Here is a 275,286-nt window from a genome sequence, read left to right on the forward strand (position 1 = left end):
TCCCTAAGGAGGAGACACGGAGCTGGGACCGGAAGATAGAAGGTTGCCGGCTCAGGCAGCGGGCGGAGCAAGTGCCAAGGTCCTGCGGCAGGGAGAAGCCTGGCGGGCTGGCCAGCGTTTAGGAAGGACGGGCTGAATGACTGGAAGGGGGACAGTGGAGACAAAGCCCAAGGGTGGAATTTGGTGCCCCTGGGGCAGAGCCTCCTCCGTGTGTGTGACATGCACCCGCCCAGTCCCAGTCTCACCCAGGCCACTTACAGTATGCTCCGCAATGTCCTTGAGTGACTTCCCTAACTCAGCCTCAGTCTCCCCTCCTGTAAAACGGGTATGTGGGAAGTCTTTCCCTCACAAAGGCAGTTGAGCAGTCTGGGAAGCTCTTAGCTAGTACTATTGCTAAGCCCCAATCCAGGGGGCTGGGGGGCCCCCCCCAGAGGCTGTTGGGGGCGGAGTGTTCTTTGGCAGTTTTTCAAAGCTGCTGTTGCAATTAGTTGCCCCTGGATCCGTCCCTGGGGCTGCCACACGGAGCTCAGTGGGAAACAATGCCGCAGCTGCAGTGCCAGTGCGTGGGGGGGCTGGGGGAGTCCGTGGGGGGTTGGCTGGGGAGTCCGTGGGGGGCTGGCTGGGGGAGTCCGTGGGGGGTTGGCTGGGGAGTCCGTGGGGGGCTGGCTGGGGGAGTCCATGGGGGGCTCAGGGGGAGGCAGTAGTCCGTGGGGGGCTGGGGGAGTCCGTGGGGGGCTGGCTGAGGGAGTTCATGGGGGGCTCAGGGGGAGGCATTAGTCTGTGGGGGGCTGGGGGAGTCCGTGGGGGCCCAGGCCCAGTCCATGGGGGGCGGGGGGAGTCCCTGGGGGGCTGGGGCGCCAGTCCATGGGGAGCTCAGGAAGAGCCAATTCATTGGGGGCTGGGGGGAGTCGGTGGGGGACCGGGGGCCCAGTCCGTGGGGGGCTGGGAGGTTTCAGAGCCAGGACTCCCCGCACTCAGAGGACATTGGCACTTGAGTGGACATTTGGTTCCCTGAGAGGAGTTTCCAGGTGACGCCTGGGACATTGCAAAGCTGACAGCCTCCTGCCTTCCTGCCGCCCTCAGGTGCCCGAGGGGAGCCCTTGGGAGGCACCAGGAACCCCTGAGGACACCCCAAATGGGCATCGCCAGCACCAACTCCCAGAGCCGAATCTCACTGCAATGCAAATTCTGAGTGTTCCCAGGTGACTTAGGTGGGCTGCCGGGCAGGGTGGGGCCGCTGAGGGGCGCCCTTCCCCCTCCCCCAGGCCCGGAACGCGGCCTTCCTCCTGCAGGCCTGGCTTTCTGCACGCGTCTTCCTTCCCATGGCCTGGCTGGACAGGGCTGCGGGCCCGGCGAGGCCAGAACGAGGAGGGCGGGGACACCGACCTATGACCCCTGCTGCTCCAAACTGCAAACTGCTCCCCTCCGCACGCACTTCCCTTTTTCCAGATTTTGTCAGCCCCATATATGCACCGCCCCCGCCAAAAAAAACCCCACAAACGAAAAGCCCGAGGGGCGGAGAGGGACCCCGCTGCAGGGGGGCAGGCACCCCCAGCGCCCAGGCAGGCACGGGGCCCTGGAAACCGCAGGGCCGCCTCCCCGCCGCAGCCGCCCGCTCTCCCTGGGGGTTCTCAGATGTTGGCAGATGGCAGAACTGAATCTGCTGAGACGTCACTCCAAAAAAGGAAAGTTGAACTGAAAAAAAAAAATACAAACTCTCCAACATCTTAGGGGAAAGAAGGGGGGCTCCCATGCCCTCTGCTGTGGGAAGGGGTCTCCCCAGGTTCGAGCTGGCAAGCTTGGACGGGGTGGGGGTGGCTGAGGACACAGGGGGGTGGGGGCAGCCAGCGGGCCGGGTTCCTGTCGGAGCAGCGGGTGTCCGCGTGTGCACGGGCACGAGCACACGTGCGCTTGCCTGTGCCCGCGTGCCCGCGCAGGCCGGGCGTGCGTGGCTCCCGTGGGCGCGCCCCTGCATGTGTCCCTGTGTGGGGGCCACAGGCTTGCTGCACTGTCCCTGAATGCCCCCGAGTGCGAGTTCACTCGGCGACACACTAGAGTCCCTACTGGGCCGGGGGAGTGAACGGAGAGCCAGAAATCTCTGCCCTCCAGAAGCGGACGTTCCAGCGTGCGTCCCACCCCGTGTTTATCTGCGTGTGGTCTCCTGTTTGGGTCTCCGTCCCAGGCTCCGCTCGGGTCCGCGGTGGCTGAGAGTTGCGTAGTGCGTTCGCCCGGGCCGGTCTGCTGCCTGGCGAGGCCCGGGGTGTGCGCGTTCCGCCGGCGACAGTCCTGCACCCCCTGTCTGCCGCAGCCCGCCGACTGCTCGCCGCGCGTGTCCCTGCCCATCTGGATGTGTCCCCAAAGGCCCTGGCGTGGCCCTCCCCGTGCGCCCCTCCCCACCCGCCGGCCGCTCGGGAGTTATGATTTAATAGCTGCAACGCGATTCCACGGAGGCGTCCGGGGCGGGAACCGGGAGGAGGCCCGACCCCGCGGGAGAAGGGGCAGGGGCAGGGTGGGGAGGCGCTTTGCCCCTCCTTCCTCCTCCCGGAGCTGCCGAGAAGAAACTCGGCGTCGCGCCCAAGTGTGTGTGTGTGCGCGCGCGCGCGGGGTGGCTTGTGCACGCGCGCGGGAACGCGCAGGCCTGGGGAGGCGGCGCGGGCCCTTTAAGGAGCCGGAGGGGGCCGGGCCGGGGCGCGCCGGCGCGGGCGGGAGCGGGGAGCGGGGAGGCCGAGCCCCCGCCTCCCGGCTCGCGCCCCGCCCCCTCCTCCCCCTCCCGCCGCCGCCGCCGCCGCCGCCGCCGCCGCCGGGGAGCGCGGAGCCGCGGGCAGGCCGGGCCGCACCGAGCCCCGCGTCCGCCCGCGCCCCGCCCGAGCCGTGCGCCCGCGCCCTGCGCCCCGCCATGCGCGCCAAGTTGCCGGCCGGGGGCCTGGGCCCGGCGCCCTAGGACGCGGCGGCGGGAGGATCGCGGCCCGCCGGAGGCCGGGCCTGCTGCGCGCCCCCAGCCCGATCGGCACCGCCACTCGCCTGAGCGCCCGGGCGGCCCGAGCGCGCCCAGAGCTGGGGCGCCGCCGCTGCCACCTCCGCGAGGTGAGTTGGCGCCGAGGGTGCCCGCGGAGGGCCGGGGGAGACGCGGGGCGCGCTTCCGGGGGCCGAGGGAGGACCGCGCGGCGCACGCGGCGGAGTTGGCCGGGCCCCTGCACTCCGGAGTTAGCGCTCTCGGGTGGCCTGCGGGGAGCCGGGCGCCCGGTCGGCTGCAGCCCGCGTGCTCGGGGGCGCCGGGAACTTAGGGGAACTCCAGCTCCCCAGCGAGGGGGCGGGAAGGAGGGAAGTGGCGTTGCGGTGGGGGGGGCGCCCTGGAAATGCGTGGGGCTGGCCTCCCCCTTGTGCGCCAGCTCTGGGGGCTCGGCCGCCATGCGCGCCTTCTTCTCCGGTGCAGCCCCGGGCTTGGGGGGGGCACTGCGCCTTATTTTCCGGCAGGCAGTTTGGGTTTGGGGAGCCCTTGGAGATGGCACCCCCAGCTCCCTGGCCTGGCTGTTCTGGAGGGTCGCACGCGGGAGGGGGGGGGCTCGCCAGCCGGGAGGGGGAGCTAGCGGTGCCCCTCCTGGGCAAGGGGCCAGAGGGCGCTGGGCGGGGTCCCCTGGGGAGAGAGGTGCCCCTCGTTTCCCCCTGGGGGCCGGTGTTCCTGGTGTCAGGACCTGCCTCCCGCGACTGGTGACGCCTCATTGGGCCGCCTCCTGGTCCCTCCCCCGGGCCGTGTGGACACTTGGGATGCCACTAGTTTGGGAAGTTGGAATTCGGAGCTGATCCCACTCGGGCTGCACTGGGGAGCTGCAGGCCCCGGTGTTGGGGGCAGCCTCCCCAGAGAGCTGCGGGGAGTGTGGGCAGCCTTGGGGTGCGCCCTCCCCACCCGGCCACTTGCAGGCGAAAGCCCGGGGGAGGGAGGGCGAGGCGGGCGGGTCACGCTGTACCTGCGAGCCGCCGTCGCCCGGGCCCAATTAGCGTGGGGCGCCCGGCGTTATTTTTGCATCGCAGGCTTGTTTTTTGGAAGCGAGTGTCCTCCCGCCGCGCGTCGCGCGCTCTTGCTCTCCGAGGGCCTGGAGCAGGCAGCGGGGGCGGATCTGTTCCGTCGGCTCAGCCTCCTCCCTTCCTCCCTTCCTCCTTCCCCCTGTTGGTGAGAACTGGTTTTATTATGATTATCATTATTATTTTTTTTCCTTTTTGCAGATTTGGAGGAAGGATGTGTGAGGGGGAGGAGGGGAGCGGAGGGAGAGGTTCCCTGTGGGCGGGGCGGGGGGGTTCTTTGCACGCGGGGCTGTGCCATCCGTGGCCTTGACTGTGCCCTTTCCGAGCCAGGTCTGCGTCCCTGCGGCTGCTGTGACGCGAGGGGCCGGCGTGCAGGGAGAGCGACCGGCCGCCCGCGTCGTGGGTGGCCTTGCGCGGGGAGGGGCGCGGAGGGCCGAGCCTTCGGAGGGGCGGCCCGGGGCGCCGGGTGGCGCGGCCTTCCTGGCCTGCCCTGCTGCGACTCAGCCCCTCGCCTTGCTGTCTGACTTCTGCCACTCTGCAGGCGTCGTGACCCCGCGCAAATTGCTTGACCTCTCTGTGCCTCGGGCTTCTCCTCTGCAAAGTGAGAGTAAAAATAGGACCCGGTCCCCGGCGGTGAGAACTGCCTGTGACGCTGCGTAAACTTACTTGCATGTGTTACTATGACTACTGTGTTATTATTATTTCTGGGTTCTAACACTTGGCCTTTAATCCGGGGCCTGGAGACCTCGTGAACTGGGGCCGCCTTACCTTTGCCTGGGGGGGGCAGTGTGGGGGGCTGGTGGAGGGGGTGCTTCTCCCTGCTCCCCTTTGCTGCTGGGGCGGGACCTTTGCCTGGGGGTGGGGCAGTGGGGGGCGTCTGGTGAAGCGGGGGTGGGGTGTGGGGGTCCTTCCCGCTCCCCTCTGCTGCTGGGGCAGGTGTGAGCCCATTGAGCAGACGCGAAGGCCGAGTCTGGCAGTGCGGAGCGCAGGGTGGGGGGCGGGGTGGGGCTCCCCGTCCCTGTCTGGCGTCCCCGCCGCCGCCTGCCATGTCCCTGCTTGGAAATTTACCGCCGCCGCCGCCAGGTGTCCGGGGAGTCTGCGGGCCGGTGCCCAGACGCGGGGGCGGCGCGGGCGGCCTCCTCCCCCAGCTGTTTGCCGGGCGGCCGGCTGGATCGATACTATCGATAGGTCCGCGCGGATGGTAATGTGGCTGTCAGGCCGGGTGAGGGATGGGCCGCTCCTGGGGCTGCGCGCCTCCCCTCCCCCTCCGGCCGCGGGGGCTGCGTTTGGCACAATCCGTCCCCCCAGTTAATGGCACTCGCGCCACCTGGGGGGGGTCCTGGCCGTGGGGGCTGCGCGGGGGCTGCGTTTGGCACAATCCGTCTCCCTCAGTTAATGGCACTGGCACCACCTGGGGGGGGGTCCTGGCCGGGTGGGCTGCGTGGGGGCTGCGTTTGGCACGATCCGTCCCCCCAGTTAATGGCACTGGCACCACCTGGGGGGGGTGTCCCAGCCGTGGGGGCTGCGTGGGGGCTGCGTTTGGCACAATCCCTCTCCCCCAGTTAATGGCACTGGCACCACCTGGGGGGGGTCCTGGCCGGGTGGGCTGCGGGGGGGCTGCGTTTGGCACAATCCATCCCCCCAGTTAATGGCACTCACACCACCTGAGGGGGGTCCCGGCCATGGGGGCTGCGGGGGGGGGCTGCATTTGGCACAATCCGTCCCCCCAGTTAATGGCACTCACACCACCTGAGGGGGGTCCCGGCCATGGGGGCTGCGGGGGGGGGCTGCATTTGGCACGATCCGTCCCCCCAGTTAATGGCACTCGCCACCTGGGGGGGGTCCAGGCCGGGTGGGCTGCGCCCCCTCCCCGATGGGGGGGGAGCTGCAGGGGGCCTGAGCCTGGCGGGCCAGATCATTGTGCAGGCGACAGCCGCCTTGGCAGGCGCCCCCCTTGCTCCTCTGGGTGCGGGGGCGCCATGCCGGGCCTGGTCCCCCCGCTGAGAGGGGGCGCCCTGCCCCCACCCGAGGCGCGTGGGTGGGGAAGTTGGTGCTTCTCTCTGAGATGGCGCGTGGGTGGCGCCCACGGGTGACCCCACTGGAGGGGGCTCCCGGGTGCGCTCTGCCACAGCAGACAGGGGCGCCCGGCTTGCACCCCTTCCTTCCGCCTCTGGCGACGGGGGGTTGGGAGCTTTCACTTGTGTGTTTTCCCTTCTGTTTCCTTTTCACGGCTCCAACGCCAAACAGCAGCTTCCCTGGTGGCACCTCTGAGACTGGGAGCTGCTGGCAGGAGCTGCTGGCAATTCCTGCCTGGGGCGCCCGGGGAGGGGGCGCAGAGGGGCCGAGCCTGGGGGTGCAGACTGAAGGTGCTGGCTTAGAAGACCTGTGTCCCTTAGGCAGGTGTGTGCAGTCCCCCAGGGAAGCGATGCTCAGGAAAGGTCACCTGGACATTCTTCGAGGAGACTTGGGGTGGGGAACCAACTTTACAACCTGTCAAGTGAAACCCCCTTCTCTGTGCTGGAAGATTCTGCGGGTAATGCAGTTGTGCTTGCACCCGGTGCGCATGAAGCACCCACCGTGTGCCACGCACTGTGCTTGACACAGATTGACTTGTTTCCTAACCACTCTACGAGTGGGTGCTATTATTACCCCATTTTATAGATGGTGGAATTGAGGCTCAGAGAGGTTAAGCGACTTGCTCAAGGTCACACAGCTTGCTCGTGAGATTTAACAATTAAGACCCGGAGTTCTTCACCCTCAGTTAGTGCAGGGAGAATTTTCTGCAGACTTGCTTTGCTGCACAGAGCTGCACAGAGGGTTATGCATAAAGACATTTTGTTTCTTATTTGAGCAGCACCTACAGATCTTTGTCCCAGGGGGCAGGACACTGAGAGTTTGTTCTCCCCGGGGCTCGGGGCGAGGGATTAGTGCCCGGCGTTTCTTTGAAGTCTCATTTTATCTTAAACATCCGTGAGAATTTGGCATTCGCCTTGGCGACACTGCCGTGTTTGTTTTGAAATGAAAACACGGTTTTGAATTATTTAGCACGGTGCTCCAGAAAGCTGCCCCGATGGGCCCGGCGGCCTGGGGTGCCCGGCCTAGCGTGGCCCGGGGAGCCCAGGGAGGGCCTGCGGCAGGCGGGGCGGCCTTGTTCCTGGTCACAGACGGGGGCACAGGTCCCCAGGCGAGGCTAGCCAGCCCAGGGCTGGAATCGCCGGCCGTCAGCTGTGTTTGGGAGCGGAGGGAGGCTGAGGCCCGGACTGGAGTCTGAGGCCCGGGCTGGAGGCTGAGGCCCGGGCTGCCGCCTGGGCTCGGGCTGGAGGGCGGCTCCTCCGGTTCGCAGATCCGGGCAGAGCTGTCCCAGCCAGCATTGGGGACAGTCTGGGAGAGCTTTACCCGCCATCCCCAGGAAGGCGCCATGCCGGGTTTGCTGCTCAGCTCTGTAGCCTCCAGCTGTTGGCCTCTGGGCGGCACGTGCGGCAGCCTCAGTTTGCTCGTCTGTGAGATGGGGATGGGTTACACGAGGCCATGCGTGTCAGGGGCTGCTGTTCCCACCTGGCTCCCGCCGCTGGGGAGTGAAGACGGCCCCATAGAATTAGTTGCCTGAACCCGAGTCCTCACCCACGGGCTGCCTGGGCACCGCCCAGTTGGGAAGGGTCCTCTGACAGACCAGTTTCTTTTCCTGAGCCCCACCCAGGCTTGGGCTTGTTGCCCTCCCGAGACGGCAGGCTCCTCTCCTGTCGGCCATTCACAGATGTGCTCAGCTTCTGAGGTCTTCCCTTCTGCCTTTAATCCCGCAGTGGCTGGTGTCTGCCGGGCACCCGGGGGTCATGGGCAGCCTGGAGGGGGGGACCAATGGGGGGAAAGGGGAGTCCTCCAGGGGGAGGCTGAGCGTCCCCTCAACCCATGAAATAGGGGCCATGGAGGTTCTAGAAAGCGCTCCTTTGGAGTCAGACTGGGGTTCGAATCGCGCTTCATTGAATTAGTGACCTTCCGGCCGGGTTTCCGTGGCCGCCGCGGAGGCTGGCCTGGGGCAGGCGGCTGCTCGCCCCGGAGACGCGGAGTGGTCCACAGCGGCGCTGTCCCAGCGGCAGCGGCTGGCAGGCCGGCGGCACTTGACATGTGGCCCGTGCCACTGAGCCGCTGAACGGGCCATGCTATTTAGTTTTCAGTCACTTAAATTTGAGTAGCCACCTCAGGAGTTCGAAACTAAAATAGAAAGAAATTAATTGGCCAACTAATATATAGAGAAAAAATTAGCCGGGCATGGTGGCACATGCCTGTAGTCCCAGCTACTCGGGAGGCTGAGGCAGGAGGATCGCTTGAGCCCAGGAGATTGAGGTTGCTGTGAGCCAGGCTGACGTCACGGCACTCACTCTAGCCTGGGCAACAAAGCGAGACTCTGTCTCAAAAAAACCCCAAAAAAACCCAAAAAACAAACACGCAAGGGGTATCGCGCCGTAATTCATACCTTCCATTCACCATCATAGTCACACCCTACGCTATGACGTGCCTGGAGACGATTCTAGAACTTACGGAAAGCAGAGGTTGGCACTCAGGCCCTTGGGCCAAATCCGGCCCGTCTCCTGTTTCTACGGGGCGCACACACTGAGAACGGTTTCCACGTTTAACGGTTGAGAAAGATGAAAAGAAGAGTGATATTTCATGACATGTGGAACGCTATGAAATGCAGATTTCAGCGTCCATAAATAAAGTTTTATTGGCACACAGCCGCGCGCGTTCATTTGCACGTCGTCTGCGGCTGCTTTTGGGCTGAGGCGTTGGCGGAGTCGGGCGGTGGCGACGGTGGCTGGGAGGCCGGGAGGCCGGCGGAGCCTCAAGCGTTCACTCTCCGGCCCCTCCCAGGGGCGGCTTGCGGGTCCCAGCGCATCATCTCGTTCTCCCTAACCTCAGCGCGGCCTCCCGAGGTTCACTGTTGGGGGCCCAGAGAGGGGTGTAGCACCGAGTGGGCCCTGAGCACCCTCCTGCCTTCCCAGGTCATTGTTCCCGCGGAGCTAGGTTAATGCCCGTGGTTATGATTGGCAGCTGCAGCATTGCAGTAGGAAAAGGGGAACGGGGTCAGGACAGCTGGAAGACGGGCTGACATCTGACACAGCGTTTGGCCTCTTAAATGATGTGTAGAAGACTATAATACCTTCTTTAGAGTGGTAGCACCTACTATACGGTGCTATATAGTTTCTACAATTTCCTGAAGTCGCTTATAACCCGTCTTGTTTCCCTCTTTGCTGTGGCTGCTAGGAAGCTCAGAAGCCAATCTGCAGCCTGCCTTAAGCAATCACTGCTCTGTGTTTTGGTTTTATCTACTTCATCCTGTTTTCGGATTTGTCTCTGATTTTCCCCTTTGCCCTGACCTTGCTCTGCGATTTTTATCTTATCGTGTGCATTCCTGAGGGTTGTCTCAGCTCTTGAGGGGCAGGATGGAGTGGGGCAGGAGCAGAGCAATGGAAGATTCCTTGCAAGGTGTTTCCATGCTCGTTCCCCTCAGTGCACGGCGTGGCGCGCGTGGGGGCTCCTCTGCGGGACGTTCCATGGGAGGAGACCAAGGCCTGGCCCCTTGGAGGGTCAACCCAGTCAGGCTCTGGGGGAGAGCTGGGCAGGGTTCGTGGACGCCCATCTTGAGTCTGACTTGGGCAGGTGACAGTGAGTGACTCGGGTGGAGAAAGGGGTCCCTACCGGGGCCTGGGTGACCGCCCCGGAGGCGGAGGCCCACCGTGCCAGTGCCCAGAGACCTCGGGTTGTTTTGGTGGCAGCACTGCGGGCGTGCCCGCCCCGTTGCAGCCTGGGCTTGTCACTGCGCTGTCAGATGTGCTGCTCCCTCCTGCTGGCCTCGGGACGGACGCCGCTTGGAGTCTGGGAAGAAAGTGGGGGGAAGTGAGCCAGCGGGCGGCGTGGGAGGTGGAGCCACGTGAGGCCGGGGACTGGCTGCTACTGGCCCCTGCGTGCGTGTGGCTCCCGGCGGCCGCTCTCTCTCCCAGCGTGGCCTGGTTTTCCGTGGCCCGTGGTCGTGCTGTAGCTCACGCCTGGAGCCCGAGGGAGCCCTGGGTCTGAGCAGCCTGACCCTGGACAAGTGACAGAGCCTCCGTGCAAAGCTCCTCAGTTTACCCGGCAGCGAGACGGGTGATGCGTGAACGCCATGCGGCCCTGCAGGCAGGGGCGAAGCAGAGGGACCGGAGGGTCCGGCTGTGTCCCCGCCCTCCCCCGCCCGCCCTGGCCTCAGACCGCGCAGTTGACCCGGCCGGGCAGGTGGATGCCACTGCTCAGGTGGCCCTGGGGCCTCAGGTCTAGCCTGTGCAAAACCAGCCCCTGGGCACCGGCCTCTCCGGGGTGCCCTGAGTCACAGGTGTCAGGCCAGCCCCAAGGGGCTGCGGCGGGCCCTGCAGGAAGGGGGTGCCCCGGGGGCCCTCTGTTCTCGGGCTGAACTCTGCCGCCCGCCGAGACCTTCTGGGAGCGTCGCGGCCTGCCCGCTGCGGTGTCTCGGTGACCATGGCAACCTCCCTGGCACCAGCCCCGCATGTGGGGCCGCCTCAGGAGCCTGGGGGGGGAGGGGCCGGGCCAGCGCCACCGCGTGGGGGCCAGCGGGGGCGTGGCTCCCCGGAGCCCAGCAGGAGTCGGGGGCCCCTCCTGGGGGTCAGGTTTTGGGGGGATTGCGTGCCGTGGTGGCTCCGGTGACCCCTATGGCCAGTTAAATGGGGGTGAGCGGGAGAAGTTGGGGGGCCCACAGGGACCTGCCCCCCGGCCATCTGCCTGGCGCGTTCTCAGCCGTTTTCCCGTGTCCCCAGCTGCTCCCTGTGGCCGGGCCCAGGCCGCTGTGCCGGGCGGGAGGGTGTCCGCGCCCCCAGTTCCTGTGCCCGATCCCCGGAACGTGGCCGTGCTTGGAACAGGGTCTTGGTGGAGCCGAGGCCACGCGGCGCTGAGCGGGCCCGAGCCAGCGTCGGGGGGACACGCAGGCGTCAGGACACCGGGAAGGCCGGTGACACCAGCAGGCACCGCAGGGATGGGGCCGCAAGCCGAGGCCGGCGGGACGGAGGCCTGGGACGGAGGCCGCCTCGGAGCCCCCGGGGGGAACGCAGCACCTCGGTGGTGGCGCTCTGGGCCCCGCGAGCAAGTACACGCGTGTTGTGGGACAGCCCAGCGTGTGGCGCTTCGTGGGAGCCGCGCTGGGACACCGACACGGCTGTCGTCACGCTCGCTGCTCTCTCCAGCGCCCACCCCCCACGGGCAGCCAGACCCGATGCCGAGACCCTCCCGTCTGAGCGCGCTCCCAAGCCTGCCCTGCCCGTGCGCCCGCACGCTGCCCACTCCCGCCCATCTCTGTGCCCGCCGCCCCGCCCCTGCCTGTTCCCTCTGACGCGCCCGCCACAGGGCCTTTGCACCTGCCCTGCCCGGCGCTCTTCCCCGGGAACCTGTGGGACGCCTCCCTGCCGCCCGCCCCCAGTCACCTGCGTGGAGTCGCGCCCGGCCCCATCGCTCTCCTCCGCCATTGGCGTGTCCTGGCTCCTGTCGTCCTCTGAGAAGCTGTGGCTCCTCGTGTTTGTCCTGCTGTGTGTCACCGCCGGGTGGGCACTCCGCGAGGGCGGGGCTTCCGTCTCGGTCCCCTGCTGCGCCCCGGGTTCCAGAGCAGTGCGGTGCACACAGCAGGTGCTCACTGCTGGGCTCTGGCTGCGCGGCCTGGCCTGGCGCCCGTGCCCTGTCTCGGTCTCAGGTCCCTCCGTCCGTCCGTCCGTCCGCGTGGCCGACACCTTTGCCCTCGGCTGTGGCCCCTCCTGCTCCCCAGGACCTCCCAGGTCCCTCCGTGGGTGGCCACGGCCGTCCCTCGCTGGCCCTGAGCTCTGGGGGGGGGCGGGTGGCCGGGGTGACCGGGTGGCCGGGGTGGCGGGGTGCAGGAGGGCCGCATCCTGGCCGCTTCGGCCTGCACACCTCCATGGAATGGGCGTGGCCGAGTCCTGTCTTGGGGTCGTTGGCGGGGAGTGAGGCCGTCCCTGCGGGAGTGCGTTGCCCGGCGCTGTGACGCGCAGACGGCTTGTCACTCGCAGTTTGCTGTGTCCATGTTGCCGTTGCCGTTTTCTGGAGGAAGGTCGGGGCGTCGCAGCTGGGTGACCCCAGGGGCTGGCTGGGTGGGGGCGTCCAGCCGGGGTTCCCGCGGGTGGGTGGCCTCCGACACCTCCCTGCCCCGGGAACAGGCTCCGTGGGGCCCAGCCCGGCTCCCCGGCTGCTTTCTGGGGCTTCCAGGGCCCGTGGGGCGCGTCTGCCATCTGGCGCGAGGGGAGCCCCATTAACCCGGGAGACCAGGGCGGGGGACCCCTCTGCCTGTGCTGGGCAGAGTTGCTCTGTCACCCTCGCCTCAGTTTGTGCATCTGTGGAATGGGGCTGCGTTCTCTGCCGGGTAGGGTGGACGCTCCGGGGCGCCGTGACGAGGACGCCGGCGTGCACAGCGCCCTGGGTGCGGTCATGGCCCCCGGGGGCTTGGGCGGGACGTGGCGAGCCGGGCTCCGGGATGTTGGAGGCTGTGCACGCATGGGGCTCGATGGAGCAGCTTCTGCGGGGGTCCCGGTGCGGGCCGCCCACCCTGGTGTCGTCCCCGCCTGGGCCGGGAGGGCAGGGTGTTCCAGAGGGGCCGGGCTGGCGGGCCAAGTGACAAGCTGTGCTAGCGCGCTCCGGCCTCACAACTCAGTGTGCGGAACTGCTTCTCCCTGCTTACACAGGGGGAAACTGAGGCACAGGGCGGCACTGCCGCTGGTTCAGGACACACAGCTTGGCTGGCGGCTGTCACGGGCAGGGACGGTCCCGGGTCCACCGTGTGCCCAGCCCGGGCATCGCGGCCCCTGGCCCTGCCGCGCAGGAAGCTGTCGCTGCCTTGGCTGATCGGCTATAAATAGCAGCCGCAGCGCAGGAAGCCGTCTCCTGGCACCTGGGCCGCGCCGCCCCTCTGCCGGCCTCCTAGAGCCCTGCGCCCCGGGGACGCCGGGCGGAGACGTGGGCCCAGGTGTGCTGTGCGGCCTTCAGGGCCTCGAGGCCCTCTCTGTGCGAGGCCCGCTGCCCCCACCCGCCCAGGTCCAGGCGTGCGGAGTGACCGTGAGACGCGTGCGGTTGTGCCTTGGAGCCAGCGGGGTTGCGTTGAGGGGGGCGTGGTGGGACTGGGGGGGGCTTCCTGGAGGAGGCGTCCCTGTCTGGATGCCCAGTTGGGCGGAGGAGCGTGGGGAGGCGGGCTGCCTGGGGGGTCTGTGGGCGGGGCCGGGACTGTGGGGGGGGCCGGGACTGTGGGGGGGGCCGGGACTGTGGGGGCGGGACAGTGGGGAGGCGGGCTGCCTGGGGGGACTGTAGGGGCGGGACTGTGGGGGCGGGACTGGGGGTGGGGCTGGGGGTGGGACTGGGGGGGTGGGGCTGGGGGGCGGGGCTGGGGCGGGACTGGGGGGCGGGACTGGGGGGTGGGGCTGGGGGTGGGGCTGGGGGCGGGACTGGGGGGGCCAGGCGCTGGAGACCCGCCCCACTGCTGGGCTGCTGTGGGGTTCGCATGACCTCCCTGGGGCCTGTGAGGTGGCCCCCCAGGCCCTGGGGGAGGGGCGCAGCCGGGCTTGGAGCGCGGGAGCGTTTCACCGCGGCCTCCGCGTCGCAAGCGTGGTGCAGCGGCTGTCGCGGTGCCGCTGTCGTGTCGGTGCCGCTGTCGTGTCGGTGCCGCTGTCGTGTCGGTGCCGCTGTCGTGTCTGTGCCGCTGTCGTGCCGCGGGGCGGGACTGGCCCGTCCCTGCCCGGACTGCGGGGGCCCTGGGTCCCGGGTGGGGTCCTGGAGCACGGTCTCCGGGGCCTGCCCCCGCCCGCCCGCCCGCCCGTTCTGGCGCAGGGAGGCCGGCGTGCCTGGCCCCTGGATGTCCTCCCGCCGCGAGTCCTGCTGCGGGTCGGTGGTCCTCGCTCCCGCCGCCCGCAGGCTTCGCGGGAGTTCGGGCCGGCGGTGCCAGCGCCGCTCTGGGCCCAGGACGCGCGGGGAGCCTAGGGCCCGCAGGTGTCTCCGCGTGCCCGTGCGTCTCGCCGGAGCCCGGGACGTGCGATCGGGCGACCGCGACCGGCCAGAAAAACGTGGCTGGAGGGTATCGACTGGGGAGTGGCCCGTCGCTCACCTAGAGAGGAAGGTCTCTAGTGGCCGGCCACAGGGCTCTGCCTGCCTCACGTGGCTTTTTGGGGAGAAACAGAGTCTCCGTCTGTTGCCCAGGTTGGGGAGTTGTGGTGTCATCGTAGCCCACTGCAGCCTCCAAGTCGTGGGCTCAAGCGATCCTCCTGCCTCAGCCTCCCGAGTAGCTGGGGCTACAGGTGTTAGCCACGGCGGCCCCGTGTCTACTTTTAGTAGAGACGCGGTCTCGCCCTGCTCAGGCTGGTCTGGAACTCCTGAGCTCGAGCGATCCTCCCATCTCAGCCTCCCAGAGTGCTGGGGTTGCAGGCGTGAGCACCGCGCCCGGCCCACATTATGGTCAAAGGCTGGAGTCCGAGCCCCTGGGGACATGTAGCCACCGGAGAGGTGACAGTGCTGAGGGTGCTTGCTCAGGCCGTGGGGTAGGGAGTGTCACATGAACCCCCCTAATTGCCTGTTGGAGTTCCCTGTCTGTGGGGCGGAGCCTTGGGAGTTCCCTGGAGGCCCGGAGATTTTTGGTTTCGGAGCCGTGGTTAGGAGAATGACACCCCCTCCCAGACGTCCCCCCCCCCCGCAGCTGTGACGATGTTATGTCACTGCGCAGAGGGGAATTGAGGTTGCAGATGGCATTAAGGCTGCTAATCAGCTGCCCTTGAGCTGGGAGATGATCCCGGATTATCCGGGCCTCGCAGTCACAGGGGCCTTCTGAGCCGGAGGCAGGAGGGCGGAGGCTGAGAGGCGGGAGGAGGCTGCTGCTGGCTTGAGGGTGGGGCCGGGGCCGTGTGCCGGGGAGTGCAGGTGGCCCCTAGAGACCGGGAGCGTGAGGAACTGAGTCTCCCCTGGAGCCTTGGGAAGGGACGGGCCCCGCCAGCGCCTCCACGTGGCCCGGTCAGACCCAGCTTTGCAGATTTCAGACGTCGGGAGCGGTGAGGTGACGGATTTTGAGCCACCAAATTCCTGGGCCTTCGTCACAGCCGGCGGGGAAGCCTTGGCCGAGCCCGTGGCCCCGGTGCACCTGCAGCCAGGACGGGGTCACAGGATGTGGCTGTGCCCTCCCCGCGGCTGGTGACTTGGGAGTTAGGTGACCACCGGCCTTAACCGGGGGCTGTGGCTGACGGACGCAGAGAAGGGAGGACGTGCAGACTGTCAAGGGCCGTGCCGGGGAAACAAAATGCAAAGGAATGGCCGGAGCAGAGGGGTGGCCGTGCGGGCGCTTCCGGGTGGGGGAAGGAGACGTGAGACGGGGCGTTTCCTTTTTTCTTTCTCTTCTTTTAATTCCTTTAAATCCAGTTGGAGTACCTGGTCCCAGCGGATGCTTGGAGAAACAAGTGTCCCCAGCATGTCCTGTGACAAGCCACACCTGGTCCTCCTGGGCGGGTCTCCCAGGTGGGGTGCCCAGGGGCAGGTGTTCCCGATCTGGAGAACAGCGGGGCGTGCGTTGCTGAAAAGAGGAAGAAGGTGGCCCGGCCTCCCTCCCATTGCCTCCGGGCCGTGCCCAGGACCCCAGGCCGGCGATTAGGTGCACCTGGGTCCTCAGGTGGGGACGGGTCCCCTCGCCTGCCTGGGGAGGCTCCAGAGGACGGGCCTGGGGACTGCCGGCCTGTCGTGGGCCATGTGGGGGACGACGAGGCGGCCAGGGGAGCGGGGAGAGGAGGATTGCACCCGCCAGCCTCGGTCCAGGAGGCCGGGCTGGGGCTGCAAGGTAAGGTGGCTGCCTTTTATTTAAAAAAAAAATTTGTAGGTGACATTCAGGTCACTTGAGTCCCCTCCCTGGAGGCCACCACCTCTCACCGGGGGGCGTGGGCTTTTCCAACCCACGTTTGTATGGCCCCTGTGGGCCGCCCTGCTCGGCCTGGGGCCTGCCTCGGCGTGGAGCTGGCGAGACGCGTGTGGACACGTGTCCCGTGTGTGCCGCGCCAACGGCTGGTAGAAGCCGCCGGAACCGGCCAGCGTTGCGGGAGGAAAGTGCGGGAGTGTGGACGGCTTTCGAGATAATCCAGCCCGGTAGTTCCCTCTCGCTGGCCCGGCCGGCAGCAGACCTGGTGGTTCTGGGCAGCGGCCGGTGGCCTAGGCTCCCTGCCCCGCCTCTTACCAGCTGTGTTGTTCTTACAAGGCTCCCTGCCTCAGTTTCCCTGCATGCAAAATGGGGGCCAAACAGCACCTACCTTCTAGGGTCTTTTTCTTGGGGAATTAGAGGGTAATGCACGTTGATCTTGGAACCGTGTCATCAGCCGGACGAGTCTCACCTTCATCGTCGTGGTTTTCCGACGTGCTTAGGAGCCGTCAGATCCAGCTGGCTGATTTTAGCCTCTGTAGTATGTTGTCATGGCATACGCGGCGCGTGGTGGCCGTGGTCCTGGGAGACAGGAGACAGGAGACGGCCACCTGGGTTGGCGCCCGTGGTTGCTGCAGGACGAGGCCGCCGTGGGCCTAGCGGGAGCACCCCCAGGTGGCCACGTGCCTCGGGGGTGGAATCCCCGGCCTGCGGCTCCCGCCCCGGTGGCCCCCTTTCCATCCTCTCCCTGCCAGGTCCTCCCCGGTGGGGGTCACCCCCGGTGGCCCTCTCTCCATCCTCCCCCTGCCAGGTCCTCCCCGTGGGGCCGCCCCGGGTAGCCCTCTCTCCATCCTCCCCCTGCCATGTCCTCCCCGGTGGGGGTGCCCCGGGTGGCCCTCTCTCCATCCTCCCCCTGCCAGGTCCTCCCCGTGGGGCCGCCCCTGGTGGCCCTCTTTCCATCCTCCCCCTGCCAGGTCCTCCCCGGTGGGGGTCACCCCGGTGGCCCCCTCTCTGTCCTCCCCCTGCCAGGTCCTCCCCGGTGGGGGTCACCCCCGGTGGCCATCTCTCCATCCTCCCCCTGCCAGGTCCTCCCCGTGGGGCCGCCCGGGTGGCCCTCTCTCCATCCTCCCCCTGCCAGGTCCTCCCCGGTGGGGGTCACCCCCCGGTGGCCCCCTCTCCGTCCTCCCCTTGCCAGGTCCTTCCCGTGGGGCCGCCCCGGGTGGCCCTCTCTCTATCCTCCCCCTGCCAGGTCCTCCCCGGTGGGGGTGCCCCAGGTGGCCCCCTCTCCATCCTCCCCCTACCAGGTCCTCCCCGGTGGGGGTGCCCCGGGTGGCCCTCTCTCCATCCTCCCCCTACCAGGTCCTCCCCGGTGGGGGCGCCCCGGGTGGCCCTCTCTCCATCCTCCCCCTGCCAGGTCCTCCCTGGTGGGGGTGCCCCAGGTGGCCCCCTCTCCATCCTCCCCCTACCAGGTCCTCCCCGGTGGGGGCCCCCCGGGTGGCCCTCTCTCCATCCTCCCCCTGCCAGGTCCTCCCCGGTGGGGGTGCCCCAGGTGGCCCCCTCTCCATCCTCCCCCTACCAGGTCCTCCCCGGTGGGGTCACCCTCGGTGGCTCTCTCTCCATCCTCCCCCTGCCAGGTCCTCCCTGTGGGGCCGCCCCGGGTGGCCCTCTCTCCATCCTCCCCCTGCCAGGTCCTCCCTGGTGGGGGTGCCCCAGGTGGCCCCCTCTCCATCCTCCCCCTACCAGGTCCTCCCCGGTGGGGGCCCCCCGGGTGGCCCTCTCTCCATCCTCCTCCTGCCAGGTCCTCCCCGTGGGGGCGCCCCTGGTGGCCCTCTCTCCATCCTCCCCCTGCCAAGTCCTCCCCGGTGGGGGCCGCCCCGGGGCCAGGCCGGGCATGCGGTTTGGCAGTGGCCTTACAAACAGGATTTTTTTTTTGATGTTTAGAAGCAGAACAAACGTGTTCTCTGTAAGTTGGAAGATGAAGCAGTGAAAAGCTTGCGCATAAACGGCGCGGGCACGCTGCACCCTTCCGCGCCCGGCCGGACGCCAGCCCCTCCCGCGGGTGTGGATTCTGACGGAAGGGGCGATGGGACCCCCCCCCCACAGCGACCTGGGGGGCGGGGGCGAGACTGACATCCTGGGGCTCCCACTCTAGACCCGGGGGTGGCGTCCTCAAGGACGGGGCGGCTGGGGCGGGGCTTCGAGTGGGGGGGGGCTGGGTTCGAGTCCTGCCTCTGCGCCCATTAGCTGTGGGGTGTGGGGCAGGATCTCGGCCTCCCTGAGCCCCGTGACCTTGTCTCCTCGAAGGAGTCCCGCGAGGAGGCCGTGCACACAGCAGGCGCCCAACGGCTGCCCGAGAGCTTACAGCAAGGACGGCAGGGCCGCTGGGCCCGCGCCGCCCGCACGGGAGGGGCTGGCCGTCCTCTGTGCTGGGGCTGTGCCGAGGGGGGCGGGGGCCGGGCAGTGCCAGCAGCCCCCATGCCCCTCGGAATGCCCGGACTCTGCCGGGGCACAGTCGCTCCCCGGCCCCCACAAAGGAGCCTGTGCCCGCCGCGGAGATGTTGCTCGCTCAGATTCCTTCATTAAGTACCTGCTGTGTACTTACCGAGGTTTGCCTTACCTGCTGGGCCCTGCCTTGGTAATGGGACATGGTGGGAACGTGAGGCCCCTTCCTGCCTCAGTTTCTCCTTCTGTGAAGTAGGGTAAGTGTCATCCTGAGGGCTGCGAGTGATCTCGCTCTGTCATCTTTGGGCTGGCCGTTGCTTTTCTGGGCCTCAGTTTCCCCATCTGGAGGATGCAGTTTGTAGCAGCACTTGCCTCCCGGCCTCCTGGGGGCTAGGCGAGGCTACGGTGTGTGCACAGGCCTGTCCTCGGGTCCATCCTCGGGTCCCGGCAGCCGGCTGCGTGTGGGGTGGGGGGCTCCGTGTCTGGCCGCGTGGGTGGGGGTTTCCGTGTGCAGGGGGGTGGGGGGCTCCGTGCTTGGCTGAGTGGGTGGGGGTCTCCTGTGCGGGGGCGGGGGGCTCCGTGCCTGGCCGCGTGGGTGGGGGTCTCCGTGTGTGGGGGGCGGGGGCTCCGTGTCTGGCCGCGTGGGTGGGGGTTTCCGTGTGCAGGGGGGTGGGGGGCTCCGTGCCTGGCCGCGTGGGTGGGGGTCTCCCGTGTGGGGGGGCGGGGGCTCCGTGCCTGGCCGTGTGGGTGGGGGTCTCCCGTGGGGGGGGCGGGGGCTCCGTGCCTGGCCCTGTGCGGCGGGGTCAGTTGCCGTCCCTCTGGCCCGAGGAGCTGGCTCAGCAGAGACCCCACGGGGATTAGGCGGCGCCTTCGACCCCGGAACGTGGACCTTAGCAGGCGGCTCACCTCCTTGGAGACGAAAGCCGCGTCGCTGCGCCACCTGCCCCCGAGGAGGGCGCGGGGTTTCCCCTCCGCCAGTCCCTTGCTGCAAGCCGTGGCCGGAGGGGTCGGCTGGGGCGCGTGTGCGTTCTGCGCCCTTCCGACCGCCCGGCTCGTGCCGGGTTAGCTCATCCGAGCCTCTCGCTGTCCCGTGAGCCAGCGGCTAGCGCCATTTCCCCCGGGTTGGAGGCCAGCTGCTAAGGCTCAGAGAGGTTAGCTAACTTGCCCAGGGCCACACAGCATCTCGACAAGCCTGGCGATATTCACAGCATATACTGAAATTCCTCCTTAACACGGACTCGGTTTACTCGGGATTTACAGCCCCTGTCGCGGTGGGAAGGGGAGGCGGGGGAGGAGCCGGCTCCCACCGAGACGAGTAAGCGGGCCGGGAGAAGTGGGATCCGAGGGAGAAGTGGGATCCGAGCCTCGGCGCTGGCGGCGTGTGACGGCGTGTGACGGTGCCGTTGGGAGAAGCAGCTGGGGTGAGGTGGGGTCTGGTCTGGCAGGTGTGTTCGTGGCCGGTCATTTGACGGTCGTGTGGGGAGGGGGCTCTTATGGAGGGTCACGGGACGGCTAAAAACATCCGTGTGCGTTTCTGAGGTGATGGGGCGTGTGGGGACCCTGCCGTGGTGGAGGCCCCCCGCCCCAACGGCACCCCAAAACCGACAGGGTCAGCAGCAGTGATCACGTGCCGTGACTCTGGGCCAGGGCTCTCTGCAGTCGTGACGATGACATTGCTAACACTGTGCCGTGGGGGATGGGGACCCCGGAGACCCTCCGTCTCTGTGTCGTTGGTAGTGACGGAAGGAACTGGAAGGGCAGAGCGGGCACCGTGGCAGGCCCGCACCTCGTCACCATCCGGCTTGGGCGCCATGGCAGCCTCTGCCCAGCCCCTGAATCCGTCCTCGTCCCTGCTGTGTTCCCCACGTCACAGCCCCGATGAGGGGTCCCATCACAGGGACAGCGAGACCCGCCAGCCGGCCTCTGGCCCCACACGGTCCCTTTGCTTCCCGCTGCTCCGAGGATAAATCCCGAGGCTGCCGGGCAGCTGCTGCTTTTCGGGGTGGGGCAGCGGTTTTGGGCCTAGCCAGTGGTGACGGCTGCACGCGTCGTGAATGTACCAGGTGCCACGGGCCTGTTCACTTGGCAGTGGTTAATTTTATGTTACGTGAATTTCGTTTCGAAAAATTCGGGGAGCTAGGAAAGATAACAGTAGCCCCCCGTTATTTTGGGGGCTACATTCCAAGACCCCCAGTGGATGCCTGAAAGCTTGGATAGCACTGGACCTCCGTCACATACACTGCGTCTTTCCACGTATGTCTATACCCCTGAAAGTGTCAGTGACCAGGGGGACGAGATTAACAGCGATCGCTGATAATAGAATACTGCCTTCCTGGGCCTCGGGTTCCCACCGTGTGTGGGGCGGAGCGGCCGCACCTGCTGGCGGGTTGGGGTGGGGCGGGTGCGGAGCCCAGGGGCTGGGGTCAGGTGGGCGGCAGGGGAGGCCCACACCTGCACCCGCTCCTGACTGCAGCGCCCGGCCGGGGGGCTCGGGTGGGGGTGCTGTCCCCGGTGCTTCTGTGCTCCCCGGCAACCGGCGCCAGCCTGGTGGGTGTCTGGTGGCTGGTGGCGGCCACCCAAGCCTACATCTCCTCTGGCCGGGGCGGAGGGACGCTCGCTCACCCGAGTCCTCTGCTGTCACTGGCCTCGGAGGCTCCCCCCCCACCCTGACTCCGGGTGTCGGGTGCTGGGACACTGGCTGGTGTCTGGGTGGGGCTGGGGCTGCACGTGGGGCGCTGGGGACCCTGGCGGCGTCTCCCTAGCACCGCGGCGTCGGCCGCCCATTTCAGAGCAGCCCAGCAGTGTCCCCGGGTCCCAGATGGCACCCTGACAGTCAGAGGAGCAGGACAGCGTCCCCAGGCTTTGAGAAAGGGCAGCGGGGGGCCGAGCCGGCGCCGGCCTGGGTTTAGCCGCCCAGCAGTCGTCATACCTGGGTCTGCCACAGAAGGGCAGCCCCCAAGGAGCCGGCGGCACGCACAGGGCGCCCGCCCGCCCGGGGGTACCCACACAGCCAGCAGCCAGACCGGGGGCGTCTGGGCACTGGACGGTCTGCCCCCCCCCAGGGCTCCGGTCCCCACCGTGCAGGACGGAGCAGGCCCCTCCCAGGGGCAGGGCAGGGTGCCGGCTGTGTGCACGGCCTGCCAGGGTCAGGGGCGGCGTGGGGGAGGGGGGCGGAGGGGCGGGAGAGGGTGGGGGAGGGGAGGTCAAGTCAGTGTGAGCCCCTCCCCCCATGTCCCGGGGCCCCTGGTGACAAATCTCTTTCACCATCTCTTGACCCAGGCAATTAATTGTTTCTGGCAGATGGCGCCCTGCTCTCTGGGGCAGCCCCGCAGGCTGACCGCTGACCCGCTCCAGGTGGGGGCTCCGGTGGCGGGTGGGGGCGGAGGGCCAGGCGGCCTCCTGGGGGGAAGTGGGCGGCTCGCATCTGCGGGGCTAACCCTGCGTCAAGCCCGTGAGGCAGGTGCCGCGATGTTCCTCTTCTACAGACAGGGCCACCGAGGGCATGGAGAAGCTTCCGGAAGCTTTCATTTCATCTGGCTTTCTGCAGAGCCCACTCTCTCAGCTCCCACCCCGCCGGGGACCCCAGGGCCGCGGTGTCGGGCCGAGGCGGCATCGTGTGGGGCGAGCGGGTGCTGGGTGCGGGTACCCCCAGCCCTGGGGACCCTGGGCCGGCCACCTGTCCAGGGCGGCGCAGGGCGGCGCAGGGCGGCGAGGGCGGCACGAGTTAACCGGTGCGGTGGGGCTGCAGGGGCCGAGCTCCAGGCCCCGGGCTGCGGCGTGGTGGGGAGACGGGCCGGACGGACAGGTGAACGGACAGGTGGCCTCTCTCTGCCGCCGTCTTGGGCCTCCGGGCCGGGACCGCGCTTGGCTGGCAGTCAGCCCGCTGCGCCCGCCTCGCGCCTCCCCAGTCGTCCGGCCGCGCGTGGCCCCTGGCGCTCAGAGAGGCGCGTTCCGGGCTGCAGCGGGGCAGGGCCAGACGCCCGTTCCTGTTGCCCCAGCCCTCGCCGGCCGTGTGATCTCAGGCAGGTGGGCCTCAGTTTACCCCTCCGTGAAGTGGGGTCAGGGCAGCGCCCACCTCATTGCTTTTGCCAGGTGGGCCCCACCCCTTTCTGCTCCTCGTTCTCCCCCAGCCCTGTGCGCCTCCCTTTTGGTGGTCCGTGTCCCCCATGAGTGGTCTGTGTTCCCCGTGGGTGGTTCATGTTCCCCTTGGGTGGTCTGTGTCCCCCGTGGGTGGTCCATGTTCCCCGTGGGTGGTCCATGTTCCCCGTGCGTGGTCTGTGCCCCCCGTGGGTGGTCCATGTTCCCCGTGGGTGGTCCATGTTCCCCGTGCGTGGTCTGTGCCCCCCGTGGGTGGTCCATGTTCCCCTTGGGTGGTCTGTGTTCCCCGTGGGTGGTCCATGTTCCCCGTGGGTGGTCCATGTTCCCCTTAGGTGGTCCGTGTTCCCCGTGCGTGGTCCGTGCCCCCCAGTGGGTGGTCCGTGCCCCCCGTGGGTGGTCTGTGCCCCCCGTGGGTGGTTGGTGTCCCCCATGGGTGGTCTGCACGTCACTCTTGGGTGCCCCGAGTGCCACCCGTGGGTGGTCGGTGTCCCCCGTGGGTGGTCGGTGTCCCCCGTGGGTGGTTGGTGTCCCCCATGGGTGGTCTGCACGTCACTCTTGGGTGCCCCGAGTGCCACCCGTGGGTGGGCCGTGTCCCCAATGGGTGGGCCACATCCCCTCCTCCCCCGACTGTGCTTCCCAGGCTCCATCTGCTCACTTCCACCCTGCAGCCCCCCGGCCTCGGTTTGGCGCCCCAACCTGCTGGGGTGGCGGGAGGGAGAGAGCGTCCCGCCCCCGGCCGCCGCGGCCCAGCAGCGCCGAGACCTTGCTGACTCTCGGCGATTGCCTCTCCCAGCTTCAAGGACGGCGCGCGAGGGCGGCCGCCCAGCTGTCACTGGAGGAGGAAAATAAAACGTCCCGGCGGCCCTAAACGGAAGGGCTGCGGAGCCCGCCCCCTCCCGCCCCGCTGTCTGCACGCTCGCTGCCAGGGGACCGGGACCGGGTGACCCGGGCCAGGGAGGCTCCCTGCTCACTCAGGCCACCCTGGAAGACGCTCCACTCCGGGGCCCTGCCAGCCAGGCGGGGGCTGGGCTGAGCCCGGCTTGTGTGGCTGCAGGTGGGGTCTTCGCCCCGTGCCTGGGGGCGGGCGGGAGCCGGCTGCCAGAGGCCTGGTCGGGGAGGCCGGGAGGTGCTGAGGTCCAGCTGGCAGGTGCTCGCCCGGTGGAGCCTGGAGCCCGTGTGGAGGCTGGACCGCAGTGGAGGCTGGAGCCCTATGGAGGCTGGAGCCCTATGGAGGCTGGAGCTCAAATGGAGCCTGGAGCCCCTGTGGAGGCTGGACCACAGTGGAGGCTGGAGCCCTGTGGAGGCTGGAGCTTGGTGGAGGCTGGAGCTCAAGTGGAGCCTGGAGCCCCTGTGGAGGCTGGACCACAGTGGAGGCTGGAGCCCTGTGGAGGCTGGAGCTTGGTGGAGGCTGGAGCTCAAGTGGAGCCTGGAGCCCCTGTGGAGGCTGGACCGCAGTGGAGGCTGGAGCCCTGTGGAGGCTGGAGCTTGGTGGAGGCTGGAGCCTAGTGGAGGCTGGAGCCCGTGTGGAAGCTGGACTGCAGTGGAGGCTGGAGCCCTGTGGAGGCTGGAGCTTGGTGGAGGCTGGAGCCCGTGTGGAAGCTGGACTGCAGTGGAGGCTGGAGCCCTGTGGAGGCTGGAGCTCAAGTGGAGCCTGGAGCCCTGTGGAGGCTGGAGCCCTGTGGAGGCTGGAGCTTGGTGGAGGCTGGAGCTTGGTGGAGGCTGGAGCTTGGTGGAGGTTGGGGCCTGGTGGAGGCTGGGGCCTGGTGGCTGGAGCCTGCGGTTCTGCCCCTCGCAGGGAGAGGCTGAGGCCGGGTCGGGGGAGGGAGGCGGTCGATGCCTCCAGGGAGCCCTGGGGGCCGACGCAGGGGCGTCCTCACTAGCTCTGCCTCACTCTCTCCGCTCAGTTTTGTGTTAGACCAGAGGCCCCGCCCCTCCCGCTGCCACACCCTGGAAACAACCCCTGCCGGCCCCCCGCTCTGCACGCTCCAGCCCTGCCGGCAGCTTCCAGCTTCCCGGACCCTCGGCCGGTTCCTGCCTCCAGGCCTTGGTACTGGCCGTGCCGCCCGCCCTGCGCTCTTCCCTCTTATCCCTGCGGCCTCCCTCTTATCTCTGTGGCCTCCGCCTGGCTCCGGTGTCACCTCCTGGGGGGACCCTCCCGCCTCCCTGCCCCTCGCTGCGGTTTAGGGCCCTGCTCCACTTGCTGCTTGCAAGCCGTGCCACTTGCTGCTGCCCCGCGGACACCTGGCGCCGTGGGGCAGGTCTGGGCTGTGGGCGGTGGGTGTCGCCGTGGGAAACGTCCCTCCCGCCCCCGCGTCTCCGTGCAGGAGATGCCCCGGCCGCCGCGGGAAGCCCCACTGCGTGGCCTGCCCGGGGAGACGCCCAAGGGGCCATCCTGCCCCGCCCGGCGCCCTGGCTCCCCGGCCGAAGCGCGTGGCCCTGGGTGGAATCCTGGCTCACTCACGTCCCAGCTGTGCCGCCCGGGAGGGTCGCCTCCCTCAGAGCCCCCGCTGGACCCAGCCTGCCTGAGCCCGTTCCCGTCACGGGACACGCTGCAGGTGGCTGGCCACCAAGGCTTCCGCCGTGGAGACGTGCCCGGGCCTCCCCTCTCCAGCCTCCCACGGGCCGTCTCGGGAGCTGCCGCAGATGGCAGGTCCCGGTGCCAAGCCTGGGGCATCGTGGTGAAAGAGGAGCTTAAAAAGGAAAAAGGGCAGGAAAGAAGCGGCTGGCTCATTCCCCGAGAGCCGCCGCAGCTGCCCTTTCAAAGGCTCCTTGGGCTCGAGGGGCCTGCGGGTGCTGAGGGCCCCCATCTCAGCTGGCAGCCGTGGGAGGGGCGACGGCAGTGCCCTGCAGGTGCCCTGTGCACGCCGCGTGCACACACTGGCTCCGCGAGCGCTTACGTCCACGGCGACCCCGTGGGGTCAGCACATTGACCGCCGTTCCCATTTTAGAGATGACAAAACTGAGGCTCAGAGAGGTGAGGCTACTCGGCCCAGGTTGCACAGCTAGGAAGGGGCAGAGGCCGGAGCGAGACCCAGGAGCCCGAGCCCTGGGCTCCGCTGCACCGAGCCCCGTGTGGCCGGCAGCCCACTGGCCTCTGATCCTCCTGGCCCCGTAGGGGTGGAGAAGGGTCTCCGCGGGGCCACGTGAGACTGCGATGTCTGGGAACGGGCCGGTCTCGGAGAGAAGCGTGGGGCACAGGCCCGTTTTCTGGATGGGGAGACTGAGCTGAGAGAGGGTGGGGCCTTCGCGTGGTCCCAGCGCCCTCCCCCCGTGGGGATCGCAGGCTCCCCCGGGAGCGCAGGCAGCACCGCAGAGCCCGCGGCCGAGGGTCTGTGCCTCGGCGCCGCTAGAAGGCGTGTGCCTCCCCTCATGCCTCCGCTCCCCGTCTCCCGGGGCCGCGCCGTCCGCGCCAGGGGCCCCTGCTGGGTCCTCACTCGCCTGTGGGCGGCCGCGGGCGGCTTCCCGTGTTTCCAGGTTGTGAGCAACGCCGCGGTGCGCACGCGTGTCTGCCTGTGCACGCGTTTGCGTTTCCGCGGGCGGAGACCCCGGGCCGTGTGCTGGGCGCCCGTGTAACCGGGCAAGAAGCCGCCGGCCGGTTTTCCAAAGTGGCCGCTCCGTTTTCGCGTTCCAGCTGCCTTCCCGCCGGCGGTGGCCACGTCCCCATGTCCCACGTCCGCGCGGTGGCCCACGGGTTCTGGTTTGCTCACGGATGACCAGCACGCCGACTGTCCCGTCCCGCGTTCCCGTCTGCCGCGTCTTCTGCGTGCCCCCGCCCGCGGGGCTGCCTGGCTCTTGCGTGTCTGCGGCTGCTCTTTCCGTGTTTTGGATGCCGGCTGTCATCGCGTGACGTGGTGCGGCGACTCGGGAATTCTGGGGTGGGACTAGCAGCCCGCCTGTCCTTCAGTGTGGGGCCGGGCCGGCCGGGTGGCCGCCTGCCTGCAGGAGCACAGCCTGGGTCGGAGCCCTGCTCCGTCTGCTCCTGGCGGTGGCTTTGATTCCCCGCGCCTCAGTCTTCCTCTCTGTCAAATGGGCAGCAGCGCCTGCCTGTCGGGGGGTTGAGGAGACATACCTGGCCTGACATGTGCGACGCGTGGGGCTGTGACCCGTGGACACAGTCGTCTCTGCCTGTGTGTTGGCATGTCCCGCTGAACCCACACGTGTGCGGAATTTAGTGACGAGACCTGTGTTTTCTCTGCAGGTCTCCTTGCGTCCCCAAGCACACGGCCTCGCTGGAGGCCGCCCTGGCAGGTCCTGCTGTCCCTCCGTGCTGCCCCCAGGGGTGCGGCTTCTCGCCGCAGGGCTCTGGAGGGCCAGGCGGGTGTGGCGGGGCGTGTGGCTCGGCGTGGCCTCTGGGGACGGCCTGGCACTCAGAGCTGCTGGGCACGGGCAGCAGCTGGGCCTGCAGGGTCCCCGGGTGGGCTGTGTCCAGCCAGGGAGAGAGAGACTTCTGCGTGGTGCTGGGGAGGGTCCAGGGTGCCGTGGGGGTGGGAGGCCGGTCTGCCCCTGGCTCTGGGACGGGCCTCCCCGAGTGGGCGGCTTTGCGGGAAGACCTGGCGGAGCGGGGGTGGGGGACACGTGTGGTACTCGGGGAAGGGCGTCCCAGGCAGGGGAACGGCCCGTGCAAAGGCCCTGAGGCAGTGAGGAGCCGGCTCCTGGCTTGTGGGTTCTGAGTCCCCTGGGGGGGCTTTTTTGGGGAGGCCTCGTTCCTTGGCCCTGCGCCCTAGGGCCCCAGTAGGCGGCAGGGAGGTCAGCCTGCGGGCCATCTGGGCCTTGGAGGGCGGGCGGGCGGCGGGGGGTGACACCGAGTGGGGGTGGCAGTGCGCCCCAGCGATGCCTGGCGCTCTTGAGGCGGGAAGGGCGCCCGCCTCCTCCTCCTCCTGGTCCTGCACTCTGCGTGGCGGCCTAAGGGGAGCCCTCCCCCGCGCTGGGTCACCGCGTGCCACTGCGTGTCATGCCACCGCGCTCCCAGGACGCTCAAAGGGCTCTTTGTCTGTGAGCACTTGGCTCCTCCCTGGGGCCACGGTCCCTGGGGGGCGGGGGGGGCGGATGGCACTGGTGCTCCCAGGAGCCCCCTTGGCAGGACACGAGGGCTCCTCCGTGCAAAGACGGGGCCTGCTCAGCGGGGCAGGGCCAGGAGCAGGGCCGTGGGGGACACTGAGTCGGGGCGGGTGCTCTGAGCCCCACCCCCACCAGAAGACAGAGGCGGCGCGCAGACCCCGTGCCCATGGTGCTGGTTGGCAGCTCTGGGCCTCCTTCCCTGGAGGTGGGAGGGGGGCTGGCACTGCTGAGGAAGCCGTGGGGGGAGGGGCGTGCCGTCGGAGGGGACAGACGCGGGACCGCAGCGGCCACGGCCCATGACACTGGCCTTGCACCTGCACAGGCCCCTCCTGAGCGCCTCTTGGAACCTCCTTGTTGCCTCCCCGGAGCAACCCCACGGGGCGAGCGCTGTCGTAACCCCCCTTCTCCAGAGGGGAAACTGAGGCACAGGGAGGTGAGGTGATGTCCCCGGGCTGCAGCGCCGGAGGGAGGGCTTGGCCGGGGGCGCCGGCTCCACACCGTGCTGTGAGCCCTGCAGGTGGGTCTCTTCCTCCTCCTCCTCCTCCCTGCCCCCACGGGGCACCCGCAAATGACAGCAGTTAATGGTGCCTTGATGGTGGCTGACGGAGGTGCTGACAGTTGAGCGGGTCTGCCTGCCGCCGCCTGCGAATCAGGCCCAGGACGCCTGACCCGCCACATGCCCCGCAGCCTGCCCCGCCACCACTCACAGCGAACCAGGAGCCGCCCGCACAGGCGCCGGGGAGCTGGTCCCCAGGCCCTGGGATGGGAGAGAGCGTGTTAACATGTATGTGTGTTTCTCTGTCATGCTTAAAAATCGGCCTTATGGATTTGCAATGAACCCATGGTAGGAAGCACCCGTTTTAGGGGTCCGGTTCCCTGACTTTTTTTTTTTTTTTGAGACAGAGTCTTGCCTTGTTGCCCAGGCCAGAGTGAGTGCCGTGGCGTCAGCCTAGCTCACAGCAACCTCAAACTCCTGGGCTCAAGCGGTCCTGCTGCCTCAGCCTCCCGAGTAGCTGGGACTACAGGCATGTGCCACCATGCCCAGCTGATTTTTTCTATGTATATTAGTTGGTCAATTAATTTCTTTCCATTTATAGTAGAGACGGGGTCTTGCTCTTGCTCAGGCTGGTTTCGAACTCCTGACCTCGAGCAATCCGCCCGCCTCGGCCTCCCAGAGTGCTAGGATGACAGGCGTGAGCCGCCTCGCCCGGCCCCGGTCCCCTGACTTTTGACAAATACAAGTTCGCGTAATGCATGGAGACACAGTGTTTCCATCTCCCCCAAAGTTCCCTTTGCGCTAACCCTGCCCCCCACGCCCCCACCGATCTGCCGTCGTGGAAGTTCTGAGATCTTCTAGAGTGGCACGATGAAACAGTCACAGAGCACGCGCCTGCGTCTGCGCGGCGGCTCTCGCTCTGCGTGGTGGGTCTCGGGCGCGCCCTGTCCCGTGGGTCACCGTCACTGCTTCCTTCCGGCTGAGCAGCGCCCCAGCGCGGGGCTGCCCTGCGGTCGGCCTGTCCGTCCCCGGCCGGTGCAGGTGGGAGCTGTTCCCAGGCTTTGGCTGTTGGCGACACAGGAGCTTCGCGCATGCTCGCGTGCGTCTTGGCGTGAGCACGTCTCCTCTTCTGGGCGCGCGTCTAGGCGCGTCGCCGGGCCACGTGGAAAGTGTGTGTTTTAGCCCCTAAGAAGCCACCCGGCCGTTTTTCCCAAGGGGACACGATGGGAATCCCACTTGCTCCGCATCCTCGCCAGCACTTGGTGTTGTCAGCTCCTCCACGATGGCTGTTCTAGTAGGTTCCATCGCCCTTTCTGTCACATCGCGCTGCAACGTGGGCTGTGCGTGGGGACAGGCGGTGGTTCTGCGTTTTGACCCGGTGGAGCCCTCCGGGTTGCGGGGGACGAGAGACCTGCCAACGGTGCCGGGCTGCCTTGTCCCCTCCCGTCTTTACGCTTTTTACTTCTCCTTGTCTTGCTGTGTTGGCTGGCCTGCAGGGCAGTCGGGTTTCTGGGTCGGCTCGCCGTGAGTGGTGTTCGTGGTGCTCCCGTTTCACAGCTGAGGGAGCCGAGGCTCTGAGAGGGCAGGGGCCGCCCGCAGGGTGAGAACTGAAACCCGGGAGGCCGGGCTGCGTGCTCGCCCCGCCTGCGAGCCACGGGTGCCGGCCCCGTGCGTGGCGTTGGCGTGTTTGCTGCCGCCCGCCGAGGGTCTGCCTTCCCCGGCCCTGCGGGCCCCCGCCAAGCCCCGCGGGCCTCCGGGAGCTTTTCTGGATCAAAGCGGGAGCTGGACGTATGGGGGCCTGGAGTGGGGCGTGGGGACCGGAGAGGGGGCCCGTCCCCGCCTCCTCCTTTGCTGGAGGGGTGTCGGCTGAGATGGCTTTTCCGGGAAGGAGGCCCGTAAATTAAATAAGCAATCCCGTAAATAAATAAGTAATGAAGTTAGTGGGGTGCCTAATTACATCAGCTTCGCAATTACGGGTGGATCTGCCTGATAATCGTCTTGTTTTTAATCTGCGGCTCCGACATGCGTCTCTCTCCGTCTCCTGGTGGCCCCGCCCCCGGCCGGGGGGGGGGAGAGAGGGGCGCCGCTTCCGGGGCTCCCAGCGAGCCCTTGTGGTGGTGCTGGGGTCCCTGGAGGGGCGCGCCCTGTCCGCTGGCCCCTGGATCCAGGTGGACTTGTCTTCACGCTGCCGACAGGTTCACGAACCTACTCGGGCTTTGAAGTGGGAGCAAACGGTGACAATGACAATAGTCATAGCAGGGTTTTCATAACAGTGATCATGTTGCACTTGCCTGTGCCGCCACCGCTGCTGCCAGCGCAGACGTTCCTGGGGGCCCCAGGGCGGCGCCCCGCCCGGCCGTCCCTGCCAGTCGCTGGTGCCTGCGGCATCCCGGTGGCCGCTGGCGCAGCGTTTGGGAGCGTCCCGCGTGAGCCGTGAGCGGTGCCGGCGGCCGCTTTGCAAGGGGGAGCAGCTCGCGGGGAGCAGCCCCGAGCGCCGCAGCCGAGGGTTCGGCTCGGATGCGTTTGTGGGGTGAGTCCCGTGGCCGGATAGGGATGGGGACGCAGGACGTGGACGCAGGACGTGGCTGGTGCGGGACGTGCCCATGCAGGCGGGCTGCCCTTCCTGCGGCCCCTCGGGCCTTTCCCAGGGAAGGGGTCCGCGCTCTCGGGTCTGTTCCGGCTGCCTTGGCCGGGAGGCCGGCCGTGGGGCCGTGGGCTCGGAGAGATGCCCAGCATGTGGCCCTGCGGCCTCCGGCCCGGCTCGCTGGAACCGGGGGAGAGCTCTGGGGCCGGCGTGCGTCTGGGCACGTGTGGCCGCCACGCCACGGGCCCCGATCCTGGTGGCGGGTGAGTCGCATCCGCTGGAGAACCGTGGGTGCCGCCGTGGCCTGCTTGGACCGAGGGTCCTCTCGGGCGGTGCAGTGAGGTCGAGGGTCTCGGGCGGAGACCGTCCTGGCGAGCGCCCCTCTGAGAAGAGGGGAGACGTAGACGGACGGCCGCGCACGGGGAACGCCGCGGCCGCCGGCAGCTGGGAGGGACGGAGAAGGACGCCCCCGCCAGCAGAGGCTCTGCAGGGCGAGAGGCCCCAGGGACTCCTCGAGGTCGGGCTAGTGGCCTCCGGAACAGGACGCGCCGCCGCGTTCCGAGCCGCCCGGTCTGCAGCGTGTGTTACGGCGTCCCCCGACACCCCTGCGCCGGTGGATTTCACTGTAGTCACGCCGACGTTTCTAGAATGTCATTTTAAAATTCAGAATCTTTTGTCTTGTTCTCTGCGTTGTTGCCGGGGCTCGGTGCGCACAGTAGGGCCGGAGGATTCGGTGAGCGACTGGCAGATCCGGGTCTGTGTCAGGACTCGCGAGCCAGGAGGTGGACGCTGCCTTCACAGCGCACTGCAGCCTCTAACTCCTGGGCCCACGCGATCCTCCTGCCTCAGCCTCCCGAGTAGCTGGGACTGCAGGCGTGCGCCACCATGCCTGGCTAGTTTTTCTGGGTTTTCTGTAGAGACGGGTCTCGCTCTTGCCCAGCCTGGTCTCGGACTCCTGATACCTGACTGTTTTAAGGTGAACGATTCATTGGTTTTGTCAACACGTCACAACGGTGTGCGTCCACGGCACCTGTCTAGAAAATGTTCTCATCGCCGCGCAAGGACGCCGTGCCTGCCGGGCCGCTGCACACTCACGCCCGCCCGTCTGCTCCCGCCTCTGAGGACTGGCTGGGTCTGGACGTTTCCCCTGCACGGCATCGCACAGCACGTGCTTTTGTGTGTCTGGCTTCGTGCATGTGGCGTCATGTTGTGGAAGGTCATCCGTGTCGCCGCGTGTGTCCTCATGGCAGTGCACGGCGGAATCGCACTTCATCGCGTGGACGTACGTCCGTGCGGCCTGTCTGCAGGAGAACTTTCAGGGGAGGAAACGGAGGCCGCCCAGGTCAGCGCCTGGCGTCGGGGCGGGGGGAAGAGGCCCCAGGAGCCGGACGGTCCGGCTCACGCGGTCTTTCCCGCCCCGTCCTCCTCCCGCCCTCGTCTCTGTGCCCGGCCGGGAAGCAGCGTGTGCATGCGTGTGTGCATGTGTCTGTGTATGTGTGTGCATGTGTCTGTGTGTGTGCATGTATCTGTGTACATATGTGCGTGTGCATGTGTCTGTACGTGTTTGTGCATGTGTGCACGTGTGCATGTGTCTCTGTGCATGTGTGTGTGCACGTGTCTGCGTGTGCACATGTGCATGTATGCGTGTGTCTGTGTCTGTGCGGCTGTGGGTCCAGGCCTGGTCCTCAGATTCCCAGCACACTCCTGTCCCCGCGTGTGGCTCCTGCCGGCCCTGCGGGAGGCGGCAGACAGGTGCTCCCCGTCTGGTGCTCCGAGAGCCCGGGGCCTTGCGCGGCCCGCGTGGCCTCTGGGTCCCCCGCCCCCGTTCCGGTGCCCAGGCCACCGCCCTGCCTCTGCGTCCCGGAACGTCTTCGCTGCCTTCCCGCCTGTCATGGGAGGCTCCCAGTGGCAGATCCCCCGCCTTGGCTCTGGGGGCAGGTCCCTGGAGCCTTTGAAACCCGCGGGGTGTTTCCTCACGGCCGAGCGTGAGCTGGGGACGTAAGCGCGCCTGGCCCCGTGGGCGTCTCCTAGCGGCCACCCTGGCCCCCACTAGTCCGGTGGCCACTGATCTTTGTCACACGCAAATCAGGTCTTAGTCGTGAAGGCCTTGCGTGGCTGACTTGCCGTGTGGCATGGCGGACGCACACCAGGCCTGCCCGGTTCAAATCCCGGCCCAGCCACTTCCTGGCTGTGTGACCTTGGGTGAACCACTTAACCTCTCTGGGCCTGCTGCCTTCTCTGCATATTGGGGCTCAGAAGCGTGCCTCCCCTTTGCCGTGGTGTCCCGGCGACGGCGGGGTCACCGGGGGATGTGCTCACGGCGCCGGCGCACAGTAGGAGCTGTTGGGCTCAGTGTGTGTCACTGCAGTTACTGTCACGTCGTAGTTGTGGGACTTGCCCGGGGTCCTCGTGGGCTGCCCGCTGTCTCCCTCTGCTCCCCTCACCTCCCACCTCTGCCCCCTGCACCCCTGCACGCCGGCCACTCCAGCCTTCCCCCTGCTGCGACCACATGCCACGCTCGGTCTGGCCTCCAGACCTCTGCACCGGCCGTGCCTCCTGCCTGCACCCCAGACGGAGGCTCCCGCGTCCGTCTGCACCCCAGGGACTCCTCGTCCTCCCGCAGGCCGGGTGACACCCGGGGGCTGCGGCAGGAGGGGAGCGAGCTGGGGACCCGGCGGAGCCTCCTCTGCTTCCTGGTGGCGCCGGCAGCTTCCCCGACCCTTGTCACCGCCCCCCAGGGCCCCTGGGGAAGCAGAGCCGGGCGCCCTCCACGGGCGGGAGCAGGGCCGGGTCCACCCTCCACGGGGGTGAGCAGGGCCGGGTCCACCCTCCACGCGGGAGCAGAGCCGGGTCCACCCTCCACGGGCGGGAGCAGGGCCTGGTTCACCCTCCACGCAGGAGCAGGGCCGGGTCCACCCTCCACGGGGGTGAGCAGGGCCGGGTCCACCCTCCACGCAGGAGCAGAGCCGGGTCCACCCTCCACGCGGGAGCAGGGCCTGGTTCACCCTCCACGCAGGAGCAGAGCCGGGTCCACCCTCCACGGGCGGGAGCAGGGCCGGGTCCACCCTCCACGGGCGTGAGCAGGGCCTGGTTCACCCTCCACGCAGGAGCAGAGCCGGGTCCACCCTCCACGGGCGGGAGCAGGGCCGGGTCCACCCTCCACGCGGGAGCAGGGCCGGGTCCACCCTCCACGGGCGTGAGCAGGGCCGGGTCCACCCTCCACGGGCGTGAGCAGGGCCTGGTTCACCCTCCACGCAGGAGCAGAGCCGGGTCCACCCTCCACGGGCGGGAGCAGGGCCGGGTCCACCCTCCACGCAGGAGCAGAGCCGGGTCCACCCTCCACGGGCGTGAGCAGGGCCGGGTCCACCCTCCACGCAGGAGCAGGGCCGGGTCCACCCTCCACGCGGGAGCAGGGCCGGGTCCACCCTCCACGCGGGAGCAGGGCCGGGTCCACCCTCCACGGGCGTGAGCAGGGCCGGGTCCACCCTCCACGGGCGGGAGCAGGGCCGGGTCCACCCTCCACGGGCGGGAGCAGGGCCGGGTCCACCCTCCACGGGCGTGAGCAGGGCCGGGTCCACCCTCCACGGGGGTGAGCAGGGCCGGGTCCACCCTCCACGGGCGGGAGTAGGGCCGGGTCCACCCTCCACGGGCGGGAGTAGGGCCGGGTCCACCCTCCATGGGCGGGAAGCTGACACCGGGGCAGCTGGGGCTTGCGTCTGCGTCGCAAGGTTCACCGCAGCCAAGGCTCAGGCTTCTGGCCGAGCACCGGCCAGCCATGGTGTGTGGCATGAGAGTGCGCGTGTGCGCACATATGTGTGCGTGTGTGTGTGTGGCTGCCTCTTTCTCTGTCTCTTTCCCAGGCCCATCACCGAGACAACCCTAGTTCTGAAAGCTGCAGACGTGAGGGTTGTGCTGCTTCTCCTTCGAGTGACAGGAGGACGGCGACACCTCGAAGGCAGAGCTGTCCCTGCCGTGTGGCCGTCCCCGCCATGTGGCCTGTCCCGTGTGCCCGTCTCCGCCATGTGGCCGTCCCCGCCGTGTGGCTGTCCCGTGTGGCCGTCCCGTCCCTGCCGTGTGGCCGTCCCCGCCGTGTGGCCGTCCCCGCCGTGTGGCTGTCCCATGTGCCCATCCCCGCCGTGTGGCCGTCCCCGCCGTGTGGCTGTCCCATGTGCCCGTCCCCGTCCTGTGCCCGTCCCCGCTGTGTGGCCCGTCCCCGCCGTGTGCCCGTCCCCGCCGTGTGCCCGTCCCCGCCGTGTGGCTGTCCCATGTGCCCGTCCCCGTCCTGTGCCCGTCCCCGCTGTGTGCCGTCCCCGCCGTGTGCCCGTCCCCGCCGTGTGCCCGTCCCCGCCGTGTGGCTGTCCCATGTGCCCGTCCCCGCTGTGTGCCGTCCCCGCCGTGTGCCCGTCCCCGCCGTGTGGCCGTCCTGTGTGGCCGCAGGGTGGGGGCCGGGCGGCTGGGAGGAAACGGGTTAAAGCGGCAGAGGCCGGGCCCGCCCTGGCTGCCGCGAGGAGCGAGAGGTTTTCTCGCCGAGCTATAAAAAGGCCCCACAGCGCCGGGCCCGCCGGCTGGCCGCGCGCCAGGTTTCCATGGCGATGAGGAATTATTACTTACTGCCAAGGCTGGGAGAGAAAGCCGTACTTTTGGCTCCCGAACAAGAGGAGTGGACTTATGTAATTCCCTGTGTTTACAGGCCCGGAGCGGCGGAGCAAGGCCCGCGCCGCCCTCGCCGCCGTGGGGTCGCCGGCCGCGCTGTCCCGGTGGGCCTCGCCTGCCCGGCGCCGGGCATCGGGCGGAAGCGGGGCGGCTGGGCGCTGGGCCACGGCCCGGCGGGGCCTCGGGCGGCGGGAGCCGCAGTCTCGCGGGAAGGCGCGGGCCGCGCGGCCCCTCTCCGTGTCGGCCGGAGGAGGGTGGCTCGAGGCCGGATGCGGTGCGTGTTCTGGCGCGGGCGCCGTCTGTGCGTGTGCGCCGCGCCGACCCTCGGGCCGGCACTTTCTCTTTCTCTTTCTGTTTCTCCTCGCGGGAGAGTTTCTCCAAGTTGGGTCCGGAGCTGTCGGCAGGAGGCGGGTCACGTGCTCGGGTAAGAGACGGGCGGCGCAGCGTGGGCAGGCGCGGCGTGGCGGTGCCCCGGCCAGGGGTGGGCGCGGGCCGGGGCGGGCGCGCCGCGTGGGGGACCCGTCCGGAAGGAGCCCCGGGCCTGCCACTGGGTGCCGCGGCCCTGGTCCAGGGCAGGGGCGGGCAGACGCGGGCGGCCGTGCCCTGGCAGGGTGGACGTGCACTGCCCCGCGCCCGCGGACGGTGGGCCGGCCGCCTCATCGGACAGAGTTGCAGGAGTCACGGAGGAGAGTGTTCGGAGGCGCGGGCGGGGGGCGCCCCGGCGGGCCGCGTGGGAGGGCCCGGCCGGGCTTTGTGCCGCTCTTCTGAGCCCTTGCGGGGCCAGGCACCCAGGGTGCTGGGCGCGGGTTCCTGGGGCCGGATCCCACCCCGGCTTCCAGGGTGGCCGGGGCAGGGAGACCAGGTGCAGGCGGTGCTGTGGCCCAGCCCGGCGCCCGCTCCCCACCGAGGTGGCGCTTGGCCAGGCGCCCGTGTCTGGTCTGAAACCAGCGCCACCGGCCCAGGCTTGCCCGGGACTTGGCAGCCCGGCGCCGGGACAAACACTGGAAAGTTGGAAGGGCTTCCCGAGCGCACAAGGAGCCTTCAGTTCCGCACCGCGGGGGGAGGGAGAGGTTTGTCCCGAGGCCGGGGTGCGCCGGGAGGCGGCAGGGACGTCCCATGGGGACCTCCAGGCCCAGGCCAGGCTGGGGGAGGGGCCGGGCTCGCAGATGGCGTTGCCCTGGGCCGCAGAGGCGGGGGTTTGAGTCCCGGCTGTGTCCCTGCCAGAGCTGTGTGGCCTCGGGCATGTCACCTCACCTCTCTGGGCCTCAGTTTCCTCAGCTGTAAAATGGGGGCCCCACAGGCATGGGCGTGACGGGGAGGGGAGGAGCCGTGGCCGCGTGGCGGGCTCTGGGGAGGACTGCCCAGGCGTCCATCCCGGTTAGACGTGTCCTGGCTGCACGACCCTGGGCACGTCACCCCTTGTCTCTGCACCTCGGTTTCCCTACCCGGCAAGTGGGTGCTCCGTCTGCCCCACGCCCGGAGAGTTCCGTGGCTCACAGGAGCTGACAGAGCCGGGCTCGGGCCGCACGGCCAGCGCGTGGTGGGTCAGCTGGTGCTGTGGTGGCCGTAACGGTCAGGATGGCAGCGCCCCACCCGCACGGAGCGTGGGGCACCCTGGATCCCGGCGTCTCCGTCTGCGAGGCCAGCACGGGCAGGCGACATTCCAGCCTGGCCCTTGGAGAATGGTGCACACTCGAGCGGGTCCTGGAAGCTCACGGAGCCTCAGTTTCCTCGCTGTTCACAGCCCGCAGGGGGTCTGGGGGATCCCGAGAGAAGCCTGGAGGGGCAGAGCACAGAGCTGGCGCGTGTGTGGGCGCCGGCGGTGTAGACGGCAGGGCTGGATCTGACTTCGAGTTGCCTCCTGGCCTCCCCCCACAGGGTGCTCTCCTGCGCGCAGCGCCGGCCCAGCTCACGGGGGTGGGGGGGTGGGGTGGGGGGTGGTGGGACTGGGCACTCCCCACGGTCTGGGCCCGAGTGCCCAGGGCGGCCCCCACGCGCGCCTGCTCTGCCCTGTCTCCCCCTCGGCCCGCGCCCCTCTGCGCCACCCTCGGCCAGGGCTCCCGTGTGCCTGGCGTGGCCCCCGTGTGCCTGGCGTGGCCCCGGGCTGGCGGGAGGGCCGCTCTCCTGCGGAAGGTGGCAGCGGTTCCGAGTCTGTAAGTGACACCGGATGCCGGGCTGGTGGCTGGCTCGGGGCCGCCCGTCCCGGGCCAGCAGTCGCCGGCGGGGAGTTCCCGGGGTGCCCGGGCCGCCCACACCAGCTGCCCGCCGCCCAGCTGTCCTCGGGCCTCTCCTGGGCCCGGGAAGCGGCCGGCCGTAGAGCCGTGTCGTGGCCGCTCCCGGCCTGCACCGAGGGCCTGGGCCCTGGGAAGGACCGTTGCGTGTGGGGCTCAGAACAGGGTTGGCACAGGGGCCTCTGTGGCGGGACCGGTCCGTGTGGGCCCCGGAATCGCACCGCAGTAAAACCGTGCGGAGGTAAACGCGCGCTCACACGCACACACCTGGGAACGCGGAAAGCTGTGCGAGATCTGAGCGGGGTCGACCTCAGCGTCCCCTTCCTGGTTGTGCCACTGCCGCTGAGCCCCAGGTGTCTGACGACCTGACCCCGGGGAGGCTGGGGGAGGGGCGCACAGATCTTGGGGCCTCGCCGTAGTATTTCTTACCGCTGTGCACGGATCCGCACGGTCTCAGAATAAAAACTTAGAAAGCAGGCCGGGCGCGGCGGCTCACGCCTGTAATCCTAGCACTCTGGGAGGCCGAGGTGGGAGGATTGCTCGAGGTCAGGAGTTCCAAACCAGCCTGAGCAAGAGCGAGAATTGGCCAGCTAATATATATGGAAAAAACTAGCCGGGCATGGTGGTGCATGCCTGTAGTCCCAGCTACTCAGGAGGCTGAGGCAGGAGGATCGCTTGAGCCCAGGAGATTGAGGTTGCTGTGAGCTAGGCTGACGCCATGGCACTCACTCTAGCCTGGGCAACAGAGTGAGACTCTGTCTCAAAAAAAAAAAAAAAAAAAAGAAAAGAAAACAACTTAGGAAGCCAAAGAGAGGTGCGGGGTGGGCCGGGCTGTCGGAGGCTGCCCCGTGTCGCTGGGCGGCTCTGAGAAGTGGCTCAGCTGCCCCGGCCTCAGTGTCCTCACCTGTGAAGTGGGGATGACGCCCATGACTCTGCGGGGCTCGAGTGAGGGTTGCACGAGTTGCCGGGCTGCGCGTGTCCTGCGGGCTGCTGCTGCCGTCGCTGTCAGCGCTGCGGCTTGCGGGCGCCCCTCGTTTCGTGTCCCCTCCGCCGTGGCCGGGAGCGTGACCCGCTCTCCAGGTGAGGAGGCCGAGGCCGGAGCGGTCAGGGGACCGGGCGGAAGGCGCGGCTTGCGGGGTGGAGTGGGAGGGGCGCCGGGTGGCTGCGCCCCGAAGGTCACCTGCCCTCGCCCGGCCCCTCCTCCCGCCCCACCTGCAGGCGGGGCTCACGACCTCTGGGAGCAGGCGGCCTCCCTGCACCTCGGGGCTCCTCCTCGCCACTGACTCTTCGTCTCGTGACGGCCGAACCCGCTTCCTCTCTGAGCGCCTTCCTCCCTGCGCGGCGCTGAGCGGCGTTTCCCGCGTCTGCTGTCCTCCCTGACCTGGCCTCCCAGCCCCTCTGCCTCCGTGGCTGGCGGACGGCTCTGGGTGCTTGACTGCCCGGGCGCGAGCCGGGGTGGCCGGGGCGCGAGCGGGGTGGCCAGGGCGCGAGCCGGGGTGGCCGGGGCCCGAGCCGGGGTGGCCCCGGGTGCGGAAGCGTGCGGTGGGCTCGTGCGCAGTGGAAGCTGGCGCTCAGGCGGAAACGTCCCCGGGGGCCCTGGCGAGAGGCTGCAGGCACCTGACCCTCAGAGCCGCGGCACCCGGCAAGTCCGGGAGGGGCCTGCTCATGCCTTGGGGGCACAGAAGGTTCCAAGGTATCCCGGGCTGGGGGACGAGCGGGTGTCTACAGGGCCCGGCGGGTCCCGCTGCTGAGCCGCTGCACAGCGTTTCCACGGTCATGGCAGCCTGGCGGAGGCCTGTGCCTGGCGTGTGTGGCGGGGGGGGAGGTCGTGGCTCTGTCTCAGGTCTGGGCTTCGCTGGGCAGAGCCTGGAGGGGAGGTGGGGTAGGGGGTGGTGTAGGGGGTTGGGTGGGGGGGTAGGGTGGGGTAGGGGTGGGACCTCCAGCCCCACGAGCTTCTGTGCTGTTTCTCGGATACCCCGGCCGTAGCCGTGCTGCAGGGCCTTTGCACTTGCTGTCCCCGCTTCCCAGAGACCGTGGCGCTCCCCGGTTTAAGCTTCCGTGTGAGTGGCGCCTCCTGAGAGAGGCCTGGCCCTGGTGCCGTGACTCCCCGGCGCCCTGCCTGACTGGTCCCCTGACACCGCCACTCCTGTCGTGTGTCCGTCCTGCCTGTCCCCTCCCCGTCACCGCTCCGGACCGGGTGGCTCATAAGCAGCAGAAATTGTGGCCGCTCTGGAGCTGCGAGTCCAAGGTCAAGGCTGCAGAAAATTCCGTGGCCGGTGGGGCCGTTGCCTGGTTCCCGGCGGTGCGGTTGGTCTCCCTCCCGCGGCCTCCATGGACGGGGAGGCGGCCCTTCCGTCCCCTTCCCCTGCGCTCCGCCCCAGTGACCTCGCCACCCCACCCTCCCCCTCGTCACATGGCGATCGGGTTTCCACGGGTGAATTTTGGGGGTACACGCACGTTCAGACCACGGCACCCCTCCGCCCGAGACTTTGTTCACGCTGTCACGCCGTGTCCTCAGCACGGGGCGTACAGCAGGCACTCGGGAAGCAGCTGCGCCCGACTCGGGCCCCCAGGGCTGTGGGCCCAGACCCGCCCCCTCCCCGAGAGTGGGGCCGGCTGGGACAGAGATGCTTTCTGGTCCCTCCGGGACGTCCTGCCCTCGCTGCTCTGGGCAGACTCAGGCCCGTGGCCGGATGTCACCTGGACCTCGTCTCCCTCCTCCCTTAAAGTTTTGCAGCTTGGGGGGCTGAGGATACACTTGGGGGGGGGCCTGGAAAACCCAGAAACGTTCTCGCGCACCTGCTCCGGCCCCTGGGAGCCCAGCAAGCCTGCCCCGAGAGTCTGCTCCTCCCAGATGAGGTCGGGGGCGTGGGGGGCCTGAGCAGGGAAAGTGGGGGGCTGTGGGCACTGGGCTGCGGGGAGGGGTGCGGAGGCGAGCGTTTGCTCACGTTAGTCCACTGTGTCCTTCCGCCAGCCCTGTGAAGTGGGTGGGGAGTCACCCTCCGGGGCGCACAGAGAGGGTAAGCAGCTTGCCCAAAGACACACAGCGGCAGGCACACGCCATCCCGGGGTCAGCGGCATTTCCCTTGCAGTCGTTCCTGTGCGCGGGTGGTGCTTAGCGCTTGAAGGGGTTATCCTGGTCCGTCCCCAGAAGGCCCCTTTGTGGCCCTGTCTGGGGCGGGCCCCGTTTTGCCAGGATCTCAGGCAGACGCCCCAGGTAGCCCAGGGCTGAGGCTGGGAGGCGCCCAGACCGTCCTGGAAGGTGGGAGGGCAGGGGGAGCCACCTCCGAGCCGGTCATTTGCATGACAGTGGGCCCTCTGTCCTGGCCCAGCCCCTCCCCCGGCTAATAATGTGCCCCCCAGCCCGTGATGTCGTCACCGGCCCTGGGCCGGGCGGGCAGTGGTGGCAGCCGTGGGGGCTGGCCCGGCTGCGCATACGCAGGGCGGTGGTGAGTCCAGAGCCGCCGCCTTCCAGCATCTGCCTCTGTGCAGGGGCCGCTGTGTCCCGTGGCCCCCGGGCCAACTGAGGCCCCGGGCAGCCCTGCCCGCCGGCCCGGCCCCTCGGAGCCGCCTCCTGGCCTGTGACACGGCTGACTCATCGCCGCTGGCCTGGCCAGAGGCGTGGGCGTGAGAGTCCCCGCTTCCTGCCGGTGTCGAGTGTAGCTGGGGAGGCCCGTGTGCGGGGCAGCTGCCGGCGGGGGCGAGCCTGGCCCCACGGCGTCCCTGGGCCGTGGCCTCCCTGTCCGCGCCCGTCCTCTGCCTGTGGGGCCTGGGCAGTGCCGGGAGAGGCGCCCCGGGAAGGCGCATCCCCGTCCGAGGGCCGGCCCCGTCGAAGGGCCACGCAGGGAGAAAGGGTCTTGGCGGGCGCGTCCTGGGCCGAGCTCCTCCCGGCCAGCCTGGTGGCCGTGGACCCGGTGACCAGCGTCCTCCTGGGAGACAAAAGAGGACGGACCAACACGCGGACACGGAGGCGGCCACGGGCCGGGCAGGCGCCCGATGCCACCGGGCGCTGGGAGACGCCCGGAAGGAGCCTCCCCTCCAGCTCCGCGAACGTGCCCTGCGGCCCCCGCGCTTGCACTGCCGCCTCCAGGGCCGTCGCAGAATAAATTCCTGTTGTTTTTAAGCCACGTGGTTTGTGGTCATTTCTGTGGCAGCCTCGGAAAACTAATACGGCCCGTGACCCCGTTTCTGGAGGTGGGGGTAGCCCCGGGGAGGGGTCTGTGTTCCCGCACCCGAGCTGGAGGGCCCGGCAAGTTCCGGTGGCCGAGGACGGCTTGTGTCCAGTGTGCGGGGACCCTCCCAGCCACGCCAGGGAGGGCGGGCTCGGACCATGCCCTCCCCAGAGCCAGGTGCACAGCCGACCCCCGTAGTCCTCCACCCACCTCGCCCCTGCAGCCCTGACCCCCGTAGCCCCTCCACCCACCCTCGCCCCGAAGCCCCGACCCCTGCAGCCCCTTCACCCTCCCCTCACCCCTGCAGCCCCGACCCCCGCAGCCCCTTCACCCACCCTCGCCCCCGCAGCCCCGACCCCTGCAGCCCCTCCACCCACCCTCGCCCCGAAGCCCCGACCCCCGTAGCCCCTCCACCCACCCTCGCCCCAAAGCCCCGACCCCTGCAGCCCCTTCACCCTCCCCTCACCCCTGCAGCCCCGACCCCCGCAGCCCCTTCACCCACCCTCGCCCCCGCAGCCCCGACCCCTGCAGCCCCTCCACCCACCCTCGCCCCGAAGCCCCGACCCCCGTAGCCCCTCCACCCACCCTCGCCCCAAAGCCCCGACCCCTGCAGCCCCTTCACCCTCCCCTCACCCCTGCAGCCCCGACCCCCGTAGCCCCTCCACCCACCCTCGCCCCCGCAGCCCCGACCCCTGCAGCCCCTCCACCCTCCCCTCACCCCCACAGCCCTGACACCCCCACAGCCCCGACCCCCTCCTCTCGCCCCCTGAACCCCCCGCAGCCCTGATCCCCTCTCCTGCCCCCCCCCGCAGCCCTGACCCTCTTCCCCACCACCCCATAGCCCTGATCCCTGCCACCCCCAGCCCTGTGGGGGAGGCCAGCGGGGGGGGGGGGCAGGAGGCTCCTGAATCCACCCGGGCTCCCCCCAGGCCGGGCGCACTTGCCCCACACGCTGGGCTGCTCACCCAGAACCTGGGGTGCAGCGGTCCCCCGTAGGCCCTTGGCAGAGGGAGAAACTAGGCCCAGAGACGGCAGGCTACCAGATGTAGGCCACACAGCTCCTCGGTGGCAGTGGTGGCCCTGAGGGTCCCGCCGTGGCCCGGCTCGGGTGGCCAGCCTGGCGGCCCGGGAGGGGCTCGGAGCCTTTGCGGCACCCAGGCTGTGCGGGCCGGTGGGCAGGGTGTGCGTGGGGCGTCACCCGGCTCTGGGCAGCCTGGCCGCTCGGTGCTCTGCGTGCAAGGGCGTCTGCGCGCCCCAGCCCGGGGCCTGCCATTCTGCTCTTGGCGTGTTCGTGGAGGCAGCAAGCATTCATTGAGCACCTGCTGTGTGCGGCGTGCTGGGACTCAGTGGAGGACACACAGGCGTGGCTCGTGGCCCGGGGATCTTAGGAGGGTCGGGGCCGGGACTCGGGGGCCGAGGAGGGAGGAGGGGGGGCGCGGCCTGCCCGCTCTTCCGGGGGCCCCGTGGGCGGTTTGCCGCAGGCTGTGGGGGTGGTGGTGGTGGGGGGTGGGGACAGGGGGAGGCCCACAGCCCCTGTGGCGTCCCTGGGCCCCTTGGGCTGGCGGGGCTTGGCCTGGGCCTGCAAGCAGGGGTGCGGGGTGGGGCCTCCGAGGCCTGGCTCGGCCTGGTGGGGCGTCGGGGTGCGCCCGCGTCGGGGTGCCAGGATGCAGTGGTGGGGGATGCCGGAGGCGGCTTGCCTGGGTTTGCATCCAGGCTGTGCCCCTTGCCTGCTGTGCGGCCTTGGGTGAGTTACTTGGCCTCTCTGTGCCTCGGTGGCATGGGCACGGAACCCACCTCCTGGGGAAGTTGTGCCGATGCCGCTAACGGACGCTGGTGAGAGACACGTTAGTGTTCGGCTGTGACGGGGCGGGGGGGTGAGGGCCTTCTCCCCCCGTGACTGCTCAGGACCCGGGACACGGAGGTGGCGTTTGCTCGTCTCTCCTCCGTGCTGCTCATGCCGGCGGGAGGAGCCTCAGTCTCCAGTCTGCGAAATGGGAGCAATAACAAGCCCGGGCCGCCTAGAGGGCGGGACAAGGAGGGGCGGGGGGGGGGGGGAGGGCCGAGCAGGGCCTGTGGGGTGGGGGCTCAGGGTCGAAGCCTCGGCCACCCCCAGGCCAGGAGCAGCCGCCTGTTTTACAATCTGGGAAACTGAGGCCTGGCAGGGGCAGGCCCAGGGCGTTGCCGTGGGCGCAGCCCGCCAGGCTCTGGCTGCAGACAATGCCCCTTTCTTCTGGCCAGCGGGCACTGCCGGGCGGGCGGGTTTATCAGCCGTGTGCCCTGCAGCCGCGAGCAGGTGTCCTCCCGAGAGGTCGCGGTGTTCCTCCAGCAGCCGCGGCTGGAGGCTCAGGTTACCGCTGGGGCGGCCGTGGCGAGGGGGGTGCCTGGAGCTGCGGCATGACCCAGATCTGAGTCCGGCTGGCCTTGCCGGGCAGCCTTGATCTGCAGAGCCGCTTCCCGGGACAGCCACTGACAGCTCGGACGCAGCCAGGAGACACCTGCCCTTCCCGGGGGTGAGAGCCAGGACAGGCCTGTCCCCAGCCCCCGCCCGGTCCCTTCCTCCTAGGCGGGGTCTGTCCTGGGGCTCCCGACCTGCTTCTCTTGCCCCGTCCTGGGGGGCTTTGCCCCCCTCCCCTGCACAGACCAGGGCCCCAGAGAGCGGGGGACATCAGAGTCCGGGGAGACCGTGTCTTAGAATTTGGGTCTTAGGGCATTGCTGTCTTGGGTGTCTCGGTTGCAGTTGACAGACAGACCCCCCTGTTGCTCCTGCATTTAGCAGAAAAGGGTCCAGTCGCCAGAAACGCTCGAGGGAGGCTTCAGGCACGGTTGGATCCAGGCACAACCCGTGCTCAGTCCCTGGTAGTGGAGACTCAGAGTCACGGCAGCCCCCGCAGAAGAGTAGCATGTTGTCCCTCGTCCCTGACGCTCCAGCAGAGGTGGCGGGAGGGGGTGTCCCGGCCCAGCATGTGGCTGAGCGCGTGCTCTGGAGCCGGGGCTGCTCCCCCAGGCCCCGGACAGAGGGAGACCAGGGTGTGGCTTGCCCACGTTGGGGACAGAGCTGGGCCGTGTCCCACGGGGTAGAGGGAGTCGTCGTGAGTCCTGGGTAAGTGGCCCGTCTCCCACTCCCCATTGCGGCTGGGCCTCCTGGGCTGAGGACGCCGCGTCTGCCCTCCCACTGTCCCTCCTCGCAGCGCCCAGCCCGCGGCGTCCTCTCCCGGCTCCCAGCGACCGCGTGCACACGCCGCAGGCCACCTCCCGGCGGCCCCTGGGCCGTATTTGGGGTCAGGCTGATTTATCGGGTTGGTTTTGTAGTCTGTTTTTTTAAGAAGAATGGGGAGTTGTCTCAGCTTTGGGCTTGCGGGCTCTGCCTGGGAGATTTGGACGCTGCGGCCACCTCCCAGGCCCGCCCTGGGCCACATTCCTGAGCCCCGCTCAGCCTTGGCTGGGGCTGACTTCGGCCACCCGCCACCCCTCCGCGCAGTTCCTGTGGGCGGGCGGCGTGTTCCCGCGGGGCTTGGTGTCCACGGCTCTCCTCCTCTCTCGGTCCCCGCCCGCTTCTGCGGGGCCCCTGCCCTGGAGCCCGGTTAGTGCCGCCCCTCCGTGGGCTGACGACCAGCCCCCGGGGAGCTCTTGACCTCGGCTGTTTGGTTCCTGTCTGGAGCTCGCGGCCCGTGGGACGCTGTGGGCTCCCGATCACGCCCCGTCATCGGACACTTGCTGATCACGCCCCCGAAATACTGGGACGGCCCATCTGAGCTTTGCACGGGGCTGATCTCCAGTGGTTTCCCCCTTGGCCGGGGTTTCTGGGTGGCAGTGGGCCCCCAGCCGGGCTTGTGGGGGAGGGGGGCCGTGTGCAGGGCTGGGGTGATGGGGGAGGGGAGCTGTGTGCAGGGGTGAGGGTGACGGGGGAGGGGGTTGTGTGCAGGGCTGGGGGTGATGGGGGAGGGGGGCCATGAGCAAGGGTGAGGGTGACCGGGGAGGGGGGCCATGTGCAGGGCTGGGGTGATGGGAGAGGGGGGCTGTGCGCAGGGGTATGGGTGAATGGGGAGGGGAGCTGTGTGCAGGGTGAGGGTGACGGGGGAGGGGAGCGTGTGCAGGGGTGAGGGTGACGGGGGGGCCGTGTGCAGGGGTGGACGTGATGGGGAGGGGGCCGTGTGCAGGGGTGTGGGTGAATGGGGAGGGGAGCTGTGTGCAGGGTGAGGGTGACGGGAGGGGGCCGTGTGCAGAGGTGGGGGTGGCGGGGGAGGGGGGCGTGTGCAGGGCTGGGGTGAAGGGGGAGGGGCCGTGTGCAGGGCTGGGGTGACGGGGGAGGGGGCCGTGTGCAGGGGTGGGGGTGACGGGGGAGGGGGCCGTGTGCAGGGCTGGGGTGACGGGGGAGGGGGCCGTGTGCAGGGCTGGGGTGACGGGGGAGGGGGCCGTGTGCAGGGCTGGGGTGACGGGGGAGGGGGCCGTGTGCAGGGCTGGGGTGACGGGGGAGGGGGCCGTGTGCAGGGCTGGGGTGACGGGGGAGGGGGCCGTGTGCAGGGCTGGGGTGACGGGGGAGGGGGCCGTGTGCAGGGCTGGGGTGACGGGGGAGGGGGCTGTGTGCAGGGCTGGGGTGATGGGGGAGGGGGCCGTGTGCAGGGCTGGGGTGACGGGGGAGGGGCCGTGTGCAGGGCTGGGGTGACGGGGGAGGGGGGTGGGGAGGCCGCTGTTGGTGGGGGGCGTCCCAACGCCGCTGCCGGCGCAGCTATTCTTAGCAGCAGAGATATTCGTCCTCGTTCACATGTGGCCGCCGCCCCCCAGAGAGCTGCCCTGAAATACTAGGAAGGACCCCACAAATTCCTGGGAAAGCTGTCCTCCAGGGCCTGTGCGGGAGGAGGGGGAGCGTTTCCGGCAGCTGCACAGCTGGATGCGATCGCCAGATGTCAGAGGCAGGGATGTCGCCGGTGGGAACCGGCGTGGCGGCCTCCTGCGTGCTCGGGCTCCTGCGTGCTCTGGCTCCTGCGTGCTCGGCCTCCTGCGTGCTCGGGCTCCTGCGTGCTCTGGCTCCTGCGTGCTCTGGCTCCTGCGTGCTCGGCCTCCTGCGTGCCACAGCGGCGAGTGAGCCGGGAGGGAGGCTGTGTGCCAGTGGGCAGGGGACGGGGCCCCGGCCCGCCTGGGGTCCGGAGGCCAGCGGAACGCCCAGCGCCCGGGCACTTCCCAGGGGTCCGGGCTGCGAGACGCTGCCCAGCAGGCCGGCCCTGGCCTGTGGCCGTCACCGGGTCCCACGGGGCCTGGTCCGCTGTGCCTTTGGCCGGGAGGGTCTCCCGAGTGCTGGGCCCTCGGCAACACCTTCTCTGTCACGGGGCGGCCTGGGCGTTTGGGGCAATCGCAGAGTAACGGGAGCCCGGCTGGGAGCCCTCGGCCAGCAGTCAGGGAGGCCTCCCTGGAGGAAGAGGTGTGTGTGTGTGTGGTGTTGCTTTGGTTTATTTATTTTTTAAAATTTTAAATTGTGGTAGGTGCATATAAACATCAAACTTTCTCCCTCGGCCTTTGTAAAGTTGCTCGTTAAGTGTATTCGCGGCGCGGTGCAGCCCAGCCGGCTCTAGAGCTCTTCGTTGTGCAGAGCAGACCCTGCACCCACCAGACACCCCCGCGCCCCTCCCCCGCCCCGGCGCCCACACTCTGCTCTCAGTCTCTGCATTGGGCGACGCCAGGGACCTCCCGTAAGGGGGAGCGGACGGTATCTGTCCTGGCTGGGGCTGGCTTCTGTCACTCAGTGTCATGTCATGGCCCCTTTATGAGTCCGTGGCAGTTCTGTCCCGCCCAGGCAGCAGCATGGATGGAGGCCTGAGACCTGGAGCCCTGCGTCCTCCTGAAACCCCCCGGGCCCAGGGCAGCGGAGCCCCAGTCTCCCTCCCGCCGGCGAAGCCCCAGGCACGGGGTTAAGCGGTTCTCCCAAGCCCCATGGCGGGTGCCAGCGCCCCCTCCCCGCCGCCCTGCCGCCCGCCGGCCTCCCCTCTGCAGGGAAGATCGCTGTTTGCCAGGCCAGATGGAGGAGAGGCCAGATGGAAAACACGTCCCTCCCGGGGTGCCCGGAGCTTAATGAGGACGAGCTTAAAGAGGCAGAGTCAGGCGTGATGTGTGCGAACCCCCTGGGAGGGGGCTGCTCCCCACGCCTTTGGGGGTCCTTGGGTGGGACCCCGGAACCAGGCGTGCAGGGAGGGCTCGTCACGATGTATCTCCCTCTCTTGCTTCCAAAATTAAGTGGGACAAACAAACAAAAACGGCAGCCATGGGGGCAGGGCTTTAGAGCAGAGCCCGCGGCTGGCCGCAGCCCAGGCCGTACAAATGCGACGGCTAAATGGGAAACAGGGACAGCCAAGCCGCTTCCCTTCCGCTCGCCTGGGGCCGTGGGAGGGCTGGGGTTTGGACGTAGAAAGCGGGTGCCTCCGACAGCCACCCTGGCCCTGGCGACGCTCGCTCTCAACCAAGCTGCGCCGCCGCCCCGGAGAGCTGCATGTGCCTGGCGGGCCGGGGCACCTCTCGCCCAGACCCTCTCATTCCAACTCTGGAGTTTGGGGCTGGAGGCAGTTTTCTCCAGGGTCCTCTGTACCCACAGGCAGTTGTGCAGGTTTGGGGGTTCTGTGTGCCTCAGAGAGCTGGGCATGTGGGAGGGCCTGGGAACATTAGTGGGGTGAAGGCTTGGTCCTCGGGTTTGGCTAAAAGAGTGAGACTAGGAAAACCTTGGAAAATGGAGTAGTTAATAGCCATCTGTCAATTGGTCCATCCATCCTTCCATCCATCTCTTCATCTGTCCATCCATCATCCATCCACCCATCCATCTATCCTTTCATTCGTCTATCCATCTATCCATCTGCCTTCCTATCCATCCATCCGTCCATTCATTGTTTCTTCCTTTCTTTTTTCATTCATTATCATCTTTCCTTCCCTTCTTTGTCATCTGTCCATTCATCTATCTATCCTTTCATGAATCTATCCATCCATCCATTCATCTCTCCATGCATTCATCTGTCCATCCGTCCATCTATGATACATTAATTCATTCATCTGTCCATCCATCCATCTTTTTTTCATTTCTTTCTTGCATTCATCCATCATCCATCATCCTATTCTGCTTCATTCATCCATTCATCTTTCCATGCATTCATCTCGCCACCTATCCATCCGTCTATCCATCTGTCCATCTATCCATCCATCCATGTATCTGCCATCCATCCATCCATCCATGTGTCCTCCATCCATGCATCCATCCATCCATCCACCTATCCATCCATCCATCCATCCATCCATCCATCCATCCATCCATCCGTCCGTCCATCCATGTATCCATCCATCCATCTATCTGTCCATCCGTCCATCCACCTGTCCATCCATGTATCTACCCATGTAGCCATCCATCCATCCATCCGTCCATCCATCTATCCATCTATCCATCCATCCATCCACCCACCCACCCACCCACCTATCCATCCATCCATCCATCCATCCATCCATCCATCCATCCATCCATCCACCCACCCACCTATCCACTCACCTGTCCATCCATCCATCCATCCATCCATCCATCCATCCATCCATCCATCCATCCATGTATCCATCCGTCTATCCATCCATACATACATTCATTCACCCACCTGTCCATCCATCCACCCATCCATCCACCCACCCACCTATCCATCCATCCATCCATCCATCCATCCATCCATCCACCCACCTATCCATCAACCCATCTATTCATCTTCCATCCATCCATCCATCCATCCACCCACCCACCTATCCATCCATCCATCCATATATCCATCCATCCATCCATCCATCCATCCATCCATCCATCCATCCACCCACCCACCCACCCACCCACCTATCCATCCATCCATCTATCTATCCACCTGTCCATTCATCTTCCATCCAGCCAACCCCTGTTGAGTATCTGGCTGGACGTGTTGACTCAGCCTATCTATCATTCAGCATTTTTTGTCTGACGTGGTCACCGCTGCCCGGTGCTCAGACACATAATAGATGCTCCAATAATTTCCGATCTGACAAGACTGGGGCAGAGACTGGGGTTTGGGTTGGGTGTGTCTTGCCCATTCTCCCCCGGGTCTGTGGTCATAGTGCCAACACCTCCAGCACCCTCCCACTCCTGTCTCACTCCCTGGAATGTCGGCTCCACCAGGGCGGGGACTTGGGGTCAGTTATTCGCTGGTGTGTCCCCAGCCGTCACACACGGGCGCTGGCAGAGCCGTGAGCCCCGGGCCCGAGAGGCTCACCCTTGCCACGTCCCAGGGGCTTTTCGCATCTCAAGACTCACTTCGAGGGCCTCGTTCCTGAACCTTTCCGGAGCCGTCCTGTGCCAGGCGTCCCTGCTGAAGGTGGCTGTGGACTACTTGGCCGGGTCCCCGATGTTTACAGCACGCCAGGAAGTAAACGCGGGACTCCCGAACCGCCAGATTCTCCGCCGCTGGTGTTGGGCTGCGCTGTGCCCACCACAGCCCAGGGCCACGTCTGCCCGGGGTGGGGTCCTCCCTGGCTGTGGCGCTTCTGTTGAGTGACTATTGGTTAGATGCCTACTGTGCGCCAGGCTCTGGGGATGGAGCAGTGAACCGAACAGAGACCCGCCCAGCACCTGCTGAAGTAGACGGTGTCGCCGGACGTGCGTCCCCCCAATGCACGTCCACCTGGGACCCGTCCCCCCACGCACGTCCACCCGGGACCCGTCCCCCCACGCACGTCCACCCGGGACCCGTCCCCCCACGCACGTCCACCCGGGACCCGTCCCCCCGGATGCACGTCCACGTCCACCCGGGACCCGTCCCCCCGATGCACGTCCACCCGGGACCCGTCCCCCCACGCACGTCCACCTGGGACCCGTCCCCCCGACGCACGTCCCTTGGCCTGCTTGTTCCTCCTCGCGGCCTGGCCTTGCTGAGTTGCCTTGCTGAGCACCTGCTGTTTACCAGGCCCGTGGAGCAGGAGCTGCTGTGTGCCCAGCCTGCAGCTGAGGAAACCGAGGCTCGGAGCGAGGTGTCGGGAGGGCGCGAGGCCTGGGAGTTTGCCCCTGCCTGGCTTTCACGCCGTCTGCCCGCTTCCCCCTCTTGTCACTGTGCCCCGCCGCCACCAACAATGGCATATTTTCTGTCTCCTGCTCCATGCTCGCCCCCCACGGTGGCTGCCTGTGAAACACTCTGACCTTTCATTCTCCCCCTCAACCGCCTTCCGTGGCTCCCCATTGCCCTTGGAACAAAAACCGTGCTCCTGCACCGATGCTCACTCGGTCAATCTCTCAGACACAGGGTGCCTGCGCTCGCCTCTGGGCGAGCCTGCCTCCCCGTCCTCCCAGCTCTCTCCTCCTCACCCCTGGAAGTCCTCCTTCGGTCCTCTCGCTCGCCCGCCCCAGGGCTGGGCGAGGCTGGGCGTGCAGAGCCCTTGTGCTCTTCCAGTGCTGCTGTCTGCCCTGCGGGGCCGGCCCCCCCCCCCCCCCCCCAGTCCCCAGCGCCCGCCCCAGGGCTGGGCGAGGCTGGGCGTGCAGAGCCCCTGTGCTCTTCCAGTGCCGCTGTCTGCCCTGCGGGGCCGGCCCCCCCCCTCCCCTCGAGTCCCCAGCGCCTGCCCCGGGGCTCAGTGAGCAGTGGGGACCCCGAGTGTCCGTCACTGAATGCATGCCGGCCACCCCCTCCCGGCCCCAACGCAGCCAGACCCGGCGGTGACGTCGTCGGCCGTTGTGTCCGAGTTCCTACATGTGACCCTCGAGAGCCTGCCCCGCCCCCGCCCCACCCCGCCCCACCCCCGCCGTGGAGGAAGCGCATCGATTTTCTCCTGGGCATTCACCTGCCAACCTTGCCGACAGAAAGCCACCGCTTAGAACCTTCTTTGGCGTTTGTATCTGCACCTGCCTGCTCTGTCTGGTTTCAAGACCTTCACAGGGCATGGTAAAGCCCACACCCACTGGCAGCCGCCGCCCTCCCCGCCCTGGGATCCCCCCCTTCTCTCCCCGCTCTCCGTCTCTCCGGAGTTCCCCGTCTGCACATTTTCCATGCGTGGGATCTCGCGACGTGTGGCCTTCCGGGCCTGGCTTCTTTCATTCAGTGCCACGTTTTCTAGTCCCTCCACGGCGGGGCCTGCCGGAGCTCTGCTCCTTTTCAGGGCTGCGTAATACTCCGCCGTGAGGACAAGCCTCGGTCCGGGCTGTGTCTGCCGTCAGCAGTGCGGCTGTGAGCGTGCGTGGCACGGTTCGTCTGCGTCCCCGCTTCCAGTGTTCTGGGGACGTGCCTGGCATTGCTGGGTCATACGGTCGTTCTGTGTTTAAGTTTTCGGGGAACTGCCAAACCTGCTTTTCTAAAATAAATTTTTTTTTTTTTCGAGTTGGCCACAGACGGGGCTCAGGTTGGGAGGAGTGGAGATCGGTTTGCTGAGCTCGTGGTGAGGGAGGGTGGCACCAGGTCACCGCTGGCTTTGGGCACGAGCTGCACGCGAGGACGTTGAGCCGGGCAGTTCCGGGCCCCATGTGCGGCCGGGGCACCTTGCGAGTCACAGGCGGCGGGAAGCCGGCCAGCCCCAGGGCGCTGTAGGAGCGGGTCTCCTTCCCCGGCCTCCGCGGCCTGTGTGCTCCGCAGGGAGCACGTGCCAGGGGGGTCCTGCCGTCCCGGGCGGCGTCTCCTTGGGCAAAGGAGGTCGGGAAGGCGGTGGGTGGATGAGACCTCAGCCACCTTACGCAGCTCAGAGTCAGACAGCAATTTGGGAGTTGCCCGTGGTGCCCTGGGAAAGGGCCAGCTTCCTGCAGAGGTGACAGCTCACGTGCTCAGGGAGACCGGGGAGCCGTGTAAAATCTGGAGAGTGGAGCGGGATTCGCGCTGCCGCATCCGGTGGCCAGGGTCTCCTGGGCTTTGAGCCAGGCTCCAGCGAGGGGAATTCTAGCACATGGCCAGACCTGGCGGCCACACCGCCCCTCTCCCATCCCTGGGTGCAGGACGGTGCCACGGTGCCTTTGGGGGGGCTGGGCGGGCCGGAGCAGCGTCCTCACTTGCGGCTGGACCGTCGACGGCCACGATGGAAGCGCTGTGTGCTGAGCGCTCACTGTGCGCTGGGCGCCTGTTGAACGCACGATCTGGTCGCTGGCCTTTCCTACGCCGTGGGCTGCACTCACGGGGAGGGCGTGGGTGGTGGCAGACGGACAGGTGTTTTCACGGACGTGGTCATGCGTTGCCTTTTCTGAGTCTTTCCATGTACTCCGTGTGGCCCTGGGTTTCTGTGTGCCGGTGCCCATGCGTGTTATCAGTTTCTCTCGCACGTGAAGTTATGCCTGACTGCGTTAGAGTGACTCGCTTGGATGGAAATCGTTAAGTAAGTGACAGACCGGGGCTACTCGGGCGTGACCTCAATAGCAGGGGTGGTGTGTGAATGTGCGTGTTTAGGGAATGCCGTGGGCATTTGTGTCATCTTCGTGTTGACTCTGAGTTCTGGGGACTACGGTCACCCCCATTCTGCAGATGATAAAACTGAGGTTCGGAGAAGGGAAATGACTTTCCCGACACCACACAGCTTAGCCGTGGTGGAGTGTGGACTTGTTCCCACGCTCGTAAGGATCCCACGGAACACCCTGTTTGGGTGGCCGGGAAGAGTCCACACGGGAACCTCCTGAGGGGGTGGGAGGTGCGTCCGTCTTGGCATCCGAATTCCGCAGCTTTTCATTGTCTGAAGGCTGGACACCCCCCAGCTGAGGGATCGCCGCCCCTGCGACGCCTTCTCTGTCCCCGTGTGAGTCGGAACTCTTGGTGGCAGGTGACAGAAACTCAGGTGGGCTGGCGAGGACGAGACGCACAGGGGGAGCCCTGGCTCCCCCAGGGGAAATGAGCCGCCTTCCATCTGCCTTCAGGCACAGTCGTCCAGGATGCGACTGCACTCGCTGTCCTCCCTTCAGCTCTGCCTTCCCGCCGGTGGGCATCTCTCTCTGGCAGGCTCCTGCCGCGTGGTGGCCCTGGGAGCTCCAGGTTTTCCTCGTTCCTGGTGTAGATTCCCCAGGAGGGAGCCCCATGTTCCTGGTCCTTCTAGCCAAAGTCTCAAGGCCAATTCTCACTGGCTCCGATTGGGTCACATGCTCATCCATGAACCAATCACTGACAGGGGTGGTGGTACAGGAATCTTACTGGCTAGGCCCCGGGTCACATGACCATTGCGGAGGTTCCTGAAAGGAAAGTCAAGTCCACGCTGGTTCCTCTGGCCCTCCCGACCTTGCTGGGCCCTCCCGACATGCCTGCACATGACACCAAGGATGGGCAGGTCTCCAGGGCGCCCACCTGCTTGGAGAAGGAAGTTACCAGTTCAGGGTGGGGGTGGGGGTCGTCAGGGTGAAGCCTCGGGGGCTGGGTTGCATCCTCCCTCCCCTTCCCCGACCGAGTGGGGGGCAGCCCTGGCCCTGTCGGATGGCGCCTCCGTGGACGGCCCTTGGCTCTGGGGTGTGTGGAGCGCGGGGGCTGGGGGTTTGCGGGTGGCGGGCCTGGTGGATGCAGCCTCTGGGGGGGGGGGCGGCGGTGGGGTGCGGGAGGCCTCCGTCTGGGGACTATGGCTGCTGTGGCCCCGGAGTGGGGCGGCAGCTGCGGAGAGGGGAAGGGTTGTGGGGGCTCCCACGGGCTTCTTGGCAGCATCGGACGAGGGGCTCCTTGCTCCTTAACCCAATGTCTGCCTTCCCTCTGGGCCTCAGTTTCCCCCTCTGTAGAGTGGCTGGGCGCAGGTGGGTCTCCTCCCGTGGAAGGGTGCGTCCGTCTGCCCCGCCCGGGGTGCAGGGCTGGGGCTCTCCTGCTGCCTGGGCCCTTCCCGGCGTGGCCCCGGGCTTCCCTGTCCTATCCCCTCCCAGCTCCTGTCCCACGGCACGGCGCCACCACGCCGGCTGCAGTCACAGGTCGCGCTGTGGCCCGCGGTCTGTCCGAGCTGACCCTGGCTGCTGCCGGGGCGCTGTGTGAGCCTCGCCCGCCGCCCGGCCTCGAGGGACCGGCTGCAGCCACAGGGCTGGGCTGCCGGAGGCCTTCGGAGAACGTGGTCCCAGTGACTCGGGCCACGGGCCGCAGAGCGAGGTGGGGTGGGGGAGCCGTCTGGCTTGGGGGGCCGTGCGGAGTGGGGCCTTGTGCCTGCCAGGTGGGGGCCTCGGTGGCGGTGCGTGGGGGAGGGTCGCGCAGACCCCGAAGCTCACTGGTCCTCGGGGGCCCGGGAGTGGCCGGGGGCCCCGTGCGAGTCAAGCGCAGCCCTGCTGATCTCCTGGTTTTCTCTCCTGGTTTGCTCACAGGTGCCTGCGGCGGGGCAGCCCGCGAGCAGATGACCGGGACTCGCTCCTGATCCTCGGTGGCCGTTAAGAGGGAGCCCCGGACCCCCACCGCCATGTCGGGATCCACGCAGCCCGTTGCTCAGACGTGGAGGACCACCGAGCCCCGCTACCCGCCACACGGCATTTCCTACCCGGTGCAGATCGCCCGGCCCCACACGGTAAGGGCATGTGTGTGTCTGGGGCCACCTTTGGGGCCCTTCTGCAGTCCCACGGGTCCCCACCCTGTTCCAGGCTGGCGTGGCGCCGGCTCCAGCCCCGGGCAGTGGGGTGCCCCCACGGGGCCCTGGCCCTGGGGCGGCTGGGGCGGGCTCTTTGTTTCCATTTGAAGGCCGGTAAGGTGGAGCTGGGGCTCGGCCTCGCTCTTAATCGGCAGTGGCGTTGACATGCAAACATGGAGCGCCTGCTGTATACACCTTCCTCGCAGCCCAGTCCCACCCCTGCATCCTCCCTGCTGTGGGACTGGGTTGGCCCCCTGGGGCCGTAGGTCTCGCCCTGCTCCCTCCACCCCCGTGGCCTGGAGTTCATGCCCTGTGGCCAGGTGCCCGCGATCCACGGCCAGCCCCTGAGACGCCTCTGAGTCCCTGACTGCGGGTGTGTGGGGTCCAGGGCGTGGCTCTGTTCACGGGTCCAGCATGGGTGGGCGGAGACCCAGCCTGGGGCGCAGGTGGCCACAGCGTGGCCACCACGTAGGCCCGGTCTCCTGAGCTGCACCCCTGCGGAGCCCACCTCCCGCCTCACCCCTTGCTGCGTGGCTTGGCCGGGAGGATGGGCCTCTGTTTTGCTCTGTTGGCACTTATTGGGCACCTACTGCATACCATGTCTCCAGGTGCTTGCCACGGGGCCCTCAGAGTCCCGGGCTTACCCCGTTCGCCCCCCTGGCTGCTCAGCGAGAAACCTTCCTTTGCTTGTCTCAGGCACCCCCAGATGTCTCCTTGCCCCCTTCTGCGGGGAGGATCTCCATCCATCCGGGGGTGCCGGAGAGGAGCACCCCACAAACCCCTCCTCCCAGCCCCTTCCTCAGACATCCCAGGGTCCGGAGCTAGCACTGGACGTGAGGAGGCCCCTCCTCCTCCTCCTCCTCTTCCTCTCCCCTCCCCCTCCCCATCCCTCCTCCCCTCCCCCTCCTCCTGTCTCCCTCCCCTCCCCTCCCCCCCACGTGTGAGCACCTGGCCTCTCCTGCCAGACACCGTGGGAGGCGAGGGGAGCCCAGCCCTCTCCGCCCCTGCAAGCCGCCCTCAGCCTTGGGGACGTCCCTCAGAGAGCTCAGGGACATTAATGGTGGGAGGTGTGGGGACCTCACTCCATCTGGGCCAGGCACCCAAGTCAAAGATGGGGGCGGGAGGAAACTGAGGCGCGGAGGGCTTGAGGACCAAGCCAGAGCATCAGCCCAGCCTGAGGCCCGGCAGCTGCTTGCCTCTGCACCGGGCCGCCCCGGCGTCCTTTCCTCGGCCTCCCCAGCTCCCGAGGCTGCGGGGCCCCTCGGATTCCAGGGCACGTCCTGCCTGGCCTCTGGGCTTGGGCTCTGTGTGCTTGTCGCGTAGGGGCCCAACAGTTGCGTTCCAGCCTCCTGCTGTCCCTCTAACGTGTTAGTGGGCGCTCCTGCTTAACAAAAAAAAAGCTGGGCAACAAAAGAACAACTAGACTTTGATAGAAAATTGGGGAAACGGAGAAAAGGTGCCAAGAAGAAACGAGTCTCCCGCAGCCCCACCGCTCCCAGCCCTCGCCCTGTCAGGCATCACTAACCGACTGCCACACACGGTCTGGCTGAGCGGCCCAGGCAGGCAGAACTAATCGATTGGGCCTGGCACGTGAGTGAAGCCTGGCTGGTTTTCTTGTTTGAGTGGCTTGTTACTGCCTTTTTTTTTTCCCCTTTTTTTTTAACATTTTAATGCTTTTCAAATCTGGGTGTCCTTGGCAGGCGGGGTACAGCTAATTTGTTAATGTTGACTTTTTCCCTTGACAACAGCGGATAACGTGTTAGCGGGAGAGTCCTCCTGACGTTGGCTAGACAGCGCGGCGGCCCGCGGCGGGACGGCGCTGGGCGGGGGCGGGGCGGCCGGCCCCCAAGGCAGTGGAGACAGGGTCCCTAGGTGGGAAGTGACCGAGAGGGCCCCCGAGGCTGGGGTCTCTCCCCAGGCCGCCGTGGAGGGCGGATTCCTGCTGCTGCCCAGGCCCAGCCGGGAGGGCGGCCCAGAGGCTCCCGGCCCACGTGGTCAGTCAAGGACGGCGTCTTTCAAAACAGGGCATTTTATTGAAGAAGGGGGTGTCACCTGAGACTCAGCCTCTTGCTTTGACGCATGCCCCACGCGTATGGCGCAGGGCCGGTGGCGGCTCCTGGGGGGGCAACTCGTTGTAAAGAGTCCAGACGGGCGGCGCTTGTGTCGCCCCCTCCCCGGCAAGTGACGCCTGCGGCCCCTCTCGCGTGGACACTTCGATCAGCCTCGATCACTTCCACTCCGAGGGGCGGCTAGGCTGGGCATTTGTCCAGTTTCACCTGCTAACACAGTCCTGTTTTTGCAAACAGCACACCCCCCGCCCGCCCTGTCCTCTGGGCGCACGTGTGCAGGTCCTGGCTTGCACTCCGAGGCTCCTGCCCGTGTCACCAGCGCGGTGGGAGGGTGGGGGGGGCAGCCTTCTCCCCTCCGCCCGCCCCTCCCTCCGCAGCAGGTGCATGCAGTGGGTGGGGCGGTTTGCAGGCAGATGGTCCGGGCTCTGTTGTCTCATCTGGAAAGTGGGTGTGGTCGCGGGTCCCGGGGCCCGTGTGTGTGCGTGCGTGTGTGTGCGTGGGAAGGACAGGGCCCGCCGAGTGCCCGCCTAGCAGCCTCTGCGACTCTTCCTCCTTGGCTCGGCCGGGAGTGGCCTCTGGCCAGACTACACCCGGAGGGTCCCTTGGGGGCGCGTGGCCCTGCCCCTCTGTGCGTGGCTGTCCGGCCGCCGCCCGCCTGTGCTCACCTGCTCCCCTGTCCCTCCACAGGACGTCGGGCTGCTCGAGTACCAGCACCACCCCCGCGACTACGCCGCCCACCTGTCGCCCGGCTCCATCATCCAGCCCCAGAGGCGGCGGCCGTCCCTGCTGTCCGAGTTCCAGCCGGGGAATGAACGGTGAGGGCGCGCGCCTCCCCGTCCAGGCCGCGCAGGGGCTGCCGGGGCTGGGGTCAACGAGGGGACTTTGCCCTTGACCCGGTGCGGCCGTGACTCGGGGCAAGGGTAGGGGCGAGTGGGGAAGGGCCACACGGCCCCGGACCGCCAGCATGGACCTTCCGTGGCCTCCGTGGTGTGTGGCTCGGGCAGGGGGGGTGACCGGCAGGCGGGGTGGGAGTCGGTGCGGCGGGTCTGGGGTGGGGGCTGGGGGTCCTGCGCGTCTAGCCGGCTCCAGGCGGGGACGATGCCGTCACTTCGGGTCCTCTGGCGTCCACGCACATAAACGTGGTCACTGTGAATGTGGCTTGAAGGAAGGCCATGCAGGCAGTGGCCTGGGATGGGGGGCGGCTGCCCGTGCCTTCCTCACAGCCTGTACAGCGCAGGGCGCATAGTAGGCCTTGGGGGTGCGCAGTAGGTCTTGGGCACGCAGTAGATCTCGGGGCCCCGCTCTCCCACGTGACGCCGTGCCTCACCTCCCGCAGGTCCCAGGAGCTGCACCTGCGAGCCGAGCCCCACGCGTACCTGCCCGAGCTGGGCAAGGCGGAGATGGAGTTCATTGAGAGCAAGCGGCCCCGGCTGGAGCTGCTGCCGGACCCCCTGCTGCGGCCGTCCCCGCTGCTGGCCGCGGGCCAGCCCGGCGGGTCCGAGGACCTCACCAAGGTAAGGCCGGGCGCCCAGCCGGGGCCACTCCGCGGGCTTTGTCCTGCTGCTCGCAGGCGGGTGGGTGGGCGGCGTGCAGGGAGGGGACAGGCTGGGAGGGGGGACCCGGCACGGGGCCTGTGGCGGGAGCAGGGCCAGGGACCAGGCGTCTCTCTGGAGGTGCCGAGGTGGGAAGAACCGAGCCAGGTGTTCCAGGTGGCAGGAATGGCAAGTGCCAAGGCCCTGAGGCGGGAGGTGGCATGTGGCCCTGGTGGTTGGGGTGGGGAGGGGAGAGGGGCAGATGCGGCCGGCAGAGCGCTGCCCTCGGGGTGCTGGGACCGCCTGGCTCAGCCCTGCTGCCCCCCCGCACTCTAGTCCAAGCCCTGGGTCCCGTGGGTGCGGCCATGTTGGCTGTGTGGGAGCTCCCAGCCGGGGAGGGGGTGCCCGGGTGCCGGTTTTTGGCTGGAGAGGACCCCCCACCCGCGTGTCCAGCCTCTGGGGCCGGCCCCACCCCCCGTGCCTGGAGGGCCCTTTGAGTTTACTCCTATTTTCTGGTTACTGTTGTGTTGTTGTTTGTGGCCATTCTCAGGTTTAACGACAAACAGATTTGGACAGTCCAGGTCGGCAGCGGGGGGAGGGGGATGGGGGTGCGGGGGGACACGTCCTTCCTCCCCGTGCGCCTGGGGTGGGGGCTCACAGCGGCCCCACGTCAAGGGTCTTCAGCCACCTGGCCGCCCCCGGGTCCTGGCAACCCCAAGGCTGCCCTGACCTCAACCAGCATTGGCGTGCCACCTGGCTGGCGAACCCCAAAGCACCTGAATTCTCCCCACAAGACAGCTGTGTACCCAGTTTCCTGGGTGGGAAGACTGAGCCCAGCCAGGACAGGAATCCACCTGCTCCCCAGGATTGGGACCCCTGGCTTGCAGGGGTGCAGACTGCATCCTGCTCGGGCAGGATGGGCCAGGTCTTCACCCAGTGGCTGCTGTGCTCTGCTGTCCGCAGGAGGCAGGCGGGGGGGGGGGGGGGGTCTGTTACTGGCACGTTCACCCTCCCCTGGGCGGACGGGGGCAGCAGGGGTTCCAACTCCTGACCTTGAGCGATCCTCCGGCCTCGGCCTCCCAGAGCGCTAGGATTACAGGCATGAGCCTCCGCGCCCGGCCCATCCCTCCTCTTTAGAGCAGGAGGTGGTGCTGAAACTGGTGGTGGGGGGAGAATGTGCAGAGATTAAGCGCCTATGGTTTGCTTCTGTTAGGTTTCCTATTCCGGTAAACCTCAGGATGGTCAAGGCTGGGAGCTTGTCTTGTCTCCGTTTTACGCAGAGCACGTTGACCGTGGGGCCGGTGGCGGAACTGCAGGCGGTGGCTTCGGTTCCCTGTGGTCACCCAGCTGCCTCAGAAACTGTATCTGCAGTCCCGGCTGGGGTGGGGACCGTGGCCAGGCCGGCCTGGTGCCAGGCCCGCTGGCCCGCGGTGGATGCGGCCTTCCCCCCGCGGTGTGGGGCGGTTCCCTCGGCTCCTGCAGGACTAGGGACACACACAGGTTCCTGCACGGCCACCCCCTGGGGAGGAGCCGGCCTGGGTCATCTTACTGCAGTGCCAGTGGGGGAGGGGCGGGCACTGGGAGCCGGCCAGGGGAGGGGAGGGAAGTGGCCCACTCGGGCCTCTGGGTCCTCCTCTCTGCCTGACGGCCCCGGGTGGGCCTGGGGGCTGTGACTTCGGGCTGAGGCGGGTCCCTTCCCGGGAGGCTAGCGTGGAGGAGGCATTCACACGGCGGCAGTAAAGGTGACAGCAGCGAGCGCCAAGTGGCGCTCACGTGAGCCAGGTGCTGGGCCGGCGAGCGACACCCACTCTGGATCTGTGGCCCTGCCCGGAGCTCCGCGCCTCCCAGGGCTGGCCCCAGACGCTCAGGCCAGCTCTGCCCAGAGGGCGGGGGCCGGGGTGCCCTGCAGCCCCGCGGCGGCGTCTGCGGCAGGGCTGGGCCCGCGCCCCTGGCTCTTCAGCAGGTCTCTGTCCTCACGGTGCTCCCTGACGCCCTCTGCCTGGCCCGCCTCCCTGTCCTTCTGGGGCTCCCTCTCTGCCTGCCTGCACACCCTCGCGCTCTCTGCGTCCGTCTCTGTGTCTCTCGGTCTCTGCCATCTCTCAGTCTCTGTCTCTGTGTGTCTGTCTCTGTCATCTCTGTCTCTGTGTCTGTCTCTGTCTCTGTGCATCTCTCTGTCTTTGTCATCTGTCTGTCTCTGCATGTCCCTCTTGGTCTCTATGTCTATCTCTCTGTCATCTCTCTGTCTCTGTGTCTGTCTCTTTATGTCTCTCTGTCTCTGTCATCTCTCTGTGTCTGTCTCTGTCTCTATGTCTCTCTGTCTCTGTCTCTGTCATCTTTCTGTCTGTCTCTGTGTGTTCCTTTTGGTCTCTGTGTATGTCTGTCTGTCATCTCTCTGTCTCTGTCATCTCTCGTCTCTGTGTTCCTTTTGACCTGTGTGTATGTCTCTCTGTCTGTCATCTCTCGGTCTCTGTGTCTGTCTGTCTCTGTCATCTCTCGTCTCTGTCTCTGGGTGTCCCTCTTGGTCTCTGTGTCTGTCTCTCTGTCTCTGTCATCTCTCGTCTCCGTCTCTGCGTGTCCCTCCCTCCCGGGCCGTGGGGGTGGGGCCGGGCTGCGGGGACTGCTGTGATGCTTCAGGCTGTGATGGGTGTGGGAAGTCTGAGCAAGGAAACTGTCAGGAGCGTGCAGGTCGCCTGGGACTCAGCTGCGTGCGTGAGACAGGAATTCGGCGGGTTTTGTGTATTCCCTCCACCCCGCTGTGTTCCTTTTTCATATAAAAATGCGCTGCTTTTATAATTCTTTCCTGCCTTTAAGCTTCTGGAGCCCTGTGGCATCAGAAACTCCTTTAGGAGTTGCCCAGACTTTTGTTTTGCGAGACTTGAGGATTGTCACACGCAGCACCTGCAAGTCCCTTGGGGCTCCTGGAGCTCTGTTGGCTGAAAGGGACAGACACCACCCTGTTAAACTCAAGCATGGATCCTGGCTCGTGTCACTAAAGTCCAGGGTTGGTTGGCTTCAGGTACAGCTTGATCCAGGTGACATAATGTCACCAGAACCCCGTCTCTTTGCATCTCTTGGCTCTGCCAGCTTTCACGTGGTCTTGGTATGTTAATAGAAGGTGACCGGTGACCACAGGCCTTCCTCCTTCCAGGTTCAAGGAAAAAGAGAGAGCTCTCCTCCTTTCTCCCCGCATTTCCAGCTGCAAACTGCTTTTCTCCTTACCCTCGAGTGGGCTGTGCCCATCCTGGAACCTGTCGCTGTGGCCAGAATAGGGGTAGACTGTCAGGGTGTGACGCGGGGCCTTGCCCCTTCTCGGAGCTCGGACGGGGGAGGCCAGGGGGTCCGGGGGCCTTAGCTGCCTCTCTGTGTTTAATTTGGCGTTGTGAACTTGTCAGCGTTGGCTTGAAGTTGGACGCTGAGGCCATCCGATGGGACAGTGGCCCCGGCTGCTGCCTGGCTGCCTGTGGGGGTCGGGTGTGCTGGCTTATGCTTTCCTGCCCTGGCCTTGGGGTGGAAACCTGCTTTTCCTTCATGTCGCTTTTGAGATTGATTCCGGTTTGGATGAAGAGTTCGCTGTCACCGCTTCGGGGTGGCCTGGCCCCAGAGCCCTCCGCCCACATCCCTGTTCCTGCTCTGTGATCTCCCGTTTTTTGAGGCAGGTTCTCACTCTGCTGCCCGGGCTGGAGTGCAGTGGTGTCATGACAGCTCACTGCAGTCTCTAACTCCTGGGCTCAAGCGATCCTCCTGCCTCAGCCTCCCAGAGTGCTAGGATGATGGGCGTGAGCCACAGCGCCCGGTCTTGCTGCTAACTTTTGTCTCAAGAACACTGAGAAATGATTGAGGCTGCAGGGGGAGACCAGACAAGTCTGGGGACACCGGGTTGGGGGAGGGGAGGCGGACCTCGGCTGGTGGCGCTGGGAGGTGAGTCTGATGTCATCTGGCACAGAAGTGGCATCAGGCACTGTGCGCAGAGGGGGTGACTTGCCCCGAGGCCAGGGGGTGCATGAGCTGCTTGTGTTTGCCCGTGTGGGGTCGGGCCCACGGCCTGCCCTCCTGCCGGGGAGCAGTGGGGCCCTGCCCCCGCTGACGCTCATGCGCACGCCGGAGTGTTTTTCGAGGGGACTTTCCTTAATGCAGATCTGCCTCTAATTTCGGGGCGTCTTGGACCCTGTTTAGCTCTCTGCTTGGCCGCTCGGTGCCGTGGAGTGAACAGGTGTGTGGCTGGGACCCTGTTTTTGCTGGGGACGCCCCTGCCACTCCCCCCTCCAAGCCAAGGGGCCGTCACTCTGTGGCTGGGTGGCCTTGGGCCTCAGTTTCCTCCTCTGGGACATGGAGAAAACAATATTCCCCCTTCCCGTGGTGGCTGTGACGGTGACATGAACAGAGGCTTGCCAATTGCTCAGAGCAGGGCAGACTTCAGATCTGGCCCCCAGCCTGCTTCTGTGAATAAAGTTTTATTGGCACCAGCCACGCTTGTGTGTGACGCGCTCTCCGCCCTGAGCGGGGTGGCAGGATGGCCCTCCTGGTCCTCAAAGCCCGGGCATCCTTTCACCACCTGGGCCTTCACAGAAATGTGTGCCGGCCTCTGGCTCAGAGCCCTGCAGGCCCAGGGTCTCAGTTTCCCCGTCTGTCCAGCGGGGATGGAGCCGTGACCCGCTTAGAGGGCCATGCTGGGGCCCGGGGCACACCGAGCCATAGGAGTCCCCAGTTTGATCCAGGGCGTCCCTGAGGAGGACCAGAGCCCTTTTCTGTGTGTGTGTGTGTCAGGGGGGCGAGTCCCCACGTCCCAGATGGTGACAGGCCGGAGGCAAGCCTGGCGGGATCCCAAGGCCTGGGGGCCTTGCTGGGGTCGCGGGCGGGAGGACCCCGGGGGCGGGGGAGGGGGGTGAACAGAAGATGACGCGGCCTTTGCCAGTCCCGAGGTCGGGAGGGGCGCTTGGTGGCCTGGGGCTGCAGTTGTCCGGGGAAGAATGTGTCCTGTGTCCTCCGGGTGCAGCTGCCGTGGGGGCAGGGGGGGCCTGGCGCTGCTCCGGCCGGGTCTGCCAGCAGCTGCCGGCTTGGCCCGGAGGGTGGCAGGGGCGGGGGTGGCTTCCGCCCGCGCTGCCAGGCCGGGCGGGTTTGGGGTGGGGCCATGCCAGGCGGCACTCAGTGAGCGCTTGCAGTGCGCCAGGCTCTGCGGGGCTCCCTGCACACACCGGCTCCTTCAGGCGTCCAGCACCTGGGAGGTGTGAACTGCTAGTCTTTGCGTTGTGCAGATGGGGAAACTGAGGCAGGGAGCTCACGGTGCTGGGGTGGCAGAGGGGCTGGCGTTTGAGCCCAGGGTGGCACAGCGAGGACTGGGTTGGTTTTGGCCTGGGTATCCCCGGAGGGCCGCGGCAGCCTGGGTGCTGGGCAGGGTCCCTTTGCGTGTTCCAAAACAGCTTACCACACGGAGAGTCTCCCTCAGGGAAGGAAAGTCAGAAAAATACTGGCGAATAAAGAGAAGACAGCAAACACACCCCTTCCTTCCCGGCTGCCCGATAACCCCTTTCAACTTCTCAGCGCCGGAGAACCCCATTCTGGTGGTTTCTCTGTGCACATGTGCGTGTATGCGTGCGTGCACACGCGTGTTTCCCACGACGCGCGCTGGCTGCAAGGCTCCGGGTCTTGCTCGCTGGCCCTGAGCTCCACGACGCCTTGGCGGCACCCAGGCTCGCCCCGGGCTGGCGGGGGACGCAATGGGGTGCGTGGAGGCAGAGACGCGCGTTCACCCAGGAGGCGCGTTGGGACCGCATGGAAGGACGGGGGCCTCTGAGCTGTCGGGTGGACGGTGGGCCGGGCGCACCTGGCAAGGGACCCTCGAGGGCAAAGGCGGGGCGGGTGCGGCCGGCGTGTGGCGTGCTGGGCTGAAGCCGGGGCTGGAAACGGGGTGTGTGGGGGGTCACCGGCGGGGCGCCCCCGGCCCTGACCCGCCCTTGTCCCCGCGCAGGACCGCGGCCTGGCGGGCAAGCTGGAGCCCGTGTCGCCCCCCAGCCCCCCGCACGCGGACGCCGAGCTGGAGCTGGTGCCGCCGCGGCTGTCCAAGGAGGAGCTGATCCAGAACATGGACCGCGTGGACCGCGAGATCACCATGGTGGAGCAGCAGATCTCCAAGCTCAAGAAGAAGCAGGTGGGCGGGCCGGGGCGGGGCGCCATGGCGTCGGGAAGATGGCGCCGGCGCCGCAGCCAGGCGCTCCCCGATTCCCCGGCGGGCCCGGCTCGGCGGGCCCGGCTCGTCTGTACGCCCTTTACGTCAGTCGCTCGAGAGTGTCGCACGTGCAGCGCCATCCGCCGGAGCTTTCCGCGGGGCGGCGGTGACCGTGTCCTCCGCCACCGCGTGTGCCTTGGAGTGTCTGCAGCGTGCGTGCTGTGACCGAGGACCGGAAGTTCCAGTTCGTTCTAGCTGATCGAGTTTGCACGCGGTGGCCGAGGGTCTGCAGCCGGCGGCCCGCGGGGTCGGGGGCGTTTCCAGGGCGGGGGACCGCTCCGTTAGGGCCTCCGCCCCGGCTTCGGGCGGGGCCGCCCCTGCAGGTCACGTGCACACGTTCGCGGCTGCGGCCGGAAGCCAGGTGCTCAGAGCAGCCCTCCATAGTCAGGTTTTTATTTTTTTTGTTTTTTTACCCTAAATTCCACTTTTTGCGGGTTTTTTTAGAAGTAAAATTCCCAAGCATGATCGTTTTAAGGTGTGCGATCCGGCGGCCCTGAGCACACGCACGGTTCCGTGTGGCCGTCACCTTTCCCTAGTTCCCGGGTGTCATGGCGACCCCAAGAGGAAGCCCCTCCCCCCACCGGGCTGCCCTCTGCCTCTGCGGTCGGCCTTTTCCGGCGTTTTCCACAGATGGCATGGCACGGTCTTTGTCCTTCCGCGCCTGCCTCCCGCGCGCGGCGCCGTGTTTCCCGGTCCGCCGGGTCGCAGGCGTCTCGGTCCTTGGGCCGAGGGCCGTTTGGCCACGTGTTGATGGACGCCGGGCGGCCCCGCCCTTCGGTCCGGCGACCCCGGCAGCGCCGGGCGGACGCCGGCTCCAGGTCTAACTTACTGAGGGGCGTCCGGGCCGTTTCCCGCCGCGGCCGCGCCGCTCGGCATTCCTGCCGGCAGGTCAGAGGGCGCCAGTCTCTCCACGTCCTCGAAGACGCGTTTCCTTCAACTTTTTTTTCAAAAAAAATGTTTCTGACGCGCGCTGCCCTGGTGGGTGTGCAGTGGAAGCTCGCGGCGGTCTTGGTTTGCGTCAGAGATGAGACCGCACGCCGGCCAGGCCCTGCTGCACAGCGCGGTCCCCTGCCGCCTTCCACCCCCGCGCCGCCTTGCGGGCAGGCCCTGCACCCGGGTCTCACCAAGGACGACTGAGGGGCGGGCGGGCATGGGGGGACGGAAGCAGGCCCTGCACCCGGGTCTCACCAAGGACGACTGAGGGGCGGGGGCAGGCCCTGCACCCGGGTCTCACCAAGGACGACTGAGGGGCGGGCGGGCATGGGGGGACGGAAGCAGGCCCTGCACCCGGGTCTCACCAAGGACGACTGAGGGGCGGGGGCAGGCCCTGCACCCGGGTCTTACCAAGGACGACTGAGGGGCGGGCATGGGGGGACGGGAGCAGGCCCTGCACCCCGGGTTACACCAAGGACGACTGAGGGGCGGGCGGGCATGGGGGGACGGGAGCAGGCCCTGCACCCGGGTCTCACCAAGGACGACTGAGGGGCGGGGGCAGGCCCTGCACCCGGGTCTCACCAAGGACGACTGAGGGGCGCGGTGGGGGGACGGGAGCAGGCCCTGCACCCGGGTCTCACCAAGGACGACTGAGGGGCGCGGTGGGGGGACGGGAGCAGGCCCTGCACCCGGGTCTCACCAAGGACGACTGAGGGGCGGGGGCAGGCCCTGCACCCGGGTCTCACCAAGGACGACTGAGGGGCGGGGGCAGGCCCTGCACCCCGGGTCTCACCAAGGACGACTGAGGGGCGCGGTGGGGGGACGGGAGCAGGCCCTGCACCCGGGTCTCACCAAGGACGACTGAGGGGCGGGCGGGCATGGGGGGACGGGAGCAGGCCCTGCACCCGGGTCTCACCAAGGACGACTGAGGGGCGCGGTGGGGGGACGGGAGCAGGCCCTGCACCCGGGTCTCACCAAGGACGACTGAGGGGCGGGGGCAGGCCCTGCACCCGGGTCTCACCAAGGACGACTGAGGGGCGGGGGCAGGCCCTGCACCCCGGGTCTCACCAAGGACGACTGAGGGGCGCGGTGGGGGGACGGGAGCAGGCCCTGCACCCGGGTCTCACCAAGGACGACTGAGGGGCGGGCGGGCATGGGGGGACGGGAGCAGGCCCTGCACCCGGGTCTCACCAAGGACGACTGAGGGGCGCGGTGGGGGGACGGGAGCAGGCCCTGCACCCGGGTCTCACCAAGGACGACTGAGGGGCGGGCGGGCATGGGGGGACGGGAGCAGGCCCTGCACCCGGGTCTCACCAAGGACGACTGAGGGGCGCGGTGGGGGGACGGGAGCAGGCCCTGCACCCGGGTCTCACCAAGGACGACTGAGGGGCGGGCGGGCATGGGGGGACGGGAGCAGGCCCTGCACCCGGGTCTCACCAAGGACGACTGAGGGGCGCGGTGGGGGGACGGGAGCAGGCCCTGCACCCCGGGTCTCACCAAGGACGACTGAGGGGCGGGGGCAGGCCCTGCACCCGGGTTACACCAAGGAGGGTTACACCAAGGACGACTGAGGGGCGCGGTGGGGGGACGGGAGCAGGCCCTGCACCCTGGGTTACACCAAGGACGACTGAGGGGCGGGCGGGCATGGGAAGATGGGAGCAGGCCCTGCACCCGGGTCTCACCAAGGACGACTGAGGGGCGGGGGCAGGCCCTGCACCCCGGGTCTCACCAAGGACGACTGAGGGGCGCGGTGGGGGGACGGGGGCAGGCCCTGCACCCTGGGTTTCACCAAGGACGACGCTGAGGGGCGGGCGGGCATGGGAAGACGGGAGCAGGCCCTGCACCCGGGTCTCACCAAGGACGACTGAGGGGCGCGGTGGGGGGACGGGAGCAGGCCCTGCACCCTGGGTTACACCAAGGACGACTGAGGGGCGGGCGGGCATGGGAAGACGGGAGCAGGCCCTGCACCCGGGTCTTACCAAGGACGACTGAGGGGCGGGCGGGCATGGGGGGACGGAAGCAGGCCCTGCACCCGGGTCTCACCAAGGACGACTGAGGGGCGGGCGGGCATGGGGGGATGGGGGCAGGCCCTGCACCCGGGTCTCACCAAGGACGACTGAGGGGCGGGCGGGCATGGGGGGACGGAAGCAGGCCCTGCACCCAGGTTTCACCAAGGACGACGCTGAGGGTCGGAGCAGGGGCGGGGGGACAGGCCCAGGCCCGGCGGAGTCGGGTTGCCGCCCTGGCCGGGTCTCTGCGTCTGGGGCAGCGTGTCTCTCCCGTCTCCGGGAAGGCCGCCCGCTGGACCGCGCCGGCCCCGCCCCGCCCTGGCCCAGCACTTCCGGTTCTTGCTTCCCTGTGACTCGCGCTGTCGGGGCGGTTCAATGCCCTTCTTGAAGCTGCCACCAGGGGGCACTGTGGGCCGAGGCAGCTCTGCTCAGCCGGCCGTCCCTGGGGTCTGGATTTTTCTGGCTCTTTCTAGGCTGACTTCTTGGCTGCCCTTTAGGGTGCGGGGGTCGGCCGCGAGGTCAGGCGCGGCCGTGTGGACGTGGTGAGGAGAGCGTGGCCTGCTCTCGTGTCACTCGCCACGCCGCGCTGCACTGTGGGGCATCGGCCTCCTGTGTGGCCTTGTGCGTCTTAAGCTCTCTGGATCCCCGCTCCCCTGCGCTCCCCTGCGCTCCCCTGCTTGGTGCAGAGCAGAAGGCGCGGCGGGATCCCCTTTACGGGGCGTCTGGAGGAGGGGCGGGGCGTCTGGAGGAGGGGCGGGGCGTCTGGAGGAGGGGCGGGGCGTCTGGAGGAGGGGCGCGGCGCGCGGCCGCGGGACAGGCGAGGCTGGCGCCTTGGCAGTGGTGGCTCTTCTCGTTGCGTGTGCGCTGTGCGCTCTGCACCGCCTCTCTGTCGTGGCGTTCGTGATGCCCGTTTTCCAGATGAGGGAAGTGAGGCTCAGAGAAGTTCAGTAACTTCTCAGGGCGCACAGCAAGTAAGCAGGAGAAGTCGTGTTCCACAGCGCGGTCGAGGGGGCACAGGGATTGGCCCCATTTTACAGACGAGGAAACTGAGGCCCAGCGGGCTCGAGCTGCTCACTGACACTCCCCCTCCCCCCAGCGGGGATGCCACCCCTCCCCCGGGGCAGGATTCGAACCCGGCTCCAGAGCTCGTGGGCTGCCGCCCCTCAGGGCTCGGCGTCCCCGGGGGTGACTCAGAGGAAATGGTTAGCGGCCTGACTTCCTGTGCGCGGCCGGCAGCCCGGGCCGCGGGGGGCCGCCCTGCCGCGGGCCGCGTCCCCTTCCGCCCGCGCTCACCGCTCTGCCCTTCCCGCAGCAACAGCTGGAGGAGGAGGCCGCCAAGCCGCCCGAGCCCGAGAAGCCGGTGTCGCCGCCGCCCATCGAGTCCAAGCACCGCAGCCTGGTGCAGATCATCTACGACGAGAACCGGGTACGTCCCGCCCCGCCCACGCGCCCCGCCGGCCGGCCACTCCCACGCCACGGTCCCCTCCCCCGCGCCACCGTCCCCTCCCCCGCGCCACGGTCCCCTCCCCCGCGCCACTGTCCCCTCCCCTGCGCCACGGTCCCCTCCCCCTGCGCCACCGTCCCCTCCCCCGTGCCACGGTCCCCTCCCCTGAGCCACGGTCCCCTCCCCCTGCGCCACCGTCTCCTCCCCCGCGCCACGGTCCCCTCCCCCGCACCACGGTCCCCTCCCCCCGCCACCGTCCCCTCCCCCGCGCTGGATGCCGGATGCAACTTAGGGGGCACCGCGAGGCTCCCTCCCCCAGGCCTCCATGTCCCCGCCTCAGTTTCCCCCCAGCAGGGACCCAAGTGTGGGCGGGTGGGGGAGGGTAGCCCTGGGAACCCCGCCTGGGTGCTCGGCCGGTCGCCGTGGCCCGCCTGGGGGCCGTGGCGGGAAGACGCAGGCGTGGCCTCTAGCGCGGCAGCGGCCAGCCGACGGGGAGGGACAGCCGCTCCTTGAGCCGCCGGGGAGGAGCCCCTGCGCCGAAGACGCAGTGTGCGCGGGCAGCAGCTGGCCCTGCGCGGCGGGCCTGGGCGGGCGGGGCAGCGGCTGTTTCTATTTTACGTGTGGGGAAACGGAGGCCCAGAGAGGTTGTCACTGTCCCGAGTCACATAGCTAGGAGGTGGCCGACGTGGGATTGGAACCGGCGGGCTGTCAGAGGGGCCTGGCTCTTCAGTGCTGGCCTCCACCGATGCTGGGCCACACAAGGGCCTTTTGGGCACCCAGGGTTTCCAGGGCTGGACCCCAGGGGCCTGTGCCGCCCCACGGTGGAAGCTGGTGTCTGGCCAGGGGGTGAGCTCCCCGTCATCCCAGTGAAGCCACTGCAGGCTGGGCTTTCGTGATTTACGGTTGACCTTTCCCAAATGTCCTTGGGACCTGCGGATGTTGGGTCCCCTCCTCTATCTTATGGATGGGGAAACCGAGGCCCAGAGTGGGCCTGGTCGTTGCCCGAGGTTGCGCAGTGACGTGGGACAGCTGGGGAACCTGCCCTCCCTGCCTCGGCCCCTCTGGTCCCCTCCTGCCCGGGCCCAGCCCCCTTCCCCGCCCTCTCGTGTGCGGCGTGGGGTCTTCCTGTGCCGCATCAGTGCTCGGATGTGGGGTGGGGGTGGGGAGGCTTCTGGTGTCCCCGCAGGACGGCTGCTCTGGGGCCTCGGAGGGCGGCGGTGCCTGCGGTGGCTCCGGGCAGGGAACGGCCAGCGCGACCGGCTGGGCTACACCTCCGCCTCTAGAAGCAGCGATAGGAGGCAGAGCGAGGGCCTGGGAACCGCGTTTGGGGTCACGCTCCCACGCCCCGGCCCCCTGCCCCAAGCAGCACTAGTAACAGTCACGCTGATCGCAGAGCCAAGGGCCACACGTGCTCCAGCCAGACAGCCTGGGCTGAGTCCCGTCTCTCCCACTCCCTGGCTGTGTGACGCTGGGCGTTTCACTCACACCTGCCTGCGCTCGTGTTCCTGGCTGCAAAGCGACAGCAACGACAGCGTCTGCCTGGCACGGTGGCTGTGCCGACGAGGACGCCGCCTGGCTCCGAGGAAGTGCTCGCTGGTGCCACTGTGTGGTCATCGTCTCAGCTGTCGTTCGTTTCTTCTTGCTGTTGTTTACGTTCTGTGTGACCTTACTCAGTCCTCTCCAGATCTGTGTGAAGTAGGTGCTATTACTCTCCCCATCTTGCTCGCCAAGGAACCAAGGCTCAGAGAGGGAGGGTGACCTGCCTGAGATTGCACAGCAAGTGAGCTTGGAGGCCGGGACTTAAGAGCCTGTGGTGGAGGAGGCACGGGCAGAGCTCCTGGCGGAGAACAGGTGTGGTTCTCTCCAGCAGCTGTGGAGGCCAGGGGAGGAGGCCCTTAGCCTCTGCCTGCAGCTCCTTTCCCTGCATGGCATGTTCTGTCCCTGCTGTCAGCTCTGTGCTCGGACGCCAGGCCTGATTTGACCGACCATTTATTCCTGAAAACCCTTCTACACCTGTTTCCCGCCTCCTGGCCTCCGTTGTCTTCTTAGACCTTGTTCTCCTGGGCGGTGATTCGTACTTGCTTGCTCTGTTTGTGGTGAACAGGAGCTCCGGCAGGCAGGGAATAAAATCTCCATCCCCTGGAAACTCCTGGCTCCGTCCCCCCACCTAGGCCAGTGCGGGCACACAGTAGGGCACACAGTAGGCGCTCGTTAAATCTCTCGTGCAAATGTGCGGACGGCAGGAGGGGTGGGGGTGGTGCGTAAGGGCCTGATCTTCCCCTTGGAAGAGGCCTCTGCTTCAGGGGTGGGGGCCGGTGGGGCTAGCGCCCGGGCGGAGCCTCAGACGCAGCGGCCTGGCGGGCTGGAGGCCCCTAGGCCGCCTCGGGCAGGAGCCGCCCCGCGGAGGGACAGACGGGCAGGATTAAATTTTAATCCGCCTGCCTTCCCCGCAGGCTGCTGGCGAGGCGGGGTGAGCAGCCCCCGCGGGGCAGGCGGCGGCTCATTAGCCATTCCAGCGCGCAGCCTCCGCGCTGAGCACAGCTTTCCCTCCCCAGCGGCCCACGCGGCAGGTGCGCGCAGGTGGCGGCGGGCACAGCTGGTGCAGGAGGGCAGATCACGACCTGGAAGCGGGCTGGGGGTGGGAGGCTCCTTGGAGGCGGTGGGTGGGCCACGGTGGCATTTGCGGGAGGCTCAGGGCGCAGGCAAAGACCCGGGGAGGGGCCTGCGGTCTCCCTGGATCTCCAAGGGGGCAAACACGGGCTGCGAAGCCGCCTTGGGCCGGAGCAGGCTCACGCTTGGAGTTTGGGCGAAACAGACAGGCGGGCAGCCCTGGGGGCTATGTCTAAATAAGGGGCCATTCCTGCGGGGCGGGGTGCTGGGACCGCAGGCTTTCAGGGCAGGGGGACTCCGTGAAGATGCAGCAACCAACGTGGGCTTCATGGAGGAGGCGGCCTTGAGCTAGGTTTGGAAAATGTGGGTCTGGCGGGCACAGGTTTCTGGTGAAGTCGACGAGGGCGCGAGGAGGCAGGAACAGTGGCAGCAGCGGCCGCGGCGCCAAGTGACAAGAAGATCAGGGCATTAGACCGAAGCACTCGTCCTAGATTTTTTTTTTTTTTTTTTTTTTTTTTTTGAGACAGAGTCTCGCTTTGTTGCCCAGGCTAGAGTGAGTGCCGTGGCGTCAGCCTAGCTCACAGCAACCTCAAACTCCTGGGCTCGAGTGATCCTTCTGCCTCAGCCTCCCGGGTAGCTGGGACTACAGGCATGCGCCACCATGCCCGGCTAATTTTTTTTTTTTATATATATATCAGTTGGCCAATTAATTTCTTTCTATTTATAGTAGAGACGGGGTCTCGCTCTTGCTCAGGCTGGTTTCGAACTCCTGACCTTGAGCAATCCGCCCGCCTCGGCCTCCCAAGAGCTAGGATTACAGGCGTGAGCCACAGCGCCCGGCCTCTCGTCCTAGATTTTAAGCATCTTCAAAGTGAAGTGTCTGTGCGTGGTGCGGTGGGGACCCAGTGTGCACGGCGAGGTGAGACCCGGCCACTCAGACAGGAGGCGCCTGGCAGAGCGCTGTCCTGTGCCAGCCCGGCCCCCCGCCCCAGCCACTCGGCCGTCGGAGCCCCGGAGTCCAGGGCACTAAGGGCCTGAATCCTCGCCCAGCTCCCGGCTGCAGGACCCGGGTCCCTGCAGGGGGCGCCTCGGCGTGAGTGAGGCATGCCTGTGCCCGGTGGCCCATGCGTCCCCTACGGCAGGTGCACGCTGCGGGCGAGCGCAGCCCCTGCTCGGGAGCCGAGTATCAGGTTGTCCTGGGGGGGTGCTCGGGCTGTGGCTTCTCTCTGCCCCCCGATCCCCCACAGGGTCAGGCCTGGGGCTCCGGCCCCGTCCCCACCCGTGGTCAGCAGAGACCCAGCTCCCTGACGCCCAGAGCACGAGGGGTCTTGAGGCGGCCGGTGGGGCCTGGGTCTCCTTGACCTCCGACCTCCCAGCCTGTGGGTCTGCCTGCCCGAAGCCCCCCTGGGCTGCAGCGCCACGAGCCGTCCTGCTCATCCCAGTGCGGCGGGCTCAGCCCCAGCAGGTGCGTGCCGGCGCTCTGCAGGCCGGCCTGGTGCCCACGGGAGACGCGTGGGCGCCGCATGGCAGGGCCGGCCCACAGGGGCAGCAGTGACCCCTGAGGGGTGGAGACCTGCAGACAGTAACCGTGGAGACACGGGTGGGAGGAGGTACCGGGTGGGTCTTTGGAGCTTGTGGGCTGGCACCTCCCGCCCAGGCATCCTCCCCGAGCCTCAGTTTCTCCTGCGCATGGGCAGTGATGGTGCCCGGGAGCAGCCTCCGAGCGCAGTGGTCTGGTTGTGGCCCAGAGAGCAGGGAGGCCCCGCCCCGCCCCGCCTCTATGGGATGGGTGTGCCTGGGGTCGGTGGCCGCAGCCTCAGCGGCGGGCTGGGGAGAGGCGCTGGGCCAGCCTGCAGCAGCGTGGGGAGGGGACTGGCCCTGGGTGGGCGCGTGCTGGGCGTGAACACCTTGCTCCAGGGAGCCCGCCCCCCCGTTTCTGGCCGCAGAGACGGTCACCAAGCGCCCGTGCCGTGCCAGGTGCTGTCCCAGGCGTCCGCACGGCGATGGTGGGACCCAGCCCCCACTCCTGACCCAGTGTGCTCTGCGAGCACGGCCAGGCAGGGGCACAGGGGTGGAGGGTGCTGGGCCGCCCTCCTGGGGGTCAGGGAGGCCTCCCAGTGGAGGGGAGGCTGAGTCCTGAGCTAGGAAGGAGGGACGAGCAGGAGCGTGCGAAGATGCAGGGAACAGCATCGAGGCGGGGGAACAGCAGGTGCAAAGGCTTTCGGTATGTGGGGGCAGTGAGGGACGGGGAGGCTGAGGGCTAGTGAGGGGCGAGCCCTGGACGCGGAGCCGGGATTGGGTTCTCGGGGTGGCGAGGAGCCGGCCACGAGGAGGCGAGGGAGACTTCCGGTGCAGGCCGGGTACGAGGCCCGCCTCTGTCCCTGCAGGACCTGCTTGCGAGTGCTGGGGGCTCGGTATCCTGGGCGAGCGTGGCCATTCCGCAGCTGGGGGGACTGAGGCCGAGCAGGGGAGCAGCTTGCAGGGGGTGGGGTAGGGCAGCGCTGCCCCGCAGATGCAGGGCAGATGTGACGGGAAAGGCGGGACCTGCCCCCGGCACCTAGGGGCTGCTGACAGGCAGGTCACCGCCCGCCCCGCTGTGAGGGGCCCAAGCGGGCAGGCTGGGCGCGGGGCGGGGGAGGCCCCAGAGGGTCGAGGACGGGGCTCCCTGCGGTCGGGACGGTCCTCCCGGCTCTCCTCCTGGGGCGCAGGCGCCCGGTTCTGGAGTTGTTGGAGACGGGACTCCCGGTGCGGCCGCCCCGTGCAAAGAGCCGGCCGCGCAGGGGAGCGCCCGAGGACGGGCCACCATGTCCCCGTGAGGCTGGCTGGGACACTCCGGGCGGAGGCCGAGGCCGCCCCGGCTGGAGGGCACTCCTGCCCGACCGGCGCTGCGCACGGGGACGCCCTGGCCCAGCTGCCGCCCGCGCCCGCGTGCAAACCCGCCGGGGTGCGGACCTCGGCCGCCACCGGTGCGGCCAGCTGCTCGCGGGCGCCGTCCAGGACGTTGCCCTCCGGCCCCCGGGGCAGCTGGGAGCGGCCGCTCTGCGCGCAGAAACGGGCTCGGCCTGCGCCCCGCCGCCTGGGCCTGCTCCACCCTCGCCGTCGCTGGCCCCGCCCCCGCCCCCGCCCGGGCCTGCTCCACCCTCGCCGTCGCTGGCCCCGCCCCCATGCGGCCCCGCCCCCGCCCGGGCCTGCTCCACCCTCGCGTCGCTGGCCCCGCCCCCCATGCGGCCCCGCCCCCGCCCGGGCCTGCTCCACCCTCGCCGTCGCTGGCCCCGCCCCCGCCCGGGCCTGCTCCACCCTCGCGTCGCTGGCCCCGCCCCCGAGGGCCCCCGCCCAGGCTCACAGGCAGGACACACATCTGGAGACCCCAGCGTGGGCCGCGGGCCCAGATCCGAGACCCGGCCGTGTGATGCGGCAGTTTCCAGTGGCCCGGCTGCGGCAGCCCTGCCCCTCTGTGCGGCGTCTCACCTCCATCCAGATGGGCCTCATGAGACACACCAACTCCTATTCACCCCTCGACACCCTGCTCAAATATCCCTCCTGTTACGTTTCCAGGGCGGTGACTCGTGCCCTGCTCTGTGCCTCCTCCCGCAGTCTCGCGTACCTTTCTCTGCCTGAGCGCGCCGGTGTGCCGACACCGCGCTCGGCCTGCTGCCTGGGCATGGGGTCCACCGCAGGCGGGCTGGGGCTCATTCCTTCCATGTCTCCCCGTGCTCAGGAAATGTGGGGCGGCTGTCCTGTGCCCACTGCCCCATACCCGGTCCCCCACTCGGCCTGGTTTGGGGGTTCTCCCGTCTTCAGCGCCCCAGGGTGGGCGTGGTGCTGCTTCAGGGGTGCTCTGCGGTCACTCTGGGGGTGCCCGCCCCTGCGGGGGACATGCTGGTCCCAGGCCCAGGAGGCCCTTGGCCTTCTCCCTTCCCGGAGCTTGCAGGGCATGAGGGGGCTTGTCCCTGACGCAGGTTTCTGTGCCTCGGTTTCCCCTTTGTGAAATGGGGGCACTCCTATCTGTCTTCCCTCATGCTTACCTGTCGTTTAAATTCTAATGACATGTGCGGTGTGCCCGGTGCTCGGCGCATAGTAGGTGCTCCGTAGAATGCTAACCACTGTAGTAATCGTTTGCCCCTGACGTCCGGCCCCAGCCACGCCTCGAGGCTCGTGCCGCCTCTGCATGCGGGCACGAGCACGCTCCGCCCTCGGGTGGGCCGGGCCAGCTCCAGGCGGAGGTGGGTCTAGGTGCCAGCTTGAGCCCACCCACGAGCCTCGGCCTGGCGGGGCTCCTGGAGAAGGAGCCGCCTCGGCCTGCGGGCAGCACCACTGCCCAAGCTCTGGTCACCCTCCCGCACGTCTGGGTTTGGGGCCGGGTTCCCCACGAGTAGGGGCCCTGCCGAGCACTGGGCTCCCCGTGCGCGGGCCCTCCCAGGAGGGCTGGGCGCAGTTGGGCCCCCGCTGTGGGCTCCATCCCCCCAGGCTCGGCCCGCCTGCCCCCAACCCCCACCCCGACACCCGGCTGGCCCCGGCTGCCTTCCAGGCCTCCCCTGAGCAGGCCCTGGTGGTCCCAGGCGGGGGTGGCCGGTCTGGCCGGGGCACAATGTCTGCCTTCACGGGGAGCCCCGAGCGGGGGCCTGAGGTCCGGCCGTGGAGCTGGCGGCCACAGGCCCTTCCTGCCACATGTTCCCGTTTCCCTAATAAGTCCTTGGTTGTGCTGGGGGGAGGCGGGAGGCCCTGGGCAGCCCAGCAATAATCACATGATTGTGAAACGCAGGAATCCTAGAAAGGGTGTCTCTGAGCGCCTGCCTCCCCTCCCCCTCCCCCTCCTCGCCCTCCCCCCTCCTCCCCCTCCCCCTCCCCCGCTGGCTGACCAGCTCAGGGTAACTGTAGACAGCGCAGCCACTCCCGGCCGGCTTCCAGGGCGCAGAGGCATGTGGGCCTGGCAGTGTGGCCGCTCTGCCCGCCCTGGGGCAGCCAGGCGCGGGGGACTCGGCTAGAATCGACACCTGGTGGGCTCACCGTGGCCTTGGCGGGGGTATGGGCCCCTCTGTGGCTTTTTCCCAGCCTGGGGGGCCTTGGGGAGTCGGCCCCCGCGCCCCGGGGGCGTGCTGGGCTGGGCAGGTGCCCGCGTCCCGGGAAGCTCTATTTATAATCTTATAATCTGTTCTGTTTTTCTGTTTTGTGTTTCCCGTCTCTCCGTCCTCTCTGGCGCTGCAGAAGAAGGCCGAGGCCGCACACCGCATTCTGGAAGGCCTGGGGCCCCAGGTGGAGCTGGTGAGCGGGGCGGTGGGGGCGGGCGCGCGCAGGTGGGCGGGCGCAGGTGGGCCTGTGTGGCAGGAGGAGGAAGTTGCCTCTTGCCAGGCGCTGCCCGGTGGCTGTCGTGGGAGGAGGCAGGAAGTGCACCTCCCGATAAGGGCCGGAGCGATGCGTGCAGGAGGAGCATGCCCGCTGTCCAGCAGGTCGAGCTCAGCGTGCAGCCGGGCCCCCGGGCCAGAGGACCCGGTTCCACTCCTGGGGCTGCTGCTTGACGGCTGTGTGACCCAGGCAGGTCTCTTAACCTCTCTGTGCTTCTGTTTCCTTGCCTGCGAAGTGGGAGTGTTAATAGCACCTCCCGCCCCCCGGTGGCAGCGAGGAGCTGCTGGGTTGCTTTTCCTGCGGCGTCAGGTGCAGCGTCTGCTGCGCTGGTGGGGCTGTCACCGCGGCCAGTGTCACCGCGGCCAGTCCCACTGCGCTGTGGGAAGACCTTGTGTCGCGGCAGGGCCGGGAGGCGGAACCCGGGCCCCCTGGAGCCCCCGGGCTGGGGTGGGCGGCCCCCGAGCGCCGGCTGGAGCCCCTGCATGCCCGGCACCCGTCGGCCCCCCGCTGAGCTGGGGGCCACGGTGCCTTACGTGGCGTGGCGGGCAGCGTGGCGGGCATGGCCAGCCCGTGTGTGCGGCGGGGTGGGGTCCCCGTGCCCGTGGGGTCGGGTGTGTGTGGGTGCTGCCGGGTCCAGAGACAGCCCCGCGCCATGGGGCCTCGCTGGACACTCGGCTCGCCCGGCGGCCTCTGGAAGGGGCTTGCCTCCCGACCGCAGTTGTCATCGGTGACGCGGTGACGCCACAGCGCCTGCTCTGTGGGCCTTTGCGGGGTTGGGGGCCCGGGCTGAGCAGCTGGGAGGGCGGAGCTGCCCGGAGCTCCTGCAGCGAGAAGCCTGTCCGTCTGCTGGGGCCTGGCTGGAGCAGGGCCGGGCAGGTGGCAGGCCCCGGCCCCGCCCCACTCGGCTCTGCCCGACTCCAGACTCCAGCCTCGGCTGGGCCGGGCTCCGCCGTCCTGGTTCCAGCGGCTTCGCTGAGCTTTGACCGCAGGCCCCGCCCTTCGCCCCCTGGGCGTGTGCAGCTCAGCAACGTTCAGTGTGTTCCAGTGTGCGCAGCTGTTGCGGTTGGTTCTAGAACATTCTCATCGTCCTAGAGAGAAGCGTTTCTGTGTGTGTGGATTTGTCTGTTTCCGGGCCTTTCCTGCGAGTGGCATCGCATGCGGGTGGGCTTTTGTGTCTGGCTTTTTGCGCGCGGCATCGTGTTTTCGGGGTTCCCCCACGTGGTCCTGCCGCGTGATTTTTAACAGCTGAGCAGTGGACCTGCCGCGTGGACCTGCTTCATGGTCCTGCCACGTGGTCTGGATGGTGGCTGGTGCTCATGTTTCAGCTGTCGCGAGACACTGCCACCCTGCAGGGAGCCGGGTCCCTGGGGGTACACCGTGAGGGGTACACCGTGAGGGGTCACCGTGAGGGGTCACCGGGAGGGGTCCACTGGGAGGGGTCCACCGTGAGGGGTCCACCGGGAGGGGTCACCAAGAGGGGTCACCGGGAGGGGTCCACTGGGAGGGGTACACCGGGAGGGGTACACCGGGAGGGGCCACCAGGAGGGGCCACCGGGTCTTGTGTGAGCTCCGTGCCGCGGCCCAGCGGCTCCCACAGTGGCTGTTCGGTGTCCCTCCTTGTCCCATGGTCAGCCGAGCAGGGAAGGCAGACTGGACGTCAGGCTCAGCCATTCCGCACTCTGGGGCCCAGCCGGCGCAGGAGCGGGCGGGGGGCGTGCGTGGCAGCCCGACCTCTCTGCCGCTTGAGTCATCTGCTTCCTTCCTGCTCGGGTGTTATTTTAGGAGCCTGGTGTCACCAGAGAGGCCGGGCCTGCGCCCTTCTGCTGGCGTGGCCGCCGCCGCCAGGTCTCCACTAGCCGTGGTGGGGTGGGGTGGGGTGGGGTGGGGTGGGGTGGGGTAGGCCCCTTCCCAGACCCTCCTGTGCCCTCTCAGGCCACGCGTGCTCTCTGCTGGGGCCCCATCTGGTGTCCCCCCGCTCTTGCTCCCTCCCCCTGCACCTGTTTCAGCGGAGGAGACCGGCCTCGAGGGGGCCAGAGACAGGCCCAGGGCTATGGGGGGGTGTCCCCGCCTGGAGTCACATCCCCGGCGGGAGGGGGAGCCCCGTGAGACCGTGCGTGGTGGGGTGGCTAGGTCCCCGCGGCTCGCCCCGGGCGTAGATGTCGCCTCATGGCCGCCATGCTGGGCCGGGAACCGCCTGGCGACGTGCGTGTAGCCCCTCTGCCGGGGGGGGGGGGGGGCTGTCTCTGTCCGCGGCACACCTGCAGGGCACGGCCCCTCCCTCCCCACCCCTTCTTGCCCTCCAACATGGCACAGGACTGTTGCCACGGCGACGGGCAGCATCCCCTCCCGCCTGCCGCCCTCCCAGGTCTCTGCCTCCGGGAGGGGCAGGTGGGGCCTGGGGGGGGTCCCCTCTGCCCACTCCCCGGATCTTGAGTCCTCACGGCCTCCCCTGAGAAGCCCCTCGCCAGAGGCCACCCTGAGTTGCAGGTGGCCCCATCCCCTTGTCCTCCAGCAGGGCCGGAGGCCACAGAGGGGAGTAACCGGCTCTGTGGGCGGTGGGCTGGGGCTGGCCAGGCCCCACGTTCTGCTGTCATGGCTGCAGAAGCCGTGGCCGCAGCCGGTGCCCAGAGCCCGAGCCCGTGAGCAACGCCCACTCGCGCCAGGCTGTGCTTTATCGGCACGCGGGGGCCAGAGTTGCCGGTCCTGGGCAGGCGTCTCGAGGGGCCCCTTGCCGTTCCCGAGAGGAGGACTGGAGCGGGGGCACCCTATCCCCCGCTCCCCGGGAAGTTCTGCAGCGAGTCTGACCGCGGGCCCTCCTGCTCCACTGCCCACTCTGCCTCCGTCCACTCCCCACGTGGGGGTGGGGCTCTCCCCCGTTTCCTGAGCTCCTGGGGGCCACCAGACCCACATGGGAGGGACGGTTCCCACCTGCGCAGGGTGACATCTGTCCCCAGGAGAGTACTGAGCTTGGAGCTGGCACTTCCGGAGCCCACGGTGAGCTGCCACGGCGGCTGGGGCCGTGGGGAGGAAGCTGCTGGCGGAGGCCGTCCTCGAGCCCACCCGCTGCCTGGCCTGCGGCCCTCCCTGGGGCGGGGTGGGGTCTGCCATCCTCGCGCCCACCCGCTGCCCGGCCTGCGGCCCTCCCTGGGGCGGGGTGGGGTCTGCCATCCTCGCGCCCACCCGCTGCCCGGCCTGCGGCCCTCCCTGGGGCGGGGTGGGGTCTGCCGTCCTCGCGCCCACCCGCTGCCCGGCCTGCGGCCTGCGGGCCCTCCCTGTGGCGGGGTGGGGTCTGCCGTCCTCGCGCCCACCCGCTGCCCGGCCTGCGGGCCCTCCCTGTGGCGGGGTGGGGTCTGCCGTCCTCGCGCCCACCCGCTGCCCGGCCTGCGGGCCCTCCCTGGGGCGGGGTGGGGTCTGCCGTCCTTGAGCCCACCTGCTGCCTGGCCTGCGGCCCTCCCTGGGGCGGGGTGGGGTCTGCCGTCCTCACGCCCACCCGCTGCCCGGCCTGCGGGCCCTCCCTGGGGCGGGGTGGGGTCTGCAGTCCTGCTGCTGGTGGCTCCCCTGCCCTGGGGTCACGGGTGGTGGGAGGCGTGTCCAGCACCTTCCCCAGCGCGGAGCCTCGTGTGCCCCTTCCCTCCACGAGGCCCCGCCCGCGGCCGCAGGGCTCCGCGGCTCCGTACTCGCCGTTCCGCCTGACCCTCACGCTGTGCCTGCTCCTCCCACCATGGCCACCCATGGCTGCCCGGGGCTCCTGCCGCATGTGTGGCGTGAGAGGGAAACACGGACACACGGACACACACACAGGGAGCAGGGCAGACAGACAGACACACACACACGGAGCCGGATAGGCAGACACTCGTGTGGGGAGACACAGGCAGAGCGGGGCGGTCCCTCCTCTGGTGCTGGGTGGAGAGACGGGGCTCTCGCTCAAACTCATCTCTTCCCAGCGGGGGACAGATGCGTTAGCTTCTTCAGGACTCAGTTTCCCCATCAGTACACTAGGGATGAGACTTGCATCAGTCAGCCACTGCTGCCCGACAAAGCAGCCATCCACCTCCCCTCAGCGGCCTGGAAGCTGACCGAGCGTGTCTGTGGACGCGGCCCTGCTCACGCCTGCGTGCTCGGCCAGGGCCGGGCGGCGGTGGGGGTCCCAGCTCCTCGGGACAGGGCGGCGGGGGTCCTGGCTCAGTGCTGCCCCGCCCATGCTGGCTCCTGGCGCCTCCAAGGGCCGGGCCGGGCGAGCTCTCCGAGCCCGCAGTCTCCCTGAGTTTGCAGCTGCCCCGGTGGCCGCGGCAAGGGCACGCTGGGTTTGGGGCGGTGTTGCTAGCCAGTCTCTGTACCCGTTGCCCCATCCCACGAGCCCGAGACAGGGACGAGCCCGGGTTACGCGGGGCCCAGCGGGCAGTGTCAAAACCGGATCCGAACCCAGCTGTGCCCTGGGTCCCTCACCATGGCACTGCCCTCTGGGACGGGACCCCGGCCGCCAGCTGGGCCCTGACCTGTCACATGTGCTGAGACACGGTTGTTCCCCTCGTGCCCGTGTCATAGCGTGTCCTTGGTGACGCATCCATGTTTCACAGCCGTGCCGTGTTCACGGTGGCAACGAGCCCCACTCCCTGCACTCCCTCCTCCGGCGGCGGGCGCTGGGCAGCTCCGGCGAGCCGGGAGGTCACCAGGGCGCAGGGACACTGCCGTGCCCTTCCCCCGTGGGGCGCCGCGCTCCTTGGGGCGTCTGCGTTGGGGGTGGGGACCTCCTCCTTGTTCACCAGGTGCCACCTGCTTGCTCCCTGGAGCATGTGGCCCCGCCCCCGTGTTCTCACCGGCTGCGAGCCAGTCTTCCCGTCACCTACACCGACACTCGGCACCATTTGACGTTTTCGTCTTTTGCCGGGGAGGGGGGGGGGGTGGGCAGCGTCTGAGACACGGGTTCCACGTGCCGGGAAGCGAAGCGGCGTTGCGCGTTCAGTGGCCGCAGCCAACCTGACGTGTGTCCCTTGTCTCTGGGCCGTGGTCACTGCCAGATGTCCCCGCAGCAGCCATGACTGCCTTGGGGAGGGGGTGGTCACGGTGCCCACAGCCGTGCCGGGGTGGCCGGTCACAGCCTGTCCCTGGACGGGGATGGGCGCTGGCGCCTGCTGTCCCGTATCATGTCTGCTGGCAGCCGGTCACTCGGCCCTGCACATGGCTCCATGGTGCCGAGGTGGCCCGGGGCTGGGGCTCTGCGGTGGCCGGGGGTGGTGGGCGGTGGCCGGCCGGGGGCCAGCTGCCCACACTCAGGCCGGGCCCTGACCTGCTTCTCCTCCCTTTGCAGCCGCTGTACAACCAGCCCTCCGACACCCGGCAGTACCATGAGAACATCAAAATGTGAGTACGGCCGGCTGTGCCGGCGAGGGTGGGGACAGGCTCGCGGTGGCCGGGGCTGGACGTGACTCCCTGCTCCCGTTGGGGCCCCCGGCCAGGCCCCGGTGCTGGAGGAGGGACAGAGGGGGCAGAGTTTGGGCAGGATTCTAGGCCGGGTGGGGCCCAGGGTGGGACCAGAGCAGGCGCTGGGGTGGCGAGGGTGCCGCGGCGGGCAGGGCCGGACAGCAGGGTCAGGGCTGCAGCCGTGTCCTGTCAGGGCAGGAGGGCGCCGGCCCAATGGTGGGCAGTGGCCCGTGCTGTGGGCTCGGGCGTGAGTGTGTTTGGGGGTGGCCTTGGGTGTGCTCGGCGAGGTCCCTTGGGGCCCAGGCCCCCTGGGGCAGCTGGGAGCACACATCCCACCTAGAGGTTTGGAGGTGGCTGATGGGCCTTTTCCCAGGTGGATACTAGGAGGAAAAGGCTGTCAGCTAAGTGCCACTTGCATTTGGGTGTGATGGGGGCCCAGGTCGCCAGAAACATTGGTCTTTAAGTGGGGTGCAAGGCATGGGAGTGCCGGGTGCAAGGCATGGGCGGTGCGGCTGCTGGAAGGGGGCTGGCTTTTTCCTGGGATGCATTAACAGGAGCAGAGCCTCCTGGGCTGAGGAGGAGATGCTACCTCATGTTATCTAGGAACCCAAAAGGTAAAAGGGGCTGCCGATCTTGCCTCTTCAGGAGCACGTGGCCGTGAGCGTGGGCAGGGCGCTAGGGAGGAGAAGAGGATGTTGGGGATCATAGTCTGTGAGTGTTCAAGGTTCATTTTCGAGAGAGTGTACAGGCGCTAGAGGGTGACCTCGAGAGGAGGCGCTTGGTGGGCCCAGTGGGTAGTCTAGCCTGGTCTGATTGCCCGGGTTTTCCTGGGATAGAAGTGCAGAGAGCGTACGTGCGTGCGGTGGTGAGCTCCCCGTTCCCGGAGGCATGCAACCTGCCCCCTGATGGTTTTCAGGCGTCCGCTGGCGCTGGACTGGTTGGCAGGGAGGTCTCTTCTTCTGTGGTTTGTGGAGCTGCGTGACCAGTGCAAGCTCGGGGGAGCAACCGGGCCCCCTCCTGCGGTCGCCGTGCTGCGCGAGCGTCCTTGCGGCCAGGGCTCCCGTCCGGTTTCAGGAGCTTCTGCCGGAGACGTCTCAGGGCAAGGCTGGCGCGGAGTCGCTCCCAGCACGGGCCCAGCACGGCCTGGTGGCCTGCTTTGTTGCCCAGGTCCCAGGTCCCATTGAGTCCAACAGTTTATTTTCCAGTCGGGCCACTCTAGTTTCTTCTGCAGCCTCCTGGGACCTGGCCCACTCCAGGACAGGGGAGGGGGCTGCAGGGGAGGGTGGGCGAGGGCATGGGGGGCACAGCCGGTTTAGGGGAGGAGGGTGGGACACTGTCCACTGAGCATGCACTCGTTCAGCCATCCCACGTTAGCTGAGCACCTGCTACCCGCCCGGCCCCGCTCTAGGCCCTGGGGACTCGGCCCAGGTTTTGTCTGGCAGTGAAGGCGGAAAATGAGCGAGCTCGGTAAATAAGGACCCGTCGGCTAATCTAACGCACTACGGATCGTAAGCGCGTTATGCCTTGATGTTCCGACTCGTGTTTTTCCTTTCCGACGTGGTCATTTTTGTGTTATCGTACTGGAAATTTCACAGAGGTTTCATCGCTTAAAGTGAGTGATATTTTTACGCTAAATAACGTGGATAATTTCGGGTAATAAAACAGCCGTAGACTCCAAACAGGGGAGGAGTGAGTGACCATACAGGCAACGCTAGCAAACGAGACACTGCCACGCGTCTGCGTAGGTGCGCTAGGTTACACCGCACGCAGATGGGGCAGCGCCCGCTGCACATCCCGGTCTTCATCAGAGACCGGCTCTGGTCTCCTCGAGCTCATTGTGACCAAGTAACGACCTCACTGAATTTGTTGCGCTTCTAAATTGCACGTGAACGTGTTTACGTTTAAAACATGGAGGTGAATGATTAAGATTTCTAATACAGCAAATGGCCCATTTTATGTTAGAGAGATACATCTGTAAGTAAGTTACTCGAACAGATTTGGCCTTAGAACTGTAGGGTTTTTTTCTGTATTTTTCCACGACAGTCATCATCACTTCTACATTTTTAATCTGGATGTGCTCATCATTAAATCAGTGCGTTAGGAAAATTCTGTGCCTGCAGTAAACGGGGTGACAGGAGAGAAAAGGAGGGATGACTTCGGCCCGAGAGGTCGGGGCAGGATGTCACAGCCGAGCGGACGCGTGGAGGCTGAGCGGGGGCTGGCTGCATGGACTGCAGGGCGGGAGTGACCCAGGCGAGGCGGGGCGGGCAGTGCAAAGGCCCTGGGGCAGCGCCGGGCTGCAGGGATCTCCGAGGAGGCTGGGCAGGGGTGGGGAGGGCAGAGCCCAGCTCTCTCAGGGCTGTAAGGAGTTTTGGGGTTTTATTGTCTGTGCCAGGGGAGGTGGTGATGAGGTTTATTCCAGGAAGTGATGTGGTCGGACAGTGGTTTTAGACGTTCACTCTGGCGGCCGCAGGGAGAGGGATTGGGGGTGGGGTGGGGACCTGGGGGCAATGGGGGATGGGTGCAGGAGGGACAAGGATGGGGAGGCTCAGCGGACGCCAAGGTGGGGGCCCGACAGCTGCGAGGATGGGGGCTTGGCCTGGGGCCAGGTCGGGGACCCCAGCGCTGGGCGCCGAGAGGCCAGGCCCTGTCCCTGTGTCTCCGCCGGGGCAGAGGGGTCTATTCCTTTTTAAGCAGCTTTGTGGAGGTGTGAGTCGCAGGATTGCAGCCCTGCAGGCTCTAGCCCTCCCCCGCCACCCCCACAGCCCCAGGGTCCCTGCCCTCGGCAGTGGCTGGGCGGCCTCTGGGCGCTAATGGGGGAGAGGGGGGAGGGGGCCTGGACAGACCTTCCCGCAGGGAGGTGTGTAGGTGCTGTGTGGCTCCCCCGGGCTCCGGAGGGGAGGAGCTCACAGCTGTTTATTTTGAGGACCTGGGGTGGGTGCAGGAGGGAGGACCTGGGGGCGGGGAGGACCTGGGGGCGGGCACAGGAGGGAGGCCTCACAGTGCTGCTAGGGGGAAGCAGCGTGTTCAGGCCAAGAGAGGGAGGAGGGGATTGTTAGGGAAAGGTCTGGGAATTCTCTGGAAGGTGGAAATCAGACTCTCAGAGTCATATTCCAGAGTGGACTCACGTCTGGATGAAGCAGAGCTAAGTGGTGTCGTTGTAGCTGCCAAGCGAGGTAGTGAGCGCCCCGTCATTGGGAGGTGTGCAAGCTGCAGGTGGATGATACTCAGGGATGCTCAGAGCTCAGGAAGCTGCGGTGTGCCTTGCACTCCCGGTCGGCCCTGATGTTCCGTGACCCTCACTCATGTGCCAGACTTCAGACATGCCGCGTGCCCAGTGCTGGGGCGCGGGAAGAGAGGCCTGTTGCCGGCCCAGCGCCACCGGGTGGCTGGACATGGGGTCTCAGGCCTCACTGACCGTGGCTCGTTCTGCCTAGCTGTGTGTCCCTGCAGCAAGTCACTGCTCTCTGTGCCTCAGTTTCCCCATCTATAAGATGGAAGCAGTGATGGCCCATGCCCGAGGGTTCGTGGAGGCAACACGCCGCACGCTGAGACCAGTGCTGGCGCGGAGAGCACACTGTGTTTTCCGTTTGTCTTACTCTGATCTGTAGAGACGAAGACTCCCTCCTTCCTTCCTTTCCTTTCCTTTCCTTTCCTTTCCTTTCCTTTCCTTTCCTTTCCTTTCCTTTCCTTTCCTTTCCTTTCCTTTCCTTTCCTTTCCTTTCCTTTCCTTTCCTTTCCTTTTTCCTTTCCTTTTTCCTTTTTCCTTTTTCCTTTCCTTTCCTTCCGCCAGGCGCAGTCTGGGCTGGGGGGCGCGGTGACCAGGCCTGACGCTGCAGTGGGCAGGCAGGTGACACATAAGCATGAGGGTACCTAGGGGCAGCAGCGCTGGGCACGGTGGGGACAGGAGGCATCGCAGCCGGGGAGGGGGCGGGCACACGGCTCCCGCTGCTGTCATTGCGGCCAGGCGGGAGGTCGTCCCCTCCCTGGGGACCTTGCCCTGTTGGCCGCTTCAATTCCTCCTGCCAGCGTGCGGCTGCGGGCCGAGACTTAATTTCACGCTTGACTTCCTGCGGTGCGCCGATTCAGAGCTGGAGTCACCAGCACCCTCCCGCGCTGCCCTCCCTCTGCCGCCCGCCCTGAGTGGGGACCCACCCCTGAGTGGGACCCGCCCCGAGTGGGACCCCCTGCCCCCGAGTGGGACGCCCCGCCCCTGAGTGGGGCCCACCCCCGCGTGGGACCCGCCCCGAGTGGGACGCCCTGCCCCCGAGTGGGACGCCCTGCCCCCGAGTGGGGCCCACCCCCGAGTGGGCCCTGCCCTGAGTGGGACCCCCTGCCCCCGAGTGGGACCCCCCGCCCCCGAGTGGGACCCCCTGCCCCCGAGTGGGACCCCCCCCGAGTGGGGCCCACACCCGAGTGGGCCCTGCCCCGAGTGGGACCCCCTTCATCCCCGAGTAGACCCGCCCCTGAGTGGGACCCGCCCCCCAGTGGTCCCCCCAGTGGGCCCCGCCCCGAGTGGGGGCGGCGAAGGGGTGCAGGACTTGGGTGCAGAGGCAGGGGCCGTGCTCCCCCCCCATGTCCGTTTTTCTCGTCTCGCAGCCCGCTTTCTCCCTTCTCCTGCCTCGGTGGGGTTGGTGATGGGAAGCCTCCGTCCTGGGGACGTCCAGGCGGGGAAGGAAAGGTGACGAGTCACGACCCAGGTCACCGGCTACGCGTCTCTGGGGTCTCACTCAGGAGGTTCAGAGAAGTCAGGTGACTTCCCCCAGACCAGGCCTCTCTGCGTTTCCATCCTGCTTCCTCTCCAGGGTCTGTGGTCGAGGCCGCCCTCCCCCAGGTGGCCTTGACAAGTCACAGCACCTTGCTTGTCAGCGAGGTGGCCGCTTTGCTCGGCATGTGGCCAGCAGGAGGTTTCAGACCGTCAGTTGCCTAGTGACCCAGTGACTCTCCCCGGGGCCTTCTGCCCTCCCCGAACTCACCACCACCCCGCACCTCCCTGGGACCCAGCGCTCTGCCCGTTTCCCTCGGCCCACCCTCAGCTCAAACGGCCCTTCCTCCGGGAATGCTCCCCGGATTGCCCCGAGCTTTCCTTTTCCAGGTCCCTATGGGCCCCCGGGCCCGTCCCACGTGAGGTGCAGCTCCTGGCACAGTCATGGGATCCGTCCCTCACCCTCCCTGGCAGGTGATGAGGCCCGTACTTCATTACGGGTGCGCTTCTCTGCACCCCGACTTCTCCAGGGGGCTGCAGGTGCCCCCTGCACCTCACCAGTGCCCCTCCAGCCCACGCATCGCACCTCGGCTTTGCGGGCCCCCCAGAGCCCCCAGAAGCCGGTGCCTTACTCTCCTCGGCAGCAGCTCGGCAGAAAGCGTCAGCCTGTTTGTGTCTCTGTCGCTGAAACACACGGGGTGGGAGTTTGCCGCCGGCAGGCAGAGGGGCCACCGGCGGGAGGGGTGCCTGGGGGGGGCTGCCTGCAGAGCGGTGAGGGCGGTGGCCTCTCGCCGAGCCGTGACAGGTACGGGGACGACATGGCAGGTGGTGTCCCCTGGGTCGCTGGCCGCAGGGGCGTCTGCGTGGCCTCCCCGTCACCTTGCGGGACCCTCCCGTGCTCTGCCCGTGGAGCGAGCCCCGAGCCCAGCCCTGCTTCCAGGCAAGCCTGGCCTCCTGGAGGGAGGGACAGCAGGGCCCGTAAGGCGGCTGGCGCGCCACTGCGGTGCGCGGGTACCTGCGGGCTTGGAGGTGGCGCTCCCGTTTCTCCTTAAAATTTGCCAGTGATGCAACAGTGTTGAGAAGGTAAATAAAAAAAAAAAGAAAAAAGAAAAAAAAATTTGCCAGTGAGTTCGCTGTCGCTTGCGGTCACCGCTGGGTGCTGCTGCCGGGGCTCCGCCTCCCTCCCTCCTTGCACGTCTCTTCCCTGGGGCTCTAGAAGGAAGGTTGTTCCTTCTCCCGTTTGTTTGTTTGCCCACGTCCGTCTGTGTCGACCCGTGGCGTGTGCTTTATCCCGTGGGCTGTGATCTGGTCCCGGTGTTACTTCTTTTGTTGTGTGTGTTGTTCCAGCTCCGGCAGGTGGAAACTTTCAGGTGCCACCTGCGTCCTTTCGATTGCTTTTTGTTTTTTTCGGCGGCTCTTAAAGTCCCTCTGGAACCAGCCGTGTATGTCCGGGAAGCCCCAGTTTCCCGCGCTGGAGAGCGGCTGAGACGCCAAGGTCTGGGTGAGGGGCGCTCGGCGCCGCCGGGCTGTCGCCGCCTGTCTGCTCCCTGCGGCCCAGAGCCTCGCTGGGCCCAGACTCGGGCCCTGCCAGTCGTGCCCGGCCTCCCCTCCGCCCTCCGCCCTCCCCGGCATTCTCCGGCTACGGGGCGGCTCGCTGTCTGTTCCTCAAGCACGAGAGCCAGCTCCGGCCTCAGGGCCTTTGCTCGTGGGGCTCTGCCTGGAGCGCTTCCCTTCGAGCCTTTGCACAGCCGGGTCCTCTGTGGTGCGGCTCTGAGCTCCGCGCCGCGGGGTGGGGGGGCTCGGCTCTGCGCCGCCGCACCTGCAAGAGCCACACAGCCCCCGCCACGCTCTGGCCCGCCACCTGCCTCAGCTCCCGGGTCTGGAATCTTCTTGCTCACTGTCAGTGTGGCCGCCGCTGAGTCTCCCTCACGCGGTCACTGAGTAACCAAGGAGATGCACGCGTGATGCGCGGGTCCCACGTGCCAGATGGGGAAACTGAGACTCGGAGAGCCCCTGAGGTCTGCTCAGAGACACGCTGTGGTGTGACCAGGTCCCAGGGCCTAGGCTGCAGGCCGAGGACGCCCCCGGCCGTGCTGGCCGGGTGGGGGCGGCGGTTGACGTAGGTGGCACGGCCTCTGGGCGGGGCAGGGCCTGAGTTTGGCTCCAGGCCTTTTGGGGGTGGTCCCCCCTTTTCCTCCTCCCAGGGCGGGGCCTGGGGGTGACCCGCAGTCACGACACCTCCGGTGGCCTGTGAGCTTTTTGTGGGGTTTGGACGATGCCGAGAATGTCAAAAAGTTGGGGAGCCCCTTCCCGAGAAGTTGCCACCATCGCAGAGCCCGGACTGGGGGCAGGTTCAGGGCGAGGGGCTCCCGAGGCCTGTCTGTGGCCCCGGCGCCCGCCGTCTGCAGAGGCTCAGGGCGGGGCCCGGGCGGGGCGGGGAGGGCACACACGGGTCGCTCTGGGTCCGCATGTCTCCCGTCCCCTGAGAGCCGGCCAAGGCCGCCCGGGCGCTCGCTCTGTGTGCGATGCCGACGTGGCTGACCTGCGTTTGCTGTCCCCTCCCTCGCAGAAACCAGGCGATGCGGAAGAAGCTGATCCTGTACTTCAAGAGGAGGAACCACGCCCGAAAGCAATGGGTACGTCTCGCCCGCGCGTCCTCTCGGCCACCTAGGCCGCCCTGCCGAGGGCTGCCTTTCTGTGGCCGGCCTGCGACCGAGGCCAGGGTGGGCAAGGGATGCCCAGGGCACAGTGGTGGCAGGGGGTGGGGCGGGGATGGGGCGGGGGCCAGGAGTGGGGGGGTCGGGGGTGGACCGGGGGCTGGGGGTGGGGGCTCTGCGGCCCCGTGTCCAGCCGGGAAGGAGAGAAAGCAGAACGTCGGCTCAGAAAATCGGTGGTCAGACACCGTCAGAGGGTCCGCGTGGCTCCTCGGGCAGACAGGAAGGAGGGGTTTGGGGTGAGCTCGAGAGACTGGGGGCATCCCGTGTCCAGCCTTGGGAGGAGGAGGGCATGGACAGCAGGAGGCCCCCTCACTCGCGCGGGTGGGCTCTGAGAGAACACATGCAGCTGCAGAGCAGGGTGGCCGTGCACGGGGAGATGAGGGCTGCGTGACGGAGGGGAGTCACCCGTTAGTATTCTTTCGGCTGCCAGGGGAAGAAGAGCTGACTCGGGTGGGCTGGCATGGAGAGGAACTGGCTGGGAAAGTCCATCGGGGTGGACTTCAGGAGTGGTTCGATCAGGTTGCAGCTTCATTTGCATGCGGGCTTTTCAACTCTGTGTTAGAACACAGGCAGAATGGTTGCCACCGTGGTCCCCAAGTCCCCGCAACAGCAGTGACTCTGCTGCAGCCAGAGGGAGCTACCCTCTCTCAGACTGTCTCACCAAAGACCTGGGTGGACCGGGCGGGGTGTGTGCCCCTCTGAACCTGACTGACGCCAGGGAGATGGGATCTCGCTGATGGGCTGTGGCTGCCCCGCCTTGTCTAGAGCCGGGGTGACGTCATCGGCTCCGCCCAAGCCACAGGCTGCTAGGAGATGGCTGGAGGGCGGGGCAGGGGACAGACTTGGGAGGGCCTGGAAGGTTCTCGGGGGTGGGACGCCCTGGATGGGGCTGGCGGGATCGAGGGATGCTTGGGCAGGAGAAGCAGCAAAGGCTGGTCCAGCGATGGTTTCTGTGGGGAGGGGTGAGGGCGAGGGGCCCCTCCCACCGGCAGCCCTGGCCCTCCGCATCCTCCCTCGGGCCAGGTCTGTGGGGGCTGGATCAGTCATGGGCAGTGCGTGTAGGTCTGCGGTATGCAGTAGGAGATGACTAAGTGCTGCTCAAACCCAGACGGAGGGGAATGAGGAGCGGTGGCGAGGTGGAGGGTGTCAGCTGCCGTTCCCGTGTGGGCTCAGAGCTGCCCAGACGTGTGGGGGTCCCTTGGCCCCATCCCCGCCCCATCCCTGGGCCCAGGCCTCAGCCGGGCGCTAGAGAGAGGAGAAGCTTCTGGACGGGCTGCAGGCTTGCAGGCCGTGCTCCGGACCCAGGCCCGGGGTGAGGATGAGGAGCAGCGGGGTGCCTGGGCTTGCCTGGCGCAGCGTCCTGGGGGCACCCCACCCTGACGGGCCGACGCCCCGTCCTGTTTGTGCGCTGAGGCGTGTTCACTGTGGGGACGCAGGCGGTGAACAGCCCAGGCCGGAGTGGCCAGAAGGGCCCGGCCGCGTGCAGATCTGAGGGTCACGGTGTCAGTCCAAGGGCGCTGCAAGTGCAAAGGCCCCGGGGTAGGAAGCAGCTGGGGGTCACCTGGGGCAGGACGCGCAGGTCAAGGGAGCGAGGTCACCTGGAAATATCGGCCCCTGAGCTAGGATGGAACGTCTAGGTTTTATTCTGAGCGTAGCGGGACATCTGATTCATTCTTAATTAACGTCTCAGCAAAGAACACAAAGTCTCAGTCTGAGAGTCTTCTGTCGCACGCAAGGGTATGACAAGCACCTGTGGACACCCCTCAGGAGGCTCAGCCCTGGCTGACGTCCCCGCGTTTGCTCTGCGTATCTTATGGCCGCTTGCTGTCCGGCTGGTGGGAACTAGGGGCGGCGGCCAGAACCCCTCACCCCTGTCTCCTGCCGGGAAGGGGACTGTCACTGTCACACCTGACAGTGACTTGCAGTTGGCCCTGACCCTCCAGCCCCGCTGACCTGCCCCCAGCTGGCCCTGCTGCGGGTAGGGGTGGAGCAGCCACGGGAAGGAGGGAGGGAGGGAGGGAATGTCTGATTTACATTTTAAAAGGATCCTGCTGGGCTGCTGCAGAGGCTGGGGGTGGAGCTGGGCATGTGGGAATCTAACAATCTCCAAGGGCTCCTTGAGGCGTGTGTGGAGGGGACTTCGGCTTGTTTAAAGACAGGGAAGAGGCAGGCAGAAACCGGGGCCCTCTAAGAAATTCGGGATGGCTCCGTGGCCACGCTGAGCTCACCCGGGAGAGTCCTTTGAGCACGCAGGCGCGTGGGGCCGTCCTGTTCTTGTAGGATGTGCCAAAGCCCTTGACTGACCTCGCCGGTTTTTTGGCAAAGCCTGGGAGGGGCTTGGCCAAGACCCCGGATCTGCACCCCCCCCCCAGTCAGACCCCCTCTTAAATGGGGGGGGCAGCCCTTAGCAGGTTCCTGGGACCCGCATTTTCCCAGAGAGCGGGGGCTTGTCCCCACCACCCCCTGCCCCCAGGCCTGCCCCCGCCCTGCTGGGAAGCTGAGCTCAGCCCCCGGGAGGCCAGTAGGGCCTGGACCGGGTCTCCCACACCCTGTGGTCCCAGGGACGTGTCCCCCGTCCCTGTTCCTTCCCCTGGCAGCGTCCAGCGCAGCACACGCTGACCAGGCCGGTGTGTGGGAGGGAGGGGATTGAGGGAGGGAGAGATCTCACCCCCCCGCCGGTGGGTCCAACTTTTTGGAAAACCCCAACGAGCAGCTTCACATCCAGCATGGCGGACACAGGCATGCTGACAGCAGGTGGCACTGTGGTTAGACCTGCAGAGGGACTTCCGTGTCCGGGAAGAGGGCAGAGCACAGTGCTTGTGGCCATGCAGGTGGCTGGACGTCCCTCAGGGACACTTGTGCGGGGCTGCCTGTGCTGGGCCGACGCTCCAGCCAGAGCGGGGACGTCTTGTGGGTGCTCTGCCGGCCCTCCGTGGGCCCGTGGGCAGACCGAGGCCCCCGCTGGCCAGGGGCCCTGCCGTCCCCGTCACCGCGTGACTGTCCCCTGCTGGGTTCGTGGGGAGCTTCTCTTACCCTTCGCCTGCAGCGTGGAGGTGCGCTCCATCGGCTGCCGGGCCCTGGAGGCGTGGCTGGGAGGACCGGCTCTGAACTCCCAGTCCTCCTCCCTCTGTGACTCCTGCCGGCCCGCCACGGAGGCCGGCCTCCCTAGAGGAGTCGGGGGTCGAGTGTCCGTGTCCCTCAGGAGGGGAGCCCGCCGGTCGTCCCCAGGGCCCGGCCTGCCCGTGTCGTGCGTGGCTGCGCCTGTCTGTGCCCGACGGCCTGGGCGCAGAGCGTGCCCGGTGTGGGGTGCAGGAGCCGCGCCGCCCGCTCACCCCTGCCCCGCGTGCCGCCAGGAGCAGAAGTTCTGCCAGCGCTATGACCAGCTCATGGAGGCCTGGGAGAAGAAGGTGGAGCGCATCGAGAACAACCCGCGGCGCCGGGCCAAGGAGAGCAAGGTGCGCGAGTACTACGAGAAGCAGTTCCCCGAGATCCGCAAGCAGCGCGAGCTGCAGGAGCGCATGCAGAGGTGAGCCAGCGTCCTGCGTCCCCGTCCCCCGTCCCCAGGAGGGGCCCTGCCAGGCACAACAGAACAGCGCGCAGGGACCCACGCCGGGGGCCTTGCGTGCGCCACCCGCAGCCCACTGGGCCTGGCACTTGGGCGCGTCCACAAGACGCTTCTGGGGGCACACTTCCTGCCCCTCGTTCCTGGAGGGGCCGGGGCCCCGGGCGGCGGTGGGAGGTCCCTGCGTGGGGTGAGGGGAGGGGCCCGGCGTGGAAGCCGGAACCAGGCGCTCCTGTGGCGGTGGCGTGAGAGCCTGCATGGGCAGGTGCGTGGCCCACGGCAGGTGGCTGCGGTTTTGTCCGTTTCTCTCACTGCACGGACGAGGTGACCATTAGTCGTAATAACGGCTTTTGTCTTTCCCTGAACTTGTTACGACTGTACATCACTGAATTCCTCCCAGCAGCCCTAGGGAGCGTCTGGCTGCTGCTTTTTTTTGCCCTCATATTGCAGGGGAGGAAACTGAGGCACAGGCAGTGGCCCTTTGCCCCTGGGCCGAAGAGGCAGAGCTGGGATTTGAACCCAGGCCTTTGTGGCTGGGCTTTTCAGGGTGTTTCAGGAGGGAATAAGGGGCCGAGGGCTGAGCCCCAAGGCCCCGGGGTTGGGCGGGTCCTGGGCCAGCGTGGGGCTACGTGTCCTGCCCGGACTCCTCGGCCTGAGGCCTGGTCCCTGCCCGGTCGCCCTCCCGGCCTCGGGGAGGCTGTGGCTCAGGCCTGTGCCAGCGGGCTCGTGCGGAAAGGCAGGGCCTGAGTGTGTCCCTCTGGCCCCCAGCAGGGTGGGGCAGCGCGGCAGCGGCCTCTCCATGCCGGCCGCCCGCAGCGAGCACGAGGTGTCCGAGATCATTGACGGCCTCTCCGAGCAGGAGGTGAGTGCCCGGCCCCGGCTCAGTGTCCCTCCTCCTCGTCCTCCTCGTCCCCTGCCGCAGGGGTGAGTGCGCTGCCCCGGCTCAGTGTCCCTCCTCCTCGTCCTCCTCGTCCCCTGCCGCAGGGGTGAGTGCCCGGCCCCGGCTCAGTGTCCCTTCCTCCTCGTCCTCCTCGTCCCCTGCCGCAGGGGTGAGGGTCCCGGCCCGGAACCGGACTCACCGGCTGGTTTGGATCAAGGGCTCGTTGCTGCAGCAGAACCAGCGTGGCCCATGGAGGCACCTGGCGACGGGCGGTCTCGGGAAGCCAGGGGCCGTCCCCGGGCGAACGGGGCGCGTGCAGGGGGGTGGCATGAGGCCGCGGAGAGGAGCCGCCTGGCAGGTGGGGCCGGGGTCACAGGGCCGCACGGTCCGCTATCCCCCCCCCATGGGGGATAGCCTGGGACAGGACCCCGCCTCTCACACTGAGTCCAGGAGCGCCGGGAGGTGCAGGTTCTAGGGTCAGCCTGGGGGCTCGGCGCCTGGCGGGAGCGTGCGGGGTGAAATGGAGAATCCCAGCACGCCTGCTGCCCCCCGCCGGGGCCCACTCTGGGGAACCTCAGCCCTCCTGGCTGGGGCACAGCCTCTGTTCCCCTGGGACCCCCAGGCCGCCCGGACCCGGGCTGTGGTCACCGGCGCCCAGAGGTGGCCAGGAAGCAGAGAGGCCGAGTTTTCTCCTGGGGAAGGGGCCGTACCGGCCAGTCCCCTACAAGCGTCCAGTGTCACTGTCCTCCGTTCCCTCTGTCCCCAGCGGCAACCACGGGAGACACGGGGGGCACGTTGCTTCCTCCCTGGGGACTTTGGTCCTGGGAGAGCGTCTGTGCAGACGGGACGGTCTGGTGGCCGCAGCCGGTCCAGCCGAGCTGCGCATGGCCACTGACCCCGACGTTAACCACGATGAGAGGAAATTAAGCGTTGAATTTCTCGAGTCGCTTGTGCTTAGTGGCCCCCACCCTGGACAGAGCAGGTAGCGGCCCCCCCATGGCGGCAGAAGCTTCCGTGGGGCGGCGGACCCGACGCTGGTTCCAGTCTCGGTTTCCTGCCCGGGTCACAGCTGCGCCGGGTGGAGTCAGGGTCTGCGTTTCCACCCAGCGCCTGCCTGACCCCGACGCAGGGCACTCAGAGACCGCCGGGCCGCTAAACTCTTTATTTTTCATTTTGAAACTTCTCACGACGACATTCTTGTTGCCAACGACCCCCAGTGGGCAGAAAGCAGGACTCAGAAAGCCGTTGCCCACGGTCACCAGGCCTCGACCCTGCGTGCCGGGCTCCGCGACCCAGTCTGGTTCGGCCCCTGGTCCGCCCACGCTGTGGCTTTGTGGACATGCGCCCCACGCACGTGGCCATGGGCTTAGGCTGACCTGGCGGCAGGTGGCTCTTGCCCGAGTGTGCCTGGCCTGAGCGCCGCAGGTGGGGGGGTCTGGGCCGATTGTCCCTCTCGCCCTCCCGTCCCCCCCACCCCAGGGACCGTCCCCCGGGTGCTGGCCTTGTGCGGACGCAGCTGCCAGGTTCCCCCAGGTGTGCAGGGTGCAGGTGGGAAGTGGAATCCAGGAGAGAAACTTCATCAGCCAGTCGGGGTGTCCCTAGGTTCCCAGGGGTGTGCGAGGGAGGGGGCTGGGCAGGGGAGACGCCACCCACCCCCCGGGGAGCGCCCGGCACCCGCAGGAGGCGGGGGTCCCACCTTCGTCTCTGGGCCAGGCAGGGAGGCTCAGAGGTCGTGTGTTCAACTGCTCCAAGTTCGGGGAGACGCAGGCCTGGGGGGAGGGGGGCTGTGAGGTCACAGCTGTGCCCCCTGCCTTGACCCCTGGCTGGGCGTCCCGGACGTGGAGCGCAGGGGCTGGGTGTGGGCGCTGGGGCGGCCAGAGCATTTGAACCGGCTGACCGTGGCCACGCGGAGCCCTGCCCGCCCCGGAGATGGGCGATTAATCGCCAGTAATTGGCAGCTGCAGCGATTTGGGGAAATGAGCGCAGCTGAGCGGCGGCTCAGAGCCTCTTAGTAGTCATTGCCACGCATCGGGAGCGGCGCCTGGCTCTTCCGGGCGGGCCGGGGCCCAGGTGGGCTCCCCGGAGGGGCTGGGGGGTGGGGAAGGACCCCCAGATGCCCCTTGCCGCCACCCCTCCCCGCCTGGGCCCTGTTTGGCAGGCCCCCACCGGGCGCTGGGTCGAACATCTCGAGGCAGTGTTTTATGGGGCCTGCGTTTCCAGAGGGAAGATTCATCGCTTCCCTCGCTGCAGATGAGCCGGGCTGCTCTGCGTTTGATTTGCAGTCCTGCCCACCGTAAACCTGTCGGGCAGCTGTTAAATCTCCCCGCCCAGCTCCTCCTCTCTGGGGTTGCGTCTCCCCCTCTGGCTCAGAGCCTCAGTCCCCCGTCCCCACCCCCGCCCCTTCCGCGCCTCGCCTGGGCCCCCGTGCTCAGAGCCGGGCCCTCCGCGCCCCGTGTCTCCCCAGAACCTGGAGAAGCAGATGAGGCAGCTGGCCGTGATCCCACCGATGCTGTACGACGCCGACCAGCAGCGCATCAAGTTCATCAACATGAACGGGCTCATGGACGACCCCATGAAGGTGTACAAGGACCGCCAGGTCATGAACATGTGGAGCGAGCAGGAGAAGGAGACCTTCCGCGAGAAGTGAGTCCCGGGTCGCCCTCACAGCCACGGGGCTCTGTCCTCTCCCGGTCTGGAGGCCACAAGTCCAGACGGAGGCGTTGGCCGGCCGGCTGGGAGGGGCCTATTCCTCGCCGGCCCCCAGCTGCTGTGGCTGCCACCGTCCCTGTCCCGTGACTCGTGGACACGTGGCTCCCGTGTCTGCCTCCGTCGCCACGTGGCTATTGCCTCTGTCTCTCTGTGCCTCCCTTCTCATAAGGACGCCAGTCGTTGGGTTTAGGGTCCGGCCCGATCCGGCGTGACCTCGTCTTAATTAATCCATGGAGACCCTGTTTCCAAATAAGGCCATGTGCCGAGGCTCTGGGCGGATTTCCTGGGGGCTCGTGTGGGTAGTCGGGGCCGTCGGGAGAGCAGGCGGGAGGGTCTCAGCGGCTGCGCCCTGGCCCTGGGCAGGGCTGTGTGGCCGGCCGGTGGCTGGTTGGTTGGATTTTGAAAGTGGCTGTTTGAGCCGGGTCTTGATCTCAGGCAGGGTGACAGTGTCCCCTGGGCTGTGTGCGTTTGTCCCTCTCACCCCTTATGACAGCTCAGCCAGGCCACCCCCAGTACGCCTGGGACAAGATGGGGACACAGACAGGTTAGGACGTTTAACGAAGGCCACACAGCTTGCCCGCAGCGGAGGCAGGAATCGAACTCCTGCAGCTGGAAAGGAGAGGCTGGGCGGGGGGGGGGGTGGAAAGCAGAGACAGGGCTTGAGGACTGAGAGGTGATGCCCCCCGCCGCCAGCAGACGTGACAGCTGTGTCCTAGGGGGACACGCCGTTGCGAAGATCCAAGATGTGATCTCCAGGCCCCCTTCCTGGTCGGGGGCCCCCAGAGGAGACGGTGGGTCCCACAGTCTGGCCTTGCCCAGCCACCCCATGACACTCGGGGACACTCAGCTGTGATTATTGCGTCCCAAACGCTGTGCTCCCTCCCGCGACACAGGGCACCCCCTCAGGACCCTGGCCCCCTCACGGCAGGAGGGTGGGAAACTGAGGCACAGAGGCCTCAGAGCCGGGTCGGGAGGGCATGCTGGGAACAGACTGGCGTCTATCCCTGCCCGTGTTTAGCCGGTGTCCCTCTGAGCCCGGCCCTCCTTGCCTCCCGCGGAGAAGGTCCCGCTGTAAAAGAGCATCCTCCGGAGCGAGGACACCGCATGCCGCTCCACCGGGGACCAAAGTCCGGGGTCTGGCCGTCTGCGCCCTTTCCCGGGAGGGAGGTGCTGGGCGGGGCCTGCGGGGCGGGCTGACTCGGGGTCCCGGGCTGATGCGGGGTCCCGGGCCAGGCATGGGAGCCGTCTGGAGGGTCCCGGGTGGAAAGTAATGCCTTTTAGAGTAGCTTTGGGTGACGCAGAGTTTAGAACACACACAGTTAGAGGGAGGGTGGCACCCGCCACGCAGGTGCCGGTCCCCAGCGAGAAACAGCGTCTCAGGGACCGAGCCCACAGCGGGCCTGGGTCTCACTGCTCAGTGGCGGGAAATGAGGCTGCCTCCCGGGTCCCTGTGATGGGAGGTGTGGCTGTCCTGCTGTCACGTCGAGTTCTGTGCTGAGCGTGTGCACAGTTTCAAACCAGGGAGGTGACGATGGGACAGTCACGGACGTTAAGAATGAGACTGCTGCATTAGGCGTTTAAATCCCTGCCGGTATGTTGGATGCTTTATGTTTTCTTATTTTAAATACGGTGATCTGGGGCACGTTTTGTGGCTTCAGCCTGTGCCGAGAGTTCCTGTCGCTCTGCAGGCCCCAGTCTCTCTCTCTGTTGATTCAGTGGCTGGCCCAGGAGAGCCAGGCTGGGCTGGCGTCCGTAGGCTTGGCCTGCCCCTGGCCCTGTGCGGCACACAGCCCGGCAGCCCCGTCCCTCGAGGGTGGTCCTGGTGCCAGTCTCATTTGCACAGGCGTCGATAGCCCTCGGGGCCTCCGAAAATCACGTGCCGCCGCTTATTGGCTGTGCGATCAGGCCCCTCCCAAGCCTCAGTTTCCTCATCTTCAAAATGGGTATGGCATCCGCGCCTCCCTTGTTCGGCGGTTGTGAGGCACCCAGTGCACGGAAAGTTTTCCACGGACGTTGGCAGGGCATGCAGGTGGGGGTCGGGGGCTGGGGAACAGGTGACCTGGGAGACGCCCAGGTTTGGTTCCTGGGTTCTGGGGGGCCCCATCTCTGCCTGGTGAAACCCCAGGGGAGGGATCTGGGGGGACGGGAAATGTCACGGGGGCAAGGAGGTGCAGGAGGAGGGTCTGAGGGTGGCTCAGCCCTGCCTAGGGCGGGATCCCCGGCGGGGAGCTCGCCTGCCGCTCTGACATGCCGCTTCCTCGGGAAGAGAAGAGGCTGTTCCGGACTCTCCGGTGTCTGGCTGGGGAGCAGGGGTGGGGCCGCTGGCCTCCTGCCCGGCCATCTGGAGGCCCCGTCTCCCGCCGTGGGCGCCCCGGCCCCCTCCTTGCTAGCAGCCACCTCTGTCCTGGACGAGGGCCGTGGGTACGATGGGCCGGGGCCAGGGCCTCCACCCGGCACCCCTGGGCCCGAGCAGGCCTCGACCACGTCCCCGCCCCCACCGCCCGCTGCTCCTTCGGCCCTGACATTTCATCCTGGCCCCGCCGTTTCCCAGTAATTCTCCTGGCTACGCAGGAAGCCGGCTGGCCCGCTGCCAGCTCCCCACCCCCTCTCCGGATTCAGTCCGTTCTCGCCGCCTTCTTGGCTGGCCTCTGCCTCCCGCCTCCCCTGGGCACCCGGGGCCTCTGCTCCCACCTTCCCTGGGGGGCCCGGCAGCCTGGCGGCCGTGACCCGGTTGGAGGGGGCCCGGCCTTGTTCCCAGGCAGGCCTGTGTGGGCCGGGCGAGGCTCGTCTTCCCAGACCCAGCTGGAGGGAGAAACAAAAGCAGATTTTAAACGGGGGGGAACCCCACCGAAGAGCTGCATGTCCTCATTTTTCCTGGAAGCCGCCTCCAGCAGGACAAACAAATGTATTTTCAAAGGCGCTAAAGCCAGTGACTCACTCCAAGGAACGCCCTCTCCTACCCCTGGGTCCCCACCCGCCCTTCCCACACCCCCCTGGGCTTAATTGCTCCGAGTGGGGCGGTGCCCGCCGGGCCGGCCAGTGGAGAGGGCAGGCGCCGGGGCGCTCGGTGGCCACCCGGGAGGGAAGCCCCCGCGGCCTGCGCTCACGCCGCCCTCGTCTCCCCGCAGGTTCATGCAGCATCCCAAGAACTTCGGCCTGATTGCCTCTTTCCTGGAGCGGAAGGTGAGTCTCTTCCCTCCTGCCCGGCGCGCCCCGCCCCACCCCTGGCATCGCTTCCGTGGGCAGCCTCCTGGGCGCGGGCTGGGGGACCCTCCTGCCTGCCCGGCCCATGCTCGGGCTGCGTCCTCCCCTCCCATCCTCCCCCCTCCTCCTCCTCCTCCTGGGAGCAGCGGCAGGCCCAGCCCCGCCTCCCGCGCCCTGGGGGAGGAGCGTCAGGTTGCCGGAGGCCTGGGAGCCCCGGAGAGCCGCCAGGACACGGGCTCCCCGAGCCCTGTGTGCCCCGCCAGCTTCCAGGGTAGCCCCGAGCATCCTTGCAGAGTGGGGCGGGTTCTGGAAGCTTTGCCGCACCTGCCGTCCCCGTCAAGGCCTTGTGGGCGGAGTGATGGCTTCAAAGGGGCTGGGCGGACGACCTTCCTAGGTCCCTCTCGTGGTCACGGTTTCCTTTTTGATGCCCCTGGTGCCACGGCAGATGCCTGGCCTACGAGTCCCCACCCCCTGGCGAGGAACCTTCCCGTAGAACTGACGCTCGAACCCACCTTGCCCCAGACCCCAGCCCAGAGCGGCTCCGGCTGGCTCGTAGGCACACAGCGCCCCCAGGACGGTCGGTCCCCGTCTCTGCACCCACAGCCTGGCCGGCGGTGCCGGGAGAGGCCTTAGGTGGGAAGATGGCACCGTGGCCTGGACGAGGCCCCGGCGGTGGTCCCGGGAGAGACCGGTGTCACAGGGTGGGACGAGAGGGGCTCCCCGAAGGGTTCCCCCGGGCGCGAGGCCCAGCGCGTTCTGGGCTGGTCCCCCAATCAGATCGTCCAGCCGCGGGTCCGCAGACCCTGTGCGGGAGGCCTGGGGCGTACGTGCACAGGAGGTGGCCGAGCGGGGTCCTAGCGGTTCTTTGAAGGGCGACCCGCGCCCAGCGTCCTCCCCGAGGAGCCGATCACCTTAGAAGGAGCGAGCCGGGCCGCAAGGGGAGAACCTCTCCGCACCGGGAAAACCAGTGTGGGGAAGCAAGCCCTATAAATAGCCTGTCCTCCCGGCCGGTGCCGGCAGCTCCCCGGGCTGTGGGCGGTGCAGCACGCCCGGGGGTGGGGCAACCCTGGGGGTGCGGGCGCGGAGTCGTCACCCCAGACGGCAAACTTTATGGGGCGCCGTGGCTGAGAGCGGCCAGGACGGACTGGGGCAGCATTCCCAGAAAGGCCTGGAGCGGGAGCTGCCCACCGGCAGGCCGGCAGGGATGGCCGGCCTGGACAGCGAGTGCGGCCGGCGTCAGGTGGGGCCAGGTGGACGGACAGGCCTTGCCCGTCTGGGGGGCGGCTGCCACCCAGGGCCAGCCTGTCCTCGGCACAGGAAGGCTCTCGCGTCAGGCTCACAGCCCCCCAGTCGCGGGTGCCGGCACCCGGTTATAAAACATCTTTCTCGGTGGCTGTGGGGTCCCCCTGGCTGGCGGGAGTTAACCTGGGGTCTCCCGGGAGCAGCCTCTGTTCCTGGCACGCCCCAGGAGGTGGCTTTTCCTTTAGGGCAGTGGAGGGGCTGAGGCCCAGGCCGCCTCTGCATCTAGCAGGCCTCGGGGAATGTCCCTGGAGGCGGGTTCCCGGCTTGGGACCCGCCTGAGACTCGCGGGAGCGTGTGAGGTAGTGTCAGAGACAGCCGCGGCACCTGGCGGGTCCCCGTGCCCGCAGGTGGGGGCATCGCAGCACTGCTTTCGAGAGGGCCGGAGGGGGCTGGGTGCCCTCCCAGCCAGCGCCGCCAGCCTTCGGGCCAGACCCGCGCAGGGAGACCAGGCAGAGAGAAGTCGGCCTTGGCGGTGCTGCAGGGGCATGGGCTGGTCCTGATCCTGGGCCTTGGGGCAGGTGGGTCCGGACCCCAAATGTCGGGGAAGAGGGGGCTGAACAGAGAGGAAGGAGAACCCAGCCCGGTGCTTGGGGACGGCTTTGAGTTTGCCCCGCTGTGAGTGAGAGCCTGTGTTTTCCGTGATGGTTGGGGGTGACGTGACGACGTCACGGTTACTGTCGACAGTGGTAATAGCGATAGCAGGTGTTGGTTCTGTGCGGGGCATCGTCCTGAGCGCGTTACCTGCACCTTAACTTACCTGGCCTTCGGGACGGCTCTGGGACGTCTGCCTGCTACCATTCCCACTTTACAGATGAGAAACCGAGGCACAGAGCCGGTCAGGTAACCTGTCCCAGGTCACCCGGCTGGCTGGTGGAGGAGGCAGGATTCGAACCCAGGCCTCTCGGCTCCCAAGCTGGGTGCCACCCCCCAGCCTCAGCGCTCCTCTCTCTGCCCACAGACGGTGGCCGAGTGTGTGCTCTACTACTACCTGACCAAGAAGAACGAGAACTACAAGAGCCTGGTGAGGCGGAGCTACCGGCGCCGGGGCAAGAGCCAGGTGAGGGGCGGGTGGGGGGCGCTCGTCTTGGGGGGCGCTCGTCCTGGGGGCCGCGGCAACAGCCTGGTGAGGGGCGGGTGGGGGCACTTGTCCCAGGGGGCCCGGCCCCCTGCGCTCCCGGCGGCTGCCTGCTCGGTGGCCGGCGTCCCGCGCGGCTGGCGGTGACCGTGTCCAGGAGCTGGTGCTGGCCCGCCAGTGTGAGCCCCATCGGGGGCGGCAGATCTGGGGGTCCCCGGTCTGGGGGCGCTCACCCTGCCCCCGCCCCAAGCATCGGAGGACGGGGCTGGGGAGAGCTGGCCGCTCTGTGGGCTCTCGGCCGGGAAGATTCCAGGACTCATCCCCCACGTGAGGGCTTCCCGGGCCGACTCGGGGTGGTCCACACGCTTAACGTGTTTTAGATTTTCATGGTTTTGCGTGTTTGTTTTAATGCATACTTGAGAGAAGAAAAACAGCCGGCACTTCAGCCTGCTTGGGGTGAAACTGAGGGTTATTTACGCTGGAGTGGGGCAGACTGGGGACTCTTGGACTAAGTCCAGCCGCCGCCTGTTTTTGTGAATAAAGTTTTATTGGCGCGTGGCCACGCCCATGTGTTTACGTGTTGCCATGGCAGCCCCCGTGCTGGTGCGTGGTCTCCCGGCCGTGACCGCAGACCTATGGGCTGCGATGCTAGATTGTTTGCTCGCCGGCCCTCGGCAGAAAAATCTTCGCTGACCTCTGAGCTAGAGGAAAAAGGAGTTGGCCTGAAAAAACATTCCTGCCAGGTGCGGTGGCTCACGCCTGTGAGCCCAGCGCTTTGGGAGGCCAGGGCGGGAGGATGGCCTGAGCCTCGGAGGTGGGGGCCACAGGGAGCTGTGGTGATGCCGCTGGGCTCCAGCGTGGGTGGCGGAGCGAGACCCTTTCTCTGGAGGAAAAGGGAAAGACAATGCAGTAAATTGCGCAGGGGTGACGGGCGCGTGTGGAAGGGGGTCCCTCGTCCTTGGGTCGGGAGTGGGGTGGTGGGCGGTGGACGACCGGCGTGGAGCAGGTGCGGGCGCACCCGCAGAGGGGGAGGCGGGAGGGCACTGCAGGGGCGGCGGGGCGGGCAAGGTGCAGGCGGTCGGAGGACAGGGAGGGCTGTGCGGGCCGAGCCGTGTCCGGGGCTGGGTCCCCCGCCCTGCGCCGGCCTCTGTGCGCGAGCCTCGCCCTCCGCCCAGGCCTGTCGTCCCAGCTGCTCCCCATCCGTGCCTGCTCCCGTTCCCACGCGGCTCCCGGGCCAGCTGGGGGCCGTGTCCCTCCCGTCTCCCCTCTGCGTCCCGCGCTCCCCATGAACCCCCCCTTCCTGGGTGGCCAGCGGCAGTAGGGGCTGCTGTAGGCACCGCAGAGAGGGGCTGCTCGTGGTGCGGCTCCCGTGGCCCCAGCCACGTCTCTGTCGAGGACGGCCAGTGGGCGCTCGCCTGCCAGCGCGCAGATGCGCTCACGGGGCCCTCGCGTCCTGTCTCTGCGGCCTGCCCCCCGTCCCCCATGGCCAGCACAGGGGAGCTTGCCACATGCACCGAGTGTGTGTGGTCACCGGGAAGTTGAGGTGCAGCGTCCTGCAGGCCGAGTGGCCAGGCCCGAGCTTTGGAGGGGAGTCGGACAGTGACCCAGGAAAGGGGAGCGAGGGACCGGCCGGTGACAGGCTGCAGGGTTGTCGGGCAGGGGCAGAACGGCCCCCAGGCCCAAAGGCCCCCACCTGCAGCCTTGGGGACAGTGCTCTTCCCGAGTGGGGGGCTCAGGACGGGGTGAGCCCCTCGCCATCTCTGCCGCGTGGTTGAGGAGGGGACGCCAGGCCGCAGGGCTGACGGTGACAGCGGCTCTCCCAGGCGTTGGGCCGTCTGCCTTCTTCCATGCCGCTGACCGCCGCGGGCTGCTGCAGCCCGTCCCCGTTCTCGGACCTGGACTCCTGGAGTCCAGTGTGCGGGGAGGGCGGTGCTCTGGGGGGGGTGCCATGGGCACGCAGTCACTGGGCCACCCCTCACCTGTGGGAGGGTCGGGCCACAACCCCATGTTCCTGACGCGCCCGTCCGGCCCGGGGCCTGCTCTAGGAAAGCCTTGGCATTGCAGGTCGGGCCCGGAGCCGAGTGCCGGTGGCAGAGTAGGAAGTACAGTCTGAGGCGGCCCCCGGCAGCCTGGCCCCCGGCAGCGCTCTCAGGACCCGGAATGCTCCTTCCAGGGTGTCCAAGTCCGGTTGGGCTGGCTGGCCGTAGCCAAGGCCGAACCTGGTGGGGCGTCTCTGAGCCAAGTCGCTCCCCCAGGGCTGAGGGCAGCCGGTCCCTTCTCAGAGGGTGGCCTGCGCGCTTGCGTATTTGCAAGCCACCCTGCAGTTCGGGGACCCTGTCTGAAGACTTCAGAGCAGGCCTGGCTCCGGGGACCGGCCTTCCCTGCCCTGTCTCCCCAAGCCCCGTACCAGAGCTGGCTGTCTGTCCGTCACCTGGTAGGAAGTGTGCCCACTGGGCGTCTCCGGGCTCAGAGCTGCCTGGGCGCTCCTGTCCCGGCCCACGGGAAAGCGAGGCCGCTTCAGTGTCCACTGCCCGGCAGTGACGCACTCGGGCCATTCGGTGTGGTGGGGTCGCCTTCTTGTTCCCCGGAGGGTGCCGTCCACCTTCCAGAAGCTTCTCTGTAATCAGACAGAGGGAGCTGCAGGCCGGGTGTAGACTTGGAACGAGGCCCCTTCAGCTCTAGGGGGAGGGCTGAGCCCCCACCTTCTGGAACCCGCCCCCCAGGCCCGGCTGCGAGTGGCTGGTGAGTGCAGGCCGGGCCTCGGCCCAAGCATCCTCTCCTGGCCCCCCACCCCTACCCCGGCCCCGCCACCTGCCCTGAGGTGAGTCACGGGCCGTGCTTGGGCCCGAGCCCCGGCTGACGGCACGGCAGTTTCTAGTTCGTGATTGGGGCGGAAGGGCCGTGCCATCCTGGTTAATGGCACAGAGCCCAGCAGCGCGGTGGTCAGTGGACGCTGACCTGCGCAGACCGCCAGCGGCCAGGGTGTCCAGCAGCAGGGCACGGCCTGAGGCCGTGGTGGCCGTGGGTCAGCCACTAGGGCCTCCCCACGGTGATGGGGGTGACCCGTGGCCAAGGGGCACGTCCCTGAGGGTGAGTCCCCTCTCTCAGGGCCGCATGGGGGTGCAGGGCAGGTCGGGGTCTCCCGGTGGGCAGGATGCAGGCACAGGAAGTCCGTCCTGGGCTCCAGGCGTCCCGGCCTGCCCCTCCTGGCCGCCAGGCCCAGGGAAGGACGCCAGGGAGGGGCGGCCTCCAGCTGCCGTGTGGCCTGTGCTCTCTGCTGTCTCTGTGCGCCGTGGTGTCCAGCCCCGCCGGGCTCTGCTCTGGCCAGGCCCTGGGACTCCTACGTGTGTCTGGGTCAGCCAAGCCTCCACCCCCCGTGTCCCTACTTCTGTGGGTGTCTGTCTACGGGTGGCTTCATGTCTGTCCCCCCTTTTTCTCTGTCCACGTCCCTGGTCTGTTCCTCGGCTTCTGCCTCTGTTTCTTTCTCCCTCCTCTCCGGGTCTCATCTCTCCCGCTCCTGCTCTCTTCTCTCTGCCCCCACGCCCCCTCCAGCCCTGCCTGCTCCCCCCCCCCAGTTCCTGCTGAGGGACAGGTGACCTTGTTCCTCTCGCCGCGGCACTCAAGTGTCCCTTGTGCCTCCCGCAGCGGCATGGGGAGCAGTGTGACCAGGACGGCCGTGTCAGGACAGGCCAGCCAGGCTCGGTCCCCGGGGAGGGGCACCGCTACGCAGGGGGGCCGCTGTCCGGCCCGGCTGCCTCCCCTGGTGACGCAGTCCCGGGTGGCAGGACCCGCCGACGGGCCAGACCAGGTGCCCGCAGGCCACGTTCCTTCTCCCGGCCACCAGTGCTGGGTCTCCTCTCGGGCCCCTGCCCACCCAGGGCTGGGCCGGCTGGACATCGGGCCTGGGGCGGTGCCGGGTCCCACTCTGCCGGGGCGGGCTGGCCCTGGTGGGACCGGGTGCGGATTCGGCTCCTGGGTCCCTGCCCAACTTTGTGCTAAGTCGGGAGAGGCCGGTTGGGGTCCCCCAGGCCTGAAGTTGGGGGACGCTATTCTCAGGGACGGCGGCAGGTGGGGGCTCCCCAGGGAGCAGGGGAGGCCGGAGCCCAGGATGGAACATGCCTGGCCGGGGTGCGGGAGGAGACGAACGCGGCCGGTCACGGCTGGCGGGGTGTGTGCGGGGTCCGGCCCCACAGGCCCACCCGAGGCAGACCACGTAGGGAGGTGGGAGGGGTGGAAGACGGGGGCCACCCAAGCCGGGCCGCCGGAGTCGGGACGGTCGCCAGGACAGCAGCGCCACGTGGTGGCCACGTTGGGAGGGCCCTGGACGCTGAGATTGCCCGGGGACGTGGCGGGTGGAGGGGGTTGAGTCTGTCCTGCTGTGACATCATTCCAGGTGGTTCCCTAGTGGACAAGGCAAACCAAGTCCCCGGAGCTGACACACCCGCGGGGACAGGCCCTGCACGAACAAGTCCGCGCGGCAGCTGGAGGGCGTCAGCCAGAGCTCGGGCCAGAGTGGGGAGGTGGCTGGCGGGAAGGAGGGCAGCTTAGGGCGCTGGCCCCCGCAGCCTCTCTGAGGGGGTGTCCCCCGCGCTGGGACCCGAGTGGTGATAAGGGACCGGCCAGGCAGAGTCAGGGGAGAGTGTCCCAGGCTGTGGCTGCAGCACGTGCAAAGGCCCTGCGGCAGGAGCGAGTGTGGCGTCCCCTGGGGCCAGTGCTGCGCAGGGGCAGGCGCGGCCCTTCGGGAGGACTCCATTTCAGGTGGCAGGACCCTGAGTTGGGACGATGGACCCTTGGTGGGACAGGCCTCCACGGCACGCGTGTTGACTGTTGCACGTGTCGTGCGGACACACGTGTCTGTCGCTGAGAACCAGTCTGCATTTAGCAGCCGCCCTCTGCGGGGACAGCCCCGCCCACTGCACGCCACGGCACCGGTCCCTGCCGCGGGCACGGCTGGCAGGGGCGACCCCAGGGGCAGGATGACGCCCACCGCGGGCAGGGACGCGGGAAGGGCTGCTCTGGGCGCCCGCCGCCTTGCTGCCGTGGCCATCTGTCCTGTCATGAGCCAGGCCGTGCGTTTCGGGTTTAGTTAGGGCCTCATCCCGCAGCGGCCTCCAGAACGCCCGGGCTGCCCGCGGACTGGGGGCGGGCTGGCTCTGTGGCCCTGCGCGTCTCTAGAACACGCCCCGCCCCGCCCCTGCCAGGCGCCCCCTGCCTGCGTGGCCCCAGGGGGACAGGGTCGGGTCGGAGGGCAGAGGCCGGGTGTCGTGGAGGGGCTGGCCTGCAGCAGAACACTCTGACCCCCGACCCCACGTCTCACAGCGACCCCAGGCTGACCCCTGCACCCCCCAGGGGCGGAGGGTGTCTCCAGGGCGGGCGCGTTGGGTGAACTAGTGAGCTCTGCCGCCGCGGTGTTGCCGGGCCGCGAGTTCCCGGGTGCGCTTCTAAGGACTCTGTCTGGGAGCCGAGTCTCCTGGGCTCCCTGGCGGGAGGCGCCGCCTTCTCGGGAGGGGTCAGCGTCAGGGCCCGGCCCCGTTGGGCTGTCTGCAGCGTGGGGGGTCCTGCCCCAGGGCTCACCCTGCCTTTGGAGACTTGCTCAGCGGCCTCCTGTCCTGCCGCCGCCTCGTCCCTGGGTCGGACGACAGGCTGCCACGTCTGCGCGCGTTTGTTGAGCCTCTTGAAGGTTTTCTTGTCACCGGGGCCTCTGCCTCTCCTGTCACCATCCCGGTCTCTGTCAGCTTAAGTGCAAGCTCCGGACGGTCGGGGACCGCGTATTTCTGTGGCCTGTGTCCCCCTTGGGCGCTCGGGGCACGTTTGTGGAAGGAATGAACGAGTGAGTGGCGCAGTTTGGCTTAAATGGGCATAGGGAGAAGACTGGGATCCCCTGGCCAGCGAGCTAGGAAATGCTGTGTGACCTTGGGTGAGTTACTTAACTTTTCTGTGTTTTATCATTCTCATTTGCAAAACAGGGACGAGACCAGGGTTGTTGGGAGGATTCACGTCACCGACAGGTATGAAATGAGGAGAAGGGGGACTCGTTAAACGTTTGTCGCACTCAGGAAGCGTTTGTTGTTCCTGCTGAGATAGTTCTCCGCACGGCCCCTGGTCCGGGGCCTCAGCGCAGGCTCTGGGTTCCGGGCGGCGGGTCCGGCACTCAGGCTTCCAGAAGCAGGGGCTCCTCGGGGGCCTGGGCCAGCGGCAGTGGCTGGCCGCAGGTCTGGTCGGGTTTTCCCCAGGGTCGTGCCCTCGTTGGGGGACGATGTCCCCGACCCAGCCCTGGGCTCCGAGCCCGTGGTCGGCCGGCCGGTGACGTGGGTGACGGCAGGGGTGGCCCTCACCCTGAGCCCAGGATGGCTGGGGGTGGCAGTGCGGGGCCCCTGGTTCTCCCGGGTCCCTGAGGCCCAGGGAAAGGCCATCCACCGCCCGTGTCCAGGGTCCCGTGCGTGTTTTGCGAGACAGGGACCCGCAGGGCCCGGCAGCCCTCGGGCGCCACCCAGGCCCTCCGCCCAGACTCCGCATTCGACGGAGATCCCGGGCCCTGCTGTGCCTTCGGGTTTGAGTGGCGGGCACTGGTGTAGCGCAGGGCGCCTTTGGGTTTGAGTGGCGGGCGAGGGTGTAGCGCAGGGCGGGCAAGTGAAGGAGCCACAGGAAACGTCCCGCCCCCTTCTGCTCCCGTGAGGTTTCATTGGCCCAGGGCCGTCCGTCTCTGCAGTGCTGCTCGCGCCTGCAGTGGCAGAGCTGGGCCGGTGCAGCAGAGCCCACTGGCCGCAGTCCCACGGTCTTACCATCTGGCCCTCACGGAGACGGCCTGCCGTCCCTGAGCACAGCACCGGTTCTTGGGCGTGGCAGCCCCGGGATGACCCGGAATGTAAAGTGCTGACACTTGGTCTCGTGCGGAGATGCCCAGGTGTGGGCTAGGTGTCGCAGCCTTGCACGGCTCCCCAGGCCGGCCTCGGGGGACCCTGAGAACCACGAATCCGGCACGTGCAGTTCTGCAGCCCCGTGGCAGGCTGAGAGACGGTCAGCGCCGAGCCAGCCGCCGCTGGGTCTGCTGTTCTAGAGCCAGGCGCTTCAGGGGGCCAGGCTGGCGACCGGGTTGACTCCCGCCTCCTGGGGAGTCTTGGCCTAGGGCCTCCGTCTCCCTGTGTGAATCGCCCAGGAGTGAGCAGGGGCTGCCCCCCGCCAGCCCATGGGCCTCCGAGTCCCGCCTGGCGGCCAGCAGACACTGCTGGTCAGGGCCGGTGGGGTCTTCCCATGTGTCCTGCTCACCCTCCCCCGCTGGGGTGCTCGGCGAGGGGCAGGGACGCCTCCCTCGGGGGTGGGTTAGGCCACCAGGGGCCGGGAGCCGTCCAGGGCCCAGGGCGGCGCTGGAAGGCGCGTGTGTGCGCGTGTGTGTGTGTGCGTGTGTGTGTGTGTGTGTGGAGGGTGGGGTGGGAGTCCCCGCCCCTGCCTTTGGTGGCGGGGAGGGGCAGGAGGGCGCGGGCCCGGCGCCGGGACTGCACTCCTGGTGGGGAAAGGGCGGAAACCACGGCCAGGCTCTAGTGCCGACAAGGACCGCTGGCCTCGCGTGCGATGGGCCAGCTTGGGGGGCAATGACCTGGGGCGTCGCTGGCCGGCCGGGGGACGGGTGTGGGGGTCCGGCGGGGGGGGTCCCACGTAGCCACGGGCGCGCGGAACTCAGACCCTCGCACGTTGACTGCCGCGCTAGGAACAGAAAGTGTTTTCCTCGGGGCCACGGCGTTTTATCTCGAAAATAGAATAAAAACTTTGAAAACGAAACGATCCTTTCTAACGTAATGAAAAATTATTTTTTATTGTTTTCTGTGCGTGAGTTATATGCACGTTGAAAAAAATAGTTCCCGCAGCTCCCGAGGTAGACGTGTGAGTTGTATGCGCTTCATGAGACCCTGGGCTCAAAACTAGCGTGAGTTAAATACGATTCACGCGGCAGTTACCGTGCTGGCTCTGAATCCTGGCCCTCGGTGACTGGCGTCACCGTCTCCGTGCCTCGGCTTTCTCTCCTGCAGAGGGCTGCGAGGCAGCACCACGGCGAGCGCCACGGGGCCGGCGTCCACTGCGCAGGGCAGGGGCGTGGGCAGGCCAGGCGGGGCCCGGCGAGTCTTGAGCTGGGGACGGGTGGGATCAGCAGAAAGGGGTGTCCGAACCCCAGATCCCAGCCGGGGGTGGGGTGAGCCTCTCAGCCAGGGCTCTGGTGGTGGCAGGACCACGTCCCCGCACCCCAGGGTGTCCCCGTCCTGCTCTGAGACCTCGGGCTTCACCACTCCCCACCAGCCTCAGTTTCTTCCTCTGCAGAACGGGAACGGCGACCACGGCCCTCCCGTCTCGGGCCAGTCGGGGCTGCACCCGCTGGGCGTGCAGGGGGGGGTGCCCACGGATCGGCCTGTGTGTGAGGCACCAGGGCTGGTGGAGCCCCCAACCTAGATCCAGGGGCTCCCGGAGGAGGGCGGCCCACGTGGCCGCTGCTGTTTGGGGGTGTGTCGCCAAGCTCTTTGGCCACGACGCTTTATCCTGACCATCACGTGGGGCAGCCCACCGGGCAGGACCCCTCCCTGGACAGCCACCCGGCTTCTCCCTGCCACTCCTGGTCCTGGTCCCCAGCTCCCGCTCGCCGCCACCGCCCACGTCAGGCGGCCGTGGAGACGGGCGCTGTCAGAACCTCCCGTCGCCCACCTGCCCCGGCGGCCACCTGCCCCGGTACCCATCGGCGGCTCCCAGGAGGGAGAGCGGCGTTGCCTGCAGGTACAAGAGGTGCCACCTTGGGCTGTGTGGAGGCCGAGCCGAGTGCCTGAGGGTTTGCGGTTAGCAGAGGGAGCACGGCTGGCCCGAAGACGGCAGGGCCACCTGTCCGGACTCGGCAGTGACGGGGCTGGGGCGGCTGTCCAGGTCAGGCTCTGCCCCTCGCCCCGTCCGCTTACAGAACACGGGGACGAGGGGCGGATCCCTGGGGAAGGGAGAGCGGGTCCAGCCGGGAGGCCCTGGAGTGGAGCCAGCGGCCACCTTTGGCGCTCAGCCCCTCGCCCTGTGTCCTGGTGTCCACGGGTGCCCATGGTGGGCCTGGCTCCGAGGGGGCCGAGAGGGCCCCAGCAGGGAGAAAGGGGGCTCGCTCTCACGCCCCGGCCCCCTCCCCCTCTGTCAGCCTGGAGTTCGTTCCCCTGGTTTGAAAAGAGGTGTGACTGCCCCTGGTGCATAGAGGGTTCGTTTTTATTCCACTCGGCCCGGCGAGGTGGAAAGCCGGTCTGGCTCAGCAGCTGCCCGCAGGGAGGACCTCGGGCGGCCTAGAAAATCGGTGCGCGCCGATCAGAGCAGTGGGCGGGGTGGAAGGGCAGCCGGGAGGCGGTGCGGGGAGCCGATGGCTGAGTGACCGGGGCAGGCCTGAGTGGGCAGGCGGCCTGGCCTGAGCCCTGACCCGCCCCGGGTCGTGGCCTGTCCTCCCCGCAGCAGCCACCTGCAGACAGCCTGGCCTCCCCCGCCTCCCCCTTTACAGACTGGGGGCTGAGGCTTAGAGAGGGGGACCTGCATTCTGTGAGGGGCAGGGCAGGGCTGGGGCGCCAGTGCCGTGTCCCCAGATTCCCGGACGCACCCCCGCCCCTGCCTGGGCCGACCAGAGCCCCTCACTCCGGCCCCGATCGCTCTGCCCCTCTCAGACACCCATGCCGGGCGCCGTCCTCAGTGCCGCGTGGGGGTTGCCTCGCTGCAGCCCCAGCCCCTGGCTGAGACACGAGTGTGCCGAACACCTTGTTTTAGAAGCAGAGAAATGAGAGCACAGAGAGGTTAAGACCCTTATTCGAGGCCACACAGCCACTAAGCAGGGGAGGCAGGAATCGAACCCAGGGCATCTGGCACGAGTGCTTCCTACGCCTCCCCCCCAGCCTCTCCCCAGCCCCTACCAGCTGGCCCTGGCCTCCCCTTCACAGCCTCCCCTTGGGCTGACTCCGCGGTTTGCCCTCCTCCTCTCCCCCTGCGCCTGCCCAGGTGCGCAGACCCACCTGCCTCACTGTGCCCCTCTCTCCCCTCCCCTGCCCGCCCATAGCAGCAGCAGCAGCAGCAGCAGCAGCAGCAGCAGCAGCAGCAGATGCCCCGGAGCAGCCAGGAGGAGAAGGATGAGAAAGAGAAGGAGGGGGAGAAGGAGGAGGAGAAGCCGGAGGTGGAGAACGACAAGGAGGAGCTGAGCAAGTAAGGCCCTGGCCGCCCACACTCGCACACGGGGCCTGGGGGACCCGGGCAGGGGGGTGAGGACAGGGATTGGCTGGCTGTCCCCAACAGCCCCTCCCGGCAGCCCTCCCGCCCCTCCCCGCCCTCCCTCTCCCCCGAGATGGCAGAGGCAGAAGCTCATCTGAGCTCCACTCTCCGGCTAATAAATCCGGGCGACGACTTTGGAACCCTCGGCCCCCCTCCCCTCCCGTCGCCAGGGGGGCAGGGCTGGTGGGTCCTCGCTGATGGGGGCAGGGCCCTGACAGCCCCCTCCCGCCGGGCCAGGTACCCTTCGCGCAGGAATGCGGCTGCAGAGCCCATCAGGCGCCCCTGCCCGGTCTCCTGCGCGCCTTCCTGCGAGATGAATGGGAGGGCGCGGAGACAGGCCCGCGCCTGCTTGCCGTCCACGCTCGGCCTCCCGCCGCACCTGTGCAGGCACAGCCGCATCTGCACAGAGTCCCTCTGCCCTGCGACTAAACTGGCCTTGTAGATGCTACTGGCCGTGCCCCTGCGCCGCCTCAGAGAGCCTCTCGGGCGGGCGGTGGACGTCTCTCTGGAGTACGGATGGCATTGCAGACGCCCCCCCACCCCGCCGGCCGGCCGGCATGGGGGAGCCTCACACAGGAGCCCCACACCCTGTGCGGGACAGAACCCGTCCGGTGCCGCCTGGTCAGGCCCACGCCGTGGGCGACGGCCTGTGCGGGCCCCTTCGTGTCAGCGGCTGCACCCCGCTTCTGGGAAGGGGGGCCCCTGCGGGCCGGCAGCCTCGCCCCGGGCTCGCCCTGCTTCCCGGCGTCCCGTCCCGTCAGTGAGAGCGGGCGGCTGGCGCGGGGCAGGGTGCGCGGAGGGAGGAGCCTCTCCCGGCGGCTCAGGTGGTCCATCCTGTCCCCCCAGGGAGAAGACGGACGACACCTCGGGGGAGGACAACGACGAGAAGGAGGCCGTGGCCTCCAAAGGCCGCAAAACCGCCAACAGCCAGGGCCGGCGCAAAGGCCGCATCACCCGCTCCATGGCCAACGAGGCCAACAGCGAGGAGGCCGTCACCCCTCAGCAGAGCGCCGAGCTGGGTGAGCGGGGGCCGGGCGCGGCGCGTGTGAACACCGAGTGGGCTCTGTGTTAACTGGCGGCGGCTGAGGGGGTGGGTCCCAGCCTTAGCTACTGAGTGTGCTGTGTGACCCCGGGTGAGTTGCTCAACCTCTCTGTGCCTCTGTGCCCCCATCTGCACAGTGGGGGAAGGGGGTGCCACGTCTAACCGTGGTGGGAAGGTCTTCAGCAACTTTAATGTGGGAGAGCCTAGAACAGTTTCTGGGGATGTGGGACGGGCTCAGTGGCTTCAGCCGCCGTGACTTCAGAGCTGGGGCATGTCACGCGCGAGTCCAGGTCACCTGTTCTGGGCATCTCGTCGTTTCTACTTCGTTAGAGCTGGTCACGCTCAGCCCGCGTCTGCCCGAGACGGCCCCGCCGCGAGCTGAGCAGCCACCACCTTCTCAGAAGGATGTGGGTTCTGACTGGCCCCACCCAGCCCTGTGGGCATCCGAGCTCGTGCCTTCAGCTCTGTGGGCCTCGGTTTCCCCTTCGGCACAGAGGGGCGTTCATCGCCGGGTGCTCTGTGCCACTCTCTCCTCCCGAAAAGGGGGAGAGAGAGAGATTGAGTGGCAGATGCCACGTTCGGCCACAGGGGGCAGCCGTGCCTGTCGGTTGTCTCTGCACCTGTTTCCCGTCCCCAGGGCTCCCTCCCGGGCTGGGGCAGGCAGCCATGATGCTTCATCTCTCACAAACACCCCCCCACCCCCCACCCCCGGGTCTGGGCCAGGCACCTGCCCCCGCTTCCCGAGAGAGGCGGTTTGGACCCATTTCATAAACGCGCTACTCGAGGCTTGGAGAAGGGACGTTGCCTCCCCAGAGTCACAGAGCCCGTCGGGATTGGAACCCGGCCACCAACCCTGTGCAGTTTCCCTAGGCGTTTGCCGGCTGCCCCTCGGTGGCAGCGAATGGGAGGCCCAGGGAGGAAGGGCTTTCTGTGGAAGCGTGCTGGTTGGCCCCCGCGGCACAGAGCGACCGGCTCTGTGGGGGCTGTGGCCCCTGTCCCCCCCCACCCCTCCCCCAGTCACCATGTCCCCAGGGGGGTGCACCTTCCCGGCCCGGTGCTCACAGAGGCAGCTGTCACTGCTGAGACCCCTGTCAGCCTCAGTTTCCTCATCTGTGAAATGTGCTGACTGCGGGTCCTCTTCTCCGTGGGTCGCATGGAGGTGGACCTGCTCAGCTCGGGGCCGCCCGGCGGGGGCTCGGCCTGGCGCGGAGGAGGGGACGGCCAGGAGGGGACGTCTGAAACGCTGCTCCCCTCGGGAGGCCCCGCCCCGCCCTCCCGTCCCGGAGGGGGGAGCCCGTCTGTGCGGAGGGAGCCCCCCCACCCCCCGTCCCCGAGGGGGGAGCCCGTCTGTGCGGAGGGAGCCCCCCCACCCCCCGTCCCCGAAGGGGGAGCCCGTCTGTGCGGAGGGAGCCCCCCCACCCCCCGTCCCCGAAGGGGGAGCCCGTCTGTGCGGAGGGAGCCCCCCCACCCCCCGTCCCCGAAGGGGGAGCCCGTCTGTGCGGAGGGAGCCCCCCACCCCCCCGTCACCGAAGGGGGAGCCCGTCTGTGCGGAGGGAGCCCCCCCACCCACCCCCGTCCCCGAGGGGGGAGCCCGTCTGTGCGGAGGGAGCCCCCCCACTCCCCCGTCCCCGAGGGGGGAGCCCGTCTGTGCGGAGGGAGCCCCCCCACCCCCCGTCCCCGAAGGGGGAGCCCGTCTGTGCGGAGGGAGCCCCCCCACCCCCCGTCCCCGAAGGGGGAGCCCGTCTGTGCGGAGGGAGCCCCCCGCCCCCCCGTCCCCGAAGGGGGAGCCCGTCTGTGCGGAGGGAGCCCCCCACCCACCCCCGTCCCCGAGGGGGGAGCCCGTCTGTGCGGAGGGAGCCCCCCCACTCCCCCGTCCCCGAGGGGGGAGCCCGTCTGTGCGGAGGGAGCCCCCCACCCCCCCGTCCCCGAGGGGGGGAGCCCGTCTGTGCGGAGGGAGCCCCCCCACCCACCCCCGTCCCCGAGGGGGGAGCCCGTCTGTGCGGAGGGAGCCTCCCCATCCCCCCGTCCCCGAAGGGGGAGCCCGTCTGTGCGGAGGGAGCCCCCCACCCCCCCGTCCCCGAGGGGGGAGCCCGTCTGTGCGGAGGGAGCCTCCCCACCCCCCCGTCCCCGAAGGGGGGAGCCCGTCTGTGCGGAGGGAGCCCCCCCACTCCCCCGTCCCCGAGGGGGGAGCCCGTCTGTGCGGAGGGAGCCCCCCCCCCCCCCCCCCGCCACCGCCAGCAACCGCGTGTCTCCCTCGCAGCCTCCATGGAGATGAACGAGAGCTCCCGCTGGACAGAGGAGGAGATGGAGACGGCCAAGAAAGGTGAGCCGCGTGCGGACGCCTCGCGTGCGGGAGGATGTGCGGGAGGACGCTGCCCGGGTGCGGTTCGCGGCGGGGCTCTGCCTTGTGGGCGTTCTCGCTGCTCGCTTCTGCTCGGAGCCTCCGTGGTGCCTTCTGGAAAGCGGGTCTGTGCGGCCACAGCGTGCTGGCCTGTGACACCGGTCTCTCTTCCCGGGACCCCGCCTCTCTTCCCTGGTCCCCAGGTCCCCGCCTCTCGTCCCGGGACCCCGCCTCTCTTCCCGGGACCCCGCCTCTCGTCCCAGGTCCCCGCCTCTCTTCCCGGGACCCAGCCTCTCTTCCCGGACCCCGCCTCTCGTCCCAGGTCCCCGCCTCTCTTCCCGGGACCCAGCCTCTCTTCCCGGACCCCGCCTCTCGTCCCGGGACCCCGCCTCTCTTCCCGGGACCCCGCCTCTCGTCCCAGGTCCCCGCCTCTCGTCCCGGGACCCAGCCTCTCTTCCCGGGTCCCCGCCTCTCTTCCCGGACCCCGCCTCTCTTCCCAGGTCCCCGCCTCTCTTCCCGGGTCCCCGCCTCTCTTCCCTGGTCCCCGCCTCTCTTCCCGGGACCCCGCCTCTCTTCCCTGGTCCCCAGGTCCCCGCCTCTCTTCCCGGGACCCCGCCTCTCTTCCCAGGTCCCCGCCTCTCTTCCCGGGTCCCCGCCTCTCTTCCCGGGACCCCGCCTCTCTTCCCGGGTCCCCGCCTCTCTTCCCGGGTCCCCGCCTCTCTTCCCGGGTCCCCGCCTCTCGTCCCAGGTCCCCGCCTCTCTTCCCAGGACCCCGCCTCTCTTCCCTGGTCCCCAGGTCCCCGCCTCTCGTCCCGGGACCCCGCCTCTCTTCCCGGGACCCCGCCTCTCGTCCCAGGTCCCCGCCTCTCGTCCCGGGACCCAGCCTCTCTTCCCGGGTCCCCGCCTCTCTTCCCGGACCCCGCCTCTCTTCCCAGGTCCCCGCCTCTCTTCCCGGGTCCCCGCCTCTCTTCCCTGGTCCCCGCCTCTCTTCCCGGGACCCCGCCTCTCTTCCCTGGTCCCCAGGTCCCCGCCTCTCTTCCCGGGACCCCGCCTCTCTTCCCAGGTCCCCGCCTCTCTTCCCGGGTCCCCGCCTCTCTTCCCGGGACCCCGCCTCTCTTCCCGGGTCCCCGCCTCTCTTCCCGGGACCCCGCCTCTCTTCCCTGGTCCCCAGGTCCCCGCCTCTCTTCCCGGGACCCCGCCTCTCTTCCCGGGACCCCGCCTCTCTTCCCTGGTCCCCAGGTCCCCGCCTCTCTTCCCGGGACCCCGCCTCTCTTCCCAGGTCCCCGCCTCTCTTCCCGGGTCCCCGCCTCTCTTCCCTAGTCCCCAGGTCCCCGCCTCTCTTCCCGGGACCCCGCCTCTCTTCCCGGGTCCCCGCCTCTCTTCCCAGGTCCCCGCCTCTCTTCCCGGGTCCCCGCCTCTCTTCCCGGGTCCCCGCCTCTCTTCCCTGGTCCCCAGGTCCCCGCCTCTCTTCCCAGGTCCCCGCCTCTCTTCCCGGGTCCCCGCCTCTCTTCCCGGACCCCGCCTCTCTTCCCGGGTCCCCGCCTCTCGTCCCGGGTCCCCGCCTCTCTTCCCGGGACCCCGCCTCTCTTCCTGGGACCCCGCCTCTCTTCCCGGGTCCCCGCCTCTCTTCCCGGGTCCCCGCCTCTCGTCCCGGGTCCCCGCCTCTCTTCCCGGGTCCCCGCCTCTCGTCCCGGGACCCCGCCTCTCGTCCCGGGACCCCACCTCTCTTCCCGGACCCCGCCTCTCTTCCCGGGTCCCCGCCTCTCTTCCCGGGTCCCCGCCTCTCTTCCCGGGACCCCGCCTCTCTTCCCGGGACCCCGCCTCTCTTCCCGGGTCCCCGCCTCTCTTCCCGGGTCCCCGCCTCTCTTCCCGGGTCCCCGCCTCTCTTCCCGGGACCCCGCCTCTCGTCCCGGGACCCCGCCTCTCTTCCCGGGTCCCCGCCTCTCTTCCCGGGTCCCCGCCTCTCTTCCCGGGTCCCCGCCTCTCTTCCCGGGACCCCGCCTCTCGTCCCGGGACCCCGCCTCTCTTCCCGGGTCCCCGCCTCTCGTCCCGGACCCCGCCTCTCTTCCCGGGTCCCCGCCTCTCTTCCCGGGTCCCCGCCTCTCTTCCCGGGTCCCCGCCTCTCTTCCCGGGTCCCCGCCTCTCGTCCCGGGACCCCGCCTCTCTTCCCTGGTCCCCGCCTCTCGTCCCGGACCCCGCCTCTCTTCCCGGGTCCCCGCCTCTCTTCCCGGGTCCCCGCCTCTCGTCCCGGACCCCGCCTCTCTTCCCGCGACCCCGCCTCTCTTCCCGGGTCCCCGCCTCTCTTCCCGGGACCCCGCCTCTCTTCCCGGGACCCCGCCTCTCTTCCCGGGACCCCGCCTCTCTTCCCGGGTCCCCGCCTCTCGTCCCGGACCCCGCCTCTTGTCCTGGGGGTTCCTTCCCGGGCGCTGTGCCTCTCCACCCACAGGGTCCTGTCTCTCCCGAAGCCCCCGGCCGCAGGGGGCCTGGAGGAAGGACCCGGAGGGACCTGGCGTCATTCAGCCACGCGTGTCCATGGCAGGTCGCGGTGTCGCCTCCCTGCCGGAGGAAGTCTCTCGGGGCGGGGTGCTTGCGGGGCAGGGCCGTTGCTGTGTCGCTTCTCTGCCGTTCACGCCCGCCGTGCGGTCTCTGCACGGATGTCGCCGTGGGCTACGGAGGAGGCTTCATTGGAACCGTGTGGTTTTTCCCGTCCCCTTTTGTTTGATTTTGACGTGACGCACATGACGTAAAACCCAAGAGAACGTTCAGTGGCGTTCAGCACCTGCGCGGTGTCCTGCACCCTCCCCTCTGCCTCATTCTGGGACTTTTGGTCACCCAGACGGAATTTTGTCCCACACTCGTTGGCAGCCGCTCCCCAGCAGCCCCCCCCACGGCCTCCGGCTGCGCGTCCGCCTCCAGGGCTGTGCCTGCGTGTGGGGACGTCCGTGTGCGTGGAGTCCCGCAGTGCGTGGCCGGCAGCGTCTGGCCTCTGTCCCGGGCTGGGTGTTCCTGAGGTCCGTGCGCACGGCTCTACGTGGCCGGGCAAGACTTTGTCCCATGTGTGGGCCGGCTGTGCACGAGCATGTGGCGGTTTCCGTGTTTGGCTGTCGTGAGCAGGGCCACTGTGAGCGTCCGTGTGAAAGTTTGCTGGTCACGTGTGCGCCCTCGGGCCCCTTGGCCCGGAGATTGCCCGGGGCCACTGGAGGACCCCGTGGACACGCTGGGACGGCCAGCCCGTGGTCGCGTGGCCTCTCGGTGCCCCCTGGTGTGTCTCGTGGTGTCGTCATGGCGCCCTGCCTGTTGCCTGGGAGCGGTGGCTGCCCTCCATCTTCCTGCCAGAGGGCAGATCCGGAGGCCCGCGGACGGCGGCATGACTCACCGGCGGGGGTGGCAGTGCGCCCCACCGTCTCAAGGTTGGTTCCTCAGCGGCGTTGGTGAGCTCATCCTGGTCCTGCCCGCAGAGACACGTCGCAGAGGTCCCGTGGGGGCCGTGCCGCCGAGGCCCTGCGCGGTGACATTTGGGATGATGCCGCGCGCCGGCGTGCCGTCTGCTGTGAATTGCAGCAATCTGGACAGTTACCTCCCAGGGTGGCTGACGGCTGTGTGTTCCAGCGGGGGAGGGGCGTGGTGGCAGGTGTTGGCAGCAGCGGGGGTGGGGAAGCTAGGAATGTTCCAGAGCCCCCGGCGGCTCAGCCCTCAGAAGCGCAGAGTGGGGGGGGACCCGAGAATCGGCTGTGTCTGAGCCGGGAGGCTGCACTTGTCATTTCAGTGACACGGCACCAGGTCCTGGGCGAGGCAGGGGTGCTGGGGGCCGGGCCAGGTGAGCGGCCAGGTGTCCCGCGGCCCTGGGGCCCCTGAGCCGGCCTGAGGCACCTGGGGAAGCCTTGAAGGACAAGCTGCAGAGGCCCCTGGCCCCCGCGGGGAAGCCAGACCCGAGCCTCTGCGTGTTCTAGCTCTGTGGACTCAGGCAGGTCAGCCAATGTCTCCGTGCCTCAGTTTCTCCATCTGCACGCTGGGAGTTAAAGGAGCACCCACCGCGTTAGTTTCCGTGGCTGCCACGGTACAGGACTGACGACTGACGGCTTCAAACAGCAGAAACCGCTCCCTCCCGTCCCGGAGGTCGGAAGCCCAAGTTCAGGGTGTCAGCCGGGCCGCGCTCCCCGCGGGGCCGAGCGGAGGCTCCTTCCGTCCGCACTCGGCCCTCCCTGAGTGCCCGTCCCAACGTCCCCCTTCTTGTAGCACCCGCCGCAGTCTGCGTGGCCTCGGTTTCCCTGCGGATGCCCGCACACCCCTTGGAGAGCGAGGCCCGGCCCAGGCACTGGCGGACGAGGGGCCCCGGGGCTGCCGCCATCGCCCAGGACCTGGCCCGGCCCGGCCCTGTCTCACCCTCAGAGCCCCGGTCCCTACAGCAGGGGGGGGGTGCCACCTCCCAGCGCCTCCTTAAGGATGGAGCAAGTCAAGGGTGCACCGTTCTTGGTATGCAGCAGGCGCTCAGAAGCGGCAGGCCTGCAGCTCAGGGCACAGACTGGAGCCTTTCTTCCTGGGGTCCGTCCCGGCCCTGCCTCTCCTGGGGCCTCGGCCCCCCGTGCCTGGGGCTGAGGGTCGCGGCTGGGTGGCCCACCGGGCGCAGTACGATGGCAGCCGGGGGTTCCGGGGTGCTGAGGGCTGCCCGGAGGAGGGGCCGTCGGGCTGAAGCCAAAGCCCGAAACGATGATGAGTCACAGCAGCCGATGCCGCGGGCCCTTCCCGGGTGCTGGGAACGGCTGGGTGCCTCACATGCGTGAAGTCACCTCTTCTTTGCCAACCATATGAGGCAGGTGCCATCACTAGCTTCTTTATACGAGTGAGGAAACCAAGGCCCAGAGAGGTTTAGCGAACTTCCCTGGGACACACAGCTGTGAAGTGGAGGAGCTGGGATTTGGACCCAGGCACTCTTGTGGCCGAGTAGGGATAGGGCCGGTGTGAGGACTGAGTGGGTCGGTCCAGCAGCCTGGCTACTGCTGACCCACCAGTGAGGGAGGGAAAGGCATCCAGCAGAGGGAACAGCATGTGCAAAGGCCCTGTGGCAGGGACGTGTGGTCTCGTGAGAAGCTGTTGAAACCCAAGACGGATGGGGAGAGGTGGGGGTGGAGGGGCCTGGCCAGCTGGGGGACAGCTTGGCTGCTGTTCTGAGAGCGTGGGGGGGCTGGGGGAGGGGCGTAGTTACAATGGCCACAGGGTCCCAGGCGGGCAGGAGACCGCCTCGCCCTCTCGCGTGCATGGGGTCACGGCTGCTGGCCCTGGGCTCTTGCAGCGTGGGGGCTGGGCCCGTGTGTGGGGTCCTTCCTAGGAACCCGGGGCGCTGGCTGCCAGCCCTGGGCTCCGTGCCACGTGGGGGGAGGCGGGGCTGGACGGGGACTGCGGCTCCCCTGGGACGGTCAGCCCGGCCTAGCGGGCGTCTCCACCCAGCTGTGAGACGGCGCGGGCCCCGCCCCCTCCTCGGCCGGCCCCCTTCGCTGGTGGGCAGAGACCCCGCTGTGGTGAGGGGGCCGCCACGCCATTGTCACACTGGCCCGGCTGGGATAGGCCCTGGCCCAGCTCCTGGCCGCCGGGCCTGCCTGGGAGGGCAGAGGGCAGAGGGCAGAGGTGAGCGGCCCACGGGGAGGGCGCTGCGGGGTCGGGCCCTGGTGGCCCCATGACCCCGAAAGTCTCCCCTGGGACCTCCGGGCCTGCTGTGCCCGGCAGTGCGCCTGCCCGGGCCGGTGGGAGGCTGCGCGGCGGGTGTGGGCTGTAGTGGCCGCGGAGGCCCCCGGCGAGGGCCTGGAGGAGAGGGGCTCCCCCAGCCCCCGTGTGTTGCCAGAGTCTGGTGCCGCGCCCAGCGTGGGCACCACGGAAGGCAGGTGGCCTACACGCGTGTGGCCTGCAGGGTGACGTGTGGTCTGCGGAGCTCGTGGCGGGGCAGTGTGGTCTGGTGGTTAGCATACAGGCGTGGGGGCTGACACGAGGGGTGCGGGCGCCAGTCAGGCCCTGTGGGAGGTGGGGCGTGACGAGGAGGCGTCACCAGGAGGCTGAGGCTTGGGCACGGTGCGGGCCCCAGGGCGGGCATGAGCGGGGACGGTTTCCTGGGGGGTTGCAGGGAGATGGCTACAGAGGACACGCATCCAGGGCCTGCTGGCCTCCCGGCCAGACGTCAGGGTCAGGGTCACGCATCTGGGGCGCGTCGAGCATGGGCAGGGTCCTGTGGACCATGGGGACCGGGCGTCTCCCGGCCGTCCTCACTCCCGGGGAGAGTCCGTGCTGGGGGAGGCCGGCCTGTTCCCCGCTCGGCCTGCTGCAGGGAAAGCGTGGCGGCTGCCAGGCGGCAGGCTGGGCAGCGTGGAGTGGCACGCAGGCGGCTTTTTCCGTCCTAACGAGTTGTGCACGGGGAGACGTGGCCGCCACGGCCCGCGTCTGACTCACAGGTGCGATGGGGGAGCTGGGGCTCGAGCCGGTGCCGGGGCTTATAGGCAAAAAGAGGGGGCAGGAGGAAACGCAGGTGGACGAGGGTCCAGGTGTGCCGTCCTCCTGCGCCGTCCTGACAGGGCGTGAGGACGCCAGCGGTCCAGGTAGCCCCGGCAGGCACGCAGGTGCCCGCAGGCAGCCTGGTGACTTCCACCTGCAGAGCCCCAAGGGCTCGGGGCCTCCAGATTGAGGAAGCGGCGGGGCAGGCCCAAGAGGGCAGGCGTTTCCCCCTCCTTCCCAGGCAGCTTGTGCAGGAAATCTCGAGTTTCTCTGGGAAAACGGCAGCCAGTGGGGGAGGGGCGGGGGACTGGCGGCCCATGCCGGCAGCCGGGGTTCCCCGGAAACCTCGGGGCTGGATGCAGCTGGCCGGAGCGGGGAGGGCGAGTGTCCTTCAGGGCGGGGGGGGGGGTTCCAGAGAGAAGAGCTGCGACACCCCCAGACGCAGATGGGGGTTGGCGCCCGCAGGAGACGGGGCTGCCGGAAGGATCGGGGCCCCTGGGTGGTGCTGGGAGAGCTGCCCGGGGGGCCCAGAGCAGCTGGCAGCAGAGGGCCCTCCCCCCGCGGCCCCCTGGCTCCTTCACAGGGTCCCTGCTGCAGTCTTGCAGCCCCCGCGGCCCCCGGGCTCCTTCACAGGGTCCCCGCTGCAGTCTTGCAGCCCCCGCGGACCCCGGGCTCCTTCACAGGGTCCCCGCTGCAGACCCTGACTCAGACCTCCTGGCCCGACTTCCCGTCTCGGTCAATTTCACTTCCCGGTTCCTGCCTCCTAGATCCTCAGAGCAGAACCGCTTCCTTAGAAATCAGAAGTGGGGTCAGGGAATCCGGACCGCAGGGCGTGTTGGCAGAACCCGCGTCGGGGCCCAGCCCGGGGCGTGTGTGGGACGTGCTCTCGGGTGTCCAGGGCGCCCGACAGCCTCCGCTTCGCAGGGGGCGGTGGTCAAGGAGGGCTTCCCTGAGGTGGCGCTGAGGCCAGAGCTTGTGCAAGTGTCCTGGGGCTCACGGTGCAGTGGCTGCCCAGAGCGATCGGAGGAGGGGCCGGGCAGGTGGGAGGCGCCGGCTCCCCAGGGTGTCCTGGGCCAGCTGGGTCTTTGGGTTTTATCCCAAGAGCTTGGGGCAGTTGCTGGAAGATTTTAAGCAGAGAAGCGACTTGATCAGATCTGCATCCTTGGAAACTCACTGCGACCCCCCTACGGGGCTCGGGCGGGCAGCCCCAGATCCCTGGCGGCGTGCCGGGACGCCTGGGCTCCCTGGGTTCCTCGGGCGGGAGGGCAAGGCCGAGGGCTGCAGGGAAGAGCAGGGTAGCGATCCCGAGTCAGGGCGGGCAGTCGTGGCCTGGATCTGGGCTCCAAAGTCCAGCCCGGTTAACTTTCAACCCCCGGAGCTGCCTGGGCGCTGCCGCGGCTGTCCCCGGGTGGTGGCAGACAGGCCGTTGGGGGTGTCTCGGCGTGCAAGGGGAGGTGCTGGGGTCTCGAGACCCTCGGGCGCCAGGGAACCCTTTGGGGACCCCAAGCCCTTCCCCCAGCCCGAAGGGTCGGAGGTGCCCTGCGCTCTCGGAAGAGGCTCCTCCCGCCCCAGCTTCCCCCAGAGTGGGAGGCCAGCCTGGCCCCCTCGGTCCCCCACGGCCCTCCATGGCCCCCCGCGGCCTTGGCAGCAGCAGGCGGGGCGGGGGGCAGACCGCAGGTGGAACTGGCGCGGAGAGATGGCAGCGGAAGAGGCTGTTTGCTCCCGTCTGCCGGGGGCGGAGAAGCTCTGTTTTTCTGGAACCCTCATCTGTTCTTGCCGCTGCTGACGCCGCCACCGCCAGGGATGGGGAGAGAGGGAGCAGCCAGTGCCAAGCCGGCCCGCCCTCCTGAACCTGGGCCTCTGCCACGCTCCCCCGCCCGCCGCTCCCGCGAGCCTCGTCTGGAGGTCACATTCAGCCCTGACGCGGCTCGCTGGGTCAGGCAGCAGGAAGACGGGAGCCGGCGGGGTGCAGCTGGCCGCGGGGGCGCCGCTGCGCGGTGGGGCCGGGTCTCCGGGTTGCGCCCAGCGCAGGGGTCGGGGGTCCTGCCTGGCGGCGTTGCTTGCCGGGTGTCCACGCCGGGCACCCTGGTGCCGGGGAGCCGCGGACGCCGCTCGCTGGCGACGCCTGGCACGGAGGCAGCCCGCGCACAACTGACAACTTGCCGCGCCGCTGCCGCCCCCCTTGGGGAAGGGCACCCCGCAGGCCAGGCCGGCAGCGGGCGGGCGAGTGGCAGCCAGAGCAGCCCTGGGCCACCAGGGCAGCGCGGAGCCGCCTCCCCGCCCTCCTCCCGCCAGCCCCCGCCCTCCCCCGCCCCCGCCCTCCTCCCGCGCCTGCCTGGACGCGGAGGATGTGAGGCAGCCCAGCGCCAGCAGCCGCCAGGCAGGAGCCGCGCACAGCCGCCGCGCCGCCCGGCCTCCCAGCCTCCCCTCCCAGCCCCGCCGGAGCATCCTCCCTGCCCTATGTTTCCGGAAAACTTGGCCGAGGGGGAGACGCGGATGAGAGGATGTGAGTGAGTGGCCGGGCGGGGCGGGGGCGGGTGAGGGACCGCGGGACGGGGCTGTCAGGAAATCGCGCTTGGCGGCGGGGGACGCGGGACAGGGGCTCTAGCCCCGAGGATGTGCCCCCCCCTCCTCCCGTTGCCTTGGCTTCACTGGGCTCGGGCTCTCCTGGAAGGGGGCCGCTGGGGCGCGGTGGGGGGCGTCTGCGGGCGGGCTGCGCGGCTCCGTGGCATGGGAGCGCCTCTCCCCGCGCCTCGGCGCTGGCAGCTGGGCTGCCCAGAACAGGAACCGGGAAAGCCTTCGCCGCCCCCACCCCAGGGCCTGCTGGCCCTTCACAGGGCACTTAAGGAAACTGAGGCCACGGAGCAGAGGGATGGCCGAGCCTCCACGGCCCGCTCTAGGCAGGCTCCCTGTGAGCCCCATGCCTTCAGGAAGGGCTGGGGGACCCCACCCCTGTCCCGGCCCCCCACCCTGTCGGCTCCCACCGCTCCCGTGAACAGAGTTTTAATCAGGGGCCCCGACCCCCCAGCCCCCTGCCAGCTGGCTCCTTAATTTTTCCCTGATTTCAGAACTGTCGCCCTCCCCGGGGCTGCCCCTGGGGCTGCCCCTGGGGCCCCACCCGCCCGCGGCAGGCCCAGGGGGGACCCGCCCCGTCCCCCCTCCCACCCTGGTTCCAGCCCTGAGCCTCCGGCCCTGTGTTTGCCGGGCGGCTTGGCCCCGGTGGGGAAATATAAATAAACGCACGTCCCAGCCGCCAGGTTCTGGAGGTGGCAGCTGCTGCCGGCGGGCGGAGGGAAAGGTCAGGCGCCCGGTTACACTTGATCCCACGCCCCTGCCCTCCCTCCGCGCCTGTCCTTGAGGAACCCTGAGGAGCGGCCGTGGGGCCACGTGCCCCTGTGCCTGCCGCAGCGAGCAGGTGGCCTGTCACTCAGCGTCACCCCCGCGTGTGCCGGGGCCAGCGGGTGGCGGGGCAGGAAGCCACGGCCCCACGCCCACCTCGCCCCCGGCCCGGCCCCTGAGCGCAGGGCAGTTGGTGTCAACCTCTGAGCTTGTCCCCCCAGCCCAGGAACGGGAAAACCGTCACAGCATTGGCCGCAAGGAGGGGACGGCACCGAGGCTCTGAAGGGCTTTGAGAACTCTGCGTGTCACTTGGCCCATGCGGTGGCGGGGCGGCTTGTTGATGTTTCATTGCAGTTGCTGCGTTTTTGTCAGAGCTTTGCATGTAGCCGGCGAGCAGCGGCACGTGTCTGGATGGCTGGATGGAAGGGTGGACGTACGGTTAGACAGAAGGGTGGATGGATGGACAGAAGGATGGAAGGGTGGATGGATGGAAGGATGGATGGATGGATGGGTGGATGGAAGGAAGTGTGGATAGATGGATGGGTGGATAGATGGTTGGATGGGTGGACAGATGGATGGATGGATGGGTGGACGGACAGATGGAAGGGTGGATGGATGGACAACGGATGGACGGATAGATGGGTGGGTGGATGGATGGATGGACAGACAGACGGATGGATGGATAGGTGGATGGATGGACGGACGAACGGAAGGGTGGATGGATGGATGGATGGGTGGATGGATGGATGGATAGATGGAAGGGTGGGTGGATGGACAGATGGGTGGATGGATGGATGGATGGACGGAACGATGGACGGAAGGGTGGATGGACAGATAGATGGAAGGGTGGGTGGATGGACGGGTGGACGGGTGGATGGATGGGTGGTTGGACGGGTGGGTGGATGGGTGGGTGGACGGATGGGTGGATGGATGGGTGGACGGATGGACGGATGGGTGGACGGACGGGTGGACGGATGGACGGGTGGTTGGACGGGTGGGTGGATGGGTGGGTGGACGGATGGGTGGATGGATGGGTGGACGGATGGGTGGACGGATGGACGGACGGATGGACAGGTGGATGGGTAGGTGGATGGATGGGTGAACGAATGGACGGGTGGATGGGTAGATGGATGGGTGGATGGACGGGTGGACAGATGGACGGGTGGATGGATGGGTGGATGAGTGGACGGATGGATAGGTGGACGGATGGACGGATGGATGGACAGGTGGATGGGTGGATGGACGGGTGGGTGGATGGATGGGTGGACAGGTGGATGGATGGGTGGATGAGTGGACAGATGGACGGATGGGTGGACGGGTGGATGGATGAGTGAACGGATGGATGGGTGGATGGAAGGGTGGATGGATGGGTGGATGGACAGATGGATGGAAGAGTGGATGGATGGATGGATGGCAGAAAACGCCACCTTGGACCGCTGCCCCTCAGGCTCCCCAACCCCTGTGAAATTTCAGTTGTAGATTTGATCCGAGGAAAAAGGGCTCAAACGTCCTTGCAGGGACTTTTCCAGTAGCGTCACTTAAGCGCAGCTCAGCTCAGAGGCCGTGGGTCCCCGGCAACGTGAGCCCGCCTGGGGCTGCTGCCCTGGCAGGGGTGCTGTCCCTCCACGCAGCCCCAGAGGTCGGGGTGCCTGCCCCTCCCCCAGCCGCAGGAAGTGGACTGGCCCTACCTGCTCCAGCCAGCCGGGGCCGCACAAGGTCACGGCTCATGAGACGTGGCATGAACGTGGAGACACCGGCCCGTGCACACCCACCGGGGGCTTAGCGGGCAGACGGCTCGGGCCCTGGGCTGGCTCCCTGGGTGCCGCGTTGAGCTGCAGCGGGCGCCTTACTGCTGAGCCCGGCGTTTGTGGCCTCGACACTAGGGCCTGTGGCCTGAGCTGGGGCGGGGGGGACTTTTGCCGGCCCAACGCGTTAGGGGTGGGGGCTGCCGATTCCTGGGGCATCTCTCCCCATGCCAGGAGGCGGGGACCTCTTGCCCGTGGGAGGGGGCCGAGATTTGGGGGCACGTCCTCTCCCAGCCACCCACAGAGGCCAGGTGGGCCCTGGGTCCGGCGTGGGACGACAGGTGCCCCTGGGGGCTCAGGGCCCTGGAGGCGCCCCAGTTAACCTGAGTGGGAAGCTCCTGGGCCCCGCTCACCCCCACGCTGACCTCCACCCTCCCGGCCCCTGCTGGCTGCGTTCCTTCTTTTCCCTGGCCCGGTGCGGCCGGAAAACAGCCCGTCTCCCGAGGCCCGCGCAGCTGCGAGAGAGAGTCAGGGCTGGGTCACAGCGGCCGGGGCTCCCGCCCAGCCGGGGTGGGGAGTGGCGGGGTGGGGGCCCGGGCAGGGTCTGCATCCTGGCCCCCGGCCTGGGCCCCCAGGCTCCTCACCGGTGGCCTGGGTGGGGCCTGACCTGTCCCTCTTTGTTCCCGGAGCCCAGACCCTTCCGGAGCCGGGAGACCCAGAGAGCAGATCCCGGAGGCCGGCCCTCCTCCTCTGGTGCCTCCCCAGCCTAGGACACGGCCCCGCACTGCTGCCCCTGCCTCGGGGGTCGTGGGCCACCCTCACCTCCGTCTGCTCCCCCCGCAGGCCTCCTGGAGCACGGCCGGAACTGGTCGGCCATCGCCCGGATGGTGGGCTCCAAGACGGTATCCCAGTGTAAGAACTTCTACTTCAACTACAAGAAGCGGCAGAACCTGGACGAGATCCTGCAGCAGCACAAGCTGCGCATGGTGAGTCTTGGGGGCGCGGGCGGGCGCAGGCCGCCGTGTCACAACTCCTGCCCTGTCAGGACTCAGCCGCTTGGCCCTGCCCGGCGGCCCCAGACAGGGCTGCAGGTGGCGGTGCTGCGGTGACCGTCCGTCCTGGACGTGGGGGCTGGGTGGGCCCCCCCTCCTGCCCACTCCGCCTCCCAGCCTGCAGCTCAGCCGCCTCTGGGGGCCTAGCGCCCTCGGGGTGTGGGGGCTGGGCACTGACTCAGCTGCCTTGGGATCAGGCCCCAGGGCGGAGGAGCCCTGTCTCACAGCTGCAGGGGCGGGGGATGGGGGGACGGGTCTGGGGTGGCGGGCGGCTAGGCCGTGGGCTCCTGCCTGGAACACCGCAGCTTCCCCGCGGCGGGAGCAGAGGCGGCCGGCTCGCGGAGCGTGTGAGCGCTCTCCCAGGAGCGGCTGCTTCCTCCGCAGCTGTTCCTGGAATCCAAGATTTGGGGGTGGGTCTGCTGCCTTTTCTCCCTCCCTTCCTGGCTCCCTCCTGTCCTTCCCTTCCGACACTCCCAAGCATCGCCCCGCTTTAAAACCGGAGAAACCGAGGCTTGGCCAGGCTCACAAGTGGCTGAGTTGGGGTTGCACCCATGGCCCTGAGCCTGCGCACCAGGCTCCCGTCACGGGCCGCGGGTTCCTCGTGGGTACAGGGCACGGGGAGGGGATCGTGTGGCTCCCTCCCCGCCCCCGCCTGCTGCCCATGGCTGGGAGGCAGCACCTGCGGCGTGTTCTGCGGGCGGCGCTGCTCCGCGCCTCTGCCCCACCCTCCCCCGGCCTGGTTTTCCAGGTTTCCTGGGGAAACTGCTGCTACGCCCCTGGGCCCCGAAATGCAGAGCTTGGCTGGAGGATGGGACTCCGGCAAGGAGCACAGCACGCTGGCCCGGGGCAGGCGGGCCCCAAGTCCCAGCTTGTCGATTCGGTGGCTTCAGCCTGCCCAGCCTCAGTTTCCTCATCTGTAAAGTAGGAGGGTAATAGTCATTGCACGAGATCGCGTGAGGATTGAGTGGGTTATCGCCTGTACGGGGGAAGGTGCCCCAGGAGGGCCGGCCGTCCCGGGTACTGCTACCGTCATCGTTATTGTTCGGCTTGAAGCCAGCCTTCTCTTCTCGGCCGTGAGGCCCTGGTGAGTGGCGTGTGCAGAGACTGCTGCGCCATGTCAGGGTCGGGAGCAGGGACTTGGGCCCAGGACGGCGTGTTTGAATGTGGGCTCTGCCACTCACCAGCTGTGTGGTGACCTGGCCGCTCAGTGCCTCAGTTTCCCCACTGTGATTGGGGACCCACCTCCGAGAGCTGTGGTGGGATGATCCAAGTGGTCGTAAAGAGCTTAGAATGGGACCCAGCAGCCGCAAGTGCTCGGCTAAGCAGAGCTACCGTGGCACTGGCAGTGGCGTGCTCATACCCGCTTGCTTCATTCATTCATTCATTCATTCATTCATTCATTCATGCAGAGAGGCAGCCTAGAAGGACAGTGCATAGCAGGGCTCTGGGGTGGCATGTTTGTACCCCAGCTGTGCTGCTTATAGACTGGTGCCCAGGGGTGTGTGGCTTCACCGCTCCAAGCCTCAGTTTCCCCCTCTATAAAATGGGGACAGAAAGAGGGCCCACTTGCAGGTCTGTTGTGGGGAGCACAAGTTCCCTTCTGTGGGGGGCACCGCCTGCCTCGAGGGCAGCGTCAGTAAGTGTCAGACACCATCCTCCTCCTCTGCGTCCAGCACACCCGCATTGACTCCTGCGTCCGGGTGTGCGGAGTGGCTTGCAGCTGGGCATGTCTTCAGTGGGCCATGGGGAGCCACTGAAGGTTCTTGAGCTGAGAGGGGACCCATCCAGGCTGGGCTCCCGGTGGATTGTCCTGGTCTCTGCCAGAGCGGTTCTGGTCTGAGTGAGATGGCGTGAAGGCCGATGAGGGAGGTGGCCTTTCTGTCCCCGACTGTGAAGGTTGCGGGGAGCGGCTGTGTCGCTGGCAGCCTGCCGAGGAGGCGCGGACAGGTGGGGACCCTGAGACCAGCTTGGCCCCTGAGTGAGAACAGGTGATTTGGGAGCACGGGGTGGGCTCTTGCCTCGAGACCTGCAGAGGAAGCTGGCCAGCAGGTGTGGGGCCCGTCACAGGTGGTCCAGCTCAGCCTGGGGCCCCCCGTTGTGACAGTGGCTGGCCTCGGTGCAGGGGTGAGCTCCCCGTCACTGGAGTATGCAAGCAGGCTCGTGAGGGAGGCTGCTTCCCCTCCTCCCCTGCCCCCTCCAGTCCCAACGCGGTGACAGTCCCGATGCCTGTTGGCCCAGCCCCGTCTGGGGCACGGGGAGACGTGTCCCCCTCGGCCAGCGAAGGAGGCAGTGGGGAAAGCACAGGGACCGAGGGGCAGCAGCGTCCCCTCGCGCCCAGCGCCAGGCCTGGCTGCAGCGTGGCCGCGGCGGCGTCAGCAGGAAGCAGGGTCGGGCTGCAGGCGGAGCGTCGGCGTTATGTAACGCCTGGCACCCGCGAGCTCTCCGAGGTTTCCCTCCCTCTCCGCGTGGCCGAAGGTTACCCCTCTCCCATCTGCGATCCAGCCCTGGGGCTCCACTTCCGCGCTCCTCAGGCTCTGTCTGTCTCGCCCGGCCCGGCCCTGCGCGGTTCCCCGGCTCCTTTTCCGTCTGCGCCTGCGCAGCCTGTGGGGAGCGGCCCGGCAGGGCAACCTCCCGACCCGCGTGCAGACCTGCGGTGCTGTGCCGTCGCGGGCAGGCGTCTTTGCCCTCTGACCCGGTGCCCTGGTCTCCCAGGTCCACGCAGCTAAACGAGCCTTACAGAGCGCCTGTTCCATGCCAGGCGCCGTTCCAGGGACAGATAGACAGGTCCCAGCGCCCGAGGAGCAAGGCCTAGCGCCGGGGACACGTTAACACACGCTTTCAGGACGTGGTCCGAACACGCCGCTCCAAGGGATGTGGTGGAGGGTGGGGCGGGAGGGGTGGCCGATTTTGGCAGGAAATCAGGGAAGACCTCTTGGGGGAAGTGACGGCTCAGCAGAGCCCTGGAGGAGGCGAGGAAGTGGTCCACGCGGGTCTAGGGGAAGGGCGGCCAGGCAGAGGAGCGGTCGGCACGGAGGCCCCGGGCGGGGAGGGCAGCGTGGAGAGGTAGGGGGTCCGGGTCTGGGTCACCAGGGCCGTGTGGACAGGGGAGGGCGTGGAGTGTCAGTCCAGGTGTCGGGGAGCCCTGGAGAGTTGGAAGCAGGGCTGACATGCCCTGACTTGCACAGCAGCTGTGCGGGTCCGATGAACTGGCAGTGGAAAACGTCTCGCATACAGCAGGTGCTTAATGAACGTCGCTGTGGTGGTTAGTGCTGGCAGGACTGACCTCTCCTGCTCCACGCACACTTCTGCCCCACACGGGCTGGGCCGTTGTGCGGAGGATTCACTGGGATTCAGGGGCACAGACCCAGCGGGGGGTTCGGGGTGTGGGCACCATCTTCTCCCGCTGCCGCCAGGCCTTGGAGACCCCCCCCTGCCCCCGGGAGTCCGGCTCCAGAGGGTGTGTTTCGTGGCCAGGCCGGCCAAGACCCCCGTTCTGTGAGCCCCCGCCCGGCCCCAGCCTGCCCACGGCCCCCGGTGCGGAGGAGCGTGGCGCACACAGGTGCCCGCGGGGCGTGTGGGTGACGGCACGAGTGCCCGGCTGGCCCGTCTCCTGGGCTCGCGGGGGTGGGGGAGCAGTGCAGGGGGGAGGCCGGTGTCCACACGTGCGGGCGGACGGGCCGGCAGGGCCGCGCTGGGGCTGGGGGGCCGGCGCAGCCCTGGGGCCTCCGGCAGAGGCAGGTCCCCGCTCGGGAGGGCGGGCGGGGCGGCGACGGCGGGAGCCAGGCAGGGTGGAGGTTGCCCCGGCGGCCACATGGCGGTGGCTGCCCCCCCCCCCAAGCTGCGGCGTGGCGGGCACGGGAGTCCCGGCCCACAGCCCAGGCCCTGACGCCCGCCCCGCCCCTGTCCCCAGGAGAAGGAGAGGAACGCGCGCAGGAAGAAGAAGAAGGCGCCCGCGGCGGCCAGCGAGGAGGCGGCCTTCCCACCCGCGGCGGAGGACGAGGAGATGGAGGCGTCCGGCGGCAGCGGCAACGAGGAGGAGATGGCGGAGGAGGCGGAAGGTGAGGGAGGGCGCGGCGGCTGGTGTGGGGGCGCGGCCGCCCCTTGCCCTGCGACGTCTGGTCCTTCTTGGAGGGGCCGGACCCCGCGGGGAGGGGCGAGGCGGTGGGCAAGGGTCTCCCCGACAACGGGCGCTGGGATGGTGGCGGCGACGGCGGCGCTGACAGTCGCCACCCCGTGAGCCCTGAGCCCCACCCGGCCCCCCTGAGGGGCGTGGGTGCCCGTGTGGCCGGGACAGCCCTGCCGCCGCCGCGGCCTTGCCACCCCGCCCGGTGCCACAGTTCGGGAAAGATTTCACTTTGGAAAATGGTTTTTGGACTTAAAGCTGTTTTTACAAGTTGGCCAGAATAAACAGAACCGATCTGTTAGTCCATCAACGCTTCAGAGGTTACGGGGTCACGTTTAGTGCCGCCTCTTACTCCCGAGTGCCCTGGCCGGGTGGCACATCCTGTGGACCCCTTACGAACGGTCCCCGCTTCCATCCGGGGGAGCCGAGCACGGGGCAGGCACAGGTGAGGGCTCAGATGTCCCCGCCAGGTGAGGGCTGCCGGGGGCAGAGCGGGAAGCGGTGATCACATCTGGGTTGCACCGCAGCCCCCTCTCCACCCCCAAAGGCAGGACTGTGACCACATATGGTCGTCATCTTGATTTTAGCACCCCCATCCCCGTAGCACGTGGCTCAGCCGTGTAATAGTCGCTCGGAGACCCAGGGAGTGAGCCCAGGCGGCCCACGGCTAGGCCCTGCGCTCCCCATCACTAAGTCACCTTTGACCCCGCCCTGCACCTCTGCTTCCCGCCAGAGGAAGCTGGGTGTAGACCTGCCCCCACCCCGGCACTGGGTCACCCCTGAAGGCCCCAGCCCTTGCTGGGCCAGATGCCTCCGTCTCTCCTCCCTTCTCTGGCCAGAGCGTCCCAGCCTGGTCCTCGGGTTCAAGTTCGTTCCTCCTGCCACCCGTCTTCCTACTGTTCCTGTCCGCCTCCTTTTCCGAATCCGGACTCCCCGGCTTCCGCCAAGGTGGCGAAGGAGGTGCAAGTCCCCTCCTGGGCCCCCAAGCGGATTCGGGCCCTGCTGGCCCCACGGTGTCTTCACCAGCCCGGATCCTCCATCCCGGTTGGAAGTGGATAATCGGCCCTCCGGCTACTGCCTTCTCCAGCCAGGGGAGGGTCAGGGGTGCGAAGTCTGGCCTCCTGGCAGCTCTGGGTCTCTCTAGCCCGAGTCCACCAGAGGCCTGGCCGGCGTCCAACGGGAGGCCACGGCTGCAGGCCCCTCTGGCTGTCCCGTTTTGGGTCCTGGGTTGTAGCCAGGAAGAGAGAAGACCTAGGGAGCAGTAACCCTGTCTCCTCTCAAAATATCCTCCCAGCTGTCCAGCGGGCAGGGCAGGCTTGGTGGGAAAACTGGAAGAAACCAGACTTGGGCTCGATATCAAGGCAGGAGCAAACGCATGGTAGTGAGCTCCCTGTCACCTGTAGGATTCGCCTATCCCATATCCCGGTAGGGACAGGGTTGGAGGGTGCTGGTCTAGCCAGGGTTGAGGGTCCTGTGACCACCTGGCTTCCACGGCAAGAACAGCTGTTTAGAAGGCCCTGATTAGGCCTCCCGGCACCCACCCTGGTACCCAGGGTGTTACACTTATCTTGAGGATGAGGAAACTGAGGCACAGGGACAGGGGGATCACTCACATGGTGTCCTCCAGCCCAGCCAGCATTCACTGTGTGACCCCGTCCCTGTGACCAGGATTGGGGAAGTAGGACTTGGGTTGGGGCCTGAGCTTGCCCTGACAGAACCTTCCGGAAGCCCCAGCCAGCCCAGTGGTGCTGCAGACCCCTTCATGGGGGCAGGCGGAAAGTGTCTTGTTGGCACTAGGCTGGAAGCAAACCGGGTACAGGGGAGGGAGGAACCCACTGGCCCGGTGCCGTTTCCTGGAACGGTGACGTCCCCGTGACAGCAGGAGCCTCGAGTTAGCTCCCCCATCGCGACAGTGGCACGAAGCTGGGATGTCATCGTCCCTGTTATTTGGCAACAGAGACTCACACTCAGCCTGGCTCTGGAAGCCTCTCTCCACGACTTGGCTGTGCAGGAGGGAGAGCCGGCCAGGCATGGTTTGGTTTTGGTATTTTTTTAAGCAGCGCGGAGCACGCGTCCTAGGCCGGCGGTTGGCTCGGTCGTGCCCATTCTTGGGCCCCAGCCTGCACCTACCGAGTCAGGAACCTCTCGGGGACGGAGCCCTCTGGGGGCTTCCGCTGGTGTAGACCTCTTGGTCGCAGTGACAGTCTGGTGCTAGCTGTCCATCTACATTTTGTAGATGAACAAACCGAGACTCCAGAGGTCGGGCCGCTTGTCCCAGGGCTACCAGCGTTGGCCTCCCCACGTCCCGTGGTCTGACCGCGTGGACAGGAGGGGCTGACACGGCTACAGTCACCCGGCAGGGGCGGGGAGCCCAGTGGCCTGGGACGCGGGCTGGCGGTTCAGTGCGTCTGCCCGCCGCGGTGCGGCCTTGGGCGGGCTGCCGACCCTCCCTGCCTCCTCTGCGTGCCTGCAGAGGACAGCGGCCCGTCTTCTCTCGGGTCCTTGTGACCGAGCGGGCCACGTGTGCGCAGAGCTCAGCGCAGAGCCTGCAGGGAGCGAGCGTGTGCGGCTGCTTCCGGAAGGGGAGCCCGCTGCTCCGGGCCTCACAGGGGGCTGGGGAGTCAGTGGGGGCCTCTCTCTCCAGCCCTGCCCACCCTAGGTCGGCACCCCACCCCAGGGCGCCAGGAGGCCAGTGCCTGGTCCGGAACACCCGGAGTGGCCGAGGCTTGCTTTTCCCTGGGTGACCGCGTCACTGGCTGGCCTCAGGCCAGCCCTTGGACCTGCCTGTGCAGGGCTGCCTCCAGCCACCTGCGGCGGCCCAGGCCAGAGCCCGGGGGCAGTGGGGTCCGAGTGGGAGGGCAGGGGGGTGAGCTGCCTGCGGAAGCCGCTGTGGGTCCCCTCTTCCAGCCACCCCGCCCACGGCTGCCGCCCCCTCAGTTCTAACTCTTCTCTAACTTCCTTCCAGCCTTACACGCCTCTGGGAATGAGGTGCCCAGAGGGGAATGCAGTGGCCCAGGTACGGACGTGGCCGGCTGGCCCGGGGGGCAGGGGTAGGGACGGGGAGGGCACCTGTCGCTTACGAGGGGCCCCACTCCTGGAGCATGCATGCCTCTGCCACGAGCACCCTGGTCTGCTGCTGCCGCCTCTGTGCCCCTTCCCGGTGCAGTGTCTGTTCCCCATGCTGGCCCAGCGTGCAGGTCAGGGGTCCCTGCTTGCCTGTGCTGCCGGGTCTCCCTGTGTGCGCCCTGGGCCTCTTGCTGTTCGTTTCCACAACGGCAAATACGGGGGTTTCCAAGTGTCCCTGTTTATAGAAAACTGGGGAGACTGAGACCCAGTGGAGTGGCAGGAGTGGGTCTGAGGGCTAAAGATGCAGGACTGGAGTGGGGGAGGGGTCCCTCAGCCTCCTGCCATGAGGCGTTGCCATGGGCTATCCCTGGGGCCTCTGTGTGGACGCTGGTCCCATCAACATTGCCCTGTTGGGGTGATGGCGATGATGCCACACTAGGTACCTCACTGGCTCACCCACCCTGTGAGGTAGGAACTGCGGTTCTACCCATTTTGCAGCTGGGAAAACTGAGGCCCGAGAGGTTACCTGAGTTTCCTGAGGAGCATAGCCAGTGAGGGGCAGAGCCCCGGGATGGGGCTCAAATGAGAACATGGAGACCCCCAAGACGGAGGGCTGTGCCCCTTGGCCACCCTCAGTGTAGCTCTGTTGGGGGTGCTGGAGGCCAGGAGATCCCCGGGGTTGGGAGTTAGCTAGGTGGTGGGCACCAGGCTCGCCGGGGAAGTAGGTGGCCACCTGTAAAGGCAGCCACCTGGCCAGTGGCTTTGTCTCAGAGGTGGGGCTCCGGGCAGGTGCCCAGGTGCGTGGGAGCCACAGGGCTGTTTTAGCGTCAGGCAGCGGCCACTGCACCCCACGGGGCCCGCCTGCCTCCCTGCCCCGCTCAGCCTGTGTTCTCCCCGCAGCCCCCGTCAACAACAGCTCCGACACGGAGAGCGTCCCCTCCCCGCGTGCCGAGGCCGCCAAGGACACAGGGCAGAACGGGCCCAAGCCGCCGCCCGCCCCGGGCACCGCCGAGGGGCCGCCCCCCGAGCCGCCCACCCCTCCGCCCGAGGACACCCCGGCCCCCGCCGAGCCCGCCCCAGCGCCCGAGGCCGCCGGCCCGCCCACGCCCCCGCCGGGCCCCGCGTCTCCCTCCGCGCCCCTGCCCGTGGTCCCCAAGGAGGAAAAGGAGGACGAGGCCCCGGCGCCCGCGCAGGAGGACGGGGACGAGCAGAAGCCGCCCGCGGCCGCAGAGCCGGCGGCGGAGCCGGTGAAGGCGGAGGAGCCAGGGGCGGGGATGCCCCAGGAGCCTGTGAAGAGCGAGTGCAAGGAGGAGCCCGACGCCGGCCCGGACGCGGGCAGGGGCGCCGACGCCACCGCGGAGGCTGCGCCTGATGGCGCGCTCAAGGTGGAGAAGAAGGAGGGCGCCAGCGGCAGGGCCCCCGCGGCCAAGGGCTCAGGTGCCCCCCAGGACAGCGACTCGAGCGCCACCTGCAGCGCCGACGAGGCGGACGAGCCCGAGGGCGGCGACAAGAACAGGTGAGTGCGGCAGCGGCAGCTGTGGACTCGGGCTTTTGTCTGCGCGCGTTGGTTGCGTGCACGCGTTGGTCTGCAAGCGCGTTGGTGTGCACGCGCGTTGGTTGTGCGCGCGTTGGTTCTGCGTGCTCCTTTGTTGTGCGCGCGCATTGGTTCTGCAAGCGCATTGGTTCTGCGTGCTCCTTTGTTGTGCGCGCGCATTGGTTCTGCAAGCGCATTGGTTCTGCGAGCGCATTGGTTGTGCGCGTGCATTGGTGGTGCGTGCACATTGGTTCTGCAAGCGCATTGGTTCTGCAAGCGCTTGGGGCCGGCTCTGCCTGCCCTGGGGGGGCCCCTGGTCCGGTGAGGGGGGCAGACCCGGAACAAAGTCCGGGAGCAGGCCGGAGGGGGTGACGGTCAAGCTGAGACTGGACGGAGCTGGAGGCAGCTACGGGAGGTGCTAGGGGGAGAGTGTGCTGGGCTGCGTGCATGAATCTTCTAGGGTTGCGGTCACACAGTCCCAGGGACCACAGTTGTGCTCTGTCACGGTTCTGGAGGCCAGAAGTCCGAGAGCCAGGTGCTGGTGGGCCTGCGGCGGCGGCCGCAGCACTCCTGGGCTCATGGGCACGTCGCCGTGGCCTCCGTGTCTGCCGTCACGTGGCTTTCTCCCGCGTGGGTCTCCCTGTCGAGGTTTCTTCTTAGAACGCCAGGCCCTGGACTAGGCCCGCTCCGAACCAGCGTGGCCTCCTTAACGTGAGCACATCAGGAAACAACCCGTTTCCCGATAAGCCGCGTTCCCAGGGCCCCAGCTTAGGGTGTGACGCACCTTCTTGGGCAACTCGATTCTACCATCAGCATGGCAGGAACAGCAAGCGCGGGGGCAGGGCAGGGATGTGGGGTGAGCCGGGGTGACTCAGGAGCGGAGGGGTGGGGCGAGGGGGGCCTCGCAGGCCCAGTGGGTGGCTGCGCCTGTTCTCAGACCCCGGGAGGGTCGGGGTGTGGTTCGCCCTCCGGAAGCAGCCGCAGGCTGCGTGTGCAGGGTGGGGTGGCGGGGAGCTCTTCTCCCATGGGCCAGGGGTGCCCGGCCCTCCGCTCTTGGGGTCCCGGGAGGTGGGGAGGTTCTCAGGGAGGCAGTTCTTTTCCTGTTGGGGTGACCCAGCGGGACCCTGCGCCTCCTTCCCTCACCCCTGCCTCTGTCCCTGGCGTGGGCGCCCCTCCCTGAGGCCCGATGAGGGCCGGTCCCGGTGGCCGAGGGCAGACCCTTGGCGACGGTGCCTGGGCCCCGCTCGCATCCGGCTGGCTGGAGGAGCTGTTTGCCGGCGAGGCGGGCGGGTCGCTTCGTCTCACTGAAAACGGTGCTGTGTGCTCTCCTCGAGCCCCTGGAGAGTCCCGGGCGGAGCAGGGGAGAGCCGGCCTCCCTGCTCGCACAGAGGCCTTCCTTTGCCCGGGATTCGCCTTGGGGCACGTGAAGCTGGCACGTTCTGGAACGTTCACTGTGGTCTCAGACTCGCCCCCCCATGGGGTCCTTCGGTTCCACACCGGGAGGTGAGGCCCAGGTGTTCTCCGTGTCCTGTGTCGGGGGTCCCTGGAGACCGCTGCCCGCGAGAGCCTCACCTGCGTGCGCAACCGTGGGCGGGTGGGGCCCAGAGGCAGCTTCTGAGGGGGCAGGGCTCCCGACCTTTCTGCTCGGCAGCATAGCTCGGAAAACAGTGCTCACCGTGCGGCTCGGCTGGCCAGGGTCTCCACGCCTGGGTCCCCACCCGGCACCTGCTGGCCGTGGGGACGCAGTCATGGAAACATGTTCCCGCCTGCGGCGAGAACGCTTGAGCTCACGGGGCGGCCATGCTGATAAACGGCCTCCCGGAGTCTGTGTTTTGGGGACACATGGCCCGCCCCGGGGGCGGGGATGTTGGCTTGGATCCCGGCAGCCCCCAGACCCCTCAGGCCAGGCCCTGTGCCCCCAGCAGGGCACGCTCGGCCTCCCGCCCTCCCCCCACAGCCCCACACGGGGACGTGCCTGCCCCTTCCCCAGCTGGGCCTGGTGCCCGTCCACCTCCCGCCTGGGGTCCGGCGTCCAACCCCTGGGGAGCTGGAGTCTCGGCTGGGAGTCGCAACACCTGGCTCATCATGCCCTGTGTGGCGGGGGCTGGTTCCCCCCTTGGGCCCTGCCTGGCCCTCTCGGCCAGCGCGGCTGGACACAGGCCGGGCTGCTGACCTACTCCTGGCCGCAGCCGCCGCCCCTCCCTCTGCCGGCCGCGTCAGAGCCAGGGCCTCCTGGGAAGGGCCGAGGGACGGGCGGGGCCCCCGGGTGACCCCGGTCCTGGCCGCTGCCCTCCGCCCTCCTCCCACCTGGCAGCCCCAGCCGGGCGAGCTCCGTGTCCCTGGAAGTCGCCCGGACAACCCGGGAGAGGGAGCCACGTTCGGCCTCTGCTCTCAGGCGCTTTCTGCCAGGCAGCTCTGCCGGGCGCCTTCCTGGCCGACGACCAGGGATAGTGGCTTTGATGGCAAATCCCGCGCCCGCCTGCCCTCCCCCACTCCTTTCCTGGAGAAGGCGGCTGGACGCTGCCTGGCAGGGCTGGGCCCTGGGACCCCTGCCCCGGCCTCGGCTGTCCCATCCTAGGATGGGCGTGGAGGGCTCGCTGCGAGAGTAGCAGGGTTGATGGCCGTAAGCGCCAGCCCAGTGCTGGTCCGCATGGGCGCTCGGGGAAATGTTGGCGGCCTCCTCTGGAGCCGCTGCGGGACCCCAGAGCCACTCGGAGAAGGGCTGGAGTGTGGCTTCCTCGGCCGTCCCCCTGGGGTTCTGACAGAATCCTGACAGCAGTTTGTCCTCCGTTCCTCCAGTGCCTGGGCGCCCGTGCCGGCCCGTGTGTAGGTGCTGGGGCGTGGGAACAGGACAGACGAGGCTCTGGGCGGTCTCGAGAGAGTGAGGACAGCCCTGGCCGTGGCTCACCTGCTAAGGGGGCAGCGGGAAGACGGGGCCCGGGGCTGGCAGGCAGGGAGGGCCTCTCAGAGGAGGTGACACTGGAAGGTGACGGGAGCCCAGCCGGGGGCAGCCCGTGCAAAGGCCCTGTGGCCACATGAACGCATGTTCCGTGGGCTGCAAAGAGGCCCATGGCGAGGGGCAGAGTGGATAGTTGGGGGGGCGACAGGGCGCAGGACAGGAGGTCACGGTGGGCGGGGCCCCGGGGTTGGGGTGAGGAGTCGGGGCCCTAGGGGGGCAGAGGGTGTCTGGTTCGCAGGCCAGCCCGCCCCCACCCCCAGCCCTGGGGCGTGGCAAGGACTGTCCCCGTCTGGTGACCATGGGGAAGCTGAGGCAGGGCTCTGTGGACTTGGGGACGCACTGTCACAGGCCAGCGCGCTGCTGATGGACGTCCCAGACCCTGGTCTCCCCGCCCCTCCCCCAGCCCCGGCCTTCCACAGTGGGGGGAGACAGGAGTAAGACGACGGCCTGCCCGGGGGGCTCGGGTGCTGGCCACGTACCTCCCCTTGGTCACCCTCAGGACAGACAGCCCGTGGGGTAGCACCTGCTTTCTCTCCGTGTTACAGATGAGGAAACTGAGGCACCGTTGGCTGTTACATGGTCAAAGAGAGGGGACTTGAACTCAGGGCCTGAGCTCTCAGCCATGGGGCTGGGTAGGCAGGGCAGGCGCCTGGCCCCGAGATCCCATCCCCACCCCTCCCCAGACCCCCAGAAAGGGACATAAAAGCCGCTGTCTTCTAAGAAGATGCGGGGGTGGGTGGAAGAGGCAGAGCCACAGAGAGGGCTGGCGGTGGCGGCTCTGACCACCCTCCCGTGTCCTCTCCTGTGTCCCCTCCCGTGTCGGCAGCCGCCCGCCCCTGGGGGGGGGTTGTGCCCAGGTCCCCGTGCAGACATGGCCGTCCTCACCCACGAGGGCCTGCTGGGGTCAGGGGACTGCAGCACACTGTCACTCGCTGCCCCAGCCCCTGCTCCCACCTCTGTGCCCATCCCCGGCAGTCCGACTGTTCCTTCGCCCGGGAGGGGGGCCTGGGGAAATGGAGGCAGGAGAGGGCGCAGGGCCCTGCCTAGGAGGCCCCACTCAGATGGTCCGTGTGGGACACCGACACTCTGTTTCGTGTGTGTTGAAAGTTCACGTTTTGTGCCCCTGCGGAATCATAGCCACCTACACGGAAGTCTGAAAGTCTATATCTTAGCGTTTTTCTCACGCATACGTATAAAATATATGTTTTTGCCGGTAGCAGAAAGAATACAGTGGACACATGGAATCCTTTATGGCTAGCATCGGGATGTTGTTCCCTTTAGTGTCAGCTTCGTTAGGACAGATCCGTGTCCACACAGGTCGGTCTTGGTATAGTCAAGTGTGGCCATAGTGTCACAAAGCCATCACCCCGGAAAGGGACAGTGAACCGTGAGCGGTCACTCCTTATTTCTCCCCCGCCGGCCCCGGCACCCACCAGCGCACTGTCTGTCCCTGTAGCTTCGCCCGTTCTGGACGTTTCGTGGGGTGGGATTCCATGGCTCGTGGCCTTTTCTGTGTGGCTGGTGGCATGGTCCGTGGGTGCCGTGGCCTGCGTCCGTGTCTGGTCCCTTCCGGGAGAGAGCGGGAGACCACGTCCTGTGCGTCCGTCCCTCCGGGTTGCCACCTCAGCCACGTGGCCGGTTCTGCCGTGAGCTTGGTGTGTGGTTTTGCGTGGACGCGGGCTCCGTGTGTCGTGAGCGCACCAGGGCTGGGCAGGTGCGGTCGCAGGGGACCGTGCATTCGGCCTTGCGAGGAGCGGCCGGACGGCTCTGCGCCGTGCTGCAGCGTTCACTTTAAATTTCAGTTTGCAGAGGCGAGCGGTGGCAAGGGCCGAGGGGGAGTGAGGGGGGGGTGACGGGCGGGGGGTGACGGGCGGCCGGAGGAGTGGGTGGGGGTGCAGGCAGGCTGTGGCATCGCCGTGGGACAGTGGGACGGGTCAGGGCGCCCTGGCCTGCAGGTGGCGGGAGAGGAGGGCGGCAGCCAGAGCAGAGGCGCTGGGTCCGCGGAGAGCGCGGGGACAGGTGGGAGCTCGGGAGGGTTTTCTCTGCAGGAGTCAGGGTGACCTTGCTGTCTCGGCCTACCTGCGCCGCGGGCAGTTGCACCGGCGTCGCCGGCCTGTCTCCGCTCTGCCCGCTCGGCCAAGCGTGTGGCAGATGCGGGCAGGAGGCCGCTACCCGCGGGGCTGGCTTGTCACGTGCCCGGGCAGGAAGGAGACCGGATCTCCTTGTCGTTGGCCGTCCCGCCTGGGCAGCTGGGGCTCGGTGGCAGGGGCCACGTCCTGGTGGCCATCACGGCTCTTGCCTTGAGGCGGCGGCTGTGCCTTACGGTGTGTACGTGCACCAGCTCCCGTGGTCACTGTGCACTGCGGGGCTGTGCCTGCAGTCGCCACCTCGCCTCAGACCTGCCTCAGTCCTGCCGCCTGGCGGAGCTCCGGCCCACGCTGGGCCGCGTGGCCGCGCCTGCTCCGTGCCGGCGGGCGCAGGTGGCAGGAGGGAGGCGAGAGCGAGGGTTGAGGGCTCCTGGGCTGCAGCAGACCCTTTCCTGCTCTCGGAGTCCTTGCGCCAGAAGCGGGTTGTGGCAGGTGCCGTGCCCATGGCCAGTGTCCTGGGAATCCCGGAAGGCTTCCTGAAGGAGGTAGCACCCACCAAGCAGCTCAGGAGCCGCACCCCGGTCAGGCTCTGTCCCCGCGTAGTGCTCCGGCTCTGGGTCACAGCTGCAGACGGAAGGGCCGGCCCTGTCATCTCAGGGTGGGCGATGCGCCCTCTGCCCCATGCCAGGCCCCGGCCCACCTGTCCTCATCCCCCAGCGGGAGGTGAGCGGGAGAGGAGGGCCCGGCGCGCGGGGCAGCACCCACCGCCCGACAGTGGACTGGGCTCCACGCCGAGGCCCCGCCCCGGGCCCCTCGCATCTGGGCTCCTCCAGGTTTCCCTTGCCGGGGCTTTCGGGGGGTGTCTGGGTCCTGACCTCTGGGCCGGGGTTGGTCCCGGCCCTGCTGGGGCCTGCGTGGCCCAGGGCAGGAAGGGAGGGGCCCCTGCGCCCCGAATCTCGGCGGGTTCCTCGGGGAAGAGAGGCGGCGACCTGGCCGGGTGACCCTGGACAGCCGGCTCCCGGCGCCGTGGCTGAGGCTGGCGCGGCTGCAGGTGCCCAGCCTGACGCGTGTGCCCCGCAGGCTGCTGTCCCCGAGGCCCAGCCTCCTCACGCCCGCCGGAGACCCCAGGGCCAACACCTCCCCCCAGAAGCCGCTGGACCTGAAGCAGCTGAAGCAGCGGGCAGCCGCCATCCCCCCCATCGTGAGTGCCCACGCCGCGCCCCAAGGGGCCTCCCCGGCCTCGGCTTCCCGCTCACCGAGGCGGCCGCGCAGTGGGCACGCCTGCACCTGCGGCCAGCCCTGCGTCCCACTTCCCGGAGCCGTCCCCATGGAGACGAAACGGCACTGAGAGCCGGGGGTGGGGGTGGGCACCCCCTCCTGTGGCATCTTCAGAGCAGCAGCTCCTCCCGCACCCCCAGGGCCCCCCGAGCCCCCAGACCAGACGCTGGGCTGCGGGAGCAGTAGCCCCCACGCCGAGCTGTAGCAACTCCTTGGCCAGAGAAGGGGGGCCCCCCAGCTCCGATCCTGGGCCTGCTGGAGGATTCTCCTGGCCAGGCAGGCGGGTGGTCCTCTTGGGGGTAACCCCTCCAAGGAGGAGGGTCCACGGTCCCACAGGGGCTATAGAAGACCCTGAGCTGACCAGGCGAGGCTGTCACTTGGGGCTTTGAGTGCCGGGTGCAGGGGTGCCGGTCTGCCCGGCCAGCTCCCTGCTTCTCTGAGACCCAGAGGATTTGGGGTGCAGGGAAGGAGCCAGGCAGGCCGGGTTTGGAGATGGCCCCATGTGCTCGGTGCCGAGACCCACCTGTGACCTTGAGCACCTGGCTGGCTCCTTGGGGCCTCGGTTTCCAGGCTAGGCACATGCAGGTCTCTCCCTGACCTCTGTCACCTTCCGACGTTGTACACAGACACTCACTTCTCCCGGCTTCCCTCAGCAGGTCACCAAAGTCCACGAGCCCCCCCGGGAGGATGCAACTCCCCCTAAGCCGGCCCCCCCTGCCCCACCGCCAGCGCAGCACCTGCAGCCGGAAGGTGACGCCCCCCAGCAGCCCAGCAGCAGCCCCCGGGGCAAGAGCAGGAGCCCCGCGCCGCCCGCCGAGAAGGAGGGTAAGTGCCTGGGGAGGGGCCGATGGCAGGGACGGGGTGTCCGGGGTCTGGCGGGTGCTGCCGCCTCCAGCCTGCCGTGCAGGGTGGGCAGAGTGGCCGAGTGGACACGTTCAAAGTGCGGTGAACACCTGCGGAGGAGCCCGGCCGCGGTCTCCGGGCTGGCCCTGGGCCCACCGGCCTGGCCGGGCCTATGCTGTTTCCTGGACGTGCTCCCCGCGGGGCCAGCACACCTGGTGACAGGCACTGCGCGCCTCTCTCGCGCAGTCTGGTTCGCAGCCCAGCTGCCTTGGGACGCGCAGGGACCTGACACCCAGCGCCGCCTCTCTGGTCTCGGGAAGCAGGCCCGCCCGCCCGCCCGCCCTGGCTCCCGCACGCAGCGGCGCAGCCAGGCAGGTCCCAGGGGCTCCCCTGGGCCCGGCTGGAGGAACAGGTTGTCTCCGCAGGCTCTCGGCCGCCCGCCCGGCCTGGCCCAGCCCCAAGTTTCCCTTCCAGCGCGGCGGCCCTCCCCCGCCCGCCCCGCCCCAGCTCTCCAAAGCTGAGCCGCGGGAAGGAAGCAGCGGGGCCAGGCACGCTCAGGGCTGGGCGGCTGGGGGGGGGCAGGCGCACTCAGGGCTGGGGCTGGTTGAGACTTACTCCCTGCATCCGCGCCCCTCCTGCGGGCTGCCCACCTCGCCAGGGGCGTGGGTGCAGGGCAGGACTCCATCTCTGCCGGGAGATTAGAGACCACACGGCACACAGGCCTCTGCTTCCCGCCGCCATGACCCCGGCAGGCGTCACCAATTGATCTTAGCACTCACTCTCCTGCCGCACCCCACGGGCCTTCAGAACCTCCTTCATCTGGAGGTGGCCCGGAGGTGCCCTGCCTCCGTTCCTGCGCCAGCGGCCAGAGGGCCCTGCCATTCCCTACTTGTGCCGGTGCCCAGCCTCTTAGCCAGTTACCTGGCTACAGGGGAGGTTCAGAGCTCAGGTCGGATTTCGGCGTAGGGTGAGAAGCCAGCAGGAAGCGGCCCCGAAGGCAGCCCTGAGCCCCTTGCCGCGTCCGGGGCATGCCCGGGCTCCGGATCTAGGGCCGATCATTGCGCCCCTCTCGCGGGCAGCGCTGCTTGGCGGTTAGGGTCAAGGCCACGGCCCGTAGCCCGGGTTTGAAGCTCCCGTCTGCCACTCGTTCGCTGGAGCCTTTGACCAGGTGACTCAACCTCTCTAGGCCTCAGTTTCCCTGTCTGTGAAATGGGGACAGTCACAGCCAGCTCCTCGTGGGCACCGTGACAGCGCGTGAGTTAACATGCTTAGACACGCCTTGGCCCGTGGGGGCCCGGGGTGAGCCTCGAGTCTGCTTATTGTCGAGGTGTTCTTTGCAGCCACGTGGGGTTCACATCCTGACGTGGCCGAATGTCTGTTGCTGACCTTAGAGGAGCCCGTGATGTGTCCATGCCTCAGTTTCCCCTGACAGTGTGGGGGCGGGGGGGCGCGGTTCCAGCAGTGTCCGCCGGGGTGGCTGGGCGCGGCCTGACCTCCCGCCCCACGCCCTCAGCAGACAAGCCCGCGTTTTTCCCGGCCTTCACCGCCGACGCCCAGAAGCTGCCGGGGGAGCCGCCGTGCTGGGCCTCGGGCCTGCCCTTCCCGCTGCCCCCCCGCGAGGTGATCAAGGCCTCCCCGCACGCCCCGGACCCCTCCGCCTTCGCCTATGCGCCGCCTGGTGAGTGGCCGGCCAGCTTGGGCTCCCCCGGCTGTCAGGGCCAGCTGTCTGCACCGTCCGGGGCTTCGTGGGCGTGGCAGCGTCTCGGGGCCCAGAGGGCCAGCGGGAGGGCGGCCGGTCGCTGGAGCGGGAGGAGGGCGGCCTTTGAGTCTGGGAAAGGCGCAGGGTGGGGGCGGAAGTCGCGAGCAGTGGGAGCCCGGGGGTGCTGGAGCCGGCGAGGACCAGGCCGACCGGGGCGCTGGGGGTGGGCAGGTGTGGGAGAGCCGGGAGGGCGGGGTCTGCTGCGGTTCCCGGACGCCGGGACGCAGGTTTGGGGGCCGGGCCGCTGTAGGTCCTCCGTCCTGCTGGGCCTGGGGTCTGACGCAGCCACGATGCCAGCCGGGCCATCCCGGTCGTGCCCATCCTCACGGGCCAGGGGAGTCAGGAGAAGGGCGAGGAAAGGCATGGGGGCAGAGGGAACAGCACGTGCAAAGGTCCAGAGGCAGGGAAGAGCAGACGAGGCCCGATAACTGCAGCGGTTGGTGCCCAGTGAGCCAGGGGGACCCCGGGGCCAGGTCACGCACCTGACAGCCTTGTCGGGGGCCCACGCTCTATCCTGAGGGCAGTGGGAGCCATGGAAGGTTCACGGCAGGGGGAGGCGGGTGGGAACCTGCCGACTCCAAAGAGATCCCGTAGGTTCCCGGGAAGGGCTGTGGGACAAAGGGGGCACGGGGAGACCGGCCGGGGCGCAGGTGAGCAGGCAGGGCTCGGACTTGGGGCCGGGCGGGGGTACGACCGCTCTGGGCCCCCGCGATGGACAGATGGATGGACGGACGTGTGCCCGCAGGTCACCCGCTGCCCCTGGGCCTCCACGACGGCGCCCGGCCCGTGCTGCCGCGCCCACCCGCCATCTCCAACCCGCCACCCCTCATCTCCTCCGCCAAGCACCCCAGCGTCCTCGAGAGGCACGTGGGTGCCATCTCCCAGGTGAGGGAGGCCCTTCCCTGCCGGGGCCCGGTCTTCCCGTGCGCAGAGTGGGCCGCCGGGGCCCGCGAGGCCTGCGGGGGTGGGGAGGCCCGGCTCTGGGGCCTGAGCCGTGTCCACGAGGACCTTGCCCTTGGGCGGCCGCCCTGCGGGTTGTCGAGAGTACGGGCTCTGGAACCTGATGGTGAGGCCTCAGGCAGGTGACTTGACGTCGGCGTGCCTCAGTTTCCCCCTGCGAGGTGGGAGAGCAAGTGCAGCACAAAGGGCTTGGCAGGGTGGCCGGCACATGGCGGGTGCTGGCTCCAGCCATCTGCCCCTACACCCCTGACCTGCCACCGCAGACGCAGCAGGGGGCCGGGCAGCCACGAGCCCCCGACGGTGGTGGTCCCTCTCAAGGGCAGGGGACCCGGGCTCCGGAGAGGCGGTGACTTGTCTGTGTCACGGGCTGGACAGCAGGGCCAGACTCTGGCCTGCATGTCCCTGGGGGCCTCCCGGCCCGTGGCGGGGGGGCCGGGGGGCAGCGGGGAGGTGACCCCACCGCTCCACCCCTGCAGGGCATGTCGGTCCAGCTGCACGTCCCGTACTCGGAGCACGCCAAGGCCCCTGTGGGCCCCATCACCATGGGGCTGCCCCTGGCCATGGACCCCAAGAAGCTGGGTAAGGGTCCCGGGTGGCCCACCGTCCCAGTGGGGGTGGGTGAGGGACGTCTCGGCCCATGGGGCTCCGGGTGGCAGCTGGGAGGCCCCAGGGGTCCTGGCTGGAACGTGGGGGAGGGGCGGCACGTCACATCCCCTTGCAGCCCCTGTGTCAGGTCATGCCGGGCAGGGGCCTGACCTGTGTCCCTGCCTGGTGGCACGTGGCTCACCCCTCTCCGGTCCTCAGCACCCTTCAGCGGAGTGAAGCAGGAGCAGCTGTCACCCCGGGGCCAGGCCGGGCCGCCGGAGAGCCTGGGGGTGCCCACGGCCCAGGAGACGTCCGTGCTGAGAGGTGAGGCCCCTCTGCCCTGCCCCTGTCCCCCAGACGATCAAGGCGGGACCAGGACCCTTTGTCCAGTCTGGTGGGGAAGTGTCACCTGTCAGCAGTCGTCTCCTCCCCGTCGAGGGGCAGAGGGACCCTCTGCCTGAGCCAGACGTGTGGCCCCAGGTCTAGGCTCGGGGAAGGCCACGGACACGCCCGAGCCCCGTGTCTCTGTCTTGCAGGGACGGCTCTGGGCACGGTCCCTGGCGGGAGCATCACCAAAGGCACGCCCAGCACGCGGGCGCCGCCCGAGAGCCCCATCACCTACCGCGGCTCCATCACCCACGTAGGTGCCCGCGTCGCGGCGTGAGGGACGGGGGTGGGGGGGCCGGCCCGCCTCATGTCCCTCTGTCCTCGCCGCCCAGCCCCAGTAGGTGGGGTGGCCACTGGGGCGTAGCGGTCCGCGCCGTGGACGTTCGACTTGTCCGCGCTGAGTCAGGCTCCACTCGCCGGCCGGAAGTTGGGCAAGACGGTGGGCGGCGGGCGGCGGGCCCCGAGCGGGCGGCGGACCCTGAGCGGGCGGCGGGCCCCGAGCGGGCGGCGGGCACCGAGCGGGCGGCTTCAGAGCGTGGTGCGCTCGGCAGCGGGCAGGAGACCGTGGCTGAGCGTGCCTGGGCCAGGCAAGGAGGGGGAGACCTCTCGAGGAGGTGGCGTGTCAGCCGTGGCGGGGACAAATCCAGAGCAAGCGTGCAGGAATCCGGGGAACAGCATTCTGGGTCCAGGGAACTGCGTGTGCAAAGACTGAAAGGTGGCAGGGTTCCTGGCCTGTGGCCACGGAGCTGGTGAGGGCTGGACCCAGGGTTTCGTGGCCGCGTGTCTGGCACTAGAACGCCGCGGCAGAGAACGGAGAGCCCGCACACGCCCGCCCACACGCGTGTGTTAATGGCGGGACCTTGGGCAGCAGGGCCCTCCACGGTTTTGGCTGTTTTTGCCGCAAGGAGCTGCAGCTCCAGCCACGGCGGAGACCCTCCTTACTCCTTCCCTCCTCGCTCCTTCCCTCCTCGCTCCTTCCCTCCTCGCTCCTTCCCTCCTCGCTCCTTCCCTCCTCGCTCCTTCCCTCCTCGCTCCTTCCCTCCTCGCTCCTTCCCTCCTCGCTCCGTCTCTCTCTGAAATCTATGGATTTTGGAATCTCAGGCTTTCGAAGGCAGCGTGCTGTGTGCAGGGGACAAATGCCGGGGGCGCTTGGATGCCAGCCGGCTCTGCCACACGCTCAGGCACGGCAGGGGGCCGCCTGCCCTGCCTCGGTTTCCCTTTGATGGAAGTATCCCTAGGGGAGTCGTTCTCGTGACGTCATAGGGGTCAGAGGTCGACGTTGGAAGTTCCTGGGCGTCCCTCTGTCCCGGTCACGCCACGGCGGCAGCTGCCAAGGCACACAAGGTCGGCGAGCGCCAGGCTTCCCACGGCCTCGCTGGCAGGCCGTGGCGCGAGCGGCGCCGGCCCTCACCGAGGACAGGCACTCATTAACCGAGCGGCGGCGCAGGCAGGGCCCACGTGGCCCCCAGCCAGCGCGAGAGGCTCAAGGACGTACAGATCCCTGACCTTCCTGGGACTCCCCGCCCGCCGGGGTGGAGAGGTCACTGGGGCCGGCGCCAAGCGGCCACGGGCTTGTCCCCTGAGCGGACACTTGGCACACAGAAGCTTCCGTGCTTCTAGGAGTTTGTCCCGCATGTTCTTCCAAGGGCAGGGGCCACCTGCTGGGTTTCTGTCCTCCGTTGTTGCCTCGGAAGTTGGCACCTGTGTCATGTCGCAGCTTAAGACCATCGGGTCCCTGCGTGCTCGCCGGGAGAGCCCCTTCCTGTCGTCTGCCGTGCTACGCGGTGAGCCGCCGGGTTCCGCAGCTCAGACCCGGTTCTCACACGGACCAGGCGGCGACGGCCAGGAGACGCACACGTGGGTGCGCCGGCGGCACTCGGGCCTCCCTGGCAGAGCAGTGGATGCCGGAGTGGCCCCCTCGCTCAGCGCACGGTTGTGCGGGTTGTGCTGCGCGGTCGGTGCACGCGTGTTTTCAGACTCGCTCTCGGCTTGAACACCCCCGGCAGGGAGCTCACTCCCTGTAAGGCAGTGGGTCTCAGCTGGGGCCATGTTGCCCCAGATACCCAGGGAGATTCTGGCTGTCACAGCCCTGGGGGTGGAGCGGCACTCGGGGAGGCTGGGGGTCCCTCCAGAGCCCCCACGGTGCACACGGCAGCCCCCACGGTGCACACGGCAGCCCCCACGGTGCACACGGCAGCCCCGAGGCAAAGAACCATCTAGAGCCGGATGTCGACAGTGCCGAGGTTGAGAAACCCTGGGTTAGAACTAAAGTTTCTGGTGTCCTGCCTGGCCTGAGTCCTCGTCCTGGTTTTATGCAGCCAAAGTGCGCGACCTGTGGTGACAGGCGCAGCCCAGCAGCCGAGACCCCGCGGCCCCGCCCCTCGCTGTTGGCGGTGGGTCCCGAGGCTCTGGGAAGGCCACAGCCCGCAGCGGTGGGTGGTGGGAATGCAGCCCCAGGGCCACTGCCCGGGCCCCAACTCTGCCCCTCGCTAGCCAGGTGACCCTGGGTGAAGTCACCTGACCTCTCTGTGCCTTAGTTTCCCCATCTGAAATAGGCACGATGAACAGTACCTGCCTTAGGGCATCAAGGATGAAATGGGTTCGTCTGTGGAAAGTGCTCAGAGCGGTGTTCGTTAGGCAGTTGCGTCCTGGTGGGCTCCGTGCATGTGTGGGCACGTGTGTGCATGCGTGTGCACTGGGGGCCTGAGCGGTCCCCAGCCGCAGCCTCCCGGGTCTCGCTGCTCGCCCCGCAGGGCACTCCGGCCGACGTGCTGTACAAGGGCACCATCACCCGGATCGTTGGCGAGGACAGCCCCAGCCGCCTGGAGCGCGGCCGGGAGGACGGCCTGCCCAAGGGCCACGTCATCTACGAGGGCAAGAAGGGCCACGTCCTGTCCTACGAGGGTGAGTGGCCGGGCGTCCCGTGCGGGCGGCCGAGGGGCGTCGGTGGGCCGGGCGGGGGCTCTGGCACCCGGATGATGGGGCCCGGGAGGGAAGCCAGTCGTTGGTCACTCGAGTGGAGCCCGCCGCACGCTGGGGCACGGCAGGGGCGGAGGCAGACGGCGTCCCCGCCCTCGGGACGCGCACAGAGGTGTGGCGGGAAGGTGCAACGTTGGCCCCAGCCGGGACACCCGCCCACCCCGCTCGGCTCACGGGTGCGCGAGGCCACAGGCCCGGCGAGTCTGGAGTTGGTCAAGCGCGGGGCCGACGGTGAGTGGGGCGGGGAGGGTTGGTGCCCTTGGGAGACCGTCGGGGGCGCCCGCCCCTCCCGCGCCCAGGCAGCTGGGAGCTGAGACGGGGGTCCCCATTTTACAGACGAGAGTGGGGCACAGCCACGTCCAGTGGGCCTTCCGTGTGCCCGCTCTCCTGGCCGCGTGAGAGAGAGGAGCAGGCCGGGATCGGGCAGGAGGGTGTTTGGCCCATTGAGGAGGCTTCACGGGGAGGCCGGGCTGGGTGAGGCCAGGAAGCATAGGGGGTGACCTAGCCGTCCCTGCAGGCACGCAAGCCAGCAGCAGGCAACGGTGGGTCTTAGTGACCTCCCACCTCTGCCCAGTTCTTTATAATGTAGGGAACAGCCTCGCTAGGAGCATAGCAGGGAAACTGAGGCCCAGGGTGGAAGCCCAGGTTCACACCTCCAGGCCCTCAGCTCCGCACTTCAGACGAAGCCCACACACTCTCCCTGGCCACGGGGGGGTGACGGCGGAGTGACCCTCCCCCCGCCAGGCGCCGGCCCTGGTTCCAGGGAGGAAGGGGTTAAGGGAGTCGGGTGCTGGGAGAGTGGATTTCCTGGCAGCCCCAGCACCCAAGGGTGTGCAGATAAAAGCCGCTAATGGGCGCCCGCTCGGCACTGCCAGCTGTGGCCGAGACCGCCTGTCCTCCGGGGCATCGTCCCTCCCCCGCCGCCCTGTGCCGGGAAGCGGGGTTGGCGCCACGCGGCTGAGCGAGGGACCTTTCTGCTGCGGGGAGGGACCGTCCTGGGGACGGGCCAGCGGGTGTCCCCAGGCTGAGTGCCCTGGGTGTGGCCGGGAGCCGGGAGGGGCTCGGGGCCGGCAGTCGCCGCGTGGTGTCAGAGTCACTGGGTGGACTCGCGCGCTGGGGGCCGGGACCAGGGGCCGGGCCGTCAGGGGCTCCGCGTTCCAGTCGGGGCTATACCGCTCCTGCGCTCCGGGGCCGGTGGCCAGCGCGGGCAGCTGGCCAGGTGTGAGGCCACGGGGCGTGGCGAGGACCTCGGCCACCACCCCGCCATCCCGCGCACCTGCGCCGGCTGTCGGCCAGACTTGCGGTCTCCACTAGTGTCAGACGTCCCGGCGTGACCACCAGTGTCCACGCGGAGGGTTCAGGACAGCCACACGCACCTGCCAGTGCATGTCCTTCGGGGACCCCGCGATCCGAGGGTCACGGGCGGCAGCACGGAAGCCCGTGGGAGCGTGAGACACCAAGGGCGTGTCCGGGGTCCCCGAGCGTGTTTCTGACGCCCGAGCACTCCGCTGTGGGAGGAGACCCCCCAGGGGCCGCCCCTGCTGCCCAGCTGCTCTGGGCTCAGGCTGGCCAGGCGAGGCCACCTCTGCCCAGGAGACGCCTCCCGCCGACCCACACGCACCCGCCATGCGTGCTTGCGGGAGGGTGCACGCGTTTGCACACTTGCGTGCACATCAACACAGCTGGGCTCCTGTGACCGCACGTAGGCACACACAAAGCCGCGTACCGCCAGGCATGCCCTCGGGTGTGTGTGTGTGTGTGTGTGTGGACTTGCTCTGTGCTCGGTAGCCAGGTGCACCCACACACGCGTGCACACGCCCACAGTTGTACACGCATGGCCATGCTGACGCACATGCGTTCTCCCGCCTGCCGCAAGCGTCCACACTGTGGATGTGGCTTTGCCCACACACGCATGTTGTGTGTTGGTGCTGCGTGTCAGTGCCCGTGTGTGCACAGACGTGCACGCTCCCCGACAGAGCAGCCTGAGGGCTGGTGGTGGGGTGCGGCGCCCCGGCTCTCCCGCCCGGCGGGGCTCAGCGGCGGTGGCGGGGGTTGCCGTGGCCCCACGCAGAGCCCGCGCCCCTCACCGTGCGCCATGTCTGGTCCCCAGGTGGTGTGTCCGTGGCCCAGTGCGCCAAGGAGGACGGCAGGAGCAGCGCGGGGCCCGCCCACGAGACCGCGGCACCCAAGCGCACCTACGACATGATGGAGGGCCGCGTCGGCAGGGCCGTGTCCTCCGCCAGCATCGAAGGTGGGCGCCCGCGCTGCTCAGCGCCCGTGGGGGGCACTCGGGCCTGGGTTGCAGATGGGGAAACTGAGGCTGGGCTTCCCAGGCCCCATCCGGAGGCGGGTCGTGTCCCGCCTGCCCGGGGTCTGCTGGGCCTGACGCACCCACCCTCTCCCCAGGTCTCATGGGCCGTGCCATCCCGCCCGAGCGGCACAGCCCGCACCACCTCAAGGAGCAGCACCACATCCGCGGCTCCATCACGCAAGGTGTGCCCGCCCCGCGGCCTGGCACTCCCACGTGGGCGCCAGTCGAGCCAGGCGGGGCAGTTGGGGGTGGGCACAGAACCCCAGGACACTCCCACGTGGGCGCCAGTCGAGCCAGGCGGGGCGGTTGGGGGTGGGGACATGCCGGGGGGGTGGGCACGGAATCCCAGGACACTCCCACGTGGGCGCCAGTCGAGCCAGGCGGGGCGGTTGGGGGAGGACATGCCAGGGGGGGTGGGCACAGAACCCCAGGACACTCCCACGTGGGCGCCAGTCGAGCCAGGCGGGGCGGTTGGGGGAGGACATGCCAGGGGGGGTGGGCACAGAACCCCAGGACACTCCCACGTGGGCACCAGTCGAGCCAGGCAGGGTGGGGGGGACCCCAGGACACGGACACAGAAAGGCATGTGGCACGTGTGTGCGTGGCGACGTGGGTTTCAGAGCCGGGGTCCCTGCTCACTTGCAAACGAACAGGAAAAGCAAAGCCCCGCCTGTGGCCCGCGGGGCCGTCCGCGGAGCGAGCGCCGTAGCTGCGTGCTTGGCGCCGGCCCAGGTGCCGCGTGCGTTCTGTCCCGGGGACACGGCTGGCGGGAGGCCCAGGTCTTGTGTTTCTCGTCTGCCTTGTTCCTAGGCGGTTCGCGACTCCACAGCGGTTTCAGTTCGTGCTCTCGTTTTAGTATGCAGGGGCGCTGAGGCTCAGAGAGGTCAAGGCACAGGCTCAGAGTCACACAGCAAGCGAGGGTCTGAGCTCAGTCCAGCTCGGACACCCGCTGGCGTGGAGGCCCTGGCTCGGCAGGGGGGCCCCGAGGCTCACCGCCGTGCCCCCCCCCCCAGGGATCCCGCGGTCCTACGTGGAGGCCCAGGAGGACTACCTGCGCCGGGAGGCCAAGCTGCTGAAGCGGGAGGGCACGCCCCCGCCCCCGCCCCCGCGGGAGCTGGCCGAGGCCTACAAGGCGCTGGGCCCGCTGAAGCTGAAGCCGGCCCACGAGGGGCTGGTGGCCACGGTGAAGGAGGCGGGCCGCTCCATCCACGAGATCCCGCGCGAGGAGCTGCGCCGCACGCCTGAGCTGCCCCTGGCGCCGCGGCCGCTCAAGGAGGGCTCCATCACCCAGGTACGGCCGGCGGGCGGGCGCGGGCCACGGCCTCATCCAGCTGCACTCGGGGCCCTGTCAGGTTTGTGCCTGTGGTTCCCATTCTTCACGTAGGGAAACCGAGGCCCAGAGAGGCCTGGGTTTGGGCAGCTTGGCTGGGGCCACAGAAGGAAACGTGGCGATAAATAAGCCGGGCCGGGTGCTGCCGCGGACGCTGCGGAGTGGCTTGTTTGGCCTCTCGGAGATGCTCTGAGGGGGTCTTGTCCTGGCCCCATTTTATTGGCCGGTAAACTGGGGTTCAGAGAGGTTAAGTGACTTGCTCAGAGCCACGCAGCAGCAAGTAAATGGCAGCTTTGAAGCCCAGATCCGATATCCCTGAATCTGCAACCCCGTTGCCTTGGCGTCCACCTCTCCCGTTGGCAGACCCCCCCCCAGGCGCGCTGGCCTGGGGGGCTGGGGGAGGGGAGGTCCGCACCGTGGTGCACGGGGCTGGGCAGGGGACGGCCCCGAGGGCCGCTGTCCCTTCGCGGGAGCAGAGGTGACCGCCCGAGAGGGAGGAGGGGGAGCCCAGGGCGGCGCGGTGCGCCTGGGGTCCGGCCACGGCTGCAGCTCCCCCTCTGCCGCAGGGCACCCCGCTCAAGTTTGACGCCGGGGCGGCCCCCGCGGGCGCCAAGAAGCACGACGTGCGCTCCATCATCGGCAGCCCCGGCCGCGCCTTCCCCGCGACGCACCCGCTGGAGGTGCTGGCTGACGCCCGGGCGCTGGAGCGCGCCTGCTACGAGGAGACGCTGAAGGGCCGGCCGGGGGCCGCCGGCGCTGCGGGGGGCGCCATCGCACGCGGGGCCCCAGTCATCGTGCCCGAGCTGGGCAAGCCGCGCCAGAGCCCCCTGGCCTACGAGGACCATGCGGCGCCCTTCGCCGGCCACCTGCCCCGCGGCTCGCCCGTGACCACGCGGGAGCCCACACCGCGCCTGCAGGAGGGTGAGTGGCGCCCGCTCGGCGGCACCCCAAAACCCGCGGGCCCTGCCTCCAGCATGGGGCTCGCCCCCAAAGTCCCCACACCCCCGACTCCACACCCGGCACCTCCGCCCCCGACGTTCTCGCACCCCCGACTCCGCCCCCAACGTCCTCGCACCCCCGACTCCGCAACCGGCGCCCCCGACTCCACCCCCGACATTCTCACACCCCCGACTCCGTCCCCAACGTCCTCGCACCCCCGACTCCGCCCCCGGCGCCCCCCCCTGCACCCCCGACTCTGCCCCCGGCGCCCCCCCCCTGCACCCCCGACTCCGCCCCCGGCGCCCCACCTCCACACCCGACGTCCTCGCACCCCCAACTCCGCACCCGGCGTCCCCCGCAGCTCCGACTCCACATCCGGCGCCCCCCCTCCACCCCCGACTCCGCACCCGGCGCCCCACCTCCACCCCCCGACTCCGCACCCGGCGCCCCACCTCCACCCCCCAACTCCGCACCCGGCGCCCCCACTCCCACCTCCGCCCACACCTCCACCCCCGCTCTAATCCGCTCTGACCCTTCCGCCCAGCGGAGTCCCGTCACGCCCTTCCCCGCTCCGTCCTCCCGGCGGTAATGCGTGCTGAAAAGCCACGCAGCGGAAGGGAGAGTCAGTGACGGAGGAACGAACTAAGAGGCAAATTGAGGGAATGAACGAAGCGAATGAGTGAATGAGGAGCCCTGGTGCGTGGGGCCGTGCGGCCCTCCCGCAGACGGCCCGGGAAGCTGGCGGGTCGGAGGCCTGACGCCGTGCCCGGCCCGTCCCCACAGGCAGCCTCTCGTCCAGCAAGGCGTCCCAGGACCGGAAGCTGACATCCACGCCCCGGGAGGTCGCCAAGTCCCCGCACAGCGCCATGCCCGAGCACCACCCGCACCCCATCTCGCCCTACGAGCACCTGCTGCGGGGCGTGAGCGGCGTGGACCTGTACCGCGGCCACATCCCGCTGGCCTTCGACCCCACCTCCATTCCCCGCGGGATCCCGCTGGACGCAGGTGAGCGCCCTGGGCCCGCAGCGCTCTCCGCAGCGATCCGGGAAGTCACACGGGGGTCGGGGACCTCGTCGGGATCCGCCCACGGACGAGCAGGCGTCCACAGCGGGCGCCCCTGGACAGGGAAACGCAGGCCTGGAGACGGGGGACCCATCGATGCTGTCGTGACCGGTTTACGTTAGCGCAGAGCTTCTCTTAGCATTTTGAGGGACAGGCTGGGTTTTAAATATTTTCAGTGGATTTCTTTTTCTGCGGGACTTATCAGCGCTTTTAAAATCTTGAATCTGTCAAACGAGGTCTTGAGTGTGTGCGTTTCCCCAATGGACGTGATCTGAAAAGCTTCCTTGTACAAGGCTGTGTCCCCCAGGTGCGTCAGCACCCTGCGCTCAGGTGCCCTGTGTCTAGGAGCAGACTTCCCTGCCGCGGGGCCCTCCATTCTGATTTGCGGGCAGTGCTCTGGGGGGAGCACGTGTGCAGGGGAGGTCGTGGGGGGCAGACGTGGGGGCCACGGCCGGCCTCACGCCCGCCCCTCCCCCGCAGCTGCTGCCTATTACCTGCCGCGGCACCTGGCGCCCAACCCCACCTACCCGCACCTGTACCCGCCGTACCTCATCCGCGGCTACCCCGACACGGCGGCGCTGGAGAACCGGCAGACCATCATCAACGACTACATCACCTCGCAGCAGATGCACCACAACGCCGCCACCGCCATGGCCCAGCGCGCCGACATGCTGCGGGGCCTGTCGCCCCGCGAGTCCGCGCTGGCGCTCAACTACGCCGCCGGCCCTCGAGGTGGGTGGGCGCGCGGGGGCTGGGCCCTGTTCCCGGAGGACGCGCGCCCCGGAGCCCTCGCTGGGGTGGCTGGAGCCGGGGACCTCGCGGCTTTGCGTGAGCGCCCCGAGAGCACGCACAGACCTGCGTGTGGGGTCGTGCGCGCCGTGCGTGTGAAGTCGTGCGTGCACGTGGGCGCGTGCGGGTGCTGCCCGGCGCCTGGCAGCACGTAGCGGTGTGCAGGCGCCTGGGCGTGCTCTTGGGGTGCAGCGAACTTGGGGGTTTAAAAAAAAGATCAGAACGTGAGGCCGTCTGAGCTCCGGGTGGTTTGCCCCGTAAGCAGGTTGGGGCTGCTCTGCGTGTGCGTGTTCAGGGGACATCCCCCAGGACCCTTCCTCCCGGACGTCCTCCTGACGCGGCCGGGTCTGAGTCAGGGCCGGGTGGAAGAGCCAGAGTCACGCTAGAGTCGCGCTTGCGGGCCGCGAGCACTAAGCACAGGGCTGGGTCCATAGGGATCAGAGGCTCAAGGGCAGAGGGCCCGCGAAGGGGACAGGGAGCCAGCTGCAGGCACGGCCCCTCGGGCCGGGGGGCAGCAGGGAGGTGGGACCGAGAGGGCAGGCGCGTTCGGAAAGGGTCCTGGGCGCCGCGGGTCCTGCCTGGCCCGTCCTCCCCGCGGCTCACCCTGCGCCGCCCCGCCCCTCCCCCGCAGGCATCATCGACCTGTCCCAAGTGCCACACCTGCCCGTGCTGGTGCCGCCCACGCCGGGCACGCCGGCCACCGCCATGGACCGCCTCGCCTACCTCCCCACCGCGCCCCAGCCCTTCAGCAGCCGCCCCAGCAGCTCCCCGCTGTCCCCAGGTAGCGCGGCAGGCGGCGGGGGTGGGGGGGAGCGTGGGCAGGCGGAGGGGAGGCCCGAGGAGGAGGCCGGTCCCTCCCCGCCCCGGGCCTGACCGAGTCCCGCCCCGGGTTTCCCAGGAGGCCCCTCGCACCTGGCAAAGCCGACGCCCGCGTCCGAGCGCGAGCGCGAGCGGGAGAAGTCCATCCTCACGCCCACCGCCACGGTGGAGCACGCGCCCATCTGGAGACCCGGTAGGGCGTCGGGGGCCCCGCCCCGGGTCCTGGCGGCGCGTGAGGCCCGCCCCCCTGATGGCAGCCTGTTCTCAGGAACCGAGCCTAGCGGCGGGGGAGGGGGCAGCGGCCGCCCCGCCGCCCACGCGCACCAGCACTCGCCCGTGTCCCCCCGGACCCAGGACGCGCTCCAGCAACGGCCCAGCGTGCTGCACAACGCGGGCCTCAAGGGCGTCGTCACCTCTGTGGAGCCCGGCACGCCCACGGTGCTGAGGTGGGCCAGGTTGGCACGCCGGCGAGGGCAGGCGGGCGGGGGGTGGCGGGCTCACAAGTGAGAATCGTGGCCCGCCCGCGTGGACGGCAGGCCGTGGTCAGGTCAGAGGGACGGTAGCTGAGTGGGTGGGCAGGCGGGTGGATGGATGATGGGTGCGAGGGTGGGTGGCCAGGTTACATGGTGAGTGGATAGGTGGTGTGTGCTGGGGGTGGGTAGGTGTTTGGGTGTTGGGGTAGGCAGGTAGGTAGATGGGTGTTGGGGTGGGTGGGGGTTGGGTCGACAGGTTAGGCAGGTAGGTGGATGGGTGATGGACTAGGTAGTTGGGTCGATGGTATTGGGCTGATGAGTTAGGCAGGTAGGTCGGTGGGTGTCGGGTTAGACGGGAGGGGGATGGGTGGTGTGAGTGGGGATGGGAGCCTGGAGGCCCAGGTACAGGCGCAGGCTGGCATTTGGAGGATGAGTGGGCGGGAGGTGGCTTGGGGGGGACAGACTGACCGAGTGCCAGTAGGGGAGACTCTCTGGGTCCTCCCGACACCTAGCCAGGCTTGTGGGAAGAGGGTGGGTCCCTCCTGCCCGGGCAAAGTCCTGAGGTTCACTGAGGTAGGGTGACGCACCCCGAGGGCCGTGGGCAGAGCCGCTTCACGGGGGACGGGGGCTTCCCCAGGACCCCTCCCTGCCCTGGGACCCGTTTGTACGCATCTTACTCTCCCAAAGCGAAGTTTCCATCCGTAAGAGGATCCACGCCCCGTTTGCCTGCCGCAGATCACACCCCGTCACGACTCCAACTGCAAAAGCGCCGTCGTTCCCCGAAAGAGTGGGCTTCCTCCCCCGACTGTGCCCCCACTGGTTGGCGCGGGGCTGCCAGGCACTGGCGCGTGTGCGGGAACCTGTGGTTCCTCCACGCCTGTGGCGGCCGGTCGGGAAACACAATGGAGAAAACGAGCCCCTCCCGCTGGCCATGCTGGGGACGTCCCCGCGGGGGCAGGGCTGTAACTGCCCGCCGCTGCGCCTGCAGCTCCTGTGTGCCACTCCCCGCACCCCCAGGGACCCTTCGAGCACCCCGCCTGGGCGTGCTTGTCCTTCCCTCCCCAGGCCCCACTCGCTGCTTTGGAGCGGTTGCCGCTCTGGCGGGGGTCTGACGTGCGTGGTGCATTTGTACGTAGTCTGCCTTCTCAGCTAGACGGTGAGACCTGCCCGCTTCTGCATTCCCAGACTCCAGAACGGAGCCCGGCACCCGTTAGGTGCTCCAGAGAAAATCTTGCAGTGATGCAATGAATGAATGAATGAGTGGGTGGGTGGGGAAGCCATGCCACGCAGTCTCCTGCGGATCACGGTGTCGGGAGGGCTGCAGTGCCCTGGGAGCAGGAGGGAGTCGGGGGTTACCCTAGGGCCGTGGGGACTCGCAGAGGGTGATGGAGTGGCCCCGCCGCTGCCTGAGCCCCGTCTCTGCCCCCAGGTCCACCTCCACCTCCTCGCCCGTCCGCCCGGCCGCCACCTTCCCGCCCGCCACCCACTGCCCGCTGGGCAGCACGCTGGACGGGGTCTACCCCACGCTCATGGAGCCCGTCTTGCTGCCCAAGGACGCCTCCCGCGTCTCCCGGCCCGAGCGGACCCGCGGGGACGCCGGCCACGCCTTCCTCGCCAAGCCCCCCGCCCGCTCCGGGCTGGAGCCCGCCTCCTCCCCCAGCAAGGGCTGTGAACCCCGGCCCCTCGCGCCCCCCGGCTCCGGCCACTCGGCCATCGCCCGCGCCCCGGCCAAGAGCCTCGCGCCGCGCCACGCCAGCCCGGACCAGCCAGCGCTGCCCGCCTCGGCTTCCGACCCGCAGCGGGAAAAGACTCAGAGTAAACCCTTTTCCACCCCGGAGCTGGAGCTCCGGTCTCTGGGTAAGACCACCCTGACGGCAGCCGCCTTCATAGACGCGGTAATCACGCGTCAAATCGCTCGCGGTAACGGGGCGCGAGAAGGCGGCTCGCCGGCCAGCGGCTCCCCTCGAGATGGTAAGACCCCCGGCCCGCCGCCCGCCCCGTCTGCGGCCCAAAGACATTTCCAGATCTCTGCTTTTTACTTTTCCCCGTCTTTTTTTTGTTTTGTTTTGTTTTTTTTTTTTTTGTCGTTTTGGTGTTTCGTTTGGAAGCCGCCTCCGCCGATTTGCACACCCTGACGGCCCTCCCAGCGCCACCACGCCCGGACGGCGGCTCGTCCTTTGCACATCGTTGGTCACGATTTTCTTTTTCTTTTTTCCCTTTTTTTTTTTGTGTGTATGTTTTTGGATTTTCGCTTTTTTTCCTTTAATGAGTGGATCTGTGACCTTGGCCTGGACTGCATCTCCTCTCTGTGCCTGCATTCGGGGAGCCGGGGCGGGGCTGCGGAGGGCTCGGCTGCCTGCGTCTGCCAGCTGGGGAGCGGGGACGGTCTCCGTGGAGAGAGGCCCTGCAGGGGGGCCCAACTGGCATCCGCCCTCTCTCTGGGGAGTCTGGGGGTGCCCAGCCCCATGTGCCCCGGGAGTCCTCATGTCTACCCCCCACACGGCCCCAGCTCCTCGGTGTGGAACCAGGGACCGCGAGGCGTGGCCCAGGCCAGGCCCCTGGGACCTCGCCGCCCCGCCCCACCCCCCACCTTGCCCAGAAACGCCCCTGCTCAGCCCCACGGCTGAGTCTGTCCCTGTCTGTCCCTTTTCCATTGGGCTTTTGGCATCTGTCTGTCTCTGCGCCCAGCTCTGTCTGGGGCCCAGACCCGGCCCCCAGCTCGGGTTGATCCGATCCCGTGGGGCCCCGGGCGGGGTGGCGGGTGGCTTTGCCCCTAGGACCAAGGTCCTGCGGGCCTGATCCAGCCCCACCCATTGCAGGTTACCATGGCAGCAGCTACAGCCCCGACGGGGTGGAGCCCGTCAGCCCCGTGAGCTCGCCCAGCCTCAGCCACGACAGGGGGCTGCCCAAGCACCTGGAGGAGCTGGACAAGGGCCACCCTGAAGCGGAGCTGCGGCCCAAGCAGCCAGGTACCGCCCCGCCTGCCCAGCACTGTCCTGCCATGCAGACAGGGAAACCGAGGCACTGAGGGCTCAGGGGTCGGCCCCGGCCCTTGGCTCGGAGGGCCAGAGCCGGGACGTGAGGACGGCAGCCCCGGCCGGTAGACGCCTGTCGCCCAGCCCACCGCGCTGACCGGCTCGCTCTGCCCCCAGGCGCCGTGAAGCTGGGCAGCGAGGCCACGCACCTCCCCACCCTGCGGCCACTGCCCGAGAGCCAGCCCGCGTCCAGCCCGCTGCTGCAGACCGCCCCGGGGGTCAAAGGTCACCAGCGGGTGGTCACCCTGGCACAGCACATCAGTGTAACTACCCGCTCTCTGCCCCTCCTCGTCATGGGCCCGGGAGGGGAGGGGTCCCGCAGAGCTCCTCCGTCCTGGCTGGGTGGGTGCGATCGCCCTGCTGGTGGGCCGGGGGCACCTGTGAGCCACACCCGCAAGGGCGCCGGGCTGTCATGTGTCTAGGAGTCTTTGAAGTAACCCGGCCGGTTGTGTCCTGCTCACCGGGGGCTCCGGCCCCGCCCCCACGCACAGGGCCAGTGAGGCCCAGCGGGCAGGTCCAGAGTCGCTCGGGAAGCCCAGAACAGAGCCGGGTTCTGCCCCAAAGCCCAGCCCAGCCCCCGCCCCACCCAGAAGGCTCTGGCAGGGTGGCTGCCACCTGACCCCACGCCTCTCCCCGCGCGCCTTGGCCCGCAGGAGGTCATCACACAAGACTACACGCGGCACCACCCGCAGCAGCTGCCCCCGCACGGCCCCGCGCCCCTCTACTCCTTCCCCGGGGCCAGCTGCCCCGTCCTGGACCTGCGCCGCCCGCCCAGCGAGCTCTACCTCCCGCCCCCGGCCCGCGGCTCCCCCCACAGCGAAGCGGGCAAGAGGTGAGCGGGCGGGCGTCTCTCGCTGCTCGGCCTGGGGGGTGTGGGCACACACCTGCCTCGCACTGCGGGCCGGGCTGGAGCCACTGCACAGATGAGAAACTGAGGCTCGGAGGGTTGTGGGCAGCTTGCCCAAGTCATGCTCGGAGCGTGGCGGGCGCCCAGGTGAACACCTACATGTGTGAGCTCGCTGGACTCACAGCCACCCAGGCGGGGGCAGCACTGCCCCTATTTCGCAGATGGAGACACTGAGGCTGGAGAAGGGCGGTCACCAGCCTGCAGGGACGCAGGCAGTCAGTGGCAGAGCCGGGATTCGAGCTCGAGCTGTGTGGTGTGGAGAGCAGGCTTTCAATACTGCACACGTGTGCACCTACACCTGCACCCACTGCACCCGCACATGTACACGCATGCACCCACACATGCACCTGCTGCACCTGCACATGTATATGTGTGCACACACACCTGCACCCGCACATGTACATGCGTGCATCCACACATGCACCTGTTGCACCCACATCTGCACACTCTGTACCCACACCTGCACCCACTGCACCCGCACATATACACGCGTGCACCCACACATGCACCTGCTGCACCCGCACCTGCACACGCTGCACCCACATGTGCACACTCCCACCGTGGTCAACCCCAGGGCTGCAGGGTCAGGAGAGGAGGCGGGCGGGAGGGCCCTGAGCTCGGGGGTGGATGCTGCTTTCCTGGGGACCACGCGTGAGGTGGATGTGGGGAGACAGCAGGCTGGCCTTGGGGCACAGGCACCTGGTATGGGGGTTTGACCAGAGAGGGGGTCAACGAACCACCAGTTTTGGTGCAGTTCACGAGCTAAAGGTGACTTTCCATTTTTAAAGGGGTTGTAGAAAGAGCAAGAACGTGTGGTGGAGGCCACGTGTGGTCTTGAACGTTTACAATTTGTCCCCGGACGGGGAAGCCGGGCTGGGTGGCGGGGGTGGGGGTCTCCCTGGGAGGGGCCTCTGACCGCAGCTGGGACCCTCTCTCTGGCCAGGTCTCCAGAGCCCAGCAAGACGTCGGTCCTGGCTGGGGGCGAGGATGGCATCGAACCTGTGTCCCCGCCAGAGGGCTTGGCAGAGCCGGGCCACCCCCGGAGTGCCGTGTACCCGCTGCTGTACCGGGACGGGGAGCCGGCAGAGCCCAGGTACTTGGCTGGCGCCCGCGCCCCACCCCTGGGGTGCTCTGGGCTGGGCCCACCGCCATGCCGTGTGGACGTGACCAGGGCAGTGGGCTCGGCAGGGCGGTCTCAGTCCTGCTAAGCAAATTCACAAACTTGGGGTGAGGGATGCACCCCTGCCCTCACCGGGGGACACCGCCATGGCAGCTTTCTGTGCTCCTGTCCTGGTACCTGTTGAAGATTTGAGAAATGATGAGTGAAACGTGGGACCTAACTGGGGGCGGGGCTGAGGTGGGGGCAGGGGAAGAGGCCTGGCCGCTGGCCCTGGGAGGGGCAGGATCCGAACCCACGTTCAGTTCCTGAGGCTCTTTCAGAGGGTGGGGCTGGAGCAGGTGCTTAGGGGTGGCCACCACAGCGGGGGGCTCTCGAGACCCCCTTGCGTCCAGGATCGGTGACGATTTCAGGAGGTGTGGCTGCCTGCCAGGTGGGACAGGCGGGCAGGGGTGGGGGGAGCTGGCTGGGGGGTGAGCTCCCTGTCGTCCGAGGCATGCAAGTGCAGCACTGCGCGGGCTGACCCAGGGCCTACTCCTCGCGGCAGGATGGGCTCCAAGTCTCCAGGCAACACCGGCCAGCCGCCAGCCTTCTTCAGCAAGCTGACGGAGAGTAACTCCGCCATGGTCAAGTCCAAGAAGCAGGAGATCAACAAGAAACTGAACACCCACAATCGGAACGAGCCGGAATACAGTAAGAGGCCATGCACCCCGGGGGTGGGGCACAGGGCTGCCTGTGGCAGGGCCTCCGGCAGCAGGGCACCAGCCCTGGCTCTGGCCCTCCACTCCACGTGCGTGGAGCCCTGGGACTCTCTCGATCAGCTTGTCTTTCTGGGGTAGAGCGTGGCGCCCGGAATAGCACCCAGTACACAGTAGGCGCCTGGTGAATGCGGGGCACCAGGGGCCGGGTCGCCTGTCAGCAGCACGCGCTACCTGCGCGGTTTCGCCCGTGTGCACAGTTGCTGGGCGTGGACACCCGGCCTCGCTTGCCTGTCCTGAGCGTGGTGCCCCGCGCAGCTGGGGGGGGGGGCGCGAGTGGGCGAGGAATCCAGGCGGATCATGGGCGCCTCCCCTCTGGGAGACCTCGCGGGGTCACTGGGCCGGCCAACACGGCTCCCGGGTGGCGTTGGGGACAGGCGGTCTCCCAGGACCCCGGGCCTGTGAGCCTCATGCACCCCGTCACCCCTCGCAGATGTTGGCCAGCCCGGAACGGAGATCTTCAACATGCCGGCCATCACCGGAGCAGGTAACGCTCGGGCCCTCCTCCTGCCCCGCCCCCGCCCCGCCCCACCGTTTCCGGGGACAAAGAGCCTTTCCTGGTTCGAGTGTGGTCTCCACTAACCCTGCGGCAGGATCAGAGTCAGGCAGCGGACAGGTCCCTGCAGGAGGGGCCCTCGCTGGGCCAGGAGTCTCGGGGGTCACAGTCCCTCGTGCAGCAGGTGAACGCGCCCCCCCCTCGCCCCCGCCTGGAAACGCACCTTGCGTGCGCTGGGCTCAGACGGAGGCGCGGGGTCTGGGCTCAGGCACGGAGCTCGGCCCACCTGGGCGCGTTCCAGCCGCAGCTTCCGTTTGACCGAGAGCTCCCTCCTGGGAGCTGGGGGCCTTTCCCGCCGCCCCACGCCAGGTGCAGATGGCGGCAGAGACGGCGTGAACTCGCACGCACTTTGAGGCTGGAACGTGCGACGCACGTGATGTTTGGGGTTCAGGGGACGCTCGGGTGGACCCCATCCCCTCGGAGGGGCCGCATATTCCCGCCGCCACTGTCACAGTGGGGTTTGGAGAAGCGCCTGGGCGAGTCTGGGCTGAGGTAGCCAGTCCCAGCGCAGACCCGGGGCGCTGCCGCGAGCCTCGGCCCGGCCGGGCGAGGAACCAGGGCCCAAGGGTCTCTTGCCTGCACTCGGTCACTCTGCGCCTGCGCTCGGTCACTCGTGCCTGCACTCAGTCACTCTGCGCTCGGTCACTCTCTGCGCTCGGTCACTCGTGCCTGCACTCAGTCACTCTGCGCTCGGTCACTCGTGCCTGCACTCAGTCACTCTGCGCTCGGTCACTCTCTGCGCTCGGTCACTCGTGCCTGCACTCAGTCACTCTGCGCTCGGTCACTCGTGCCTGCGCTCGGTCACTCGTGCCTGCACTCAGTCACTCTGCGCTCGGTCACTCGTGCCTGCACTCAGTCACTCTGCGCTCGGTCACTCTCTGCGCTCGGTCACTCGTGCCTGCACTCAGTCACTCTGCGCTCGGTCACTCTGCGCCTGTGCTCGGTCACTCTCTGCGCTGAGTGACTGCGCTCGGTCACTCTCTGTCTGCGCTGGGTGACTCTGCGCTCGGTCACTCTCTGTCTGCGCTGGGTGACTCTGCGCTCGGTCACTCTCTCTCTGCACTGGGTGACTCTGCGCTCGGTCACTCTGCGCTGGGTGACTGCGCTCGGTCACTCTCTCTATGCTGGGTGACTGCACTCGGTCACTCTTTCTCTGCGCTGGGTGACTCTGCGCTCGGTCACTCTCTCTCTGCACTGGGTGACTCTGCGCTCGGTCACTCTGCGCTGGGTGACTGCGCTCGGTCACTCTCTGTCTGCGCTGGGTGACTCTGCGCTCGGTCACTCTCTCTCTGCACTGGGTGACTCTGCGCTCGGTCACTCTGCGCTGGGTGACTGCGCTCGGTCACTCTCTCTATGCTGGGTGACTGCACTCGGTCACTCTTTCTCTGCGCTGGGTGACTCTGCGCTCGGTCACTCTCTCTCTGCACTGGGTGACTCTGCGCTCGGTCACTCTGCGCTGGGTGACTGCGCTCGGTCACTCTCTGCGCTGGGTGACTCTGCACTCAGTCACTCTCTGTGCTCGGTCACTCTCTGCTCTTGGTCACTCTCTCTGCAGTCAGTCACTCTCTGCTCTTGGTCACTCTCTCTGCACTCGGTCACTCTCTGCGCTTGATCACTCTCTCTCTGCGCTCGATCACTCTGCTCTTGGTCACTCTCTGCGCTCGGTCACTTTCTGCGCTCACTCTCTGCTCTTGGTCACTCTCTCTGCGCTCGGTCACTCTCTGCTCTTGGTCACTCTCTCTCTGTGCTCAGTCACTCTCTATGCTGGGTGACTGCGCTCAGTCACTCTCTGCGCTCAGTCACTCTCTGCGCTCGGTCACTCTCTGCTCTTGGTCACTCTCTCTCTGTGCTCAGTCACTCTCTATGCTGGGTGACTGCGCTCAGTCACTCTCTGCGCTCAGTCACTCTCTGCGCTCAGTCACTCTCTGCGCTCGGTCACTCTCTGCTCTTGGTCACTCTCTCTCTGCGCTCGGTTACTCTCTAGTCCTTCAGGGCGGCCGGAGGTCGGAGGGCGAGGGGAGGTGTGCCGACCTTCCCCGGGGATGTTCGGGGGCCTCGAGCCCTGGGACTGTGGAGCACAGAGGACGGTCACCTGGGTGCCACCAAGGAATCGGGGACCCACCGGCGGTCCCGGCGAGGGCGCCCCGTCTGCCCAGAGACCAGACACTGGGGGCTTCGCGGAGCCTCTGGCGATGGGAAGGGGCGACTCGGTCACAACGAGAAGGTTAGAAATGAGCGTTTCCAGAATGATCCGAGTCTGACGCAGGTGCTAGACACACCGGTGTCTGTGTGTGTTGACGTTCGCGGAGTGACACGGTCACGGTTTGTGCTAACGCTTATATGTCAGTCGCATCTGATTTTTTCTTTTTTAAAGCAGTTTAGTCCACACACACAAAACCCCAAATTCCCAAGCCCCGGCCTTTGCTGCTTAGCCCGTGTCAGACCTCGCCCTCATACGTGGAGATGGTCACGTCTGGGCCAGCCCCCCCCACCGGGTCGCGGACTCCTGACTGTGGGAAGGGCCGGGAGTGCTGCCGTGAGCTCGGCACTCACCCTGCTGGGGACCTCGCTTCTCCCTGACCCTGACGAGTGCGGCTAGGGCTTTTTAAGGGTTGGTGACATGCGGCCGAGACACTGCGAGGAAGGTGTGCTCGACCTGCCACGAAGGCGTTTGGAACCAAAAGGAAGAAAAGAAAGGCGGGCCTGGCGCGGTGGCTCACGCCTGTAATCCTAGCACTGCGGGAGGCCGAGGCTGGAGGATTGCTCAAGGTCAGGAGTTCAAAACCAGCCTGAGCAAGAGCGAGACCCCGTCTCTACTAAAAATAGAAAAAAACTAATTGACCAACTAATACATATACAAAAAATTAGCCGGGCATGGTGGCGCATGCCTGTAGTCCAGCTACTCGGGAGGCTGAGGCAGGAGGATCGCTTGAGCCCAGGAGTTGGAGGTTGCTGTGAGCTAGGCTGACACCACGGCACTCACTCTAGCCCGGGCCACAGAGTGAGACTCCGTCTCAAAAAAAAAAACCAAAAAGAAAAAGAAGGCCAGGCGTGGTGGCTCACGCCTGTAACCCTAGCACTGTGGGAGACCGAGGTGGGCGGATCAGGCAAGGTCAGGAGTTCGAAACCAGCCTGAGCAAGAGCGAGACCCCGTCTCTACTATAAATAGAAAGAAATTAATTGACCAACTAATATACATAGAATAAATCAGCTGGGCATGGTGGCCCATGCCTGTAGTCCCAGCTACTCGGGAGGCTGAGGCAGGAGGCTCGCTTGAGCCCAGGAGTTTGAGGTTGCTGTGAGCTAGGCTGACGCCATGGCACTCACTCTAGCCTGGGCAACAAAGCGAGACTCTGTCTAAAAAAAAAGAAAAAAGAGAGGCAAGGCCGGGCGCCAGTCGCCACAGAAACGCGGTTTTTGGAGTGGCTTGTCAGTGCCAGCCCGCGTCGGTTCAGGTTCCAAACGCAAGGTCAGGACGAGGCCGCTTTGCGTCCCTCGCCTCCCTGGGCGCGGAAGCTTTCGGACGTGGGAGTCTCGCCGGGCTGGGTGGGTGGAATCCCCGGGAGGCTGTGACGGCGAAGTCCCGTGTGGCCGGAGTGGCGGAAGGACGCAGGCCGGGCGGGTGGGTTTGCGGGGCCGGGGGGACGCCTGGCACACAGGACGGGGGCTTCCAGGACGGCGCGGTGGGAGTCCAGAGGCCCCCCGCTCAGGGCCCGTGGGTCGGTTCGGCCGCTTGGTCCTGGTGGCGGGGCCGGGCCAGGGGGTCACGGGATCGCCTCCCCTCCACCCTGTCCCCGCACGCACGCACGTAACTGCATGGCTACGACCCCCTCCCGCCCGTCTCTGCTCCTCTCCTCCTGGCTCCCGGGTGGGCCCGTCCCTCTCTGGGCCTCCCCGGCCCTGCCAGCCCCTGGCTCTGGCTCGCCCGGTTTCTCAGCAGCCCCTCCCGACCAGGGCCGCCCTCTGCTCCCCCCACCCCCGTCCCGCTCCTCAGGGCGCCCGGAGTTCATAAAACAAAAACAGACAGACCTCCCGGCTGGGGTTGGGGGTGCCGAGGGGACTTCTGCTGTCCCGGAGGACAGAGTAGGAACGAGGCCGTCCTCGTGCCTCCCTGAGCGCCCCCCCCCCACAGCGCCCGAGAGCCGCTGGGCCCCACCTCCCCGCCCACCAGCACCCGGGGCGGGAGGGACCGGGACGTGAACGTGTTGCTTTGCCGAAATGTGCTCACTGTGTATTTCTCTCTCCTCCTCCGTGTTCCCCTCTCTCCATGTCTCCCCCTTTCTCCGTCTCTCTCCCCCTCTCCCCCCTCTCCGTGTCTCCCCCTCTCCCCCCTCTCCGTCTCTCTCCCCCTCTCCCCCCTCTCCATGTCTCCCCCCTCTCCATGTCTCCCCCTCTCCATGTCTCCCCCTCTCCCCCCTCTCCGTCTCTCTCCCCCTCTCCCCCCCTCCATGTCTCCCCCCTCTCCATGTCTCCCCCCTCTCCGTGTCTCTCCCCCTGTGTTTCCCCCCTCTCCTCCCTTTCCGTGTCTCTCCCCCCTCCCCCTCTCCGTGTCTCTCCCCCTCCCCCTCTCCGTGTCTCTCCCTCCTCTCCGTGTCTCTCCCTCCTCTCCGTGTCTCTCCCCCTTCTCCATGTCTCTCCCCCCTCTGTGTCTCCCCCCTCCGTGTCTCTCCCCCCTCTCCGTGTCTCTCCCCCCCCGTGTCTCCCCCTCTCCGTGTCTCTCCCCCCTCCCCCTCTCCGTGGCTCTCCCCCCTCTCCGTGTCTCTCCCCCGTCTCCATGTCTCTCCCCCCTCATGTCTCCCCCCTCCTCCGTGTTTCCCCCCTCCATGTCTCTCCCCCTTTCCGTGTCTCTCCCCCTTTCCGTGTCTCTCTCCCTCTCCGTGTCTCCCCCCTCCTCCGTGTCTCCCCCCCCGTGTCTCTCTCCCTCTCCGTGTCTCCCCCTCCTCCGTGTTTCCCCCCTCCGTGTCTCTCCCTCTTTCTGTGTCTCTCTCCCTCTCCATGTCTCCCCCCCCCATCTCCCCCCTCTCCGTGGCCCGGCTCCCGCCCCGCCCCGTGTGTGTCTCTCTCCCAGGCCTCATGACCTGTAGGAGCCAGGCGGTGCAGGAGCATGCCAGCACCAACATGGGGCTGGAGGCCATTATTAGAAAGGCACTCATGGGTAAATATGACCACTGGGAAGAGCCCCCGCCGCTCAGCGCCCATGCTTTTAACCCTCTGACTGCCAGTGCCAGCCTGCCCGCTGCTATGCCCATAACCGCTGCTGACGGACGGAGCGACCACGCGCTCACCTCGCCAGGTCTGCAGGCCCCCGCCCCGTCCGCCCCTCCCGGTGTCATTAACCCCTCCTGCGCCGCGTGCCTCTGACCGCCCCCTCGAGCTTTGGAGCTTGTGACTTGGTTTCCGTGCCTGTCTGACCTCGTGCTGGGGCTGGCTAACCCGAAGCTGGGCTGGCACCCCAAGGGTCCGCACCCCCGCCCGGCCCCCGCCCACCAGGCTAAGCTGCGCTGCCTCCCGGTGAGAGCTCGCCGCCACCGCCTGCCCCCCGCGGGGCCGGCCCCGTGTCTCCGGGGAGGGACCCCCACGCAACGTGGACGGGCACGGCACGGTGGCCAGGCCTGGGCTCTGCACCTGGGGGCCCTTCGCGGGTGTCCACAGCTGGTCCTCGGGCCTGGGGGAGGAACCCGCGTCTGTCGCCCCACGAGTCAGGAGCCGGAGGGCCAGTCTGCACCCCCGCCTCAGAGCGGGGCCGGGCAAAGCGGTCTCAAGGCCCAGGTGTCCAGTGGGGACGCTGGCGCCATGAACACATTTCTGGGCTGTCCATGGGGCCAGGCACGGGCTTGGGGGTCCTGGCTCGTCCGCACGACCTGTGGGTTTCACGCTCGGGGCCGCAGCCCCTGGGGGTCTGGGGGCCGCCTGAGGGCGTGTTGCAGACGGCTGGCCCTCCCCCGGCCCAGGAGGAGCTAGGCTCTGGCTCCGGCTGGCTCTGGCGTCGGGTCGGGCCCTGGCTTCCCGGCCAGGCAGGCGGGTTCACGCCCCCTTGTGGGGCCCCTGGCAGGACCCCTCCCTCCCCCACCCGCCTTTGCCACCCCCGCAGGCCGGCGCCTCCTCAGGGTCCAACACCGCCCTTCCCACCTTGTCCCTGCAGGCAGCGGCGGGAAGACCAAGGTCTCCGGCAGACCCAGCAGCCGGAAAGCCAAGTCCCCGGCCCCGGGCCTGGCGTCGGGGGACCGGCCGCCCTCCGTGTCCTCGGTGCACTCGGAGGGGGACTGCAACCGCCGCACACCGCTCGCCAACCGCGTGTGGGAGGACCGGCCCTCATCTGCAGGTGGGCAGGGGCGGGGCCCACCGTGTGCGTGGCCCACAGGCGCTGTCTGGCCTGGCCAGCAGGGTACTGACTCAGGACGGTGTGGACGCCTTGCCGTGCGCGGGCCAGGTGACAGGTTCCCACTGTCCCCAGACCGCAGGGACGGGGCAGAGATAGCGCGGAGCCTACGGCTGCAGCCTAGACGAGAGGCAGTGGGGCCTTGCACTGCCGGGGAGAGGCGGATTTCAGAAATTCCCGAGACGTAGAAGGGGCCGGTTGGCGGCAGGGCAGGAAGGCCGAGGCCCCAGTTCCCGGGGTGGGGAGCCGGGGTGGGGGGTGCGCCACTCACGGAGGCCCCCGCCCCTCCCGTCTCACCCGCAGGTTCCACGCCGTTCCCCTACAACCCCCTGATCATGCGGCTCCAGGCGGGCGTCATGGCCTCCCCGCCCCCGCCGGGCCTCGCAGCAGGCAGCGGCCCCCTGGCCGGCCCCCACCACGCCTGGGACGAGGAGCCCAAGCCACTGCTCTGCTCACAGTACGAGACGCTGTCCGACAGCGAGTGACTCAGAACGGGCTGGGGTGGCGCCAGGCGCCGGCGAGTGGCAGGAGCAGCCCGGGGAGGAGTGGGGCGGCCGCCAACTCCAGGAAGGAGCCCCCCAGGAAGGAGCCCCCAAGTCCGCCCGCGCGTCTGCCCGCCCGCCCGTCCGTCCGTCCAGAGCCGGCATCCTTGCCTGTTTAAAGCCTTAACTAAGACTCCCGCCCCGGCTGGCCCTGTGCAGTGACCTTACTCAGGGGATGTTTACCTGGTGCTGGGGGGGGGCGGGATGGGGCGCGTGGCAGCCACACGCAGGTGGCCGGGGCGCCAGGGACCCGGAGCAGGACGACGCGCGCCTCCACGCCACCGCCTCCCCATAATGCATCTGGAACCAAAGTCTGAACTGAGCTCGCAGCCCCCGCACCCCCCCCGCCTCCCGTCCCGCTTAGCGCTCTGGACAGACGGACGCGGGCGAGCTTGCTCCGGCCTCCGAGAACGCCGGGGCCGCGTCGGGCCAGCCGGGTGGACCGCGGGGCCGGCGCGGCCTGGGGCGAGCGGTGCCTGGAGGAACCGGACTGGTTTGGGGCGGCGGCGGGAAGGCAGGCGGTGTACATGATGTATTGGTTTACAGGGTATATTTTTGATACCTTCGATGAATTAGCTCAGAGGTTTTACGCGAGGAAGGACTGGACCCAGTGTCGCTGCTGCTGTGTCTGGCTCGGCCCGCCGCCGCGAGGCGTGCGCGGGCAGCGGGCGACCCCGGTGTTTGCAGGACCAAGGGGTGGGGGCCCCTCCGCGCCCTCCTCCCTCCCTCCCTCCCTCGGGCAGAGTGGACTCGACGCATTTTCTGTGGCCGCCGTCCGTGCGGGGCTGTGGTGTTCTGTCATTTACACACGTCGTTCTGATTAAAGCGAATTGTACTCGAGCCACAAAGGTTTCTTCTCTCCCTAAGGCGGGCGGGCGGCGGGGGTGCGGGCAGTGGGGGTACAGGGGTGTGGCCTGTGGGGCCAGGCCGGGTCCCCCACCCCGCCAGGGGCTGTCAGCGAATGCTTGCACCGGGCAAGGCTGTCACCAGGAGGGCGAAAAGAGTCGCACCTGTAGTGGGCGTGTCGGGTGTTCACACCTGTGGTGGGCGTGCCGGGTGTTCGCACCTGTGTTCACACCCATGGTGGGCGTGCCGGGTGTTCGCGCCTGTGTTCACACCCGTGGTTGGCGTGGCGGATGTTGGCACCTGTGTTCACACCCGTGGTGGGCGTGCCGGGTGTTGGCACCTGTGTTCACACCCGTGGTGGGCGTGCCGGGTGTTGGCACCTGTGTTCACACCCGTGGTGGGCGTGCCGGGTGTTCGCGCCTGTGTTCACACCTGTGGTTGGCGTAGCAGACAGATGTTGGCGCCTGTGTTCACACCCGTGGTGGGCGTGCCGGGTGTTCGCACCTGTGTTCACACCCGTGGTGGGCGTGCCGGGTGTTGGCACCTGTGTTCACATCTGTGGTGGACGTGCCGGGTGTTGGCGCCTGTGTTCACACCCGTGGTGGGCGTGCCGGGTGTTCGCGCCTGTGTTCACACCGTGGTGGGCGTGCCGGGTGTTCGCGCCTGTGTTCACACCCGCGGTGGGCGTGCCGGGTGTTGGCGCCTGTGTTCACACCCGCGGTGGGCGTGCCGGGTGTTCGCGCCTGTGTTCACACCGTGGTGGGCGTGGCAGGCGTTTGCGCCTGTGTTCACACCGTGGTGGGCATGCCGGGTGTTCGCGCCTGTGTTCACACCGTGGTGGGCGTGGCAGGCGTTTGCGCCTGTGTTCACACCGTGGTGGGCGTGCCGGGTGTTCGCGCCTGTGTTCACACCGTGGTGGGCGTGGCAGGCGTTTGCGCCTGTGTTCACACCGTGGTGGGAGTGCCGGGTGTTCGCGCCTGTGTTCACACCCGCGGTGGGCGTGCCGGGTGTTGCCGCCTGTGTTCACACCGTGGTGGGCGTGCCGGGTGTTGGCGCCTGTGTTCACACCGTGGTGGGCGTGCCGGGTGTTCACGCCTGTGTTCACACCGTGGTGGGCGTGCCGGGTGTTGGCGCCTGTGTTCACACCGTGGTGGGCGTGCCGGGTGTTCACGCCTGTGTTCACACCCACGGTGGGCGTGCCGGGTGTTGCCGCCTGTGTTCACACCCGCGGTGGGCGTGCCGGGTGTTGCCGCCTGTGTTCACACCCGCGGTGGGCGTGCCGGGTGTTGCCGCCTGTGTTCACACCGTGGTGGGCGTGCCGGGTGTTGGCGCCTGTGCTCACACCGTGGTGGGCGTGCCGGGTGTTCGCGCCTGTGTTCACACCGTGGTGGGCGTGGCAGGCGTTTGCGCCTGTGTTCACACCCGTGGTGGGCGTGCCGGGTGTTGGCACCTGTGTTCACACCGTGGTGGGCACAGGACTCGCACCCCTGCTGTCCAAGAGGCCCCGGGCCCAGCTGCGAGCTGTTCCCCGTCACCCTGCCTGCTGGGATCTCGTAAGGAGCTTGAGGATTCTGACGGGAGATTTGGACGGAGGCGGGAAAGCCACCCGCCTTGGCGGTCTTGGGGTGCGTGTCTCAGAAAAGAGGTGCTGTCAGGCCTGCTGTGTCCCTGCTGGGCAGAGCGGGGTCTCGGAAAGGGCACGGTTTTTCCCGGGGACCGGCGCCCGCCCTGGGCGCGGAGGTGAGGCGGACGGTCTGCGCAGTGTCCGTGCTCTTCTCCCCGGGGCTGTCTCAGCGTCGTGGGGAGCCTGGGCACCCCGGTTCTGGTGCCGGCCCCCTGGCCCACCCAAAACGGCACCGGCACTCCCGAGGGCTGGGAGCGGGGCCACCGCGGCTGGCCGGGCGACCAGGCTCCCAGGCTTTGGGGGGACGGCCGTGGCAGGGGTCCTGCCCTGGTGCAGGCGTCCGACTTCGGCCTCTCCTTCCGTGCTGGGGGGCGGCGGAGGCGACTGCGTCCTCCGGCCTCGCCGGCACCCTGGGGGTCGCAGGGCCCAGCCTCCGGCTGTGGCTGGGCTCCCATGTGGCCGCCCGGCGGACGCGTGGCAGGGCGGCCGGGCGCCCGCTGTAGTTCCGAGGCCGGCGGGCAGGTGGCAGTGTGGGGACGGCCCGGGCCGGTCGTGGGCGGGGCCTCCTCCCGCCAAGGCACAGCCCTGCCCCCACGCGGAGTGCAGCGAGCACAGGTAGGATCAGGTGTGGCCCTGCAGGTGGCCCACTCTCTCAGCTGCGGCCAGGCTGGGCTTGTGGGGGGAGGACACGGGTCTCACCCCCAAGTCGTCTCCGCCAGCCCCGTCTCTGCATCAGAGCCCGCACTCTCGGTGCCTCCGCGTGTTCCTGCCGCGGCCAGCGGCCCAGACCGGACGCGGGAGCGACTGTAGGGTACGGGGAGAGCCCCGGCCTCCTGCTGCCCTCAGAGGGCCCCCTCTGTCTCCCAGTCGGTCCTCAACCCCCAGAGAGGTCATCCCACTCCCGTCTTACCTGTCTTTCTCGCTGTTCTGTGTTTAAAGTGGAGGCCAGTGCTGTTCCCTGGTCCCCCGTCTCCCTGGAAAACTCCTACGCACACTTCAAAACCCTGCTGGGGCATTACTTCCTCTAAAAACTCACTGTCTTATGCCACCTCCTCTCTCTGGGGAGCTGTCAGCACGGCGTGAGCTACGCTCGTCTCCAGCCGACGGGACCGCCTGGGGTCTGAGCTCTCCTTCCCCTGCCGACCTGCTCTTGGCGCCCAGCCTCCCTGGCAACTGTGCTGAGCTGGACTAGGAACTGCTTTGTGCAGGACGGCTGTTGGCAAGTGTCACTGTGTCTTAGGACGTTGTGGGGTTGGTTAAAATGCGGATTCCTGGGTCCACCTGGAGGATCTGATTCCCGAGGTCCAGGCCGAGAGTCTGTGCCAGACGCTCGGCCAGGTGTGCCTGATGCGGGGCGGGGCAGTGCCCGCGGCTGCAGCTGGAGCCTGGCGCCACCTTGCGTCTGCCCAGGTCTCCACAAGGCTCGGGCTCTGGAGGAGAGGCCTGGCGCCCCAGCTGGAAGAGCTGCCAGCCACGGGGCGGGCACAGACTTGTCCCCGGGACAGCAGGGTGGCTCAGGACAAGCAGTGCTGGGATGACACAGACAACATGGAGCAGTCAGGGTGGCTTCCTGGAGGTGGCAGGTCTTGCGTGGGGCCAGGCTGGGAGGTGACGCCCAGCCAGGGATGCTCTGGGCCCGCGGGGGCTGGGCTGAGTCTGGGGGGCCTGGGGAGGGGGCCGAGAGGTTCCCGAGAGGGCGAGCAGTTGCCCAGTCAGGTAATCCGCTGGCTTTCTGGAATTGGGGCGCTGTGGGCCTGCCAGGTGCCGACGGGCTTGTGAGGGAGAGGTGGGCCGGGAGCCCAGCGGGGGGCAGGATGTGGGGGTGGGGGACCTACGGGGTGAGGGGACTGTGGGCGCTGGGCGTCGGCCCCCCGCGAGGGCAGCGTGTGGCGAGTGAGAGGGCAGAGCGTGGAGCTGGCTGCTGGGCCCGGCTAAGCCATGTGACCCTGTGGGCCTCAGTTTCCCGTCTGGAATGGGGTGATGACACTGCCGTGAGGTGTGACTGACACTAGACGCCGTTTACTTCTCTCACGCAGCCACTGGGAACTCACCTGTGCAGAGGTGGGTTTTACGGTGGGGGGAGGGGAGCCGCAGGTGGTCCGGCCACGGTGACGATCATTGCGCATTTGGGGTGTGTCATCGTCAGCTGGCACCTGGTGGCAGGCTGCCCTGAGGGGCTGGGGGGCCGTCAGAGCAAACTGGGTCGCCGTTTACGGGCGCGGCAGGAAGCCAGGGCTCAGTCGTGGGGACGCGGGCTGGAGCCGGGCCGTCTGCCGGCGTCCTCGGTAGGCGAGGCCAGTCCAGTGCCCTTGGCGTGGCCGGGCAGAGGGGCGCCGCGTGCGTTGGCACCAGGGCGGTGGCTCCTGTTCCTTCCACTTCGGGGAGGAAGACTGGCCCACGGCGAGCGCGGCAGACGGGTGGTGGGGGCGCTCACTGTTTGCGGGAAGGGGGCGCCGTGGCGCTGGCTCTGAGGCGGGACGCGGGGACCTGAGCCCAAGGGTGCAGATGCTGCCAGAGGTGAGGCGGCACCTCCCGCGTCAGCCCTCCCAGGGGACAGCCGCCCTCGGGGCGCTGCCGAGGCCTTGCCTTGCAGACTCAGGCCACACGGGGGTGGACGGACCATTAGCGAGAGCGCCCCGAGGCCGCGCGGGGTGGACGGACCGTTAGCGAGAGCGCCCCGAGGCCGCGCGGGGTGGACGGACCGTTAGCGAGAGCGCCCCGAGGCCGCGCGGGGTGGACGGACCGTTAGCGAGAGCGCCCCGAGGCCGGGCCGCCGGGCTCACGTGTCCAGTCCCTGGGGGTGGAGTCCCAAGCGCTGGGTCAGGGCCGCAGGAAACGGGCGCGTCTCTCTGCCGACTTGGGTCCCCGTGGGACAGGGTCAGGCAAACCAGGTGCACTGGGGCCTCCCAGGCCGGTCCCCAGCCCCTCGTCCACTGTCCCCCCGTCCCTGGCGGGCCCGGCGTCCCGGGAAAGGTGGACGCCGTCTGTGCGGCACAGCCCCTTGGGGACGCTCGCTCGCCTGATGCCAGACTGCAGGCGGGGTCAGAGGTTGGGGGTCCCGCCTGCACATGCCGAGGGGAGGGGCGCGGGACGGCACCGCTGGTGGCCTCAGCCCGGGCTTGGGAGCCGGGGCCCTCCATGCCCGCGGGGGTCGTGGGAGCTGTCGTCACTCGTGTCGGGAAGCCTGTGCTCGGAAGCGGAGAGACCAAGGCAGCGGCTGAGGATGGAGCGACTGAGTGGAGCCGGCGCGCACGGAGGACTGGGTGAACGCTGCCAGCGTGGCCTCTGCCCGGCCCCACCGCCCCCGAAGTCCTGTCACCGACCCGCGCGACCATGGCACCGCAGCGGCCTCCAGGCCTGTCCTTCCGGGAAGGTAAGCCTGTGCGTGGCTCTGCCGCCTACTAGCTGTGTGACTTGGGGCAAGTTACTCAACCTCTCTGTGCCTTACGTTCTCCTCTGTAGCAGACTCAGCGGGCAGGGATGGCCTGAGCGAAACCACACGGTCCCTGGCAGCCAGCGGGTGCCCTGGGTCAGCTAGCAGGGCCCCGTCACTGGCGCGAGTAACACGGCCGCCCTGGGGTCTGGGCCTCACCAGGCCGCCCTCCCCTCCCCTCGGATGACCTGTCCCCTCGGACAGTCAGGCTTTGGAGCCCGAGCCACCCCCCTGGTGAGGGGGGAGATGGAGGGAAACCAACCCTGAGGTGCGCAGGTCGCCTGCGCTGCAGTGGCCGCGGGGCTGCTCCAGGGACCCGTGGGGGCTGGGCCACGGAGCTCAAGGCGTGTGCACGCTCAAACATGCAGACGGCGGGGCCCACCCGAGGAGCCACCCCAGACCCAATTCCCTGGCTGGGGCCGGACCCCTGCATTTATCAACCCCCACCCAGCAGCTGGGGCCAAGTCCCTCCCTGTCCCCTGTGGGCAGGACAGCAGGTGCCCATAGTGAGAGGCGCCTGGAAACACGCCCCCTCACCCCCGTGGGATTGGGGTGTCAGAAACCATGGAGCAGCCCTTCGGTTTGCACGTTTTATTAAGATGAGTTCTTAAGTTATCTGTTCATCAGACAGCGTCCCTGGAGAGGGCACACCACCTGCGTGGGCACGTAAAAACGCATCAGGCGTTTTGCCCCTTGGGACAAGAGCTGAGCCCCAGGGCCTTCCGGCCCCGGGGGTGGCGGGAGTCGCCGCCCACTGCTGGGGCCGGGGGGGCTCCGGCATCGCCATGGTCCCAGCCCCTTCCAGGGTGTGGTGTGGGCGCCGTGCACGTCGCGGCTGGTCGTCCCCCCGCGTGTCAGGCAGGCACGGGCGAGCCCGCGGTGCTGGGGCGTGACGCGCTGGCACACACTTGATTTCCCACAGGGGCCCTGAGTGCGGCAGGCGGCCCCCCGGCGTCTCTCTGAGCCGGCGGCTGGACCGGACCCCCGCGTCCTCATCGGTCCCACACAGACGGCAGCGACAGGTCTGGGAGCTCCTCGGCCGCCCCGGGGTTGGCCCCGACGTCCTGACAGCCGTGTGTGGACAGCGTCAGCCGGGCCACCTGCAGTGAGGCTCCGGCCGCCAAGGACACTGGCACGGCTCCAGCTCCGGCACTTTCCAGGCCGTTCCTCTGCCCCCAACACGAGCACCGCCACTCGGCATCCGCTGGGGCACCCGCTGTGCATGCTCGCGAGGCCCGTTCTGGACACAGTGTCCGAGGGCCCAGGGCGCCCAAATGGCGCCATCTCCTGTCCCCACAGCCGTGGCCCCGAGGGGCTGCAGCGGGCACCTGCTGGGCCAGGCGGGGCTGTTCTCTGCGCCCAGGGCCACCACGGACTCGCCCGCTCCTCTCTCCGTGCCTAGAGGTGTCGGTGCTGCTACAACAGCCGAGTGGGTCCTGCCGCTGGGTCCTCCGCGGGGACAAGGCCGCGCAGGGCCGGGGGACGGCCTCCCCAGGCCAAGCCGTCATGTCCACGCCCGACGGCTAGGGCGCGGGGGCCCCGCACGGCCGCAGCTGCACGCTGGCGCTGAACCAGCGGCGCGGCGGGCCCAGGCTGCAGTGCAGCGTGGTCCGGAAGCTGCTGCGCGCCTGCTTGGGGAAGATGATGGTGGTGCTGCGGAAGAGCAGGGCGCGCGGCCGCGGCTCCAGGGTCAGCTGGCTGCGGTAGCTGCGCCAGGTGCAGTTGGGCGCCGCCACCACCGTCTCGCTGTAGGCCGTGACCGTGGGCACCGGCGCGTAGAACACCTTGTCCCGGAAGTGCCTCTGTGAGGCGTACTTGACCTCGGAGTTGCAGCTGGGGAGAGAAGGCGCGGTGAGCACGGCCGGCGCACTGCTCAGCCCTGGGACCCGAGAGACAGCTCCGCGCAACGCGTGGCCCCGGCGGGTCTGAACCAGAGCCACGCGCCGTGAAAGGACATCATGGGGACCACGCGTGCTCACGAGACGGTGCCATCGCTGGATTTCCGGACTGTGGACAGCTGTGCTGCCTCGTGCAAGAGGCCGTCCCTGTTCTGGGGGAACCCACTGAAACATCTGGGGCTCGGCTGGATGGCGCCAGCCTCCCGGCCGGCCGGGCGGAGTGTGAACAGCTGCCGCCCGTCTGCGAGGCGCCCGGGGGCTGCTTGTACTCTTCGTGCAACTGCTCGGTGAGTTTGAGATTAAATCAAAATGAGTTTTCCAAAACGTGCCCTTTGCTCCCCTAGACGAGCAACCGACGGGCATCGCTCCGGGACCCCAACCTGGAAGGGCCAGGAGGGGAGACGCACCCGCCTCGGTCCCCACAGACGACCAGCAGCCCAGGCCCCCTCGTCTCCCACTGCTGGGCTCCCGAGGGCTGTTTGGGGGGAAAATAAACCTGGGGCCACGTGCCCCACTCGACACCAGGTCATCCAGAAAGCCCCAGGGATGGGGGGCTAGACCCCCCACGCTTAGCCTGCACCCACCTGTGGGGTCACAAAAGTCCTGAGGTCACCTGAGCTGCCCTACGCACGGGACTTACAGCATCTTATCGGTGGCACACGGGGCCTAGGTCATGGTCACAAAGGACACGGCAACACGTGGGAAAGGCCCGGGCTTCCTAGGCTGGTCACGGACACCCGCCCACCTGCCGGGGAAGGGGCGGTTCTGTTTGTCACTTTCTAAACCTCTGGGAAAGACGACTTAAAATACCAGCCAGGCTGTTGGGGGAGAAGGGACATGGGCGGGTTTCAGGGTGGGTCTGCGTCTCTTCCATAAGATCGGTCTCATCTCTGGCCAAGACGCGGCCGAGCCCACTCACCGGATTTCGTGCGAGGGTTCGGGGTCCACCTTGATGCTCTCCCCGAAGAACACTGGCAGCAGCCGAGCTCGCATCTCGGGCGCCGGGAGCAGGGGCGGAGGCTGCGGAGAGTGCAGACGCGACGCGGGTTAGCAGCCCTGGGACTACAGCGCCACCTGTCCCCCTGTCCCACGTCCCAGCAAGGGGACGCCCGTCATGGCAGTGGCTTCCCAGACACGCCCAGGCCCGGAGCCAGCCTCAGGGCCCCGGGCTCCTCTCGGGAAACCCCGGGGCAGTGCTGCGTGCGGGCTGAAATCCCCCCTTCACGCCGCCCAGGGCTGGGGCAGCCTGCGGGGGGAGAGCCTGGGCCGCTGGTGCCTGCCAGGACGGGGACACAGCAGGGAGCCGGCCGGCCTGCAGAGGTGCAGGGAGCTGGTCCAGACGGCGCACGTGCTCAGGTGGGCGTGGGCCCCACGTTTTACCTGCCCGCCGTCTCCCCTCTGGGAACAGCACCGCACCTTCCCCAGGACCGGACTGGGTGAGACACAGGCGCGTGACTCACGCTGGGCCAGGGAGAGCCCCGGGCCCGGGTTTTCTGCCAGAGCTCAGGGAGAGCCCCCCGCCCACCAGTGGCAGAGACTCGGCGGGGTGGAAACCCCTTCTGGAAGTGAAGCAACGCCGAGGGGAGCAGGGATCAAAGCCGGTGAAAGCTCAAGCCGTGCCTGCATCAAGCCCTGCCTGAAGCTGTTGCTCCTCAGTTGTGAGCACCAGCAAATCCGGTTTGCGGCTTAAGCCATGTGAGCTGCTCTCCTGTCACTTGTCACCACAAGATTCCTGGCAAGGCAGGAAAGGAGAACACCACGCGGGGGAGAGATGCCAGCCACAGCCCCTCAGAGAAAGCACCTTCCCAGATCCACCCCCAGCTCCACGCTGGGAAGTTCTTTCTCTGGTCTGAAGGTCTGTCCCCAAATTTCTATTCCCTATGAAAACAAAGACCACCAGGCCCCTCCCCAGGTCCACGCAGGGAGCGGTCCAAGGACGCCACCTCCGCCATTTCCACCCCAAACTGACTCTGAAAATGCAGACCCAGGCCCCTCCCGCCCGCCCCCACACCCCAGGACAGCCCTGTCCCTGGACAGCCCTTCAGCAACACTGAGCCAGGGACACCCCGCAGAGGCCCCCAGGACAGGCCGGGAGGCTCTTCCGCCTAAGCCTTTTAAGGTGGCTCTCGGTGTCCTTTACTCCCCACCCCCGAGCCACCCCCTTCCCCGTCAGCCTGACCCTGCTGCGAGCCAGGACTCCAGCTGGGTGTCCTCACGCCGACCCGCCGTCTGCGGGCCCAGCCCTGCCTGCCACGCGCATGGGGCACCCCACTGCCCGGCCTGCGAGCAGGGGACACGGGGGACGTGGCTGCTCCACCGGCCTCAGACCCTGGGCGGCTCCAAAGGGCAGAACGCGGGACGCCACGGCGGACCAGACGGAAAGGCGCACCGGGGCCAGAGGCAGCCCCGCGGTGTGGGGCCTTCGCGACAGGGCGTTTGTCCCGAGGCGGCACCTGGGGTCTGGCGAGCGTGTGCTGGGAGAGCAGGCGTCCCGGCCGCTGCCCGTGGGCTCGGGGACCCGCGGAGAGCCCTTCCCGCAGCTCACAGACCGGCCACCACCTGTGTGCCGGGCCGGACTCAGTGCTGTGATTGCGGAGGGCCCCGAGCTCGCTGCCGGGACCCCTCTCTCTGGTGTCCCCGGCCGCCGTGGGGCTGTGCCCGTCGGGGCAGTGAGCGCTGGGCAGGAGCCCAGCCACCAGCGATGGAGGAGCTTCCGGAGACGGGAGCGGAAGGGCGCAGGGGCTGACCGCGGCCACGCAGGTCCCAGGGGCTGCACACTGATGGTCCGGGGACCTGCCCCGCAGGACACGCAGCCCCGGATCCCCTACACCCTCGGCGCCGGCACCACGCCCGGACCTGAGGCCAAGCCAGGAGCCACTGGCTGCGTGGGCTCTTGCGTGCACAGTGACGACACAGAGGCACGGTGGGCGCCCATCCCCCACTCACCCGCCACGGCAGGTCTGGACACACCCAGCGTAGCAGGAAGCGCCGCCGCGTGCACAGGCGTGCGCGGACGCGTCCTGCTTCTCCACAGGCAGGATGGGGCTGCGCCCGGCACGCGGCGGGGAGCAGCCCCGGCCCCTGATCGGCGACAGAATCGGTTTCCGTTTCTGTTGTGAACCCCGGCTGTGGCGGCGTTGCCGCAGCCCCAGGAAGGCAGCACAAAACGCCACACTCTGCCCGGCACATCCAGACGGCACCGCACCCCTCACTGAGGCCAGCCTCCCTGCCGCCCGGGCGGGGGCAGCGCCGCAGTGCCACAGATGCCGGCGCTGGCCCGGGTGGCCGAGGGAGGGACTTGCCCGCGGCGGGAACTGCCGGAGGAGGCAGCCGGGCTCCCGCGCCCTCACCCACGCTCCCGTCCCCGCCCTGCACCGCCCACGGCCCAAGGCACTTCCTGCCCCTCTCCTGCACCCCTGCACGCAGCCCACGCCGCCTCTGTGCCGTGGCTCCCGCTGTTGCCCTTCCCGCCCTTCCAGGACATCCTCCGGCCCCTCCCCCAAGGCCCGGTGAGACCCGCGCGGGCACCAGCTCCCGTCTCCTTGGCACCTCCACGGGGACGCCGGCCCCCCACTGTGACCCTTTGTGTGTCCGTCACCCCAGACCCGAAGCTCCTAGGCTGGACACACGGTCACCTCTCTACCGCAGACCCCACACCTGCACGGCGGTCCTCAACCCAGGACCCCGAGCCGGGCCCACACCTGTCTCCACGTCTGGCAACAGCCTGTGGACGAGGTCACGGCAGCCCCGTCCCCCCAGCCGCAGTGTACCCGGAACAAGGGCCGAGGACCAGGGAGAAAGGATGCGAGGCTTGGGGGAGGTTCCCCAAAGCCCCCGCTGTCCCCAAGGTGTCCCCGTGTCCCCTGGCACTCACACAGAGAAGTGGCCCAAGAAAGCAGCAGCTGCTCCCCCTCCCCGGGTGTGGCCGGCTGCGTGGTGACCCCAAACACGTCCACGCTCTGATCCCCGGGACCGTCCGTGGCGAAGGGGGCCCTGCAGACGTGACTAGGGCCTCTGTGCTGGGAGATGACCCCGGAGCCTCCAGGTGGCCCCGCGTGTGCACGGGTCCTTTCGGGAGGGAGGAGCTCGGGAGAGACGGCGGCCTTAGAGAGCAGGGAGGGCCGCGGGCCAAGGCAGGCGTGGAATAGACTCTGGGCTCCCAGAAGGAACCGGCCCTGCCAACACCGCGCTTTCAGGCCTTCTGCCCTCCGGCTGTACGACAATAAACCACGCTGTTCTGAGCCGCGCTGTTTGGAGACATGTCCCAGCCGCCGCAAGGGGCAGAAACCGTGGGGCCTGGGATAAAGGACCTCGGCCTCCCGTTTCTCGGGGCGACAGGCACCCACCACACAGCCTTCCTCGAGGCCAAGGCGGGAGGCGCCGGCATGCAGAGGGGGGTCCCGGGGTGGGGTCTGCCCTGGACAGGAGCCAGTCCCGCCCTCAGAGCCTTAGGCCACACCCTCCTCCCTTCCTGAGGCAGCAGGCTGATTTCGGGACACGGCCCACAGCTAAGCCACCACCGAGCCGCAGCCGAGGCCTGAGGACGCTTGGGGGCTCCAGGGACAGACACGCCAGGGCAGCCCCGGCCACGCGGAAGCTGAGCCCTCCTGGCTAGGGTCGGGTCACTCTGACACCAATGGCGGCTGGGCCCAGGGCCTCCGGCCAGCAAGACAGCGGGCAGGGGAAGCGCCTCGCGGCCAAGGCAGCTGCGGCCCTGGAGGGATGTCCCAGCCACGTGGGAACGTGACACTCCTTAAAGATGGGGTCACAGTCCCTGGGGTGACTAGGGCTGGGGAGGGGGCTTGGGCACACTGGGGGCCTGCCACTGTCACCCACTCTGGTCATTTAGCCACCTCGGCCCAGGAAGCCCAGAAGGCCCGCAGCCCTGCCCCAACCCAGTGGCCGCCAAGCTCTCCCCAAGCCCCGGGTTCCTGCGTTGAGACCGCGCTGCCAGCCCCCACCCCCCCCCCCGCCCCGGCGCCACCGCAAGGCCCACACAGGGGCTGCGGCTGGCGTGCTGCCTGGGGCTCCTGGAGGCTGGGGTGCAGGGACAGGAGAGAGTGAGCCCCGGGTGCAGCAGCTGAGCACCGAAGGCTGCCCGTCGCTGGAGCCGCCCTTCCCTGCCCCCTGGGAGGGACGAGGCCGTCAGTCGAGACCCCAGGTCCCCAGCTCCTTCCAGGGCCCGTGTGAGCCCGTGGGGGCCAGGGCCAGGCCTCGGAGGGCGCTGGGTGCAAAGGTCAGCCGGGCCCCCACCGCCCTGCCTTCCCCCGTGACTCGTGGGCCTTCCCCAGGTGCCGCCAGGCAGAGGGCGAACACGCGGCGGCTCGCGGCAAAGCCCGCGTGGGCGCTCTGGGGGCCGTCCCGCCTCCCGGCCCTGGGTGGGCGAAGAAAGATGCCCGCTGTGCTGCAGGGAGCCCGGTGTCGCCAGTGACGCCCGCCAGCCTGGGCAGGGACACACGGCAGCACCTGTGCACAGGCTGGGGACACGGGGCCCCACAGCGACGAGGCCACGCCCCGGCCCACGGCACCACACACTTTCAGCCGGGGACCAACACGCTCCCACCGCTGGGGACATGGGTGACGGGAGGGTCCAGCCCTGCTGCTGCCCCGGGGGGAGGGGGACAGCCAGGGAGACCCCACGCCGGCAGGGGCAGGTGTCCTCACCAGGGCCACGGGCAGCCTTCGCAGTGACCACAGGGGCCCTTCTCGGGGCACGAGCCCATGCCCAGGGAGCTTCCCCCCGCCTCTGTCACCCTGGGAACCCAACTGTGTCCGGCGCACATGGAACTCGAGGCCATGGACCCGAGTGCTGGGCTCAGGCTGAGCCGGACCGTGCCCCGTGAGGAGACTGGACCAAGGAGGGGACATTTAAACACCGGGAAGTCCTGCCCTTCCTATCAAAGGCCACGGCTGCTGGCTGCAAAGCCCGGGGCAGGTGCGAGGGGTCTCACTAGCTGCTGTTCCACAACTCGGCCTGTGCGGGGGGACCCAGGGGACCCCACACGGACCGGACCACTCCCCGGAGAGCCAGGAAGCATCGGGGACACAGCTTGGGCCCCACGGGCCCAGGGTCCGACACACAAAGCAGTGAAACCTGGAGCAAGATGAACGCGCGGCGTGCAAGCTCGGGTGGGCTCCCTGCCCGCGCCCGGCAGCCAGCTGGGCGCAGGGGAGCAGGACTCCCACGGGCTGGCTGGCATCCCCCTCAAAGACACGCACGGCCCTGACCCCTGACCCCTGTGAACGGGGCCTTATCTGGCAAGAGGGTCTTTCCAGATGTGAGCAAGATTTGGTCACACTGGATTAAGGACACTGACTGGTGTCCTTATAAGAAGAGGGAAATTTAGGCCGGGCACGGTGGCTCACGCCTGTAATCCTAGCTCTCTGGGAGGCCGAGGCGGGCGGATTGCTCAAGGTCAGGAGTTCAAAACCAGCCTGAGCAAGAGCGAGACCCCGTCTCTACTATAAATAGAAATTAATTGGCCAACTGATATATATAGAAAAAACTAGCCGAGCATGGTGGTGCATGCCTGTAGTCCCAGCTACTCGGGAGGCTGAGGCAGGAGGATCGCTTGAGCCCAGGAGATTGAGGTTGCTGTGAGCTAGGCTGACGCCACGGCACTCACTCTAGCTTGGGCAACAAAGGAGACTCTGTCTCCAAAAAAAAAGAGGGAAATTTGGACATGACGCACACGGAGGAAGGCCACGCGATGGCAGGCGCCTCTAGGAGCCGAGGCCGCGTGCACCAGCAGCGGCTGGGAGACGGGCGGGGCGGAGCCTTCCCTGGAGGCTGCACAGGGAGGCCCCGCGCTCACCTCGATTTTGGACGTCTTGGGCTCGAGAACTGTGAGAAAATGCATTTCTGTCGTTCAAGCCCACCAACTCGGTGGCCCTTGGTCACAGCAGCCCCGGGGCACAGCCCAGGCACCCGCACGGCTCTGCCGGCCAGTGACACCCGGGCACGAGGCTCGCCCTGCGGGGCCGGAAGGGCAGGGGCAGCGGCCCCCTCACCCCGGCGACTCGGATCTCCAGCCAGTCCCCAAGCACAGTTCACGGCAACCAGGCAGCTTCCAGGAAAGCGACCTGCATCCTGCACACAAACGAGGTGCCCGATCCCGTCCTGTCCGGGCCGGCCCGCCTCGAGGGGGAGGGGGACAGACTCTCCCTGTGCGTGTCTCCTGCGTCCAGTGCAGGCGCCACCTCACGCGGCGCTCGCGGCCCGGGCCCGTCCCCCAGCCTCGAGGCCGGGAGCCCAGCGGGCAGATGGGGCGGACCACACCTGGCCCGGGAGGGTGGCCGCCCGCCCGTCTGGCGGGCCTTTCCCGTGAAGGCGGCCCCCCACTTCGTCCTGGGGCACCTGGAAGGGCAGGGCCTTTGTCTCTGTTCACGCCACGCGCGCGGCTAAAGCTGAACTTCCCAGACACGTGCGCCCCCCGCCCACAGGCCCGGGCGAGGGGGGTTCCCTGGGCTCCCGCTGGAGGCCTCACCCAGAGGGCAGAGGCGGCTGAAAGGCAGTGCCCGCCCTCCTGCTTTCCCGCCCCTCCTTGCTCGCAGCCTCCCCCCTGCAAACAGGCTCCGCCCACCTCGGCCTGGCACCCCGGTCTCTTCCTCCCCGGGGCCTGCTCCTGCTCGGACACCTTCTAGGCCTGCCAGGGGCCACGGGGGCTGGTCCCGTGCCCTCCGCCTGTTTGTCCCTCCCTCCGCCCGCCCATTTATGGATCCGTCCATCTCTCCACTCACGCCGTCTGTCCGTCCACCCAGCCGTCTGTCCGTCCACCCATGCCTCCCAAGCCCGGCACAACCTCCCAGCTTCCTTCCCTCCCCTCTCGCACTCGCCGCCACCTTCACAGACCAGAACGCAGAAACGAGGAAGTCCAGGAGTCCCTAGGGCGACAGCCAAGGTCCAGAGAGGTGGCCGTGACCACGGTGGCTCAAAGAACCAGCCCCCCCCCCCAGGAAATTTGCAAGGACGGGCACGGACACCCCACGCCCGCCACCGACTCCACGTAGAGCCCCGGCCCCGGCCCCCGGTCAAGGGGGGCAGCCCCAGCCTCAGGCGAGTCCTCCAGAGGTGGCTCAGAAACAGGGCGACGGGCACGGACCAGGGAGAGCAGGCGGGGGACGGGCCCTGAGGCGACAGAGCTCGGGCCGTCCCTCTGCACCCGCCACCACTCCATCGCTCCTCCCTGCCGCAGGGGCTGCCCGCTTAGACGCATGCCCGGGACCCAGAGGACACGGCGTGCAGGCCATGCGCCACCTGTGGGCCCCGAGGGCAGCAAGCGGGCACAGGGCCAGCTCCCCAGCCCGCCCGACGCACCCCTGCCGCCTCCTGGACGCCCACCCCACCTGCCCACAGCTCTGCAGGGCAGGGCGGGAGGAGGGGACACTGGGCGTTCACCCAACCTGCGAGGACGGTCGGCCCAGGGAGCCCACAGGTGTCTTGCTCACGGCTGTACCCTTCACCCGCCAGGCTTTAACACTTGTGGGATGAACGCAGCCGACAGACAACCGCCGCCCCGCCCCGCCCCGCCCGGCCGGTGTGCGGCCTGCGCCTCCGCTGTCCCAGGCTCCTGCAGGGGCAGGCCCCGCCTCCCGGACACGGGCCCCACACAGGTGCCACAGGCCACTCTCCGCGTGCCTCACGGCACCCTTCTTAGGGAAGGCTCTCATTTGGGTTTCTAATGTGGGGGACATGGGAGCTCACGAGCCCTTTTTATTTTTATTTATTTTATGTTTTTTTGAGACAGAGTCACTTTGTTGCCCAGACTAGAGTGAGTGCCGTGGTGTCAGCCTCGCTCACAGCAACCTCAAACTCCTGGGCTCAAGGGATCCTCCTGCCTCAGCCTCCCGAGTAGCTGGGACTACAGGCATGCGCCACCATGCCCGGCTAATTTTTGCTGTATATATTAGTTGGCCATAATTTCTATTTATAGTAGAGACGGGGTCTCGCTCTTGCTCAGGCTGGTTTTGAACTCCTGACCTTGAGCAGTCTGCCTGCCTCGGCCTCCCAGAGTGGTAGGATTACAGGCGTGAGCCACCGTGCCCAGCCAGGCCTTTTTAAAAATAAAACAGGCACAAGTGCATTTTAAAAGAGCAATGGGAATTTTAATTTCTAGCCTCTTCCAGCCTTAACCAGGAAGTCCCTGACCGGGCCTCCGGCAGCGTGCCCCACCTCCCCAGGGCTCCTTGAGCTGCCCCACGTCATTCCTGCCCCAGGACCCTTGCACGAGCTGTCCTCGCACACTCTGGCTCTAGAACCACGGAGCGCACTCCCTGATGCTTTCAGCCATCACACGTCACGTGCCTGTCCGTCCTGTCCACGGCAGGTCCACCTGTGACCCACCCTTTGCTCTCAAGGCCACTCACCAATCACCTGATGCTGCTTCAACCACACATTTAAGCTGGTGGCGGTCTCTCTCCCACTAGCCTTGGACATCTTGTTCACCGCTGTGTCCCTCGACACAGCACAGCACACAGCAGGCGCTCAATGCACACTGGTGGGGCCACCGACTGACCCCCGTGTCCCTCGCCTGCTTTGGGAGCCACCAGGCACGTTCCCACCTGTGCTCCGGCAGGAAGAGCCCAAGCGGGGGCGGGCAGCCAGTCTCCCACGCCACTCACGCCTTGGGGCGCGACCTCGCGGCCGGCCCCTGCCCAGACCCCTGCACCCACAGAAGGCGAGTCCAGCTTATTAGCACGCGGTGGGGGGCTGGCGCCCCGAAGCATGAGCGGATTTAACTAACGTCCAGCACAGCAAAGAGGGTGACGAGGTGGCGAGGGTTTGGGGACAGGACTGGAGCCCACCCCCCTAGCGGAGGCACATGCCACCACCTCTGACCAGCGGGGCAGTGCCAGTCACAGGGCGTCAGGACCAAGATGCCCGCCCCGCGCAGAGCAGGCCGAGACCCAGACCCGCGCGCCCCAGCACCCTCCCTGGGCATTGGAAACCACCAGCCCGAGACAGCTGGGGACGGCTCCGTCTCTTCCTCTCGGAAAGGGCCGTCTCGGGGATCAGTGACGGGCGGGCTGGGGGCTGTCACACACCAGGCTGGCAAAGTCTAGCACGAGAGAACCAGGAGGCAGAGGTGGGCGCCCTGCGTGCTGGGTGATGGGGCAGGTGGGCGTGGCCCGGTGGCAGGCCCCAAGCTGAGAAGAGGTTGCCCTTGGCAACCACTTCCTCTCTTTTTATTAAAAGCAGCACCTCTCAGCCCATAGGTACACAGGCATTTTGGTTTGCAAATAAGGGGGGGGGGGAACATAGTTAATTAGCTACACAGTGAAAAATAGGACTTTATATATAAAATTCAAAGGCAAATTCTGGGGCCAGACTCCCCAGGTTCTAGCCCAGAACAACCAATCACGTACTGGCTGGGCAACTTTGGGCAAGTCACTAAACTTCTCTGTGCTAAACTTCTCTGTGCCTCAGTGACCCTCCTCTGGAAAACAGGGACTGCAGGAATAGTGTGAAAATTAACAAGCTGATGCAAATCAAGGGCTTGGGGCTAGTTCAGGGCTATCTAAATGCCAGGTTATCACTCCCTGCGGGAAACAGCCCCAGGCTTTGCTTTTAAGCCAAGCTGAAAGCCAGGGCAGCACAGTTCCGTACCTGGCATCTATTAGTTAGCAGGAAGGGGAAAAATAAAGTCAAACAGAACAGCCAACACAAGTACTCCAGGCATGCCGTTCCTGTGGCGGCCGCTGGCTGGCCTGGACGGCAGAGCAAGAATCCAGAAAAGCCTCTTTAAGGAGACTTCTGGGTCAAGGAAGGAATCAAAGCAAAGGCTGGTTTCCTGTCCCTTTCCCCTGAGCCCCACCGGTCCCCTGTCCCTTTCCCCTGAGCCCCACCGGTCCCCTGTCCCTTTTCCCTGAGCCCCACCGGTCCCCTGTCCCTTTCCCCTGAGCCCCACCGGTCCCCTGTCCCTTTTCCCCTGAGCCCCACGGGTCCCCTGTCCCTTTCCCCTGAGCCCCACCGGTCCCCTGTCCCTTTTCCCCGAGCCCCACCGGTCCCCTGTCCCTTTTCCCTGAGCCCCACCGGTCCCCTGTCCCTTTTACCTGACCCCCACGGGTCCCCTGTCCCTTTTCCCCGAGCCCCACCGGTCCCCTGTCCCTTTTCCCCGAGCCCCACGGGTCCCCTGTCCCTTTTCCCCGAGCCCCACGGGTCCCCTGTCCCTTTTCCCTGAGCCCCACGGATACCCTGCCCTATTCCCGGAGCCCCACCGTGCAAGACATCACGGGCATTTATTCCCAACACGTGCAGCCCACTCAGGCAGCTGTGCCAAGTCCCAGGCGCCATGGGAGGCCAGCCCATGCGGACAGCAAGATCAGGTTCACTGGAACAGCCTTGCTCACCTCCACCGGGTCCTGCAGTCCTGAGTGCCTCTTCCTGCCTGCCCGCGCCCCCGCCCCCGCCCAGGCTGAAGAGAGAGGAGAGTTCAGATTCACTGTGTGATCTGGTTTAGGAGCGTGCTCCCCAAGCTCTGCTGCACACTAGAATCTCCCCGGAGATCTGAAACGCCCTGATGCCCGAACTGAACCCTCTGTGGGCTGGGGGAGACCGGCAGGGTCGAGTGCGGGGACTGTTACGATTCCACAGGTGATTCCAATGGGCCGGCCAAGCCGGGGCCGCCAGACCAAGAAACGGGGAGGCACAAGTGAAATCCATGTCATTAGGCTCCAGGCAGGGAACCGGGGAGGCACAAGTGAAATCCATGTCATTAGGCTCCAGGCAGGGAACCGTCCGCTCCTTTCTGCTGCGGGGAGGAGGATTTTCGGGGGGGCTGGAGGTGCCAGGAGGCGCCCCGGGGCCCCGGGACAGTGGAGTCGAGCCAGCATGTGCACACGCGCACCCCCCCCCCCCCCCGCAGAGAAGACGTTAAGGCGTGCAGAGGGCAGGCCAGGGCGCGGCGGGAACGGGAAAGGCCACGGGGATTGCTTGCAACCTCTGCTCACCTCCACCGGTCATTTCCTAAGTCGCCAAGGCGCCCACCTGCCCCCGCCAGCCCGCCCCGGCGCCAAGCTGCGTCCCTCCCCGAGTCCGGCCCACCCCTACCCTGCCCGGAGTCTGGCAGGAGACAAAACTCCTGTTTCCCGACCTGGGGCTCCCGCCTGCCCCCGCCCGCCGCGGCTCCACGTCAACATCCCTTAATATCCCGGGAAGCAGGGTTCCTGTCTGGGTTTGGTTTTTAAAAAAAAAAGAAAGAAAGAAAGAAAAAGGCTTTCAGGTTGGCAGCTCCGGGGCAGTAAACAGGGAACCGTCGGGAACAGCAAAGGGACCTGGGCACGGACGTCGGCACCTCGCCTGGACCTCCGGGCTCAAGCCCACGCAGGGCACGGCCAACTTCTCGGGAGTTTCGGACGCTGCCCTTTACCCCTGCCGGCTAGGCCCCCTTCTGCTGGCGGGAAGAGCCCCTCTGGAGAGGGGCCCACCGCGGGGAGAAGCTCTGCAGATCGGGGGCAGGCTGGACCGCCCCCCACACACCCTGGTCCCCACCTGAGGAGCGTGGCTGTCGCTGGGCCACCTCCGTGGCCGCGGGGTGGGAGGGGAGGAAGCCAGTCCCCGCTCTGCGGGCGCGTCTGGGGGCGCGGCGGGCGCAGCCTCCCTGGCCGCCCGCGCCCGCCCCGTTTAGGCGCAGGGCCCGTCCTTACCGCTCTGGCCTCGCTGGGCGCCAGGGGCTCCGAGGCGGCACCGGCGCCCCCCGCGCGCGCGTCCGGGATGCCAGGCGCCGGCGCGTAGAAGGGCGGGCTGGGGCTGGGGGGCAGCCCGGAGTCGGGGCTGTCCAGCAAGCCCTCCCGGCCCTGCTCCTTGGGGCCGTCCTCCATGCCCTGCAGATGCAGGTGGCCCACCATGTCTGGGGGGCGCGGGCCCCCGGCTCCTCGGCGGCCTCCACCGCGCTCGGCCGGGCAGGCGGGGCGAGGGCTGCGCGCCCGGAGACCTGCGGGCGGAGCAAGAGGCGGGGGTCAGGCCCGGCGCCCCGCGCGTCCCCGCAACCCCCGCGGCCACCCCGCTCCCCGCCGGGCCGGGCCTCGCCTGCGCCGCGCTCGCTCCGCTCCGCCGGCCTCTCGCACGCACCTCCCCGCCCGCGCCGCCTTTTCTAGGCGCCTCCTCCCGCCCGCCCGGCCGCGCCTCCGCCCGGGCCTCCCGCCCCGCCCGCCCGCCCGGCCGCGCCTCCGCCCGGGCCTCCCGCCCCACCCCTGCCAGCCGGCCGCGCAGCCCCTCCCCGCCCTGCCAGGGTGCTGGGGGGCCTGGCCACCCCAAGTCGTAACCTTGGCGCGGCTGTTGGAGGTTTCTCTGTCTCAGTTGAGTCCCAGTGAAAGCATCTACAGAAACTTCTGGATCGGACGTTTTGATTCTATCTGCAACTTACGACGAGGGAGCGAATCAAGATGTTCAAGTGCCCAGGAAGCTTCCAGACCTGCCCCCTGTCCTCTCCTCCCAGCCCGGCCCTCTTGTCTATGCGCTAAAGTGGCCGCCGCGCCCTGGGGCGGCTGCCGGGGTTACCTGTGCGCCCAAGGCCGGCACGGGGCTGTAGAGACGCTGTGGGGAACCCAGGCACCCGGCTGTGCCCGCGGTGTTTCCAGGCAGGCCCCTTACGGTCCAGGGTCTCACCCACCTTTCCCCTTTTCCTTCCTCCCAAGAGGGAGAAGGACACGTGCTTCCCTTTCTTCCTGCTTTCCGGTCGGACGACTGGCAAGGGGTGCTTGCGTTCCCAGCTGCCACCCGCACAGACGCCCCCACCCACGCCGGGACCCGCCGTCCCTTCCCTTCCTGGGAAGGAGGGAGAGGCTGAGACGACAGCAAAGAGAGCAGAGGGCTGGGAGGTCGGAGGTGTGGACGGTCACACTAGCTCCACTTGCCCTTGGTCTGCCCAAGACCTGGGGCCAGGAAGGGGAGTGCCAGGGTCTGCTCTTCCGACACCCCCAAACTGAGGGCAGCACCTTGAATGAAGCATGTTCACTGGGTCGAGGTTGATCAACCCCCGTGGCACACCCAGCCTCGGCCACACCTGGGAAGGGACATTCGTGACAGCCCGGTCCCCGCCCAGGTGGGACAGGGGCTGGCACACACGGGCAAGCCACCACGGCCGTGAGCTTCAGGCAGGGACTTAACAAGGTGCTGCAGTCGAGAACAGTCCACCACGGGGTGCTCAGGGAAGGCGCTCCCCACGGAGGTGGTGGTTAAAGGTTCCACCTGAATCGCCCAGGAGCCAGGAGCGGCATCCCAGGTGTCCTCAAGGAAGCCTGGCAGAGGCGGCGGAGGTGCGAGCCCCTCCCCAGGGGAATCTGCAGCCTGTTTCCTCCTCACCCGGGAAAGAGCAAGAGAAAGCTGCTGCCAGAACTCAATTAACCAGGGGTTTGCATACCAGGAACACTCTGGAGGGGAAAAACTATGACAGTGGACGCGGTTTTCTTCAATTCTTAGGCAAGGCTGTCCTTCCTCAGCGCTTGGGCCGCTTGACCGTTGTGGACGGCTGAACTGCCGTCACCTCCCCGGACAAAACCGGGGCCCATTCTTTCTAGAACTTGAGAACACTGAGGTTCACCTCCTCCCCGAGTGCACACCCACCCGGGCCCACAGGAGAGCGCTGGCTTCCCTCCGGTCCTCTGATTGGCTGCCCCGGAGAAAGTCTTTGACAAGAACTGGTCGCTTCTCGCCACAGCGGAGTGGACAAATGACCCCTAGAGTGGCCACAGCTACCAAGGGTGGGGGGTGAGGGCGAGGGGTGTGGGGTGTGGGGCAGGATTTGGAAATTGCAGGGTCCTCTTGGCTTTATTTAAAATGTTGATATTTCAGTCATCTTGAGTTGTTGGCGTTCATTTTGACTTTGAAAATATTGCAATAAAATATTCTTTGTCGCGATTTCTGTGTTTGGGGCATGCCCTTAAACTCTGGGCTCTAGCCGAGTGCCTCTCTTGCCTTAGCCTAGTCCTGGCCCCATCTGTACCCGCCGTGGAAGCCCACTTATCGGGGGGCCCTTGACGGCTATGTCCACCAGGTTCTGGAAGTTTCCCTGCACTCACACAGGATTTACCCTGGAACGGATTGCCCTGGGCTGGAAGTGTGTATACAACCAGACGGCAGGGAGAGCGAGACTGCACTGCAAACGCCAAACACCCACGCAGACGACCCCGGCGACCGCGACCTCCGCCCTACTCGGACCCGCTGCTGCGGGCTGGGGGCTGCCATCGGTTGAAGGCTGGCGCTGCGGGCGCTTCCATCCCGACCGTGCCACACGTCCGCAACCGTCAGCGGCGGGAGGGAAGGCTGGAATCTCCGTAACTTCGTAACTTCGCTTGAGCCAGGGGCTACCCGGTGCGTGGGAGGCTGCCCTGGCCCGTCGCAGGAGGGGCGACGGACATGTGACGGACCTCTGACATGTGAGGCTCGGAGAGCAGAAATGGGGGGTCTCTCATGATCCGGGTGCCTGTTCCCGGCCACGTGCTACAAGGAGGGACAGAGGGCTGCCGGCCCTGGTGCTAAGGGCTTAGCATGGGGATTCCAAAGAGGTTCTGAAGCAAGTTTTAGGAAAGATCTGATCCGAACTGCTTCCGAAGTTGGGTTAATGAGAGGAGAGCTTGGGGACAGAGAGAAATCGGGTAGAGAACATAAATATTTAATGGAAAAGAAAGAGGTATTGGGGTACCCCCGACAAGGGGTCCTGCCGTGTGTCCCGTGCAGGAAAGAAGGGGGACCCACAAGCTTGTGAAGTCACCTGCTTTTAAGAGCACAGGAAAGAGAAGAAAGTAAGCGACCTGGGGTGGCCGCGAGCCTTAGGGCCCCCCAGCACCCCAGTCTCGGGGGCATTTTCCCGGGCTGCGTTGTGAGCGGAAGGCGGGCGCTGGGAGAAAGGCCAGAGGGAAGGGCGGGGAGAAAAGAGGCTTTTTCACTGAGAGCCGTGAGCCGTCTGCTCGCAGCGGCGTTGAAGGCGCGTGCGGTGTGGGCGCGGCGGCTCGCGGAGGTCTCTGCACGCGTGTCGTCGTGCACGTGCACCCCGCCAGCTATGCCGACGCTCGAGATAGATGCGTATTGTTTCCATTTTACAATAAAGCAGATTGATGGCGGGCGCAGTGGCTCACGCCTGTAATCCCAGCATTTGGGATACTGAGGCAGAGAACCGCTTGAGGTCAGGAGCTTGAGACCAGCCTGGGCAACATAGCGAGACTTTGTCTTTACAAAAAGTAAAAAAAAAAAAAAAAAATAGCCAGATATGGTGGCGTGCACCTGTAGTCCCAGCTACTTGGGAGGCAGGAGGATCGCTCGAGCCCAGGGGTTTGAGGCTACAGTGAGCTATGATCAGGCCACCGCATTCCAGCCTGGGCGACAGAGCAAGAGACTCTGTCTCTGAAACAAACAAAAAATAAAAAATAAAATACAATACAGCAGATTGAGCCGTGGAGGCTCAGAGAGGTTAAGTGACGAGCCTGAGGTCACACAGCTACCAAGCAGAAAGCCACACTGCAGGTTGCTGGGTGGGTGTGGGGGACAGCCGTCAGTGGCCCCAGTGGGTCATGGCATGGGGGAGGCGGGAGGACTGGGGCCCCAGTGCCTGACAACAAGGCATTTCTGCGACCTGCAGGGAGAGCTCCAAAGGGAGCCACCAGGCCCGCCCGGGAGCGCACACCAAGGCCCAAAGGCTGAGCCGGAAGCAGAGATCCCGCCCGTGGGCGCGGCGACTGCTCACGGGTCACCTCCCGCCCGTGGACGCGGCGACTGTTCACGGCTCACCTCCCGCCCGTGGGCGCGGCGACTGCTCACGGGTCACCTCCCGCCCGTGGGCGCGGCGACTGCTCACGGGTCACCTCCCGCCCGTGGGCGCGGCGACTGCTCACGGCTCACCTCCCGCCCGTGGGCGCGGCGACTGTTCACGGGTCACCTCCCGCCCGTGGACGCGGCGACTGTTCACGGGTCACCTCCCGCCCGTGGACGCGGCGACTGTTCACGGCTCAGCTCCCGCCCGTGGACGCGGCGACTGTTCACGGGTCACCTCCCGCCCGTGGACGCGGCGACTGTTCACGGCTCACCTCCCGCCCGTGGGCGCGGCGACTGTTCACGGCTCACCTCCCGCCCGTGGGCGCGGCGACTGTTCACGGGTCACCTCCCGCCCGTGGACATGGCGACTGTTCACGGGTCACCTCCCGCCCGTGGACGCGGCGACTGTTCACGGCTCACCTCCCGCCCGTGGACGCGGCGACTTCACGGGTCACCTCCCGCCCGTGGACGCGGCGACTGTTCACGGCTCACCTCCCGCCCGTGGACGCGGCGACTGTTCACGGGTCACCTCCCGCCCGTGGGCGCGGCGACTGTTCACGGGTCACCTCCCGCCCGTGGACGCGGCGACTGTTCACGGGTCACCTCCCGCCCGTGGACGCGGCGACTGTTCACGGGTCACCTCCCGCCCGTGGACGCGGCGACTGTTCACGGGTCACCTCCCGCCCGTGGGCGCGGCGACTGTTCACGGCTCACCTCCCGCCCGTGGGCGCGGCGACTGCTCACGGGTCACCTCCCGCCCGTGGACGCGGCGACTGTTCACGGGTCACCTCCCGCCCGTGGGCGCGGCGACTGTTCACGGGTCACCTCCCGCCCGTGGACGCGGCGACCGTTCACGGGTCACCTCCCGCCCGTGGGCGCGGCGACCGTTCACGGGTCACCTCCCGCCCGTGGGCGCGGCGACTGCTCACGGGTCACCTCCCGCCCGTGGGCGCGGCGACTGTTCACGGGTCACCTCCCGCCCGTGGACGCGGCGACTGCTCACGGGTCACCTCCCGCCCGTGGGCGCGGCGACTGCTCACCGGTCACCTCCCGCCCGTGGGCGCGGCGACTGCTCACGGGTCACCTCCCGCCCGTGGACGCGGCGACTGTTCACGGCTCACCTCCCGCCCGTGGGCGCGGCGACTGCTCACGGGTCACCTCCCGCCCGTGGGCGCGGCGACTGTTCACGGCTCACCTCCCGCCGTGGACGCGGCGACTGTTCACGGGTCACCTCCCGCCCGTGGGCGCGGCGACTGTTCACGGGTCACCTCCCGCCCGTGGGCGCGGCGACTGTTCACGGGTCACCTCCCGCCCGTGGGCGCGGCGACTGTTCACGGGTCACCTCCCGCCCGTGGGCGCGGCGACTGTTCACGGGTCACCTCCCGCCCGTGGGCGCGGCGACTGTTCACGGGTCACCTCCCGCCCGTGGGCGCGGCGACTGTTCACGGGTCACCTCCCGCCCGTGGGCGCGGCGACTGTTCACGGCTCACCTCCCGCCCGTGGGCGCGGCGACTGTTCACGGGTCACCTCCCGCCCGTGGGCGCGGCGACTGTTCACGGGTCACCTCCCGCCCGTTGACGCGGCGACCGTTCACGGGTCACCTCCCGCCCGTGGGCGCGGCGACCGTTCACGGGTCACCTCCCGCCCGTGGACGCGGCGACCGTTCACGGGTCACCTCCCGCCCGTGGGCGCGGCGACCGTTCACGGGTCACCTCCCGCCCGTGGGCGCGGCGACCGTTCACGGGTCACCTCCCGCCCGTGGGCGCGGCGACCGTTCACGGGTCACCTCCCGCCCGTGGGCGCGGCGACCGTTCACGGGTCACCTCCCGCCCGTGGGCGCGGCGACCGTTCACGGGTCACCTCCCGCCCGTGGGCGCGGCGACCGTTCACGGGTCACCTCCCGCCCGTGGGCGCGGCGACCGTTCACGGGTCACCTCCCGCCCGTGGGCGCGGCGACCGTTCACGGGTCACCTCCCGCCCGTGGGCGCGGCGACTGTTCACGGGTCACCTCCCGCCCGTGGACGCGGCGACTGTTCACAGGTCACCTCCCGATCACGCCCGCCGCGCTGGAAGTCCCGAGCAGGCAGGGCCCGGCACGCCCGCTTCCTGGGGGGCTGCGCACGCCACACCGCGCCAGTCCGTGCAGTGCGCTCACCGGGCACACGGGGGGAGGGGGCTCGTCGCTGGCGCGGCAGCCCCTTGGGGACCCACGGGCTGGCTCCTTTCATCGGACTCGTTTTGCGTCATAGTCCCGGGGCGGACATCGCGGGCTGGAAAGATGGCAGAGCGAGGGAAGTCACGTCTCCTTTAGAGACAAGAAAACAGGCACAGAGAGGGTGGGTGTTTCGCCTAAACTCACACAGCGGGGCCAGGTGCTAAAACTCCCAGGCAGGGACTGTTCTGGGTCGTCACTCGGGGCGTCTCTGGAACTAAGAGCCCCCCGCCGGCGCCCCGCGGAGCACCCTCCTCCCAGGGAGCGGGAGGAGCCTGTAGGGTGTCGCAGCCACCTGCTCACGTGGCGGGACTTGCACGTGTTCTCTCCAGGCGGCCGACGGGGACCTGGCCGCCCAGAGCGGGTGTGCCCGGACTGCAGGTTCTTCGTGGCGATGGACACGGCTGGAGGCCCACGCATGGAGGAAGGGGCTCCTGCGGTGGCACGCCCGGTGCCCAGGCTCAAGCCCGCGCTCGCACCGCCCGGCCACGTGAGCTGGGCAAGCTGCCTGCCCACGCCCGGCCTCGCCGTCCCCGTCCCGAAATCAGGGCCGGTGATAAAGGTGTTAGCAGAGCCCGGTCTGCTCCCAGGAGCGCCAGGCACGGGCTGGGCCCGGCACGCTGCCAGGGAAAACTGCCCGGCTGGGCCAGCCCGGCCCTGAACGCCGCGCCTCCCTGCCTCTCCATGACGCCACCAAGGCCATCAGTGTGTACACACACACTCACACACACAAACACTCTTCCACATGCATGCACACACACATCCATACATCTATGGACATGTATACACACATACATGTATGCACACATACACGTGTATGCATGTACACACGTGTGTACATACATGCACATACACATACACACATCTATACACATCGATGCACATGCATCTATACACACATAGATACACAATACATCCATGCACATACATCTATACGCAGTATGCACACACATATACATGTATGCACACACATGCACACATATGCACACATCTGTACACACATACACATACATATACAGGTAGGCACATCTACACACATCCAGGCACATGCCTATACATACTACACACATATACTCATCTATACACATGTACACATACATGTATGCACACATACACACATATACACACGTCTACACATCCATACACAAGCACACACGTGTACACACACATACATGTACGCACACACACATATACACACGTCTACACATCCATACACAAGCACACACGTGTACACACACATACATGTGCACACATACATAAACAGCATACACGTTATGGAAGAGCGGGGCCGGGCTGCAGGGTGAGCTAGCTCCGTCTGGCACAGGCGAGCCCCAGGCGCCGTCCACCGCGGGGCCGTGGCCGCGGCAGCAGCCCGCGCAGCGCTGGGAACGGCGGGGAGGACGCCGCGGGACAGGTAGCGGGTGAGAGCGGAGGCGTGGAGACGCCGCTTTCCTGCCGCAAGCTCGACACGACCACCATTCGATGTGTCCGTGAGGGCAGGTGACCAAATGAAACGTGGTGAAACTGGAGCCCAGACCGCAGCGCGGCGACACGGGGCCGGCCCCGTGCCCGGCTGGAGGACCGTCCTCCCCCAGGTGGCCGGTCTCGCCTGCGGGGCTTCTCCGCCGCGCCCGAGGCCAGCGTGACCCCGCCGTGACTGCTGCCCGTGCCGCGCCCCGTAAGGAGCTTTTAGCCGAAACGGCCTTGTCTGCTGGCGTCTCCCGAGCTGAGCCGACAAAAACCCTACCTGTGTCCTCGGAGCACGTAGTCTCGCCGGGCAGGGGAAAGCGGGGACAGAGAGTGGCAGACACAGCGCCCAGCGTCAGGAGAGGCCGCCGCGGCGGGCGTGGCCACCGCCGGCCGCGTGGTTGGGGAGCCGGGTCCTCCCAGATTTCTGTTTCGTGAAGCTGAAAGAGCAACACAGCGACAACCCGAACGCCTTCTGGACATATCAGCTGTGACCTGTCGGCACAGCTGACCTTTCTTAATCTGTCTCTGTCTCTCGCGAGTGCTGATTTTGCTCAGGCATTTAACACTTAGTGGTAGACATCATACCCCTCAGCCCCCAAATCCTTCAGTGGCTCCCCCTAGAAATAAGACGATCTCCCGTAGACACACGATGCCACGATCACACGGAGGAACAGTGCCAATGCACCCAGGCGGGCACAGCGACACTGTGTGACCTGTCTTCCATAACAAAATTCCCCGACTTTCCCGACTATGTGCTTTAAAGCTGTCTTCTTTCCCGACCCAGGGCTCAAGCACGCCCTGCATTTAGTTGTCACTGTTGGGGGACACTTCTCGTGGGTCTCTTCACATCCTGCAAACAGAAGCCCTGGCTGCCGCTCGTCCTAGACTATTATTCTTTCAAGGAGGCTTGTGCAGAGAACAGCTTTGAAAGCTAGAGACAGCGTCTCTCCCCCGACCAAAGGGCGGGCGTGCTTCCTGTCCCCCCTGATACGAATAACCTCCCCGTCTGGGGAAGGGGCAGGCAGGCCTACCGCCTGCAACAGCAACGAAGGAGTGGGGTCCCCTACACTCGGGGCTCCCCTCCTGTCATGCAAACCACGGCGCGCACAGGTGTCACCTGGTCCTCTTCACGTGGCCCTGTGGGAATCGGGGCTCAGGGAGCAGCTGGCGTAAGAAAATGCTGACGCTCTGGTTCCCGCTCCTGGTGCGAGTATTTATCAACGCCCTTTGTCTCTGACCCAGGAGTGCCGCGTCTTCTGCTAGCGTCTGTGAGACGGTGGCTGCCTGAGGTCCTTGCCTGCCAGCCGGGTGAAATCTCGGACCCTGCCGGTTCTCGGGGGTCACTTCTCTTTAAGTCCTTGACTCTAACGGGCCCTGCGCCGATTTTGCCTTTCCGGACATGGACGGTTTTAAAGAGCGCGGGCAGATCGTTTGCAGGGCGTGCCGAGGTCTGAACTGAGGTGTCCTCGGGCTCAGGTTTAGGGTACACACTCCCGCAGGAAGTGACGGGGTCCCTGCTGAGTCGTGACCCTCAGGAGGCGCCGTGTGTCTGCCCGTCTCTCTCCCGACCACGCTGAGGGTGAGCCCTCGGCGGAACGTGCCAGTCTTTGTTCCGAAGGGACCTTTCTCTTCGTGGGTCCTCAGGAATGCCTGGGGACACAGCTGGACACCTCGGGGACATCCTGCTCCCTGACAGGCCGCAGCCTCTGCAAACTCTGGTCGATTCCTTGGCGACAACCCGTGCTCGATGACAGCCCCGGGCACGATGACACTTTCCTCTTGCGACAGAGACCACTGGTCTGCAGGGCCTAAAACAGTCGCAGTCTGGCCTTTTCGGGGGAAACCTGCCGGCCCTGCGATGGTGGCGGTGGGGGGAGGAGTGGAGAGTGACCGTCTCCAAATCCGCTTGCGTACGCTCATCTTTCCACGCCGGTTCCTCTACCGCTGTCCGGCTCTTGGGGTTCACGGTGGTCTTTTCCCAAGTGGCGCTTAAGGCGAAACACGGACGCCCCCGCGGCCCGCAGGGCGGCGCGGGACACACGCAGACGCGGAGCCCAGGCTCCGCAGCCGGCCGCCCGGGAGCTGCCGTCCTCCCCGTGGATCCGCGCAAAGCCCAGCGTGCCCGGGTCTCCCGGGTGCCGCCCGCCACCCAGACCGGTTTCCGGTTCTTTCCTCTCTCCACGGCGTGACACAAATGGGCGAGTCCGTCGGCCTGAGTTCGCGGCCAAATATCACTTGACTGAATAGGCTGGGGACAAAGAAACTTGGTCTATCGAGACAGAGAGCTCCTCCAAAGAGTGCTGCCGCTTTTCAGAAGCCACGATGGGAAACCCGTGAGTCGAGCAGTCGGCGGGCAGCGCCGCGCAGGTCAGGGAGAGGCCGGGCGGGGCGGCGCCAGGTCGCTGGAAGGCGCCCAGAGGCGGCGGCGAGCCCTGCGCCAGCTGGGGCCGCGCTCAGAGGGGAGGAGGCTCGGCGACCAGGGCCCACTGTCCCCTGCGGGTGCCCCGGGCCGAGCACACGGAGCGCACGGCAAGCACGCGGCTCCTGCTGGCTCCCCAGGGCCGGCGCGAGTCCACGCAAATGCTGTGGCGTGCGGTTTTCCAGCCGAGAGCGCAGACAGAGGGCGCAGGGCCGGGAAGGGCCGAGTCCGGGCACCCGGCTCAGGGCCCAGGGGGGGCGGGCGGGGTTTGGCAGTGCTCCTGGCGCAGTCCTCAGGTGCTAAGGGACGGGGAGATGCTGTCTGTCTGTTGTCCCTCCAATCAGCGGTGATGCGCTGAGCACCTACTGTGTGCCGGGCACTGCGGACCCAGCCAGGCGCTGGTTGGCCTTTGTCTCCATTCTCGTGGAACTTCCGGTCTGGGGTGAGGGTAGGAGGTGAAAGTGATTAAACAAGATCATTTCAGAGAGACAGAAATACTACAGAAATAAAACGGGGGCCAGGCGCGGGGGCTCACGCCTGTGATCCCGGCACTCTGGGAGACCGAGGCAGGAGGAGCGCTTGAGGTCAACAGTTTGAGACCAGCCTGAGCAAGAGCAAGACCCCGTCTCTACAGAAAAATATAAAAATTAGCCAGGTGTGTCGGTACATGCCTGTTGTCCCAGCTACTCGGGAGGCTGAGGCAGGAGGATCGCTTGAGCCCAGGAGTTGGAGGCTGCAGTGAGCTGTGACGCCGGTCCCAGCACTGCAGCCTGGGTGACGGGGTGAGACTCTGTCTCAAAAACAGCAACAACAACAAAGAAATAAATGCGGTGACGCGCTGGAGAGTAACCAGGCCGGAGTGGCTTTCCGTGGGGGAGGCCAAGCCACGGAGGCGACTTTCGAACCAAGAGCCGAATGGCGCTAAGGGGCCGGCTCGGGGCAGAGCTGGGAGAGGGGCTCCCGCAGAAGGAACGGAAAGCGCAAAGTCCCTGAGGCTGGCGCTCGCTTGAGGTTTCTTTCTGCGGGAAGACTGGGAAGAGAGGCAGAGAGAGAGGGCTGGGGGAAGAAACAGAGAAAGGAGAAGAAAAAAGGCCATGGGAGAGAAAAAGGCGGAAAGGCTAATCATGAAGAACTAGAGGGAGACACTTCCTGGAGGCAGCTCCAGGGCGGCTCCCGCCCGGCTCTGTGCGCCAGGGCCTGGCACCGCAGCCAGCGCAGCATCTCCCCGGGCGCTCGCGTCTCCCCAGGTGCTCGCGTCTCCCCAGGTGCTCGCGTCTCCCCGGGCGCTCGCGTCTCCCCAAGTGCATGCTTGCAAACTGCTCAAAGGCAGAAGTCACACCCGTATGTCTTCCTTTTTGCATAGAGACGCTCTGTGCGTGGTGGGCTCATTAACTACTGTTTGGATACGTGGACGGGCGGATGGGTGGACAGAATCTCCAACTGGAACGTTCTCTGAAATTAGCCATGCTGTTTATGTGTCACCAGGGTTGCACAGATATTTTGTGTGCGTGCGCACATGCACCCCTGTGGAACACACCCCAACGAACACGGACGCCCACTTAACTTAAGGACGTTTCTACCACCCAGGCTGTCCCGAACCAGGGGGCAGCAGGTTGGTAAACTGCACCCGGCAGGTCTGGTAAGAGGCAAGGGTCACTGCCACGCGGGGAAGAACATGGGCGCCTGTTACGGACTGAATGCCTGTGTCCCCCACATTCACCTGTTGAAACCCCCCCCCCCCGTGCGATGGGGTCAGGGCTTCGGCCAGCGGGTAGCCCGTGGCGGGGGAGCCCGGGATGGGCTCAGCCCCTTGTGAGAGGAGACATGGCGCTTCCGCTCGCTCCGCTTCCCCCACGCGCGGACACGGCGAGAAGGGGCTGTCTGCCAGCGGGAGGCAGGTCCTCACCCGACACCGGCTCTGCCAGCACCCTCATCTTGGGCCTCTCAGCCTCCAGAAATGGAGAAAAAAAAGAAAATGTTTAAGCCGCCCGGTCTATGCTAAGGGGCCACAGCAGCCTGGGCCGCCTCAGCCGGACACACGGATGCGGAGACAGGGCAGGGAGGTGGCGCCGGGAGAGGAGGAAGCAGCGGGAAGTGCGCCCGGACTGCTGGTGTGCACTGGCGCTTGAGTCCCTCCAGAGGACCCCGCTGTGCTGTATTTCCCAGCCTCCCGTGCAGCTGAGGGCGGCCGTGCAACTGAGTTCTGGCCGCGGGAAGATGGGTGGGATTGACGAGCACGGCCGGCCAGGCCCGTAGAAGCCCCCTCACACGCCTTCTCCACCCACCGGCTGCAGAAAGGGACTGCAGGCGTGTCCGGGACGTGCAGCCACGAAACGGAGGGAGACTGGGTCCCGGGATGACTGCGTGGAGCAGGGCCCCCTGGCTGGGCAAGAAGCCACTGAGATCGGGGATGTTTGTCACAGCAGCTGATGTTACACATCCTGACCAATACAGAAGAGAAGAAGAGGGTGAGAAGTAGAGGCTCTTCCTTGAAAAATAAGCCTCTAGAAGAAGAGGATTTAAACACAGTGGAGTCTAGACGCCCACTGATGGACACAGGACAGGGAGACAGTGAAATAGTCCTCTCTCTGACATCAGTCTGGTAGACAAATTCAGGGGGAAAAGGACAGGAAGGCCAGTTTTTAAGGGTAAGAGGTTCCAGAAAAAAGGGTACTTAACGCTCAAGCCACTTGGCATGGGGTCAAAACTTCCACATTTTAAAAAGAAGGGGAGAGAAAAGGTTCAATTTTGAACTTCATATTGAAAAATAAATCTAAAATGATAAAAATTGAATAAGCCAATTTTGTCTCGATTTAACAAGGTTTGGGAATTCCGCTCTAATTCTTAGAGCAGACAGATGACAAAGAATGATATTTTTTCTTTGCCATATTTTTTTTCCCCAACAAAATTGTCTTAGGGCGCAATTGACATTCTTCCCTTCACATTTGACTGTTTGGCAGCTCTTTGATTCAGAAATGATTTTTTTTTTTTTTTGTAAAAAGTTCAAGGGTTTAATAATCACCCTTTCCCTGGGCTTCTTTTAATCCTTTGAAATGCAGAGCGTTATCTTTCATGAGTTCAGAGCCAGGGCAGGTTGGACGTTGCCGGAGAAGCCGGATCAGCAGGATGCTCTGCTACCAGCCACTGCAACTTCCCACCCGAGGGACTTAGAGCAGTGGCATCTCGCGAGGGGGACTTAGGTGACCGCCATGGGACTTAGGTGGCAAACCCGAGTTTGCGGCGATTTGCTGACGCCAGTCGAGGTGCGAGTAGCTGTCACTGCTTCCTCCGCAGGTTCCAGGGGGCTGTTTACGCGGATTCCTGGCCACTTCCCCATCTGCTGCCCTGGACTGTTTTTCTAGCCTACTTAGTATGGGGACATTCGTGGGGAAAATATCACAGCGGGTAGGAAGTTTTCGCTCAAAATCCAAACAAAGAGAAGAAAAACAAGAGCAAAGGGAAAGAAGGTTTAGGGGGAAAAAAAAAGACTTTGAGAAATCCCGAAGGCTCTTGTTCAGCAAATAACTTCCCAGGGTTTCTTAACATACCAGGAAACTCCGGAGCCGCAAAAATAAGCCTCGCTCAGGAAAACACCCCCGTTTCGGATTTGTTTGTTGAGCTCGTGCTGGACTCGGCGCGCAGCGAGGCTCCTGGCATCGGCCGACGTCCCAGGCCGGGTGGAGTCTCTGCGTAGAAGGCAGCAGGACAGAGTCCCGGACACCTGGAAGCTTCCTACGAAGTAGTTTTTCCCGCTGTCCCTCTTTGGGCAGAGGCTTCCGATCGAAGGGAAAGTGGAGTGGGAGGAAACGTCTTTCTTGGAACCAGAGGATGGATTCTTGTCACCATTTAGGGCTCTGCTCCAATGTCACCTCCTCAGGGAAGCCTGCCCCGATTTTCCGGTTCAATTGTCAACCCCTCGTTCCCCAAACTGTCTGTATTCCATCACCACACAAGGGGTCACCCCTTAAAATTATGGGGTTCGCTTTTTGGTGTCTTCTACAGTGGCAGCAACTCCACGGCAGACGGGACTTTACCTGTCTCATTCGCCAACCAAGCCCAGCACCTGGCAGAGAGCTGAGCACACAGTAGGTGCTCCGTACGTGTTTGCTGAGTTAAACTGAACCCCTAAGTTAAAAGCGTTTAAGAAGCAATGACAGAGGATACCACTGAATTCCAGAAGGACTAGGCCCTACCCCCCAGGAGTTTCTTCACAGAAATAGTTTACATATATATTTTTTTCCTGTAGGTGATTCGATGAATGCAGCTCTTATGCGAAGCACAGCGTGAACTAACCGTGGTGGCGGTGAGGAACACAACGAGATAATTGTGCACAGTACTTAGCGCACCGTCTGATACCCTGTGAGTGCTTGATGAATACTGGCACTTAATAATAATATCGGTTATGAAGCCGAGCAGACGGGCCCTGCCCTGCCACCCCTCCCGTGTCCCCGGCCCCCTGTGGGCCCACGCGGCTCAGTGCCCCCTCCCGCCTCCTGCTGCCTCCCCCGGGGTCCCCCCAGAGGCTGGGGCGTGTGTCACACCTGCAGGAACCTGCATGGCCTCCGTGCACGGAAACGCAGGCGCAGGGGCGGGGTGACAGCCACCGAGCCCCCAGGGGCAATGCCCCCTTCACCCTGCTTGGGGCGGTTCTGAGGCTGCTCCCTAAGGCCGCTAGGGAGCTGCGGCAGGGTGGAGGGAGGCAGACGCAGAACGTGGTATGGGCGCCTTGCCCCGCTCCTGGGACCACCCCCTGCACTGCTGGCACGTGGTATGGGCGCCCTGCCCCGCTCCTGGGACCACCCCTGCACTGCTGGGCTCGGCTTCCGGCAGGCCCAGGCCGGCGTCGGCTCTCTCCCGTTGCTCCCTAAACGACTCCCACCTCTCGTGCATAAATGTGCGTGCCGGTGCACATGCATGTGTGCACACACACACTCACATGCATGCACGTACACAGATGCACACTCGCACCTATGCATGCGCATGCACACATGCACACACGTACGCGCACATGCGAGCACATGGAGGCACACAGATGTGCGCACACATGCATGCACACACAGGGCTGTGCTCCTATCCCCCTCCAAACACACAGCCCGAACCACACCCACAGGGAGAGGGTTTTCCGAGCGACACCCACGATGACACACGCAGCGGGCCGGCCCCGCGGGGAAGAGTTGCATTGTCGCGGGCTGTTTGCGGCCCCAGGGTGGCGGGCGTCCGGGCAGCTGAGACGCGGAGGTCTCAGGGCAGGGAAGCCGCTGGACGAGCCGTAGCCGTGCCACCCCAAACTGCGATATCTCCCTTCCCGTGGCGGGATGAATGCGGCCTCAGACAGATGCTGCCCCACAGCTGTTTGTGGCGGGCGCGCAGGCCAGTGGCTTTGAGAGGGGGCTGGAAAGGCGTCTGACAAAGGGGCCACTGTCTTCGCGGAGCTTGACGTGAGCCAAGCAGGGCCCGGGCGGCGGAGTTTGCACAGCTGCGGCCGGGAGCAGACGTGCACTTTCAGCTGACCCGGCCCGCGGCTGCGGGCATTAAACCCGACACTTTCCAGATGTACGGGCCCTCCCTTTGGCACCGCCCGCAAACACTCTGTCCCCAGGTACACGCGTGCACACACGCACACACACACACTGGCAGTGGGGCTGTGAATGCCGCGTTGTGCTGCAGAGCCCGGCCGCTGCAGACCCCACACCCAGACCGTACGAGAGGCCCGGGCCGCGCTGCAAATTTATGAGCTGGATTTCAAAACAGTTCAAGTTCAAAGTCAGCTCTGCAGCAGCCGCCCCTCTGACCACCATCACTCTCCATGCCTGGCTCTAGGCTGGGGGGTAGGGGATGCTGAGCATGCCTTCCAGAAGGTTCTTGTCAACCCACACTGGCGTGAACCTGGAGGGAGGGGGCTCAGCAGGAGTTTGGGCGCCCAGGGTCACCCCTAGCCGGCCCCGCTCCCTTAGTGCCCGTGGGGGTGGGTACGTGGGCAGGGCAGGTCACGGGGCCCAGGGGCTTCCCCGCAGAGCTCGTCTGGCTTTGTGCCACGGCACGAGCCCGCGCCAGCCCCGGGCGCTCTGGAATCGCTGTGCCGCGCGGCCTTCCACCTGGCGGGCGGGAGGAAGCAGACCTGCCCGGGCCCACGCTGACGGGGCCACGTGACGGCAGGCAGGGACACTGGACATTCTCTTCCTCCCCAGTGAGGAGGAGGGAGAGGAAGAGGAGGGAGAGAGAGGGAGGTAGACGGAGGGAGGGAAGGGGAGAGAGAGAGCAAGAGACCCCACGAGAGGGGGCGAACCCACTCGCATGATAACGACATTGGTCCGTTCATGAGGGACCCTAGTGACCTAAACGTCTCCTAAAAGCCCCGCCTCCCAACACCAGCACAACGGCAATTAAAGTTCCACGTGCGTTTTGGGGGGCGGGACAGGCGTCCCAAGCGCGGCACCCCCCTCAAATCTGTCCGCGTTATGTCTAGTGCGCGGCCCAGCCCGACTGCGACAGGGCGCGAGCGTGTCCCCGGGAGCGCAGCCTGAGGGAGGGCCCGGCGCCGGTCCGCGGGCGCCGTCGGAGCCGGACCTCCAGCTCGGCTGGCGCTGCCCGGGACCGCGCCTTTGCCCAACCGCCAGGCTGCAGGGTCGGGCCACCAGGCGTGGGACCCTCCCGATACGTCTGCCCCGTCCCCGCTCGCCACTCCCTGCATGGCGCGGGGATGGGGAGGAGGAAGACAGGGGCAAAAGGAAGGAGAAGAGGGAACGAGACAATTCAGGGCCAGCAAAGGTGGCAGCACCCCTCCCCACGCAGCCTCCCGCTGAGCCGCGTCTTTGAGGGTCAGCAACATTATAGCAACATGTGTGTGCCCAGCGTGTGCCCGGCCCCACGCTAAGCACTTGACACATGTGATTCCATGTAGCCCTCACCACGAGGTCTGTGCTGTGATCATCCCGTTTATGGGGGAGGAGGAGGGGAAGGCGGAGGGAATGAGGAGGGAGAGGGGAGGGGGAGGGGAGGGGGAGGGGAAAGGAATGAGGCGGGGGAGGGGAGAGGGGAGGGGGAGGGAAGGAGGTGGGGGAGGGGGAGGGAATGAGGAGGGAGAGGGGAGGGGGAGGGGAGGAGGAGGGGAAGGGAATGAGGAGGGGGAAGGGAGAGGGGAGGGGGAGGAGGTGGGGGAGGGGGAGGGGAGGGGAGGGGAAGGGAATGAGGATGGGAGAGGGAGGGACTGAGGATGGGAGAGGGAGGGGAAGGGAAGGGGAATGAGGAAGGGAAGGGGCAGGGGAGGGAAAGGGGGAGGGGAGGGGAATGAGGGGAGAGGGAGGGGAGGGAAGGGGGAGGGGAAGGGGAGGGGAAGGGAATGAGGATGGGAGAGGGAGGGAAGGGGGAGGAGAGGGGAAGGGAATGAGGATGGGAGAGGGAAGGGAAGGGGGAGGGGAAGGGGGAGGAGAGGGGAAGGGGAATGAGGAAGGGAAGGGGCAGGGGAGGGAAAGAGGGAGGGGAGGGGAATGAGGGGAGAGGGAGGGGAGAGGGAGGGGAGGGGAATGAGGAGGGAAGAGGGAGGGGGAGGGGGAGGGGAGGGGGAGGAGGAGGGGAGGGGGAGGAGGAGGGGAGGGGAGGGGAGGGTAAAGAAGACATCCGGATCGCTGAGTGAACGGCAGAGCCGAGCGTCACAAGCTGGCATTGTGCCCCTCCCAGGACACAGCTGGCAACACGCCCCACGCCGCCTGCTCTGGGCACGCCCTTCCCGCGTCCACACGCGTGAGCAGGCTGCACCCGTGTCTGCTGCTGCCCTCCAGATCTGCACCTAGGAGCCCGTCCCCCGCGCTGGCGGTGGAGGGGACGTGAGAAGGGCGGCGGCAAGCTCCCCCGCGCCTGCCCACCAGGGCCCTGGCCCTGTCCGTGAGCCCCCGGTGACCGAGCCTCCCCCAAAGCTCCACCTCCGTGCACCCTCACGCCGGGGATTAGAGTCCCAACGAATAAACTTGGGGCGGACACAAACGTTGCGCTCACAGCAGCCCTGGGGAAGGGCGGTGTGGAATCTTCCAGAATAACAAAGAGGTTCTTTACTGAACTGACCAGGGCTAGCCCTTTCGTGCCCACTAACGGCCAGGGATGAAAGAGGGGAGCCCCTCAGATGCCCGCAGCGCCCCAGCCTCCCGTCAGCCGCGGGCCGTGCTCAAAGGCTGGGCGCCGCGGGGAGGTGTCCTGGGCCCGGCAGCCAGGCCGCCTGGCGCGGATCCCACACCCACGGCCTAACGGCCCATGTGTTCTCAGGCAGAGAACTTTACTTAACCTTTCTGTGCCTCAGTTTCCTCATCTGTAAATGGGCGACATCTTACAAGCCCGCCTCCCTGGGCTGCTGCGGGGTTCCCTAACTGACTTTCACGCGTGTCAAGCCCCAGAGCGCGCCTGGGCCGCACCAGCGCCCGCCAGCAGTGGGGACGGCCGTCTCGGAGGCTGGGTGCTTGCCAGTTGGCCGGCCGCTTGGTGCCGACGGTGGCCCAAGCGGTGTCCTGTGTCCTTCAGGTCCTCAGGGACGTTTATACCTGGGGCACCTTACGCACCTGGTGCTGAAATCCTGGCACCTACGGAACCGCCCGGAAGCCAGCCCCCGACTCGCACCCTCCTCCGCGTCTGTGACACCAGGGACCTCAGGGGAGCCCGTGCTCGGGGGACGGAGCTGCTGACGGTCCAAGTGGCTCCTGGCTTCGTGGAGGCCACCCAGCCCCTCCTCGCTGGCTTGAGGAAGGCACCAGGGGCCTCGATTTCATGCATAAAACCGTTTTGCTTTCGGGTGCGCTGGGCGGTGGGGCCGCGGTGGCGGGACTGGCTGCTCCAGGCGGATCTGAGCGCACGTCCGCCCGGTCAGCAGAACCCAAGTCCCCGGCCCTCTGCCCCAGGGCCCGCCCTTGGCGGGGTCAGGCCACAGTCCAGCAGCGCGTCGAGGACCTGCCTGCCTGTCTCCCAAGCCCTGTGGCCTTTGTCCCCAGCTTGCGTCTGCGCCCGGCACGCGGTGGCCCCGTCCCCCCAGCAGCCGCTCCCAGCACAAGGCCGCTTCGAGTCGGTGGCCTGGTTTCTGGACCGGCGCCGCGGCCGCTTTTCCCTCCCTTTGGCTGTGTGATGCTGACACGTCTACACTTGGGGTGGCGGGAGGGGTTCTGCTCTGCTTCTGCCTTCAGCTGCCCCGGGGCCGCGAAGCAGGGGCCAGGGCCACCGGCGGCCACCAGCCTCATGCCAGGCAGGGAGCGCCGTGTGAATTGCTCACGTTCACTTCTGCCGGCCACCGTGGTCCGGGTGACTGTGTAGACAGACATGGGGACCAGCGGGGAACGGGAGAGAGGGAGACGCAGAAACCCACAGGCGGGTTCACGGTCCAGCTCCTCCCTTCCTGGCTGAGCGACCCTGAGCCTCAGTTTCCCCAAGTGTGCACGGGGGCAATGAGAGACCCTGTTCCCCGAGAGCCGTGGGAGCAAGAGGTGACAATACCAGCACACAGTGCACGTTCAGCAGAGCCTCATGGAAACTTCGCACCCGTTAAGCACCAACTCCCTCAGTGTCCAGCCCCACCACTCTGCTTTCTGTCTCTGCGGACTTGACCATCCAAGGTGCCTCATACAAGCTGAATCATGAAGCACTTGTCCCTTTGTGTCGATAGATGTATGTCTTTGCTAACACAGTAAGTAAGATCCAGCTCTGAGCCTAAGGCCCGTCATAACTTCAAAGCGGTGGGACGTGGACAATTTGACTCATGAGGACTATGCTGAGCATGGGGACTCAGAAAGGGACACTGCAGCAGACGAAGCTGGAAAAATGGGGGCAGGGGGTCAAGGGGGACAACAGCCTAGAGAAGGACTGGACAGGGCAATACCAAAGTGAAGAAAGTCACTGGGAGGCTACTGCACCAGTCCCAGCAATAACCAATAAAGGCCGGAACCAAAGCGACAGAGCAGGAAGAAAAAGGAGGACTCGGATGAGAGGCATACTTGGGAAAGAGTACTCGTATATGTTAGCGGCTGGCCAGGTGGGAGGGGGCACAGGTGGAGGAAAATGTTTGGGGCCTAAAGAAATAGTGGCCCCATGTTAGACCTGGGGAAACCAAGGCACAGAGAGGTCAAGCTTGCCGCCCAAGGTCACACAGCTGGTAAGAGGTAGAACTGAACGGGCGGGACCCACGGCCTGGCGGTGGCGTCTGCACTCTAAACCGGTGGGGTTGATACTTGGAAGCCACAGAGCAACCACCAGGTGGAAGAGGGAAAGGAGAGAGAGTCAGGAGGCCGCAGCTGTCGCCAACAGAGCAGGACGCGGGACTTCAGCGGAGGGGGCTTGATGCTCGGAAGGTTCTCTTGGCTTCCAGGGAGGAGCAGGCCAGGGCGGGTCGGCCGAGGTGGCCGGACATGGGTTGTGGCCGCTCGGCCAGGGTGCCTGAATACTTCCAGTGTTTTTTCTAAGCCCTGCGCCAGGCAGGGAGGAAGCAGGGGCCTGTGGGGACATCTGAGCAGGTAGGTGACACGGCCCTGGTGGAACCGGGCCTCACTCCGGAGCCTGTGACCGATCTGCTCGGTCTGGGCGGCGCCAGCGCCCGGGCCGTGGGGAGGGGCGCCGAGGGACGAGGCCCTCTCAGGCCCCCACTGCTCTGTCTGGGGGGCAGGCCAGGTGAGAGTGAGGGCTCCCGGCCCCCAGGTGGCCCCGCTCGGCTGACCGCGCAAGGCCTGACACCCGGGGAAGAAGAGACGGCTCAGGGACATCTCCCGGTCCCTGCGCCCACGCCAGCCCAAACCCTGCTTGGACACAAGGGAAAGCAGCGACCAACCGCAGGAGTCCCAGCCTCTGCCTCTGGGGATAGCAAAGGCTGCCGCCAAACCGGACGCGGAACCACGCTCCCTTCCCTGAGCCAAGAAGGACCAGACGCCTGCGTCTGTCATGGGGTGAACCGTGTCCCTGAAGGAATACCACGTTCAGGTCCTAGCCCGGCGCCTGTGGGGGTGCTGACTTGGAAATAGGGGCTCTGCAGATGTGCTTGGGTTAAGATGAGGTCCCAGGGTAGACCCTGAACCCAGGACGACTGGTGTCCTCAGGGGAAGAGGAGAGGTACAGAGAGGGGAGGCCGGGTGACAGGAGGCACAGGCCGGCGTGACCCCACGAGCCAAGGACTGCTGGCAGCCCCCGGAAGCCGGAACAGGCAACGCAGGATCTGCTCAGAGTCTCCGAGGGCCTCAGCCCGACCTCAGACCTCCGGCTCCCGGAACGGTGAGCGAACACGACACGGCAGTCGTGTGAGCCCCCCAGCCTGCAGCATTTGTTACCGCGGCCCCAGGACACTCAGGCGGCGTCTGAGATACTTCACCGCAAACCATCACCCGCAGGGACAGGGGCAGCCAGCCACCAGGCGGAAAAGGCTTGGTCCCTGGCGTTAGAGGTGCACCGCGGAGGACCAGTGTCTCCCGAGGGCGGTCGGCTGGTTCCCAGCGGTGCGCACGGAGGGCGACGTCGCGTCCTATCTCCGGAGGAAGGGGTCTCTTCCGGCCGGAGCCTGGCATGCAGGGCCGGGACAGCACACACGGCTCGGAGAAACTGCGCCGCGAGCACAGGTGGCAGGAAACAGGTAAGCTGTGACGGGGAGCTGGGCCTGGCCTGCCAGGAGGTGTTCACACTCTGAATTCCAAACGCCTGGAGGTGTTCACACTCTGAATTCCAAACGCCCGGAGGTGTTCACACTCTGAATTCCAAACGCCCGGAGGTGTTCACACTCTGAATTCCAGACGCCCGGAGGTGTTCACACTCTGAATTCCAAACGCCCGGAGGTGTTCACACTCTGAATTCCAGACGCCCGGAGGTGTTCACACTCTGAATTCCAAACGCTGGAGGTGTTCACACTCTGAATTCCAGACGCCCGGAGGTGTTCACACTCTGAATTCCAAACGCCCAGAGGTGTTCACACTCTGAATTCCAAACGCCCAGAGGTGTTCACACTCTGAATTCCAGACGCCCGGAGGTGTTCACACTCTGAATTCCAAACGCTGGAGGTGTTCACACTCTGAATTCCAAACACCCAGAGGTGTTCACACTCTGAATTCCAAACGCTGGAGGTGTTCACACTCTGAATTCCAAACGCCGGAGGTGTTCACACTCTGAATTCCAAACGCTGGAGGTGTTCACACTCTGAATTCCAAACACCCAGAGGTGTTCACACTCTGAATTCCAAACGCTGGAGGTGTTCACACTCTGAATTCCAAACGCCCGCAGGGATTTCTGTGCATCGCAAGTTCCTTGGGGCGGGAGAGAGCGAGAGCAGGTCTCTGAGTTACTTTTTTTTTTTGAGACAGAGTCTCACTCTGTTGCCCAGGCTAGAGTGAGTGCCGTGGCGTCAGCCTAGCTCACAGCAACCTCAAACTCCTGGGCTCAAGCCATCCTCCTGCCTCAGCCTCCCGAGTAGCTGGGACTACAGGCATGCGCCACCATGCCCAGCTAATTTTTTCTATATATATATCAGTTGGCCAATTAATTTTTTCTATTTATAGTAGAGACGGGTCTCGCTCTTGCTCAGGCTGGTTTTGAACTCCTGACCTCGAGCAGTCCTCCCGCCTTGCCCTCCCAGAGTGCTGGGATTACAGGTGTGAGCCGCTGCGCCGGGCCCGAGTTAGACTCTAAAACATGTGCAGTTCCAGCGTCCTCTCTCCCGCACCCACAGCGTGACCCGGGCCGGGCGACTTTATCCAGGTGGAACCGTCCACTCGCTGCCCTTAACCTCCGCCCTCCGCAGAGTCCCTGCCACGGCGCCCTGGCGGTCTCTCCGCGGGCAGAGACCGTCTCCCTCCTCCCTCTCGAGGGGTGCAGGGCGTCCGGCGGTGCCAGTCGCCCGGGCGAGCGTGAGCCAGTCACTGAGGAATAGTCAAGACTCTGCCGCGATCCAGGTCAGGAATGACACGGTGACCGCAAAGCGTGACGTTGAACCGTGCCCATCCCTCTGGCGCCGCCCCCGGTGTGCGTGCGGGCTGTGGTTTAGAAGGGAATACTGTCGCTGTTTTTAAACAGCGTGGGATTTTATTCCCGCTGTCGGTCGCGTTGGGCGCCCTGCTGTTGCTGGCAGCTGCACGTTGCCGGGTCGCTGGGGCGCTGTCGAGAATGTCGCCTAGGCACGGCGTCTTCGCGGGTTGATCTTTCCCCGCCCGTCTGCTGTCCGCGCTCGCCGGCTTCTCCCCCCGCGAGGTTCCCCCGTGACATTTCCCGCGGGTCTGTGCCATCGTTTCGGCTTCCCCACGACTTCCTCTTCTCTCATCCATTCCCCGTTTGATTTTTCACCTTGGTTCACGGTCTTATCCTTTTGTTTTTCGTCCCTTCTCACAGAGGCAGCAGCCCTGCGCTCAGCGGTTTCGCTCTAGGGAATGTCATTCGGGCGGGGGATTCGAGTCCATTCTGTGCGACCCTTCCTGTTTCATCAAGCGGTGGTGATTGTTGCTACTGGTGAGCTGCTCTTATGACATTTTTAGTTTGCAAAAGAAAATGTTAGTGAAAGGTGGTGACTCTTTTTTTGTCCTTTATATCAAAAAATGAAAACAAAAAAAAAAAACTATGCCCGAGTCCAGACCACCAAAGGTACGGTGGAGAGGACAAACTGTCCCCAGGCACGAGACAAGGGAGACGTAGAAGACCCTATAAAAAGCGTCCAGGTGGGAGACGATGAGGGGTGGAACCCACAGCGGTGCTGGGAACAGAAAAGAAAGAGCAGATGTGGGGACGTGGACTCTGCCGTGCCGACACGCCGAGCCAGGCGTCCGGGAAGGAGGGAGGGGGGAAGCCCCGGTTGCGGTTCTCCCCGCCCGGCCACAGCGCGACTGCGGTGCCGTGACCGGCCCCCTCCCGACCGCTCCAGCCGAGGGGTGTCTGCGCCCCCCTCCGAGCCTGTAAGTGGGGCACTATTTTCTGTGCTTGGAAACCTTCCAGGTCCCTCCTAAGCTGGGTCATTAAGTAACGAGACGCGTCCCACCGTAACTTGCTCTCCTGCGAGACCCAATTATCCGCGCACATTCCTGTCTCCCCTCCCTGGGCGCGGGGCTGCTGAGTCAGCAATGCACCCACGGAGCCGGCGCTGCTGTCGCGAAAGGCCTGTGTGCACTGGCTCCCGGGAAGCTTTTTACAGCGACCTGGAAAGAATTTGTCGGAGGGCAAAAGGCGGGGAGCAGAGGCGCAGCAGACAGCCGAGCCCCGACTCCGCTCCTCCCCTCGTCCCGGGCCGTTAGCGTTGGAAGCGCACGAGCTTCTGAGCGGGGCTCTGAGTCGCGGCCCGGGACCGAGGGCTGCGCCGCACGCCTTCCGTAGACGCTGATACGTCACTACGGCGCTTGTCGGTTCACGTTTTACAAAGGGTCTGGGCGAAGTCCTAGCTAACGAGGGCTGGATGCCGCAGGGACGACACAGCCACAGGCGAGATGGTACAGTGGCAACCGGAATGCCAAGAGCCCAGCAATTCCAATCTTTGTTGGAATTATTTTAAAAAAAAAATAAGAACTTCAGATGATCAAGGAGATTTACTCTTGTAGCAAAGAGACGAGAACTCTCCACTGGGCTAGGGAAGGAAACGTCACCGGAGGAAACCACGGAAGCCCTCGGGCCCCACCAGAGTTAGAGTTATCCGGAACTTGGTGCTAATTGTTCCTGTACTTTTCTTTTCTTTTCTTTCTTTCTTTTTTTGTTTGTTTTTTTTGAGACAGGGTTTTGCTAGAGTGCAGTGGCATCATCAAAACTCACCGCAACCTCAATCTCCTGGGCTCAAGCGATCCTCCTGCCTCAGCCTCCTGGATAGCTGGGACTACAGGTGTGCACTGCCACACCTGCTTAATTTTTCTATTTTTAGTAGAGACGGGGTCTCGCTCTTGCTCAGGCTGGTCTCGAACTCCTGGCCTCAAACAGTTCTCTCGCCTCTGCCTCCCAGAGTGCTGGGAGTACAGGTGTGAGCCATCGTGTCCGACCCATGTGCATTTCTTTAAACGTGTCTATGAAAGTATGAAAATCTCCCTAAAATCTATGTATTCTATGTTTTCAAGCTGTATACAGACAGTGTCTTAGCTGTATCTACTCTTCTACAACTGCTTCTTTCACTCAATATTATAATTTCTAACATCGCACACCCCACACATTTTTACTACTGCCTAGCATCCACTTGTATGAAAACACTCCACGTTATTTCTCTGCACCCCTGTTGATGGCCACTTGTTTCCTGTTTCCATCGTGAACGATGCTCTAGGAATATTCTTGTCCCTGTCTCCTTGTTTCTCAAAACACTGTTTCTCAGTATTTTTCAAAATTGAGGGTCATGACCATTAACAAGTATTAAAATCAATTTAATGAGCCATGCACAGCATTTAAAAAAACAAATAGGAAAAAGAAGCACTAGCTGCATCGCAGGTAGGAAAGGTGTCATGTCACGAAACGTTTGTTTGAGGAGCTGCGCTAGGGAACAGATCGAGGACAGGGACTGCCGGGCACAGAGCACGCACGGCCTAAGCTTTGCTGGATGCTCCCGGTGCTTTGCACAGGGTTACCCCGATGCACGCCCTGCTTTCATGACACTTTCACAGCCCCTCCTCACTGCTCTAAAGCATGCCCTCGCTAACGAGAGCTAAGACCAATCTCATTGCCCCACGGCAGGCTAGAAACCCAAACCCCGGCATCCTGGGCAGCGTCAGAGACCACAGAGATTGGTCTCGTAGCCATTAACCAACCATGGAAACATCGGAGCACCCAGGACAAGGGGTCTGTATCCCGAGAGACAGCCTTCCTCTTCTGGCCATGCCCTCTCTTGGCAGGAGGGCAGCAGGTCCGGGAAAGAGCATGACAATGACATGCACACTTCTCCTGTCACCAGCCCCGTGTTATGGCCACCTGCCTAAAACCTCCAACACAGGGAGAGAATCGGAAGGTTCAGCCCAAGCAACTCGATTCTCTGTTTAACAACACCACAACAAGAATCTCCGGAGAAATCACTGAGCCCAAAGCCTTCACAACGTCACTTTCATAACGCCCAAGACGCAATCCAAAATGAATCAACAAACAAAAGAACCAGAAACAGGGGACCCATCTCCAAGACAAAAAAACGATTAAGGTAGAGACCAACTCTGAGATGACTCAGATTTCGCAATCATCAGATAAGGATCCTAAAGCAGCTATTAGTATTGCATTCAACAGCGTAAAGGAAAACAGGCTCACAGTGAATGAAAAGATAGGGAACTGTCAGCGGTACAATGGAAACGAGAAAAAAGAACCAAATGGCAATGCTGAAACTGAAACATACAACCTAGGAACTAAGACCATGGAGGTGAGCCTGTTCTCTCACCTGGGAGCAGGTCGACCAAGTTCCCTGTTGGATTAACTCCACCCCAATCTTACAGAATGGCTTGTCCTCTCGGGCAGCGGTCCCCAACGTTTGTAGCACCAGGGACCCGTTTCATGGAGGACAGTTTTTCCACGGACCCAGGGAAGGTTTGGGGGATGATTCAGGTGCACTGTATCTATTGTGCACTTTATTTCTATTACAATTGCATCGCCGTACATAGTGAAGTGATTACACGACTCACCACAATGCAGGATCTAACGCGGCTGCTGATCCGACAGGAGGCGGGGCTCGGGCGGTGGTGCGGGTCACGGCAGCGGCTGTGAATACAGGTGAGGCGTCACTGGCTCGCCTGGTGCTCACCTCTGTGCAGCCCGGTTCCCGGCAGGCCTCGCGCTGGCACCACCAGTCTTCGGCCTGGGGGCTGGGGACCGCAGCTCGAGGGAATGTGTCTAAGTATTTTGCACAAACCGTTTCCTTTGCTAGCATGTCTCCTTCTATGACCCATTTTATCTCTAGGGAACTCGGACCAGTTTAATTTCCCCTTCCTGAAGCTTCCCCTAGCATTTTCACTCTTCTCCTAGGCACCTGCTCTCTCCTCTTTGCCTGTAACAGACATCGATTATTTCCACCTGCTCGACCTTTATTCCCTGTTGCTGATTTTCCCTTTGGGGGGAATCACTGCTCCAGTCAATCCCTCCAGCTCCAAAGGGCTGGCCCCTCCCCCCTGGCGTCAGAATGGGCCCCTGAGCTAGACCCGACCCTCCGGCATATTTCCAACCCACGGCCACCATCACCAGGTCACTGAACAGGGGTGTGGCCAAAGCCAAGCCAATCCTCCACAGGATTTTGCTTGGCATTTTGGGCAAAAGATTTTTGCTGCTGGGCTCCTCAATGAGCACAGTATGAGCCGGGAGCAGGTAGCAGCCACCTTGTCACCTAAGAAGGACCAGCGTAGGCAAAGCAGAACCAAGGGGTGCAGGGGGTGGGCTGCTGACAGCAGTGTGTGAGCACCCAGATCCAGCCACACCTGAAGCCGTCTGCCCTTGGATTTTTTCAATTAAGGGCACCAATAATTTTGCATTTCCACTTTAGTGGGTTTGAGCGGGATTTCTGTTGCATATAGCTGACAAGTCCATGTCTGATATAATTCCCATAGCCCTAATCACATTCTACCTGCTCGCAGTGCTGAGCTAGCACCAGTACTGTGACGTCCTGAAGGGTAGAGCTTCACGTTTGCATTCCAACACCTGGGACATAGCACGACAGGGGACAGGCGGAAGGTTCTTGACCGTGCTTACCAAGTGAACGAGCAAATTCCACGCGTCTGGGTGAGCCCGGCCCCTTCATTCCCGCACGGCCGGGACGGTGGGCTCTGTGCGCACTGTCCTGGGTCTCGAGAGAGGCTGTTCTCCCCATTTCACAGCGGGCGACACCGAGGCTCCTGGGTGCCCGGTGACTCACGCGGAGTCTGGCAGCTCAAGCACGACGGGGACGACGGCGAGGCCGGGGCAGCCACGTGCTCGGCCACGGAGACAGCTGCTCCACGCCCGCTGGGCTGGGCTGAGAAAAGCGGAAGGTGTCATTATTGTACGTAAGGCGGTGCAGGAAACGGAAAGGAAAACTCAGCGAAACGACGGGTTTGGACGAGAGTCAAGACAGTGACTTGCTGGGCACACCGGTACTACAGTATTAGGGTACTGGGCAGGGGGGAGGGCGGGTATACACATGCATAATGAGATGAGCACCACCTGGGGGATGGTCATGCTGGGGACTCAGACTTGGGGGGGGAGGGCGGGTATGCACATGCATAATGAGATGTGCACCACCTGGGGGATGGCCATGCTGGAGACTCAGACTTGTGGGGGGAGGAGGGAAAAGGGTATTTATTGAAACCTTAAAATCTGTACCCCCATAATATGCCGAAATAAAAAAAAAGAAAAGAAAGTGACTTGCCCCCGGGAGAGAAGGAGGCAAGGACAGCCGGGTTCCAGAGTGTGGCGAGGAGATGCAGACTCGCACCTACCTGACCCACGTGCAAATAAACAGGAAACCGAGTCTCGGAAGAAAACATAAAAGGCATCCCAGAGAACCGAAACAGAAATGCCTCTGTAGCGACTCAGCACAGCAAATCCACAGCTGGCGACCTCTGCATTCGTCCCTGGGGCTGCCACGGCGAAGGGCCGAAACAGCCACAGGCCAAGGGCCAAAACAGCCACAGGCGGAGGGGCCCAAACACGGCGACGTATCGTCCGCGCTCTGGCGGCTGCGCGTGGGCCACGCTGCCTCTGACGGTGCCGGGGACGGGCGGGGTCCCTGCCGGGCCTCTCTCCGGCTCCTGGCACTCCCTTGGCGGGTGACAATAGAACTTCAGCCTTCTCATGGCGTCTCCCTGTGTGCGCGTCTGGCTCTGCGTCCAAATTTCCTTTCCAACGAGGTCCCCAGCCCTGTTAGGGGGCCACCATAATCCAGTATGATCCCACCCTGACTAATCACACCTGCAGTGACCGCATCTCCCGTCACTCGGGGGTACTGGGCATCAGTACTTCCGCAGATGGTTTTGGGGGGAGGCAGGAGCTTCAACCCAGCACACTGCTCCTCACCAGGGAATGACACCATGGCAACGTAAAGGAAGTTGTTTCGAATGTACCCTTGTTGAGTGCCAGCAGGTGAGAGCAACTGAGATGAATTCACTGCGTGTGATTTTTCTATGCACGGTGCCCAGCTCCCTGATATGCACGTGCAAACACACACACACACACGTGTGCACGTTCATGCCCACACAAAAGTTCCATCTCCACAGAGCTACAGACAGGGTTAAATCGAGGAGAAAAAGCATAACTTGGAAAAACTGACTTTGGGTTTTCACCAAGCCCCCAGTGTTTGTAAAAGTCTGAGGGTTTCGGGAGCCCAGAGCCGGGCCAGCTCCCCGGCCCTGCCTCTGGGCTTCGCTCCAAGTCTCGCACAAGGGCCCAGTGTGGCGGGGGGACATCTGGGGCGAAGACACAGGTATCATTATTCCGCCCCTCCTCACTCCTGCCCGCCCCCGAGCAGCCAGACTGCAGGTCGAAGCCAGAGGTGCAGCCAATGGGCCGGAGTGGCAAGGACGCCCCATTTCCCTAAGAAAATGCCACATTGTTTCTGAGCCGCGGCAGGGCGGGGACTGGCCAGGTCCCGGCCGGGGGAGATCTCCACTGTGACAGGCCCTGAAGTCCGGAAAAGAGGCCCCAGAGAAGCGTTTGAAGAAATGAGCAGATCGTTCTAGACTTTTTCACTCTTCAAAAATTTGCTTCAGTCGAGAACACGCATTTTTAACTCACGTTTTTCTAGTTGGTGAAGCAAGCTGGGGCGTTTGCCAAAGATCGACTCCAACTCAAGAGTATAAACTTCTAGAGGTGAGGGAGGGACTCTGTGTGATATTTTTCCTTTTGTCTGCAGTGTTCCTTGTAGCTAGTTTTTGGTTTTGTTCTGACCAGGCGGAGGGAACTAATCCCGCCCGCAGTGCCCCAAGCGCCGGCTGAGTTGTGCTCTCCGCGGCTGCTGCTTCTGTGGCCGAAATGCCTGTGACACGTCCTCGGCCCCAGGACTGTGGCCTCGTCACAGCACAGAAACGACACGGTGTTCTGCGGGGGACGTGCAGTGCCACTGCCACTCCAGCCCATCGGTGGCACCTGCGGATTTGAGCTCTCTGCCTCACCTGTGCTGTGACTTCGCGCGGCCGGCTGTGAGGCGTCCATTCCCTCCCCGTTGGAGGCCTCGGCCCCGTGGCCGGCCTTGGCCAGTGGGGTGAGGGCAGAGTGACAGCTACTTCCAAGGCCTCCGCTTCCGCCACTCCCAGGGTGTTGCTGTCCGTTTGGCCTCAGCGTCAGCTGACTCCCGGCCAGCGCTGAGCTGGGCAGCGGGTAGCTCAGCCCTCAGCCTCCACCCGAGTCACCCTGGCCGGTGCCCGGCGGCGCAGAGGTGAGCTGTCCGCACCAAGCCCTGCCGAAGTAATGCCAGCAGAGCCCACATGCCGTCCTCCCATCATGTCCTGGGTGTGCTCGCCAAGGGGTGACGGCTGTCCTGCCCCAACGCCGCGTGAATCTGTTCCTGCCACTGATGCGGCCTCCTCAGCCACCGCTGCCGGCGTACCCGCCGCACCAGGAACAATCTGGAAATCCAAGTGGCTTACCGAGGCACGTGTGTTCTCCATCCATGCTGGCCTGCCGCGGTCTTCACCATGGCAGTTCAGGGCCCAGACTCCTTTCCTATTGTGGCTCCGACCCAGCCTCCTCCACGGCATCCTCCGCGTCCAGCTGGGAGACAGACAGGAGCTTGGACTTCCTCTCGGGAGTCTCAGGGACCAGGCCTGGAAGCGGCCATAGTCTTACTGCTCATGGTCCATTGGCCAGAACTAGTCACATGACCCCACCTAGCAGCAAGGACTGCTGGGAAGTGTAGTCTGGGGCAGGGGCCCAGGATGGAGAGAGGTTTAGGGGTCACTGGCAGTCTCTGTCCACCAAGCCCCCCAATTCACCCTCTGCCCCACAGAGTGGCTCATGCATGATGTCGAGATGGACAGGACACCCCTCTGCTTAGGATCCTTCGATGGCTCTCTCGTCACTTGCCATACACTGACCCACGTCCTGAAAATGGCATCACTTCCTGCCTCGCTGGTTCATGGGCAGCAGTACCCGCCCACGCTGTGTGCGCCGCCCTCACCTCTCTTCCCCCAGCCCGGCCCTGCCACGCTGCCCCTGGCCCTGGGGGTCTCCGCTGCCCCTGGGGGTCTCCGCTGCCCCACTTGCCCTCGTGGCCAGTGCCCCCAGCTCAGTCACCGTCCCTAGGGTGTCATCTTAGGAGACTCTCACGATTCTGCTTCTGTCTCCAGACCGAGAGCCCTGCAAGGCAAGGATGGGGTTAATCCTTGCCCGTCTGCCTGCCCAGTGCCCGGCACATAAAAAAGTGCCTTAAAAATGTCCACGGATTGAACGGATGTGTGAGTTGGCTTCTCTCTTGCAGAAGAAAAAAAAAAAATTGCGCCAGCCCATCCCGTCAAAGTGCCGGCCGCGCCCGCGTGCCCATGCCAGACCACAGCAGCCGGAGCTCCTGCCAAGGGAACGGCCCGACGAGTTTCTCCTGAGGAGCGGCCGCCGGCAGCCTCGCAAATGCTGTCCCCATACTCCGAGTCTCGGCACTTCCAGCCAGGGACACAGAGGGAGTTGGTCCGCCAGGACTGAGGCAGAAACCAGAGACACAGGGGGACATGGCACCGAGCTGGGGCCCCTGGCCGCACGGCCGGGTGTTGGAGGGGACAGAAGCTTTGAGGACTATTATGAGTAAAACGAAACAATGGAGCAAAGGAAAGGTCATCAGAGAAGTGGGTGAGGTTGTGCAGGGGTGGAGTGACAGAGGCCAGGTCCCCATGCTGGTGAAGGGGACAGATGACCCAGCCTTGCTGAGATGGCACGACACATGTCACTAGAGCCCCCATCTTCTCCCAGGGCCCAGCATGCGGGGTGTCCCCTTGTCCTGGGTCTCCCTGAGACACACCTCGCCTTCATTTTTGAAAGCAACGTGTGACGGGCTAGTTTTCGGTTGGGAAGCTGGGGACGTCTGCTTTCACTCCTAGACGCCTCCCTCGGCCCCTGGGATTCGGTGCTGCTGGGAGCTGCCGACGGGGCCGGGAGTCCTCCCTCCTCCCCCACACTCAGAAACCCGAATCCCGTGGCCCGCAGCCTTGGAATTGGGTTTGTTTGTTAATTTAAGTTGGATCCTGGCATTTACTTGTGTTGGTTCTCTCCATAAAGACCTTTTTATTTGGGTCCTGGAGAGCTGTTTACTGCTTAGCACATGTGGCATGAAAAAGGGACTGGAGGGGCCGGAGCCTCGAATGTTCCTTGCTCTCTGGTGACCGAGGCGTGGACGGGCACTGGACGGGCTCTGCCCCCACCGCGGGCACCTCTGGCCCCCGGGCAGATGGGACGGGCCCCAACCCGATGAGCACAGCCGTTTGCAGACAGGACTGTCCTCACGCCCCAGCGCAAGGAGGTCAGAGATTTAAAATGCGGGCGCCTCCCACCACCTCCGGGAAGATGCGAAGTCTTAGATACCAACTGGGAGAGAGCCGGACTGTAGTAATTAAAAGTATTTTTAGAAGAGCGTTCCTGACTGTTGTTTGGTTGGTTTTTGTTGTTGTTGTTTCTTTTATTTCTAAAGGGCTGAGAAGGATGCAGCCGGGTACAGGGGCCTCGGGTACAGGCGTGGCAGGCTGAACGTGACAGGCTGATTTTTAAGAACAGTGTCAGTCCACCAGGAGCGGGGTTTGCCTGGGACCCCAAAAGGATGGGGCATGGCAGAGTAGGGAAATGCGGGTCACACACGCGAGCTGCGAACAGAAGGAGAGAAATCGGGTGGTCAGTAGTACGACAAGTTCACACAAAGATATTTTCCACTGAGAGAACGGGGAGAGCCAAGCGTCTTTGCAGATGCAAGAGATTTTCAGGGAAAGAGGGGAGACAGTACAGAGGAGGGATGGGCGAGAAGGCAAAGCTTCGGAGAAAAGGAACCGGAATCAGGGTCAAGAGTAGGCAGAAGTGAGGGGTTTAGAGATGAAAAATAGCATTTATTTATTGAAGGCTTGAGATGCAGCCAGCAGGCGAGAAGCGTTTTACACACAGTACCTAATTTTGGTTTTATTTCAGCATATCACGGAGGTACAAATGTCTAGGTTGCATGTATTGCCTTTGCCCCGCCCAAGTCAGAGCTTCAAGCGTGCCCATCCCCCAGACGGCGTGCCCAGCGCCCAGTAGGTGCGATTATACCCGTCCCCTCCTCCCTGCCCCCACCTGCCCGACACCTGCTGAATGTTATGACTATATGTGCACTTAAGTGTTGGTCAGTTGATACCTAATTTAATCCTCGTGTCGTGCCCTGGGCGCAGACGCTGTTATAATAACCACCATTGGGATGAGGAGAACGTGGCGTACGGAGGCGCGCACACACCTGTCCGCGGCCACCCTGCGCAGATTCAGAGCCGGGTCTTAGGCTGTCACCGTCACTGGGGAAACGTCTCGTCCCCCCATGGTGGAAGAAGGATGCTCTAGAGCCGCACCCGGCCCACAGAAATCAAACTCAAGCCACGGATGTGAGCCACGCGTGCATTTTAAATTTTCTAGTAGCCGCATTAACAAGGGCAAAAAGAAACAGGTGAAATTAATTATAACTTATTTTATTTAGCCCAACACATCCGAAATATCATCACTGCAACATGCAGTCGGCACACACAGATTACTAATGAGATGCGCCGCAGTCTTTTCTCATACCAAGCCTTTGAGGTCTGCGGCGTGTCCTGCAGTGCGGCGCATCTTGGTGAGGCTCGACCCCCTCCCAAGCGCCGGCGGCCACACGGGGCTGGCGGCTGCCACGTGGGTCAGCAGGGGGCTGCACAGCGACCCCTTTGAAAAGTACTGGGCGACATTGTGGGGTCATAAAATGGGGAATCTGCTGGCTGGCTTCGGCCCAAGACTTGTTACATACTTTTGCTTAAATAAGCTTTTGAATCGGAAATCACGTTAGATTTACAAAAATGTTGCACTGCTGTGTGTCTTTTTTTTTTTTTGAGACAGAGTCTCACTTTGTTGTCTAGGCTAGAGTGAGTGCCGTGGCGTCAGCCTAGCTCACAGCAACCTCAAACTCCTGGGCTCAAGTGATCCTCCTGCCTCAGCCTCCCAAGTAACTGGGACTACAGGCATGCGCCACCATGACCGGCTCATTTTTTCTATATATATTAGTTGGCCAATTAATTTCTTTCTATTTATAGTAGAGACGGGGTCTCGCTCTTGCTCAGGCTGGTTTCAAACTCCTGACCTCAAGCAATCCGCCCGCCTCGGCCTCTCGGAGTGCTGGGATTACAGGTGTGAGCCACCGCGCCCGGCCGCCGCTGTGTGTCTTGAACCCCACGCTCCTCCTGCGGCAAATCGGGGCCTATCAGTGGCCCACAGGGGCCAGCACGGTCGAGGCTTAGGGTTTTGGGGTTTCCAGCAGTCAGACCTAGGCTGCTCTGATTACTTGGTGATCGAAGTCGAAATTCCCTGCAAATTACTCAAGGAATTGAGACTCTATGGAAGGTTCCGGAGTCCGTGATGACAAAGGGAGTTGTAAAATGTGTGACTTGTGATTCATTTCTCTAACTATGCCGTTCTGGCTCTGCGGGTGAGCAGCAGCCGCTCGGCGAACACTTCCTCCTGGGGTGGGGGCTGGGAGTGGGCACGGGACAGAGGGCACGGGGACAAGTGCCCAGTGTCAACGCCACTCCCGCAGTCCTGGGCTGTCTGCTGACGTCCAGCTGACCACACCACCCTGTCCTGTAAAAACAGAATTTGAACTGCCTGAATGATTTTAAATTTTCTAGTGGTAGCCAAGTGAAAAGAAGTGGGTGAAATTAATTTTAGTATCATATATTATTTCAACCCAGGATATCCAAAATATTACCATTTCGACAGGCCATCCATATTAAAAAATCTGAATGAGATAGCTTACATTATTTTTTTGGTACCAAGCCTTTGAAATCTGACGTGCATTTGACACCTATGCATATGTCAGTTGGCATGTTACATTTTAACAGAAAATTTGCAAGTTTGGTAAGTTTTGCAACTTATGAAAAAACTGTAAATTTCATTTTTAAAAGGCAGCTGAAAAGCTACATTCACCTTCCAAAGTTGTTCTGAATAGAATTAGAAAGTTTTCTAATAACTGAATCAAGCGTTGGTGTTTAAATACAAGTCGATGAAAATTAAATGGAACTAGAAATGTAATGGCCACATTTCAAGTGTCCAGTGGCCACGCGTGCCCAGCGGCCCAGCGGCCGCCATAGTGGACAACAGCTGCGGACAAGCTGGGCGCGGCCTGCTAGCGGCCGAGCTCTTTACTCCGCTCCAGCTGTGCCGCCCCCTCCTCCCCCCCGCTTCTAACGCGCCCAAGCAAACATCCAGACGTGGTTTTCTCGTCATCTGTGTGTCCCCGCCTTGCACTTTTCACCCAGATGTGGCTCTGCCAGTTGCCGGGCTCACGCCAAGGGCTCCCGCCCCCGAGACGGAGGTCTGTCTGGGGCAGGCCGTGCCGTCGCTTTTCTAGGTCCCTGTCAGCCTGGGCCCTCGTGGAAGCCGCCCACAGGGCTGTGATGTAATTCGCGGGCCCTCTGCCCTGAGGAGGAGCACAGGGGTGAGGGGGGAGTTGGTCCCTTGAGTTTTTTCCCGTTCCCCACGTTGGCATTTGAGCCACAAGCCGGCAGCTCTGTGGCGATGCTGAGTGTGTTTGTCTTGGTGTCGCCACGACGGGGCCCTGCGGACCTCGGCCGCACTGCTCTGAGCACAGCACACCTGCTTTCTATTTCTGGTGGCTGGTGGGGACTCACTCACCGAATTCGGGGCCTTTTCTATGGGACTAAATTAGAGTAAGCAAATAAATAAAAGGGGAAAGGGACTCTTGGACAATGTATTTATGAACCACTGAAACTTAATATACAACTTCCTCAGCCGCAAGTACTTTCTTGGGGAATTGGAGCAAAGACACGGAAGTTTATCTTTGGGGCGGGCGACAACCTGGACCTGGCGGACGTTGCACAGGGGGTCCGCGCTACGACAAGACGGCGGCGCCCAATGTTCTTGAGAAGCTTTTCCTCTGGGACCACTTGTGGCACCCTTGGGGTACGTCAAGCATTGCGGTACTTTAAGGTTGGCTCATTTGTGTGTAATGGTGGCAATGGTGGTGATGATGGTGATGATAATGTTGGTGGCAATGTTGGTGATAATGATGGTGGTGATGATGGTGATGATGATGGTGATGATGATGGTGGTGATGGTGGAGATGATGTTGGTAGTGATGGTGATGATGGTGGTGATGGTGGTGGTGATGGTGGAGATGATGTTGGTAGTGATGGTAGTGATGATGTTGGTGGTGATGGTGGTGGTGATGGTGATGATGATGATGGTGATGATGGTGGTGATGATGGTGATGGTGGTGGTGGTGGTGGTGATGATAGTGGTGATGGCGATGATGATGGTAGTGATGGCGATGATGATGGTAGTGATGGCGATGATGATGGTGGTGATGGCAATGATGATGGTGGTGATGGTGGTGATGTTGGTGGTGATGATGGTGAGGATGGTGTTGGTGGTGATGGTGGTGTTGGTGATGGTGGTGTTAGCGATAAGCTCCCTAAGATGCGAGTTGCCCACAAGGACAGGTGGTGCCTTTCATTTCTGTTTCTCCCACTCAGTGTCCAGCTCAATAAGTGCTTGTCCGATTGGAGGCAGATCCTGTAATTAAGTAATTAACTGGAAAAAAGATTTGCACAGAGCTACATGGGAGACCAGGCCTAGGTGTGTAGCCTAAGTTAGGAAAGAAAATTAAAGTCTGGCCAAACAGAGAAAGATAGGGAGAAACTGGGCTTTGGTGCCACCCGATTCACCCCACCACAACCCTCCTAGAACCAGGAGAGGGCACGCAGCAGCCTGAATTCCAGCTCACACAGTCACCGCAGCGTGTGGCAGAGCGACGGTGACCAAACGGCAGGCACGCGACCTGGAGGGCACGGTCTGTGGCCACCCTGGCTCCCGAGGCAGCGCACGTCTAGTTCATCGGTGTTCCCAGGCACTGCCGGTGCTCCGGCCGTCTGCACGTCGCCGCGCGGCTCTGCTGTATCCACTCGTCGCTGAGGCCCCACCCGGACCGGCAGCCTTTCCATAAAAGGCCGGGCCGTCCGTGGCTCTGCGGGCCAGATGGTCTGAGGTGCGGCGGCTCGCCCTGCATCGAAACAGCCGTGGTCGTATAACATGCAAACGAGGGCGCGGCGCCCACAAAGCTTTACTGACCAAAGCATGCTGCTCGCTGGGCTTGGCCCCGGGCCACAGTCTGCCAGCCAGACCCATGCTGTTACCTACAGAACGTGCTAAAGGCTCATTGCTAAAAAAAGATACGATAAATGAAAGGAAAACTCCGCATCACTCCCGCAAATGGGAAGGCAGGAGCCCGTGCCATGAACAAACTGCGAGAGTCTGTTTGATGAGAACAGACAAGGCTGTCAGATTCTACCTGGGAGAACGGACAGTGCAGAGGCTGCGGCCTGGGGCGTGACCTTTTCTGTTTTTTTTTTTTTTAAAGGCCATTAGGAAGTCCTCCGGGGCATTAAAGACTGGTTAGCACAGGGAAGTCCTGCTCTTTGTCATAATCAGGAGGATGAAAGCCAAGCGGGAGGGGAATCGCTTTTCCACGATGTGACTTGATCTCATTTAAGTCCAATCAATTTCCCACCTGACGCCACCTGGCTGCCCCACCCCCGCCCCGTGTCTGAGGAACCTGCTGTTGCTTCCTGCAGAGGCTGAGCCCAGACAGCGACCGGCAGGGAGGCCCCCAGGGGACAGGCCTGGCGCTCGGGCCTTCGCCTCCCGCAAGGTCGCTACCGGTGACAGGCTCTGCTGGTGTGGGCCACCCTGGCACCTGGATGGCCATAAAAGGCCCCGCCCGGGGCAGCAGGCTGTCTGGACCAAGCCGGGGAACCGTCTGCCCGTCCTCCCAGATCGCCGGCGCCCCTGGGGAGGCGCGTAACCAGGCAGCGGACGTCGTAAAGCCTGAGCCCTGGGGCCCCAGCTGATCCCCGGGCAGGAGAGACCAGGGTTTCCATGGGGCAGCCCCGGGACTCCTAAGCCTCGCCAGGTCAGAGGTAACAACCGGGACTGCAGAGCAAACACGGCCGGGCGGCCCAGTGCGGCGCGCGTCAGCTCAGGCGCCATCGGGCGCTCTGCCGTGCGTGCATGGACACCCGGCGCGGACAGCAAGCCCAGGCCCTGGGCTCGTGGGCGCTGCACAAACAGGTGGGGCGCAGGTGGAGGGCCCCACGCACACGGGGGCACCAGGCCTAGAAGCCACCCTGCCCAGAGCCGCAGACGTCCCTGGAAGGCTCTTGGGGCTCACGAGAGCTGGATGTGGAAGATTTCAGGGGGCTCCGAGGAAGGGCGGAGCCTTGAGACCCCCGAGGGTCCCTCTGCCTGCATGGCGGCTCGTGCTGTTCCGCCCCGTTCATCCTGCTGGGAGACAGGAGACGGGGAGGGAGGACACACTGCTGATGGGACACACCTGTCCCTCGGCGCTGGGGGCTGGACGTGCAGGGGAGCTCGTGCCCTGCCCCCTGCGAGCAGCCGGGCGTGGTGACGGATGGAAGCTGGCCCTGCAGGGAAGCGACTAAGCGGTGTTCTACCCCATCTTCCAGGGGTCCCCGCTGTGTTGAGCCCCAGTGGCCCAGCAGTGGCCTGCTCCGTGAACTCTTCCTTTATTGCTGCCTTCCCTTCCTGGTCTCACTCCCCCGCTTCCCTGCGGGAGTTTCCCGGGATCACCTCTCAAAATGCACTTTGCACTCAAATCCTCATCGCGTGATCTGCTCCCGGGGGAAGCAGCCCAAGGAAGGATGTTCGCAGCAAACACAGAAATATCCCAGAAAGGCAACCAGTCAGGGAAGCTGCTTGCTCACATGCTGCCTTTGTGCAAGCGAAGGGAAGGCGTCCCTTCCTCTGGGTGGACCCAGAGTACATGCAGAGCAAAGGGCTGAGGAGCAGAGCAGGGGCTGCATTCAGCTCCCATCAGCCTTGGACACCCTTGAGCAGTGAACAACCTGCCCAACCACGCACGACAGCTCCACAGTCCTTTTTTCACCTGATTGCATTTTCTTTTCCTTTTTTTTAATTTTAATTTTTTGTAGAGACAGAGTTTCACTATGTTGACCTCACTATGAGGTCTTGAATGCCTGGCCTCAAGTGATCCTCCCACCTCAGCCTCCCAAAGTGCTGGGAGGACAGGCGTGAGCCACCACACCCAGCTACATTGTTAAATTAAAGGAAGAAGAGGGGCCAGGCACGGTGGCTCACGAAGGCTGAGGTGGTTGGATTGCTCAAGGTCAGGAGTTTGAAACCAGCCTGAGCAAGAGCGAGACCCCGTCTCTACTAAAAAAAAAATAGAAATAAATTAATTGGCCAACTAAAAATGCATAGGAAAAATTAGCCAGGCGTGGTGGTGCATGCCTGTAGACCCAGCTACTCAGGAGGCTGAGGCAGGAGGATCGCTTGAGCCCAGGAGTTTGAGCCCAGGAGTGTCCTGCTCGCCACGATGTACAGATAGATCCCTGCTGTGTGAAGCCAGCGCGAGGTGATTGTCATTGTTCTCTGGCATCGCATGGCGTGAATCTACCACATTTGCCTTGTTCGCCTGTGGATAGATCTTTGGGTATTAATATTTGAGTTTAAGGCTGCTACGAGCTGACGCCACAGCACTCTAGACCGGGCAACACAGTGAGACTCTGTCTCAAAAAAAGGAAGAAGAGCTCACCTTCTTGAAGGACCAAAAGGAGTGATTTGAGAAGCAATTAAAAATAATTGGAATGAGCCCTGTGGTGTTGGACTGAAACCAGAGCCTCGGTATGAACTCGTGGTCACACACACAGATGGACAGACGCCGATATAAATGGGGGTGTGTCCACGCAGGGATTAGCACACACAGACACACGCCTGGCTCTGTCCCCGAGAGGCCCGGAAGCAGTGACACTCCAGCAGCAAAGAAGCCACTTGTGCTCGGGTCCTGGTTCCCACACGCCAGTCTCCAACCAAGGCGCCAGCGGGCACTCGGACAGACGGCCGGCCGGTCCCGGGGCAGGGGCAGGGGCACGAAGATGAACCCGCAGCGCCAGAACAGAAGGAAGCGCTAAGAAATACTGACAGCGTCGTGTCAAACAGACACGGGAGCCAACTAACAGAAGTGCCTGAAGCCCAAATCTGGGAAAGTTTGAGCCAAGAAAAACAAGTGATTACAGTAAGAGACTAAAATAAATATCCACGGCCCGTGCCGCTACAGATACATGATCGATCTTCCACATGCATGGGGGGGAGGGACAGCGCTTCCGTGCGGGAGAATTCCCATGCACGAGCGCAGAAGAAATTATGGGCTAGAAAGCACCACCGGGCAGACCTGAGGGCACTGACTGCTGCAGGCAACAACCGCAGGCAGAAGCTAAAACCAGTGGGCGGAAACACGAAGAGAAACAGGACATCTGGAAGGTCTCCAAGCTACCTCCCCACGCGCTGCTTATTCATGACAGAGGGAAAAGGGCGACTCTGCAGCGGAGACGCTTGGCAGTCACCACCTTAACCAGGGCTGACATCCCCCACGATAGGGGGATAAGGTTGCCACCGTCCCTGGTGACACGCAGTAAGCTATATGCCGACAGCGAAATATTGTCCCGGCCCTCGAGAGGTTCGCGTTGTGACTGGTCCACTCCCAGCGCACGCACGTCCCCAATGCCCTCTCCCGGGCTCCTCCCAGGCCCTGTACAAACCCGGCCCCTCCTGAGTCCTAGCTCCACAGGACGCTGGCGGGCTGTAAACTCCACGTGAGGGGACCCACGCGGTGTGCGCGCGTCCGTGCCCTGCTAGTCACGGTGTGCAGACAGATCCCTGCTGTGTGAGGCCGGCGCGAGGTGGGGGTCATCGTCCTCCGGCTTCGAACGGCGTGACACGCACGAGGCTTCCGGGGGGGGGGGGGAACCACGCCCTCGGCCCTTCCCATTGTGGCCGTCCTCTCTGGTGTGCGCCAGTGGGTGCCGATGTTAAAGATCCGTAACTAAAGCATCCACGAATTTGGAAGGTTTCGAGGAGGACGAGATTGCTTCCTAGGTTGGGGGGACTCAGGAGGGCGCCTAGGGGACTTTTCACGTTTGCTTGTGATTCTAAATTTACTTTTTGGGAGGGTCGTATGCTCACGTGGCGGAGACCTCAACACGGATAAAAAGGAACTGGATTAAACCACCCAAGGGCCGCCCCTCCCCCCTGCCCCTTCTGCAGCTGCCCCCGCCCTGGGGCGGCCCTCCCCCACGGGGTCAGGTGAGCCCTGGCCAGGCGCCCTGCCACCTCCCGTCCTGCTGGGAGCACGGGAGCTGTCCCCGGCCGGGGGTTGGGGGAGGACAGGCTCATTCTCAGCTCGCAAACGTGTCCCTGGCATTCACAGCCAACGCCTGATCCCTCGAAGGAGCTGCTCTCCCAGTGCCCGTTTCACAGGGTGATCTACGGCCCTTCCACTCGCCGTCCCTCTGCCCCCTTTAGTTAGCTAGTTACACGCACAAGGGTTTTAGTTTTCCCGGCTCCATTTGGAGCCAGGGTGATGAAAATGAAACAGGCGTGACCTCACGGGTGACAGCGGGCTGGGCGGCAGCCGTGGTGGACTCGGGGGCTCCGAGCCGGCAGGGTGGCCCTTCCTGGGTCGGCTCTCTCTGGCCGGCAGGGTGGAGGGGCAGATTTGAGAGCTGTGGGTGCTGGGGGCTGTCCAGACCGATCACGAGGCAGCTGGCAGTGGGCACACAGCTGGACTGGGGAGGGGAACCTGCGTCTGCCCGCTACCTCACCCTTTGTGCCTCGGTTTCCACGCCTGCTAAATGGGACCACCAGGAGAATGACATGAAGCGATTCATGCAATGTGCGTGGAGCAACATCTGGCTGTCAGAGCGGCCGGGGAGCTGCTGTCGTTAACAGTCGTGAGAAGCCCGACTGCCCGGCCGGGGCTCACAGCGGGCAAGGAGCCCTGCGCCTCGTCCATTTGCTTTTTCAGGCAAACGGATTCACTGCCTGTCGGCTGGGTGGCCCATTCCCGCCTCTGCTGAGAGATCGGTGGCATTGCCCCACCCTCAGCCCTGCCCAGGGCAGAACCCCCAGGCCATGCCTCAGTGGCCGGCCTCACGAGTGCAGCTGATTGGACAGAGGGCACAACCAGCCGCCAATCCATTGGCTGTCTGGCAGCCAATGAGGAAGCTTAGAATGAAGACTCCATCCAACCAGCATAAACATGACCAATGAGATTTTCTTTCTGAGGCATTTCCGTGGGGCATGCAGAGGGGCTGGGTGGTTGGGGACAGGATCAGAGAGACGGGGGTCGAGCGGGAGGAGCCAGGAGCCAGGTAAAGCTGTGACTGAGATACTGTGCGTGGACCTCAAGGACGTCTGAGTGACAGAGGGGACACACAAGCTGACGTGCGGAGAAACAAAGAGAGAAACTGAGTCCTGGTGGTGAGCGTGCCTGGCAGGGAGGCGTCCTCACCACCTGCAGCTGAGGTCTTTGCACCTTCCTGGTAATTCCCAAGGGTTTCCCGGTTCCTGCTCCCGGGCGGGCGGCCCTATGCCCTAGGGTTGCCGCACTTAGCCACGGACAGTGTGCGGGAGACACCCTGGGGAGGGGGAGTGCGTGCATACGCGGCGACAACTCTTGCAGTTGTGCGGGGTACAGCATCGACAGCCGCACACAACAGCCCCGACCAGGACGCGTCCTCCTGGCATTTGGTGGACTGGCAAGTATCCGCTGTGCATGTATTTGTTTGTTGAACACATAGTGTTTAGGCGCATTCAAACTGCCTGGCACTGTTTAAGACACCGAGTATTCAGGACTGAATGAGACAGGCGTGCTCCCTGTTCTCATGAGGAGGGCAGACATAAGAGCAACAAGTAAACAGGGTAATTTCAGAGTGACAACCGCTATGAAGGCATAACGAGACAGTAATGTGACAGAGAGTGACCCACCGGCAAGAAGGCTGTACCCGTTAGGTGGTCAGTGTAAGGAAGGGACATTTGGGCCTGGATTTAAAGAGTGAGATGGAACTAGCCTGTGAAAACTGAGGGAAAGGTGTTCTGTGTGGAGGAACAGCAAGTGCAAAGGCCCTGAGGCATGAATCGCCCCAGACAGGGGCCGACCAAGAGGGGTTTATACTAATTGTGATGCAAATCATCTGGAGAGCATTCGGCATTTATTACGGCCTTGCTATACTCCCATTACGTGAGCAAGCCAGGATAGGACTCTTTTCTTTGCAACTAAAAAAGCTAAAATAGCACAGTTTGCTGGAGTCTTGATATCACTCCTCCTCTGCACAGACACGTCCGTCTTCAGAGCAAATGAGGCCACAAGAGCCTTCACACTTGAGCCATGTCAGATCAGAACTACCTTAGCTGGACTGGCTTTTATCCAAGGTTATTTGAAGACTCCATCACGGGAAGTCTATATTTGCACTTGAATAGTCAAGAGCAGTGAGGTTACAGTGCTCCCAATCCCTTACACAAAAGCCAACATAGGAATTTATTTCAGAACTTGGTATCAGAAATAAACTAAGGGATTTCTGTTTCTTCCTTTCTGGAGTGAGATGACACTTCCTGTGTTTCTCTTTTTGACCCGGCTACCAGGAAGCTCGGGGCTGAATCAGAAGCTTCCTCTTGCAAACTCTTAATTTGTAGGGGTGGCACAGTTATTGCTTCTTTGCCTGGAGCCGACTTGCTATTTCTGTCACACTAACCTTTTTTATTTTATTATTTAAAGACACTCTTTGTTCTAAGCTGCCTCAGGTTCTTTTTTGGGGAGAGGTGGAGATGTGAATAAAGACTTCATTCATCCAGGGTATGAGTATTCGCAAAGGCCGGCTGCCCGAGTTCCTAAGATTTAAGGCTTGTAAACGCAAACATACCTAAAGAAAAACAAACACGAATTTCATCTCTTACAATTGGCTTTGGGGTTAGAAATGAAAACAAACATATCTCCCAGAATAGCTAACTATTCTCCCCCGCCCCGACATTCCTGGCCGTGTGCGCCGGACAAGCCCACTCTGTCCCTGACACTGCCTCCCTGTGTGGTGCCCGTGTCTGTCGCCCCCCGCCCCGAGTGACGTGAGCCTTCTAAAAGCGAACAGCGGCCCAGCGAGGAGGACAGAGGCCGATTTCAATCAAACAATCACTCTCGCGTGGACTGACGGCTCAGCGGGCCTCGCCGACAGCCGGGGCCCGCGTCGTGTTGTCACTTTGCAAGGACGTCGTGCTCCTTGAAGTGGCAGTGTGAGCACCCGGGCCTGGCGCAGCCCCCGATGTTTGTGTGTGTTCGCTGGCTCTCCCCCGAGCCGGGGCGCAGGCAAGACCTGTCACTGTGCCTCTAATGAGCCTGTCAGAGGAAAGGCCACTCAGGCTGCCTGTGGGGCGTCACCCGCCAAGAGGACGGGCGGTGGGTGGCACTTGCTCTGGCACGCCAGGGCGCTGGGCTGTCCCTGCACGGCCGCCTCTCGATTCTCACCCCCCGGGGAAGGGACTGGCACCAGCAATTCCATTCGACTCCCGAGGCTGCCATGCTTTTATCTTAAAAATGCCCCAAAAGATAAAAAAGTAAATAAGCAGGCAAGCTAGAAGAATACGCCCAGAGTGCAAACCGTCGGCGCTTATTAAACAGTGTTTCCGGGGTGTGGTCCCCGGTCAGCAGCACCGCCCGGGAGCTTGAGGGAGCCGCAGCTGCCTGGCCGCGCCGGACCTGCTGCTGAGTCGGGAGTCCGGGTGGGCCCAGGTTTCGGGTCTGTTCCCACAGGCTCCGGGGTGCTGAGGCTGGGGCGGGGGCGTGCTGGGACGCAAAGGTGACGCTGAGCCTTGGCTCTTGTCCCCAGCGGGAGGGGAGACGGGTCCCACGCGGGAGGCAGGAAAGAGAAAACAAGTGTCCAGGAACACACGGCCACGTTTTAAAGCCTCCACCCTGGTGATCAGAACACACGCAATTAAACAAGGAAAGGACTGGCCGTGGTGAGTGCTAAGACAAAAGGAAAAAAGAAGGAAGGGGACAGGAGGGAAGAAAAGGAAGTGTCCGGGAGAGACCAGATTCCACTGAGCCGAGGCTGGTCTCATGGGGGTAGAACGGGCCTCCACCCCACCCCGAGGCTGTCTGGACACATTTCTGGGTGCAGGTGTCGGGGGCAGACAGATGTCCCTGGTGTCTGGCGGGTAGGGCTGGGGGGCGTGGCTGAGCATGCCGCAGGGCACGGGGCAGCCCCCCCAACGAACGATCCTGCCCCAAACGTCACTAGTGCTGAAGCTGAGAAGCCCCATCGAGTCCTCACCCAGGAAAAGCATCTCCAAGGAGGTGACATTTGAGCTGAGACCTGAGTGACAAGAGGGAACTCTAACGGGTTGAGCTGTGTCCCCCTGAATGATATGTCAAAGCCCGAACTCTCACGCATGGGAACGGAACCGTATTTGAAGATAAGGTCTTCGCGGATGTAACTGAGTTCAGATAAAGTCACGGGTGGCCCTCATCCAGTGACAGGTGTCCCGACGCGAGGAGGAGAGGAGACGCAGAGACCGACACTCGCAGAGGGCGGGCCGCGCAGAGACAGGCCGAGGTCGGAGGGGTCGCCTGTGAGCCGAGGGACGCCAGGGCAGCTGCGACCCCCGGGGGCCAGAGAGAGCCGGGACAGACCGTGCTGCAGGACTTCCAGAAGGAGCCAACCTTGACTCCCGACTTCCGGGTCCCGGAAGGGCGAGCGAATAGATTTCCGCTGCTCGCGGCACTTGTGACGGCAGCTGTCAGCACGCACGCAGAGACCAGCAGCTCAGGGAAGGGAAAGCGCCTTCCAGCCGGACGGGGCAACCGGGTGAACAGCTCAAGCCGGGAAAGGCTTGGTGTGGTCGAGTCACAGGAAGGGGCCGGCGGGACCAGATCCCACAGTGGAGGGGACACGCGGGACGTGAGGAGCCGGCAGGAGGCGGGGTGGAAGCCATGTGGGCGCGGCCCTCCCGCCACCAGGAGGGAAGACACATCCTCATCCCCGCAGAAGGGTCGGGGGAGAGAAACCGGCACAACCGCCCTCGTCACAGTGGCTCTCCTCTGCCCTCGGCCACTCTGCATTTTCAACCCTGGTCCACAGCGTTTGCCGCTCTGCTCGACCGAGCTGAAAACATCCAGGCTTTGCTGCTTCCTAGGGCTTCGTTTGGGTGTGGGGCTCTGCGTCACGTCAACTTACATTAAATGAGGTCACGTGCTTTTCTCCTGCCACCCGCCTTCTGCCCGCGGAACCCTCGGCAGCTGGAGAGCCTCCGGCGGAGGTGGGGTTCGGCCTCCCTGCAGTGAGCGAGCCCCAGGAGAGGGCGGAAGTGGGTGTCTCTACTTGTCGAGGGTCTCCTGGGCAGGGAAGAATAATTTGCAAATTGATTTCAAACTCTCTTTCCAAGAAACCCCGTAAACAGGCGAGATGCGGAGGGTCTTCGTCCCGCACTTGCCAGTTCATCCAAAGCTGCTTTTTCGGTGAGAAGCCGTAGCTTTGCCAGGAGCGGGTCAGAAGCCTGCCTTCCTCGTGGGGTTCTCACGGTGGGAGAGGAGCCTGGCCCGGTGCGCCTGCCCCTCTACCGGCAGCAGGAGAGGTGGGAGAAGGTTGAGCCCAGAAGGCTCCCGAGAGAGCGGCAGGGCGGGGATGGACTTGCAGGGCAGGCCACGCCCCTGGCCCGACGTCCGGGGCACGCACAGCCCCTGACAGCTCCCTGACTCCCTGGGGACTGAGGGGCTCCGGCACCCTCCGTGGAGCTGGGCATCATCCCCACGGCCACACATGGACCCCCAAAGCAGAACTGGTCCCCTCACAGCCCAGGGAGGGTGCCCAGGGCCACCACTGTCCTGCATTTCACCAGCAGCCAACACCGACTGCAGAGCCAGCACGGCTGCCCGGCCCTGCAGACGCTGGGGATGAAATCCAGCCCTCCGCCACCACCTGTCACCTGTAATACCTGGAGATACGGAGGCTGGAGAGAGCTGCGTGTGACTTTTGCATTCATTCTGCAACGCGACGGCCCCCACCCCCACCCCACTGGAGTCAGCCACGGTGCTGGGAGGCCTTCTACAAAGAAAGAAAAAAAGTGAACTTTTCCATTCCTTTCCTTGCCCTAAAATCGTACGAACAGGCTCTGGCCCGCATTTGAACTTTCCAGAAGAAGGCGATTATTGTTTTTCTCTTTTGTTTTTATTGGTTACCTGCTGCTCGGTCGCTGGGCTGGACTGTTCTGGAATTTTTGCAGAAGGATTTCTAAGCCCCTTTGTCAGTCCTGGTTTGGGGCCACGTGCGCTAGGGAGAGGAGCTTCCATGCCAGGCGGTCCCCTCGGCCCCAGCAGGGCAGGTGTCCACGGCACCTGACAGCAGAGCGCCCCCATGGGCCGTCGAGTGGGCTGAGAGCATCCCCCGAGTCGCTCGGAACCCGCCGCGTTCCGTCCTCACCTCCGGCGTTTCCGTCCTCGCCCCCGTCGTTTCCATCCTCACCTCCGACATTTCCATCCTCACCTCCGACATTTCCGTCCTCACCTCCGACATTTCCGTCCTCACCTCCGACATTTCCGTCCTCACCTCCGACATTTCCGTCCTCACCTCCGACATTTCCGTCCTCACCTCCGACATTTCCGTCCTCACCTCCGACATTTCCGTCCTCACCTCCGACATTTCCGTCCTCACCTCCGACATTTCCGTCCTCACCGTCGCAGGCCGTGCAGCCCAGGGAAGGGGGGGACCTGCCCGCCATCACCCAGCAAAACCGTCCGCGCACCCGTCTGGGTTCCAGGCTCTTGTGCTAAGGAGGGAGGAACCCTCCTGCCCCAGGGAGGACGTCGATCGATCATGTTTTATGTAAGAGTCTGATACAATGATAACGTGAGCAGGGAAAACTGGAACTAGCGGATTTCTGGTTACTCGCATGACTCACTTCCTACGTCGGAGTCTGGAGAGGTCTGACGAGAGGGAGAAGGCCCCCGGAACTTTTGTCCTGCGGGAAGAGATTCCCCTTGGCGGTAAAGGCAGTGAAAATCACGTCACTTCTGGGGAGGAGGCGGGCGGAGACCTGGGCATTTCTCCCTCGGCTCTGTTCTGCTCGCAGACAGTAAAGAGGTTTCCAGAAAGAAGAAACGGATGTTTGCCACTCACCGTGTTTTGGAACAGTGTTCAAACCCATTTTCCACCCTGCGTAAAAGCTGCGATGCGGACCAGTCCTCAACCTTCCGGGAGGTGGACCGGGTTTTTGTAAACAGCCTGAAGTGACGCGGGCTCCGTGCGGCGAGTAAGCGAGGCCGTCTGGCTTGTCAATGGTGTCGCTGTCAAGGCGGGGCCAGCGCGGTGAGACTGATTTCCACGTGTGACTTGTAGGCTGCTGGAGAAGGGATCCCTAACGATGGTATGCACAGCAGGGCCGTTGCTGGCATAAGTAGAAAACACTCCAAGGTCATTACTTGGAAGGAAAACACTTGTTTGGGTGAAAAGACTTCCTACATTGCTCAAAAAGTCTGGTTTCATTATTTCATAGATTCTCTCGTGCTTTTAAAAATGGAAAAGAAATCGCTGTTGGGTTTCCTCTGATTATAAATATGTACGTGGATATGATACATTGAAAAAAAAATAGCAGGGCACAAAGAAGAAAGTGTTACCCGTGTTTAGATTCGTAATTAAAATGTTGGTGTGCGCCATTCTGGTTTTTTGCCTAATCTACCGACTTCTCATTGGGCAGTGGATCTCAGAAGAGATTTTGCTTCTCCAGATTTCTTTCTCCTTTGCGTGTAATGAGTGTAATGAGTAAAGATTTTTCTTTTCAGTGAAAGCAAATTTTACTTTTATTTTCAAAACCCATTTTGAGCTCACCTTTAAGAAACAATGTGTTTTGCCTCACGTACCGGCAGAATTGGCTTGTCCTTGTTTATCATTAGGACAAATGTTGGAAGGGGATTCTTTGGCAAGTATTTATTTTGAAATTTTTATTAAGATGGAAGGTTGTTTTTTTTTTTAATAGTTTCTACAAACACAGATTTTTGATAGACCTAAATGTGCACATAATATTGTCTTTCTTACAGTATTGGGAATGTTTTCCCTTATCATTATTATTTTCAACACCACGTTTAGGGACCACATGGTATGAGTCCATCATGAAGATGCATCACAATGTGTACAACCCATCACCTGCTGCTGTATATTTTAGTTTGTTTCTCTTTTTGGAACTTTCTTAGAAACAAAACGTCACTGAGCATTCTTAGAAATAAACCTCTGTGCACATTGTGCAAATCTGCAGTGAACCCAGGACTGGAAACCTGCCGCCCTGGGCGTCTCGAAGAGGCCAGTGGAGATGTCACCACCTGGCCCTGTGATGGCCACCGCACCACGCCCCAGGAGCAGCCGGAGATGGCCCAGATGGCCACAGCAGACCCCAGATGGCCACAGGAGGCATCTCCCTGGACACCTGGCTCCCAGGGTACTGGGGGTACCCCAGGGGAAGCCCCCCGCCATGGCAGCTAGCTGGGGGGCTCGGGCCAGAGAGCGGCTCATTCAGAAAGACCCCTGCAGAATCGGAAACACAATTCTCAGATTTCTCTTGGTTCGGAAGGCAGCTGGAGCCCGGGTCACTCACCCCCGTCCCCTTCGCTGAGTGAATCCCTCGTTTACGCCCCCTGCAGTGCCTCTGCACCCGCCAGGCAGCCAGACACCCCCGGACTCCGCGGGAAAGCGACGCCAAGCCCCTTTGGTATCACTCGACAGACAGACTGATTAAATAGCCACCAAGCAAAAACATTAATTAATTAAAAAATAAATAAATATCCACCAAGCTCTTGGATGATGAGCTTGGCTTCCTCGCCCGTCCTCTGCTAAAAATCTAAGCAAATAAGAAATGAAACACAAACAAGGGAAAGGGGGCGGACAGAGGCTGAGATTCAGTGAACTTAGCACGGTTAGAAGACCGCAGACCACGAACTTGTCGAGTGGGAGGACCCGACGTGTGCCGCCAGCTCCTGGGACCCTGGTTGGCTCATGGGCTGGGAGCCCCATTTGCAAACCAGGCGAGGAGGGGCAGGGGGAGATTAGGCCAGGGGGTCTCCCAGCCGGACTCAGAGAACGAGGTCAGCTGGCTTTCTGTGTCCGGGTCACTATCCGTGGGATGACATAAGATTCCCTCGTGGCTGCCTTGGGTATCCCAAACTGAGGGAAGATCTGGAGCCTGCATGTTAAATGCTTTAATCCATCCTGACAGGAAGGTTCCGGAACAATACAAATAGCACCAAATAACAGGAAGAACATGTGGTCATGAGAGCAGAGTCTATGTCCAGTGTTGCCCCATGGAACTGTCGGCATTGATGGGAATGTTCTAGCAACATATTCGCACTGCCTGATTCGGTGGCCGCTGAACACCTGTGGCCACTGAGTCCTCAAAATGGAGAAGCCAAATTTAAAAAAATTTAAATTTCAACAGCCCCACGTCTCCAGGGGCTACTGCGTCAGACAGCACGGCTCTATTTGGATATCTGAGCCTGAGACGGCAAACTGGAATCGCAGAAAACTACCGACTTGAGAATCTGATTCCCTGCTGTGGAAGTGTCTCCTTTCAAGGAATTTCACTAGGAAAATGTTCTTTTCGGTCCCCTTCCAACACCTTTGAAAAATCAAAAAGATTGTATTCAGAGCGGCAGTTACAGAGAGTGCTCATTTGGACTCGCACAAACACTGGGTTCCCAAGTCAGACTCATTATTGCCTAGGACGTTCAGACCCATTGAGAGAAAGAAACAAAACGAAACCGAACTCCTGATGTCTCTAAAAACGCTCGCCAGCCTCGGTTCAAACGGGCTGAACTATCCGAGCGGCAGGAGGACGTCCGAGGCCAGATACGGACGGCGTCGAGCTCTTGTTTTGCATGAATCTTTCTGATTTTCATTACGGGGGTTGCTTTTCATTTCCTTTGGAATAAGCACAGGGCTTCAGAGAAAGAACAAAAGCCACATTTTTCTTGAACCGGACCCGTTATTCTGGGTTTGGGTGGACGAGTTCATGAGGAATTCGAAGCCTGAGTGGGTGAGGCTCAGATCCCAAATTTCAGCCTGGAACTGTGTTCGGTCAAAGCATTTCTCTGTGGGGTGGGGGGCCGTGGGTGGGGGAGGGGCTGGACCAGCCGACAAGGTGACGCTCCAGAAAGACAGTTAGATACACGACGCCGCATTTCCCCACGGCGCTGCCCTGCCTGCGGGTCAAGGTCCCCAGTGCTGGGCAAATGGAAGGGGCTCCTCTCCTGGCGCCCCAGCCTGAGGGGTCCCGGACCCTCTGGAAGCAGTGCCTTGCTCAGTCACCCCTCTCTCCTTCTGCCACTCCTTCCGCGGGTGCCTTTTGTGAAACTCTTGGCCCATATGAGCTTCAGCAACCCTCCTGCTTCAGCTTCCCGAGCAGCTGGTACTACAGGCGCGCACCACCATGCCCGGCTGATTTCTATATTTTTTGTGGAAATAGGGTCTTGTTCTTGCTCAGGCTGGCGGTCTCAAACTCCTGGCCTCATGCGATCCTCCTGTCTCGGCCTCCCAGAGTGCGGGGATTACAGGCGTGAGCCACCGCGCCCGCCCTGATCTGTGTTCCTTTCTACTGATTATCCTCAACCCCTGGAATGGAAGCTCCAGTTCACCCCAGCATCCCATGCCCGGGCCCTCAGGTTGCAGGACCTGCCCCCCCAGCCCCCGAGTTTCTGATTCAGCCGGTCTGGGATGGAGCTGGACAATCTGCATTTCTCACAGGTCTCCAGGGACGCTGAGAACCACCGGGCTGCACAGCTGCCCCACACAGCAGGTGCCCAATAACCAACGGTTCATTAAGCAAATGCCTGAGAGCCAGGTCTAGAGTTCCAAAGGGGAGAGAGAGGACCGTATTCCACACTGTAAGGGCATTTGACGTTGAACATGACACTGTATCCAAAACGCATCCCCATGAACCGCCCCGGTGGTCACTCAGACCATTGTTCCAAGTAATACGTCACCTTCTTTGGGTGGCTGATGCAGTAGCTTTGTGATGGAAGCAAGCTAAATGTCCATGAGTTGGCAAACAGAGAAAATGTGATCCAGCGTAGAGTGGAATACTATGCAGCAATAAAAAGGAAGAAACTATTGAGTCACCCACACGATACAGATAAGCCTCAAAAACATGCTAAGGAAAGAAATCAGACCTATAAGACTGTGTGTGTGTATATATATATATATATATGGCTCCACGTATACAAAACTCTGGAAAAGGCAAAACTATAGATAGAGACTATAGATAGGTCAGTGAAAAATCATGAGGTGATTAATTCCAGGTGATTAAAATGTAGGGATGGTGGTGATGGTTGTATAATGGTATACATTTTCTAAAACTATACCTAACATGAATGAATTCTATGGTTTGTAAATCACTCCTCAAAAAAGCTGTTTTAAATGTTTGCAAAAGCAAAACAAAAAATTATGAAGTCTCATGTGTCGTAAAATCATACGCCACATTGGAAAATGATTGAACGGCTTCTTACAAGGTTGAACGTACACCTCCCATGCAACCCAGCAGTTGCAGGTCTAGGTATTTACCTAGAGAAATGGAGGCATAGGTCCACACAAAGACTGGCACACAAATGTCAATGGCAATTTTGTTTATAATCGCCTAAAACCGGAAACAACCCAAATATCCATCAACAGGTGAGTGGACAAACTCATTGTGGCTTCTCCCTACCACTGAAGACTACTATTCCGAACACTGACTTTATTCCAAAAAGCAATAAACTATTCATACATGCGAAAGTATGGGTGAGCTGGGGTGTGAGGGTGCGCGCCCGTGGTCCCAGCTGCTCAGGAGGCCGAGGCAGGAGGATCGCTGGAGCCCAGGAGTTGGAGGCTGCAGTGAGCTGTGACTGGGCCACTGCACTCCAGCCTGGGCGACAGCAAGACCCTGTCTCAAAGAAAAAAGAAAAAGGATGAATCTCGGAATAATCATGCTGAGTGAAGGAAGCCAGTCTACAAAGAGCACGCACTTTATGTATGTATGATTTATATGAATTCTAAAAAAGCCAAATCTAATGCGGTGACAGAAAGCAAAGCAATGATTGCCGAGGCTGGGGGCGGGTGGGGGACTGGCTGGAACGGGGTACCAAGGGACCTATCGGGGAGGCTGTACCACTTTGAATCTTGATTGTGGTGGCGGCCAGCTGGGTGTATATACATTTGTCAAAATTCATTCAACCGTGTACATCAAATGGGTGCATTTTATTACATGTAAGTTATATGAATATTTTTAACAAAAATGATTTAAATTTAAAAATAACTGAATCATGAAATTTAAACTCTGAACCATGACTATTCCTCTCCCCCCACCAATCCTTCCTATTATTTGTTAACTATGGAATTAAACAGATGTCCATCTCTCTACATTGGAGAATTTACTGGGGAATTTTTCTCATGCAGAGAAAAATAAAAATCAGTAAGAGAACAGGAGCTGTGTTCTGAGGTTCTGTGTCTCCTGCCCTCGCTGTCTAAAACTTCCCCCAGGCAGGCCGGATCCTCTCAAAAGAAAAACCCCAGTCCCTTGGAGCTTCGGGCAAGTAGAAATACATACGCCTGAAACCACACCCGGTGCGGTTCACAGTGGTGCTGCGGTTAAGTGCGGCTCCTGCTGTCCAGAGGGTCTCCACACCCCTTGCTGAGTTATCAGAGGCGGCTCCGAGCAGCCTCGCCAGCCTTTGAGATGAAGAAGAATGAGGAGGCTGGAGACGCCAGGCGGAGCAGACGGGACGGTCGCTTAGGTTCTAAGCCCAAGAAGACGCTGCACCCGGGAGGGCCGGCTTCTGCTGTGCAGTTCCGGGCTCAGAGGCAAAGCGCACGTTGATGCGAGTCTGCGTGTGGTCGCGAGAGGCAGGGGCTCAGCAGGAGGTTTCGGGGGTGGCAGGGCTGCAAACAGACTGGGAACCGCAGGAAACCCTGCCATGCCAACATGGTCTGGGGTTGGGAGTCGCTGCAGACGATAGATTTCCGGCCCCAGCCCGGAGGAGGACTTTCACGGGGCGGTGTGTGTCCTGTCTTGGGCCACTTCAACGCGGCGCCGGTCCCTGGTTTGGCAGGCCACAGGCCGAGCTCTCTGGAGCCGGCTGGGCAGGGTGTCGGCGCAGGACACAGCCGTTCTGCCTCCCGCCAGGACGAGCGCAAACTCGGAAATGGCTTCTTCGGGGCCTGCTCGCTGCTGGGGCCGCTCCTCTGGGTGGCCGACGAGGGGGCCCAGGAGATGGCGGTTTTGGTTTCACAGTGGCAGCGGCACCGAGTCCACATGCTGAGGCCTGAGCCTCTAAGTGGGGCTTACAGCACTGAGACGGACTAGCAGGGGTTTGCCCTGGTGCCCTGCAAAACGTACGCCCTAAGATAATCACCCGTGGAAGGTGGTGGAGGTGACGGTACACCAGTTCTGAGCCTTGGATGCCGCCTGTGCCGTGGGGACAAGCTCCAGGTGGCCGGCGGGAGGAGAAGAGACCCCGTGAAACTGAGTCGAGTCACCCCAGTCGAGGCCAGGTTAATTCAGCCGGCCCCTGGCCGACTCACTGGCTGCCCAGAGAGAGGCACGGAGGTCAGCTTAGCCCGGCCCAGTCCGAAGAGCTGCCCAGCCGACCCATGCACTCACGAGCTGTAGTAAACGGCCGTTGCAACGTTGCTCTGGGATGTTCCGTCACGCAGCACGTGTGACTGCTACGCCGGGCTCGGGAGACAAGGGAGGAAGGAGGGTCTGTAGCACACAGCCCGTGTGCTTGGAAATGCTATACACAGAAAGAATAAACCAGACAGGCGCAAAAGAAGTCATCGTGCTGTCTTCACTGTTTCTTACCGGAAACTCGGCTGAGTCTCCTGGGGTGCTGTAACCACCCGGCCGCCCCCCCATCGCACACGCCCACACAGCCCTTCCCACGAGTCTGCCGCGAGACAGAAAGCAGACGCGGGGCTCCAAGTCTCTGCAACAGGGCTGGAGCCAGGCCCCGGGGAGGCTCTGCCCGGCCAGCAGGGTTCATGCAGAGGACTGGGGGGAACAAGGCCGCACTGTGGGCCCAGCGCAGAGGAGGGCCCGGCCCGGCCCTTCCCGGACCTGGCACACGGCTGCAGCTGAGAAGACATGAAAAGCAACATTGTGGACCGGCCGGTCAGGAAGGGGCTCTGGGCGCCTCCTGTTCCTGCCTTCGAGCTCCCTGGATCCTGAAGAGCCTCAGCGCTGAGAGAGGGAATCTGCAACCCTCGCCCGGGTCTCTATCTCCGGGTGGGTAGGAGGAAATACTGCTCCTTCTGCAAATATTGACCGAGCGCGTGCGCACGCAGGGCCCCTGTGAGGGGTGGCGGAGGACACAGGCTCGCAGTTTATCGGGAAGCTGGCTGACGGTGCGGCACATTCAACAGTCGCTTGCAGAAAACATTCACCTTGCTAGGGACAAAACGCTGATCGAGAGAGAAGTTTCCTGCATCAGGTGCTCACGCTGCCAGGTGCCGACAGGGACCCTGGCAAGCACATACACGAGAGCATCACCAAGTAGTGACAAGCGAAGACAGCCGCCCTGCCCAGGTGACAGGTGGGCTGACCCGGGGATCAGCGTGCGCTCAGCCTGGGTTCCCTGACAGGAACCGGGCGTTGTGGCCCATCAAGGAGCGAGGTTGACACAGAGCCCCGATCTCCCGGAACCGGCGCCCGGAGTAAAGAGGGATGAGCAATAGACCATGACCTGATAAGTCCACTCCACTGCGTGCTAGGAGGGGACGAAACACGGTGGAAACAGGAAAAGTGGAGCAGGAGGACAGGGGCTGCAGTGCGGAGGCCAGAGCCAGCCCCCTGGGTGAAGACGCAAAGGACGGCATCACTGGTACACGGGGACAGCGTCCCGGCGAGCCCAGGCAGCTCAGAGGTACAACACAGTGTCCTCAGCCACCACTAGGGCGAACGGGGCTGCCTGTCACGCAGCAGTAGATAGTAGGAAAGCCAGACCAAGCCCAGACCACCTGCCGCAAACACCCAGCTCCCCCCACCGTGCCGGCCACGTCCGCACTCTGAGTGCCATGCGAGCAGCTCACCCGACGTCCTCGGGCCATGTGTCCTGCCGTCCTCTGCCCCCAGGGCCCTCCCTGCCGATCTCCCGCAGTGCTGCCCCCACCCCCACCCCCGGCCCACAGCTGGGCTTGGCCAGTGTCCGGCCTGCCCCGCCCGACATCTTAGACTCCTCTGTCCCCCCGGGTGGCCACGGCCCCTGCCTCCGGCTCCCCTCGTTGCTTCATCTCCTTCCTTGTTGGAACCTTGCCCCGTCTTCTCAAAGGCCACCCCCCACCCTGCCCCAGCCCCAGCAACCCCGCAGACCTCTCCACTGCTAGCCCCTTTTCTCGTCCCTGCCGCCCCCTCTCGGGGCAGGCCTTCCCACAGGTTATTGCAGTAACATCCCTCCTGGTCTCCTGCCCTTGGGAGCTCAGCTTTCTAACGCCTGTGAGTGTGACCTTCCTAAGGCACAGGTGTGGGGCACACACACAGACACACACACACACACACACTGAAGATGTACAAATGCTAGTGCCTCCCTCGGGAAAGGGCCCTTCCAAGGACGCCTTCTCTGACACCACCAAGCAGCGTTAGCACCCCCTAATCAGAGCTGCCAGCTTACCTGCATTACAGTCCTGACCATATTGATTTCCCCCTGCTGTTTACTTGTGAGTCTCCCCCATCACACAGCCCGTGAGCATCCCGAGGACAAAACTATCGCCTTATCCACCCACAGCCTGATGCCGCATGCAGTGGGGATAAGGATTTACCTCAGTGAGAGGTCAGTGCACTCCAGCCCTCCGGCCAAGTCCAGCCCGCCCACTGCCGGCGTGCTGCGGCCCGTGAGCTCAGGATGGATTGTACACGAATGCTTGCGATCGATCTGACGCTAGGGACGCTAACTTGGAACTTCAATTCAGCAAAACGTCACCTCCCCTGCCTTCCAGAAGGAATTCCGTTCTTCTCACTTGCAGACTTTCAGTATAAAAAACAACATTGTTTTCGATTATGATTATTGTAAACTTTTTCAATAAAAGCTTTACAGAAATTTGCTCTACTTCTCGTTACATAAGAATCCGCTCGACGCTGTGCCTGCTTCGGCTGCACACACGCCCGACTGGGAACGATACAGACGGGGGAACGACGCAAACGGAAAGCCCAGCGCCGCTTGTCCTCACTCCTACGACGGAGTGGGGCGAGGGACAGGAGAGGATCGGGCGCCTGGCAGGGTGGCTGGGAGAGAGACGAGACACCACTCGGTGGGCACGGTGTACAGCGTTCAGGTGACGGTTACGCTGCAAACCAGGCTTCGCCACTACCCGATACACCTGGGCAACAAAATTGCACTTGTACCTCTTAAAGTTATACAAACAGTTACAAAAAGTATCCGTATAATATCCTTGATTTTTGTCTCCTGGCTCTTCATGTCTAAAATCTTAGGTGACCCTTTTACAAAACGAGTTTGCTGACCATACTGTGAAACGTCAAATTTCGAGTGCTGCCCTGACCTCTCTGAACGTCTTGGGGCCCCAAAGGCCCAACCTTGAGTCGTTCTGCTCCCCGCAGGTGCGGGCAAGCCCCGCCCCCACGCCGTCCTCCACCTGACGGTTGGTCCCCCCCTCCGGGCCAGCAGGTGACATTATGCAGACAAGGCGATCACATCCTCCGATGGAACCCAGTGTCACCGGCCTCTCTTGTCACTACAGAGCCTGCCTCCCACGACCCGAGTGTGATGCCCCACACGGCCCTGAGTGCCATGGGGTGGCCCCTCCCCGGGGCTGTGACGAATAAGCACACTGCCGCCGACCCCGTCTGCCCAGCATCGGTGTCGGGTGTGCAGCCTCCGCCAGCCACCGGGCGCGTGAGAGGCGGGCGGAGACGGAGCCCCCGTCTAACCCAGTGAATGAATCAATCCGTCTGATTCCAGAACCTGATCGATTTCCCTGGCGCCCCGCTGCCTTCCTGCCAACCCCCGCTCCTGATGGCCTCACCAGCTCCCCCGAGCGACCCTGCGCCTGGCGGCATAACCCACCGTGCCCCGCCGGCTCCCTCCTCGCTGCTTCTCTAAAGCCGGCGTGGCCCCTGCTTTGCCCAGGCCGCTCCGTCCAAGAAAAAGCAGCGACCCTGTGAATGTTCTGAGGTTGGGGGGGGCCTGCGATGGGGGTCTGTCCACACGCCGCGTCATCAACCGCCCGCGGCCACGAAGAGCCCCGTGTGGGCGGCGGCCGGTGCTTGTTTAAGGCGCAGCCACCAGCTTCCTTTGCGGTTTACGTGGCACCTGAGAAGACACAGCTGGGGCCATGCCATGGCGTGCGGACACAGCGATCGGAGGGGGTCCATGCATGTGCTGGGGCCCAGGGACAGAACATCGGCCCCTTGGTGGGGCGCACGGCCTGGCCGCCAGCGCAAAAGGAGCAGCCAGAGACTGCTCTCCACGCCGGCCCACTCTCCTCCCCGCCCACTTTCCGCCCCGGCCCGCCCTCCACCCCGGCCCGCCCTCCACCCCGGCCTGCTCTCCACCCAGGCCTGCTCGAGAACAGCCGAGCAGTCGTGTTTGTTCTGGAACAAATGCGAAGGGACTGTTGTCTGAAACGCCGGAGACGTGGGCGTTTATCGGCTCTGCCCTGAGCATCCCTGAACCAGAGTGGCTGCTGAGGTGCCAGAGTCGTGGGGCAGGCCGGGGTCGCTCGGCCCGTGTAGGTGTGTGGGCGTGGGGGGCTGGAGGGTGCAGGAGGAGCGCAGAGAGACGTCCCTGCTCTGCCGTCCGACGCGTCCCCCGTGAAGAAGCGAGGCTGCGTCCCCGAGGGGAGCTGACCCGATGGCCCTGCTGGGGGGAGGTTCTGGGAGGGGCCAGGGCAGGTGTCGGCAGAGGGGGGCTCGGGCACGGCAGGCTGAGGCTGGCAGCCAAAGGGGCGAGTGCCACGCGGGGAGTGGAGCTTGGGCCGGATCCCACGAGGAACGAGAAGCCAAGGCCTGGGCGGTAGATTGTCCAACAGTCCCCGTGCATGCTCCTCTGCAAGGTGACGTGGCCGCCCTCTCTCCCAGAGGCGGAGTCTACTCTTGACTTCCTGGAATCTGGGCTGGCCACGTGACTTGCTTTGACCAACAGGATGCAGTGGAAGTGACATCGCCTTGGAGCCTGCAGCTCCCATGCTCTGGGAAGGCTGCCCGAGACCTTCACTCGGGGAAGCCGGTCTAGCTGGCTGGACGATGGGAGGCCACACGGAGGAGCAAGGCCAGCACCAGCCACACGTCACATCGGACCTGTCGGGGGCACCATGTCAGACCCTCCAGCCCAGGGATTGCCCGGCTGAATCAGGCCCTTGCGAGAACCCAAGAGAAACTAGCACGGGAACCTGCGAGAACCCAAGAGAAACTAGCACGGGAACCTCTGAGCCAAGCCCCAGAAGCGTGAGAGATCCATAATGGTAAGCCACTCAGTTGGGGAGGGGTCTGTCACATGGGCCTAGATGACAGATGCAGGTACCTAGATAATCGGAGAGTGACACTACACCCTAGACCAACGCTGTCCAAGAGAAACGCAAGGCATGCCACCCCTGTAATTCTAGATTTTCTAGTAGCCACGTTGAGAAATGTAAAAAGTAACAGGTGAAATTCATGCTAATAATACCCTTCATTCAACCCGATGTATCCCAAATTATCATCCATTGCGATATATGATCGATACAGAAAAAAGATGAATGGGGTTATTTTATGTTCTTTTTTTTGTACTAAGGCTACGAAATCCGTGTGTATTTGGACTTCGGCTCATCTCAGCTCCAACGCGCCGCGGCTAGGCGCTCAGCCGTCTCTGTGGCTGGCGGCTCCCGCTTGGCAAAGGCAGCTCCGGCCTGAAGCCGCCTGCAAGATGACTTGGGAGGGCGGAGACGAGAGGCAGGCGGACGCGGTGGGGCTTCTCAGCGAGGCTCAGAGAGATGACAACGCCTGAACTGGCGTCCCGGGGAATGGACGGACGGTGACGGTTCCCATGGCATCTGGAGACAGCGGTCGGTGGCTGTTGCGAGTTGACCCTCATCTGCGAGGAGGGTCCCTGCGGGTGTGGTCAAGGCTCTCGAGCTGTGACTGTCCTGCGTCATCGGGGCCAGCCCTAGTGGCAAGTGCCCCTAGAGGAAGAGGAGCCCACACGCGGGCAGACACGGAGGCCGAGATGGGAGTGATGCCGCCACAAGCCAAGGAGCCCCCGGAGCTCCGGCAGCTGCACCGGCGAGGAAGGGCCCTCCCCTGGAGCCTCCAGACGGAGCGCAGCCTGCGGACACGCTGACTGTGGACTTCCAGCCGCTTGAGCTGCGGAGAGGGCTTGCTGTCGCTGCAGGTCCCCGTCCCATGGCGTCTGCCACAGCAGCGCCGGGACAAACACACCGGCCCCCGGTGTGGGCGGTGGGCAGACCTCGGGATGCACGAGTGGGCGATGGTGACCTCTCGAGCTGAGGCAGGAGCTGGGGCCACTCTTATCTCCATTCTACAGATGAGGAAACAGAGGCACGGAAAGGGAGCCTTGACCAGGTCACACGCCTGGCACATGGAGGAGCCTAGACTTGAACCCCGGCTGCTTAACCGCAGTCCCGCCTCTCCCCAGGGCGCGGAGGCTCAGGGAGGGACGCGCAGCGGACAGGCGCGAGAGGGAGGGGGCACTGGAGCCGGAACACTCAGAGCCTGGGTCTCCCTGGGCTGCCCGTGGCAAAGGACAGTTCTATCGACAGGCACATTAAAGTCTCCCACACGGATTCACAGCTTCCCAAGGTCCTGTGTGCACAGAGCGTGGTGGGGCGTGCCCAGAAGTCATCGCCGAGTGACAGGAAGCACCGAGGGGCGCGGGGTGCGACCCCGCTCCTGGCGAAACCAGCCGGTCAGACCCAGGCTGCGAGCAGGGCTGCGTCTCCGTCTCCACGCAGCCCGCTCCCCGGCTCGGCTCCCTCCAGGAAATGCTATTTCGGGAAAATTGATGGCTTTTTTTTCTGGGCCTTCCAGGAGCCTGGCAGATGGTCGGATTTGCGCGCTGTGTTTCCAGAGCGGCATCCAAGGGACCCTCCGAGGGTTCTTTCCACTGTGCCAGGCAGTGCAGTCAGCTGTGCCCCTCCAGCGGGTACTTGCTGGAGACCTGCCGCGTGCGGAGCCTGCGCCAGGTGCCGGGAGATGATCGGGACATACCGACTGAGCCCGTTCCCCGCTGGGGCCCGTGGCAGCGGCAGGACCGTAGGGGGGACCCGGCGCCACCCCAAGGGGTGTATAAAACACATTCCTGAGCAGCTCCTCAGTGTTACCCCATCACACTCGCACACCTCGGAATGCTCCCACACGAGCTAGATCAGGTTGATAGAAGTCACCAGGCAGCCTTAGGGCAGAGAAAAATCACAAAAGGACACAAAAACCAGCAGGAAACCACTGCCTGCAAGCGATTAGTAAGGAGGAGCTGGGGGCCTTCTAGAACCTGCTGGAGCCCCCACTCCTTCCCCTGCCCCTGGGAGGAGGAGCTGGAGCAGGAAACCAAGCAGGGCAGGGAGGAGCCCAAAGACAGGGACTGCTCCGTAGGGTGCAAGGAGCTCAGAAAGTCCCAGGACACATGACAGAAACATTCTGTGGCCACCAAGCTGGAGGTTCTGCCATGGTGGCCACAAGCGGGAACGTCGCAAAGAGTGACTTAGGCGTGTGGTGCGACAGGCAGTGAGTGCCTTCGCTTTTCGGGGCTCTTCACAGTTTGGGATCAGCTTTAGGTATGTTGCTGAACTGTTTCCTTCTCACGGAGCCAGCCCTGCGGGAAGAAGTGCAGACTGCAGCCGGGGAATATTCCAGACCATTCCAGAAAACGAGGTGCTCACTGACTTTAATTGTCCTTATTCCCAGCAGAAGTCACCAGGAACAAGGACCAGCGAAGGCCGGGCCACTGCCCCAGGGAAAGCACAGAGTTAAGTCACCACGAGCCTCTGATCTCAATGTCTCCATCAACCCCTCAAGGATAACCTTGTGTTCTGTGCTTCTGTGTAAAGACGCCATATTGAATACAGATCGTGGATTCTCGCACATTCAGCTCCATAACTCGCGCCTGAACGCGCATCCCCAACACACGCTCTGGTCAGGCACATCACAGCCTGCTCCTCGCACCCGGGCACAGTGGATGGAACTTCAGCACCATACGGGGTCCGCTCCAAACGGCACAATCACCAGCGAGAAGCACAAAAGTGCAAAGCACGTGGCATCAAACAGGCGTGAGAACAGCACTTGTCAGGAGTGTGACAGCCCACAGGAGAAGGCGGGGTGTCACCCCGTGCGACCCCGCGTGACCTCAGCTGGCACCGTGCACGTCAGGAGACACACATTTTTCACCCCTCTACGGGCGACAAATGATTTTTCGGGAGCCGTGAGCACTGGTTTTGGAGTCAGGAATGAATGTCCACAAGTAGGCACATTTGCAAACACAGACACAATGAGTAAGGAGGAGCGATGGTCCCGAAAATCGCCGCTGGAGAACAGGGGTCGGCGCCCCTCCTTGGGTGGAGTTCCACCCCTGCCCACGGGCGTGAGACAGGGTCGCCAGAAAGGGGAGGGACGGACAGGGCTGGGGTCCCTCTGCAAACCAGCTCAGCTCACAGGGGCCAGGGGCCTGGAGAGAAGCACCTTCCACAGGCCGGCTCGCTCAGGCCACTTTCTTGGCCACTTTGACAAAACCTGCGCCACCCAAGCCCACCATGAGCAGGAGCTCACGAAGCAGACAGACCCAGGCCCCTTTGCAGACTTCTCGACCCACTGAGCCTCCATTTCTTCATCTCGAAAATGGGTATAAACAACATTGCAGAAAATGGTCATTAGGATTAGCACAGTGACAGTCCCCACCATGATTGTTATTATTAACCCAGGCTGCTATCATTATTACTATTAATATTATCAGCATTATTTACTCCCCAGCCTGGTGTCTGGCCTAGAACACATTGACTCTTTGGTGCCAGGAGCAGTTCCAGGTTTGGGGCCATCTGAAGCTTATACAATTTTAGGGGACTTCTTTAAAACAAGTCAAACAAAATTGCAAATATAAAATTAGATGCCAAGCCTTAAAGAGGGCCATTCAGGTGAGGATGCTGAAGGTTAAATTCTGTTACCTGCAAAGTAAAACCCTCGTCTGTCTGGGTGTTGTACTGACACACATGCTAAGTCCTCTGGCATTTATCGATCAATTTAATTTAATTAATCGATTAAAAGAATTAAATGTGTGTTTATATCCCACCCTGTGCCAAGCACAGTGGTGATGAAGACAGTCTCTGCTCTCACAAGTGGAGTGACCCTCTCGGAAGTGGGGTGTGCGGGAGATAAAATAAATATGCAAACCAACAAATAACACGGACGACTGGGGGGAAGGAGAGAGGGGGGAGGGATCTGCCACTGGCAGAGAATTCGGGGAAGGTTCAGAGCTGAGATTTTAAGGATGAGATACAGTAAGCCTGTGGCAGCCTGGGGGCATATCTTCCGGGCAAAGAGAACGGGGAGTGAAGGGACAAGCATGAGGGTATTCAAGGAACAGCAAGGCCATGGAGTGCGCCCAGAGTGCGGGACGTGAGATGAACATGAAGACGGAGGCAGGGGCAGATCAGGGAGGGTTTGGGAGATCCTAGAAAGGAGTTTGGACGTGATGCTAAGAGCAAAGGAAAACCAGTGGCAGATTTATGTTTCCGAAAGACCATCCTGGCTACCGTGCGTAGACTGGATTGTCGGGGAGGGGGCAGAGAGGAACGCAGTGAGGGGACCCACCCTTGACTGCTGTCTCTTGGGCTCAGAGCTTGCAGAGACGGATCGGAGTGGAGCGATTCTGAGATCCCCCCCACACCCAGCACTGCCACTCTGTCTGCGGCCACAGGGCCTGCTCGTGAGACCTGGCAGCTGGGAAAAAGCCTCTGGTTCCTGCTTTGTTCTACTGGGAGCGAAATAAGAAAGAAGGAAAAGCTCTCGGCCAACGGGGCCCCAGCGGGGCGCTGCTGGGCCTGGGGAAGTGCTCGTCTGCGAGGGCACTGTATTACCACAAAGAGGCTCTCCTCTCACTTACCCAGGGTGCGGTGGGAGGGAGGGTTCGCTGCAATGCTTTCGCTTTTTCATCTGCCAAGGCCACCTGGTGAGATGGCCCAAAGCTGTGGGATTAATCACAGCCAATTATCTCCCAAGTAACAGTCGGGCTCAGCTGTAAGCTGAAGGCCTCAAGAGGTGGGAGAAATCCACAGAGGAGTGGCCCAAAAAGGCCTCCGTCTGTCCTTCCCTCCACCAGCCTCCTCTGAGTCTGCCCTTTGACCTCCACATTCCCCTTAAATAAATGCGGCCTCCTCAAATCCCTGTTTAGAAAGTAGCCCCTCCCCTCCAGCAAACATTATTGCAATTAACCCACAAAACACAATCAGAGCTGCTTGAGTTTGAATGTTGCCTGTATTCACCTCCCTGTATCTGTGCGTGTTAACAAATGTTAGAAGGTCCTCTTAAAAATCGACCTAAATCACAAAAATCATGAAATATATAATGCAAGCATCAATAGCAAAGTGATAACAGTAAAAAAAAATCATCTATAAATAATAATAAATCCGTCTTCTTTTTAATCACTTTATGTTCTTTGTAATATTCATGTCTTATTGCATTGGCTCACTTGGTTCATCTAGAACAACACTAAGTTTTCCCTCTTGTCTTCCAAAAATGGCAATATGCTATTCACATGTTGCTCTTTATATTTAACGCTCCACCCTGGAGATCTTTCCATATCAGTAACTACAAAGTTATCTAGCTTTCGGTGGACCATAATTTATGTAACTAACCCTTTCTGAACGGACTTCAGGTTGTTTCCAATATTTTGCTATGAGGAGTAAGTTTTACTGCACAACCTTGCGTAAACGTCACTGTGTGCACCTGTGCCTGTCTCTGCAGGATAAGTTCCTGGGAAGGGCGTGACGCTGACAAATTGCCCCAGGTGCGGGTGGAGCCCCCGAGGCCCCCACCAGAGCCTCAGCTCTGCGCCTGGTCGTCAGCAGCACGCGCTCTGGCGTGGGGCTTTGCCAGCCTGGCGGTGGGGACAGGGCCAGGGCTGTGCAGTCTGGTTGTAATTTGCAGTTCTCTTGTCGTGAGAGAGGCTGAGGGTCTTCTCCATAAATTCAAAGGCCATCTGAACAGCATTTCCTGTGAATTCCGTCCATCCCCATCGCCCCCTTTCCCAGCGTGTTATCTCTTTTTCATACCGATTTGTCTGAGACGGGGACCCAAAGCGGGATGCTATTTTCCACCTGTAGGCCCAGATTTTTTTCTCAGCTTCTTTTCGTCTGTCCAGGTTCTGCTCCAGAGAAGAAAACAGATAACGGAGGAGCATCTCTGATCCACTGTCAGACTCTCATCTTTCGGCGGCCCGATGGCGCCTGTGGGCACCAGCATCGTGTGCAGATAAGGCCACGTCTAACAGAAAAGGAGGAGCTGCTTCCCACGGGTGAGGACAACCTCCCACAAAGTCCCCCGGCAGAGGTGACCTCATGAGTCACCCATGACCAGGCCTAGAACCGTCACTGATGAAAGGGACCGTGGTTGGCGTAGATTGACCACGAGTCCCGTCCTGCAGCCAAGGAGGGGCCATGCCACCGCCCTGCCAGGGCACAGGCTCCAGGAAGATGGGGTGACGGGCTCTGCAGGCTGGCAGCGCTGGATGGGGACAGGCTCCAGGAAGACGGGGTGACGGGCTCTGCAGGCTGGCAGTGCTGGATGGGGACAGGCTCCAGGAAGACGGGGTGACGGGCTCTGCAGGCTGGCAGTGCTGGACGGGGACAGGCTCCAGGAAGATGGGGTGACGGGCTCTGCAGGCTGGCAGTGCTGGACAGGGACAGGCTCCAGGAAGACGGGGTGACGGCTCTGCAGGCTGGCGGCCCTGGACGGGGACAGGCTCCTGGTCTGCGAACAGTAGATTCCCCTGAATTTCTGGACATCATCGATTTGGTTTTCGACTGTTTCAGTTGCATTTTTTCTGCTGCTTCTAATGCCGGTTTCCATTTCCCAGGCATGTTTTTCGTTCCCTGCCGGCCTTTCCAAGACACCCAAGCTCCCCCGCTGTCTCTGCCCCCACCTTCCTCAGCTCCTTTCATGGCGACCCCACGTCTTTAGCGTCCCCTCATTGTCTAATACTAAGGTCACATTTCCTTGAATTTATTGTGAACACAAGACAGCTTTCTGCAATTTGCCTCCACTTCCTGCAGTAAATCTCCTGCAAAAAGTGAGCGTTTCTTCCCGGGGCAAAATTCACCATCTTTCCTATGGCAGGATATTTTCACGCCGAGTCGTCAGGGATTTTATGTCCGGATGCTCTCTCTTCCTCGGATGAGCTCGGGCGTGGGGTTTGGGGGCGCCCTCCCTCGCCCACCTGGTTGCCATTAGAACCTCGTCCTGGCAGATCTCCGAGCCAGAGCCAAGGCGGCCGCTGCGACCCACCCGGGGCTGAGTTCCCGGCGTCCGGCAGCCGTGCTCCCAGAGGGGCTCGGCTGGCTCTTCCTCCCGGGCTGCCCGGCTGCCCGCCGGTCCGCAGGGAAATGTATCGGAGCTATGGCGAACCAGTCCGAAGGCCTTCCCACGCCAGAGAGAGCGCGTAAAACCGACGAGCTCCGAGGGCTGCACGGCCACAGCGACCTCTGTCTTCACCCTTCCTTGCTGCCAGCCCGACACCCCGCAAAGCCCGAGCCCGTGCGTGCGGACGCGCCCACCCTGCCCTCCCACCTGGCGGCCACCGTGCCGGACCATGGCGCCATTCCGGCTGTTCCCTGGGAGCGCTCGGACGGGGCCTGCCACCCCCAGCAGTGGGACGGCGGCGATTCCCCCTGATCCTTCGGGGCTGAGGACGGACAAGGCGGGGCCTGGGACGCTCTATGTGCATTTTCGTTTTTGTTCCCCAAGGCTTCATGAAAGCTTTTTCCCCTCCCTTGTTTGTTTGTTTTGCTAACATGCTAAGAGGAGAGAGAATAAATCATCAAGACCTTTGTTTTGCTCCATATGAATCTCAGCTGGTTCCTATTTCGGGATCCTGTTCCTGTCAACATAACCAACTTCTGATGGCTCCGCAGGCAGAGCTGGTGGGATTTTTTTTTCCCCAGTAAAAAAACAAATTTCAAACAGAAGCCCCCAAAACTGCTCCCTCCCCCAGGACATCCACGCCCCATCTGAAATTCGGTTTGCACAAGGCCCCAAGGCTGGCCCTGGGGTGGCTCTCGCAGTCACCAGTGGGACAGCACGCCCACGCCCAGGGCATCTTGGTGGCAGCTGCAAGCTTCTTGCCCGCTCTGTACTTCTGGCAGCGTCCCTCTTAGCCCGGGTCGTTGGCGCCCAGTCCGGCCTCATCTCGGGTAGGGCTGGTCCCTCTCCGTCCTCCCTGGTCCCTGTTGGGGGATGTTCCAATGCCGTGCTGTCGGGGCGGGACCCCGGCCGGCCGTGAAGGCTGGGCCCTCCACTGCAGCTGACCCTGCGCGTACACCCTCCCCCGGCGCCGGCTGCAGCTGCTGCCTCCCAGCCAGCGGGGCGGCCGCCTTCCCCCTCTCAGTCGGCCCCCCAGCCAGGCCCCCGAGAACGTGTGTGTCTGCAAAAACAAGCTGCTGGTGTTAGGCCAACGCAGCCCAGCCTCCGAGGTCAGGGCCGGGTGGCACATGCGGCGTGGATGAAGTCTTCGGTCTCTGGGACTCTGTGAGTGGCCGGCTCCTACCGAGGGTGCTTCACCTGGGCCTGTTATCCATGACTGGCAGGTGACGACCGCGGTTGGTGTTATAATTAAAAGCCACAGACTTCATTTTTTCCTCAGGAAAAGCAAATGCCTTTAGAGAGAATTTGTAACATATGCGTATCCATAAAGCTTTTGGAAGCCAATACTTTTCTTTTTCTATTATACTTGATCTTCCAAAGATCACTACCTTATTTTCTTACATATCCTTATGATGTCAGAGAGACAATTTTGTTCTCATTTTACCGATGAGATGGGGAAACAGAGACTCTACTGAATAAAGGGAATGTCTCCCAACAGGAGGGAAAGAAACGAGCATGCATTGATCACCTTTTGTGTTGTAGAAACTCCAACAAACACTTTCTCAAGCGTTTTCATTTTATATCATGTAAAGGTTCAGAAGATCAGAGAGGTTAAGTAACTGGACTAAAGTCACACAGCTAATAAGAAATAGGGCTGGGGTTTGAACACAGGGATGTTTGACGCTGAAGCCAGAGCCCCCACCCTGAGCCACCTGAGCTCACCACGGTTTTGGAGAAAGGAGATGAAAGAAGTGAGTAGGAAAGTAGGCCGGGTGCAAGTGGCTCACGCCTGTAATTCTAGCACTCTGGGAGGCCGAGGCAGGAGGATCGCTCGAGCCTGGGAATTCGAGACCAGCCTGAGCAAGAGCGAGACCTCATCTCTACTAAAAATAGAAAAATTAGCCGGGCATGGTGGTGCATGCCTGTAGTCCCAGCTATCCAGGAGGCTGAGGCAGGAGGATTGCTTGAACCCAGGAGTCTGATGTTGCCATGAACTAGGCTGACACCACAGCACTCTAGCCCAGGCAACACGGTTAAATTCTGTCTCCAGAAAAAAAAAGGGACAGTAGGCAGGTCAAACAAACCAATCTCCAAGACTCAGGTCTTCGCCTCGAGTTAGACCATCAGACCATCGTGCCTGCCACTGAGCAGAGGGGAAATGTCCGCCCGGCCTCCCCCAGCAATTTTGAAACTGGCCCCACACGTCCCCAAACTCTATCCTATCCCAGGCATAGCTCTGAGAAGGCAGCCAACCCTGCCAGGTGCTAAGGGAGGAAGAGAATTCTTGGGTTTTCCCTCCTGATTCTTAGGGGCTTCCTTTTGTTTGTTTTTTTAAACTAGAATCCAGAAGGTTGTTCCCATTTTTTATTATATAATAAGCATCCTTTGCTAGTGACGTCGTGATTACAGCACCTATGTGGGGTGCCATGCTGTGCCCACAGTCATCTCGTCAATGCACACGGCAACCCTAGCGACAGCTCACTGCCCACGTGTCCGTGTGTGGGGAGCAATATCAACCAGTTCTTCGTGTCCCAATAATAAGCATCCTTTGCTAGTGACGTGGTGATCACAGCACCATTGTGGGGTGCCATACTGTGCCCACAGTCATCTCGTTAATGCACATGGCAACCCTAGCGACAGCTCACTGCCCATGCGTCGAGCGTGGGGACCCTGAAGCTGCAGGTGCTCAGGTGACTCAGGCTGGGATTCACCTCCTGGGCTCTTAGCCGCAGAATCCCCCGGGGCCTCCCCCTCCAGGACGCTACTGCGCCCGGGCTGCGCGTCCTCGCCTTGCCCACGGGTGGTCTGGGAATGTCCTCCAGTGTCGTGTCTGCCCCTGCAGGTCGCTGTCACTCCCCCAGAAGTGAGGCCGTGACTTGGGATTCACGAGGGGGAAAGGCGTCCCCTCCCGACGCTGACGGGCGGTGGTCGGAGTGCTCGGACCGCGTCGGGTGGCGCGCGTGGAGCGACAGGCTGAGCAAGGTCCCCACAGGTGCCCGTGTCCTAGCTCCTAGAACTTGCGAGTATCTGACCTTCCGTGGTGGTGGAAGAGACCTGGCAGACGTGATCCCGCCAAGGAGCCTGCGGTGCGGGGGAGAGCGCCCCGTGTCACCCAGGGGGCCGCCGTAGTCCCACGGGTCGCAATAAGAGGAAGGCAGGGGGGCCAGCGTCAGAGGACATGCAGTGATGGAACCTGTCGAGCGACGTGGCCATGAACTGAGGAAAGGGCTGCCTCCTGGGAGCTGGAGGAAGCGAGGAATGAATTCTCCCCCTGAGCCCCCGGAAGGAACAGCCCTGCGGCGACCTTGATGTTGGCCCCGTGATACCCACGTTGGACTTGTGCCCTCCAGAGCGTGGGGTAAGACAGCTTTGCGTTGTTTGAAGCCACTAGGTTGGTGGCAGCTTGGTACGGCCGCTGCAAGAAGCCAGCACAACAGCCTCGCAGACGGAGCTCACCCACAGGTCTCGGGTGCCCCCGACGGGAGTCCACAGCCGCAGGCCGTGACACGTGGGCAGGTGACCCATGCAGGTCAGCGCCAGTGTCAGCCACACCAGATGACATGCTGGGTCCCACTTTGAGGTTGAAATGTTCCCAGTTAAGTTCCCCTGGTGAACTGCTGGCGGTACCACCTTGGGGCCAGAAATCAGTCATTTGCCCTTAAGCAACAATTTCAATCCTTTTTTTTTTTTTTTTTTTTTTTCTTTAATTTTTAATTTTGTAAAGCTGGGTCTTACTATGTTGCCCGGGCTGGACTCGAACTCCGGGGCTCGCGAGATCCCCCGCCTCCGCTTCCCGAGACGCTGGGACTCCGGCTGCTCCCGGCCAACGCGTTTATAAGAATTCTTCTGAGAAAATATTTCCCCCCTTAGTTTTTCCAAAAACGCGGTCAGGCTTCGGTCCAGGAAGCAGAAAAAAATAAAAGTATCACACTATTTCAGAATGCAAGAGAAATTAATTGAATCCAAATTTTCATACAATGTTAAATGTTGAACTCAACTCAAAACGCACTCGAGATTGAGACTGGATTTCAAAACACGTTCTGAGAAGGGGACAAAAAAAATAGAAAAAGAAAACCCCTAGAAGACTTTTCTTTAGAGGGCTCTCCCTAAATATACCAAAGGGGCTCAAACGGTGAGTGAGGCGGGTGGGAAAGGGGGACGGCGGAAAGGAATCGGGGCCATCTCTGTATTCTCAGCAATCCTGGGGCTAGACAGACACGTGGGTGGCACGGAAGTGAGGAAATAGGGCCGGGAACGCAGAACCCGGTGATTTGACACAGGCACTGGCCAGGGAAGGTGGTGGCGCCCATTTGCACAGTTTGCAACTGTGCTTACGGCACAGTTTGACCCGGGCAGCCGGCTGAGGACAGGCCCTGGGAGCTGGAGCTGTTCTCTCTGGAAGGGATATTGCCAGAACCTCATTTCACAGGTAAAGACGAAATTACCATCTCCGAGACCCTCCTGTGATTGGAATATCTCTCCGGAAGACACCGACCTCTTAGAAATCATGCCAGCAGTGGCCCACATTTCTTGAGCCGTTATTGAAACAGTCGCCCGGCCGCCACGAGGGAGGCACTAGCCGCCTTCTGCTCTCTGGACTGGGAAGGGACGCCCAGCCCGAACTGTCTCCATGTCAACCATCCCATATAGAAAGCCCATTTGTCTACCGAAGGAGGTCAGTTCTCAGTTATCCGCGGAAATGGAAGAAATAAAAGAGGCATAAGTAATCCACCAGGGTGGAGATATATGATATTAATACTTCAAGTTCCGTTCCAGCTGGTTGCAGAATGCCCTTAAGTCCTGTCGCCCTAACTACACCAGCTGGTGACATCGGCTACCTTAAGTCTTTAAAAAAATGTTTATAAAAATATTTTTTAGAGACAAAAAGTCCCGTTCTGTGTTTGCCCAGGCTGGCCTTGAACTCCCGGCCTCAAGCGATCCTCCCCCCCAGCGGAGAAGCATGAGGCGGGGGCTGGTCGTCCGAGTGTTGCCATCTGAGCCGCACCTGCGTCCATCCACAGCAGACGCTTGCCCGGCATCCTGAGGGCAGTGCGGGTGCCCGGCGCAGGGACGTGGGGGTGCCTGTGGGGGGGTCACCTTCCTCCTTCTGGGGACGCATGTCCCAGGCTCTGTTCTAAGCCGCAGGGCATTCGTGGACTGTATTTAGGGGGAGCTTCCAGCCAGGGAGGGGCACACCTGATTCTTGTTTTTAAACAAGACAGTTGGGGTGGGGGCAGTAGGCTGAAGGGCTAGAAGGGGCGGACGACAGTGACACTGGGCCCTCCTGGAGGGACCTGAGCTGTGGAGCAGGGCCGGGGAGGGGGCTGGATTGGGGGGGCAGACGGGTGGACGGGCCAAGAGGGGGCCGGGCAGGCTGGGTTTTACCCTGATGGACGTGGCGGGGGGGCTGTCAGGGAAGGATTTCAAGCAGGAAAATGACACGAACCACTCTGTACTTTAAAAACACTCTCCGAGGAATAAATAGTCTCCAAACAGTCGGTTTTAGGATCTCGGTTTAGGATCTCGCTCATATAAAAGTTTAATATACTATAAATGTGGCATTACAAATCAATAAGGAAAGGCGGAATTAGTCACTGGTGCTAGGACAATTGCTTAGCTATTTGGGGGGGAAAAACATAAAGTTGGCTCCTCCATACCATAAACCAAAATAAAATCCAGATGGACTGAAGAAGTAAATGTAAAATAATCATAAAGCTCCAAAACAAGCAGGACAAAATAGAGGTAAATACTTATCTGACTTCTGGATGGGGCAGAACTTTCTAAGGACCAAACAGTGAAAAGAATCTGAGAGGTTGACAGATTTGATCACCTTAAAGCAAAAACCTCTGCAAACCAGATAATGTCACTAACGAAATTTAAAAGCAAACTGGGGAAGAATGTTTGTAACACTGATGATGGAAGAATCATTGATATACTTCATATATAAAAAGTTCTTAAAAATAAACAAGAAAAGGGCAATAACTCTAATTAGAGAAATAGACAAAAGGCATTTGTATAAGAAGGGAAGCACATGTTTAACAAATGTATGAAAAGGTTTTACTTGTATAATTAAAGTTATGCAAAGATGTACAAATGAAACACCATTTTTAAAAATCTTACCAAACTGATAATTTTTTAACAAAAGTAAAGAAAAGCAGTGTTGGCGAGGATGCAAAAGAACGGCTACTCCAGGTGGTGGGGCTGTGAGTTGACCTCTCCACCGGAAATATCTGGTACCAACGGAAACGTCAAAACTATTCTCACCCTTCAATCCAGTAATTCCACTTCTAGAAACCCATTCTAAGGAAATAATCAGAGATATAAAGCAAAGGTTCACACAGGCCAATGACACTGCAAAACATTAATGTTTCAAAAGCAGAAACAATCCAACATCCCCAAAAAGGAGAGTAAACAAAGAAGTCGTGCTATATTCACGTGTTTGAATATTATTAATATGTAGCTATTAAAATCACGTTTCCAAAGAACATTTAAGGACATAAATAAGCCTTAATATTAATTAAATAATATTATATGAAAAAAGCTGACTATGTAATAACAAAGATGCCACATGGTTCTCTAATTGCGTATTGGTAGATGCCGGAAGGTTCTGTTGAGGAGGGTGGTCAGCGCAGGGCTTTGGAACCAGACCAGTTTCCACGGACCCGCCGGCCACTCCTCAGCCGTGTGACCGCGGTACACTGTCTGCACTCTAACCCTCGTCTTCTCACCTGTACGCTGGGCTGGGACGGGAGGAAAGGATCGCGGTGCCTGCAAAACGCCAAGTGGCGAGGCCGCTATTGCTCTGTTAATCGCCATCATCACCTTCACCGTCAGTACGTCTCTGCCCTCCCAGCTCTGCCTCGGCGGCTCCGTGCCCTGCCCGCATCCCAGAAACGCCCGTCAGTGTCGAGACACGACACAGGCAGGCAGCTCCCATCCCCGCTCTTATAAAAACCAGCCCTGGCGCCTGCGGCCCCGAGGGCAGACTCGGTCTTTGCTGCTGCCCAGGGATCCCGGCAACCTGCAGCGGAGGCGAGGCCAGGGAGGAGGGAGCTCTCTGTGGGGCTGCTCAAGGTCAACGCGGAAGGTGCACAGTGAGCAGAGACGCCAGCGCCACCGATGGTAGCCCAGGCCCCGCCGCCGCCCTCCCAGCTCTGCAAAGACGGGACGCTTTTGCCCTCAGGGAGGCGACAGGAGTCCTCTGCCACTCTACACAGTTATTTTTGCAACAAGGGACATCAATAACAATAGTCACAAGTACTATATGTTACATACAACAAGGAGTACACAATGGTATACATAAAATACTAGATGTAATAATTATACAGAATGTAGCTTGGGACGGGCGCAGCGGCTCACGCCTGTAATCCTAGCTCTCTGGGAGGCCGAGGCGGGCGGATTGCTGGAGGTCAGGAGTTCCAAACCAGCCTGAGCAAGAGCGAGACCCCGTCTCTACTATAAATAGAAAGAAATTAATTGGCCAAGTCATATAGAAAGAAAAAATGAGCTGGGCATGGTGGCACATGCCTGTAGTCCCAGCTACTTGGGAGGCTGAGGCAGCAGGATTGCTTGAGCCCTGGAGTTTGAGGTTGCTGTGAGCTAGGCTGACGCCATGGCACTCACTCTAGCCTGGGCAACAAAGTGAGACTCTGTCTCAAAAAAAAAAAAAATTAAAATTAAAAATAATTATATAGAATGTAGCTTGATATATCATTAACTAATATATTAACTAATAGTTCATATTATTTTACATATAGCAAATATGATACTTATAACTATCATTATGGTTATATTATTCTCCATTATATACTATGTAACAGTTATAAATGTGATTATCATTATCGCATCACCGAGTTTCATCCCCAGTTCTTCCCGGGGGAGGCCGGGAGCTTGGCTTCAGCTGAGGCTCCATCCCTGCTCCTGCCTGATTAGACCGATAAATGTGCATCAGCTCAGTCTCTGCTTTTTAAATGATCAATAACAAGAGCAAGCAACACCTCCCGAGTGCACGTGACATGCCAGACCCGGCGCCCACGCGATCTCCTGCAAGCGCCGCCGCGACACTGAGGCGGGTGCTGCTCTGCAGGAGCCTGTCCTCCCGCCCCCCTCCCGGCACACGCTCGCCACTGCCCGCCCATGGGCGGGGTCTGTCCCCCATCCCTGGGAAGGTTCTGACCGATGGAATCGCGCTATGCCGTTCCATGGCTCAGCCTATAAGAGGCCTAGAAGTTTCCGCATCCCTTCTCTGTCCCCGGAGTATTTGCTCTGGGGACACTCCCTCTTGGAACCCGGATGACATTGGCCCCGGCCAGTACCTGCCACCTCATGGGACGCTATAAGAACCAGCCCACCGGGCCGGCAGCCCATACCTTAGAACTGTGGGAAATAGCAATGAACTGTTGTTTGCACCACTCCGTTTTGGTGTAACTTTTTAAGGTATTTCAATAGGTTTAGGGGGTATAAGAGTTTCTTGATGCATAGGTGAGCTGTATCGTGCTGAAGTCGGGCGTTTAGTGTGCCCGTGACCGCGGGAGTGTGCACCGTATCCGCTGGGCAGGATTTTATCACTCGCCCTCTGCCACCCTCGCCCCTTCTGTTTTTAACGTGCTGCAATGAGTAAATAACTAGGACATGTTTGTTCTCCATGTGCAGTTGGGGAAACTGAGGCCTTAGGGGTGAAAGGAGCTGTCCGAGGCCATTCAGCTACTAAGTAGCAGGACTGGGATTCCTGGGGCGGGAATCCTGAAGCACAGGCTCCAACCCCTGGGCCACAGGCTGCGTGAGGAAGAGGATGGGCCACAGGGTGCAAAGGCTTCAAGCGCTCAGAGGTGCCTGCGAGCGTGAGAACCAGAGGAGGGGTGAGGAGGGAGAGCGGGTGAGCTCGGTGCTTGCAGGAGGCTGCTCAGAGCAGGGGAGCAGGCAGACGGGCCCAGCAGGCTTACTGGGTGACGAGGAACTGTCGCAGGGATCCACTCTGGGGATAAACTCAGGCCCACTGCCAGAGCTAGAAACAGACCTGAGCGGAGAAGGTGGCAGAATTTCTCCCCTGCACAGCTCGGTCTCTGTGCTCAAGGGATCGTACGAGAGCAGAAACCCATCAGAGGGGTCCCTGCTCCTTCAGAGGGAGGGCGAAGCTCTGGCCCATGAGGACGAGAAACGGTTCCTGCTGCCGTGTGCCTGATGCCAGCGGCAGCTGCGGCGTCCGCAGGCTCCGGAGAACCCCGGCTTCCTTCTCGGGCGCAGAGAAGCAGAGAACACCCAGACAGAAGCAGCTCTACGGCCTGCCCAGCGCGACCCCGGAGCCTGGAACAAGCCATAAAGGGGATGGAAAATCTGTCCCCAACACGACGGAAAGGTACAGAGGCCCAGGACGCTGCTTCACGCCCACAGGTCCCTGTGTCTGCAGGTGAAGTCTGTGATTTAGCAACCAGCCCCTGCACACCTTCCTTCTGGAAGGGCAGCTGCCTTATCTCTTCTCCCTGCTTTGAGTCCACAGGCCAGGGGTCAAGCCTGGGGTTCCTGAATGTTGGGATGCAGCAGAATCCACCAGGGGACTTGTGTAAACACAGCTTCCTGGGCTCCAGCCCACACCTGCCTGGCGCGGGGCCCGAGAATCTGCATTTCCCGCAAGTTCCCAGGGGACGCTGACACTGCCAGCCCAGGCCCCGCACTTTAAGGACCACGGCCTTGGAGGTGAGGCAGATATCCCAGGAGGAAGGTTCCAGCCTGCAACAGACAGCACAATTCCACAGCAAGGATGACACAAAAGGGAAGTTCCAGTTCAGGCCAGACCACAGACTCGCAGTGAAATGTAACGGTAAGCGCTCGGGCGGGTCGGTTCTTCGTCCTTTGCTCTGCCTTCTGCCCCGCCCTGCCATCCCACCCTCGCTCTTCAAGTTTCCAGGAGTTATCATTCCCCAAACCGCAGAAACATCCGGCTTTGTCTGGGAAAGACCGGAATCACACCGGTGGTCCGGCACGATTGCAAACACAGCCTTGTCACCCCAGAGGTGCCCCAGTTTGGATGATAAATTATGTGGTCACTCTACAGAGGGGTGACCTTGATGAGCCGGAGTTCATCAACCTTGAACAACATACGGGCATCCAGAGGCACTGAAATTCTCGCAAAGACACCCCGAGTGTTTACCTGTGTCTATGATAATGTGACTTAAAATACAAAAACATGAAAGCAGGCAGAAAGTCGCTGTCCAGCTGCAGGCACCTCCCACAGGCAGGCAGCTGGACGGGGGCTTCCCGACGGGACAGCAGGCCCGGTGGCTCCTGCTCGTCTGCAGTTGTCCTGCCCTCTAGCCACACGGGCTCTTCGAGGACAGAAGAACTCCGCAAACACCCAGGGCCCAGGTCTGCGAAGACTCTCGCCAAGCCTGGTCTCCGGAATGGGAGATGAGCTCGCCCGGCTGCTTGAACTCTGGGCGCCCGCTATGCACCCGTCAGCAGCGACCACAGTGACGCTCAGTAGCAAACGTGTCGGGAGAGCCAGAGCCGCTGCTGGGACCAGGGGATCCCAGAGCCAAATGCCGGACCCGGGGCTTGTCCCGTCACCCCTGGGAGGCGCAGAGTGCTGGATGTGCAGGGGGTGCACCCCAGGGCCCGAGCAGGAAACCCCAGCCTTCTGGCATGGCTCCCGCCTTCCCGATCGCAGCTTCGGGGCGGTGGCAGACGTGTGCACTCTTTCCCGTTCCCTTATGCTCTCTGGCTCAGAAAACTGCGGAATGACATCGGGGTCCCAGAGCATCCCTCGAGTGCCCAATAGTCCTTGCGGCTGCCGCTCCGACATCGATTCACAGAATTTTCTACAGTGGGCGTCGGCCTTCCTGGGGAGACGCGCCCCAGATAGAGCGACAGAGACAGACCCAGCGGGTTCCACGGGAAGGAAGGGCTGAGGGTCAGCCCGACCTCGCGGCTCCCTCGCACACTCAGAGGGGACATTAATCTGGACTCTTGGAGGGAGGCCCAGCCCCCTTGCCAGGTAATTTGTAACCTGCACGGCCCGGAACCATCTCCAAACGCAGAGATGGTAGGCTGCGAGGCCGGGGCTGGGGAGGCCCAGCCTTCCTCCGGAGCCTCGCTGTCTTCCTTTCCCTGCAAATTCAGCAGCAGCGTTTAATACGAAAAACAGGAGCCGCGGGAAGAAGGAAGCCCTGGAAACAATACACGGTGCACAGGCCTTTACGTCCCAGCTGCTCCCAGGCACAGGTCACTCAACTGGCTCCAGGGCCGGAGCAAGACGTGCACGTGAGTACACGGCTCCCCAGGAATGTTCTCGGAAACCAGGGCTCCCTTATTCTCGCCCATTTTTCTTCCTCCCATCGTCTCCTGCTGCCCTCTCTCCTCTCATTAAATATTTCCTTCTCCTCCTCTGTCGGCTCTTGAGTCCTCTTGGGGACATCCCTTGAGCACCAGGGATTGACTGTGTGATATTTAAAGGTAAACACATCCCTGCTTCAGACATTGCCTGTCGAAGAGAAGGAGACTTGGTTATAAGGACGACAGTCCCGTTTGTGGCGTGCCGATTAAGCTCTGGGCGCGGTTCTAAGCACTTACAATCGTGAGCACGCTCCTTCTCCAGAGCCATCTCAGGCGGCCGGTGCTAATGTTACCCCCGTTTAACAGGGGGCAGAGGGGACAGAGCAGACAGCATTCTGGGGGAAGGGTTGAGGAACTGAGCAACTGCTTCCTGTTCTGTGTCCACGGGGGGCCCTCTTGAAACTCGCTGGGGGTCCTTGTGAAGAAAGCTGTCGCTGCTGCTGTGTGTCTGGGTGTAAGAAGGAGGCTGCATCTCTCACGTTACAGGCACGGGCTGGTGAGGCGGGCAGCGATGGGTTGATAAGTACAGGATTCCACCTAGACCCCACTGCCCGACCAGCTGCCCCGCCTGCTCCCTCTGTCTGGCATGACATGGTGCCATCAAGCTTTGCATCGGTTGGAATTCACGTGGTCGCAAATAACAAAGAGCATAACCAAAGCGCCTGGACGACGAAGAGGTGTAGCATCTCCCTCCCTGCACAAGGCACCCCGAGGCGGGGCAGGTCCAGAGCTGCTTAATTCTGCAGCTCGATGATGACATCCAGGACTCGGGTTCTTTCTGCCTGTCTTCAGTGTTATCACCAGTCTCTCCTCATGGTCACAAGACAGCTGCCACAGCTCCAGGCAGACATCCATACACCATAGCCAGGAGTGAAAAGGGGGGTGCGTCTCATCCTTGTATCCCTTTCTAGGAGCTAAGAACCCTCTCCCAGAAGCCCCCAGCAGACTTATCCTCACATCTCATTGGCCAGGACCGGGTTACATGTCCCTGTTTTGGCTAAGCCAAGAACAGGCAGAAGGGGTGGAGCCCCATGTTTGCTTCAACCAATCGGAATTTACTTATCTGCTGGAAGGGCGGGTAGAAATGGAAGAAGGGCCCCTGGCTGTTGGGTTGGAAGCCAACGTTTTCTGCCTCAAGCCTCCTCCTTAATGACACATTCTCAGCCACCGTCCCTTACAAACAGCCCTCCAACCAAGTCCACATTCGGCTTCCTTGCCAGCCAGGGGAACTACCTGTTCTAAATGCAGAACACGTGAAGTCCATCTTCCCCCAAGCCTTTGGTCTTCCGCCTGGACAAACAAAGCTCTGCCCTGCCAGCCTGTATCTGATCGAGCGCCAATAACCATAAGGCTAAAACAAAACAAGAAAAAGGGGGCCCACATTCCTGGCCCGATTCAATTCAGAGATAACTACATACAGACTTTCTGGGTGTTTCTGAAACGGATTTTGAGCTCGGCCTGTGTTTAGAAAAGATCGGTGTCACACATAAGCAGTGGGGTCAGGCAAAGTTTAGCCTGACTTAGAAGCAGGTCTGGAAAGGGGAGGGAGCCAGAGAAAGTCTGGAAGGGGCCGAGACACCCAGAGGACTCAGCCTGGCCTTTTGTCTTCATCCGCAGACAATGGTGTGGAAATGTCACTCACAGAATCCCCAAACATGTCACAGTGTCACCCACAATCACCCCTAAATGCTCCCTGCAAAACCGCTTTTGTGAACTCCCACGGCTGGTCCTGCATAGCACACTCAGATCCTACACCAACCCTGCCTTGTTAAAAAGAATCAGAATAAGGATAAAATCCCCTCTGTGATGAGCTCTCGCCCTGTCCAGGGTTCTCGGGACTTTCTATTTTCACCTCGTTTGCTCTTCCCAGGAATCCGGGGAGGGAGTGGGTGTGATTCTTCATGCTGGGTTTTCAGATGCTCGCCAACAGCTTGGAGAAGCTGCTAAGTGACTCAGCTACCCAGGTAGTAAGTGGCAGAGCCGGAAGTCTGACCGAAGTCTGTCTGTCAAACGATAATTATTTGCTGGCTTTCTCCGTGACTGTTCCAAACATCTTCTCAGCACTGGAATAATGTATGAGCAAAGACCACTTGAGAGGTGGGTCAGCCCGGGTGAGGTGGCTCATGCCTGTAATCCCAGCACTGTGGGAGGCCGAGGCGGGAGGATTGCCTGAGGCTAGGAGCTTGAGACCAGCCTGGGCAACACAGTGAGACCCCATCTCTACAAAAACGTTTTAAAAATTTGCGGAGCACTGTGGCGTGCACCTGTCATCCCAGCTACTGGAGAGGCTGAGGCGGGAGTGTGGCTTGAGCCTGGGAGTGCAAGGCTGTGTTTGGGCCACTGCACTCCAGCCTCGGAGGCAGCTGCGAGACCCTGTCTCTTAAAAAAAAAAAAAAAAAGAGGCTGCTCACCGGCATTGTCGTCATTGTTTACAAACCCCCAGGAGTCTAGGCAACAGCCCTGCACAGAGCAGCTGACGCCACCAGGGAGCACAGAGCACAGGAGGGTTTCCGGGGAGACAGTGCTCTTGCTGACTCTGTTCCAAAGTCACTCAACCTCCAACAAACACGTGCACAGAAGGGTCGGGGGAGCTTTGTGTATAGAGCCAGACGGTGGGAACAACTGGAACGTGCGTCGGTGGCTACGCGGATAAACACACCGTGTCTGTCCACACAGTGGGCCGATCCTCAGCACGGAAGGAAGGGCTGACCAGGCTACAGCGAGGACGTGCCTTGGAGACATTCAGCCGGTCGTAGGAAGCCAGCCACAAAAGGCCACGAATCGTAGGATCCCGTTTACACGAAGTGCCTAGAACAGGCTCATTCAGAGACAGACAGAAGCAGGTCAGTGGCTGCCAGGAGCTGGGGCAGGGGGAGCGGGCAGGGGGGAGCGACTGCTGAAAGGGTTTCCCTTTGGGGCGATGAAAATGATGGTTCTAAATGTCACTGAACTGCTTGCTTTAAAATGGTTAATTGTATGTGATGTGATTTCACCTAAATTTGAAGAAAGAAGAAGAAGGAAAAATAAGAGAAACGTCCCTTCTGGCTTTAGAATCACCCCACTCTCATCAGAATACATCTGAAAGGGACACAGCCACCCAACAAAGGGCAGACAGTGACACCCCGCGGACCTCCGCTGCCGCCCCGGGCCGTCTTGATAACGTCCCCGTGGCTGTGTGCGAGGGGCCCAATAGAATCGCATAACGTCACTTTAAGACACCAGGGTACTCTCTGAGGGCCGAGGAAACACCAGCATGGAGCGCGCCACCGACGGAAAGGCCCGCGGGCTCCACTTGCTCCCCGGAGGCACGCGTGAAATCAGCACGCGGGCGCAAATGCCACCGTCAGGCTTGAGACCAGCGGGGGCTGCAGCAGGACGGGGAATCTCTGAACTGGCGCTGCCCTGGCATGCTCACTCCGCCCAAGCCCCAGGTGCCCCTGATGTGAGAGCGCATGTGCGGGGTGGGGGGCGAGATCTGGTTCCTGCCCGCTTGGGACAGGGAAGGTGGGGGCAGACGGAGAAGAAAGGGGCCCGCTGTGGTCCCGGCTGCGAGCATCCAAAGGAAGGGGAACTGCAGTGGCCTTGTCTTTCCATGTTCAAAGGCTGGGTGACCTCCGGGAGTGCGAGACGCTGGCACGTCGGTGGCAGAGCCGTCCTGCAGCGTGGCCCCTGGATCCCCTGGGGCAGGGCGGGCGGAGAGCCCTCCACCCAGAGGATGGGGAGCCCCAGATCCCCACCTGCGACAGAGAGCTGTTGGAAATATCTGGGTTCCCAGCTTCCGAGGGACCCACCATGCAGCCACCCGGGGCGGCGTGCGCCTTGGCCACCAGGCTGGCATCGGCTCTCAGAAATGGTCCACAAAGGACGCGACAAAAACACAGAGCCCCAGGCCTCCGACTTGTAAAGATTCCTTTTACCCGTTTCCCCTGTTAGCCAAGGAGACGGCGTGCAATGACCTCAACATGCCTGGGTCAAGCTGGGGTTTAATCTGGTCCTCCCCAAAGTCTTCCCCAAGCTCCTCCACAGTCCCCCAACCCTCCCGGCATCCCGTCACTTGCAATAGCTTTCTGTCCCCACCTGTGC

At 65.0% G+C, this 275,286-nt stretch overlaps 3 protein-coding genes across 21 annotated transcripts; 2 read left to right on the forward strand and 1 right to left on the reverse strand.

The window, feature by feature from the left end:
* Positions 1 to 2,830: 2,830 nt before the first annotated feature.
* On the forward strand, positions 2,831 to 173,588 carry NCOR2 (nuclear receptor corepressor 2). Of its 19 annotated transcripts, none has more exons than XM_075996458.1 (48): positions 35,311 to 35,689; positions 54,924 to 55,120; positions 57,937 to 58,064; positions 58,586 to 58,763; positions 64,747 to 64,926; positions 69,259 to 69,372; positions 77,206 to 77,262; positions 82,652 to 82,704; positions 90,039 to 90,105; positions 93,540 to 93,712; positions 94,520 to 94,610; positions 97,093 to 97,271; positions 100,466 to 100,520; positions 102,802 to 102,900; positions 112,967 to 113,109; positions 114,022 to 114,194; positions 116,478 to 116,540; positions 128,963 to 129,105; positions 133,082 to 133,229; positions 136,260 to 136,310; positions 137,261 to 137,876; positions 144,021 to 144,141; positions 144,872 to 145,043; positions 146,575 to 146,739; positions 147,566 to 147,705; positions 148,257 to 148,359; positions 148,585 to 148,689; positions 148,902 to 149,005; positions 151,506 to 151,656; positions 153,842 to 153,982; positions 154,138 to 154,224; positions 155,056 to 155,333; positions 155,939 to 156,293; positions 157,095 to 157,316; positions 157,854 to 158,105; positions 158,794 to 158,943; positions 159,061 to 159,174; positions 159,250 to 159,427; positions 160,884 to 161,311; positions 162,274 to 162,423; positions 162,607 to 162,752; positions 163,143 to 163,321; positions 164,340 to 164,489; positions 165,061 to 165,206; positions 165,705 to 165,758; positions 170,896 to 171,120; positions 171,970 to 172,149; positions 172,510 to 173,588. In XM_075996458.1, exons 2-48 carry the CDS (start codon positions 55,016 to 55,018, stop codon positions 172,689 to 172,691), a joined length of 7,494 nt encoding a protein of 2,497 aa, XP_075852573.1. In that variant the 5' UTR covers positions 35,311 to 35,689; positions 54,924 to 55,015; the 3' UTR covers positions 172,692 to 173,588. The 19 variants fall into 19 exon arrangements, with proteins under 19 accessions (XP_075852559.1, XP_075852564.1, XP_075852573.1 ...); XM_075996462.1 differs by having other exon boundaries at positions 170,896 to 170,982; XM_075996450.1 differs by having other exon boundaries at positions 35,312 to 35,689; positions 94,517 to 94,610; positions 159,250 to 159,436.
* An 89-nt stretch (positions 173,589 to 173,677) lies between these two features.
* On the forward strand, positions 173,678 to 180,873 carry LOC142863457 (uncharacterized). Its single transcript, XM_075996463.1, has 2 exons — positions 173,678 to 178,591; positions 179,574 to 180,873. Exon 1 carries the CDS (start codon positions 173,885 to 173,887, stop codon positions 175,835 to 175,837), a length of 1,953 nt encoding a protein of 650 aa, XP_075852578.1. The 5' UTR covers positions 173,678 to 173,884; the 3' UTR covers positions 175,838 to 178,591; positions 179,574 to 180,873.
* RFLNA (refilin A) lies at positions 179,242 to 193,395 on the reverse strand. Its single transcript, XM_020283049.2, has 3 exons — positions 193,195 to 193,395; positions 181,469 to 181,569; positions 179,242 to 180,484 (listed from the first exon to the last, which is right to left on the reverse strand). The coding sequence occupies exons 1-3, from the start codon at positions 193,393 to 193,395 to the stop codon at positions 180,175 to 180,177; spliced, it is 612 nt and encodes a 203-aa protein (XP_020138638.2). The 3' UTR covers positions 179,242 to 180,174.
* Between the last annotated feature and the right edge of the window lie 81,891 nt (positions 193,396 to 275,286).

This window comes from Microcebus murinus, chromosome 22 (genome assembly GCF_040939455.1).
Source record: "Microcebus murinus isolate Inina chromosome 22, M.murinus_Inina_mat1.0, whole genome shotgun sequence".
NCBI classification, from domain to species: Eukaryota; Metazoa; Chordata; class Mammalia; order Primates; family Cheirogaleidae; genus Microcebus; species Microcebus murinus.

What these genes read in the sequence shown, in the direction of transcription:
- RFLNA (XM_020283049.2), bottom strand. Translation starts at nt 193,395, where the DNA reads ATGGTGGGCCACCTGCATCTGCAGGGCATGGAGGACGGCCCCAAGGAG. An exon ending in CGCCCAGCGAGGCCAGAGCG is followed by an intron (nt 181,570 to 193,194) that starts GTAAGGACGGGC and finishes CACTCTCCGCAG; the next exon opens with CCTCCGCCCCTGCTCCCGGC. An exon ending in GAACCCTCGCACGAAATCCG is followed by an intron (nt 180,485 to 181,468) that starts GTGAGTGGGCTC and finishes TTCTCTCCCCAG; the next exon opens with CTGCAACTCCGAGGTCAAGT.
- LOC142863457 (XM_075996463.1), top strand. Translation starts at nt 173,885, where the DNA reads ATGTTGGCACCTGTGTTCACACCCGTGGTGGGCGTGCCGGGTGTTGGC.
- NCOR2 (XM_075996444.1), top strand. Translation starts at nt 55,016, where the DNA reads ATGTCGGGATCCACGCAGCCCGTTGCTCAGACGTGGAGGACCACCGAG. An exon ending in AGATCGCCCGGCCCCACACG is followed by an intron (nt 55,121 to 57,936) that starts GTAAGGGCATGT and finishes GTCCCTCCACAG; the next exon opens with GACGTCGGGCTGCTCGAGTA. An exon ending in GCTGCGGCCCAAGCAGCCAG is followed by an intron (nt 162,424 to 162,606) that starts GTACCGCCCCGC and finishes CTCTGCCCCCAG; the next exon opens with GCGCCGTGAAGCTGGGCAGC.